The 244,039-nt window shown below is 42.3% G+C and overlaps 11 protein-coding genes across 21 annotated transcripts; 6 read left to right on the forward strand and 5 right to left on the reverse strand.

Annotated features, from left to right (window-relative positions):
• Positions 1-24,566: 24,566 nt before the first annotated feature.
• Positions 24,567-76,903, forward strand: LOC117254070 (capping protein, Arp2/3 and myosin-I linker protein 3-like). 2 transcript variants are annotated; one of them, XM_078168508.1, is made up of 40 exons: positions 24,567-24,835; positions 32,040-32,134; positions 35,636-35,686; positions 35,785-35,844; positions 36,890-37,011; positions 37,158-37,252; positions 37,599-37,669; positions 37,794-37,867; positions 37,945-38,020; positions 38,848-38,936; positions 39,837-39,931; positions 40,027-40,113; positions 40,679-40,788; positions 40,886-40,963; positions 41,080-41,156; positions 41,682-41,786; positions 41,913-41,982; positions 45,644-45,725; positions 45,874-45,970; positions 46,195-46,249; positions 49,684-49,856; positions 49,964-50,032; positions 50,496-50,589; positions 55,321-55,419; positions 55,507-55,626; positions 55,707-55,820; positions 55,898-56,073; positions 56,216-56,303; positions 56,423-56,542; positions 61,835-61,901; positions 62,226-62,413; positions 62,793-62,872; positions 67,987-68,160; positions 70,928-71,126; positions 71,235-71,991; positions 72,132-72,238; positions 72,401-72,527; positions 73,657-73,728; positions 73,893-74,000; positions 76,248-76,902. In XM_078168508.1, exons 1-40 carry the CDS (start codon positions 24,778-24,780, stop codon positions 76,286-76,288), a joined length of 4,620 nt encoding a protein of 1,539 aa, XP_078024634.1. In that variant the 5' UTR covers positions 24,567-24,777; the 3' UTR covers positions 76,289-76,902. The 2 variants fall into 2 exon arrangements, with proteins under 2 accessions (XP_078024634.1, XP_078024635.1); XM_078168509.1 differs by lacking the exon at positions 73,893-74,000 and having other exon boundaries at positions 76,248-76,903.
• Positions 76,904-103,714: 26,811 nt separating this feature from the next.
• On the forward strand, positions 103,715-111,765 carry nrl (neural retina leucine zipper). The gene is made up of 4 exons (XM_078168506.1): positions 103,715-104,525; positions 104,634-104,921; positions 106,110-106,325; positions 108,973-111,765. Exons 1-4 carry the CDS (start codon positions 103,908-103,910, stop codon positions 109,132-109,134), a joined length of 1,284 nt encoding a protein of 427 aa, XP_078024632.1. The 5' UTR covers positions 103,715-103,907; the 3' UTR covers positions 109,135-111,765.
• A 931-nt stretch (positions 111,766-112,696) lies between these two features.
• Positions 112,697-125,428, forward strand: LOC117253691 (GTP-binding protein REM 2-like). Its single transcript, XM_033621290.2, has 6 exons — positions 112,697-112,870; positions 113,000-113,060; positions 115,372-115,681; positions 115,811-115,884; positions 121,272-121,449; positions 124,777-125,428. Exons 2-6 carry the CDS (start codon positions 113,007-113,009, stop codon positions 125,067-125,069), a joined length of 909 nt encoding a protein of 302 aa, XP_033477181.1. The 5' UTR covers positions 112,697-112,870; positions 113,000-113,006; the 3' UTR covers positions 125,070-125,428.
• A 16,205-nt stretch (positions 125,429-141,633) lies between these two features.
• Positions 141,634-200,847, reverse strand: paics (phosphoribosylaminoimidazole carboxylase, phosphoribosylaminoimidazole succinocarboxamide synthetase). 2 transcript variants are annotated; one of them, XM_078168514.1, is made up of 15 exons: positions 154,130-154,562; positions 153,463-153,936; positions 153,315-153,374; positions 152,638-153,243; positions 151,270-151,347; positions 150,800-150,948; positions 147,992-148,034; positions 147,690-147,887; positions 144,922-145,100; positions 144,008-144,187; positions 143,793-143,906; positions 143,620-143,703; positions 142,298-142,478; positions 142,052-142,210; positions 141,634-141,963 (listed from the first exon to the last, which is right to left on the reverse strand). In XM_078168514.1, exons 1-15 carry the CDS (start codon positions 154,524-154,526, stop codon positions 141,797-141,799), a joined length of 3,069 nt encoding a protein of 1,022 aa, XP_078024640.1. In that variant the 5' UTR covers positions 154,527-154,562; the 3' UTR covers positions 141,634-141,796. The 2 variants fall into 2 exon arrangements, with proteins under 2 accessions (XP_078024640.1, XP_033477613.2); XM_033621722.2 differs by lacking the exons at positions 150,800-150,948; positions 151,270-151,347; positions 152,638-153,243; ... (1 more) ...; positions 153,463-153,936; positions 154,130-154,562 and adding an exon at positions 200,841-200,847 and having other exon boundaries at positions 147,992-148,053.
• On the forward strand, positions 148,200-161,190 carry ppat (phosphoribosyl pyrophosphate amidotransferase). The gene is made up of 11 exons (XM_033621721.2): positions 148,200-148,800; positions 155,003-155,069; positions 157,060-157,266; positions 157,448-157,560; positions 157,664-157,809; positions 157,969-158,038; positions 158,126-158,277; positions 158,442-158,569; positions 158,668-158,889; positions 159,603-159,723; positions 159,892-161,190. Exons 1-11 carry the CDS (start codon positions 148,673-148,675, stop codon positions 160,062-160,064), a joined length of 1,527 nt encoding a protein of 508 aa, XP_033477612.1. The 5' UTR covers positions 148,200-148,672; the 3' UTR covers positions 160,065-161,190.
• On the reverse strand, positions 161,224-166,707 carry LOC117254071 (uncharacterized). Its single transcript, XM_078168513.1, has 9 exons — positions 166,431-166,707; positions 166,267-166,330; positions 164,313-164,356; positions 164,116-164,146; positions 163,991-164,016; positions 163,795-163,870; positions 162,192-163,691; positions 161,762-161,804; positions 161,224-161,667 (listed from the first exon to the last, which is right to left on the reverse strand). The coding sequence occupies exons 1-9, from the start codon at positions 166,506-166,508 to the stop codon at positions 161,655-161,657; spliced, it is 1,875 nt and encodes a 624-aa protein (XP_078024639.1). The 5' UTR covers positions 166,509-166,707; the 3' UTR covers positions 161,224-161,654.
• On the forward strand, positions 167,058-176,351 carry aasdh (aminoadipate-semialdehyde dehydrogenase). Of its 2 annotated transcripts, XR_013491693.1 has the most exons (15): positions 167,058-167,581; positions 167,724-167,844; positions 169,369-169,643; positions 169,720-169,912; positions 169,986-170,227; positions 170,418-170,524; positions 170,613-170,785; positions 172,064-172,388; positions 172,472-172,584; positions 172,683-173,379; positions 173,464-173,627; positions 173,819-173,944; positions 174,048-174,179; positions 174,903-175,194; positions 175,300-175,440. XR_013491693.1 is itself a non-coding variant. In XM_033621594.2 (14 exons), the coding sequence occupies exons 1-14, from the start codon at positions 167,340-167,342 to the stop codon at positions 175,693-175,695; spliced, it is 3,306 nt and encodes a 1,101-aa protein (XP_033477485.2). In that variant the 5' UTR covers positions 167,062-167,339; the 3' UTR covers positions 175,696-176,351. The 2 variants fall into 2 exon arrangements, 1 of the variants encoding a protein (XP_033477485.2); XM_033621594.2 differs by lacking the exon at positions 174,903-175,194 and having other exon boundaries at positions 167,062-167,581; positions 175,300-176,351.
• cracd (capping protein inhibiting regulator of actin dynamics) lies at positions 175,820-204,602 on the reverse strand. Of its 4 annotated transcripts, none has more exons than XM_078168510.1 (9): positions 204,151-204,602; positions 185,102-185,270; positions 184,490-184,622; positions 184,229-184,384; positions 182,299-182,511; positions 179,971-182,176; positions 179,682-179,872; positions 179,423-179,585; positions 175,820-177,382 (listed from the first exon to the last, which is right to left on the reverse strand). In XM_078168510.1, exons 1-9 carry the CDS (start codon positions 204,380-204,382, stop codon positions 177,222-177,224), a joined length of 3,624 nt encoding a protein of 1,207 aa, XP_078024636.1. In that variant the 5' UTR covers positions 204,383-204,602; the 3' UTR covers positions 175,820-177,221. The 4 variants fall into 4 exon arrangements, with proteins under 4 accessions (XP_078024636.1, XP_033477482.2, XP_078024637.1 ...); XM_033621591.2 differs by having other exon boundaries at positions 182,299-182,514; positions 204,151-204,595; XM_078168511.1 differs by lacking the exon at positions 204,151-204,602 and adding an exon at positions 185,647-185,664 and having other exon boundaries at positions 182,299-182,514.
• A 3,786-nt stretch (positions 204,603-208,388) lies between these two features.
• chst14 (carbohydrate (N-acetylgalactosamine 4-0) sulfotransferase 14) lies at positions 208,389-213,650 on the forward strand. Its single transcript, XM_033622423.2, has 2 exons — positions 208,389-208,881; positions 211,209-213,650. Exons 1-2 carry the CDS (start codon positions 208,585-208,587, stop codon positions 212,034-212,036), a joined length of 1,125 nt encoding a protein of 374 aa, XP_033478314.1. The 5' UTR covers positions 208,389-208,584; the 3' UTR covers positions 212,037-213,650.
• On the reverse strand, positions 212,619-224,434 carry cep135 (centrosomal protein 135). Of its 2 annotated transcripts, XM_033622421.2 has the most exons (26): positions 224,169-224,434; positions 223,748-223,862; positions 223,453-223,643; positions 222,395-222,562; positions 222,116-222,257; positions 221,929-222,013; positions 221,713-221,841; positions 221,358-221,573; positions 219,969-220,034; positions 219,659-219,809; positions 219,353-219,576; positions 219,120-219,275; positions 218,901-219,038; positions 218,258-218,335; positions 217,936-218,087; positions 217,642-217,757; positions 217,345-217,499; positions 216,817-216,872; positions 216,538-216,706; positions 216,315-216,425; positions 216,020-216,205; positions 215,648-215,857; positions 215,331-215,533; positions 215,126-215,230; positions 213,334-213,483; positions 212,619-213,151 (listed from the first exon to the last, which is right to left on the reverse strand). In XM_033622421.2, exons 2-26 carry the CDS (start codon positions 223,858-223,860, stop codon positions 213,130-213,132), a joined length of 3,492 nt encoding a protein of 1,163 aa, XP_033478312.2. In that variant the 5' UTR covers positions 223,861-223,862; positions 224,169-224,434; the 3' UTR covers positions 212,619-213,129. The 2 variants fall into 2 exon arrangements, with proteins under 2 accessions (XP_033478312.2, XP_033478313.2); XM_033622422.2 differs by lacking the exon at positions 212,619-213,151 and having other exon boundaries at positions 213,330-213,483; positions 224,169-224,196.
• A 119-nt stretch (positions 224,435-224,553) lies between these two features.
• Positions 224,554-238,707, reverse strand: exoc1 (exocyst complex component 1). Of its 4 annotated transcripts, XM_033622121.2 has the most exons (20): positions 238,604-238,707; positions 237,759-237,890; positions 237,548-237,678; positions 236,124-236,283; positions 235,790-235,807; positions 234,941-235,128; positions 234,564-234,791; positions 234,037-234,169; positions 233,704-233,813; positions 231,961-232,110; positions 230,567-230,675; positions 229,870-229,914; positions 229,309-229,472; positions 228,801-228,914; positions 228,500-228,579; positions 228,106-228,334; positions 227,617-227,800; positions 227,324-227,523; positions 227,003-227,197; positions 224,554-224,991 (listed from the first exon to the last, which is right to left on the reverse strand). In XM_033622121.2, the coding sequence occupies exons 1-20, from the start codon at positions 238,701-238,703 to the stop codon at positions 224,839-224,841; spliced, it is 2,823 nt and encodes a 940-aa protein (XP_033478012.1). In that variant the 5' UTR covers positions 238,704-238,707; the 3' UTR covers positions 224,554-224,838. The 4 variants fall into 4 exon arrangements, with proteins under 4 accessions (XP_033478012.1, XP_033478013.1, XP_078024642.1 ...); XM_033622122.2 differs by lacking the exon at positions 235,790-235,807; XM_078168516.1 differs by lacking the exon at positions 229,870-229,914.
• Between the last annotated feature and the right edge of the window lie 5,332 nt (positions 238,708-244,039).

Below are 244,039 nucleotides of genomic sequence, written 5' to 3' on the forward strand. Positions count from 1 at the left end.
AGCTCTGACAGTCCCAACAAAAGCTGAACATTATGAGCTTCATCAGATTGTTGTGTTTTCTTTAACTCTGCCCACCACTGGTATCTGTTCACCCCTGGAGTGAAGAAACTGCTCTCACAATGCCAGACTGATTTACTTGTGACGCTAATGCTGGATGACTGAACCATACCTCTGAGGGCTTTTCTTTTGGCCTTGACTTGACTTTGCCTCAGTAATGCTCCTTCTTCCACTCCTCTTCTTCTCTCTTCAGCAGTCAGAAATTTCAAAACAGTCCCAAACATTTCCAGCCACAGTCTCAGTACAGCTCTGTGATTTAAACACCATTATCTGCATTCTTGTTATCAACAACATGACATCTGTTTCCATATTGTTCTACTGGAAACCACAAGACCTCTACCCTCCCATGTGCTCCTCTATGGTGTGTATCTCCTCTGGTGAAAACTGCACTGCTGTGTCTCCACACGCCTTCTTAAAGAAGCTCCATGTGTGTTGTCACTGCACATAAGTTTTCGGCATTAAAGGATGCATCTGCATCTATCACCGGCAGGAAGACGAGGCCCAGGGAGGCACGGAAACATGCTGCGCATCACTTCGTCTTTGAACGCGTCAGGAGTGTCAAACAAAGGGAAGCCTTTCCACCAACCTGGTGTGTCAACAAGAGTTATTTCAGTTTTACCCACAAAGCCCCACCGGGCCACCGAGTGTGCCGTTTCCCTTTCCATCTTCTTGCTCTTTTTTTCCCGAGATGATTCCTTTCTGAGGTTTTTCCCAAGAGAATCATCTGGAGTTGGTTTTCATCTCTTCTGTAAGAAGAAACAAAGTTTGATTAGTCGTGGAGTTTTTAGTGATAATGCATGTGTTTGTAAAGTACTGAGCATACGACTAGATAAATGAGACTTGGATTACACTGCATGAGTTGTGTGAGTGTTTGTAAAAGGATGTTTTGATATAGTTTTGCTGTTTTTTAACACGATCCCTTGTGTTTACATTCATGAAGAATGTCTGCCTTTTTTGGAATCTCCGTTCACCGTGGAGGCATAGCCAGAAAAACATAGTTTTCTTCATGAAGTCAGTGTAACACGCTGTGAGTAACTGATATACATTCGGACATTTTAGGGATGAAATACTGTTAAACGTCTGTTCATCCACCTTGTAGTAACTGCCATTGTTGTGCCTGTAGAATGAGAGTTTGTGACTCGTCTGCCATGTTGATAACAACAATCAGGCACCGCCCTGCCACCAGAGCAAAGATTTTTGTTTTACAGTTTAACAGTACACTAAAATATGTTTTGGAAAACATCTGAGGTGAGAAGTTAACCCAGGTCTCACTCCGAAATTGTCAAAATCCAGTGCTTGGGGCCGTGACTTGCGGCGTCAGCCACAGACAAAAAAATGCTGTCCTCTAACATCGGCATGATATGTGGCCGGTGGCCATTATAGTTTCACTAACAAAGACCACACCAACAACATAAAGATTTTGAATCATTTATTGCATATAATGGATTATGGGATGAAGGGCTGAGGGATGTGGATGAAGGGTTGAGGGTCAAAAGGATGAAGGGATGAGGGATATGGGATGAAGGGATGAGAGTCAAAAGGATGAAGGGATAAGGGATGAAGGGTTGAGGGATATGGGATGAAGGGATGAGGGATGAAGGGTTGAGGGATGTGGGATGAAGGGATGAAGGGTTGAGGGTCGAAAGGATGAAGGGATGAGGGATGAAGGTTTGAGGGATGTGGGATGAAGGGATGAGGGTCGAAAGGATGAAGGGATGACGGATGAAGGGTTGAAGGATAAAGGATGAAGGGTTGAGAGTCGAATTGATGAGGGATGAAGGGTTGGGGGTCAAAAGGATGAAGGGATGAAGGATGAAGGTTTGAGGGATGAGGGATGAAGGGTTGAGGGTCAAATAGATGAGAGATGAAGGGTTGAGGGATGTGGGATGACGGGTTGAGGGATGAAGGGTTGAGGGTCGAAAGGATGAAGGAATGAGGGATGAAGGGTTGAGGGATGAGGGATGAAGAGTTGAGAGTCGAATTGATGAGGGATGAAGGGTTGAGGGATGTGGGATGAAGGGATGAGGGATGAAGGGTTGAGGGATATGGGATGAAGGGATGGGGGATGAAGGGTCGAGAGTTGAAAGGATGAAGGGATGAGGGATGAAGGGTTGAGGGATGAGGGATGATGGATTGAGGGTCAAATAGATGAGGCCATTATAGTTTCACTAACAGAGACAACACCAACAACAAAGATTTTGAATCATTTATTGCATATGATGGATTATGGGATGAAGGGTTGAGGGTCGAATAGGTGAGGGATGAAGGGCTGAAGGGTTAAGGGATGTGGGATGAAGGGATGAGGGATGAAGGGTTGAGGGATGTAGATGAAGGGATGAGGGATGAAGGGTTGAGGGTTGAAAGGATGAAGGGATGAGGGATGAAGGGTTGAGGGATGTGGGATGAAGGGTTGAGGGATATGGGATGAAGGGATGAGGGATGAAGGGTTGAGGGATGTGTGATGAAGGGATGAAGGGTTGAGGGTCAAAAGGATGAAGGGATGAGGGATGAAGGGTTGAGGGAAGTGGGATGAAGGGATGAGGGTCGAAAGGATGAAGGGATGAGGCATGAAGGGTTGAGGGATAAAGGATGAAGGGTTGAGAGTCGAATTGATGAGGGATGAAGGGTTGAGGGATGAGGGATGAAGGGTTGAGGGTCAAATAGATGAGGGATGAAGGGTTGAGGGTGGAATGGGTGAGGGTTGAGGGATGAAGGGTTGAGGGATGTGGGATGAAGGGATGAGGGTCGAATAGATGAGGCCATTATAGTTTCACTAACAGAGACAACACCAACAACATAAAGATTTTGAATCATTTATTGCATATGATGGATTATGGGATGAAGGGTTGAGGGTCGAATGGATGAGGGATGAAGGGCTGAAGGGTTGAGGGATGTGGGATGAAGGGATGAGGGATGAAGGGTTGAGGGATGTAGATGAAGGGATGAGGGATGAAGGGTTGAGGGTCGAAAGGATGAAGGGATGAGGGATGAAGGTTTGAGGGATATGGGATGAAGGGTTGAGGGATGTGGGATGAAGGGTTGAGGGTCGAAAGGATGAAGGGATGAGGGATGAAGGGTTGAGAGTCGAATTGATGAGGGATGAAGGGTTGAGGGATGAGGGATGAAGGGTTGAGGGTCAAATAGATGAGGCCATTACAGTTTCACTAACAAAGACCACACCAACAAGATAAAGATTTTGAATCATTTATTGCATATGATGGATTATGGGATGAAGAGTTGAGGGTCGAATGGGTGAGGGATGAAGGGCTGAAGGGTTGAGGGATGTGGGATGAAGGGATGAGGATGAAGAGTTGAGGGATGAGGGATGAAGGATTAAGAGTCAAATTGATGAGGGATGAAGGGTTGAGGGTCAAAAGGATGAAGGGATGAAGGATGAAGGGTTGAGGGTCGAAATGATGAGGGATGAAGGGTTGAGGGTTGAGGGATGAAGGGTTGAGGGATGAGGGATGAAGGGTTGAGGGTCAAATGGATGAGGGATGGAGAGATGAGGGATGTGGGATGAAGGGATGAGGGATGAAGGGTAGCTGGCGAGCACTGTGATAAACATGTTGAGTCAGAGGCAGGAACACAGGGAGTGAGACTGAGTGGGGGAGTTGTCTCTTCGTGAGGTCGGCTTTGGATAGAGCCCCAGCTGGTTCCTGTATGCAGAAAGGAGCAGAGAAAAAGATGTAAGAGGCAAGATGGGATTGGGTGGGTGAGAAATGTGTCGAAGGGAAAGAGAATGCATCAGGTGTGCTTAAGTACTGTTGGGCGGAAATAGGATGTGTTCGAGGCGTGATCTTTGTTCCCGAACCTAGTTATAAAACTACATTTAACGGCATCCGGCAGCATCAGAAGGAAATGCAGTGGGACAAGAATGAAAATAAGGCGGTGAAAGTCTGAGTGGTGCAGGCGGAAGTGGTGATGGATGTATCCATCAAACACTGACTTTCACCCAGGAGAGCAGTGTTTGTGTCCTGTAAGATTATAAAGCCAAATCCTTTTCTTTTTTCCAAAACCCAACCACACGTGTTTGTTGTTAATTGTTGTAAATTTCCTGTGAAAATGGAAATGTATTTTGAAAGAAGGCAGAACTTGACATGGTGTCCCAGAACGTCAACAACCAACGCACCCAAACGTTGATATGTGACAAGGTTGGAGTGAGAATGTGTTGGAGAAGGTGGCAATGCAGTAACAGAATCTTGATTCATATTTGATCAGCGCTGTCTAGTTTGAGTGCTGTTTATGTGCAGTGATTGACATGATTAGAGACGCCTTGGCTCTGATTCATTGTTTTCTGTAGCAAATGCCAGTAGAAGCACAAGGAGCTGGAGGAAGAACCAGATTTTTATCACAGATTCTCCGTCTCATGTAGGTCTGTGAAGATGTAGTAAAAGTTTCAGCAAATATGACAAAAAGTTATTTTATAAAAGTTACCAACGGGAGCTTTAAACACTCTTCCTGAGGAAATCCCCACAGGTGAGCAGCACCATGGTGTATCTCCAGATCTGCTCCCCCCCCAGAGCTTCATGTGCTCCTCCACGGTCTTCCTCTGCTTCACAGAGAAAGCTGCATCTATGGGAATAACGAGGAGAAAAACATTTAGTTTGGATCACACTTGGATCCGCTGAGTTTAAATCATCTGTGGGATCTCAGTGTGGGAGAGGGAGGTGCTCCATCCTGGATCATCGACCATGACCGCTCCCTGTCTCGCTTCCGACCGAGCTGCTCTGGTTCAGCCACACCCACAACTTTCCTTTCTTAGCATGTTGTTGCCGGAGGAGCCCACCAACCTGGATGAGTCTGAGCCCTGACAGGCTGAAGCTCTGAAGGAAAACTTCTGAATCAGATGTGAGGAAATAGAGGACGACAGTTTTACCAAAATGTCATGTTTCCAATAACTCTGTGAAGCAGCTTCCTTGACTTGATGCTAATGTACTTTGTTCTGATCAAACTGGTTTAGAAACTTTTATTAAAGTGCATCAGCAGATTTCCTCACACTGAGCGGGAGAACACAAAGCAATGATGAGAAAATCACCAAAATTATAATGACAAGGTTATCACAGCAGGTGCTCCTGCTGCTTTAGATAACTGTCAGAAGAGGAGTGCTTTGGTAAACTTGTGCTTGTGTTGTTCCTCAGGGACTTTGTGGCACAGTTATTTTTGACTTTGTGTTTTTTTTTCATCCCTCTCATTTGAGAGACGGAGTCTGAAGAATAACACAAAGGTGAAACAAAACATTTTTAGAATGACCCAAAACCAAAACAAATTATTTCGAGGGAGAATGAAAAGAAGAGCTACATGTAAAAATATCAACAAAATCAGCTGAGAATGACTCATTATGTTCCTTTGTCAGTTGTGCTGTGATTAGTGATATAAAAAATAACTAATACGGAAAATGCTAGTGACGAGACAAAACGGAAAGACTTGTATTACGTAATGCAGTCTAACACAATGACCAAACGCAACATTTATGTTGTTGTGGCTCTTAACTGTTAGTGTTAGGGTTCTACTGTATGTTCAGAGGCTGTCATTTGTAGTGGTGTCATATTGAACTGTATTATAATGAAAGGAGTTTATTATATTTTATCCTCTTCGTTTGTGTATAGGTAGATATATACAGAGCATATATGTAAGACTACAAACACCTAATTACAACACCACTGCAGCCTCAGATCTCACTATAGAGCCAAGTCACAAAGTCAACAATTCAAAATTTTGCATTTCACAAAAGCTGAATTTGTACATTGGAGGGCATATCAATGTTAGCAGGTTTCTAATGACTCAGTGGATGTGTCTGAAATCATTCACTACTCCCTACTCCCTACTCACTATATAGGGAATTGCCTTTAGGACTATAGTGAGCTCGTTAAAACACTTTCGGACACTACTCCGTTGCATAGTTAAGTACGTCATTACTGTCATTACTGTTGCACAATTAAAACGAGCCAGAGCAATGTCGTCTGGTGGGTTTTCGAAATAAATAATAAATTCATTTGTGTGATAAATATATACACTGAACAAAAATATAAACGCAACACTTTTGTTTTTGCTCCCATTTTTCATGAGCTGAACTCAAAGATCTAAAACATTTTCTATACACACAAAAGACCATTTCTCACAAATATTGTTCACAAATCTGTCTAAATCTGTGTTAGTGAGCACTTCTCCTTTGCTGAGATAATCCATCCCACCTCACAGGTGTGGCATATCAAGATGCTGATTAGACAGCATGATTATTGCACAGGTGTGCCTTAGGCTGGCCACAATAAAAGGCCACTCTAAAATGTTCAGTTTTGCTGCGCACTAACACAGATTTAGACAGATCTGTGAACAATATTTGTGAGAAATGGTCTTTTGTGTATATAGAAATGTTTTAGATCTTTGAGTTCAGCTCATGAAAAATGGGAGCAAAAACAAAAGTGTTGCATTTATATTTTTGTTCAGTGTAATACTGAGCATATTTTCCCACATGAATAAATACAAAAATAAATACACTTTCACTTCTTTTAAATCAAGACTGAACACCTTTTCTCCTTGCCCTTGCCTTTTATTAAATCATATTAGAGGCTTTTGATTAATTCCTCGCACTGCACCGTAAGCTTTATTCTATTTAACTTTTTAATTGTACTTGTATCTCCGTTTATAATAACGTTTTTTCCTCCGTAAATCCACCCCCAACTGCTGTTTTATCACCTTCATAAATGTCTTGCGCTCGCCATAAAAAACAAACTGCCAAACAAACTGCCAAAACCGGTATACTTACTTTCTTTCCTGTCCTTTTCGGTCCTTTTACAAATAAGAAAATGTTGCAGAAGCAAATGCCAGCAAATGGCACCGTAGTTTTGTTCCTTCTTACAATTATCAAAATAATTTTGATAAGAAGAAAACACATTACCAGAGAGAGAAGGCTGAGACGTGCTGCTCTTGCTAGACTAGCAAGATGTCGTAGAATCGTAAGTGAAAAGATTATGCTAGGCCTGTACATTTATATTTAAAATAGATACACAAACCATCATTTCTGAATTGTCAATGTAAACTTTCAGTGTCAGACCAGTGGTCAAATGACACCCCCTCCTGGGGAAAATTAAACATGACAATTTTGTTTTTCACATCACATACAGCAGTGGTGTCTGCCATCTGCTACTGGTGCCACCGCAATGCATCATGGTACATATTGCTTGGTTAGTGACCATCGGTTGTACACTACTTTTCACGCTGCATTGTGGGATACTATGAGTTCACTATATAGGGTATATTAATTTACACTAAACATTTGGACAGCACTACAAAATGGCGAACACACTATTTAGTGCACTATTTAATGAATAGGGAGTGATTTCGGACACAGCCAGTGTTCACCCAACTGTTGGGGTGGAGTTTCAACCCTCAAGGAAGGTGACTAATTGATGACTCAATGGTAATCAACGTTTAAAGTATCTCTATTGTCCCTCACAGGCAGTGGCGGTGTGCGGCCCTAGCACATTTGGCGCCCCGCTCACCAAAAGCTACATTTTACAAGATTACATTGAACACATCATGAGAATGTTATAATTTACCTTCACCCAATAATCATTTTTACGGAATAGAGTTTGACAAGTCAGCTAATGGCTGCTTAGACGTAACGATAACTAGCTCTGCTCCGACTGATTTAAAACACTCATGTCATCATTTCACACCGATTTTTGTGGGGTTTTTTATTTTCTTTGTCTCCACATCCACTCCTCTCAGTGGTGTAGTGGTAGTTGAGTGGGCACCAGAGACCTTTTGTTGTTTTTACATGATAATGATACAGGAGTCCATGTGGCGTTGGATGGCTCGCCAATTTCCCTCAGAGAGCAGGTAAAGTGTGACGAGCTGCAGGGTGCCTTTGCTACATAGTTATGTTGTTGCTGGCCTTTTTCAGTGATCTGATTGGTCAGCGGTCAGGATGTTGACAGGCTGTGATCCGAAGTTAAACTGCTCTGGAGCAGGTTAGCTGTTCAACATCAGTAACCATGGTGATTTATCCCAGTAAAAAGAGAACCAGCTTCATAGTACTGAAAACCCAGAGTTAACCCTCAAGTTACCTTGCTAAATCCTGCTTCACAGTACAGGCCTCAGGTCTACATGTTGAACTGAGTCATTGCAGCTAAGTGGAAGCTTTGAGTTACTGCATCTCGAAGAGGGTGAAACTATGCAGCTACACTTGACTTCATCTTGATTAACTCACCAAGATTGTTTTTTTATTTTTACTTTTCTTCTCTTTTCACAGCCTCGAAAGTATCAACTGAACACGCCCGAGGGCTCTGCAGAGGTCACTGAATAAAGTCAGTCCTCAGGAAAAAAAAACATTTAAAGAAGACAAGTATACAGGCACAGTTTCTAGCCTGTCCACACAGTCTGACTGTACACAGTGAGACAACAAAGCAAACAGTGCCAGATAACTCTATGGCAGCCTAACAATGTGGCCTAACAGTTTTGTTTTTGCTTTCAGAATCTTTATGGAAAGTCTTTTTTTGGACCAAGTTTGAAGGTGAGATAGAAAAAGTAATAGCTGCATTAATGAACAGAGAGCTGAGCCAAGAGCAAGTCCAATCAAAGTAACCTTTGCTCCTGTATTTCTTTGCAGCAGAGTTCAAGCTCACGTCAACACTACCATTCCTAAAGCGAGTCAATTTTTCATAAAATTGAACCGAGCAAGTTTCTTTAGTGATGTTTTTGCAGAGGGCAGCAGATTTTCCTTCAGCGTGTCTTGTTACGCTGAAGGAAAATCTGCTGTATTAATTTTAATCTCTGTCCTAACCACAGCCCTGTCACCTCTCTGTGCCAGAGCATATCTTTGGGAACTGAGACAAAAATTTCTCCTTAAACCCTTAAGACATTTTCCTACATGATTTTGGCAGAGTGACTGTGTCTGCAGTGCATGCATAATTTAGATGACACTGGATGATCTTGTGTTCGTTCTTTGTTGCCCGTACTTTTTGAGTTATACTGCCCATTATAATGGTCCCTCTAGTGAAGTCCTCACAGATAGAGAAATGTGCTCACTGACACATCCAGGATTTACAGCATTATGAGATTTGTTTTTGTCTCACATTTGCTGCTCACCACACTGTAAACCCTCCAAACCCTCCAAGCAATAAAAATTCGAAATAAAATGCTTGGTAGCTCTTTGGAATGAATTAAATCAAAACCAAAGATACATTGCATGTGGTATGTATTTATTTTACAGTAATTTAATTTATTTGTAAGACATAAAATATAGTATATTCAAAGATGAGTCATGCAGTGCATCATACCGTTATAATTATCCTGACAGATACATAATGGTTATGGGTCTCTGTAACAAATGGCATCATTTAAATCCAGAGCCTAAATTAGCATCCGGTGGATTGAGAAATTATTCATCTTCCTTTAAGTCTTTCAATAGACTATTATGTGCATGCAGAATATGTGCAGAGTTGATGTTTGATGTCTTGCCTCTGACTTCATTACTCCCCAAAAAGGATGCTCCAAGATCAGCACAGACTGCAGTGACTGGGGAGTGACTGTGGGAGAGTTATGAGACAAGGGGCTCCTGGGCAAAGACATATCCTTTACAAGACCCCTTCTACATAGGAGCATGACCCCCAGACTGAAAGATACACAAAAAGACTACAAACAAATTGCAAGCCATTTTCCTTTTGTTTTTGTTGTGATTTTGTGTCTCTGTACTTGGTTGTGATTTTGTTTTGTGTCATTTTGTAGTTGCTTTGCATCTCTTAAGCAGCTACAGAACAGTTCAACTGAGTATATCATAAGCATCAGACAACAAAACAAAGCAAACAAGAATAATTACAGTCGTGAAAAGGAACATAAAAGGAAGAACTTACAATTAAAAACAAGATAAGAAAAAGAAAACAACAAATACGCTGGCACTGTAAACATATTGGAAAATATCATGGCGGCTAATCTAAAAATGTAATACTTTCACATACAATAGATCTTCATCTAAAAAGAATCAACTTGTAAAAGAGGCTTCCGTGATTTTAAAATTATTTATCCATGCTGAATATTCAGGCCTTGCTTTTATCAGAAAATATAATGAAGCTTGTCTTTTTAGGGTAAATTTGTTCAGCTGAAACCATTTAAAAAAATTGCACCTATTCTGTGTCAGCATTTTGTAATTGGTAATTGTGTGAAGCTTTTGTAAAGATTTGTATCATCTGCAAACAGAGTGATCTTTACAAACCACAGACAGGCCATTGACATAAATTTAAAAAAAAAAAGAGCAGTGGGCCAAGAACGGAGCCTTGCAGAACCCCTCGAAGAAGCTTGGGCTGTGTTGACGTGTGACATCAAAAACTACAAATTGTTCTTGAACCAGGGCAGGAATTTCACGAGGGCCACGAGGGCCATGGCTCTCTCTTATCTGCATTACTTTTTAAAGTTTCGGTTTCATCATCATTCTGCAACCTCTCTCCTGCTCTCTGCATGTCACCCCTCACAGCGCGCGCGCGCACATACCGACACACAAACTCAACAGCAGAGAGGCCGCGGTGCAGATGAAGGGAATATAACTTCAAGATCACTCTAGTTAATGACAACTACTGTTACTGTGAGTAGCCTAAGTGCAATAAAACCTCTGCCAGCCAAGCCAATACTTTATCAGTACATGTGATCAGCATGTAGAAAGCCATATTTCAATCCGCTCTGTCCGCAGTCTCTCATTCACCGCTATTTTGATTTATGATTGCGGTCAACACAAGTACTCGCGGTGATAACAGCACGCTAAATGAAAGCTGTCTGTATGTAGGCTAACACTTTATCTGAAGATGTACCTGAGGCAGCGACCTGCAGACAGCGAGTGTCCTCAGTAGAGGAGGGACAGAGAGCAGGATGAATGACTGATACTGATGTCTGTGTTCTTCATGTTTAGATAACGTGACTTTCTTCACTCAGTATTGTGATGTCAGGAGGAATATTTATATTCCAGTGAGATATTATTGGGTTTTAAATAGTGAATCTGATGTTGTAAACATGACTGTTGCTGCCACTGACTGTATAAAACTATATCCTGTGTAACTGACCTATAAGGAAAGCATCAAGAGGTGAGGTGTGTGCATGTGTGGAGGAGAGGAGAGACGGAGATGCTGGTAGAGAGATAGAGTGTGTTATTAGATACTGTTAATGTCACCTATTATGCTTCTGTGCATTGATAGCTCTTTTTAGTCTGTTTCTGCATCATGTTGAGGAGGGCCATGCCTGTGTATATAAATATATATATATATATGCAAAAAAAAAGTGGATCGGTTGCTCGCTGCTAAAAATGTGGCCCATCGACATTATCTGGTTTTGAAATGCGGCCCAGTTGAAATAGTAACTGAATAGCCCTGCTGTAGTTTGTTTGTTTGTTAGCTATCTAACAACACATCAAAAGTAATTGTAAGCCAGTCTTGTTCAGTGAATCAGTATATCCATGTACACTCTAAAAATATTTAGGCCTAATATTTAAGATTGTTTGCTTATAAATACATTAACCTGGTTGTTCTATATTTAAAACACATTGGGTTTATTAGTGCTATTAAATAAATCACATTATTACTTATTATACTCATTATTGTTACTTGAGCTTGTTTTATTTATTCATTTCACAGATAGTTATACATCCTTAGTCCTTAAATTAAATTCATTATGAACGTGGACTTAAAATCATTGTTTTACTGTATGGCCTTGCTGCCCTGGCTTTTGGCCTTTGTGCCCTTAAAAAATTGACAACACGAAAGGCCAAGTGGCCTTGCCCCTGAAATGACGAAATTCCAGGCCTGTCTTGAACTACCTCACAGGTTTCACTCCATCTGGTATTTCCTATGTGCTTCAGGTGAGAGTGATCCTTTATGTGCCAGGATATAACTGTTTATCCAACAGATTTGACATCTCCATCCAGGACAGGTCCCACTGCACCTCTGTCGCATCCTGCTTGGTCGCAGGGAGCGCCACGACTGGTAGCTCCTCTTTAGAAAATGGCCAACAGCTGCGGGTACACAATGTCTTGTACCTGTATACAAATACAATAATCTGTGAAGCACCTGCTCAATCGTCTGTTTGTGTTGTGATTTATGTTGGGATATAATCAGTCTAATGACATGCATATTTAGAAAGTGAGAGGTAAATTGGGCAGAAGATTTTATCCATACCATGACTGACCTGTAGTGATGAACCAGCCATACAGATACAGGAATGAGGAGCAGAAGTAAAATTCCACATGAGACAATGATCCATAACCTGGAGCCTGATGAAGAGAACAAACCCTTAAAGAATAACTTATCAGAAAGTATAGCCTTTGTGTTAGCACTGCTGGTAAAAAAAATATTTAAGAACAGTGACTAACAGCAGCAACTGCCAAACAAAAACCACTGAATAAAATTAAATTATACTAGTTCAAATAAAGTACAAAAACAATTAATTGGCTCATTTGTACAAAAACAGTAAATTAACATTTTCACTCAAGGTTGGGAGAGAGTTACTGCCCCAAGCAAGGGAGCTCAAGTATCTCAGGGTCTTGTTCATGAGTGAGGGTAGAATGGAGCATGAGATGGATCGGCAGTTCGGCACAGCATCTGCAGCAATGTGAGCACTGTGCCGGACTGTTGTGGTGAAGAGAGAGCTGAGTCGGAAGGCAAAGCTTTTGATTTACTGGCCCATCTACGTCCCAACCCTCACCTATGGTCACGAGCTCTGGATAGAGACTGAAAGAATGAGATCGCGGATACAAGCGGCCGAAATGAGTTTCCTCCTTGGGGTTGCTGGGCTCAGCCTTAGAGATAGGTGGAGGAGCTCGGACATCTGGAGGGAGCTCGGAGCAGATATGATGTTCCTTCACGTCGAAAGAGGTCAGTTGAGGTGGTTTGGGCATCTGATCAGGATGCCCCCCATTGGAGGTGCCTCCTGTTAGAGGTGTCCCAGGCATGTCCCACTGGTAGGAGGCCCCGGGGCAGACCCAGAACACACTGGAGGGATTACATATCTCGTCTGGCCTGGAAACACCTGGGGTCCCCCAGGAGGAACTGGAAAGTGTTGCTGGGAGAATGACGTCTGGAATACTTTGCTTAGCCTGCTGCCCCCGCGACCCGGCCTCAGATAAGCGGTTGAAAATGGGTGGATGGATTTCATTAAAGGTTTTGCAGAGAAACACTGTTATTTTACAGATATTTATCAAATAATTAAGATTAAACACCTTCAATAAAGTGATGGCACTAAAAGTTCCGTAGAGAAACACTATCATTTTACAATTGTTTTCTTAATTACACCCATCTGAATACTTCAGTAATGTGATGGCACTGAAGAGCCAGCAGAAAAACACTATTTTTCCTATAATCAAACACCTTCAATAAATTTACAAACATTAAAATGTCTGGCAGCAGCGGGCGCCAAAAAGAAATTGTGAAACTTGAATAAAATAACCCAATTCATGTAACGTGCAAAAACAATACATTTACAAAACATTTCATTAAAGGCTATGCAGATGCTAGCAATAATTATCATCCGAAAGTAGTGAATAAATGTTTAGCAAACATGAAATAATATTACCACTGGTAGAGTCTGCTGTCCCATCTGTAGATGTGAAGTTGCCTAAAAGACAATTGTCATCTTTTACTGTTCCACTCTGACTCATAATACATATTATCATCAAATGCAATAAATCCATATGGCTGACCTCGATCAGGCCTCACTGATAACCAGCTCTCTGGACTCTCCATCGTTCTGTCCTTGGATGCACACTTGTACAAGCCTTCATCTTCCCGCGTCACATCCTCAATAGTCATCCTCTTCACTCTGTCTGAACTGGAGGAACTGTAAGAGACGATTTCTGCTCCGTTTTTAAAGAAAGTTATTTTACTGTGATTGCCTGTCGAGTACTGACAATACAAGATCACTGTATCGCCCTCGAGTACAGGGGAGGCAGGAGTCTTCAAGATGATGGTACCATCTGTGGGACAAAGACAGTAGGCGCAGTTAACAGCTTCACTATAACTCCTCACTCCTTATTATTGGGTTTGTTTTAAACAGAGACACTCACACAACACATTTAAACCACTGACGTTTTGCTGCCTTTTGTGATTTCTCCCCGTTGTTCAGTGTCTTTAGAGCAACTACAAGATAGTTTTAATTTGTGTTCATTTTGGCGGCCCCTGTGGACCAAGGTGGTAGTGTTGCGTCCCTGGGTGCATTTGTTTTGAAAGCGAGTGAAAGAAAGATGCAACTGTTTGCAGGATGTGTATCGATGAGGCAATTGTGGCTATGCAAGAATAATAACTGTAATGTGACACTGATGGTGTGTCTCAAATCACATACTTCTGTTAGTACACTTCTATGTAGTATACTATGTGCACTGTGTACTCATTGGCGTTGTGTGCAAATTTAGACAGAGTAGTGTTGTCTCAAACCAAACACGGAAATGAAGGCCGCAACTTAGCTAGTTAGCACATTAGCATTAGCATTCGCGCTATCGTTTGCAGTACCAAATCATTACAGACTGCTAAATTAACCCAATAAACATACTGCTGGCTTATACCCGACAACAGTATAGTGGTGCTTAGTGCAAAAAACACGTGTTTGTACAATGCAGTGACGTTCACAGTCGCACAGTCCTCGGCCGCTATTTCCAGTTTGAAAAGTGGTCCCTCCCCTTCTGCTACGTAGCCAAGATGGCGACCATTGAGGGCGAGAAGTGTCCATAGTTCCACACTCATCTTCTTGACCCTTTTGAGTGCACCATGCGGGTACTTATAGTGCACTGCATTTTTCCATACTTCTCAGTGTGAACGCGCTTATGCACTCAAAATATTAAGTTTAAGTACAGAAGTACACAGCATGAGTGACCAACCAGGGTTGACTCATGTTTGTGGCCATGCTCTTTTTTGGCTTTTGCTTTTTTGTTATTCAGTCAATTTATTTTTCTCTTGATCCTGTCCAATTATAAGCCATAACCCCAAAATATAACGTCAAAAACTGTTTCAGTTCTCTTAGGACAAATGTCCTCCTGCTTTCTTGTAACTCACTAACAAACTGCTGACTTCCAAACTTCACCTGGGAAAGTGTAAACATCCATCCTCAATTCTGCGCGCCGTAAATCGTTATGATTTGACAAGGAATCTAATCCGAGGACAAGCATTAAAAATAACAATATTGAAATAGCAAATCATCTTGATTATGGTCTGGTTTGCTTATGTAGGTCATATTTAGGCATCAGTATCAAACTGAGACTGTTTCATAACCAGTTAAAACTCCTTGTAGCTGCTTTAACATCACCGTTACACAAGACTCACAGCTTACTGTGATGTTGACTGCATTGCTGCGGCCCTCGGCTCCCTCGCACCAGTACAGTCCACTGTTCCCGCTGGCGGCAGTGAACACACACGTATCTGCACTGACAGCACCTCCTAGTAGTGAACACCGGTCAGTGTAGAGGACTCTGTTCCTCACTCCATGGCCTGGCGGGAACCTCCTTAGCATCCAGCGTGAGGAGTTACTCTGAGATACGGGGCACTGCACAGTGAAACGCTCCCTTCTGAAGATCAGTCTGGTGCTGGGAGTCAGAGTCAGGAGTGAGGAAGGAGGAAGCTCTGAAGGACAGAGATGGACAGAGGGAGTAGAAGAAGAGAAAGTTTTACCTGTGTGTCTGATTACCCTAAATGCGCTAACAGTTCTGTATGTCTGGCTGCAGACTAACAGGCCACACAGGACCATAATCAATACATCTACAAAGGATCTAACGCCCCTTTCACCTGGAACTTAACTTTCTGACACTGCACATCTGTTTTAAAATGAGGCAAAAATTATTATATTTATGCATATTTACATTTAAGTGAAATGTCTCAACAACTATTGGATGAGTTGCTGCAACATTTGTTACAGACATTCATGTTCCCCTCAGGATGAACTGTAATAACTTTGGAAATCCCCTCAGTTTTCCATCTAGCACCATCTTAAGGTCAAATTTGTGTGTAGCTGCAGATTACACTCACTGGCCACTTTATTAGGTACACCTTGCTGGTACCGGGTTGGACCCCCCTGTGCCTTTAGGACTGCCTTAACTCTTCATAGCATAGCTTTAACAAGTTGCTGGAAACATTCCTCAGAGATTTTGGTCCATATTGACATGATGACATCACACAGTTGCTGCAGATTTGTCGGCTGCACATCCATGATGAGAATCTCCTGTTCCAGCACATCCCAAAGGTGCTCTATTGGACTGAGATCTGGTGACTGTGGAGGCCATTGGAGTACAGTGAACTCATTGTCATGTTTGAGATGATGTGAGCTTTGTGACATGGTGCATTATCCTGCTGGAAGTAGCCATCAGAAGATGGGTACACTGTGGTCATAAAGGGATGGACACGCTCAGCAACAATACTCAGGTAGGCTGTGGTGTTTAAACCATGCTCAGTTGATACTAAGAAAATCTCCCCCACACCATTACACCATTGCGTTGATACAAGGCAGGATGGATCCATGCTTCCATGTTGTTTACACCAAATTCTGACCCTACCATCTGAACGTGGCAGCAGAAATCCAGACTCATCAGACCAGGCAACGTTTTTCCAATCTTCTATTGTCCAGTTTTGGTGAGAAAACCCGTGTGAATTGTAGCCTCAGTTTCCTGTTGTTAGCTGACAGGAGTGGCACCTGGTGTGGTCTTCTGCTGCTGTAGCCCATCTGCTTCAAGGTTGGACAAGGTGTTGTTGCTTCAGAGATGGTCTTCTGCACACCTTGGTTGGAACCAGTGCTTATTTGACTTCCTGTTGCCTTTCTATCATCTTGAACCAGTCTGGCCATTCTCCTCTGACCTCTGGCATCAACAAGGCATTTTGGCTCACTGGATATTTTCTCTTTTTGGGACCATCCTCTGTAAACCCTAGAGATGGTTGTGCTGAAAATCCCAGTAAATACTCAGACCAGCCCGTCTGGCACCAACAACCATGCCACGTTCAAAGTCACTTAAATCACCTTTCATCCCCATTCTGATGCTCAGTTTGAACTTCAGCAGCTCGTCTTCACTGTGTCTACATGACTAAATTTACTGAGTTGCTGACATGTGATTGGCTGATTAGCTTGTTGCGTTAACGAGTAGTTGAACAGGTGTACCTAATAAAGTGGCCAGTGAGTCCTGGACTTAACAATGTCTCCACCCTTGTGTGTGGTTGTGTGCAGGTAGGAGAAACCTGACGCCTCACTGCAGAGGTTGTAGCTGTTACTCACCTGACACACTGAGTGTGGCTGGATGGCTGAGGAACACCTCAGAGGTGGTGTTGCTCTCCCACTGCTTGACTTGGCACCGGTAGCTGCCTGCGTCCTCCCTTGTTACTGCAGTGATGGAGTACCTGTCACCTGAGACCAGGTGCCTGGGGTTCGGGGTCAGATCAGGAGCAGCAGCAGTGTGTGGGTTGTGTTTTAACCAACGATAGCTCCACACAAAACTGGAGTTTGACTCCACAGAGCACTGCAACACCGCGCACTCACCGAGGTAGATGTTTGACCCCGGAGGCCACACAGATACACTAACCTTCAGAGTCTCTGCAGGGAGACAGAAACTCTATTACGGTCTTTTCTTTTTCATGCAACATATACCGCTGTGTGTGTGTGTGTGTGTGTGTGTGTGTGTGTAAGACTGGTGCACGCTCTTTCTGTATGTGATAACTGTCTTTTACAGTACCTTTAGATGCAGCAACTTGGAGAACAAATGCAGCTACACCTGAAATACAGAGACATTATTCCACACAAGCACATTTAAAACACACACACACACACACACACACACACACACATCTCCTTATGTCCTCATATACTACCACAGCTTGTTCCTGCCACAGCGGTGGCATTTTGGGTACAGTATGTTTAGTCTGCAGTCTGCTCTGCCAATCAGGAGCAAAACGCATTAACACGAACGCCACAGGCAGCTCAGATGGTTTGTTCCCACTTGGTGTCACATCAGATAGGCAGTTATGGTCCACTGCGGTTTATATAACCAAGACCATATAAGTAAAATTTAAAAGAAGTTCATCTCTACAGGCGGATTTAATACATCTAACACCAGCAAACTTGTGTCTGTAAGACACAACAACAATCTGTAATTCTGCAGAGACGTTGCTATGAAGACACAAGCCATCCGAGGCACATTCCTCACATAACACACACACACACGCACACGCACACACACGCACACACACACAGTCACAGCGCTGCCACACTGTGACAGAGGGGAGAGCTTCCCATTCCTTAATGAGACTGTTTAGACGGTTTTCATCCCCATGGGAACAGAAGGAATGTACACACATTTGCTGTACTTTCCTGTTAAGACACCCGTACCACACACACACACACACACACACACACACACACAGAGTAATGTAACTACGATGGTCACACAGAACATAACTCATGGCTGAAGGATGGAATAGCCAACACAACGATTTCGCGGCCCTGTCCAAATCATTTCCATTAGCCCCATTCAGATTCTGGCTGGTGCACATCATTTTAATTAAGCACTGTCTGAAAGTCCCAGCTGCAGGCTAACAGCCCTGTAAAATTTATAACCCTGCATAACCTACTGATATACTGATATCTGCATCAAATAAGAGAGTACAGCTCTGGCTCTACGTCAGCACTGCTCTGACAGCTGTCTGCAGATGCTTCCTTCTGTTTCGTCCAACAGTAGAAGATTTTTATTTTATGGAAACACAAAGATTTTTTTATTCTTGTGCAACGTTTGCACATCTCTCTGAATATATTTTTGCACATTCTTGGCTATAGCTCTCTCTTTTTAAACAGTTGCTATTTATTTAATAAATAAGCATATTTATGTTTATTTGAATTGTTTTTTTTGTTTGGTTTTTTAATAAACTTTTTATTGGAAATACAAAAAAAGTACAGACGGTCAAAGGGGAGTTATGAAATCTTTCAAAATTCATATATATTATTCTGCTAAAAATATTAGCAAACATGACCAACAATCTCCCAAATTGTAAAACTACAGTGCTAAACCTGAAATTGTGATGTCATAGGGTATAAAATCTGGAGCTGTTCCATAGACAATGAATGTAGAAAGATGTTGTAGATGACACTGACATCCCTTTCGCACTAAATTAGCTCTGTTTCTTGAATCGATTCTGTTCAGGATTATTGGAACCTTGGTGCTACCCAGCAAACCAGCCCATGTTCCCACCAGTTTTGAATTAGAACCATTATAATCAAGACATGAGAGAGATGAGACATCAACAGAAGTGTTGGACAATGCACAACAGAAGTAGCAAAGCGCAAACTTTTGTTCTGTTATTACAGATATTTCTTTTGACCCCCTCAAAAATAAGCATGAACTAACTGATTAATGAGACCAGTGTGTGCTGTTTTTCGTTTTAGGATTTCTTACTTGACTTCTCCGTCCTCTCTTTCTGATCTGCAAATGCTCTGAATGGCTCAAAATCAGGTGCAGGAACCAGAACCTGTTGCATGTTGGCGGAAAAGGGGTATGAGAGCACACAAAGAGACGATCTGAGTATATGGGAACATTTTCTACTTCAGAGCTGAGAACACCACAACAAAATAAAGCTCATTTGGGCATAAAACAAGAAAACGTGTCCCAGTCATTGTCCGTGGAGCAGCTCCAGACTTTATACTTGATGACACAGTTTGTTACTTGCTTCTCTGGTTTCTGGCTCTGAGAGAGAGTAGCTTGTCTTCACAAATGTTGACTGAGCTTTGCTAGACCAGTGGTTCCCAACTGGTTGGTTGTGGCCCAAAAATGGGTTGCAGGTCCATTCTGAATGGACCGCAGGTGCCTCACGAACATGTTAAGTTTGTAAAAAAAAACAAAACACAAGTATGATGCTGAATATATCAAACTGTGTGGACCTTGAACTAAAGACTAAGGAGAAATCTGGACCCTGTGGCTGGATGAGTTGGCAACTATCCTAGGAAAAAATGTGGTGTGTGTCCTTTAAAATTACAAGTGTTTTCCATTTTTGTTTGTTGTGAAATAAATATCCCCAGGGGCCTCAAAGTGGGACCCCACCCACCTTACAACAAGAACAACAAAACACGTCTCTGGATAGAAAATAAAAATATCACTAACTGCGGTGTGTATGAGGATTTAAAATATATTTAGTGTTGAAATAAAATGTAATAGAATACAGATTACTAGTTACCTGTTGAAAATGTAATCCATAATTAAACTATTTTAATTACTTCATCAAAGTAATGTAACTTATTACACTTTATTACTTTTGTATTATTTTTCTAACAAATGTTTTAAACTGGGCACTGAAGCTGAACTGAATTCCTGAGATCCCTATCTCGTAATTACGTGTTTTTTTTTATTTAGTGAATGCAATCCACTTCTGTAAAAATATATAAAGCAACAATGAATGTTTTACTCTACAAATGAACTTTTACTGAAAGTATATGATCAAATTTAAACCCCTTTTGTTATCACCAATATTCTGATTCGTAACTGTAATTTAATTGCAGATCTGTTCTCGGTTACTGCAACATTTATTTTGCCTTGTAAAGGTGCAAATTGAATCAAGAAATATAAAATAGATTAACAAAAAAGATGGGGTAGACGATTAGGTGGCAAATGTTTGTAAGGAACTTGAAGTAATCTGTCAAAGCTGAAAATAGCAGAGCTGCCATTCACTGAAACTCTCATCTTTTCTAACTGAAGAAAAGACATAACATCTCTAAGCCACTGGGAAATAAATGGTGCATAGAGGTAAAATACACTGTCTCGCCAAAAGAGAGGTCAAGGCTAATATGTCTGACTGTGAAGAATTAAACTGGGAGGAATCAACAGAGACTCCAAATATCGCTATAAAGGGGCAAATGTTAATATTAGTTCCCAAATGCTTTGTCAAGATCATAAAATAATCACTCCTGGGACAAAAGAAAAACATGGATGAGGTTAAAAGAGGAAGTGTGACATCTCTTACACTCATCTACAACATTTGACACTGAATTTTTTTCCCATTCTATATTTCATTTGTCGTGTCTCTGCACCAAATCATGTCAATCAATGTTTGGCATTAAAGTGGGTTCTGATTGAGTCTTCCCAGTAAAGGCCAGTCTGAATGCAGCTATTCACTGGTTTAAAAAGAGGCAGGTGTCAGTCAGGTTTAATCTGTGATACTCACCCAGCAGTGAGGAGATGACGAAGATGTTCATTTTGCCAGATGCCCAAAATCAAATATGCAGCTCCTCTTTGATTTCTTAAAAAAAAGAGAGAGAAATGACAATAAATGTGATTTTAAGATTTCTAACACTTAAAATGACGTATGTTTCAGACGTCCATTGTTAGTTGGTAGCCAGAGCCTTTTTTATTTTCGTAGCTATGAGCCCGAGAATAATAGTCTCTCTCAGGAGGAGTTTCAACTGGCTGTCACAGTAAACCACAGACAGAGATGGTCATCTTGGTGGAGACATTTCCTTCCTCTGTCAAGCAGTTAACAGGCGGAGCCGTCAGATGGCAGAATCCAGGCTGAGTAGTAAAGATCCCAAACCACAATACAACCAATTTACTATCAACAAGCAGTTCTACAGTCACCCTGTAAAATCTCTGCCTCTTTGATGTCACTGTAATCAGCATTCATCATGTGTTGCACATGTAAAAGTATCTTTTTCGCACAATTTTATTATTTTCCTTTAGTCTCAAATTATGCTGCTGATGTTATGCACATCCTGCAAATGCTGAAATCAGTTTCTCCTCTCCACAGTTTTATTTGTATATCTCTTTTATTGGGGTCGTTGGTTGTTTTCTGTTATACCTTGTTTGCTCTATTTATATCCTACTTTTCTTTCCAGTACTCGCTGACGTTGATGCTTATTTCTCTCTTTGGGGAGCTTTTCATTTTATTCAGTTTAATCCAATCAGTTAGAATCAGATAAAGTTTTGGTAAATTAAATGAGGGGAATAATAACCCCCAGTCAATTATTTTTTATTTCAGCCATGCTAGCGGCCCGTCTCTATGGATCCCAACGCCTGCCTGTCTGTCCACCACTTTGAGTCAGACTAAATTATCTCATCTACTATTGAATGGATTGCCATGAAATTTCATACAGACGTTCATAGTTCCCAGAGGATGAATCCTAATGACTTTGGTGATCCTCTGACTTTTCTTCTAACGCCATCAGTTTTCACTCATACTGTATAATATTTTCCATGGATGTATTGGAACCAAGCGGCAGCTTCAGGGGCTGAAAAATGAAGCCAACGTGGAAGTGCCAAAAACTGCAGTTCCTCTAATGGCCACCAGAGGCTGGATCCAAAACAGGGTCATCCCCAGAGACCCCCATGTCAAGATAGCCAGTTGACAGCTGAAATAAACACATTTACAGCCTGGTGCAAAAATTGGTTTCGGTCTCTAACTAATTTCCTTGTTCATGACAACTTTACATGTTGTGGAAGTTCAACTTAGGACCCAAATGCAAACCGTTTGAGGCAGTTTATTGTAGTTTGAAGAAGTGGAGTTGAAGGCTGGTATAAAATGATGGCTGAGATGGGCAAGGAATGGCAAAGCAGAGCATGCAGATAGCTGGAGGCAAAGCAGTCTAAATCCCGAGGCAGGAGATGAGAACAAGGCTGGACGTGGTGGGTTATGATTTAGGCTGGGGTGGTGAATCTGAGACACAGAACAAAGTGTGAATTGATGTCCAAAAAGTATAAAAATAAGTCCAAAAACTAGAAGTTGGCCTTGATGCCTGCACTGCAGAGGAGACAGAACGATCTGGCAGAGTCTGGATGTCTGAGCCAGGGTTTTATTCTGCAGTGACTTGATTGTAGATGAGGTTCAGGTGTGCAGGTTCAGCAGCTGCTGACACCCAGAAGGATTGCCAGGAGGAAGGGACCAGAGGGCCACGCCCAGCAAACACACAGACACTGTGCGCTCCAATACCTATTCTACCATTTAGTATGTCCCTACATATAGTATGTCAAATGCAGTGTGCCAAAATACCAGGATGTTCTACTACATCCAGTCCAATTTTGCAATGTGCAAGCCAGCATGCTTTTCTGGCTGTTCTGACCCACAATCCTCTGCACAGCTGACGATTCTTTGACTGAGCCGCAGATGACAGCTTGACAGCTGATTGACAGCTGTCAGAAGCCCCAGTGATGGATGACAAAGCATTCAAGTAACTGATGACCAGTCAGATTGTAATTATAGGAATATTAATTGTTTAGGTAAAAAAAAACAACATAAATATTACAAACAACAACAGTTTGTTTGTGATATTTCACAAAGTTTGTTCGTTTCACCCTTCCTGTGTGCCAGCCAGCTGAAATTATGTTTGAACAGAGATTGAATCTGATATGTTTTAAAAACAGAGGGCGATTGGGGCAAGAAAACAAAGTCTTTATAAAGGTTCCTTGAAAAGTCATAGCCTGGAAATCCAGACCCAAATCTAGAAAGATTTAGGGTCTGGCTGAGTAATGAAAATGGCCCAACTTGAGGGGCGCCACCAAGCATGCATTTGTAAATATCACTGCACGCAATTGGATAACACTACGACCAATCAGAACAATACACGGGGTGACGTGAACGCTCAGCTACCAGCGGAGCTAACTGGCAGATTAGACTCTTGCCGTATCCGGTCGGCAAAACAACAAAAACGTCCTTCTTGCAAAGGAAAGACTCAAGCGCCGTCTTCTGTTCCTCTTTTAGAGAAAAAGCCAAGTCTAACTCGTTCATTGTAGCGGCCAAAGCCATTTCAAACAACTGGTGTTCATCCGTAGCCATCTTGCAATGTTTACTGACTGATTCCGGACTTCGTCGTCGCAGCGCTGTCGTCATCTGTTTAGCTTGCCTCTGGCCCGCCTATATCAGATACACCCATGTGATTGGTGCAGCTCGGCTCCAACGGCATGGGTAATGAGCTTCATTACTGATTGCTAGAGTGACTCGCTGAGCAAATTCAAATTGTGCTCTCGCGAGAACTCTGGATTTCCAGGGTAGCAAGTCACTGCCAAAGCGCCGGATTTCGACGACTTCAGAGTGAGACTGTGCCCCGGTGGAATACCAAAATCAGGTTTAGGCTAGTTTTACCTACAGAAAGTACAGAAAGGGAAAACAAATGTGAGTTCAGTCGGACTTGTTAGCATTGTGACTGTGAGCTCAAATCATAGTACAGCTCATAGACAGTGTAATGAAGATATTTATATCAGCCTAGAGTGTTTGGTCCTCACAGCTGCTAGCATGACTGTGAAGTCTTGTTTTACCTTTTTTTTCATGAAGAACAACAGCAGCTCCCGGAAGACTGCAAGAAAACAATTATTGCTTATTATAATTTTTTACACACTAGTAAAGGGAAATAGCCTCAGTCTAGTTTGGGTTTTTGCTTCTTCTTGAACTTTTTGCAGCCAAACCACGGCGTAATTCCAGTGAATTTCTAACTTGTGTGTTCTCCAGGTAACTACAGTTACCTCATTATCCCTCCATGGTCCCCGCCCTCTCCTCATCATCCCTCCCTCCACCTCTCTGCCCCTCCCTCCACCTCCCGTCGCTCCCACATCCAGACTCCCAACATCCACAGGGTTTCTTCCAGGAAGCGCGTCGGGCAGTCGGATGCTCTGCTGGAATGCCTGGGAGAGAGACCATCCTTTTTGTCCATTTCTGAGAGAGAGAGAGAGAGCCAGTGGGGAGGAGGTGGAGGAGAAGAGGAGGAGGAGAGGAGGAGGAGGAGGGGTGGCGATAGGAGAGAGGAACAGACATGGCTTCTAAAGAGATCACTGCCTCTGGTTTCGTAAGTGTGAGCAAGGATATCACAGGTGGGTAAAGACAGCCGCTCGGTTATTGTGCTCCGTGTTGTGTCTTGCTGCGGGTTATAACCGCGGTCACCCCCCGGCGTGTCTGCGTTCAGGCTCGGGATGCTTTTCCTCCGCGCGTCTGGCGGAGGCTGCGACCGAACAGACGCATTGGATGATAGTCATGAGCTACACCTTTACATTCCGTCCTGAAGCTTTCCGGGGCGTCTTTTTCCTCCTCAGTGCATGTGAATCAGTTAATGTGCAGATGAATTATTTACAGTGCAGGGAAATATACCTTGCTTTAAATCTGCCCCTCGGGGAGGATCAGGTAGTCTAATAAAAACCCCAGCCTTAGGCCAGAGAGGAAAAGGGGCGTTGTGGAAATAATGGTGTGTACTCGTGAGTCTGAGAGCGTTTTGTTCTGCACGGTTTTGCCAATAAACCTGCTCCAGAGCATGCTCCCCCCTCTCAACCTCAACCTAGGAGTATTTTATCTTTGTTTTTCTGCTGCCTAACCAGCTCGAGCGCTGTAGTGATTGCGCGCGTGCCTGTGTGCGTGCGAAAGTGAAAAGAGGGGGGACTGATAAAGGCAGATGTTCACTGTATCTTGCCAACAGAAATGCATAAGCTAGACAAACCCGCGACAGAATGCACAAATATTTATTGCTTTTCTCTCAAACAGCAACAGCTTACACATGTCAAAGTCACAGCACAGCCTTCAAGTGAATACGAGCGCAACGCAAACCACACGCGCACTCCACACATGCTCAGGGTAGCAGGGACTCTGCTGCTGCGTTAATTACTCCTAATGGCTCTATTAGGCGCACTGTGATGATTAATCCAGTGGAATCCCTGCCTCCTCATTCAGTCACCTGCCGGGCGGCTGCACCGCCTCCTCCTGCCCTGCCTGCACTGACTGACTGACTGACAGGAGGAGCACCGGGGGCCACCGTGGCCCTGGTGGACTAAAGGCCTGCACAAGGTCACCTGAATGAGACTTTAGTCTACATCTGTTCTCTGGATGGACTAAGATCATAGACACTCACTGATGTAGAGGTGATCAGTATGCAGAAAACTGGTGCATATTTGGTTTGAGAAAATAATTTCTGTAGTTTTTGAGGCTTGGAGTACAGACATTCAGATTATACTGCAATATGCATTTGAACAGCAGAGAGAGAAGTATCCTATCCTTTACTAAAGTAAAACTAGTAAAACTTTAATTTAAAAATGTTTAAAAGTTAAAAACTTAAAGGTCCAGTGTGTAGGTGTAAGGGGGATATACTGGTAGAAATTGGATATAATATTATAAGTGGCTAAGTTTTCTTTGTGTTTCTTCTTCTTTCTTTTTCTAATTTGGCATTGTGACCCAACATGACAGGCATTTCAGGCTCTGGAACAAATCCCATGACTTGAAATGTGGAGACAAACATCGTAATTTACTACTGAAAACAGGTGGCTCTCTACTACTCTTACAGAAATTTAAAATGATATAATAAGTATGTTTTCTTTAGTGTATAATCAACCTGAAATGAGAATCGTTGTGTTTTGTTACCTCAGAATGAGCCGTTAATCTACATAAGGAGCGGGTCCTTTTCCACAGAGACCGCCATGTTGGACTGCCATGTTTCTACAGTAGCCCAGAATGGACAAACCAAACACTGGCTCTAGATAGGGCTATTTGCATTTGCATTGGCCACCGTAGTTAGTAGCCCCTCCCTGACGAACAGCATGGGAGAAACACATATTTTTTTTTTACATGAAACTGCTTTATCCAGTGTTTTTACTGGTTTAAATCACAGTGTCCGTTTGTTTTAAAGAGGTAAAGACGTCCTCCTGAATGTCAGTGTCTTAAGTTATGAGAGAAAAAAGGTGAGCGTTCATTAGCAGGTGCTGCTGTGACGAGCCAAACAGCATTAGAGAAACACTGATTCGTAACGTGGAACTGCTTTGTTCAGTCTTTTTACTGCTTTTAATCACCTGGAGGAGACCTCTGCGGATAATTCGGCTTCAGGTAAAAACCTCCTGAGCGGTGAACAGTAAAGGAATCCAAAGCAGGAGAAGATTCAGCTGGTTGCAATCTGTAATCGTCACTGATACCACTAAATCCCCCGAAAGCTCACACCTCGAACCTTGAGTGTCAAAATAAAAAAGATCAAATTTTGTAGCACAATGGACCCTGTTAGTGTCATAATATTATATTGGTTTGTTCTATAATTCTTCATTTTTTTATTAACTGATCATGTTTTCTTTAAAGTAATCATCTCTGACAGACAAATGTAGTGGAGTGAAAAGTACAATATATGATATATGAGAATTGTGTGCACCTAAAATATGGATAAACACTGCTGCACAATGAGAGGAACTTGCTTTACTATCCAGTGTGACTGTATCAACTCCGCTGACAAATCCCAGCGTCCTGGCTTTAGTATCGATTTTCTCATAAACCCGTCAGTCGGGATGCTGTGAAGCCACAGTAATGGAGAGGCTGAATCATGCAATTCCTGCCAGCGACTGTATGTTTCTGTGAGAGTGTGTCGGTGCCGTGTGTTCCCACCCTGCCAGTGAGACACTTCTTCTGGCGCAGCAGGCAGGTTGTGTGCCTGTATACGAGTCAGGGGGTCACAGCGCTGACAGTGATGCTGTTTGACAGGAACAGTTCTCAGTGAATCATAAACACTGATGCTCCGATGTGTCATGTTGCTCCTGTGAGGAAAAAAATGACACTGAAGCATATTGTGAACCATTTTGATGATGCTACAAAATAGAGCAGCTTGGTGATTGCATTGGGCTGAAGTCACTGAGGGACACGGAGGAAAACTATTGTTGTATTTCTGTGATTAATCCATGCTGTCCAGACTGCTTCCCCGTTAAATGTCAGTCGTCTTGCTTCAGTGTTACATGCAGATTGAATCATTTTGCATGAAAGAGGTTTGCATCTTGTTTCAACTCGTCGGAATACATACAGACTCAGAGATCAAACCATCAGGATACATACAGACTCAGAGCTCATTGGATTATTTTACCATCTGAAATGCCACGACAGATCTGTTCAAATGACAAGCCTGATGTGTCTTTCAGTTATTAGATGAAGACATGAATAAAGGCCTGTCCACCCAAAGGTCAGAGTCATTTAGTGCTCTGTTTGGTTTGGACTAATTTGATTTGATCTTATCTAAATGACCATACCGGTGGAAGTTTCACAGTATTTTAGGGACATCATTAAGCCTTTATTAGAGATTGGAGTGTCAGAAGATGACAGGAAACAAGGTGTTAGAGAAAGTGGGAATGATGTGCACAAAATCCGTGGCTGGTCTGAAACCAGGGACATAGCAGTCAATGGTAGAGGTGTGAGAAAATATCGATACACTCGAGTGTCACAATATTGTTTTATGATACTGTATGAATTAAATTTTTAATGAATAGTTTACATGCAAAGATTCGTAGCAGTGGTTTATTTTGTGTTGTGTTGAAAAATTCTGAATGAGTGTTAATATAGAATGTAAAGCTAAAGTAAAGATATAGTGGAGTAATGGCATCCTGAGGAGAGAATGAAGTCAGGCTATCTGTGTGTGTGTGTGTGTGTGTGTGTGTGTGTGTGTGTGTGTGTGTGTGTTGTAATCCAATGTGACTGCAACTGCATTTTATTGCATGTTGGTACCGCCCACTGGCTAGCTCAACGCTGCCAGTTCGCACTGCGCTCGTATGGCGCTCATACGACGCTCATACGGCAGTTACCACTGATATGAGGACAGGGGCATTAAAGGGATAGTGCATCCAAAAATGAAAATTCAGCCATTATCTACTCATCCATATGCCGAGGGAGGCTCAGGTGAAGTTTTAGAGTCCTCACATCCCTTGCGGAGATCCAAGGGGAGAGGAGGTAGCAACACAACTCCACCTAGTGGAGGCTGATGGCGCCCCAGATTCAAACGTCCAAAAACACATAATTGAAACCACAAAATATCTCCAAACTGCTCGTCCGTAGTGATCCAAGTGTCCTGAAGCCCCGACATAAAAAGTTGTTTGGAAAAACATCACTTGAACTCTGTTTTTAGCCTCATTGTAGCCTGTAGCTCTGACTGCCTCTCTGTGCACCGTGTTCACGTGTGTGCCCTAACCCTTCTTCCTGATTTTGTGTTTAAATGGGCGGATACAATTTCAGAGTTTAAAAAACTCCCTACGTTGCAGAACCAATAGTAAATCTGCAGGGCGGTCCTTCGGTGGCTCGCTGAACTCTTGTGCTCGTAAACATAGTCCGACTGCGTTAAAAGTTTTAAACAAAGTCACTAAGTCTTTCATTTCCACAATCTTGTGAACTGAGCACAAGTTTGGTTTATTTCCTTGCGGACGAGAAAAGGGGGAGCGCACATTTCCGGGAGGGCGTGAACTTTTCAAAAATGCAAGAGGCGTTGCTTTGTTGCCGGCCGTTTTCTCCGGTGTGTTAAACACACTTTAGAAAGGAGTGTCCCCAGACTATCAGAAGGCGGACATCTCTGATTGTCTGGTGGCGAGACTAACTACAATGAGGCTAAAAACAGAGTTCAAATGACATTTTTCCAAACAACTTTTTATGTCGGGGCTTCAGGACACTTGAATCACTATGGACGAGCAGTATGGAGATATTTTGTGGTTTCAATTATGTGTTTTTGGACGTTTGAATCTGGGGCGCCGTCAGCCTCCATTAGGTGGAGTTGTGAGGACTCTAAAACTTCACCTGAGCCTCCCTCGGCATATGGGTGAGTAGATAATGGCTGAATTTTCACTTTTGGGTGCACTATCCCTTTAAGAAAGCGTAGTGTTCCCCTTGTTAACACAGTTAGCTCTGTCAGCACTGTTGCCATTGTTCAGTGCTGTTTATGGTGTCAGCACCATTAGCTGCTAATTACTTGCTTAGCCACCTTCATGTTGAGAACTGTGTGCAGACAACTCATGGGGTGCGTTCCAAATCACATACTTTTTCTTTTTACTTTTAGTAGGTACTACAGCTGCCCTTAAAAAGTACGCACTGTTGCATGCAGAATGCACATGCAGTAGTAGGGACATACTACTTTCTCATAACACTACAACCTGAACTTTGACCCTCTTGCTTTTATATCTGTTACCTTGGAGATAATACAAAGGCCACTTACCGTTATAAGTTATAACTACACAGATTGTAAATTTCAACATATTATATTTGCGACAGTGAAATTACATCTGCAGTTCTGTCATCGTTATTTTTATAGTTATGTCCTTTTCTTGTTTGTAATGTTTACTTAATAGTTACTTGAATGTGCTGTCATTCGTCACTGAGACTTCTGACAGCTGTCAATCAGCTGTTAAACAGCTGTCAATGAGCCATCAAGCTGTTGCAGAGTGTGTGTGACTGTGACTGTGGGTCAGAACAGCCAGAAAAGCATGCTGGCTTCCAGACTGCAAAATTAGACCGGATGTAGTAGAACATCCTGGTATTTTTGGCACACTGCATTTGACATACTATGTATTGGGACATCCTAAATGTTTTCATGGAGTGGCAGTATGGGTATTGGAAGGCACAGATACACTCTCAGATACACCTCTGACCACTAGATGTAGCAGTGTTGTAATCTATCTTCAGTCATTTGACCCTCCCACTCCAGATCAGTGGGATTACTCAGAACCTGTACATACGGTGATGTGTTCTTTATACTATGACTGTTTTCCTATAATTAGATTTAAGAAATCACAATATGCCGCCTTGCTTACAGTATCACTATATATCGCAACATATTGATGGACGAAAATGACCAAACATCTTCTTGAATGACTGTTTTTAGTGTCTGGAATTTACGGGGTCAACTTGACAAACATCCGAGTGCTCATGAATCCTTAAAGTGTCGTAACATTAAGCACTGACTGAACAAGCCAGGACCAATTAAATTGAGTCGAGACCTCCACCAGCCAAGGCCAGTGATGCATTCACACGCTCCCTCAGATGGTCATTCTTCAGACTTTGGTGTGTTCACCGTTTTCTGTAACCCTTTGAAACCTGGAGCAACATCACTTCTCTTGTGCTGCTTTCAGACGCCATTCACAAGTATTTAAACGTTTCAACTTTGAGCAATTTGGTGCAATTTCTTTCAAAAATATGGGAAAAAAGGCACTGAACAATTTGATTAAAAGTGTTCCATGAATAGCAAAAAAATAAGATTTAGCCTTTTTTTAAACTAGGAAAAACAGAAAAAAGCTAAAGAAAGTCATTTTTCTTGTTTGCTTATTTTTTTACTTTCTTTCTTTCATTTTCTTTAACTAATTTTCTTGTTTTTAATTTTCTTTTTTTACTATTTTTTTTTTTTTTTGCAGTATTTTGGGGCCATTGCTTCTTATGTTGTTCATTGCCTTCTTCCATGTTTTTAAAAGAAATACAGGTTTCAAAGAGTCAACATCAAATCAAGCTTTTACACAGCCTTCCAATGTACAAGGTGGATGCGAAACACGATGACTGGTAATGTATTAAAAAGAAGTTATATGGGTCGGGCAGCACTAGCCCTCGAACGTGCATGTACTATAATTGAGTATCAAACTCAAAAGCTTCAAAAGGTTCAGTACATTTCCATGCATCAACTCCATAACCCCCATATTGTAGTTCATGGTCAGTACGCTAATCCCTGGAGCACTGCGGTGCCCCTGTTTTACACTGTTTGGTATAAAATATGAGTACTTATCACATCAGCACCAGCTATCTTCCACAGTGTTATTTTAATGTGTTTTTCCATACCTGGAGGGCAATTATGATAAAATATGAAAATCAACTGGAAGACACAGCAGACAGATAATCGACAGTAAACATATCCCTTTTTATTTCTGTCAGACTAATGCTATTGGTGTATGGTAATGCAGTGTAGACCTTTCAAATCAATCCAGAGTCACGCACATGCAACTTTAATGTGACTTTGAGAAAAATAAATGCGGACATAATTTTCACCGTGATAAATTACCTGCCTCAAGTTTTCAGTCTCTCGCAAGTTCATTTTCTACACTGAGCGGTAATGACTGAAACCAGTGTCTGTGTGGAAAGCAGGAGTACACAAACAAATCTAAAAGACAACAGCATGCTTTGAAAAATGCTCTGCAGTAATGTGTTTTTTATTAAATGCCATGACACGTGCAAAAAGTGCTGTTTTTTGGTCCATTTAAAAGGCTGAAATAGAGAGAATGAGAGCACTGTTTTTCTAACGTTATACATCTATGTGTTTCTCATCCACAGAAAGCATCAGGAAGATTATCGATAAATCATCTATCAAGTTTGTTCATGGGATTAAGCTCGACACCAAAAATGGCAAAACAGAGGACAGGATACTGGTGAGTCACTGCTTCTTTGGGTGTGTTCACTGAGGGCTGGGCTGTTTTTAATGGGCCTCTGTGTTACACTAACACCAGGTTGCTGATGTAGAAGAGCGTCCGAATCCTGCAACATAAGCAGTCTGATGAGTGCACCATGTATGTACAGTATCTTTGATGTTAACTCCCACTGCAGTGTTAATGGGTCTCTGCTACAGTGTTGACGTCCATGACAGCAGAGGCAGAGGCTCTCCATGATTCAACGGTGATAGTGAACGTCATTCACTGACGGCGTTCTGACTGCCGCTGCTCTTCTGTGGCTGCTGTTGGCAGCTTGGCAGGATGAATATTGGATAGACAGTATCTGAGGGAGCGGCTGTGGATTCCTCTGGGTCTGCTCTGGAGGCAGTGGGGGGCTGAGCAGCTCACAGCCTTTGATTCTGGGGTGCTTTCATCAGAGAATATGGGACAGACAGAGATGTGAAATCTCTATTTGAGCGAGTGAAGCAGGATAAAATCTGGGGCAATCAGCTCTTACATTATGGACCAGACTGGACTTGGGAAGAATTCCTGTTTTTGCAGAATGCAGTGGACGTATATGTGCATGGAAACACACACACACACACACACACAGTGGTAACATATATACACAGTAAAGCACAGAGCAGGGTTTATTGATTGAGTGCGCCTTTAAGTGCAGCAGCTAAACCATGTCTGTATAAGCAAGATCTTATACAATCCCCAGTGAAGTCAGTGTGGTTTTTACACAGTTTATAAGACTGTTGCCCTTCCTCCAATCGAAGATTCGCCTCAACTGAGCAGCGCTTCCACTCAGTGAACGCTTTAATGATTTGTCATGTGGCGAGCATGGTTTGGAGAGTTTCTGCATGTACGGCCTTTGATATCCAGACACTTTGATATCTTTATCTGTCAGAAACATCTTTCCAATAATCTCTTTCCAATCCATGTCTCATTTACTGCTTCCTCTTAAAAGCCGAACTGGAAAGAGTTCCCGCTCCTGCTGGGCGCGCACAGAAGACGGAAAAATAGATTGGAGTTTGATCAAACGCACTGGGCTAGCTTTTTGGGGGGAGCCTAAACATGTTAAGGTTTTGAATCGAAGCTTCTTTAAGGTTGCGATCTGTCACTGCAGGTTACTTGAATTATCTTGATTTCTCACAGAGGCCTCACCTAAAGTGTCAAACAAGGGAAGATTAGAATATCTGTACTGTAGCGGCCCTCCTGCATAATTACACGCCACAATGAGCATGATGTGTGTGTGTGTGTGTGTGTGTGTGTGGTCTCCCTTTGATGTGAATACTTGGGTAAGTCTCTTTCTCTCCTGCTGCATCAGCATCATTTACTCCTGTTTACTTGTGTGCTCTCTCTTAACTACCACCCATAACCCCGACTCATCACTGTAATGTGATACAATCTGGTCTTCTTAATCAACTCGTTCAGACAGTCTTTGAAGTGAAACGCAGATCCTCCTATCTCTCTCCCACCCTCCATCTCACATGCACATTTTGAGTGACTACATCTCCGACACCTCACTTGCTGTGTGGGTGTAAGAGGCTGTCAGTGTGTGGTTCTGACAGGCCTGTGTCAAGCTCCTCTTTTCAGAAAAAAAAAAACAAAAAAAAAACCCCACAAACAGCGAAGCAGGAGAGCTGTAATTTAATTACTGTGTTTCATTGGGGAGAGGCACATGGAGGGGGGAAGCTTTGTCCTGAGGGAGTGTTTTAGCGGGGCCATCGTAGAAAATGGAGTAAATGATTGGGAGCGACGGAGCAGAAGAGGAGAAGAAAAAGAGCAGAGGGCAGTACTCAGGGGCTGGTGGAGAGCAGCGAAATGCCAAAGAATCACTGCTCTTTGTTTGTCTTGATGGAGAGAGACACTGACTTTTTTAGGGTGTGCTTGCAAAACAAACAAACAAAAAAAAAACAACAACAGCTGCATGACACAAATGTTAAGAATAAGAGATGGAGATGGAGATGCACAAATAAGCTCTCTGTTTGCTTTCAGATTGCCAGTCACGTCCAAACTCTCATCAACTTTGCATTGCACTAAAAATTATCCCACGCACTTCAGACTGCAGACGGCAAATTAGCGGAGGTAGTGTAGCAAAAATGCTAATTTGGCACCCTGACCCAACATGACAGGCATTTCAGGCTCTGGAACAAATCCCATGACTTAAAATGTGGAGGCAAACATCATGATTTACTACTGAAAATGGGCAGCTCTGTACTTTCAAGGTCCAGTGTGTAGGATTCAGGTTGTTATACTGGCAGAAATGGAATGTAATGTTATCTTTAGTTTATAATCCCCTGAAAATAAGAGGCGTTGTGTTTTAGTCACCTTAATGAGCCGTTTATATCTGCAAAGGGAGCGGGTCCTCGTCCAAAGAGTCCACCATATTATACTGCCATGTTCCTACAGTAGCCTAGAACAGACTAACCAAACACTGGCTCTAGATGGGGCCATTTTTGTATTGGCCACTCACGTTAGTAGCCCCTCCCTGACAAACAGCATTGGAAAAACTTCTTTTTTTTTTTTACATGAAACGGCTTTATCCAGTGTTTTTACTCGTTTAAATTACGGTATCCGTTTGTTTTGGAGAAGAAGAGACCTCTGCAGATAGTTCAGCTCCCAGTAAAAACCTTCTGAATGTCTGTTTCTTGAGTTATCAGAGAAAAAAGGTGAGCGCACATTAGTCTGTGATGAGCTAAACAGCATCGGAGAAAAACTCATTTTTACATGAAACTGCTGTATTCTGTGTTTTTACCAGAGTAATACACCATGTCCATTTGTTTTGGAGAAGCAGAGACCTCTGTTTTTTTTCAACGAGCAGAACAGTGTCGCAGAAAACACTGATTTGTAACGTGAAACTGCTTTAGTGTTTGTACCGGATTTAACTGACCGGTCTGTTTGTTTTTGAGAGAAAGACACCTCTGCGATAATTTGTCTACTGATAAAAACCTCCTGAGCAATGAACAATGAAGAAACCCTAACCAGTAGCTCGAGCTTGCTCCACCGGAAGACCTTGAGCTCGTTGCAATCGGCAATCTTCACCTCTATGTGCGACTACATTCTGCACACTGCTCCTTTAGATTCTGATATTAAAGATCTGGGCAGATGCTGAATGGCCAGGAATTATTGCCTGTTAAGCCCGGAGCCCCTGCATGTCTCAAATTTAATAAATGAGCCACTTTCATGTTTGCCCACAGCAGACGTAATGTAATGCTACTGAAATTACATCTCGTATTTGCGAGAATGTGATTAAAGCGTCGCAACATGCCGTCATCTCTCAGCGTGTATGTCAATCTATTAATGTTAGACAACATGTCTCAGACATGAGAGCTTTTAGCCGGATCAATGCATGAATATGGAAAGGACTCCTCATTTTCCTCTCATCATTACCATGGAAACTCCCGGGACTATTTTCTCCCCACGGGGAGTGTGACTGTGCAGTTAACTTTTCCGTAATCCGTAAGTCAGTTTACTGTATTCTCCTTTTTCCAGGTCCTAACAACATGGCGTCTGTATTTTCTGGCTCCAAAGATTCCGGCTAAGGTACTTCTTCCTGCTCTGTGTCTCCAGTCACTGCACAGCATGAAGCTTTCTCTGTCACAACGTCAGCTGACATCTTTACTTTGTATCTGTAACAACAGGTAGAATCGACATTCAACTTCTTGGAGATTCGAGCTTTGAATTCCCACCCTGAGCACCAGGTGAATTTTAACATTAATGCTGAACTCTGTGTGCACTCAGCTCCACTGTTGCAGCTAATTGTTTGTCTGCACTGTTGTATAATGGAGTGGTTACATCACCTTGTCCTTCAAAGACTGACAAAAAGCATTTATCAGAACAGATCCAGCGACAGTTAATGCTCTCTGAATAATTTGTTGTCTTCTGTTGTTGACGGTGATGGAAACTGCTAAGGGACTGTATGAAAATTAGTAGGGGTTGGTGGAGTGGTCAGAAATGGGAGATTTCTAATTTTATTAAATTTCTTGGGGAGAGCATGGAAAGGTTTTGTTCCTTTCAACATTTTTAATGGTGAAAGGAACAAACTCACGACTATATTTTGGGATTTTGAGTGGAGTGAGTTTTGTACTTTTTTAAGGGCTTGTTAAAATATCAATATTATATTGATATCATGACATGAGACTAGATATCATCTCAGATTTTGGATATCATAATATCGTACAAGTTGTCTTTTCCTGGTTTTAAAGGCTGCATTACAGTAAAGTGATGTGATTTTCTGAACTTACCAGATTGTTCTCGCTGTTGTATTATTTGCCTCTACCCACTTAGTCATTCTAATTCCCAATGATTATTTATCAGAACGTCTGATTGTGTAAATATTTTATGAAAGCATCCCTACAATATCGTTGCAATATTGATGTCGATGTATTTAGTGAAAAATATTGTGGTATTTTGGGCGCCCACTAGCTCACCTGGTAGAGCCTCACCTCACTCACAAAGGCTGCGTCTTTGCCGCAGCAGCCACAGGCTTAATTCCATCCCACAGCCCTTTGCTGCATGTCATTCCCACTCTCTCTCCCCATTTCGTGCTTTAACTGTCCTAGCAAAGAAAGCCACAAAAAATATCTTTTAAATATTGTGGTATCTAATTTTCTCCATATTGCAGCCCTACATCAAAATATTAGTAATGCTGGGAAGGGAGCTTTTTTAAAGTGAGACAAAAGATTCAACGCCCTCCCTACTCCAATAATTTCCATACTGTCCCTTATGGCTACATTTTCTGTGCAGGTTATCATCGACACTGACAAGTCCAGCTACTCCCTGAGGTTTGAGTCACGCGAAAACCTCAATCATGTGGTCAGCCATATTAATTTCGCTTTGTCTCGAATATTCAACAACTCCATTTTTGCGTAAGTGTCAAAGATAAAAACATCTGAATGAATCACATATCTGTGCAGTGCTAGATAATCACAAAGCTTTAAAAAAAACGACCTTTATTTATACAATTAAAGCTAAGATTAATGATTCCATATCTTTGTTTCTTTCATCTCTGCAGCCCTTCCATCTGTCATTCAGACAGTGACCTTTCTGAGGGCAGCAGGAAGTATTCACCCAGCTCAGAGACTTCAGTGGAAACCCAGAGGGCCTGTGGTAAAAGAGACATTATCATCAAACATGGGAATTTGCACACATGCATACACGTGCAGTCACACACACACACACACACACACACACACACACACACAGACGGGGGCACAGCCACACCACTTGGCAGCCTCGAGAGGAAGTTGGCTCACACACTTCCCAAATGGTCCCCCAGATGTTCTTTTTAAAGTGCTCTGTCACACAAATAAAAGATTGATAATTTGGACAAATGTTTCTGTGTGCATTTCCCTCCCTTTTCTCTCCTGTTATCGCTGAAGGAAGCAGCTGTTCACATCATCTCAGATTCATTTTTTCTCTCTCTCTGTTCTTTCCTCCCGCCTGCCTCTCTCAGGAGGCTTCTCAGAGACATACGCCGCTCTGTGCGACTATAATGGCATCAGCTGCAAGGAGGAAGTGCAGTGGGTAAGAGCTGTGGGACTGTGCCTGTGTCGCTGTGAGTGCTTTTGAGTGTTACGTACAGCACTGTGCACAAAATGAGGGGGTCATATGCTGCTGCAAACAGGCTCATGGGTAATGTTGCTCTTAGGACGTGGACACCATCTATCACTCCCAGGACAACCGAGAGTTTAATCTGCTGGACTTCAGCCACCTGGAGAGCAGGTGAGGGACGGAGAGCGGTCAAACACTGTTACCTCCAAAATATAAAACCTCACTCACCATAGTTTCATCTTTTCCAGGGATCTGGCGGTGATTGTCGCGTCGATGGCATACAACACCTGGTTCACTAAACTGTACTGCAAAGACCTGCGGATAGTAAGTACTATGTTTGCTGTGCTTATATTGGGAGGTTAAAAGAGGCTTTAAAGGGACCGTTCACCCCAAAATGAAAGTACATATTTTTCCTCACACCTGTGATGCTAGTCATCAATCTAGGGCTAGTTTTTTGAGTGTTGGAGATATCAGCCGTAGAGATGTCTGCTTCTCGCCAATATAATCTAACTAGATGGCACTCGGCTCATGGTGCTCAAAGAGCCAAAAAAAAAAACATTTGAAAAACTCACCAGCAATGTCTCTTTCCAGAAATCATGACCCGATTACTCAACATAATCCGCAGACCTTGCTGTGTGTGGTTTCATGTGGGAACTGTTTTCTTTCTACTGATCTACACCCGCCAACAGTGTCACTGTGCAGAAGGAAGCGTGCATCTACTACCTACAAGCTGAGTTACATCTAGCTCCATTATATGTGAGAGACAGGCAGACATCTCTACGGCCGATATCTCCAACACTCGGCAACTCATACCAAAACAATCTAGATCTATTTCAGGGTGAAGTGTCCCTTTAAGTGCCTTACAACAAGAGTAGTATGGGCTCAAACCTTGGTTTGGGCCCTCCTGTGTGGAGTTTGCATGTTGTCGCCGTGTTAGTGCAGGTTTTCTCTAGCTTCCTCCCACAGTCCAAAGACATGCAGGTTAACTGGTAACTTAAATTGCTGTAGGTGTGAATGCGAGCTTGAATGGTTGTTTGTCTCTATGTGTCCAGAGTGTACTCCACCTCTCACCCTGTGTCGGAAAATAGATGGATGTCTTTTCAGCAAAAACAAGTGAAATGTTTAGTGTTGATGTTTCCTTTTTCCTTCAGGGGTCAGAGGTCACTGAGCAGGTCCTGCACACAGTCAGCAAATCGTCCAGCCTGGAGGAGATCACTCTGGAGAACGCTGGATTAAAATCGTGAGTTTGTTCCCTCTGGCACCTCTTTTGCTTCTTATCCATTCGATCCCACACAAGTATTAACAGTTGTATGATGTCCTCTTTGGCTCTGAAGGACACTTTCTTGAGTCTGGAAAAGAATTTGCATGATGTCATCTGGCTTGTCTCAAATTGGGTTTGAGACTTTGAATTTTAAACAACGCCTGTGTCACAAACGGGGCGAGGTGCATTATTCTCCTGAGACCCGAACTTTTGTTTGGTATGCGTTTATAATTTCTCGTAGCTATCTGGAATCAGTAGGACGTGATAAGTACAAAAAACTGTCAACAATAATAAAGTCCCAGTGTCCTCAAACGAGTACCTCCTAATAAATAGTGTCTTACTTTGTTACTGTTGCTAAAATTGGGCAAATTTGTCGCCATATCAAACTACAAACATTATTAATCATAGCTAAACAAGTTTCAACCATGAAATGTGATCAGGTTTTTTTGACCTTGTCCACTTTTGTGAGGGATCCGCTGCAGACTGACTTGGCAGAGATGGCCGCCATATTTGTTTTTACATAGATTAGTGTATTGTGCTCTTACTACCACTAGATGGCACTAAAAATTGTCCACGAACGAGGACAACAGTAGTAGTAGTAGTAAGTAGAATGAAGTATAAGGTCAAGTAAACCCAAAATGTGATGTCCTCATATGAGGACACAGGGTCTCAGGGGGTTATGGGAAGTGTAGGATCCTGTGTTTTTAGACCAAACGTCGTGAAATCTCGGCTTCTGCTGCACAGGTTTGATCTTTTTTTTTATAACCTATCTCAATCAATTAAAGGTCACTGCTAAATCGCTACAGTACCTCTTTATAAAGGCTTGTCTGCACTTAAAGAATATGTTTGTCTGTAATTAACTAAGGACCTATTTTACAGAGACTTTCCGCAGAAGATGTCAGCTGCTCTTTCAGAGAACCCTGCTTCTGTCATCCACTCGCTCAACTTGGCCCACAACTCACTGGACAACCAGGGTACAATAAACAACTTTGATTTCCTGATTTAATGTGATGGTAAAGAGAAGCACTATTATAGCTACACTTTTAAACCTCTTGTTTGAACGTTGCAGGTGTGTCCAACTTAATCCAGCAGGTGTGTCGCCTCAGCAAGGGACTGCGTCTCCTCAACCTCTCCAAGACCTCACTCACCTCCAAAGGTCTGTGCCTGTCTCTCTGTATTTCCTGTCCCTCGCTAATCAAGTTGAGCAATGTCAAAGTGTGACCACCATTTGCAGGACTTCCTACTACCTCACCAACATCAGGTGGATATTGGTTTAGTAAGACTCACAAAAGTCTTTGTAAAGCTTCAGCTGACTGATCTTGGGTTAGATTATTATTTAGGGAGTATAAACCCTCCAAAGCCCCAGATGATTCTCCCCGCTGAAGAGCTTTGTTTCATGATTTGCCCCTGCTACGACTCCATATTGACTTTTGATGTCTTGTGCTGCCCCGCAGGCAGCGTGCCTCCTGTTACCGTCTCATCTTACCGTGTACCCAGCGGAGAATTTAAATATTACATTGAAGCAGGCAGATACTATGCGCTGCTTCCCATTACATTCACTGATACCTGCTGCTGCAGATGTGTATGAATAATGTAAGGACTCAAAATGTTTTGAGAGTGTTCTCTCTTTCTTTTAATATTCTACAACAACCCCCTTTCTCTTCCTCCTCCTCCTCCTCCTCCCGTCTCTTTTTCCTTTTATCCATCTCTCTCCCTCTCAGGAGTGGTGTCTCTCTCTCAGGCTCTGTGCTCCAGCGATGAGTACTCCAACTCTCTCCTGCACCTGGACCTGAGCAAGAACCCCGGGGTCCTCTCAGGGGAGGATGCCTCGGTCAGAAAGCACAACCCATCTGGAAACAAAAACACACACTGCTCCATTTATATGCCACTTTCCCGGCTTAATATGACGTCTCTCTTTCTGTTTCCAGAACTTGTATCTGTTCTTGTCTCAGCCCAACTGCCTGGTCCATTTGGATCTGTCAGGCACAGATTGCTCTGTGGACTCTGTAAGTATTTAATGGCCGCGCGCGATCGAATGTTTATGCACAACATTAAAAAGAAATGCATTGCTCTCTGCTCAATGCTCAGCCCAGATTAACTGTCTCCACCCTGTCTCATGCAGCTATTTGGGGCTCTTCTGAGGGGGTGTTGCGCTGATCTTTCCTTCCTCAATCTTTCCAAAAACTCCTTCTCCCACAGGTTAGTCACCTCTTTAAGATTACCTGAACAATAAAGGCAGCTGCAAATCCAAATCTGGGAATATATCATCCTTATTTCGCCGTTAAATGCCTCATCTCTCCTCTCTCGTCCTCCCTCTTTCTTTTTTTTTGGCATTATCTTCAATTCTTGCCTAATGGGAAATCAGAAATGAGCTTTGTGGGAATCACTGCTACATTGTGCTTCCTCTCTGTGGGTGTGTCTACTGCCGTTTAAAACCAGAACTCCCGGCGCTGTCTGCATAGATAAGACTCATGAATATTTAAGCAGAAGCTATCTATCATTTGACCCCACTCGCTCCCCCCTCTTAACACCAAAGCAATATTCACTCTGTTTCTCATTCTGTGTCAGTACTCGGTGCTCAGCACTGCACTCATATTTACCCAGCATGTCAACAATGTCACTTCATCTCCTCTGTGTGGCCGGTATCATCCCATCCCACTCTCTCCATCATCCGCTCACTTCTACCTCTGCTCTCTTTCATCTTGTCTTTTCTTTATGCAACAGGAAAGTGAAGGACACGCTGCCGCTGTTCCGGCAATTCTTCAGCTCGGCCTTCAGCCTCACTTATGTCAGCCTGGCCTCTATGAAGCTGCCCCCTGATGTTCTGAGGTGCTTGTCGGCTCTTATTCTCTATCCAAATCTGCACCCTTTTATCCAAACTCCTTTACAATGAATAGATGTCCTCAGCTTCCCCTCCTTGTCTTTTTTCTGTCACTATCCTTCCTGTCTCCACAGGGCTCTCCTAACAGGGTTAACCTCCAATCCTCATATCAACGACCTTCATCTGGACATCAGTGGCTGTGAGGTAAGAGTTCATCTCTACATCTGCAGTGCATTCGAAGTTAAAGGGATAGTTCAGTGTTTTCTCCTTATACAGAGTGGGGGACATGCAGTTTAAATCTTAAGCTCATCCTGTCGGCTCAGATAAGGCTCAGTAAGATCGTGAGCTTGTGACATAATGTTCAGAGATGTGGCTCATTGTGAACCTGTGGAAGCAAATGCTTGAGACATGTAAGTTTGTGAATGTGTGGTCATTAAAAACGTTTATATCTGAATGAAACTGTGAGGTTACACAAAGACTGCTGCTTTTGGGAACATGTGAGACTCACAGCAGAACACTATGTCTGAAACACAAAGTTCCCACGCTGTCAGTGACACTGAAGTCTCACATAAACAGACACAATGAAGTCACAAGTACAACTGTTGGCCCTGATTTTACAGCTGAAGTCGAGGCCAAAAAAACCTCACAGTTCATATCATCTGTGCAGTTTCTGTTAGAAATTTCTCAATGGCATTTAGAATTTTGAATTTGCAGAGTGTTTTCACAGGTTTACAAAGTGTGATTTACAACTACGGACCTGAGTTTTATATTTTTTATTCATTTTTATTTTGTTGTTATTTTTTGTTTTCAGTGCAGTCTTATTTCAATTTAGTTTTTATTAATTTCAGTTTTAGTTTAGCTTTTTTTTTATTAAAACATGATGGGTATTCTTCAGGGGAAAGATTTAGGAATTTCAGAATAAGTATAACAATACAAACACAGCACTTTGTAAAGGCAGTTGAATTGCAGTAATGTAAACCTCTCAGTCTCTATAAACATTTGCACAAATGTCTTCTCATACTTGTTGTGCTGACACATTTAACCAATTTGACAAAGACTAAAACTGAAGACATTTTCTGTATATTTTTATTTTATTTCAGTTTGTTTTGTTAGTACACAATATCATTTCAGTTGGTTTTCTTTTTTCTAAAGTCTAGTTTTTATTTTATTTCAATTAACAAAAATGTTTTTTTTTCACACCTAATTTTAGTTTTTATTTTAGTTTTTATTTTGTTGTTGTTGTTATTATTATTATTATTATTATTATTATTATTTCCTTTATTTTAACTTGGAAATACGTTGAGGTAGAGACCTCATTTACAATGTAGCCAAGTAAAATAATAATAATTTTTAAAAAAAAAGCCAAAGTGAAACTTACATAAAAGTGGCAACAAGAAGTAAAAACAATAAAAACCACAAGAAACTATAGTTAAATAAATTATAATATAATATAGTAATAACCTTGCCACAGACAGATATATTGATTGACCATTTTGAACCCATATTAGCTGAACTCAGTGCAAAAATATGGAAGAAAAATCACTGATTCAAAATGTAAGGGATTATTATCAGCTACATTTATTTAAAGTTAAAGCCCTGACCATGCAGCAGAATGGCCCCTGTGGTATTATTATATATATACATAATAACAGATTATCCTTTGAAGCGTTAATGTGTAAGCAGTATTTTAATGTTGCGGCTAGGTAAGGTGGAGTTTTCAGTTACTTCATATACACCAAAATAAAATAAAAAAACAATTTCTATCTGTAAACCAAATAGTAGCTGTAGTTCTCAAATGAACATAGTGGAGTAAAAGCACAGGTGTTGTTGCTTAAAATTAAGTTATTTCCCAGAGCACACAAAGTAGAGGGAAATATCTAAAAGCCTTTACTGTAGGGATGGGAATCACTAAAAGACCCAAGATATGATATTATCACGATATGATATTATTGCGATATTGCAATATGCTGAGTATTTTGATACAATATATTTTATATATATTCCTCAACTTTATGCCTCACTTCTCTGTAGAGCTTGGTACGGCTGGGTTGGTGAAAAAACGTCAGGACGGAGTCACATACTGACTGAATATGTAACAAAAGCTTTCACTTTCAGCAACGCTAGCTTAGCTTGGCTTTCAGCAGCTAATGCTATCCCTGGATGGTGCAGTGTGACGTGAGCCCGCATGTTCGTAGTATTCCCAGAGTATTTTCTTCTCATACATTCTCTGAACCCATCGGCTGTATTCGGCGTCTGACTTCCAGCAGACGGCGATACAGCCTCTGGGGGCAGACCCCCGATTTTTTGGCATTCCAGTTTGAGGAGGCGAATTTCCGTTTCCTACTTCCATTTATATATAAGTAAATATGATGAACCATTGCGATGGATTCAGAGTTTGCAGTGACACCAATTATGTTCCGCCTCGTTAGTTCACCACACGGACCATTTAACCTGGCAACAATTGCAGCCGGCTCAAATGTGATTGGTCAATATCACGCGGACTACAAACAGCCTACAACCGGAAACCAGGGCTCTTCTGCTCTTCTTCCGAAGTCAAGATCTCTGGGGTTTGCCTACAGACTCTACATTCACTGAATGTAGAGTCTGTATATAGAGACTACTTCTCATATGACACTGCTTGCAAATTGCATGTATCATATCCATGTCCCCCTTTCCTTGAGTATTAAAAAAAAAAGACATTTGATTTAATTGCTGCCGGGGCATTTCTGATTTCTTTCCCCGGTGCCTCCATCTTAGTTTTGATGAACTTCCTGCCAAATGCTGCAGACTGAGACCTCTGCTGACCTCACCAGGAAAAAAATACTCAGCGCCATCGAGTGGACTGAAAAAGCAACTCATTTTATTATTCTAGTACCAAAAGTTATATTAAAATGTGTATTTGCAAAAATTGATAATGTATAGAAGACTGATACTTGGCGCCTGTGTATCGATACAATATCGCCACACTAAATATCGTGATACTATGCTGTATTTTGGGGAAATATTGTATTTTCCCCACCCCTATTTTACTGTAGCGGCCAAATAATAAAAGCGCCAACATGTTTGGACCACTGTAAGTCTTCATCAGTAGGTCTCCATATGACCTGGATAACAACATGACCTGAACTGAAACTAATGAAACTGAAAATAATGAAAACATAAGGTGAGATTACACAGAAGAAAAAAATTATATGCATCATAAATGGAGGATGGGTACCAGTATATAGGTTTTACCAGGCTGTGAGAAAATCAATGAAGCCTTTAAAAGGAAAAGAGGCAACACGAAAGATTCTGTGTTCTGTCTCTGCTCTGACCAAAGGCTTAATGTAGGGGATGGGACAGAATACAGAAGCTTAGCCAAAGGGAAACTTTCTGAATCCATTGCCTGGATGTGTTTAAGTACCCTGGTCTTAATAAGGATATAGACTTCATGTGTTTTCTGTAACTTGCCTCTGATCTCTAAAAGTTAAGTTAGGTAGTTAAGGAGAGATGAAGTTAAACATTTTCACTTTGAAGCAGGTCAATTCAGTTAAATCAAACTCCCAGTTGGTTTCTGTTTATGTGCACCAGAAACAGCTCTTCAAGATATTTATTTATTTGTTTATTTACTTCTTTAAGCAAAAAAAAAGCTAACAAATGGAAGATGATGTTTTCCCTACCACTGAGCAGAGCTGCTGCAGATCACAAGCGAGGCAGAGCTCACCGTTCAGCAAACCCTCACACTGCTTGCAGAGACATAAAAAAGGCATTCATAAATCTGCCTCGCTGTGGAGAAATAGAACAATTCCCCACAGACTAAACCTAAAATGACTGGGATTCATGCCTGTGCATATGTTGGTTTTCCCGTCTCTCTCTCTCTCTCCAGCTCAAGTCTGCAGGAGCTGCTGTAATCCAGGAACTCTTCCCCAGAGTCTCCTCTATCGGCACTCTGGATATCTCCGACAACGGTAGGATGGCACGCTGCAACACATCCCACTGTGACCTTGACTCTTTGTCCTCAGGCAGGAGAGGTTTTAGTGGGCTGTTAATGAATTGAACCATGTTGAGCTCTGTGTGTGTGTGTGTGTGTGTGTGTGTGTGTGTGTGTGTTGACAGGTCTCGATGGAGATTTGCTCACTGTACTGCCGGCCCTCTCCAGACACCCCTCCCTCAAACACCTTTATCTGGGCAAGAACTTCAACATCAAAAACAGGTGCTGCTGGTGCTCTATATCACGCTTTACTGCAGTTATCCATGTGTGTGTATGTGTGTACGTAAGCAAGAGGGCATGTGTACTGCATATGCCAGCTCGAATATACGTGTCTGTGATTTAACTTCCGTTTTCATAAGCGGCTGCCGCTCCCCGGGCGGACAGCTCGCTGGCAGCAGGAAATGACTCGCGCCAGCTCACCCAGCCTCGTCTCTGCTTGTCTGCAGGGTTCTGGATGAAGTCCTGCAGAAGCTGGTTCATCTCATACAGGAGGAGGAATGTGTGAGTGATAACGCAGAACATTTTCTCACTCTTAAAAACATACTGCAGGATGCAAATTTATCAGTTTGCTGGCACTGGTTTTGCTTCATAATAAATCATCCAAATAGAAATAGATCAGCTGCAAAGACACAGAAAAAAATAACATATTTTAGTTCCTAGTTCCAAGATAATAAATCTGTCAACACAGGGTTCCTGGACACAATATGCACACGGGAACATTCGTTAAGGGTTGCATGCACAGTACAAATGTGCATGTGCTTACACAGGAGCTACAGGAAAACTGCTCAGACATACATACATCAGCTCCATGAGCCCTTAGTCCAAACAATATGTACTCTTTTCCCTCAGACACAGTTTCTCTCTGGACTATATGTGCCAAAATTTCTAATATATAATTTTAAATGGTGCTGGACATCCAGTTGTCTCTTCACTGAAGCCACTAATGTGCCCTGGGCAAATCATACATCAGTTTGTCGTCCGCTCTATCATTAGCTCCATCTCAATGGCGATGCCCCCATAGTGCAAGTCTCTCATGTCCAAGGCATTTTATAGATATAAAAATCAGCTACAAAACTGTCCTGACACTTTCTGGTTCTCTAATCAGCCTGCCTGTGCCATTGATTAGCCTCTGCTAACACAAATCTCCATGGATGTGTTAATAGAACTGGATACAGTGTTGACAGCGAGGCCCTGTTTGTTCCTAGAAAATATGTTCAGTGGCGCATAAAGCCAAAAAATTCCTGGGCATAAAATTACCCACATCTTCCGCATCACGGAGCCCATAGAGCAAGCGTACCAGAGACATTCGCCAGCCAAGCGGCTAAGTCGATCGTGTGGCTCTTCTAGACTTTCAAACTGTGATCAAACCAAATGGATCAAATTCTGATGCTGAAAGGAGTCATTTCGCAGGGGTTGTGATGCTCAAAAAAAAATGTATCCACAGGTTAACAGACATCTCCTTCACAATCTGGGCCCCTATGTCCAATTGGTTTCTTTTTGTCATATATTTTCTGACAAGTACCTATGTTCTGTTAAAATTTAAAGGAAAACTTAGTTATGTTTTAACCTGGGCCCTAATTTCCCATGTTTTTGTGCCTGGAAAATTTGGAACAACAGTTTTTGAAATTGGCCCAGTATTGAGGAAGACTGTGAAACAGGCTGCAGTGTAATCACTGTGAGCAATCGTGCACCGTCAATTTACGTCAACTAAAAGTGCTTGTTTTTTCCTCTGACAGGCTCAGATTGCTTTAAGTATCTGACAACATAACAGAAAGGATCCCTGCAGAGAAATGAAACATTTTTCTTCACCTTTAGCTGATACAGTCTGTTTGCTATTGTGTGTAGCCAAGTTCGCTCAAGGAGAAGTCTCATTCTGAAACCTCAAGGACTTTTTCACATTCAGCTCAGAATCAGCTAAATATTCAGCCATGACAGTCACAATATCTTTAGTAACACTAAGCTACACTTTCACATTTTGTCAGTCAGCTTTGGCGAAATTTCAAATCGAGACGTCTCCTTGAGCGAGACTTGGTCACAATAAGAAACAGACGAAAGGCGAAAGGTACAGAAAAACATTTGATTTCTCTGTAGGATCTTTTCCATAATGTTGCCAGACAATTCTTATAACAGTCTGAGCCTGTTAGCGAAAAAAAATCACTTTTAATGGAGTGTTTGTTCCCATTAGTCACTTAAGGTGCTTTCAGTCGAATTCAAGTTATTTTGCCCCCTCAGTGCGGTTCGTTTGGGCACTAGTGTGTGCACCAAAACAACCGGACTGAGACCTTCTTGAAGAGGTGGTCTCAGTCCGGTTACAAACAAACTCTGGTGCGGTTGGTTCGTGGTGAGAAGGTGTTCTGACCTGGATCTGAACCAACTGCAGTCACATGATAGCCTGAGTGTCAGACTGAAGCTCCCAGAACCTTCAGTCTGACATCGCCTCCATTGAAGGGGATTTACAAGGGGGAGGGAATTTGATTTTTCCCTAACCAACCAGTAGAGATCAACGACTCACCCAGAATCTGACATCATTAGTATCCATGCCTCGGGGGTGCCAAAAACAAGTGAGCATTGCCCGTTTAAAATGTCTCCGTCGTCGTGCACGCCCAGCTGCATCGCCGTTAAATCCAGTTTATCAGCTTCCTTAATTTGGTCCTCCATTAACGTGAGTAGTGGCGAAATACCTCAATAGCATCGTTAATGTGGTCTGTAGGATCTGTAGCAGTCGCCATTGTTGCTATCCTCACCAGTTACCCACTGGCGTACAGTTTGACATCAGCGTGGTGCTGATTGGCTAATCGCTAGACCCGCCCCCACCCCCGGCGTTCATTGGTCCTTCCATCTTTTGGACGAGATAAATCGCAAATTCATTGCAGTATGCCAGACCAGAGATGCAAGCCTACTCAGTTGAGTGGGCGGGGTCTATGGTCTGGAACCAGGCTAGTCACATGACACATTGTTTGGGTTAAACATGAGCATGTTACAGTCCTGGAGGATTATTAATGTGCACCTCCTCCTGTACTGCCTTAATATGCACATTCAGCACATCCAATGCATCAAAACATTGTTTTCTAGTTGGAGCCGCGCCTCGTTTTCAAACTGTATGGTTTGACTAAAATGAACAATGACAGCAATATAGTCCACGATGAGCAGCGCTAAAATCAACCTGCGTAGTTGTCCCTCCATTGTGACATTAGAAAGTGTCACATTTATCTTGCAAGTGTACTCTTCTTCAACGTTTGCTTTACTTCCTGGATTTTTCTCACATGGAAATTCTGACCAATCAAGAGCAGCTTTCTCACACAAGGCATTTGATCTGGTCCTCTTGTAAATGCTGCTGTGAGAACACGAACCAACTCTAGGCAACTATGCAGCTTTGTAACACAAGTCCCTGATTCAGACCAAAGGAGACGACTCTAGATCTGAAATCACCCTCAGACACAAAAACATGTAAAAATAGGGTCCAGGTTAAATAATACCAAAGTTTCTCTTTAAAACAAATGTTCAGATAGCCCTTTCTTTATCTGGATATTTTGTTCTTCCACCCCCTGTCAGTAGGGGTGCTGCAGCAACCTCAGCATTAACATTCCTGCGCCCACGGAGACACATCATTTTTGCATTATGTTTCACTGTGGAGGTGTCACTGCAACATCAATTATTACTGTCCCTGTCACCCTTGCGGGCGCTGTGTCTATATCGCTACACACACATATTGTAAATAATTCATACGTGCAGCATGTAAAGTCATGTTGGCGAGCAGTCACATCACTCTGCAGTAAATCTCACCGCTGCACTTTATCCTCACAGCTCCAGAGCCCCTCATCTCTTTCCACCACTCAGTTTTTCTCATCTTAATTTATACCTAAATATCCCTCCCAACACACACTCAGTTTAACGCACATGTCTCTCCCTCCGTTGTTTCCCCTCTGCCTCTCCAGGCCCTGCAGACTCTGTCCCTGACTGACTCGCGCCTGCGCTCACGAGGCACCGTGCTGGTCAACGCCCTGGGCAGCAACACCTGCCTGAGAAAAGTGGACCTGAGCGGGAACAACATGGACGACATCGGAGCCAAGATGCTGAGCAAAGCCCTGCAGATCAACACCACGCTCAGGTGAAGGAAAAGAAATGTAGAGAGAGGACACTTGTGTTTTTGCAGCACAGCTCGAATGCTCTATATGGAGGTTTGCATTCAGTGCATCTCACCACTTTGCCCTGCAGGAGTGTGACATGGGATCGCAACAACACCTCCGCAGCAGGATTTCTAGATGTGGCCCGAGCACTTGAGCAGTAAGAGCATTAAAACATCATCAACGTTTATTTTTTTATGTGCCTGCTAGAATTTCATCAATAAACAAGAGGGTATCTTATATATCTGCTACAAGAACAGAGCGCTGTAAAAAAGCGTGATGGATTTACCTTCTATTTAAGAGCTTTTTAAGCATGTTGAAATTTGCTACATGAGCTGAGCAAATTGTTGCTTTCCACTTTGCTATCTTAAATGGTCCAGACTTACCTTTAGGCTGAGGATGACATGGTTGCAAAGATCAAAGTATTACTCACTCGTTGCATGGCATAGCAGGGATATTTTGGGACGAGCTTTGTCCATTGGGGATATTAACCTTAACTAACCCTTGAATCTGTAACCCACTTTACTTTGTCTTTTTAGTCCGTTACTGTCTCCTTCAATAATTCCACCCTTCCTCTGTTCCTTCCTTCCTTCCTTCCTCTTCTGCTCTTTCCTCTCTCTCAGCAATTTCACCTTGCAGTACATGCCTCTACCCCTCAGTGACATCAGCCAGGCGTACCGCAGCGCCCCTGAGAGGACAGAGCAGGCACTGACCAAGGTTGGCATCGGAGTGCAGCCACTGATGCAGTCATTGTCAGAAATTTAAACCTAGATTCAATAGATTAAAGTAAATCAATAAGATTTTAGGAAATCTTCGCATGTTGTTTTGCATCTTCAAAACCAAACTTAGCTTCTAGCATTTGCACTGGAACCATTAATTCATCAACATTTTACATTTCAGACACAAAAACTGTATCCAGAATTTTTTTTTTTTTTAAAAAAGAGCAAATCCAAGGCTCCATCAGTTGTGTATCTAAAAGACAAAACCATAATATTTGTGATGACCATCATAAAAATCTGACTGCTGAAGGAATCAAACCTGATTCACCAAACAATGCTTTTGGGGAATGGGGCCAAGGAGGTGTTTTCTTCAAATGTTTTCTACAAGGGCTCATAAAGTTTCCCAAAGCAGCACCTAAAGCAGCTACAATTGTTTTTGACTCTGTTGTTGTGCACAAAATCTTACAGTTTTTGCCTTTATTCCAAAAAAGACAACTTTCCTACTAAGCTGTTTCCATGGCTAATGAAAATTAATATCCCACTTATATTCCTGTTTAAATGCAGCCATGCACACTCTCATGAACGTGACGCTAACATGTCATTTATTACGTCAAAATATGGAAAAGAGCTGCTTCTTTGCATCAATATTTCATTTTGGTTTAAAGTTTTCCACTGGTGTGAACTTGCTCAACATTATGACCACAGACTCCCTCTTTCATTCCTTCAACCACCTTCTTGAAATGGTGGCGTTACGATATTTGCACATATCCAAAAACCTGTTGATCTCAGAGTCTTTAATAATGTTTAAAGTGGATGTGTTTCTCCTTCAGACAAGAAATGTGGGCTTTTCTTTTTCTCTTTGGAGCATCTCTACCCCAGCATTGCAAACTGTTGGCAAGAGCCGACCATAAACAGACCAGAGGCCGTGCGTTGCAAAGTGTGGTAAAAACCCAAAGTGCACAATGGGAATGCGCTGTATATACGTCCAAAGAATGCTCCTGAGACTTGAATAATACGGCATATCCCACGTCTTAATTGGAAATAGCTTAATTCTGAAAAAGTGCTAATTCTGAATGTCTAAACAGAATTTGCTGACGACATGACCTGGACCAAATGGAATAATGTTATATTTGGAATAACAGTGGAATATTAATGAGTTTGCAGACTTCAACAATGAGACAATATGTTGCATATTTACTCTCTTTTAACGCTGTTTTGGTCTCCACCAACCCCTGACAGAAATACCTGGGGCCGGTTGCACAGAACACCTTAAGTTAAGATTTTCCTTAACGTCCTAGTTAAAGGGAAATTTTGGTTTATTTCAACCTGTCTCCTATCGTCCTAAATTTGTTTCAAGTGACTAGTGACATAAAAATAATAGTTAGCATGTTAGCCGTTAGCCTAGATACAGCCGGGGCGCATAGTAGCGTCAGACCTGTTAAAACGTAAGTGAACGGGCAACCTTCAAGTGCAAAGTTAGTCCACTAAACAAGCTTTTTTTCCACAAAGACCGCCTCATATCGTTAGGATAAATGTCAGAGAACATAAAGAGAACGACATGTAAACATGTTGTCTTACCTTACCGGTGTGCTGCCATGTTTGTTTACCATCTAGCTCTGCTTTCCAAAGCGTGGCCGAAATATCGCGAGAACAAGCAGCAACAGCTGGAAGGCAGAACCGGACAGTAGCCTGAAAAGAAAAAAAAAAGGTTGCACAAAACACCCTTAAGTCTTCTCCTTAAGATTTCCTGAAAATGTTCACTGAAGTATTTATGGTTTTCTCCTTGTCTTGGTCTTATACTCTGGGGAAGGAATTCCTCGACCATTGTACAGAATGCTTTTGATACACTTTTAATTTTACACTATTTATAGATTTGACTGAATTAATTTTCGTTGCCTCTTCCTATGATGGTTTTCTGTTTTCTGGTATTTTGAGATCAAATTTACTTTGTAGTTTGTGCTTTCGATAATTGTAGTCCTCCAGAAGTATAATGTTTTCCTCCTCTGACAGATTTGGTTTTCTTGTCTTATTTTCTTCCATTTTTTCACTATCTAACTATGAGCCAACTTTATGAGAAGATTACGGCATTGCAAACATGAGTCCAAGCACACAAATAATTTCCATGCTGTAAAATCTCTTTAAACGCAGTAAATAAGTTCATGTTTTTGAGTTAACTTCACCCCAAGTCAAACTTAAGGAAAAAAATGAGGTGTTTTGAGCAACCGGTCCCAGGTTGTTAAGCAGCTAAATGAACCACTGCTTTCACCAGCTAGATGTTAACTGTGTCTGTCTGCAGTGTGGTGCAGAGCAGGTTGTGTACAGTGGATTTGTTTTTTTTTTTTTTTGAGTTTTGTCCCTGAGTACAGCAGCCTGCTGTGGCCAGAAACAACACAGAGAGCAGTGACAGTGAAGCGAAACAGTAAAGTTGCAGCTGGACAGTTAAACAATGAGCTGAAACTCCCTATAAAGCAGAGGGGAGCTGCATAGTGTTAAGTGTAAATCTTGGAAACGGCACTATAGAAATGTTTTATACTTCCAATCATTCAGTAGCTTAATGTGCAATAAACAGTCAGAGCTTTCAGCTGGCTGTACTTTATGATTCACGTCACCACATGAAAGTAAGTGTAAGAAAGTAAACTTTGATCATTGAGCTACAGCTGGAGGCAGACGTTACTGTTAAGTACAAACTTCACCTGAAACAACATACACATCATATATTAAGAGAAAAAAAGGAGATAGGGAAACCAGCCAGACTGCAGTCATTACTGCATGGAGAAGAGGTTGGCACATGTAAATCACTCAGTGGATACACAACATATGGCCAGTTTGGTCCACATCAGAAATTGCTCAATTAAAGGAGCAGTGTGTAAGACTAAGTGACAGCAGATTACAACCGGCTGAAACGTCTCCCAGTTAGAATTCCTTCAGCATTCAGGAGGTTTTTACTAGGAGTCGAATTATCCACAGAGGTCTCTTCCTCTCCAGAACAAACAGACCAGGCGATTAAAACCTTAAAAACACTGACTAAAGCAGTTTCATGTTACAAATTGATGTTTCTGTGATGGTGTTCAACATGTCAGAGTTAAGATCCAGATGTTCAGGAGGTTTTTACTTGGAGCTGAGTTAACTGCAGTGGCTTCTAATTCGCCAAAACTAACAGACCTGGTGATTAAGACTGGTAGAAACACTGAATGAAATAGTTTACTGTTTAAAAACAGTGTTTTTTCAATGCTGCTCATCACAGAGGGCTGCTAACCTCAGTGGCTGACGCTAAAATGCAAATGACTCCACCTAGAGGCAGCGTTTGGTTTGTTTAGAGCAGGGGTAGGCAACCTGCGGATCAGAAGCCACATGCAGCTCTTTAGCCCCTCTGCAGTGGCTCCCTGTGGCTTTGACAAAAAAAATACATGGAAGTGAATAACAGTTATTTTTCAACATTTTAATTTTTAGTTATAATTTTCCAATTGTATAAATGTGTAGCCTATACACTGAATAAAAAAATGTTTTAACATCTCGTTAACCATGTGCGACATATGTCTACGGCCTGGCGCCTTTTCCTGAAATTTGCTGAATCTCAATAATGATGGCGAAGCTTGAGTCTCCTTAGTGAGGCTCGCTATTGATTCCAAATCCTACAAAAATACACGTCAAAGAGGAAAATAGAGAATTTCATAGTGAGTAGACAGATTTGTTTGTATTCACCACTAATGCTGCAAAGTACCAAATATTATATATAATATTATATATCCAGTACATTATTTTTAAGTTGACTTTCTTTAAGGGATCTATTGATTTGTCGATTCTAAAAAATGTGCCTGTGACTGTTGCACATATGGGATCCAGTTTGACCATAACTTCGTAAATGTATTCATTCATATTTGTAGGGAAAGTGAGATGGTATTTTTTTCCATTCTGTACATTTCATTAACTATATCGGACCATTCTTCTACTGTGGGGGGGTCAGAAAGCAGCCAATGTCTTGTGACGGCTTTCTTACCAGCAGATATCAAAACACAGAATAAATATTTGTTAAAGTGTCTAAGTTGAAAGTCAGCTTTAACTAAATTAAATCAGACAGATTTAAAAAAACAAAAAAAAAACAAAGATTCAGCCAAAAATAGCTTTTTGATGGTAAAAGTTGCAGAGCCCTGGTTCAGGGCTACTGACAAAACATGGGGATGCAACATGGCAATCACTGTAGATGAGGATCCGCTCCCCATGTAGACATAAACAGCTCATTCTGAGGTCATGAAAAAAACCACAACAGATCTTTTTTTTCCAAGTCATTATAAAATAAACCTAAATCCTACACACTGGACCTTAAATTTGTTTCTTTGTCTTCTGATTAGAAAATAACTAACTCCACCTCAGACATCACAACAGAGAGCATCAGTTTCAGGATAATAGTTAATAAACAAGAAAAATGAAAATGTAAAACAAAACATGTGCTTCTTGATCTATGCTCATGAGAACCTTTTAAATAGGTTTGTGAGATGGATTCTGCAGTCATCTCAGTCCTAAGATGCCTTCAGTAAACACGGCCCAGAAATATGAAACTAAAATGAAACAGCAGCCTCTTCTCTGCATCCTTTCACTCTGCTTCATTTCACTTTGTTTCCTCAACAATCTGCTTGTTGCATCATCACCCCGTCTTTTTAGCCAGTCCTCATGTTTTTGTGGCCAGTTTTTTTTTTTACTCATAACTTTCTTTTGCTTCTCTTGAGCACAGATCCAGCGCTCTCTGGTGAGAAACAACCAGACCCAGCGTTTCTCTCAGAGACAGGCTCTGCGGCTGCACCAAGGCCTGGTTACGAGCACTGCCGAGCAGGTATCTGTGTGCGCTGGCTTCTCTGTTTATGAGCGTTTTTAATTTGTGTTTGTGCTCGTAACACTCCCTCGCCTGTCTGTTTCCAAGGTGATGGAGCGCCTCTGCGTGCGGGTCCAGCAGCAGGTGTGTGTGTTACGAGGCGTCGGAGAGATGGAGGAGATTCAAGCTGCCAAACAAGTGTTAAAAGAGGCCAGGAACTCCCGCGCTGTGAGTGATGTGAAATGTGTGAGAGTAGTATTTGCATTACTGTCACACAGAAATGTGATTTTTCTTTTGTGCCTCTCAAGCTGTACCCTTCACTGTGTGAGCTGGCTCATGTGCTGTCTGTGGACGGGCCGGTGCGGCAGAGACTGGACTCTCTGGCTGGTGAACTCGCCAAAGCTGCGGACAAAGAGCTGCAGGTAGATGTTACAGCCTCTTTTTCACAACATGATCCGTCACAGATGGCTGAGTTACTGATCGCTGGCATCCATTGCAGGTGATCGTCGACTCTATGGTGTCTCTCTGTCGCGAGCTCTGCCCTTTATCTTCTTCTGCGGCAGAGAGGTTGAGTCCTCCACTCTCATCTGTCTCCGAGCGCGTGTCCATCCCTCGCTCGGCCATCCGGACAGCTCTGATGGAAAGGGCAGCGCAGGACATCCACCGAGCCTTAGAGTAAGAGGAGGAGAAATGCAGAAATTAGAAGGGGAGCAGCAGTAAAGGGTTGAATTTGATAAGAAGGTTATTGATTTCCTCTCGCTTTTACCAAACCTCTTCCCGTCTGTCTCTCACTTTCTCCTAACCCAATCTCCTGCAGAGAAGTGAAGCTGTCAGTGGTTTCCTATCTCACCAACTCCATCGTGGACCAGATCCTGCAGGAGCTCTACGCCACCCATAAGACCCTGGTAAATACACTTACTGTAAAAGGCACTGACCACTGATTGTAGATACTCATGTGTCTGAGACAAAGTGATTGACTGGGCGTCAAAGGAACTGAAGAGCGCCGTCTGTCTGTCTGTTTTAGACTCGGCAGGTGTCTCACCTGAAACGCTGGGACGGGACATGTGAAGATGGGACTGGCTGGAGGTTCAACAGACACAGAGACTCTCTGGACATCACAGATGAGGAGCTCAGCACCAGCATAGTGAGTATGAAGATGCAGACGCACGTGGTGTTTATAAGGGCGTGTCTGAGCTCATCTTGGGCTCAGACGTACCATCTTTCCATTGTTCTCTTATGTCACAGGTGCCGGTTTTTCACATTATCAAGATTTCATCTTAAAGCCTAGACACACCGAACTGACATCAAAGAACTAGTGGTGACGAGGGCCAAGTGTTGCATCACCTCTTGATCAAAAAATTGCACCTGAACACACCACACAGCCAACTGGCTCGTACATTCTGCATCTGCATGAGAGGTCCATACTCTCCATACCAGCAGGTAGCGGTAGTCTGTATTGGTCATTCAAAAAGGATAACCGAAACACCGACAGGAGAGATTAAAGATGCTAATTAGCCAGTTAGCACATCAACAATGCAAGCCAGTGTTGAAGGAATAAATTATATTTACCATGCACTTCTGAACAATAACTCAAGCAATTACAAACCACTTTCCTCAATGGTTAAAAAAACGAATCTTATCTAATTTAAGTATATAAGTTTGTTTCGATCTCACTCCGATCTTTCCTCAATTCTGTTTCTCTTCCCGTGGACTGAGCTGAACTGTTAATCAGAGTGATTTACCACACAGACGGGCAGCCTACAAGGGGCCAACCAGTGCCAACAGTGCAGGACACGCCACAAAAACTAGCATGACCAACAGCCTTATATTAAAAACACAGGTTTATCTCTTTTTTTTTTCAACTTTATTTTCAATTTTATTATTATTATTTATTCTTAAGTGTGGATGAGTAGGTTGACATGATCAACACAGTACTTACACAGAAACAGTGTCTTTCAAGTCAGTGGAATCTTACAGGCAACTGGTGTACATCAGTCCATTTTTTGCAGTATTTTACCAGTTGTCATAGTCATACTGTCGAGCACAAACTGGTGAAGGACCACAAAGCAGACTCACAGACTCAGATAAAAGTTCAGGGTCTTTAATCAGGTTCAGGTCGGTACATGGGTGATCAGTTACACAGGCAAAATAAACCAATTCAATAGGCAAAAAGGGTTAAAAACACACTCACAGGGAACACTAGGGAAACGCTGGAAGTCTTACTCAAAGGTAAAGACGATCTGGCAGCAAACAAGGGAAACAGGGACTTAAATAAACTAAGACAAGGGAGACAATGAGACACAGGTGAAACACATTAGGGCAGGGCAAGTAATCACAAAGAAGGGACACTTGACAGGATGAGGGATCTGGAACGAGACGAGACAATGGTTACCAAAAAAAAAACAGGAAATACAGGGATAACAAATAAACATGAATTCAGTGAAGATTGACGGGTCATGACACAACAATAAACGTCCATTTAATTTATTGCAGTTGCAGTTTATCCATCTCTTTTGGTATTTTGCCTGCAGCCATCTCTGTGCGATGGCCGAAAGTATTTTAACAAGACTGCAAAGGATTTTTCACTTTCCCAAGTATATTATTATCTCGTTAGCAGTCTCTTGCCAATATAAAAAAAGCCCAATGATATGAAAAGCCACTTCTGTTTTTTAACAACGCTGCCTCCAGCATTTGTTTTGTCCCGGGGAACCCCTTTGTGAGAATTTCAATTTTAGAGTCACAAAATATTGTTCTTCTAACTCTCAGAAAGACCCTGAGGTAGTATTAGTGTCACTTTCTCATAAATTATTCCATCTTCCTCAGTTATCTCCGGGCCTGATTCTATCTCCCAATTCTGTCTGACATGAACAGTCGAGCAGAGTTTTGTATTCTTATGTGTAATCATGATCTTAGACGTTTGTTGTCTTCAATTTTAAATGCATCAATGAATATGTCGACTGCACTGGGATCACTCTCCTCATCTTGTTTACCATATAAATAAACTTTGGCTTCATTTCTGACCTAAAAAAGCTTCAATTTTGGCAAAACTTGGAGGAATGGTGGATATTCTTTGGGGCTCTGGCATTTGAAACATTGCACTGACTTTCTTGACAGAAGCAATAAAGGTCAAAACTTGATAAGCCCCAACTCCTCCACTGGAGACGTTTCAACAATACTTTGACTGATGATGAATTGTCAGTTCAATTGTGTTTTGGCCTTTAGAAGCTTTTCACTGATTGGCTTGATTGAAGCATCCTATTAAAAGTTGAAATCTCAAAAGGCCTATAATTCCTACACTAAAAGCCTGACTGGCACTAAACTGGCACAAATCAAGTCATTTTTATGCATGATACCCGCTGACCCAAAAGTGAGGAAGTAAAAGTAATATTGATTTGGTTAGTCCTGTACTCTCTGTCCAAAACTCTGAAGTGGTTTATGTGTTTTTCATCAAAGGGTTATTATTTGAATTCCCAACGCGCTCTTCTATTGAAAATATTTTCCAGTCTTCTGTGCTGCTGGCCCTTTTTCTCACCAAAGTACAACATAGCTTGTTTTCCTGTATGTTTTACCTGCCAAAGTATTCTTAATCATCAAGCACCTCAATATTTACAAGAAATCAGGTAAAATTGCAGTAGTAAACTGTTTCCCTGACATTATCTCTGCAATAAGCCCAGGGCCCCTTTCGTCGTAATCAGCCAAAGCACAGTCATTACCCCTTCATGCACCTCTAGCCTTGATGTCTCCTTTAAAACCTGCCAGGAATGTTATCATTGTTTTGTAAAGCTGAAAATATCAGAGCAGTTTATCAGAAACAGTCTTTCATGAAACCAGCTTGTTGTGTGGAGATAATGCCCTCCAGTGTACCTGAGGTAGATTTTGGAGTGTTGTGACATCTCTTTCACCACAGATTATGTAGCACTATGTTTCAATCAATCAGCAGTGCAGTCACTCTTCTCAAAACTTTCTTTAAATCAACAGTTTTAAATTATTTGGATCCAATCTCCGAAGTTTTAATACAGATTTAAGGAATATAACAGCTCTGAATAAGAGATCATAAATGATGTGCTTAGCTCCTGATAATGGTGACAGCACTATTTTACGATTCATTGTCTATTGGCATTAGCTAGTATCTCCTGTGGAGTACCTCAAGGACCCATCTTAGGCCCCATCATCTTCTCTCTTTACATGTTTCCTCTTTAAAGTACTCAGATATGTATTTCCTTTCAGTGTTATGCTGATGATACTCTGTTGTATCTCACTGTCAAACCAAACAATGAGTGTGTTTAAAAGACCCTTAGTGATTGTCTTGAGGACATGGCTCATGATGATGACTAGTTGCTTTCTCTAGCTACAACAAGAGCAAGTCTGGGTTGATTATTTTGATCTCTCTTATTTTTACCAATGCTGTAGCTAACACGTATAAGGAAGTAAAGCTATGGAAGCAGCTCTGTGAGGCTGCACTTGAGCTAAATGCTGATGTCAGCATGCTAACGTGGTTATAGTGATAATGCTAATTTGCTGATGTGTAGCAGGTATAATGTTTCCCTTGTTCAACATTTTAGTTTAGCACGTTAGCATGCTAAGATTTACTAATTAGCACTAAAATCAAAGTATAGGGGAGAATGAGGGGAATATCATTTGTTTTTCAGGTATTTAGTCATAAGCCAAAGTATTGGGCCAGCTGCAATTTTGACTTGATGATGGCGCAAGATGAAAATAGGATCACCAAAGTTAGTACAATTCATTCTGAGCATGATGCCAATTTTTTCCCCTATGAACTGATGACGGCATGACCCACCCTACTTCAGAGTCCTGCACGGGTCCATTTTTCAAGATCCGCCCCGATCCGACCCGGCGACATACAAACCCGCACCCAAACCGCAAACCCGCGCATCAGGCCAATTAGTACCACAACCCGGTCCGACCCGTTGAAACACGACCCACAGCCCGACCCGTAACCCGGATTTAAAGTAATCATTTTGGGTCATATTGGCTGAATATTGAACAGCATATCGCCACAGTTAAGGTGCCAGTAAGTAAACAACGACCTGAATGAAGCAGCTCTCACAATAAAAACCTGACTTCAGCTCCATCATCAACCCTCTGTGTTCTTCTCCCATACGAGTGTAAAAGCACTCGTTTGTTACGTTTAATGCTTTTAAACTTTTAATCTATGTAAAGGAACTTTACATGTGTAATAACAGACTGATTTTCTGTCCAGAGCGACGTTCAGCAGTTACGAGCCGTCACATGTTTTTAGAATCCATCGAGGAAAGAAGTAATCCATCAGGGAAACACTTCAGAAACATTATAAAGTGATAGTTGTACGTTTTATCCACTTATTTCTCAAATACCTAAATAATTATTTACTGTTTTGTAAGCGGCGCTTGTTAAACGGTGGCAGCCATGTTGATTCTGTCGTCCAATCACAGATTGTGTTATTAGATGATGAAACGCGTGTAAACAGCTGAACCAATGACCTTTGCGAAAAAATGTTTTTTTAAAAACGACCCGCAGGTACCCGACCCAGTGCAGGACTCTGCCCTACTTTCCCTCTGGTTGGTCTTTTTGCCTTTGTTGGTTGGATTTGTTAGGTTTAAGCAAGAGTAGTGAGATTGATTATGGTGAGAATATCAAGGTAAGCAAATCAGAAGCAGAGTAAGGCAGAGCAGGGCAGGTCTTTGCCATTCTAGGGATCATACTTGCGAAGTGGACTTGTATGCCCATTCGAAATATAATGGCAATTTATCCAATAGTTGGTGAGATATTTCATTAAAAAACACAAATGTGAGCCTAAGGGTGGTGCTACAAGAAAAGTCAGGGGATCACAAAAGTCATTAGGATTTATCCTCTGGGCACAATGGATATCTGTACAAAATTTCACTTTCGCTATCCAATAGCTGTTGTTGAAATTTGGACCAAAGTGGTGGACTGACCGACAGACTGACATTGCCATCCCTAGAGTGAGTCATGAGCATGGCTAAAAGCTTCAACCAGCAATCTGCCGCAGTTAATCCATCTGCCAAAAATCTTTGTGCAAGCTTTCATTTTGACTTCAGCTTTCATGAACAATTGTTTCAGTAGTTAGATCCAGTTTCCTTCAGCTGAAAAGATTTTCTATAATCAAGCTTTTCCTGCCACCCCATGATGAAATTATTCACAGCACGAACCAGTTGTACTGTTATTCATCTACCTTTTTATGTCCCAGTGTGTCTTTGTTATTTTGTATTGATTGCTGTGACATGTCCAATTTGTACAGACTGAGATTCAGGTCTTGTTTTTTAAAAAATATTTCACAATGCTCCACTGACGAAAGCACTGATTGGCCTAAAGGAGGGCTTGTATCATTTGTGCTACTTGATATCTTTACTTGTGTGCCGTACTCTAATACTATCCCTCAGCCTCTTAGTATCCTTTTTTTCTTTTTTTCTCCCAGGACACAATAGCCATTAAGAAGCGCAGCTCGAGAACAAGACGAATACGACCTGTCTCCACCAGGCTGAGTGAGTACTGCTGTATATCCTCTTATCCTCCTCTTTCCTGTCTCACTCTGACCCCATCCCATCTCTTTCAGTTCTCCATTACTGTTTTTTCTGTTGACTCTCTTTCCCGTTTCTCCATCTGAGAAGTCTGTTAATGGCTCTTTTAATCTGGCCTGAGCCAAGTCTGAGTCAGTAAATCTCAGAGATTGTTATAAATTTGTCAACTTTGAAGTGGAAGAACGATGGCTCCCTATAATTCCCACCTCTTTTCTCCATGACTGTGCCTTCCTAGTTTCCTGCCCTCACATCAGTTGTAATCTTTTCACCGTTCCTTGCTGTCATCAGGTCTTTGTGACGACTCCAGCTCCTCTCCACCCCCCTCAGTGCCATCCTACTCCTCACCGCTATCCCGCTCAGCGTCCTGGGAGGGCCTGTCGGAGCTGCCTACACAGGGTCTGCCTCTCCATCATGTGACACGGGTTCGGCCAAGGCCTCCGCGGAGGCACAAAGGAGGGCACATCCCTGCTGAGACAGTAAGGCGGGTTTGATCTATCCATCCATCCATCCATCCATCCATCCATCCATCCATCCATCTATCTATCTATCTATCTATCTATCTATCTATCTATCTATCTATCTATCTATCCATCCATCCATCCATCCATCCATCCATCCATCCATCCATCCATCCATCTCCCATTTTCTAATGTTCGTGCATGCTTGCAGTGATCCCTGTCTTTCAGAGGTAATCTAAACAAAGTGGATGGCTGCTATTGGATTACGTCTCACTGAAGCCAGTGTAATCCATTTGTTTCAGTGCATACAGAACATTTACAAATGAAACTCAGTGCATGTAAACTGACCTCTAAAACACGTTTGTGCGTGTGTGTGTGTGTGTGTGTGTGTGTGTAGCATTGCAGTGAAAATGGAGGAATAAGCCCTCTTGATGATGGACTCCCAGATTTCTATACCAAAAGAGTTCTCCCTGACAGGTAAGAGTTTCTTCATTAACATCTCTTATTATTAGCATTGTCACAAAAAAGATTTATCAATACATATCAATCCTGGGTGTTTGAAATGGTTTCAAACGCATCATCGATTCAGCGGTACCAACTGTGTTTTCTCTCCCTCTCTTATTGTTAATGTTTACTATAGTCGTTTTGCTGTTATCTGCTACTAACCAAGGGGAAAAAAGCTGTCGTTGTCATGTTATACCCTCGTTATATTTATCTTTTTATAAAGATTTTTAATTGTACGCCCTCTATTTCAGCTGACAACACTGTTTCTTATAGAACATCTTCTCCATTTACATGTTTTGGCTACAAATCTCGTTAACACACGGCCATTTCCCAAAGCCCACCCTAAAATACACGAGTACCTTCTTTTCAAGCACTCACTGACTACATTTACATGCACAAAATATTCAGTTTTTTTTCCTTATTCAGAATAAGACAATATTCCCACTAAGCTGTTGACGTGGCTAATGAAAATTAATATCCCTGTTTACATGCAGTCATGCGTACACAAATTAACATGCCCTAACAGGTTGGTTATCTTGTCAAAATATTGAAAAGTTGAGCTGGAGCTGTTTTCCACCAGTAGCAGAAAATGTCTTGAAAATGTCAGGGTTGGGATATTTGCACGTATCCAAAAACCTGTTGATATCCAAGTCTTTTAAAATATTTAAAAGCAGGTGTGTTTCTCTTATCGACCAGTTGGCTTTTCTTTTGGGCATGCATCTCTGCCACTGTCTTGCAAACTGTTTGCGAATTAGTTTGTATATAATGTATCTATGACACCACACAGAGCTGACCGTAATCAGGCAAGAGGCCGTGTGTCGCAAACTGCTGTAAAAAACCCTGCTGAGACACATATTCCGAATGCGCTGTATCCATGTCCAGAATGCTCCTTAAACCCAAATAATACCGGCATATCCCACGCCTTAATCGGAAAATGCTAATTTAGGAAAAAAGCCTAATTCAGAATATGTAAACATGACCTGCATCAAGTTTAGAAAAATGTCATATTCGGAATAATCGTAGAAAATAAGTATGAACTGATTGTCACAGTCTGCTTTGTGTCCTTATGTCTTCAGCCTTTATCAGAAGACTGGACTTATATCTATCTGTTGCAAACTATAGAGTCATTTAAGTTGCCTATGTAAGTTAGTCTCTTTGTTTTCACTGCAGTCAGTTTATTATTAAAAGGATTGTGTTTTCTGGGTTTTTGAGTTTCTGTTTACCCCTCCTGGGTTCCTGTGCTGCCTGGCCCTCGTTTGCCCATCTACACACTTGTCCTACATCAGCCTTGTTAGTCCTTTTTCTGCTCCAGGGTTTTTCCCATTCAATCAGCTCTCTGCCTGTTCTCCTACCTAATCACCTTATTCTCCTCAGCTGAGCTTCTTCTCCCTCTTCTCCACCTGCACTCCATCACCTCATCAGATTAGTTTGTCTTTGTTCAGTCTTTGCTTTTTTTGTTTTGTTTTGTTTTTCTTTATGTGATCTTCAGTTTTGCTTTCCCCGCTCTAACTTTGAATAAAAACTGATTTTAACTGAGTATCAGTTGCCTGCAGTCTCCTGGGTTTGGGTCCACCTGTTCCACACTACATGACAGTCATTATTTTCCATTTATGTGACCGTGCTTTGAAAGTCAACTTACTGTACAGTCTTCAGACTTACTGGAGATACTGTAGGTAATACATCACGGAGAGCATTTTGTCACATTGAGCTTGATATTGCGTGGTAATGCAGCTGTGAGCAGAAAGTGCTTTGACAATTCTTCTTGTTCAAGGACGTTCAAGAGTGTTGGCTGCTGAACAGCAACCTTTTACAGTAAATACAAGAAACAGACATGGTTACTTATCGTTTGCCTCCTGGGTTTAATCATCCGATAATATAGCTTGTGAATACAATTAACTATTTTCACAGTGTACTGAAATGAATGGACACCTGTGGTTGAAATTAATCATTCTAAAATGTATGCTTTCTGTGCTTTGGGAAAAGTCAGCTGCGTACTAGATTCAAATCTTTACCAAAGGTTGCGTCAGAGATTTGCAGACAATAAAGGGATTTTTCATCCATCAATGTAATCGTACTTAATGAGAGTATGTTACAAAAGGGGGGAAACTGTCCAAACCAAGAAAGGCACACAACAAAAGACACAATATAAACCGACAAATGACACTGTCAGAGCAAAAGCATGAGCCTGAAAAGTGTAGCTTCAATGGACACAAAGATATAACTTTCAGCGGCATACCCATCAACGCAAGTTGTGTAAAAACAGCCTTTACTCATTTACTGAATACCTTCCATTATATCAGGCTCGATTCAGATCTGAAGAATGTATTGATTTAAAGGGGACCTGTTGTGCTTGTTTTCAGGTTCATACTTTGTGTTTTTTACTAGAACATGTTTACATGCTTTCATGTTTAAAAAGAAGCCTTTATTTTCCTTATAGTGTTTGTGCTGGAACACCTGTATTCACTCTGAAGCCTGTCTCTTTAAACCCCCACCACCCCCATAGCTTGAAGTCAAAAAAGGTATTTTTCCGTGGCATGAAATAACCCGGAAGATTGACACTGCCTCTGCATCATGGGGCCCATAGAGCAAGTGCACTATTCTGCCGGTCGAAAATGTTACCTACTTATTTACAGACATGTCTTTTCTAATGTGAGTCTATTGAAAAAAGTCTTTTGGGCCAAATAGTATCATGTGATGGACCTGCAAGTTGTAATTTCACTGGCTTCATAGCCTGGTGCACTTCCTGGAGGCCTGGTCATTGCAGCCAGGGAATGACTGTAACAAAGTATAGCGTAACTTTCAACTGTTAAAATGACCAATAAAAAATATTTTAACCAACAGCCTTCACAACTGGGCATGTTTCAGCTGGAATCTGATCTAAAACTGGGGAGAAATTAATATCAGAAACCAAGATTGCATTTTTCCATGGCATTAGCATGTAGCTACATGTAGCAGTGTACTTGCAGCCTAAGAATAACTGTAATAAATGACTGTGAACTAGAATTTACACAACTGGACATGTCCAAGCAAGAATATGAGTCTGTGAAAAATTAAAACACTGGCAACCAAGATTACTGGTTTCCCTGAGGTTTGCGTAGCTACATTTAGTAGTGTACTTGCAACTGGAGAATGAGTGTAGCAGAGTATAAACGCACTTTTCGCAGTGAAAAATCACTAAAAGCTTCAACACATTCTTCCAGCAGGAATCTGATCCAAAATCAGGGGGAAATTACCAACATCAGCAACTAAGATAACACAGTTCCCTGATGTTAGCATGTAGCTACGTTTAGCAGTGTACTTGCAGCCAGGAATTTGCTGTGTATAGCTACACTTTCTCACATTAAAAATCCTCAACAAAAGCTTTGAACCAACAAACCATACATGCTCCAGCAGGAGTCTGATTGAAAAACAGTGAGAAATTAACCACATTGCCAACAAAGATTACATGTTTCCTAGGCATTAGCATGTGGCTACATGTAGCAGTCTACTTGCAGCTGGGGAATAATGTAATGGAGTACAGCAGCATTTTATACTGTTAAAAATCACCAACAAAAGCTTACCAAAGTTTTCACAGCTGGACATGTTTGAACAGGAATCTGATCCAAAACCGTAGAGAAACTAACAACTTCAGCAACCAAGATTGGATGTTTCCTTGATGTTAGCATGTATGTAGCTACATGTAGCAGTGTACTTGAAGCCAGAAAATGACTATAACGAATGGCTGTAAACCAAAATCTTCACAACTGGACATGTTCAAGCAAGAATCTGATCCAAAATCGCAGAGAAACTCACAACTTCGGCAACCAAGATTAAATGTTTCTCTGATGTTAGTACGCAGCTACATGTGGCAGGCTACCTAATGTAAATACTGCAATAGTTTTCCTGGAGCAGATGACTGTATAAAGAAATCTGTCACGAGCTGATTTTGGCTTGTCTAGAAAGAAAGAAAAACATTTCTGTAATCTGATTATTCAGAGCGGTCTGAGGCCTGATGTTTTTGCTCACATGAATACTTTTACATACTTTAAGCTAACTTTTTTAAAACTTGGGCCACGTTTAATATGAACATCCAACACCCAAAATAAAGAAAATCATAATAGGTCCTCTTTAAGTGTAATACTTTCATAAGAAACAAAAAGTTAAATAAATGTGACATGACCAGACATCCAAATCTGAATCCAGTGACATTTCGATTAACATACGTGTGATCACATCCACACATTCAAACAGACCTGTTGGGTTCTGACAGTTTCTGAGGCTTTATTTTAATTGGCTCATCTTTAGGTTATTATTTCTCATAATTCAAGAAGGTTGTGTTCCTCCGACCAGCGTGTTGTCTGTCTTTGAAGTAATCTCATGGTGAGGTTCAGCTTGTTTAGCACATCCTGCGGCTGCTCGTACATTCAGAGGCAATTGAATCTGCTGTCCATCATTTTTGCTCAATTATAACATAAATTTAGTCACTCTTTGATGATTAGAGGAGCTGGAGCTGGCTGTTTGAAGCTTTTGGTGTGAGGTAACAAGACGTGATTGGTTAGTTGGTGACTGCATGTTGTTGATCAAAGGGGTCTGAGACTCAAAGAGAGGAGGAATTTTTTTTTTTTTGACAGAGCTCAAAGAAGGATGTTATTTTGTCATTAGCAGCTGGTGATTTTTGTTGTTTTGCAAAATGAACGTTTGGTCCAAGAGCAATCATTCAAATGAAACAAAATTTTAAATGAATGTTCTAAACATGCAGAACCACCACTGTGACCCTTTGAAGTATTGAAGCAGCAGTTTGGTAATCCTTTATTTTGGTGGAGCTGAATTCAGGAACAGCTGCCACAGCTTATCAGAATAACATTGCTCCCTTCCACACTGCAGGTTAAGTCAGTGCTTTTAATATGATTGCATATAATATAAAAAAGTGCACTTTAGATAAATCATTGTGTAGCAAGAGATGTAGCCTAGCAACGCTGAAATTGTCGCTGTACCAGAAACAAAGCAGGGAAACAGTCAGTGTGGATGGCTGCAGTGAGTTCAAAGACATCCTAACAGAGATGACTGGATTGTATTTGTGACATTTCCACCTCTCTCACCTCTTTCAGTCAGCTCTCCTCTCTGCACAAAGCTCACTCGCTGAGGAGGAAGAAGAGGAGAAATATGCTGGCCATCTTCGGTTTTCGTAAAAACCGCAACCAAACTTTGTCCAATCAGGGGCCGGAGCCTGAAGCCGAGGTTTACGGAGATGGGTGTCACTTTGTTGCTTCAGCACCCACAGGGTTTGTGTATGCACACACACAACACACACACAGTCCGCTCAGAAAGGTACAGCCTTGAAAACACAACACAATGCTTATATGGTGCATTAGATAATAATACACACACACAAAGACCCATTTTCCTTCCATATTCTGCTGTACAGCTTCACATTCATCTCTTCTTGGTTCTCATAAGAACATTCAGCAGCACTGAATTACATAAATACTCTGACAAATATCACTCTAAATCTCCCTCATTTCTTTGTTGATGTGAGAAATGGCTGGTAGCTGCCAAAGTGCAGGCAGGCTGATACCAGCGTGTGTACACAGATGTAGATGACAGCCGGCGGCTCTGATTCTGGATTCAACAGTCAGCCAAGTGATTAAGGATGAACACGCTGCATGTCAAATACAGATTAGGATAGCAAGATAGATGATTTCTGCAGAAAAATGATACTTTCTAATCACACTGTTGTCAAAGCTTGTTACATTTTAGTCTTAAAGGACTGATGTGGAGGATTTAGTGGCGTCTAGTGGCTGAGGTTGGAGACTGCAACCAAGTGAAACCTCTCCTGTATTCCAAGCCATGTGTAGCTGCAGACGCATTCAGTTTAAAGCCTACATGATACGCCCCTACAAACCGTGCCCACCACTAGTACAAGGCAAGCCCACCAACAGACGGTTTGTTTGAATCCTCCTACAGCACAACGTTGAAGTGAACAAATATGAGGCCAAACATAGCAATAATCCACCTTTATAATTCTTTGCACATAAAGATGGGATTTACCTCATGTAATCAGACATAACCGTTATCATTAGGCTAGCCCTACCCCTACATTTGCGCGTTCCCGCGAGGGATAGTGGTGTCCTAATTCCTTTTTGTGTGCAGGGGTAAGGGGCATAATCAGGGGTAGTGGGTATGAAACTAGCCCTTCGGTGCAAGGGATTTCAGATACTGACTTGCCAGCGTGGGGTAGACGTTGCCATGGCTACCACCGAGCAAGAGATGGGGAAAAAAGTTCATACATAGCTAACGTTATGGTCGTCAGGTTGCTTGTTAGCTAGCTAGCTAGCTCGCACTATCTAGCATCTGTCATCTGTCCTGTTCTGCAAAATTGTCGGACTTTTCACATTACGATAACACGCCAGCTAGTATAATCATGCTGCCTCGTAATGTTAGCTGGTTAGCTAGCTAGCAGAAGTCCCCTGTCGTCTGTCATTCATCAAACGAAGCATGATGAATGCGGCAAACGCGATCGGTAGAATGAATGAGACTCCATTGTAGATGCCGGTTGGAAATGTAGATGGCTCGCAGCTTCCTGTTTACAATAGTTACGTATGCGTGAACGTAACCGACGCGGTGACGTAGTGAGTGGTGTCCCAATTCCTAGGGAAAGGTTTCTACCTCTACCCCTTGTTGCTTCATTTTGAGGGCCAAGGGCTAGGGGTAGGGCCAAGGGCTAAGGGGTAGGGCCAAGGGCTAAGGGGTAGGGCCAAGGGGGGGTATTGGGATTGGGCCTTAATATAATAGCTAGATAAATGCTAACTTAAAGGCCCAGACGCACCAAACCAACATTGAAAAACTAGTGGTGACAAAGGCTGACTGATGTGTCGCCTCACCTCACCTATTTCTCTGCCAAAAAGCTGCACTTGAACACAACACAACTTTACTACAGCCAACAGCTAACTAGTTGTACAGTCTGAGCCTGCATGACAGTAAAAAATTCTCTGTAGCAGCAGGCGGTAAAGTCTGGATTCATCGTTAAAAAAGGGAAAACAGAAGACCAATAGGACGCATTTAAAATGCTAATTAGCCAGTGAGCACATTGACTCACAACCTGATATTGAAAGAACAAAGGATATTTACCATGCGCCAGCGAACAAAAACACAAAGTTATGAACCATTTCTGCTTAAGAGTTCGATGGCTAAAACAAGAAATGTTATCTTATATAACAAGTTTGTTTTGATCTCATACCCTTTTGACTTTAGCTGCTTGTTTGCTTTCCTAACTTCTGTTTCTCTTCTCATCCACTGAGCTGAACTGCCAATCAGAGTGATTTCATTTGCAGAAGGGCTTCGATATCTCGACACCAATTCAGCATACTGAATCAGCCGAAAAAAAGCTGACGAGGGCCAACGATTGATCAGTGGGCGGCTTAGGGTGTCAGGGCCCTAAGGTTTTCTTCAGGGCTTCTGCTTTGGACCAAAGGGCAATGTGGGCTGACCATGGATTGATGCGTGGGTATGGTGGGCTAGTCTCATAGCCACTGCAGCCACAGTTATACCTATTCGTGTAGGAGAATGATGGTGGCAAGCATGAAAATGCAAATGGCCCTATCTAGAGTTAGTGTTTGGTTTGTCCGTTCTGGGCTACTGTAGAAATAACATTGCAGACTTTGTGGAAGAGGACCTGGGGTCTCATTTATAAGCAGTGCGTTCATACAAAATGAGGCCTGAAAGATGCATACACTACTTCCCACACAAAAGTTGTAATCTGTAGAAAAAAAAAAAGATTGTATGGGAGCAACTTTGACCCACGCTCACGAACATTTTGGAGACAGGAAATTGCCGACACAGATGGTAATATAAACGGCTCATTCTAAGGTTATAAAAATGCAATGACTCTTAGTTTCAGGTGATTATACACGAAAGAAAACATAGCTACAAATGTTATATTCCATTTCTGCCTTATAACCCCCTAAATCCTACACACAGGACCTATAATACTTTATATGGAAACAGCAGCCTTGTGGCTCATTGTCATTGTCAGTGTCTTCCAACTTTCAGGACAGCCACAGAGAATGTATACACACTCCTTCAGCCTCCAAGGTCTGCTGCCAGGGCTGGATCTCCAGGCGAAGGGGCTGATGGGAAGACAAATGATCACCAAGGGAAAACTACGCTTGTCTTGAGTCCGCCGCCAGTGCCGGGCATCCCTCACCCGGGTGTAGGAGGAAGCAAACACCCCTTTTTTTCCCCCAGAGAGGTACAGGGAGTGGGACCCACTACAAGCATTCATTTCATTGGAAGTTTGCCTCGGGTACGATCTTTTCTTTTGACTCTCTCTCTTTCTCTCTTTGTTGTGTTTTGACAGAAACCCGAAGTGGATTCTGTGTTTGAACATCCGGAGGAGACAGACAAGTACTGGGTGGACGACAAACAGAGGCCAACGGAGATTCTGCAAGTGGACAAGTCGTGGATGGAAACAAGGCAGAGCGACCAGCATGCTGAGAAACATTTAGAGAGACAGCGGTTTGATAGCAGGGGGCAAGAAAAAACTTTTGGAGAACCGAGAACAACCGACAGACAAACAGACAGGTACTGGACTGAGAGCAGACACCCCGAAAGACACGTGGACAGACAGTGGACTGTTGACAGACACACCCAGCGACAGATTGACAGAAAGATAGAAAGACAGTGGATGGGTGGCAGACAGATAGACAGGTCATGGTCGGAGAACAGGCCGACGGACATACAGGTGGACAGTCAGTGGACTGAGAGCAGACAAGCGAGCAGGAAGACAAGTGAGAGACAAGTGCAGGCGCTTCATTTGGCTCAAAGGCCGCTGCCTCCATACCCATCAGACAGGACGCCTTCGCCAAAACAGGAAACAGATCCTCTGAAAACTACAGAGGCGTCAGCTACAGACTGGCAGCAGCAGGACACGCAGGGAGACAGACAAATGTGTCCAGATGCCAGTGCAGGGTTCACAGAGGGATGGAGGAGCAGCGGAGGAGGAGGAGGGCGAGTTCCCTGTGCAACTAAACCTGATCCCCCGCCGCAAAGCAGTAAACCCAACCTGTCCAAACTGAGGCAGAGACATCGGCTCGAGAGCTCAGACGCTTTACCAGGTACTTCACTGTCAGCTACGTGCTGCAGGCTGGAAAGGAGGTTTAAGCTTTTGCTGAGAGGTTTCAGCTGCAGTCGTCACCTGAGTGTATTATCACACCACAAACCGACATGTAGGTGACAGTCATTTCTTTTAATTCAGGTACAGAGGAGGAAGGGGAAACAGAGAGGGATCCTGGAAAGATGGAAAAGAAAGAGAGAGAAAAAAGAAGAGATTCGGAGGGTCAACCTCCTCCGATTCCAGAAAAGGTGTGCGATTTATAGCCCTGCATGATTCGGTTTGTTTTATGTAGGAAAACTAATCCACAGTATCCACAGGCCTACTGTAAATATAAAGCAAATTTTCCAGTACAGATAATTGTCTTTATCCTCTTGATTTGTTCATGTTTTCTGTTCTGATCCGAAAAACAGCCAAAGACGTCCTCGTATGTGACTTTTTCAAAAGAAGCAGCCAATGAGAGGAACCTACCTCCTCCTCCTGTGCCACCTCCTGTGAACAAGCCTGCACATGGATTACCAGACAGGGCTGCAAGTCAAGGTAACTCCACTGAACACACAAACAAACAACTTGGTGGTGTTAACAAATGCGAGACTTAAAGCGCTCAGTTGTGTTCACATTCCCATTATGAGATTTTTCAGATATCTGCCTGACTTTGATATCACTGTAAACGGTTTACTTTTTGTTCAGACTCTTATTTTGGGATGTCCAGGTGCAAATAAACAGCTCAGCTGCAGAAAACTTTCATGGGTTCAACATTTTGGAAAAAACACTTAATAGCTTTCTTGCAGAGAGTTAGATGAGAAGGTTGATACCACTCTCCGGTCCTTGAAGTGCTTGAATTTTGAGGGGAAGAAGTCAAATCCTGGAGTACCTTGCAAATAGCCCCTTTTTTTTAACAAAGTGCTTCAAGTCCTTGAAATTCATTCCACTCTTCCACTCTTGGCATGACTATATTTAACACGACTTAACTTACTTGCCTACTTGCCTTACAGTTACCCAAAAACAATGTGAGTAACCCTCCACTGGAAAGAAGGACATTGATCACATCTATTTTTTTTTCATGCAAACATTAATTTTAAACTTAATTATTTCCCTTGAGTGAAGTCTCATGGGAAATTTAGCTGTTTCAATGCTCGTTTTCCACAGTATTGATGCAGTAGTAATCAAGTCAGAAGTCGTCTAAATCCTGCACTTGGGCAATGACATCCAGCGTTAGCCATCCTTGAATGTCGGCATGATACACAGCCTGTCGCCATAATAGTTTAACGGTGGCCGGTGGTGCAGGGGAAAACATGGTGGGGCAAAAATGAGAGTTAAGGCAGCAAAAGTCCGAGTAGGGTGGGTGGGTCCAACAAACACCGACTTGTCTCGGGAGAGTGGTGCTCACATCCCGTAAAATTATAAACACGAACCCGTTCTTTTTTCTAAACCCAACCACATGTGTTTCTTTTTGTAGGAAGAAAAATTTCAATCAATTTGCCTTGTTGTACCAATGTAGTGCGTTTAATTTGAAAGAGACTGTATGTAAATGTTAAATTTCCTGTGAAAACAAGTGTATTTTGAAAGGAGACAATGCATGTAACAGGCAGAACTTGACACAGCAATAAGAAAATCATGATAATAAGAGATAAAACTACCTGTTGTTGTTTTCATACCTGTTGTTCAGGTGAAGAAGGATTGAGACCTCAGGCACCAGTGAAACCACAGAGGAACAGAAAGGCCATGTCTTGTGACGCAGGTACAGTTTGTCGTTTCTGCATCACAGTAAATACTCTTACTATTTACCCAACAGGTTGCTACATGGTACATTTATGTTGGGACTTTGTGTATATACGTTGACCTGTGTGTAAAGCGTCTGTATCTAACTGTTAATTTGTGTTTCTTTGTCCTCACTGAACTCAGGCACTGACAGGGAAAGCCCTAATAACGTTGAGAAGCCCCCAAATCGCAAACCCCCCGTGAAAAAACCTAGACTACCCCAAAACAGAAATAAGTCACTGGACTTGTCTGGTACATGTCTCTCTGTTTTTATATATGTGTGTGTGTTTGTGTGTGTGTGTGTGTGTGTGTAGCAGATGTCAAGTGGTAAAGTGAGTCAAGTGGTAATTAAAACACCACAGTATGTGTTATAATGTGGAACGTGATCATTAAATTGCAATCTATTAAAAGTTAAACACGGGATACTTAAATAAGCAGTGTGTAAGATTTAAGGGGATTTAGTGCCACGTGGCAGTGAGAATTGCAGATTGTAACCAGCTCAAACTTTTCCCGGTCATGATTCTGATCACACAGAAAGTGTTTTAGCAGCTGGAGGCGGATTTTGTAATTTTTAAAGAGAATGAAGCTTTTTACTTTTGTTTTTGGCATTGCAACGCACCTCGTGTCTCTGTGCTCTTGGCACCTGGCATTTTTGCTGGAGCACTCTGAACTCCTCAAGTTGAAAAAAACTTCAGCTCTGAGTGAAAGAATGCCCCACATAATCTCTTCTTACGTCATCTTTTTTATCCCATTGTCCAATCAGATGATTTGAGAGGCGGACCAAGTTTACAGTCTGTAAACAATAGAGGAGAAACAGCAGGATGTCAAACTGCCCCCCGAGTCATCCTAAAATATGCCTGGAAATGGTCATCAGTAAGGTGAAACTCCTGGACCAACTGGTGGTACTCCCCATGATCCACCCTCTTTATTAGGGTCTCATGTAGCCACACAGATCTCTGTTTCCCTGTGCCCAACAAACTATTAGCTGACTGTTAGCCTCTCACCCTCAACCAGAGCTACAGCAGCTACCCTCTGCCTCAGCATTTAGTAACTAGATACTAATTACAGTGAAAAGATTGATTACACTGGAAGTTATAGGGTGGTTGCCTGGCAATGATGAAAAGGCACAGCAAGCGTTTCTTTACTAGTGGCATGCAATTAGTGTTGCCTTAGTGTTGTGTTGTTTGGAGGTTTTCACCGAACTGTCTAGAGCCAAATTATCAGCAGAGGCCTCTACTTCTCCAAAACAAACAGACCAGGTGATTTAAACCTGTAAAAACACTTAATAAAGCAGTTTCACCTTACAAATCAGGGGTTTCCTGTGCTGTTTGGCACGTTGGAGACGGGCCATGAGCCCAGCACCTGCTAATGTGTGCTCACATTTTCTCACTAACTAAAGATCAAGACTTTCAGGAGGTTTTTGCCATGTGCCAAATTGTCAGAATAGGTCTCTTCTTCTACAAAACAAACGGACCTGGTGATTTAAACTGGTGAAAACACTGAATAAAGCTGTTTAACATTTATTTGTGGAGGAGCTGTGAACTACAATGGCGGATATGAAAACGTGAATGGCCCTATTTAGAGCCAGTGTTTGGTCGACCCGGTCTCACTCTGAAGTCGTCAAAATCCAGCACTTGGGCAGTGACCTGTGGCGTCAGACACTGATGAAAAAGCAGTCAGCATGATACGTGGCCGGTTGCTGTTATAGTTTAACAGCGCTCGGCGACAAGAACAAAAATTACAGCTGGGATAGTCCGAGTGGGGGGGTCAGGAAAGGTTGTGGATTGGTCAAACAAACACTGACTTTCACCCGGGAGAGTGTTTTTGTGTCCCACAAGATTAAAGAGCCAAACCTTGTTCTTTTTTCCTAAACATCACCACTTGTTTTTGTTGCCTAATCCTAACCACATGCATTAGTTGTTGGAGGAAATAAAACGTCAATTTGCATTGTTGTACTGACGTAGTGCATTTATTTTGAAAGAGCCTGCATGTAAACGGTAAATTTCCTGTGAAAACAGAAGTGTATTTTTAAAGACGATGCATGTAACAGGCAGAATGTGACACGTCCCAGAACGCCAACAACCAACACACTCATGACCAAATGTTGATATGTGACGAAGTCTGTGTGAGAATGTGTTGGTCTGTCTGTTCGGGGCTTCTACATTTACAAGGTGGTGCAACATGGCGATCTCTGTGGACAAGGACCGACTCCATAGATATAAACAGCTCATTCTAAAGTAACAAAAACATGATAATGAGTTTTTCACGTGATTATACACTAAAGAATACGTTGTTATTATATTCCATTTCTGCCACTATATCCCCCTAAATCCTGCACACTGCACCTTTAAGCGTACATCTCTACATATTGTGAACTTACTGTTTTAAAGTATCTGTAGATCTGAATGGATAAAAAGTATTGATTAACCACAGTGATATTTTTCTGATAGTAGCGACTCCCTGCCACTGATCAGCCTCGTGTCCTGTTCTACTTTATAGACAGCCTCAACTCAGCCTCTGGTCACAGCGAGCTGTTGTGATGCCCGAGAAATTCACCCGCCGCTGTCCGGCCGGAGCGTTGTCATGACAACTGTGGAGCATTTCATCCAACGAGGAAACAAAGAAAAACCATACGAGGATGAGGAGGAGGGGGAGAGCTGGAGAGAAAATGTCTGACAGACATCATAAAGCATCAGTCACTTGCTTCTGTTGAAACACTCTTTTTCCTTAATGTCACGTTCCTCTCTTTCTTCACCCCGGCTGTGTTTCCGTTTCCTCTCACATGAAAACTCTTTTTGTGGCTACAGTATTTTAACAGTATTTGCTACTTTAGAAAACCCAAAATGATCATTGTCTTTTGTGTTGGTGGACGGTGGGCTGAGTGTTGGAGCGTTGTGGCTTTGCTAGACAGATTAAAAAAAAAAAAAGTCTTTATTAGAATGTGATTTCTTAAATCTGCAATGCATTTTTGACTGCTGATACAGTTGATTGCCTTGGTTGACACTTGAAAATGAGTTGCTTCTTATCAGATGAAACTTGATGATTTATATCTAGTTTTGCTTTCAGGAACTGAAAGGTAATATATTTTATAGAAAAAAATAAATATTATGTATGAGCACCCTCACTGTATGAATAAAACACTAATGGAAAAAAACTGTGATGCTTCTTTGTGGTTCGCTAAATCACGTTAAATAAACTGTTTCAGTTGAAATATACTTAAAGGAATTCTTCACATCAGTTACTGACCCCATGCTATGTTCAGTTCCTGAAGAAAACTTTTTTCTGGCATGCCTCCACGGTAAGCAAAGAATCCAAAAACAGAGAAAACTGATAATGAATTGAGCTCACAGGGATCCACATTTAACAGCAGACTTAACAAAGTCTCATTTATGCAGTCGTATGCTCAGCACTTCTTAAGCAGAAGGCCCTCTCCAACAGGGAACTGAGCGGACAGTAAAACTTTTGCTTTCTTCAAAGCCAGGCTCCATTGACAAAAACAGTAATTTTACATCACTGAACACAAGCTGCTGGTCTACCACTGCCTCAATCAGTTAGTTTGTTTGTGTTATTGTGTGACTTTGCTGAATCCGAACTAACCCTTAAACCCAGTTCAGATCAATGATTTGCGATGAGACTGGTTTAAGGATGTAAAGCACCTGTTTCAACAGCCAATCAGCTTGTAGTGAAGTTTGCTGGTCGAGTCAAAATAACCATAGACGGCATGTTCGCTTGCTAAAGCAGGTACTCCATCCCCACCGAGTCCTTTGTTTCCGTCCTCACAGTGTATGTGTATGTGCTTATGCTTCCTCACACATGCATATTTTCACTGACTAACTAATTGGCGCTGCTTACTTATATTATTGTGGTGCATTTATTGTGAATACAGTCCATCTGATGCTCGTTTTGTTTGTTTTTTACCATTTCATCACTACTACAAATGCAACAGCAGCCAGTATCTCACTATCACTATCCTCATTCATATTTTAGGAAGCTACAAATTATATACAGCCACAAAATAAGACTGAAAAGCTGGAAGTCAGAGCATAGAGATGATACACCGTCTCATCTAGTTGGTCTGAACGTTGCAGAACAGCACATTGCAAGTAGCTGCCTGTTTTAATCGACTCTTTTCTCTGAACTGGACTTTAGAAACACCAAAGTCACACAATAACACAAACTAAGTGATGGAGGCAGCAGTAGACCAGCAGCTCCTGTGCTCAACGGGGTAAAAATTACAATGGCTTTGAAGAGAGCGTTAGTGAGTCTTGTGTAGTAAGGTTTTCGCAAAAACTCATGTGTTTGGGAAGTACTGAGCACACTGGATAAATGAGGCTTGGATTATACTGCACAAGTTGTGTGAGAGTTTGTAAATGGATGTTTTGATATGCTGTTGTGACCTGTGGTTCCATATGACCATATGACTTGTATTTACTTATTTTTTAAGTTATTTTCAAATTCAACATAACACAGAATGAGTGATAAACAAATGGTCATTTTAGGGGGTGAAGTTTTCCTTTATAGCAGCTATAATCAATTTATTTATCTTGATGGCGGATCACATGACTATTTTTTTTTTAAATATTTTTTAGGGCATTTTGCCTTTAATGGACAGGACAGGTAAGTTTTTTTTTTTTTTTTGGGGGGGGGGGGGGGGGGGGGTGACATGCAGGCTGGAGTTGAGCTCAGGCCACTGCAGCAACAGCCTTGTATATGGGGCGCCTGCATATTACCCTACTTCTCTGCAAAGTTTATTGTTACTGTACAGCTCCTCTCAGCTCTGTGGACTGTTTAATAGCATCTTTGTTTTCATTTCTCTAACTGTTCTGGTTCACTCTCACTGCTCTTCTGGTGTTATTTACAGCGAAAACTCATAAAATCCATCATGTGCTACCTATACAGCACCAGAAAGGTGTTAGTAACTCACTAGTGTATACACAGTTGTGGAGCATTAAGCAGCTAAAAAGCCAGGTGTGTCTTTCAGAAGTTGGTGGGAAACAGCTAAAAGGAGAATTTTTAGGCAATGACTCACTTACAGTCATCAGGTGGGAAGAAAAACAGCTCTAAATGAATGTTTATGTTGCTCCATGTTTGCTGGTTGTGTAAACAAGTTCACCACATCTACATAAAAGGGATAATATGTCAAAGTGTTTAAGGCTTGTTTCTGCAGCCCCCAAGTGGACAAAGAGGTCAAATGTCTCAACATCAATCAGAATCTGGTTTATTCCAAAGTAGGTTTTCACATACAAGGAGCCTGCTGTGGGGTTTTGGTGCATAACATGAACATTTTAGGAGAAAATTAAAAGAAAAGTAAAGCAAGTACTGCAAAAATCAAGAGACAAATATCGAATAAAATTGCAGTAAATTATGAAAACATAGAATAATATTAAAAAAAATATGTGCAATATATCTAAAGAGAAATAAAAGAGATGTGCTAAGACAGTGGTCCAGCCACAGGGTCCAGATATCGCCACAGTCATTAGTTCAAGGTCCACACATCAATATATTCAGTGTCATACTTGTGTTTGGCCATGTCGTCGAGCTAGTTTGCTGTCTCTGTCAAGTAGCTCTCCGTTATTCACTCATTTTACGGCAAGAAAGGGCACTTTAGAACAAAAACTTGGTGCTCCAAATTTATTATTTGAACTTAAAAATAAAGTGTGTTGACACATGTGCGAGTCACTTACAGTATACCCTTTTTCCATAGTTACATTACTAGTTATGCGCCGAGTAAAGTCATGCCGCACTGATTTTTGTTTCCATTGTCAGTTTAGACGCGCTGTGCCATGCCAAGCCGCAACAGAGATGGACCCTCTTAAGAGTAGGTCCAAAAGTTGGGTCACCCGCTCTCAAGCGGGTAGCGGTGACATCTCGCCGACCGCAGCCAACCCTTGACGACCCCCATTCTGTCCCCAAATCAAGCCTGTGTGTTGTGTGACTCTTCTCACCTCTGTCTGCAGGACACCAGAGAGAAAGCCATCTTAAAAAGCTTCTCTGTGTCCAGCTCTCAGGAGTTTTGTAGCTTCTAACTGATTCTCTGTGGTTTGGAGTTTAGTTTCTCTCCTGCGTCCTGTTTTTACTTTAGATATCTGCTTTATTTTACTGTTTCATGTTCACTATCAGCCTTATCAGAAGTTGTGTGAAGTTGCTGCTGAAAACCCAACATTTCCTTGTTTTGCTTCACAATAGTAGTTTATTCATAACAAAATAACAGGGGGCTTTTATTGTGAAGAATCTATTGGAAATGAAATTTGTTATCAGTGAATCAGCTGAGCTTTATTAGCAGTTTTTCTTCAATAAAGACAAGTCTAATAATACAGCAGGGAGGAAAGTGAAAGCAGAAACAGCCACAGTGAGATGTTGATGAAGAGCTGCAGACAACAGGCTCTTACTGCACCTCTGCAAACAGCTCACCTCCAACAGGTAAACTTCTCTTACCTGCCCTGCTGTGGATAAACATGTTACAAAAATTACAGGGGACTTAAGCTGTGGATCAGCCTGCTGCTTTTAAACATCATCAGTCAAGAGAAGCTGTCATCAGTTTAAGACACACCTTCAAGGATGGTGTGCTGAGTTGACGGCCAAGCCAGACCATGACTGTCAAAAAGAGCTATTACAGTCCTTTCAGAGTGGACTTGCGACCTACTTTTGGACCACGACCCACCAGTTGGGAACCACTGGTCTAAGAGATGAAGGAAAGAAATGGAAAACTACTGGACTAATTAAAGCCTAATTAGTTCACCATCACCCTAAAAAGTGGAATATTTAAGCTGCTGAATTCATCCACCGACTAGCTTGATTTCCATGATCACAGGTGGAGGCTTAATTTACTTCAGAGATGCATCTCTCCAGTTGGCATGGCAACCTGATATATTCAGAAGTCAAAGAATGTGAGAAACAGCAGGGGGCGACTGATCCCTACAAATGAGGCAGAAACACACACTCACACACACTTGCATTCACACACACACACTCACATGATTTGAGTGGAGCAGCAGTCTCGCAGGTTGTCATTAGCAACCGTGCCGTGACCTTTTTCTAAAGATGCTGTAATGAGTCAGATACCAGTTACAGCCAGGGTAAGGAAATCTTTGCAGTTTGTTGAGATGTAGATAAAGAGTTTGTTTTTTTAAATCAAGTCAGTGATTTTTAACGAGCAAACAGCCTCTGGAGAAATGCTAAGCAGTTTTTTCTTCTTCTTTTTTTGGATGACTGAGACTAATTGCTGTGTTCGCTAAATATTACACATGTATATTTTTGCACAACAGTCTTCTCTTTTCCCCAGATGTTATGGCTGCTCAGATGAGGGAGATACTGTGTGTGTGTGTGAACTTTAATTCATTCATTCAATCATTCAGTCTCCACATTAATTAATCACCGCAGTTTTCCAGATAAAAGATGATTTAATATCCTGCCCCGCATCCACTCTCAGCCCAGTGTGTGAGCTACGAGCAAGCCTCCGCTGGAGCAATTTAACATCTCAAATTTTGATTTATGGTGAGATTACAGGCAGCGTATTGGCAGTCTCTGCAACAATGACTTCATAACAGTACAGTGAAATATAACCCTAGTGTTGGTTTGAACTTTTACTCCCACTCCACCTCGAATGTAATGTGGAATCCACAGTAAGTGAGTCCTCTCATGCAATGATACTCCCCAAAATGAATGTGCCTACTGTTATTGATGAACTGTCAAGAGAGCAGCTGCAGGAAGGCGAGCTTTGAGCTTTTAAAGACGCTGACAGTAAATGAAAGATTATTTGATTGATTCCTTTTTCTTTTTAAACATTTTTTACACTTTTAAAGCAGGATTTCGGTTCTTTTCTTGCATAATTTAATTTCACATTATACTGCGACCTTCCTTTAGATCAGGGTCCCAAAGCCAACCGTCTGTTTGCTGCTTAGCAATCAAAGATTAAATGCCTCGGTCAATGCTGCTTCAACAAATGTTCATTATTTTTAAACGCTAACCCCAAAGTGATGAGACTTAGGTTCACACAGCACCCAAATCCTGAAATCCAAACTGAAATATTTTACTCCAAGTTTCCTTCGGCTGTTATTTTGGCCACGATACACCATATTCTTTACAGCTGATGTGAAGACACATCACATCACACAGGAGGCACCCGAACACATCCTACTCTTCTCATCATTCTTCTGCAGTTACCAAGCAACATGATCACATAAAGGCCGAGGGAAGAGAGGAGTCGGAGAGAGAACATGTGTGGGTAGAGGAGAAAGATGCGCGAAAATAAAAGGATGCAGGCAGTCCACAGCAATGTGCATGATTGTGCTCACACAATACCTCCCAAAATCCAAATCCTCTCCTTTTCCCTCTGTCTTCAAGAAGGATCCACCGTGTTTGAGAAAAGGCCCTAACGACTTGTGAGGCCAGTTCATGTAGGAAAACAAAGAATAAAACTTCTACAGACAGTAAACATAAGTATTTTAACCTGAATGAGGTTGTTTAACATCGTCCTCCGCGCTGTCGGAGTATGAAGAAGCTGTGAAAGTGTATTTGCTCATAGCTCCTCACAGCAGGCCTGCTGGATGATATTCGTGCCACAGCAGCTACATGGGAAATGACTCATGAAAACAGACAATGATAAGATGCAGTGTAATTTAATGTAATTGCAACCATGTCTACAAAAGGTCACGAGTGAGCTTTTCTGCTAGGTCGTCATGGGAACCGTCTCCCTAATGGGTGACAGGGACTGCTGCATTCGGGTCACCTTATGGCCAGGCAGCCTGTTTGTTAGACAGAGCGGCTCGAACAGCTTCAGTCACAGGTGTGTGGCAGCTAATCAACAAATACAACCTGCACAGAGACTGGCCACAGCTATTCAGGGTTATCTAATTATATTATGTAATTACAGTTAGAAGGAAGAGTTCATTCCTGCATTTAAAAGAATGGTCATTTTAAAAAAAAATACAATAAATAATGCAGAAGTGCTTCCATAAGTATTTTATACAAGACTGAGTCTACAGCAGCCTAGAGCAGCTCTGTTAGCTAAATGCTAACATGCTAACAGTGATAACGCTACCACGCTGAGGCTAGGCAGGTATAATGGTAACCATATGTGCCAGCTTAGTTTAGCATATTAACATTTTAATTTGGTAATCATTACTAACAACAACATGCAGCTGATGATGGGACTCATTAATTCATTCATTCTTTTTCCGTAACTGCTTATCCTGTTCTGGGTCGCAGTGGGGGGTGGAGCCTAGACGCAGGGTTCACCCTGGACAGGTCACCAGACCATCACAGGGCTGACACATAGAGACAGACAACCATTCACACTCACATTCACACCTACGGACAATTTAGAGTCACCAATTAACCTGCATGTCTTTGGACTGTGGGAGGAAGCTGGAGTACATGCAAACACCGCACAGAAGGGCTCCCCGACCCCAAAGTTCGCCCGGCTTATAACCAGCAACTTTCTTGCTGTGAGGCGACAATGCTAACCACCGCACTACTTTGCCATCCTGATGATGGAACTGTCACCATTCAACTTACTTACCATTTTGCATGTGTATAGTAATGAACTGAAGTATTTTTTGACCTGATGATTGAGATAGAGGGAACATTAGGGTAACACCAAAGCGTGAGGGGAGAATTAGGCTATATGCTATATATTATACGTATACTAGGCTGACCAAACGTCCTCTTTTGCCCGGACATGTCCACTTTTGACGTCCTGTCTGGGGCGTCCGGGAGGTGTTTATAAATTGATGATGTCCGGTTTTCCTTGTATGTGTGTGTGTGTGTGTGTGTGTGTTAGAGTGTGGCACGGGCCGCATACAGTCATTCTGTTTTGTTATGTCCGAAACCGAACCGAGCCCGACATTATTTAATGACCAAAGCACTGAGTTTGTGTCACACAGTTGTTATGGTTACAGGCTATTTAACAGGCCAGGCGTGCACCATGGGTGCTCCGCGGAGAGGGAGACCTCCGTGTTTGAGACGGGAGCGAGCGGCGGAAGGTCCAAGGCTTCCAGCGAGGGGAGAGGGAGAAATAAAACAAAATCAGATAAAACAGGAGACACCTGTCTCCCACTTTTATTTTATTTTCAGTGTTTAATTGAGGCGGAGGCGGGTGGCTGGAGGTCCAAGGCTTCCAGCGAGGGGAGAGGTAGAAACAAACATCCAATGTGTGTGTGTGTTGTGTTCAGGTGTTGTCACGTAAATAACAGTGCCCAAGCAATAAACAGGACAGACAATAGGATTTTATTTATTTTTACTGAAAGCTGACCGAATCCGACCCGAGCCCGAATACAATTTATACATTTTTAACTGAAACCGGCACGACCCGACCCATTGGGCTTGGATCGGGTAGCCACACTCTAGTGTGTGTATGTGTCCCCTATTGGGGCCGATCTGAATTTCTGTCTTTGAGAGATATTATTTTGTAATATAACTGAATTTTCTATCCATACATATAAACTTTAAATATATTAAATTTATAAGGCATCTTTGAGTAAACTGCGAGTATCATTTAGGTAGGCTATGTCGTGGCCGGGCCAAGTGTCCTCTTTTTTGGAAATCAAAATATGGTCACCCTAATGTATACTAAATTTCATGGCAGTCCATCTGAGCATTGGTTCTCAACCTTTTAGCGTCAAAGACCCCTAAATTGATACATTTTAGGTCACAGACCCCCAGTTAATAGGAATATGCTTCAGGGGCATCCATCTTAAAAAAAAAATTTGGTTGTTAGACATGATTAATGAGATGCGTTGGTTCTATTGACTTCATCACACTGTGACTGCCAGCATGCACCCAGGCGGTTTGCAGCCGAAGCAGTCGGGGTGAGAGTCAGCACCTCCAAATCTGAGGCCATGGAAAACGGTGCATTGCTCTTTCCGGGTCGGGAGAGTTACTGCCCCAAGCCAGAGGGTTCAAGTATCTCGGGGTCTTGTTCATGAGTGAGGGTAGAATGGAGCGTCAGGTGGATTGGCTGGTTTGGCGCAGCATCTGCAGTGGACTGTCATGGTGAAGACAGAGCTGAGCCTGAAGGCAAAGCTTTTGATTTACTCGTCCATCTACTTCCCACCCCTCACCTATGGTCATTAGCTCTGCTAGAATGAGATTGTGGATCCAAGCAGTCAAAATGAGTTTCCTCCAAACTGTGTCTGCCTGTCTGGGCTCAGCCTTAGAGACAGTGTAAGGAGCTCCAACATCCAGAGAGAGCTCAGAGTACAGCCGTGGCTCCTTCGTGTTGAAAGGAGCCAGCTGAAGTGGTTTGGGCATCTGATCAGGTTGACTCAAGGGCACCTCCCCTAACAGGAGTTTTGGACACGTCCAACTGGTAGGAGGCCCTGGGGCAGACCCAGAAAATGCAGGAGTGATTACATATCTGCCTGGGAACGCCTCAGTATCCCCCAGGAGGAGCTGTAAAGTATTGCTGGGGAGAGGGACGTCTGGGGTGCTGGATGGTTGGATGGATGGATGGATGGATGGATGGATGGATGGACAGAGATATGATTACGACCAGAATTCTATAGTTGACAACTACAATTGAGGAGATAACCATAGAGACCCTTGGGGGTCCTCAGACCCCTGGTTAAGAACCACTGCGGTCGAGAAAACCGAAAATATCAATTTGATTTTGGCACTAAAGGAAAAGTCTGAGGATCACCAGATTTCGTAGGATTTGTCTTCAGAGAAACGTGTGTACAAATATTCATGGCAATATATTTCATTGTTGTTGAGACATTTTGGAACAAAGTCTGGAACAAAGTGGAAAAAATGGCCTTTGCTTATTCGGAATTTTACAAATAAGAATTTACTATAGTTTGGAATGACTACAAATACGAAAAAAAAAGTATCCTAAAATAACTATTTCCTGAAAAAAATACCTGTGGTTGTTGTGCAGTTTGCTGGTGACTGGAAATATTTAAGCATAGACTTTAATGTGTTACTGTTTTCAACTGTACATTTCTTATGATGAGAAGTCAGACGTTTTTCACAGCAGACATTTTGACATGTCATAAGAAAAAAACAATAGCATTAATGAAGGCTGTATTCTGCTCAGGGGGGGCGCTGACACTGCATGCTGGCTCACTGGAATACCTGACTGGGACTCTTAATGGGACAGAGCCATCATTAATGTTATCAGTTTCACCTGTGCTTTTCCCACAATGACAACTCAAAATGTCTGCTGTGAAAAAGGCCCGTAGTGTCTGCGTTTTTCTTGTTTCATTCATTTGTCTATTTCCTATTGGTCTTATTTTGTAGGTTCACTCCTCGTGTGTCATGTCTGATTTCACTTCTTGCCTGTGTGTGTTTTCCCACCGTAGTGATTATCTGCTCTGCCCTGATTCGTTTCACCTGCTCCTCATCAACCCTGCCGTCACCTGTCCCTCATTATCTCCCTGCTCTCCTTGTGTATTCGGTCTTTTTGCTCCCCTTGTCTTCCATTAGTCCATCTGCGCTGGTCACTGGTGTTCCTTGTTGAATTGCCTCTCTGCGTTCCTTGATCCAGTACCAGTTTGTGTGCTATCAGCTTTGTTATAGCTCGTTATAAAAATGCAGAAAATCATAATAATACATAACTACAATTATATAATCTATTAATAATGAATACAGTTGTTTACAGGATGATGACTTTGTACTGTAGTTTCATTAAATGTTCCGTATGAATGTTATAAGACTCATGAACAAACATAACTTCTGATACATATATGCACACCTGAGCACACACACAGTGATGCAAATATGTACTCACGCATGGATTTACATATGAAACAAACATAAGTGATCATTAAATCTAAAATGCTGCAGTTAGTCATCTCTGTGCATAATAATGTTGCAGCTGCTGTGAACATAACTGCAGGTGTACTGCGGAGGAGCTCCAGCCTCATGTTAACGCCTCCTCTCACTAAACTCTAACTAAAGTTCATCATTACTGTGAATTTATGGATTTCTTTCTAAATTTAAAGCTCCCTGCACTTTCTTCTCCCGAGTGTGCTTGTTAAAATTTTCTGAAAACGTTTGGAATTACTGGACTTTAAGTGTCTGTTGTATCATAATCCTGCAAGAGGATGACGGAAGGGAGAAGACCCTACGTACAGTGTGTGAGGAGAGGAGGAGGGAGGGGGATGAATTAACAGATTTAGTGTCATCTCTCAGTCTGGGAGAAGAGCCAAAGTATCGACCACCTTAATCCGTTCATCCCTCTCTTCCTCCTCCTCATCCTCCCTAACCTCTCTGTCTGCTGCCACCCCCTGATTTCCATCTCTGTTCATCTGTGTTGTTTTAAGACTACAGTTGTCTATTACTCCGTGTTTGCGTGTGTGTGTCAGTGTTGATGTGAGTTTGGACAGTTTCAGCTGCCTGTTGAGATTCAGAGCCCTCCAGCGACAGATTCAACATTACTGTTGCTGTGCGTGAGTTACTGTATAATATCAGATGATTTATGAGCAATATTCTGTCATTTATTGTCGTTTATTTATTCATGGATTCACCAAACATGCTCTTAGTAACATTTTCATCAGTTTGATGGCAAATAACACGACATACAGTGAAGCAGCATGTGCATCAACATGAGGAAGAACTGCAGTAATGATCTGTATCATTTTCCCAACGCTGTTTCGTGACAAACTTCCCCAAAGGATTAAACACCTAAATATCCAAATGAACTTCCAGCAGCAGCAGCGATGCTCACAGAGCTGCCACTCAATAAATGGAAGTGATATGATTATGATTAAGTGCACTCATTGATCTGAGGTGGGGATAGACAGTTGCAGTAGCAGGGGCACTGACAGCTTATGTCTACATTACAGATGGTTTATGAACGCATGGGTATCTGTTAATCTGACACTAGTTTCAGGGAGAGAATCAGCGCTAATCCTATGACTAGCCTGATAAGTCCACTCACAATGAGACCCCACGTGTGGACAGCATGTGTAAACACTCGATGCACACAGACACAAACACAAACAACAAGGTCACGGGTAAGATGGTCTGGAATAAAAATCAATAAAAGACAGTAAATAGCTTACAGTAAGAGGTATGAAATGTGTAATCTTGTTGCTACACAAGCTCGGAGTCAGACTTAAAAAGTCTTAACAGTTGAAGTGATGGATTAGATGCATGTTACAAAAACACAGAGATTAGAGGCAGCCAGGAGAAGGGGGAGCGAGGACGTTGGATGATAAACAATGCTCCTCGAGGCAGATTTTACCACAGAATGGAACAGTGTGTGTCTGAATGTATTGGATCATAATGAAAACCTCACAGCATGCCACGTTTGTTTTCTCTTTAAATTATGTTTGAATTCAATCAGAGGGGAGAGAAATCACAGAGCCAGGAGGCATCCTGCTGATATCACAGCAACATTTCAAGTCACAGAGGGTAGACAGAATAATGCAAACATGTAAAAAGACTTTGGAGGGATAATTCAATGTTATTTGCTTTCCTGCTGAACGTTCAATGAAAAAATCACCACTTTCAGAGATGAGAGTGGTATCAATCTTCTCATCTAACATTCGAACCATACATTTTGATATAATGTTCAGAATCAGAATTTTAAAAAAGTGCTGAATGAGCCACAGTAGGATGAATGCCATGTGCAGGTCCACCCACAACCCGTGGGTCAGGCAGTTCAGGTAAGCTTGTTAGAAAATATCTCAGGTTTTGGCAGGCAGTGACAAAGCAGCGTTCTGAGTAAGTTATTAATAACTTACAGAAACACTGTGCAATAGACCACTGCCTCTTCCCCTCTCTGCAGTTTTATCATCAGAGCTGTTGCACTCTGGCCTTCCGTTATTTGTTTTTTGACCAGGAAAAGCTTTTCAAGTCTGACATATTTAAATCTCCAAGAAGGAGTAGCCTTAACGCCATGTTCAAACAGCAAGCAAGTGCCTCTCTGTCCACACTGAATACATTAAATATGCACCTCTGTTAAGTCATGTGCCTATCATTGGTGTGCTCCTGTAAACAAACAGCATGGTGTTTCAGTTGTGCATTTGAGATGGTACTTAAAACATAACCACTTAAATATGGGTGAGTCTTTGATGTCTTCCTATGTTTGTACTTTTAAAAACAGAAAACACATGATTTATATTGTGATATTTACTGGAAACGACGTACAGTATAGCGGCAAGCTAGTAGGTTGTCATTCAGCTTCAGTTTGCAGGTCGAGTTCGGGTCATTGACTAACGCATATATTTGCAGGTTGGGTGGATTGGCTCTCATAAGGGGACTGGTTGGTGCGGGCTTTAAAAAAAAGCCAAACAGTGCATCACTATGGCCCACGGTAGGGTTCTGGGTGGCCCATCAACCTTTTTTTAATTCACAATAATAATAAAAAGATTTACACTTGGATTTTTTTTTTATTTGAATGCAAATAAGGAGCATCAAAATAGAGCTTCTTTGTCAAAAAAAAAGCGCTTGGGGAGGTTCCCTCAAAGCCCCAGACAGAGGTCGGGGCTAAACCCTGACTTAGCTCATAGAAATGCCCCTGTGTATACCTGACCTGTGTAGAGCTGCTGCAAATTGATTTGCTTCTTGGCAAAGACAAGTGAGGACAGCAAGCGTTGAAAGGTTGACAACAGGCAGTTCATTTATTATACACTGATCTGCCAAAATATAAACACCACTGACAGGTGAAGTGAATAACACTGATCATCTCGTTGTAATGCAATATTCTGCTGGGAAACACTGGGTCCTGGCATTCATGTGGATGCCACTTGACAGGCTCCACTCATGGCACTCCTCATCACAACAGCACTCTCTGATGGCAGTGACCCACCCAGCAAGACAATGCACCATGCCACACCATTAAAACTGTTCAGCACTGGCCCGAGGACGTGACAAAGAGCTCAAGGCATCGACCTGGCCTCTAATTCCCCAGATCCCAATCTGATTGAGCTTTTGTTGGATGTGCCAGTACCTTAAAGGTACCCTCAATCCACCTTGGGGCCTCCTTGAATCAGACTTGGCTCTGACCTGTCGAGGCGTAGACGTGGGACCTCCAGGAGTGATCCTTTGAGTCCTGTGGGTTGTGAGGTGGAGTACCAGCATGTCCCTAAGACACTTGATCAGATTGGGATCTGGGGAATTTGGATGCCAGGTGGACACATGGAGCTCTTTGTTATGTTCCTCAGGCAATTCCTGAACAGTTTTTGTGGTGTGGCATGGGGCATTGTGCTGCTGGAGGTCCACTGCCATCAGGGAGCACCATTGCCATGAGGGAGGGTGTTCGGTCGCATCCACATGAATACCAGGACCCACGTTTTCTAGCAGAATATTGCACTGTAACAAGATGATTAATGTATTCACTTCACCTGCCAGTGGATTTAATGGTTTGGCTGACTGATGTACATACTGACGAACGTTATTAATGTTTGTTTACTGGCCCATTGCCTCCTTTCATTATGCAAAAGTGGCCCTCAGGCCAAGTAAGTTTAGTATTCCTGGCATACAGCAATGAGCTCACTTTTTTCCAACAGCACTTTGATCTGTTTGAACAGAAACATTTTCAAATACTAAACATCATAGAACGTATATATACGGTACATACAGCATACAGGAAGCTGCTGAATGCTGCTAATGCCGTGTTTCACAGCACATTCTGACATGTCACAGTAGGAAAAGAATGATGGCTGAATTCTATTTAGCTGCTTCAGCTTAAATTTCCTGGTATTGTGCATGCTGCCTCAGGGTGCTTTCACACCTGCCCTGTTTGGTTTGGTTCACTCAAACTCAAGTTCGTTTGCCCCCTAAGTTCGTTCGGGCAGGTGTGAACACAGCAATCACACTCAGGTGTGCACCAAAACAACCGGACTGAGACCTTCTTGAAGAGGTGGTCTCAGTCCGGTTACAAACAAATGCGGTGCATTTGTGGTGAGAAGGTGTTCTGACCTGGATCTGAACCAACTGCAGTCACATGACACATTGTTTGGGTTAAACATGAGCATGTTACAGTCCTGGAGGATTATTAATGTGCACCTCCTCCTGTACTGCCTTAATATGCACATTCAGCACATCCAATGCATCAAAACATTGTTTTCTAGTTGGAGCCGCGCCTCGTTTTCAAACTGTATGGTTTGACTAAAATGAACAATGACAGCAATATAGTCCACGATGAGCAGCGCTAAAATCAACCTGCGTAGTTGTCCCTCCATTGTGACATTAGAAAGTGTCACATTTATCTTGCAAGTGTACTCTTCTTCAACGTTTGCTTTACTTCCTGGATTTTTCCCACATGGAAATTCTGACCAATCAAGAGCAGCTTTCTCACACAAGGCATTTGATCTGGTCCTCTTGTAAATGCTGCTGTGAGAACACGAACCAACTCTAGGCAATTATACAACTTTGGAGCACAATTAGTCCCTGATTCAGACCAAAGGAGACGACTCTAGGTCTGAGAGCAGCCTTACTGTCACACTGTCATGGCTTACTGGGACACTTGAGCCATCATTGTTAATGTTATTAGTAACACCTGTGCTGTTTTACTATGATGAGCCAAAGTGTCTGCAATGAAAAAGGCCCATTGGATGTCATTTATTTTGCTTAGGCCTGATTATAAGGTGCCTTTATATATATGTCCTCGCTTTATCTGTGTGTGTGTGTGTGTGTGTGTGTGTGTGTGTGTGTGTGTGTATAGAGAGTGAAGAAGACAGATCCTCAGTGTGAGGGAGGGAGGGGGCCCCAGTTGAGGTGAGACGTGTAAGCCTGTTGCTTGCAGCAGAGTTAGTTGGGATTAGGACATGTATCTGTGGGATAAAGCTGAGGTAGTGCGACCCTACAGGCCTCCACCTCACACCATCTGTCCAAACAGTGCAGGCCTGTCCTCAGCTCCATCACTCTCTCAATCCCTCTGTCCTGGCTGCCACTTCTTCTGCTTCTTCTTCTTCCTCTTCTTGTGTGCTGTTTCTTGCCCTCTTTCTCTTGTTGTTTTTGAAAGGAACCCTCACCTCTGCCTGTGCTTCAGCCCTGCATTTCGCCCAATTCTCTCCATTTCATTACCCCACGTTGCCCTTAAAGCCTCTCAGGGGATAAAAGCTGGAGGATATGAAACCGGGTTTACAAGGTGACGGAGAGGTTAGCTTCCCATTGGGGGGTGTTTGGGCAGTGATGGGAGATGCTCCAGCTTAAAGGGTCAGGTCAGCCAAATCACCAAGCCATATTTTTTTGTTTCGGTTTCATTAGTTCAGTTGAATCTGAGGATATTATGTGACATCTTCCATGGTCATGAGTGTGTGATGTGCTTTTTTGGGTGTAATTGTTTGTCTAATTTGTGGGTGAACCTCTTGAGCAGAGCTGTCTGAAGATGCAGAATTCATTTCGGTGTAAACTGACAATGAGGTTATATTGTATTGAAAATGATATTTAAAAACCTTGTTACTCTGGATAATTCTTAGCCCAAATAAAACTTGACACTGAACTCAAAAAGGGAGTTCTGACACTTTAAATGAATTGCTCAACATTTTGGTAAATTATTTTCCTTCTTGCAGGAAGTTAGATAAGATTGATACCACTTTCATGTCTGTATGCTACTCTCACCTGGAGAACCAGGTGAGAGTGGCCTCAAACGCACAACTCTGGAGACACAGGTAAAATAACACAGTCTTTGCTGGTCAAAAGGTGGGTTGGTTACACAGAGGGTCTATCAGTGGAGACAAACAAATCCACAGGCTAAATCCAAAAAAGAAAAGGAAACAAAAGGCTGGAACGCTAGACACATGAGGAGCTGAGACGAAAACAAGATACACTTTAAATACTGTGGTAAGGGCAAGGATGAGACACAGGTGAGGCCGATCAGGGCGGAGCAGACAATCAGACACAGGTGAAGTTATCAGAAGGGAGGGAAAACACACAGCGGCAGGAAGTGAAGTGATCTGAAACGAGAGAGGACGTGAGTTTCAAAGTAAAACAGGAAACAGCATGAATGAATGAAATAAAAAAAGAAACTTGAGCTGTGACAATATGAAGCTGCAGCCAACAGCTGGTTACCTGTAACGACAGGACACCAAGAACCAAGACTGCTCATACTTCCCAAAATGTCAAATGACTCCTTCTGCTGCTACTTCTCCTAAAATCCAGTTGATGACCGCTGCCCAAAGGCCCTAAAATATTTGTCTCTAGCTATGTTTCCATCCAGAAGCGATTTGAATCATTGGGAAATGCGCATTAAAAGAAATACGAATCCTGTGTGTTTCCATTAAATGTACAGACTTTGGTGAAAACTACAAACTCGCGCAAGTTTTCCGCAGAACCGGAAACAAAACGATTCTCGCATTCTTCTTCTACGTTTTCTGGCGGTTGGCAACCAGCTTGTAAATGCATTACTGCCTTCCCAACCCAGAGTGTGGATATCACCATGGAGAGAGGTGCGCTACGTCAGACTTAATTCGAACATAACTGTTTCCATCCCCCGTTTTGCAAATCAACATTTTTTCGAATCAACCAAAACCCGGCTAAAGTGAGCGTATTTTAGTTTGTGCTAATCAGGGAAATTTAATTCAAATTTTGCCGTTTCCATCATCATTTTCCGATGCGATACTTCTAGATGCGCATCTAAACAGGCTTATGGAAACATGGCTATTGTCTTTATTTGAAACTAATATAAATGTCAAAAGTCACCATTCAGGAGCTTCCATGCTACCTGGAAAAGAACTGCCCTCTCAGGTACAATTACTTCACTTAATTAGAGACTTTTATGCTGCCTTTCCTTTTCCTTTGTTCTTTTCTTTTGACCTAAGTCATGTTGTGTGTGTTCAGCATTAAACCACACACACTGAAAATTAAATATTTATTAAGAAATTGGCCTTTGCTGCTTGAACAGAGGCCCTGGCGTTACTAAAATGATGCCAGGGCAGCATTTTGCATTGTATCTTGACGCAGAAGGGGTCGGCGGTAAGAATGTGTCTGCAGTTAGGTTACAAAGGTAACAAAACTACGTGGTTATGGCTGGGAAAAGATTGTGTGTCATTAAAAAACACAAAGTGGAACAAACATGGCTGGAAATGCAGCGTTGTGTGTCGCTAAAAAGCACCTGGCATTGTGTGGCACAAATGCTGCAACCATTGTCGTTTGTTGGTCTCGAACACCAGGTTCTTCCACCTCCTTCCCATCCATTATGTCCATTGCTCAGAACATCTAATAATGACTCAGATGGGTTTACATTGGAGTTAGTGGAAAGACCAGTGCATCTCACATAGTCAGTAAACTTTGCAAACACCCTGGAAGTACGCTACATCAACCTGGTCTCACTCCAAACTCATTCAAATCTGGCGCTTGGGCAGTGATTTCTGGCATCAGACACAGACATAAAAAGCCATCCATTTGCATCGGCATGATATGCAGCTTGTCGCCGTTATAGTTTAACAGCACCCAGCGGGTCACTGATGGGACAATGAGTGAAAGATAAGGCAGCGAAAGTCCGTGTAGGGTGGGCAGGAGGGGTGGTGGATGGGTCAAACAACCACCGACTTTCACCTGGAAGGCCGGTGTCTGCTTCCCATGAGATTGTAAAGCTATATCCTGTTCTTTTTCCGCAACACAACCACGTGCTTTTGATGTTGAAGGAAAAAAGATGTCAATTCACGGTGTTGTTCTGACAGAGTGCTTTTATTTTGAAAGAGACTGAATGCAAACAGTACATTTCCTGTGAAAACAGAAGTGCATTTTGAAAAAAAGAGAGTGCATGTAACAGGCAGAAATTGACACGGCGTCCCAGAACATCAACAACCAACACACCCAGGGTACTTTGCACGTCATATGAGATTGTGGAAAGTCCATGACAAGGTTGGAGTGAGAATGTGTTGTCTACGTTTGATACATATCGCTCTATTGTCTGTACACTAAATATGAAGCTAAAGCTAGCAGCCAGTTAGCTTAGCTTAGCAAAAAGACTGAAAACAAAGGGAAAGAGCTAGTCTGGTTCTTTTCAGTGATAACAAAATCCACCTACTAACATCACTGCAGCTCATTGATCAACACATCTTCTTTTATTTGAGTAATCTGTATAAAAACAACAACACATTGTGTTTTCATGTGCACTATTTCTCCGGAGTCTTGGCTGCCTACCAGAGACAACGAGACTCCAGGACACGAGACAGCAATTACACATATTCCCAAAAATGTTGAACAAGTCCTTTAAAATCCCACCAACAACCTCAAAGGCCCAAAAGTATTTATTATTGTTTCTAGAAACAGACACTCTGAACCTGAGCTCTTGTTACATTTGTGTGATTGGTTGTAAAAGTGAATTAAATATTGTAATCCACCACACAGTAAACATACAACCTGCAGTCAGAAAACAACCTCCACAGCATCTACTACTTACTACTACTACTTCTACCCATTATGCTAATCACAGCGTGGGATTCTACAAGGCTAATTACTTAAATATAACTCTGGAAATAAGGCTGCAGAGGAGCAGCGAACAGTCTCTGGCTGTAAAATCGAGTCCCACCTGAATGTGAGGTGCACTGAGATGCATCTAAGTGGCTGCGGGACAAATGTAGCTGCAGATGCAGGAGGGATGATGGTGTGTTTGGCATGAAGTATGAGGTAAGTTCCTCTGTGTCTCTCCCTCTCTTTGTCCCTCACCCTCATGGGAGGCCCTGTTGGTTTAGCGGCTAAGCTTTCCCCGGAAACACAAATGATGGACAGATAGAGAGGTTAAAACAGAGAAAGAGAGGAAGATAAGCTGAGTGAAGAGAGCAGAAACTGTTATAAGGGTTTTTTTTCCTTCCGAAAACTTGTCATACGTTCCTCGTCCCTCATTAAATTCTCTGCTCATTAGAGATCCAAATTTTTGTTGAATTGCAAAATAAATGGTTAAATCCTGTTTATGAGTCTTGAGCTGTTTCCATGAGTCAGCGTGTCTGCTTGCCTTAAAGGTTTTGTTTACTGTCCAAATCAGATTTGCGAAGACACTATTAACTCACTGATTCCTTAACGAGACACTATTAAGACACAGAGAGACTCCGGATTAACAAGTTCAGCTTTTAAGGAGCATCGAGAAATGCTTGTTGTGCATTTCTCTGCTCTGTGGACTTAAATGGGTCAGAAAAAAACAGAATTAATTCACAGGTTTTGAGACTAACTGCAACAGGCAGGGCAGCGTGGAGACGCAGGGGGTGCTAATTTGTGGGAACAAAAACAAACCCCCTCTGTGGAAATATTGAAACCTTTATGACAGCAGCATTGTTTTGTTTACCCACAATGTTGGACATTATGCAGCTGAAAAAGTTTAACAAAAGTCATTAAGGCTGCTGATGCATTTTCAGTTATTCATCCCAGATAGATTAAATACAGTGACACCACAGTAATGATGTGTAGCTGCTTTTTTAAGGAGAGAAATAGCAGCTGTTTTCAGGCTATGAGCATGTCGATTGATTCTGAAGGGCAGCAAAGGTCCAGGTTCACCGTACTGTTATTCACATAAAGAGCAAATGTGTCAGCGGTGAAATGATGAAGGTGTGCATCTAAGGAGCCTGGTGTCACAATCCAGTTTTTTACGACCTTTATTATTTCAGATGAATGTGTTTGATTGTGGTGCATGTTCCTCATAACATATGTGTTTAATCAAATTACAAAACATTGACAAACAACAAACCTGGGGCCAGATACACACAGGCACTGAGCTACTGGTTGGCTTCTGAAGCTCTTGATGAGCTCCAGAAGACTCATTATAATATTTTATAATATTAATTAAGACTCGTTATATTATATTTTTTGATTAAAGCAATAATACGAATTTAATTAAAATTAAAACATGACTTACAGAATCTCACTTGGGAGATCCACGTGGGTTGCAAACAAACTCCTGCACACTGATTAACTTGCAAAAACACATTTATTTGCAGCGTTTGTAGCGAGTGGCAGTGAGTCTGCAACCAACCACATTCTCCTCGTGCAATAGGAGGGCATAAATGTCAGTTTACAATATGACAACCTTCAATATCACACATGGAGCTGAAAAAGTAAGTCACTCTGTAACGTAAAAATCATTAACGTACTCAGAAATGTTCACATTAAATGGATAGATTCCTATAAAATGAATGCGTTAAGCTACAAAGGCTAAGCTGCATTCTCAAAAAGATTAATTTCCAAATATTGCGGGTTGTAGACTAACCTCTAGGATACATTTACATGGCAAGGGAAAAATTAGCATAATTAAAATAAGTTTAAGTTAACATAATCTTTGGTTTACACATACATAGTCATTCCCCCAAAGACTGCTGTCAAAGTCCTCGTGTCATGGTCAGTGTCAGCTGCGGATATAGCACCACTAGGCTATGTAATTGGACTACTGTCCTTGTCCTAGTGTACAAGCACGAAGGAGAATCTTTTCATGCCTGACTCCGCTATGATGGGTGGCGATATTCCCTCTTTCAGCTTGTTAGTATTGGACCTTTTTGCTGTTGACCTATTACGTCACATACCAAACAATGGACAAACAAGTTAGCTAAGGTTAGCTAGCAGCTAACTGGTACCATAGTGGACAACTTTACAGCTCTGTACATTTGGTCCGTCCAAAAATGTAAGAATCTGGATGTAGATTTTGCCATGTTCTTACCTGCTTCTTCTTCTGTTACACATTTAATGCTTTCAACTTCCAGGTCAAAGCCCGGGGCGGAAACTGTGGAGCATGTGCAGAGCACCTCGGCCAGATTGACTGTATACATGCAGGAGGAATTCGACTAACACAATAAATCATCTTTTTCTAACGTAATGTAAATGTACTGAATGTTTAGTTTGTTTATCCTGGGCTACCATAGAAACATGGCGATGCAACACAGCAAAGTCCATGGATGAGGACCCGCTCCTTAAGTAGATATAAACGGCTCATTCTAAAGGTAACAGAAACACTTATTTTCAGGTGATTACACACTAAAGGAAACAAACATATTATGTTATATTTCTGCCGATATATCCCCCAAAATCCTACACACTGGACCTTTAATGTTGTAGCTTCAATTTCAGGCATTTAATACATGACTGACTGGTTTAATAATAAAGTAATACATCATATACAGTGCAGTAGCATAAAATGGAAATACTCAGGTCCCTTAAAACTGCACTTCAGCACAGTAGGTGAGTAAATGAATTTAGTTACATTCCATCACTGCTGAAAGTTCAGCAGCCTTGACACCTTTTTGAACTCAGTCATGTAGTTTCAAAAGACTTCTTGGAAATGAGGGAGTGAGCATTTCTTCCTCTTGGACAGGATTACATTTTTTCATGGAGGTGGTTTTATTACGGTGGTCCAGCCGGGATATTTGTGGACATATTTGCTGACAGGCTCAGTTTAGTAGCTGTGAGCGTCCACTGTGAGGCAGTGCAGAGTCTACAGTCCCACTTGTGTCAGCTCAACTGACAAGACTTAGTTTTACTCTGTGAAATGATTTCAGATGACAAACCTGAACCTGAGCTGACACCATGTGAAGAGGAGTGTTTAAAAACTACATGTGTGCTGCAGCTGACATGACTTAGCATGTGATGAATACCTGATGTGTGTGACAGTGCATGTGTGTGAAACTCAGCACAAGGGTGAAATATGTTTGCCTTTTACACAGGGATATAATGTGCAACATCAAAGGGAGAGAGAATGGAGGTGTGTGTGTGTGTGTGTGTGTGTGTATGAGAGAGAGAGACAAAGAAGGAAATAGAGACAAAAAGAGAGAAATTAAAGCAACAGTGTGCAGAGTGGGATTTAGTGGCATCAGTGTTCATGGCTCAGGGGCCGAAATATCCACACAAGTCTCTCCTTCTCTAAAAAAACTGGGCCAGGCGTCTCACTTATAAACATTGCGTACGCACAAAACAAGGCCTAAAAGCCGTGTACGCTACTTCTCACGCAAAAGTTGTGATCTATAAAAAACAGACCTGATGGGAGACACTTTGACCCATGCTGGAGACAGGGAATTGGCAACACAGATGGTAAGGTAGAAGCATGATAATAAGAATTGTTGAATATTTTTTGGCATATGCTACATTTGGTTTTTGTCCGTACGAACATTTTCAGCATGGCTTCTCTGCACTGTTTTATAAATGAGACCCCAGGTGATTAAAACCAGCAAAAACCCTGAATAAAGCAGTTTTATGTTACAAATCAGTGTTTCTCTGCTCTGTTTGCCCAGCACCCACTCATGTGTGCACACCTTCTTTCTCTGATAACTTAAGATCCAGATATTTGGGAGGTTTTTTAATGGGTCTTTTCCTCTGTGGTAACAACACTGAATAAAGAAGTTTCACATTAAATTCAGTGTTTTCCCAATGCAGCTCATCAAGGAAGGCAAGGCAAGGCAAGGCAAGTTTATTTGTAGAGCACAATTCGTAAACAAAGTAATTCAAAGTGCTTTACAGAACAAGAAAATGCATTAAAATCACAATACAAAATAAAAACATAAATAATCATTATAAAATGAACTTTAAAAGAGAAGAGTGCAGATAAGATCCTTTCAGTCAGATGCACAGTGAAATAGAGCTGTTTTGAGCCTAGATTTGAACATTGTCAGAGTAGAGGCCTGTCTCACATCTTCAGAAAGACTGTTCCAGATTTTAGCTGCATAAAAGGAAGGGCTGCTAACTTCACTGGCTGATATGGAAAAACACAAATGAACCCATTTAGAGGCAGTTTGGTTTGTCCGTTCTGGACTGCTGTAGAAACATGGCGGTGCGGGGCGTCGGTGGCTTAGTGGTAGAGCAGGCACCCCATGTACAAGGCTGTTACTGCAGCGGCCCGGGTTCGAATCCAGCCTGTGGCCCTTTGCTGCATGTCACTCCCTCTCTCTCCCCCCTTCACGCTTGTCTGTCCTGTCAAATAAAGGCTGAAAAAATACCCAAAAAATATCTTTAAAAAAAAAAAAGAAACATGGCGGTGCAACATAGCAGTCTCCGCGGACGAGGACGAGGTGTGTCATAGAAATTTATGATAACCACACATTATTATTGCACTATCAAACTGGGCCTATACAAAAAGTCATGAATGAATTTTTAAACTGACTGTATCAGTATGTCGTGTGCACCCATTTCCTAATAAAGAAGCAAACTTCATTTAAATTAAAAAACATTCATGTCGCTGTTTGCGTGAGAGAATGTGTGTGACACATCACATTATCTTGCATTATTTACCATTTAAATGGATGTTTCATTTGTGCTTTGATGTAATTTTAAAAAGTTTAAAATGAATTCTTAAATCATTCTGATTTAACGCACACAACAATTCTTACTTTCAGGTGATTAAACACTAAAGAAAACATACTTATTACATTTAATTTCTTCCAACATATCCCCCCTAAATCCTACACACTGACCTTTCAGTATGAAATGAGAACAGAGACACAGAAATAAAGAGAGACAGACAGACATGGTGAGAGATAAAAACACAGAGAGGGAGAGAGACATTGCCAGAGAGTGTGAACATGCCTGTGAACCATGAGAGAGGGATATGGAGAGAGAGACAGAGAGAGGAGGGGATTGTTGCAAACAGGGATTTGCAGCAGAGGGGAAAGAAAGAAAGGGGGCAGTGGCACTCAGTGACAGAGTGCTATACACACTCACATGCGCGCACACACACACACACACACACACACACACACTCTCTGTTTCCTCTGTGTCTCTTTCCAAACGTGTCAGTCAACCAGTCAGTTGATTATTTTTGTGTGTGTGTGTGTGGTGGGGGGATGTTGAAAAGAGCTCGAAACCATCCTTCATCTCTATGACCGACGGTAAGATCATTTCATTCACTTTGACTCTCTCGTCAGGCCTTTATCTTTTCATTCTACTTTTTTCTCTCTCGCATGTGTATGTGTGCGTGTTGCTCTTTTCTTTTTTTTTGGCTGGCTTTTTGCCGTGACTCTGGTCCAGATCCAGATTGAGGCCTCCATGAAGCCCCGTCACTGTTTGCTTTCTTTTACAATCCATTTTGAACCACGGGGGGCGAAACTAATGAGCTGTGCAGCCGAGGCGCAAGTCAAAGGTGGACTTTTAATGAGATGTTCATTTAGTGCTTAAAACTATTACATTTGAGGCCTGTAATCAGTGTTGTTGGAGGAAATAACTTTGCTCTTCTATGGCTTTCTTTGATGTAGTCACCACTGTGACTAATACTGACAATATTCAACTTGCCATTGATATTCTGAGGAGATACTTGGCCTTTTTCAGTTTGTTAACTGTGTATGAATGTTTTGAATTCTTAGATAAATGTTTAACTATTTGTGAGATTGAAAACAGGATAAAATCTTAGTTATTCTATAGTCTTTTTTTAATTGTAAAACTTTTCAGTATATTTCCATGCAGAAGAAAAGTTTGTGATCTTAAATCTGATCTGAAACTTAACATAAAAAGAGCATTTTGATAAATAAGGTCAGCACCAGCTTCAGCTATAAAATAAACTTTAGTTTCACCCTCCGGTTGTATAAAAATGTGTCTGAATTCATCTGAGAAAGTCTCCGGATTAAAGCCTGCACCTGTTGATAATTGGATTTGGTTTGTGAGACTTGTGGATCTTTCTGTCAAAAATGATTAAGCCCTCTGAATTCTTTCGCTTCAGTCGGTTACGTGTTCAGTAGGCAGATCTTTCCAGAAATATTACATTATATCTATTGTGTGCGTGATTACATTAGCGCAATAACCTGCAATCATTTCCACACAGAGATGAATACAACACTTGGCAGGCGGAAGATGATGGATTTTTTTTTTCTGATGTGTTTCTCTCACACACATTCTTGCAGTGCTCCCTTTCACAGATGAGATTTGGCTACAGAGAGGCAACGTGAGGATTACTGTCTGACACTCTCATAAAATGAAGCGACAGAAGTTATTGAACACGCAGAGGCACAGATTAGGAAGTTTTAAGTGCTTTGTGGAAGTTAAGTGAGCTAAAGAAGTTCTGGTTTGTCTGTACACGTCACAAACTTTTGCAAGTAAACATGCACGTGTACGTGAGTGTGCATGCGTTTATAGTCCTATACGTGTGTGTATAAGGTGTTAGGAAGGGAGGGGGGGTGCTGCAGATTAGTGTCTTAATATAACACATTAACAGGCCTGACACACAGACTCAGACTGTCTAACTTCATGTTGAACTAAGTCACATGGATCTTTTCGTCAAAGCATTTATAGTGCGCTGTGAGGAAACACGTCAGACATCTAACTGTGTTTGATTTAAAGGAAGGTTTATATTCAATGTAATGACACGAGCTTAACTCTTAGTCAGTAAATATTCATTATAACAAATGTCCCTTCTTAATAAGGCTTAACAATTTTTGGGTTGCCAGGTTGTCGGAAATCCTCTCCAGCATTTTCAACAACCTGGAAAGTTCTTCGTCCTGTAAGTTCGCTACATTTATTGAGTAGTACTCTTAAGTAGACTTGATACATTAACTTACTGTGATAAGTTAATGTTAATATTGTTAATACGTAAATTTTAGTGGTCAAACAGTTCATTTAAAGGTCCAGCATGTAGGATATGGGGGGGGGGGGGTTGATATTGGCAGAAATTGAATATAATGTAATGAGTATGTTTTCTTTCGTATATAATCACCTGAAAATAAGATTTTTTGTTTTCATTACGTTAGAATGAGGTGTTTATATCTACATAGGGAGCAGGTCCTTGTCTATGGAGATCGCCATGTTGCATTGCCATGTTTCTACAGTAGCCCAGAATGGACACAAACTGGCTCTAGATAGGGCCATTTGCATTTTCCCATTTTCCCTGCAGTTAGCAGCCACTCAGTGACAAGCAGCACTGAAAAAACAGAATTTTTTTTTAACGTTAAACTGCCTTATTCAGTGTTCTTACCAGTTTTAATCACTGTGTCCGTTTGTTTTGGAGAGGAAGAGACCTCTGCAGATAATTTGGCTCCCAGTAAAAACCTCCTGAACAATGGACACCGAAAGAATTCTAACCGGGAGAGGTTTCAGCTGGTTGCTCACTGCTAGATGCCTCTATGTCCCCCTAAATCTTACACACTGGACCTTTAAATGCCCTCATCTTTCAAAATCCTCCTGAACAATGAACACTAAAGAAATTCTAACAGGGAGAAGTTTCAGCTGGTTGCAATCTGCAGTCCTCACCACTAGATGTCACTAACCCCCCTCCCTCTTACACACTGTTTCTTTAAGGAGGTTTTTGTATTAAATTAAGAGCTGGCTAAAAAGACAAAGCTAGTATAATACTGGAGGAGGATTTTTCACAACCTGGCAACCAGGAAGTTTTCATTCTAAATGGCTTGAAGAGCAGCAGCGATTCCCAACTGATCCAGCCACAGGGTCCAGATTTCTTCTTAGTCATTAGTTCAAGTTCCACACAGTTTAATACATTTAGTTCCATACCTGCTTTTGGCCATGTCAAGTTAGTTTGCTATCTCTGTTAAGTAGCTTTCCGTTGTGTTTGCGAGTCACATGATCCACTTTTGGACTCCAACCCACCAGCTGGGAACCACTGCTATAGAGCAGTAGTGAATGATTAAAGGGTACTGCACCAGTTTAACACATCAAAGTCTGCAAAAAGTTTATGGCGTAACTGTGCATGTAGGGAAAAAAGTTGTACAAAGCATCGTGTGGCTCCAGCTGGAGCCTGATAAATCACCTCAAGTGACATCACTTGAGTCAGATTTGGTTGGTGCTGAAGACCACAGGTTTAAATAATTTTTTCAATCTAAGCTTACTAGGCCTCTATAACCCACCCCTTCTTATCTCTGCTTGAGGCTAGCGGCTCAAGGCTACTTTAGCCTCTGCTAGCATAAGACACCTGAATCTCCAACTGACCTGCCTGCAGTTGAGTGGGTGGGGTGAGGGGTTGTGGGTAATGTAGACGGAAGTTTTGACAAGAAAGAAGAACACGTGGAATAATTAAAGCATTATACAAGTACTCTTTTAAAAACAATTAATAAAGCCATTAGTCTACAGCTTATAGATCCGTTATAAATGATGTCATAGATCTTTAACTAAAACACATGTAACACCATCTTGTTTTCATTCTTTCTTTCCTTCAGGACAACTGAAACAGAGACAAGGACACAGGGACGTACAGTTTCTCACCGAGGAAACTCACACACCAGTCTACTTCCTGACATCACCCCTGCTGCTGTCTATGAGCTGCTCTGAGGCAGAGGATTGGACTTTCCAACAATCCTGACATACGGAAAAACCCTGTTGAAGCTCCCACCAGCAGCAGCGGCAGCAGCAGCAGACACCATGTCCTCTCCTTCCCTCCCCATGCCCTCTCTCCCTCCCAGCCCTCTGGCTATGGAGTACCTAAACGACTTTGACCTCCTCAAGTTTGAGGTGAAACCTGACACCCCTCCGCTCCCTCCCCCATGTGCGTATCCAAAATCTGGCCTCCCCCACGACCCCTCCAGTTCTCCGTACACCAGCCATCCTCCACAGGACTCCAGTTTGAGCTCCAGCCCTTACAACTCGCTGCCACCTTCACCAACGCTCAGCGATGCCCACCCACCACCTTCGGGCTCCTCCTCCCTCTCTTCATCATCCTCCTCCATCTCTTTCCCCCTCTCCATCTCCAACAGCTTCACCTCCGGCATCAGCTCCGGCTCTCAGGGGAATGTGGAAGGCAGTCCGGCCCACGGCGGGCCTCAGGGTCCCACCCCAGCCTCGCTGGAGGACCTGATCTGGCTGGCAGCACTGCAGCAACAGTTTGGAGGGGAAGTGACGGGGCCCGCCACTTTGCTGGGGGCCTTGGGGGGAGTGCCAGAGCGAGGGGACAGAGAGAGGGGGCCGGTCAATGGCTTTCTGGGGTGTGAGGATGCTGTGGAGGCTTTACTGAACTCAGCTGCTGCAGCTGTCAGCTCACAGGTAACAGTCTGTCATTTCTTCTTGATGATTCTTATGAATGTTGTCATAAAAAGACCTGACTCTTATGTGCCTCTTCATCCTCTTCCATGCTCCCCCTCTCCTCTTTAGTTTCCAGGGCTTTCTCAGAGTTCGAGCAGTAACCTGGGAGACTCCAGCAGCGACAGCGGGGCCGACATCTCCTGCCCCAAAGGGACAGACATGTGCCATCGCCCGCTCGTCTTCCTCTCATCTGCCCCGCCCTCTCTCCCAAACGCCGCCCCCACCTCAGCTCCCTACCCACAACCCCTCAGCCCCCAGGGTCGCCTTCATCACCACCAGCATCACCATCATCAGCACCACCCACACCACCCCATGCATGGCAGCCATCACCATCATCACCACCCACAACTTAATCAGGTACGCTCATCGGTCCTGATCAGGTGAAATAGGTTAATAGTTGAATGACGATCAACAGGAAGTGTTCGTCAATAAAACATGGGAGATTTCTGGAGGTGGAAGAACTGAGCAGTGACACTTGTTGCGTTAGAGGGCTGAGCGGAAGGAGAGAGGGATTGCACAGTGAAGGATTAGGATTAGGACATTAGAACATTGTTATTAATGTCTGTGTCTATCTGAAGCATCACTTTAAGGATCGCTCTCTGTGTGGCAACAAGTAGAGCTAAATCACTGGTGCAAAGTCTCCAATGAAAAACATGCATTTATCTGCTATACTTTACCCCCTCCTCCATTTAACATTTATAACCACCACACAAGCATCTAATAAATGGTTTATAACACACTATAATGTCGTTGTAATCGTACATGAGGACAGCTTTAAGTGTTTATTAATGTACAATAGTTGTCCTCAGTTATAACGCCTCCTATAGAGAAATATTTTATATCATTAACGCCAAGCAGTTAAAGTTGTCAATAAATATATTAATAAACAATTATATTTGCTTACTACTCTGCTGTGTTAAAAAACATTTATTAAACACTTATGTGCTGCTTATAAATGCTACAAAATTTGGTAATTGATGTACTTAAATCTCTCTGTATTTCCTTTGCAGACCTTCTATAATGAGCTTCAGATGTTTACACGAGCCAGATCTTAATCTTAAAGCCAATATTACGGATGATTATTTAAGAACTAACACTTCAAATGATCTGATATGCTCGGAGGAAAAATCATTTGCTGTGAATAAAACTCAGTGTTGAGAGCTGAATGTAATTTCAATTAGGTAACTAAACTTTGTAATCTGGTCGATCAAGATGTCTGGGTGGATCTCTATGTGGAGCACAGTGTGAGCTTATGATAATATCTGCTATTATTGCTGTGCGTAATCCCGATAACTGTCACCCACACTCAGTCAGATTACATGACAGATTATAGACATGTGGTGCCGAAATGTGCCCCCTGACACACTCACACACACTCAGTGTAACACATCACATGTCCACCAGTCATGTATTTAAAGATGAATCCATTTTACACTCATCTAACTGTACACACTCATACATCACCTCCAGCATGTGTCTCGTTGCCAGTTAACATTAAACTACAGCATATTCTCTGTGTGTGTGTTTTCTCCATCTGTTGAGCAGTGCGGGGTGAATGAGCGCTTCTCTGATGAGCAGCTGGTGAGCCTGTCAGTGCGAGAGCTGAACCGACACCTGCGGGGAGTGAGTAAGGACGAGGTGGTGCGCTTGAAGCAGAAACGCCGCACGCTAAAGAACCGCGGCTATGCCCAGTCCTGCCGCTACAAGCGCTTACAGCATCGCCACGCTCTGGAGTCAGAGAAGCATGTGCTCACGCAACAGGTACATCCAAGGTTTTTCAGACCCCAAACTTAATCATAAATCTAAACTCATCGTAAAAGTGTAAAGAGACAACTTTAAACTTTCATCCCCCTAGTGTTTCCTAGTGGTATTGCTGTTCGTGCCACTGTCGCTTTCTGTTTTACTTTGAGCCTAGCAAAGCGGCTCTTTTTCCTTTGCTAGGTTGAGTTTCCACAGTTATTTGAGTTGTTCCACCATCTTACATTGATACTCATTAGTAACTGGGGGTAGCTACCGATAGCTACCTGTGGATGTATAAAGAGAACTGGATATAGTGTTGAAGGTTGGACCCCGTTCCAATGAAAGCTGCTCAGAGGCACATGGAGCCAGATCTTGTACAACCTGGGGCCCACAGAGCAAATGCACCAGAGACTTCCGCCAGCTGGGATAAAATTATTAAACCGTGCAGCTCCTCTAGACTTTCGGAATGTTATCGAAGCAAATTGATGAAATCCTGATAGTCAAATGAGTCATTTTGTGGGGGTTGTGACGCTCTTAAAAATGTATCTACTGATTTAGAGATGTTGCTTTACAATGTAAGTCTATGGGGTAAAGTATTTTTAGGCCCAATGGCATCACATGACGGACCAAGAAGTTGTAATTCCATGACTTGGCCACTATGTCAAATTGGCTTCAAAGCCCAGTGGTGCTCCTGGAGGCTTGTAGCATGGATGTATAAAGAGACCTACAGACAGCTCATGAAGCCAAAAATGCTCAGTTTTTGAGTATGAAATTACCCAGACCCAGAGGTGGGTAGAGTAGCCAAATATTGTACTCAAGTAAGAGTACTGATGCTTTAGAACAAAATTACTCAAGTAAAAGTAAAAAGTAGTCATCCAAATAATTACTTGAGTAAGAGTAAAAGAGTATTTGGTGAAAAAACTACTCAAGTACTGAGTAACTGTTGAGTAACGTCTGATTTATTTGTAAAATAAGAACATGAACGTAATCAATCAAAAATAATAATCTGCAAATTCATGTATTTTAAACGATACCCCTTTAACTAAAACAAAAATAAATTAAATCTTTACAAACATAACATAAATCAAGGCACAAGAAACACAAATATATTCTTAAATATACTGTACACATATATATATATATATATATTTATATATATATATATATATATAATTATGTACTCAGAGGTGGGTAGAGTAGCCAAATATTGTACTCAAGTAAGAGTACTGTTGCTTTAAAACAATATAACTCAAGTAAAAGTAAAAAGTATTTTGCATTAAAACTACTGAAAAGTACAATTTATCCAAAAAGTTACTCAAGTAAATGTAACTGAGTAAATGTAACTAGTTACTACCCACCTCTGCCCAGACCTTCCACATCCTGGGGCCCATAGAGCAAGTGCATTACACATCTTCGCCAACCAAGTTGCTAACTTCCAGTTTAGCCTTCCACTAACTTGAATGGAGATAAAATTATTTAATTGAGTGGCTCTTCTAGATTTTCGTAATTTTATCAAACTGAATGTATCAAATTCCGTTAGTGAAACGAGTCATTTTGCTGGGGTCGTGATGCTCACAAAGTATATCTTAACTTACAGACATCTCTTTCACAATGTAAGTCTTTGGAGAAAAATTTTTGGACATACTGGCATCGCATGACAGACTTGGAAGTTGTAGTTACATGGTTTAGCCACTATATTAAATTGTCACAACCCCCGCGAAATTACTCATTTTGGGCCAATAATGTTTCTAAAGTCTAGAAAAGCTGCACTATTAAGTCATTTTCGTCTCCATTTAAGTTAGCGGAGCACTAAACCAGAAGCTAGCCGTTTGGCAATTTGCGGCAAAATGCGGTAATTTTATTCTGCAGAAATCAAGCTTTGTTTGGCTTCATGCACCACTGAGCAACTTTCATAGCAGTTGCCTCTGCCTCCGGCACTGTATCCAGTTCTCTTTATATATCCATGGTTGACACACGTCGTTTGTGCCAGAAATCTAGCCGTCATAGTTCAAGATCATACCAGCGCCCCAGGAAAGTAGGTTAGCCTTAAAGCCAGTTTTCCCAGTGGCCACTCGTGGTATTGCAGCAAAAAAGTCCCCTTAGGCCTACAGAGCATTTTCCCCATAGGCCACCATTATAAAAGATGTCTGTAAAACTGTTGACAACACACAATGGGACACATCAAACTGCAAACAAAGTCAATTATGGTTCTTTCCATTTTTGATCCATGGAGGTTTTATACTTGTAAAACTTTCCATGAGCCAAGGAAAGCAATTTTAAAAATCTGTGATGTCATCATTATTTAAAGTCTATGAGCTGAGTGGGAACTTGTACTGCCCATATTTAGTGAGCTGCATGCCAGGGAAGTAAACCCAGAAGCTAAAAACGTTTTTGTCATATGTGCCAGGCAAGCGACTCCATTGGAATTAACAGGCACCACCTTGGTATCCAGTATCTAGGCATTATTATAAATCTGTGGATTGTACCAAGTGGCAGACAGAATTGCATAGTGAAAGCGAAGCTTATAGAAAACCAGTCAAAATGCCAATGCCTAAAGCCATAACAGTCCTAAATTCCCTACATTCCTGACACTTGCGTGAATAAAAAGTGAACATCTTTGCACTGTGTCTCAGCAAAAGCACAAAGATTTTTGTTTTCTCCTCCTCAGTTGGACCAGCTACAGTGTGAGCTGACTCGAGTGCTGAGGGAGAGAGACGCCTACAAGGCTCGCTACGAGAAGCTCCTCAGCACGAACCACAGCATCGGTGGCGACGCCCCACCGACCCGCACCAGCAACCCACCTTCCCCGCCCCCTGACTACTTCCTCTGAGCTTAACCCACAGGGGAGAGGAAGAAAAAAACCAAGAGGAATGAGAAACCAGCCAACGTGGAGCAATCAATGATGAGTAATCAGACTTGGGGAAGAAAACAAGGATGTGTATGTGTGTGTATGTGTGTTTGTGTGTGTGAGAGAAAGTGAAAGAGAGGCATTGGCAGGCAGTTTTTGGGGCGATACAACTGTGAAAACCACTCTTGAGTGAATAAAGGGGAATTGACTGTTAATTTGTAGGGTTAGACTCAGCTCTAGGCTGCTTCATGGACTCTTTTACTTCACTGTGAATGATAGTTGCACAAAACTGAGCTGAGGGTGCAACAGCGGACAAACAAGACTCTGAAAAATGGATCGACAAAGCTTTATCTTGCATTAAAACTCATCAATAGTCCCTGACACCGCTGAGCATATTATCTATGCAATATTATATAGCTGCAATGAACTCTCCAAATGAGCGGTCGAGGCTCAAACTGTAGTTGTGTTTTTTTATAATAAGCTGCTAAAGCTGCAGAGGTCTGAGTAGTGCAGTGGTGCTGGAAGTGGAGTGGTATGGGCTTGGATAAAGTATCCACGGCATGCAGTTGTATTTGCCAGCTAATATTTCACAGTTGCCTACCAAAGTGTTTAAGCTCACCAAGACTTGTTATTCTTTGTAAGATGAATAATCATAGATTAAAGAATGTACAAGGATACCTTTCATAGGAATCTTCCAGTGATTGTGCTAAACATCCCAGAATAGTGGGGATATTGCTCTTGTGTTTTAGCAAAGAAATCTACCTTTTTGCTGGTTGGAGAAGACTTGCTGTTTGCTCTAAAAATGGGTTTTTACATACAGGGAGCTGGTAGTGTGCTGAACTAAAGCGACTGCATATGGTGAAAGAGAGAGAGAGAGAGAAAAACCCATCGCAGCAGGCGAAAAGAGTGTGGCATGATTTGTGTGGTTGTGTCCAGTTCTCCAGACTAGAGAAGCTATTTTTGGGCAGATGGAACACCTCTGTAACAGGGATGATCACCATATTAATGCGACATGCGGCACCACAGAGCTGGTCACTGTGGACTCGGGTACTGTGGGCTAACGGATGCAACAGAAAATTAATGGTGCAGGGATAATAAAAAAAATGCAATCAGTCTTTTCATGGAGACCCCTTCTTAAAAGGTGCAGTGTGTAGGATCCAGGGGGACATATTGGCAGAAATAGCACGTAATATAATAAGAATGTTTTCTTTAGTGTACGATCACCTGAAGATAAGAATCTTTGTGTTTTCAGTACCTTATATTGAGCCATTTATATCTGCATAGGAAGCAGGGGTCTCATTTATAAACATTGCGTGCACACAAAAGAAAGAAAGAGGCGTACGCTGACTCCCACACAAAAGTTTTGATTTGTAAAAACAGACTTGACGGGACAAACTCTGACCCATGCTAACAAACAATTGGTGACGTGGATGGTGAGGCGGAAGCCAGATTGTAGAATTTTTTTGGGCGCACGCCATTTTTGGCTTTTATCCGTATGTACATTTTTAGTATGGATCCTATTCATTTTTTTTATAAATGAAACCCCAGGTCTCAGTCTGCAGAGATCGCCATGTTAACCGCAACAGTAGCTCAGAATAGACAAAACAAACACTGGCTGTAGATAGAGCCACTCGCGTTTTCGTATATCGTAGTTAGAGGCCGCTCCACAACAGACATACAAAACACTGATTTGTAACGTGACACTGCTTTACTCAGTGTCAGTCACTATGTCTTTTTGTTTTGGAATGGACACATCTGTGGATAATTCAGCTCATGGTGATAACTTCCTAAACATCTGGATCTTTAGTTATAAGAGAGGCAAGCGCACATTAGCATGCGGTGGGCTAGCCGCCTGTCTCCAAGATGCCAAACAGCATCAACAAAACACTGATTTGTAATGTGAAACTGCAGTTTTAATCACTTGGTCTGTTTGTTGTGGAGGGGAAGAGACCTCTGTGGATAATTCGGCTCTCAGTTAAAACCTCCTGAATGTCTGGATCAGAAATAAGATGAGCACACATTAAGTCATCAGAGAAAATAGGTGAGCACACTTTTGCAGGTGCTGGGCAAGCCGGCCATCTGCAACATGCCGAACAGAGTAAGAAAAACACTGATTTGTAACGTCAAAGAACTTTATTTAGGGTTTTATCAGTTTTAATCACTGGGTTGTTTTGGAGAGGTTTAGACCTCTGTGGTTAATTTGGCTCATGGCAAAAACCTCCTGAATGGTGAACACTGAAGTTTCAGCTGGTTGCAATCTGCTATATGCCATTAAATCCCCCTAAATCTTACACATTGAACCTTTAACTGTCCCATGAAATCATTGCCAGGGTTCATGCATTAGAGCTATTTATTTTGTTTGGGTATAGGTTAAATAAAATGTTCTTTTATTTATTCACTTATTTATTCAGTATTTATTGTTTATTTATGTACTGATTCTAATTATTTTACTTTATTGGTTTTATTCCATTAGCGTGTATTTTTACTTTCCTACAGTTTATTATTTTATCCAATTGTGATTAGCATTAACAAACAATGACGGCCATGATCATGGTTTCCTGCTCCTGTTGTAGTGTGGTTTCATATGCATATGAAATAAACAGTACTTTACCATCCCTGTCATGCTGTGGAGTGTTTTTGTGCACCTTGCATGGCAGGCTCTAACCTCATCTCGTTTCTATTCACCTATCTGAGCATCTCTCGCTCTCAGTCTTCTGCAGGCCTTTTCTCTGCAGCTTGCCCTGTAGCCCCCCATGCCCTGCTCCATCCCTCTCTTTATCTCTGTCCCTCTATAGTGAGGCAGTGACCCTGGGTGTGCACTGTTTGGGATGACCTCATCTTCAGCTCTACCTCCCTCTCTGTGTCTCTCGCTCTCTCTCTGGCCTGTATAATAGGAGCAGGATTAGGGCTATAATAGCGCCCTGGCTGCTCACTGCCGGAGTCTATTGTGGCTTTGTGTGGGAGGGACGCACCACTGCTCATGGCCACACTCACATTTTGACAGAAAACATGTCCAAATACACTCCTTGGATCAGGGGCTAGAAATGACTTGATTTGGGAAAAATGTAAACGAGACCGTCACTCACAAAAGGTCACGAGTGTCTTTCAAAAAAGAGGAGGCAGACTGATGGATCTGGTGGGCAGGTAGGCAGGTTGTCATGCCTCTATCTACAAAAGGAATACCCAAATGAGTCACATTTTAAACATAAATCCCCCAAGGACACACACACACACACACACACACAAACAGAGCCAATTAGTGAGGGCTTGTCTTATGCTGCCCCCTAGCGACCACTTTCCATATCGCCTCCTCCTTCCAGAGGTCAATGAAAGCTTCGTGACACCGAGCATCTCTCCACAGCGCTGCTCCCAGCCCGCCTGCCTCCCTGCACCACTGCTCCACTTTCACAAACAGAGCTGCATGCACCTGCAGAACACGCTCGCGGCGCGTGAGTCCTCGGGGTCGCGAGTTCCATCTCTCCTCTGCAGAGAATCCAAATCTGGAGGAGCATTTACGTGTCAAGTCAGTGAGTCATAGTCAGTGTGGAGAGCGGTGATGAATGACGGTGCTGACTGCAGAACTGGACCTGGGCCCTAACCTGAGGAGACACACTGATAGTAGAGAGAGATAGAAACTGAGAGAGGCAGAGAGCGCGCGAGAGAAGGAGGAAAGAGGAAGACCGTGCTTACTTTGTAGTTGCCGAGAGCCGCGTGACAGGTGAGAGATCACACCGTGTTGCTTGGGGCTGGGTTCATAAAGTCAGGCAGGGGGAAGGGGAGGGGAGGGGGCGAGGAGGTGGGTGTTGTGTGTCTTTTGGAGTCCTCATTCCCGGTGGCTTGGTTTCAGTTTGCAGATGCCGACAGATGTGCCCGAAGATAGGCTCAACACCGAGGAGAAGGCGGCCAAGGTAAGGTGCACGGGGCTGCGCGAGCTCGGGGCGAACAGCTCCAATATCCAGTGATCAATTAGCTAATCAGGTTTGGGGCAAAGTGGCGGGATGAAATGATGTCTTACTGTGAAATTAATGGAGGGTGTTATTGATCTGATCTGACAGTGTGTGTGTGTGTGTGTGTATGTGTGTGTGTGTTTAGGTGGTAGAAGGTGGTGCAGGGAGGGGGTGTCCTGCATTTGAGTCAATTTATCATTACAATCAATCATTAAATCCAACTTTTGACAAACTGGAAAATTATTGTTGCTTTTAAACATCATTTAAGTGGCTTTAGTGAGTATATATACTATTTACATGTAAAATAATAACAATAGATCAATTGAGGTGTGATGTTAAAGCTGTTTAGTGATAGTTTCCACTCACCTGTTCACAGCTTCATTATGTGTTTTTTTTTTTTTTTAACTAATTGTTTTCCTTTTGTCACCCAGTATTGTGTGTTTTTATTCCCACTGTCGTCTCAGTGTTTTTGGACGCAGCTCGTACGCCAGCAACAACAGCTCCAAAAGGCAGACAAGCATTTAGCAGCTAAAGAGCCAGATATTTTCTCCTGGAGGTGGAGGAGACCAAAATAGAGCTGAGAAAACTAATTGGTTTTGTTTTGTCACCCAGTATTGTGTGTTTTCATTCTCACTGCTTTCTTAGTGTTTTTGGATGCAGCTGTTTTCAGAAAAGCTCTTAAACTCCACTGTGTGCCAGCAACAAATGGCAGACAAGCATTTAGCAGTTGAAGAGCCAGGCAGTTTCTTCAGGAGGTGGTGGAGACCAAAACAGAGCTAAGAAGGGAGTCAGTATTGGACTTACATTCATCAAGTTGAAACAAACATGACTTCAAATGAATGATAATGTTGCTCTGTATCCATGAGTGGATTATGACACATTGGGCCCCTGGGCAATGACACACTAAAGGCCCCACCACATCTCCCACATAGGAGCAAGACACAGTTTTGTGGTGGTTTTGCCTGTTTTTTGCTGTTGATTTGCACCTCTCTGTAGTCATTATGCATTGTTTTGTGTCTCTTTACGCTCATTTTGTCACTTTGTGGTCATGTTGTGTCTCTTTATGGTGTTTCCGTGGCTCTGTGTGGTCGTTTTGAGTTTCGTCCTTGTCAGTACGTGATAATTTGCGTGATATTTTTCAGATGAAAGCCAGGGTGGCCTCTGACAATTTGGGCCCCTTGGTCTGTGTCCGTTAGGCCCGTTCAGTAATCCATCCATGTCTGTATCTGAGCTTTTAGAGTAGAATATACCAGGGTTGTGGAAATTGGTTTAATAGGTTTAAAGGGGCGCTCCACTAATTTGGATCCTTGTCATGAGGAGTACTACCCATCCTGTGGAGAAACGTTTTATTATGTCTTCTATGTCTGCAGAGGTGGTTTGCCAATTTCCTTAGGACATTAGAGCTAAGGTCAGTGTTATAGGCTAAAGTGGGGCTGTTACAATTGAAAGATGAGGGCATTTAAAGGTCCAGTGTGTAAGATTTAGGGGGATTTAGAGACATCTAGCAGTGAGCAACCAGCTGAAACCAGTGTCCATTGTTCAGGAGGTTTTTACTGTGAGCTGAATTATCCGCAGAAGTCTCTTCCTCTCCAAAACAAATGTACACAGTGATTAAAACTGGTAAGAACACTGAATAAAGCAGTTTAACGTCAGAAAAAAAATCAGTGTTTTTTCAGTGCTGCTTGTCACTGAGGGGCTGCTAACTACGGGGAAAATGCAAAAAACGCAAATGGCCCTATCTAGAGCCAGCGTTTGGTTTGTTCTTTCTGGACTACTGTAGAAACATGGGGGTGCAACATGGCGATCTCTGTGGAGGAGGATCCGCTCCCTGTGTAGATATAAACAGCTCATTCTAAGGTAACGAAAATTCGACAATTGTTGTTTTTTTTTTTCAGTCGATTATACACTAAAGAAAACACACTCATTATATTCCACTTCTGTCAGTATTTCCCTCTAAATCCTACACACTGGACCTTTAAGAGTCAGGGAAAGTCTAATGAAAGCTGAGTTGTACTATGGGAATCGTAGGATCCAACGTTTTTGAAGCTTGACTCACACAAGTGACTTAAAGGCAGGATATCAGCCTCTGCTGCAAGTCCCCTGATTTTATGGAGGTGTAATAGAAATACTACATGACTGGAGTATCACAACATCGTGCAAATATGACACTGAGTGCTATTTTTAACATGAGAAACACCATATCTGACCACAGACTCGCTTTAAATGGTTCTAAACTGAAGAGAGCATCCCTCCATGTTCCTCTCTCCTCCAGTGTGACAGTATGACTCTGTGCAGCACCCCGACTGTTCGCAGAGGAAGCACTCCTCTGCCTATAAAGCACCAGCTCAGACGAGAAGAAGCCGTCCACGATGACTGTGACTGGTCGTCAGGTGCAGCTGGACCTTCTGCCTCGCCAATCAGCTTCAGCCCAGCCTTGGACGACACGCTGACTGTGGCTTTTGAGGGCAGACCTGATGGGCCTTTAAGGATCGCCCTGCTGGGGCAGAACGGCGTGGGGAAGTCTTCTCTGGCCCTCGCCCTCGCTGGGGACATGGACAGGACTGCATCTGTGGATTCTGAAGGTACAAAGCCGTGTGTTTGCCTGCAGAGCGGTGTAATGCAGTGAGTGCTTTCATGGTGAGCAATCAGGTAAATAAATCAGAGCACCCATCTCCCATGTGAGACCTAACTGCTGCGCTCCCTGTCCTTAGGGGAGGGTTACGTGCGCACAGTCACCGTGGATGACGAGGAGAGCACCATCATTATCTATGACAACTGGAGACAGGTAAGCCAAACAACACTTCCCGGTTCCCACACTGCTCCCTGCTCCCTCATTAGACCACTGAGCCCTCTGTGCAGCTGCATACTGTGTGCTCAGCTGCTTTTAGGCATTTCACTGGGGTATATATCGTATATACGTCGGGGCCTGTCAGAGGGCCTGAGGGCTGCTGAATCCTTAGCCTGGTTTAAGAAGGAGCTCAAAATGTACCTTTGTCAGATTGAATTCTTAACCTTCTTTTGCTACAGTCTAATTTGATTGTCTTTATTTTAAGTCATTTGTTTGCTGTGCAGCAAATAAGCCGGGAAAATAGTTCCTGGATTTCTAGCCAAGTGACAAAAACAGACAGCATCCATTGCTTCATACATAAATTTGGAAGCTACAGCAGAAGAAATGAGTCCAAAGAGAGCATTTATTTTCACATTAAAGAGGAAAAATGCCCAAAAGGTGAACACAAAAAGAAAATGAAAGTAACTGTAATACATAAAGAGATGCTGACTGTGTACGCAGCATATTTGAGTTGGCTCACACTGTATATCTGGAGCACATTTTATTGTTTACTGTACCTGACGTCAGTGCAACAGAAATTGATGCCAAGCTCAGAGAAACACTTCGGCAAAAAGAGGACAATAAATCTGCTGCATCTGCATCTGGTTGCCTGAGGAAAGCTCATTATCAGGTTGTTTTGCACACTTTTTCCTCTTTTCCCTCGAGTGCAGTTTGGAGGCATCTGTGTGTGGATGTGTGAAGAAGAGGGAGAGTGCGAGCTGCCCACAGAGCAGATGTGCCAAGTGACTGCATTAATGTTTTGGATTTAGGTGGATGTGTGAAGAGAAGACGAATAAACACACTCGTGACACAATCTGTCTTTTTTGATGTGGGGATCCGTACGTGTTACTCATTGTGTAATGAGCTATATTTGTTCCGAGAGGCACTGTAATGGTCACCTCATGAGGAATTTTCTGATATAATTGTCTGTGTCTATCTGTAGATTGCAAAAGGTGCCTTTGGTCTGTGCTCAATTCCGGAGTTAATCAAAATTAAATGAGAGGTCAGTGGACCGTGGCAGCTCCAACTAAAAACAGGCTGAGGTTTAGTCAGTTGTCTACAGAGTGAAGGATTCACTCAGTCACATTTTATTTTTAGGGATGTTTGTCTCTGTCGTCCTTGGAGGGCATGAGTCTCAGTAGAGTTGAAGGTGTTGTGCAGTAGGGCTTTTTTTATTGTCTTCGAGGTGTCAACTTGCACGATAAATACATTGCAAAAGATTGAGATATAGAGGAAAGAGGAAATAAGTTCTGTTGCAAGGAAAAGTTTCTGCCATTTTGTCTTCCTTGTTACAGTTGAATTGGGAAAAAACTGACGCTTACCTGCTTCACTCAGCAAGATCATTTTCACAAATAAACACGCCTTCTATGATATTTGAAGTGTAAATGCAGTTGATAAGGGTAAAACGCTAAAGTTAGGCTATAAACAAAGTACACCATGGGACTTCATTATCGCCACCACAATGAGGCTGTGAAGTCGTGTTCAGCGTGTTGACGTTCTGCAGTCACATTTAACCACTTGTTAGCAACTGTCTTTTTTTGAGTAAAGTGCAGACTTCAAATTCACAAGTGGGGTATGAACTGATGTATTTCATGTTGAAGAACAAAATCTGAAAGTCTCTTAATAAGCTTGTGTTAACCGCAGACCTTATTCCAGTCATCTAACCAGAACCCTTTCGAGACGATGGAACCAGAAGTGCACAAAAATGTTAACTCATTCTAGCAGCAATCTATCACACTTTGGACAAAGTAACAATGTTTTAAATTAAATTTGCAGTAAGGCATTGTCTGATTTGTCAGAATCTGCACGCATGCGTGTGCTGCCATACTAGTGTGCATGGTCGAAGAAAGAAGTTACGATGAGCGCAGACAAAAGTGCAGTACCCCAGAAGCTAGTGTCTAGAGTTGCTAGAGGAAGTGTTATTGTTTGTAGGCTTGGGTGGTGTCAAGGTATTGCAGTATAGTGGGGTATGTAGCAATCCTAAAGGTATGATTTTCAGTAATGCAAATACTCCTTTTTCCAATGAACTGATACGGAGATGCTGTATTGAGGCGATGTAATGCACAGCTCAGGCCACCAGAGGTCAGCCTCCTCTGATGGAGCAGGCAGCTCAGCTGTAAAAGGTGGGGATAATGTTAAAGGGTTAGTAAAAAAGAAAATGGAAGTATTGCCACATCTAACAAACCTGGAAATCCAGATGCTCCGCCCCCAGCAAATTCGAATTTGCACTGCACAGGGATCTGGCCCCGATGAGCAGAGCCTGCTGAATCGCCTATCGGACCAATCAGATCAGTCTGTCTGACAGAGGCGGGCTCTGGGTGGGCGTAACATGATGAGGACAGTGCAGGACAGGACCGCGTCTATTCAATTTAGCTTTGGAAGAAACACTAAGCCAACTACACTTATCTTTTTCCTTGAGAGAGGAACAGAAGACTGCCCTAGAAGCCTTCACTTCCAGGAAGGACGTTTTTGCCGTTTTGCCGACGGGATACGGCAAAAGCATAATCTATCAGTCAGCCCCACTGGTTGGCAAACAAATGGGGCTTAGTGCAATGAATACGTCACCTTGTTTTTTGCTCTGATTGGCCATCGTGCTATCCAATTGCGTGCGGTGGCATTTGAAATGCCTCAGTTAGTGCCGCCCCTTGGGTAGGAAGGGTGTATCGGTGAGGGCCAGACTCAAAATCTTTCTAGATTTGAGTCTGGATATCCAGGCTAACATCTAACTCTATCTTGAGATGACTTCTTCCAACTACAAAAACTGTTGATTAGCCACATGAACATAGCATCTCTGCTCAGCCTACTGATGTGCTGGTATTAGGGATGATAACAATTTATCGACAATCAGTCATTAAGAATTTGATCGAACATGTGAAATTTATAACATCAAATAAAGATCTGATTCCAGCAAGAAGGGAGCGCTTATTTCTTATGTATTCGTTATTCTTGGGGCCATAAGTATTAAAACCTGCAAGATTTGTCTAAGAAGGCTAATTACACATGAGAAACACAGCGGTGTAGGCTAGACCAATGGTTCCCAACTGGTGTGTCATGGTCCAAAAATAGGTCGCAGGTCCATTCTTAATAGACCACAAGTTATTGGCAAATGTGTCAAGTTTGTAAAAATCACACTTTATTTTGAAGTACAGTGAATTTCCGACACAGAGCTTTTATTTCAAGGTGCCATCTCCTGCAGTAGAGTGAGTGACTAATGGACAGCTGCTTGACAGAGACAGAAACTTGGGGAGTTTTTCCTTATCCGCTGTGAGGGTCCAAAGGACAGAGGGGTGTCATATGCTGTAAAGCCCTCTGAGGCAAATTGTGATTTGTGATATTGGGCTTTATAAATAAAATTGAAATTGAAAATTGAAATTGAACAACTCAACGACATGGCCAAACCTTATGGTGCTGAATATGTTAGATTGTGTGCGCCTTGAGCTTAGCCTGGAAATCCAGACCCAAATCTAGACAGTTTTAGGATCTGGCTATGAGTAATGCAAATGGCCCAACTCGAGGGGCAGCACTAAGCATGCATTTGAAAATATCACTGCACACAACTGGATAACACTACGACCAATCAGAACAATACACGGGGTGACGTGTACGCTCAGCTACCAGCGGAGCTAACTGGTAGATTAGACTCTTGCCGTATCCAGTCGGCAAAACAGCAAAAACGTCCTTCTTGCAAAGGAAAGACTCGAGCGCCGTCTTCTGTTCCTCTTTTAGAGAAAAAGCCAAGTCTAACTCGTTCATTGTAGCGGCCAAAGCCGTTTCAAACAACTGGTGTTCATCCGTAGCCATCTTGCAATGTTTACTGACTGATTCCGGACTTCGTCGTCGCAGCGCTGTCGTCATCTGTTTAGCTCGCCTCTGGCCCGCTTATATCAGATACACCCATGTGATTGGTGCAGCTCGGCTCCAACGGCATAGGTAATGAGCATCATTACTGATTGCCAGAGTGACTCACTGAGCAAATTCAAATTGTGCTCTAGCAAGAACTCTGGATTTCCACGGTACCTTGAGCTAATGACTGAGGAGAAATCTGGACCCCATGGCTGTATGAGTTTGGAACCACTGGGCTAAATAATGACATACGTGCAACAACAACTTGTATCACCAGTATCTCTGTTGTGTAGTATAGAGAGAGCTGGACCCAAAAGTGTGACTCAGTCAGCTGTTCAGTTTAAAGTAGATTTATTTTCAATAAAGCAAGAAGAGGTGTCTTGGGCTGATCCAGGGCACTCGGGAGAAACAGGGCTAGAAACAGGTTGGCAGGTTGGAGTGGCAGGCAAACGGATGACCGGTGAGTGTGGATGTGAGGCACAGAGACACAAGGTTTAGGCAAAAAAAAAAGTCCAAGAGGAAAAAACGCAATAAGCGACAAATAGGCCATAGTTCATACTGCAAGGTAGACTGAACGATCTGACAGAGACTGGACTGCCGAGCCGGGTATTTGTACTGCTGGGGTTGATAAGTGGATGGCTTCCAGGTGAGCAGGAAGATTGGCAGCAAGACTGATGAGAGTCACGCCCAGACACACAGACACAGAGAGAGACAAACAAGGAATTATGATAAACAACACATGAGGAATGAAGGAAAGGCACTATGACAATCTCAGCTTTTACCTTTATTTTTTACACAAACCCTGTCATACTGTATACCCCAGTGAAATGTCAAGAAGATATGAAAATATAGATACCACCCGAGCCTAATTGTTTAGAACATTTATTGTAAACAACCAGCTACTTAGGTTTATTTTGAGTAGGTGGAGACTATCAGTAGAAAACTGCAATTTAAAATGTAACTATCACTTTTTTTAATTAGTGTCTTTTGTGTTCAGTTCAATTTTCAATTTGCTCTATAAAAACAATGTTGGAAATGATTTCCCACAAGCAATTCCTGGTGTTTTAGCAGTGTACTGAAAACTGAGCACACCTTAGTATCTCCTCATTTACTGCCAGTAATATCGCTATCACAATATTCAACAACTCCATCGCACATCTCATATTCTCCTCACATTGTGCAGCCCCTTTTCTGCAGTATCTAAAGTAGCAATTTCCCACTAAACCACAGGGGATTTTAGATAGAACCCTCAATTGTCTGTTCCTCCCGGCAGCACTTCCACTGTTACTCTGCACATAAAGCTGTGACAACAATATTTATGAGTCGTAGAGAGTTTTCAAGTTTTCACTCATCATGATTCTTGTGGACACTGCAGTGTGATGATTCCCACAGTGTGTTTTAATATGTGCTAACTCAGTTGTACTTGCATAAACATACACTGACTCATCGATCTGAATTATCGACTACAGTATTGTGACATACTTCCTCTTCCTGTCCCTCAGGACCTGTCGGCTCTGCAGTGTGAGGTGTGTGTCCTGGTGTTTTCAGTGACTGACAGGCGCAGTTTCCACCGCACGGCTCAGCTCCGGCTTCTCCTGAGGGAGACTCAGCCCCAAACTCCCATCATCCTCGTCGGAAATAAAAGTGACCTCGTTCGCACACGTGAGGTCACCTCTCAAGGTGAGATCAACCTTTCACATTTTCATCTTGAACATTATATTGCCCTTTATTCGCCTGTCGTGTGGGTTCCCTCCGCCGTGGCTTTAATCGTCACAGTTTGTGTTGACATTTGCAGCTCTTTATATCTGTCAGTAAACACTAACGTAGGGTGAAATATGTGGAAATGTAAATGTCAGTGTCTCAGCTTCATCGCAGTGTGGGAGTATGAAGAGAGTCGCAGTTACAGTTAAGTAGGAGAGCATTCGCTGAGTGCACTGCTGTCCACATTCATGCAGTTCTACAGTACACAGGCTTTGCAGCAGTGCACTGCATGTGGCGTTTCTCCCAACCTAAAGCCCCTGAAAACTTGGCTTGTCCCAGTTGCTCTTTCTGAGGCTTTTCCCATTTTTCCCAGTTAAAGGGTTTGTTGGGAGAGTTATTCCTCGTCTGCTGCGAGGCTCTTAGTACAGATGGTGTTTTATGCTGTAGACTGTAAAGCACTCTGAGGCAAATAGTGAATTGTGATATATATAATTAAAACTGACTTCAAACCTTAAGCATTTCTCTACAGTATTAAATATTACAGACTAAATAAGCAACAATCAGAGTTTTAAAAAAGCATCTGTAGTTATTCTTGGAGGAGTTATTTCGGGCATCCGAAATATCTTTATCTTTGATAAAAAGTCAAAGGTACAAGCCTTTTAACATGAAAACACTGGGTGAGAAGTTAACTGTAATTTCCAAGGTCCATTTCAGCGAGAAACATCCAATCACAGAGTACGTGCACGAAAGCATGAAAACTTGTCAGTTATATTTCAAACACATCAGATTGCGCTGACACCAATCAGATCGTCAGTTTTCTATTCACCAAAAAGGGACACAGCCATAGAAACAGAATGGTTAGAACGGACATTCCCATTCAAATCAACATAGCAGGATGGGCAGAGCAGCAGCCATTTTCATGCGTACCTTTGCCATTGCAACATGCTAACTTCCATATGAACAAACTGACTGACTGAGCGGAGGTTTTGGTGTAACGACCAACGAGCAGTGTTGTAGGTTTCAAATAAGCAATCCGTTACTTTTATCAAACTACCGTATTTCCCTGTTTCTTTTGTTGACATTAATTGCATGTTTGTTGAAACATGATGTATTGTGGCTGCCTCTAAAGAACAAGGGAGAGCTGAGACAGAGAGAGGCTGCAGGGATAAACAGCGTGTAGATTAACGTCTAACTTGGTGAACTGAGGGTTTATTTTGAACAAACCAGAGGTGAAACAGAGGTGTTTCTGTTGAGTCTGAATAAAGTTAAGTTCAGTAAAAGAGAGAAACTTGAATTGGTGAATTGTTCTATTTTTCTGTTAAGTAAGGAAAGTAGGTTCAGGAATAGGCCAAAACAGAGCTTTCAAACTAGTGAGTGTGACACACTTTACGGCCCTACTGACGTGTGTTGTCACCATAACAATGATTTTCTGTTACACTAGTCAAATAGTTCAATGTCCTGGTGCCCATATGTGCTGGTCCAGTCTCACCAGATGTAGACTGTAGCTGTGAACCTGCCACCGGCTGGCATTCTCCGCTCCTTCCCCTATCTGCGTTTTACCATTTCCAAATACCACAATAAAACAGTAAACGCAGGGATGACAAATAAACATGAATTAGGAAGCTTGACAGGTCATGACACTAAGGCAATATACACTCACTGGCCACTTTATTAGGGACACCATGCTTGTAAACAGGTTGGACCCCTTTCGCCTTCAGAGCTGCCTTAATCCTTGGTGTCATAGATCCAACAAGGTGCTGGAAACATTCCTCAGAGATTTTGGTCCATATTGACATGATGACATCACACAGTTGCTGCAGATTTGTCGGCTGCACATCCATGATGAGAATCTCCCGTTGCACCACATCCGAGATCTGGTGACTGTGGAGGCCATTGGAGTACAGTGAACTCATTGTCATGTTTGAGATGATGTGAGCTTTGTGACATGGTGCGTTATCCTGCTGGAAGTAGCCATCAGAAGATGGGTACACTGTGGTCATAAAGGGATGGACACGGTCTGCAACAATACTCAGGTAGGCTGTGGTGTTTAAACCATGCTCAGTTGATACTAAGAAAATCTCCCCTACACCATTACACCACCAGCAGCAGCCTGAAGCGTTGATACAAGGCAGGATGGATCCATGCTTCCATCTGAATGTGGTTTTTCCAATCTTCTATTGTCCAGTTTTGGTGAGAAAACCCGTGTGAATTGTAGCCTCAGTTTCCTGTTGTTAGCTGACAGGAGTGGCACCTGGTGTGGTCTTCTGCTGCTGTAGCCCATCTGCTTCAAGGTTGGACAAGGTGTTGTTGCTTCAGAGATGGTCTTCTGCACACCTTGGTTGGAACCAGTGCTTATTTGACTTCCTGTTGCCTTTCTATCATCTTGAACCAGTCTGGCCGTTCTCCTCTGACCTCTGGCATCAACAAGGCATTTTGGCTCACTGGATATTTGCTCTTTTTGGGACCATCCTCTGTAAACCCTAGAGATGGTTGTGCTGAAAATCCCAGTAAATACTCAGACCAGCCCGTCTGGCACCAACAACCATGCCACGTTCAAAGTCACTTAAATCACTTTTCTTCCTCATTCTGATGCTCCGTTTGAACTTCAGCAGCTCGTCTTCACCATGCCTACATGACTAAATACACTGAGTCGAATTTACGAGCACTTGAACAGATGTACCTATTAAAGTGCCCGGGGTGTGCAAATGTAGCTCGTCAGTGGGGGTTTTTTGTGGATAAAACTAATGTAGCATCCTCTCTAGCAAACAAATCTCCACATCTCTTGTTTCCATGTCTTGCTCTCCATCTGTCACTGCCTCTGACACATTTACAGTGGCTGACTTGTCGTTATGCATCAGATCATATTAGCCCCTCAAGATTTTTTGATAGACACCGTGTATCAATAATGTCAATAATGATGAAGTCTCAAATAGCCTGCACCATCTGCCCTCATCACACTATAAACTTCTTTATAAGCTCCTTGTAACTGCTTGCAAGTGTTGTGCAAAACTGGATGAAAGAAACCCTCCTCAAGAAGATTAAAAATTACTTTATTTGTCCCACTGGAAATTTGTCCTGCACATAAACGCTGCCACATAAAAATACATATTGCAGAAACAGATGTAAAAAAAGCAAATTAAGCAGCAGCACAGTTGTCCGGGTCGCCCACAGAGCAGCACCACCGGAAGGACAGATGCCTAGTGTTGTCCTCTGGTGCCTTCAGTCCCCTCCCTGATGGAAGAATCTGTTTTTAATGATGCGTTGTTCCAGGAGGTTTGATCACCTTTGTCCCTTCTCTCTCCTCAGAGGCCATGTCCAGCGCCACCCTCTTCAACTGTCTGTATCTGGAGATCTCTGCCTCTCTGGACCACCGTACCCCGGAGCTCCTGGAGTGCGTGGTGCGGCTAGCCAGGGGCCAGCCCCCCTGGCCCCCGGGGACCAGCGCGGAGGACATGACCGGCGGAGGCCAACGTGAGAGCATGACCTCCCGTGCCAAACGTTTCCTGTCCAGCCTGGTGCCCCGGTACCAACGAGAGCGAGAAGTGGGCAAGTTCCTGAGGCAGAAGTCCCGCTCGTGCCACGACCTGGGGGCGCTGTGATCAGACGCCGCGGGGAAATTAATGGTCGGATTGGTAGTAACGGTAGCTGGAAGTGATGTAGTTTACCAACAAAGACAGGAAGCAAGTAGTGGACAAGAGAGAGGGGGTGTGAGAGTGCCAGAGCGATGGCAGGACAATGTTATGAGCGATCATCATGTGCATCCAGCAGAGGAAAACAGAGAGAACGATGTTAGTGATGATGTTTATCTTTAGGATGATATAGAAATTTTGTACACAAGACCAAACAGCAAAGCGAAGATAAAATACTGTTGTAGTACACATGTAAATAAACTATAGTAATGTTACTTAATGCCACCCTCACAGCTTTGAGAGCTAAATAAATAGCTTTTTTGAGTCTGCATGTTTGCCTCGGGTTCTTTTATTACACCAGTCGGCACATTATTACTGTGACAATGAGGAGGAAAGCATTAATCACATTTAACAACAGCTCAAGCCGGGATAAAGTCATGACCACACAGATTCAGAACTCATTAGTGGGTTAGACTTTGCTGATGATTCACGTTGTGTTCATTTACACTCAGCTATTGTGGTATCCATGGGGATGGGAAGCAGTAAAATAGTGAAATGCCAGCAAGAAGAGAAGGGAATTAAAGAGATCTAAAGTGGATTTACAGAGCTCAGCGTGACAATAAGAGAGGCAGCAGAGACGGAGAAACAGATTATTGTATATAGAATGATTGTTGCCATGTTACGGTTGTCAAGGAGACCTGAAATCACTGAGACGTACACATTATGTCAATTTCATCTCTGTGGCTTTACCTCCACTCTTTATGCTGCATGTCGGTTTGGAGATAAGGAGGCTGATTCACGTGCTGTAAATTGTATTTCTTTTTTAAACCTAAAATTCAACTCCAAATTAAAATGCAGAGGATTTGTGTCAGATATCAGCTTCACTGTACTCATCTGTATCACTCTCTACCCTCAGCACTTCCATCCTCCCACTCCCACCCACACGTGAACAAAGATTTAGCACATCATAGGTCGTTATACCTATCATTTGTTATCAAAGGGAGAGCTGTGCTATTATTGAACTAAGGAATAAAATGGTGGCATGATATTCTGACTCATTCCCTTGGCTGCAAACTACTGGAACAGACTGAAAGGTTAAGGGATTGGATCGTCAACGTGAGATGCAGGCTCCCTCTTGTGGCGGATTTGAGGTCCCACAACTGAGCCGATGATAAAGATGCATGAGTATGAGTGAAATGGCAAATAAATGGGAAGCATTCATGAATTTGGAGAGCAGCTTTGCATCATAGTTTCTACACTGCTGTCACTTAGCAGAGCCCCCAGTTCACTCAGAGGAAGTGCTCCTGTCTTGCATTTGATGAGCCGAAGACTGTCAGACACATTCATGCTGAAGTCCTGTCATAATAGAAATAGGAGTAGACAGAGTTGGTGGGTGTTGTGAGGGCTTTAACATCACTCAAAGGAACTCTGATTGTTGTCTAAAACAAAGCAGCTGCTGGCACAGTGTGCATCGAGAGTATGAACGTAAAAACACAAATAAAATATGACACTATGAGTGACTTTCCGAATTTAAAAATGCATCAACCATTGTCCCGTATGCACTAAATATACTGTGTACAATATGCACATGAGCCACTAGCAATCTCTGCAGTGGCATCATTTAACACCTTGAGCAACATTTTGCTGATCTTCTGCTCAATCTCTGTATTTATTGTAGTGACTTAGACAGTGAAATGACCTTGGTGTTTCACTAAACATGTCAACAACAACTAATCAGCTAAAATCCTATTCACAATGTTAAAATCATAAACTGACCACTGGCAAGAAAACCCTACTTTGGCCCAAATCAGGGTTAATAATGGATCCAAATCCCTCCTCTGCAGTCCAACCAAAGCTTTTTGACTTGCCAGAAAACTAAAATTTCTGACTTTATGCCTTCTCCATATTAGCAGGAAAATAATTGTGGGGACACATACTAAAAAAACGTAATTTTGTGTTTGCCAGAAGCTGTCAAGTTAAAATATGTTGAATCAAAACACATCAGAAAGCGTTTAAAATAAGAAAACAGAGCAGGTAACGACACCAAGAACACAGGTTTGAGCGCAAGGAATGAACACAGACAAACTGACAAGGAACAAAGTGAAACACACAAGTGTATATATACACAGAAAACTAATCACAAAAATGAGACACAGCTGGAGCAGGAGGACACGGGCAGAAGGAGGGAAATGGGGATTGGCTCACAACCAGGCTGTGGTGGGAAACACTAGGGTGGAGCAAACAAGACTAACACAGAACAGGTGTGAAGGGAGACTCTGGAACAGGGAAGGACTAACGAGACAGGTGTGACAGAAAACAGGCGGGAAAACACACAAAGACAGGGAGTAAAACCAGACACGACACATGAGGAGAGAATCTACAAAATAAAACAGGAAGCAGATTAAACATGAATGAATAACGTGAAACAAGGAAGAACAAACAGAAAACAAAGTCCATAGAATAGGATCATGGATGCAGGGGGAAACAGCTGGCCTGGCTCTGTTCAAAGTGAACATACAAAACTGCAGTGTTTGTTTTACAGGGGGGTTATGTGCCAGATTATTTCCTGTCTTTGGATTTAATACAGATTGAAGACATAAGATATAAATCTGGCAGAGCTGGAAGCTGAGCTGCTTTACCTAAAGAAGCTAAGAGCTGAAATACAGAGCTAGAAAAGCTGGAAGCTAAACTGTAATACTGTCAATGGTGGAGGATAAAATTAACTAAAAAGGCTGAAAGAAGAAATGTGTCTCACTTTGAGAAGTTGGGTTCAAGCATATATGTCCTTAAAGAGCAAAATATTTCAATATCTGAATAGTTTCTCTCACTGAAAGTACGCAGGAGCAGTAGTTGATTCAAACATGTACAGGAGACCTTTAATCACTTTGTAACCTGTTTAAAATTAATCTCATGTTGCTCAGAGTCTGAATGTATCGATAGCAAAAGCACAAACACACAAGCTGTGATGAGGTGAGCTGACGCAAGAAAACAAGTGTCGCACACTCTGGCTCCATATTTATGTCTTTTATTTTGATGATGTTTGGCCTTAACAGACATATTGAGACACAGGTTCACTGATCTGTTACATGGACCACACCTTTGTCACACAGCTGATGATGATTAGGTGATCTTGCTACACCATTAGGTTGAGCAAGCCACAGTCACACAGCTGACAGTAGTTAGATCATCATACCACAGCATTACGCTGAGCAAAAGGAGCTACAGCCAATCACATCATCAAAACAAATGACAACAGCCACTACATATTCTGCCACATTTGAGTATAATATACTTTTCCATCCATCCATTTTCTGGGGCCGGGTCGCGGGGGCAGCAGCCCAAGCAAAACACCCCAGACATCCCTCTCCCCAGTTACACTTTCCAGCTCCTCCTGGGGGACCCTGAGGTGTTCCCAAGCCAGATGAGATATGTAATCCCTCCAGCATGTTCTCGGTCTGCCCCGGGGCCTCCTACCAGTGGGACGTAACCGAAACATGTTCAGCGGGAGGCGAGTCAGATGATCAGATGCAATTGACCCCTTTCGACGCGAAAGAGCAGCAGCTCTACTCCGAGCTCCCTCTGGATGTCTGAGCTCGTCACCCTATCTCTAAGGCTGAGCCCAGACACCCCACGGAGAAGACTCATTTTGGTAGTTCGTATCTGCGACCTCATTCTTTCGGTCACTAGCCAGACCTCATGACCATAAGTGAGGGTTGGGATGTAGACGGACCCGTAAATCAGCTCCCTGTTCACCAGGACGGACCGGCGCAGCGCCTGCATCACTCCAGAAGCCACACCAAACCACTGATCCATCTTAGGCTCCATTCTACCCTCATTCGTGAACAAGACCCCGAGATACTTGAACTCCCTCGCTTGAGGCAGTAACTCTCCCCCGACCCGGAGGGCCTCAGATTTGGAGGTGCTGACTCTCATCCCGACCACTTCACACTGGGCTGCAAACCGCCCCAGGTCACGCTGGAGGTCACGGTGTGATGAAGCCAACAGAACCACATCATCTGCGAAAAAGCAGAGATGCAATTCTGAGGTCCCCAAACCTCTCAGACGGTGGATCCAATAGTGTTCTCTCCTGGAAAGTATCACATCCAAATTACCTTGTTATAATACAGAAACATTTTGAGGCTACAGCTCAAATAAACTGAAGGTTTCCTGTCAGTGACACTGCATCCACGTATTCTATATTCTGTCAATAACCAATCAGACGTCTTGATGAAGTAATGGTGTTATATGTACGTGAGGTAGATGGACTTGAAATAAAGCAGCAGAATCCTGCACATTGTTGTTGTCGCAGAGTTTATGTAATAGACACTGAAAGTGCCGACTCAATAAGCACAACAATAAGTCAACATTGTGTTACACTTTCATGAATGAAGCCACGCCCACTCTTGGTGCACCACGATTATTTCCTGTAGGAAATGTGAAAACAGATCAAGAGCTCTCTCTGTAGCGTGCACACTGCAACGCACTCATCACGTACTGACCGCTACTTCTGCTCTGCTGGCGTCAGCTTCCGATGTATCTTCTACTGCTATCCTATACTCTGTATTCCAGGATTGGCTGGCCCTCACTGATTATGCAAAGGCTCAGTCACTGGTGCCTGTTTATCTATAAAGCCATGCTAGGCATGCTCCCTTCTTATATTTGCTCTTTGATTGTTCAGAAAGCTGGTGGTAGCTATAGCTTGAGATCGAAAGATGTTGTCCTATTGTCTGTACCAAGTGTAAGGACTGAACTGGGAAAAAAGGCCTTTAAGTGCTCGGCTCCTCTTACCTGGAACAGCCTTCAAAAAAACTTGAATCTTGGGAGCCTTATCCCTGCCTGATTTTAAAGTTCTGATAACCTCAATGATAAATACATTGGCTAGTTCTTGTCATTGTCTTTAGGTATTTTAATGTAATCACTGGTACTGGATTCATACTACTTTTAATGCATTTGTTGTGTTGTGTCTTGTCTGTAACTTTTCATGCTGCTGCTGTTTTGGCCAGGTCTCCCTTGAAAATGAGATCATTGATCTCAATGGGACTAACCTGATAAAATAAAGGTAAAATAAAATATACTCTATTACACCTTAAACAAATACCAATAACCATGACACATCTTATCATACACATAACGACTCATATACACTAAGAACAGGCATATTACTCCTGGTACCATACTCAGTCCTCTTGTCACAGGTTACCTCGTCCAAATACCTATGTGAAGTACTCAAAAACATGTTCACCTTACTCTTACATGGCACACAGGTAAGTAATAGCAAGTACCATTAGCTATGACAATGACTCCTTTAACATATGATGTAGTGGTGAGTAATGCATGAACCCCAATTACATAAGAACCAGAAAAATGACAGTTCAGTATTTTAACAATACTCAAACATGAATGCTAGTATGAACTCTTTTGATCCCTGCTTTGCATGAATTAAATGTATGAACTAACTTAATCTAACTTAACTTGTTTTTCACTCACAAACTTGTACTGTATTACTCTCACAATATTCTCACAGGAGTGGTATTAAACACACTTAAACACTGATTCTGGTACAAATGCTTATTACCAAAATACGAAATGCTCCTTTAACCCTATTGACAGAGAGGAATAAACTCAGGCTATGGAGCATATTAGTGGTATGGTATTTATCTGTCTTTTCAAACACACAGTGCCACAATTGCACAGATATATAAAGTCCTTGTTGTTGCTGGGGCAGAAAGCACTCGGACCTGCTTGAAGTTGCTCTGTTCCTCCAGCAGCAGCTAAACCAGTACGGGATGCTTTGTGGATGTAAAGTCATGCATCTGAAAAGTCATCAAAATTTAAGCACTGTAGTAACACTCAGTGACAGCTATCAAAATAAGGTGAGCAATAAAGGCATGATAAAACATTGACAGTGGGAACATTTCTGAAGGTCACAGAGTCTGATGTGTCACAAAAGACAGCGTAACGCCTGTTATCTCATAATTATAAGACTTTTTCTTGTAATTATCAGATAATAAGTTATAATTCTGTGATAAAGTGTGTTATTTGTTTGTTTTTCTGTGGTGAAAGTAATAAGTGTCCGTACCAGTATAGTTGACTTTCTTAAGTGCTATATCGCAGGCAACTGGATTTGAGTTTCACCTCTCATCCAAGAGGCTTCCGCAGTTCTGACAGACTGGTGCAGAGTCACAGGCTTTAAACTCTGTGTCTGTGTGAACCATTACACAGTTGTTAAGGTCACGTGTGAGTTATTGACCCACCCGGCCATCTTGTGTGTCGAACACTAGAGCTGACAGCTACATTTAGATGGTGTAACAGTTCAATAAACAATAGTATACAGCATTTATTGAAATATTATTGCATTGTATTACTCTGCTGTGTTGGATTGGTGTGTAACATAACAATTATGTCTCAGTTTTAAAGACTTTACCTTCTGAATGTTGTGTGAACACTGACTGATATACAGGATTTACAGTTTAGACTCATTTTGTGTGTGTGTGTCTTTTTACTTTGAATGTAAGGGAGGACTTCACACTGGTGAAGTGTGTTTGAGGAACGAAGTGCAATCATACATTTCCAACAAAGAGAAACATCTATAATAAACATCCATAAGAAACATCTATAATAAACATCCATTCATACTGTTTATCATTACAACATTTAAGACTTGTTGATTTTCAAATTCAACATGCAGCAGAATGTTGCAATGTGTCATCAAAGAGGATTCTGGAATGGAGCTCCTCATGGAACTGACCAAGCCTACAAGTAGCCGGTTCACCACTTCAACTGTCACACATCAGCGGGAGGATCGACTTCAACTTTTCGACTGCGACAGTTTCTCATCGTATCAATGATACAGCAAGCGACAACATGGTAAGTTGATTCAGTTTGATTGTTTCAGCGAAGATAAGTTTCCCTGCAAAGACGTGTGCTCCGAGAAACAATTTGTACAGTCACAGCAGAAATGAGTAAATTCAAAATGTGGTTTGACCGAAACAAATTATCATCAAATTTTAATTTAATTTATTGTCAGGAAACTGTAAAATACACACACAAGTACAAGTTGTGATAAACAATGTTATTGTACACTGTAAAAAGGATCCACTGGTTTAACTTTTAAAAGGCAACAATGTGCATGCATCTTTTGAAGTAGTTCCAACTCTGGTATTGTCAAGTCAGTCCTATGAGTCTTTAATAATCTGACAAACTCAATTAATTCGGTATAACCAACATGATTTGCTTTGACATCGAAAAGCTTCATCAAGCTGAACCAACTGAATATTTATCCAAAATCCATGGAGGTTGTAGTGAGTCTGATCAGAAGAGAAATAAATGGCATGTGGCATCACAGTTGCTTTACAGACAGATGTGAAATAATCAGTGTGGATAAATCCTCTAAATATACAGTGTTTTTTAAATGTATTAACATCAAGGCAGTGTTGCGATATGCAAAAAATGTCCCTCCCAATCTATTGATGAAAAATATAAATGACAAAATGTACTGCTCTATGACTGGGCAGCACTGTGGTGTCGTGGTTAGCACTTGACAAACTGACATTATTATTACTACCTGTTGTAGAACGACAGTGTGCTGCAGGTTTGTGTGTGGTTTGTACCAGTGGTGTTGCCGTACCCCAGCAGAACACAGCTGACAGGCATATTTAACTAACATTAATGTCTTTATTATGTTATATTTGTCAGATAGCCCACATGATGTCTGAGTAACGTGTCAATAATTTATGATATTATGATATGTGTCATTTATGTACACAGCATAGCTTTCATTCACGGCATATTCATATAAGATACTGTAAAGCTGTACTTGCTTATGATAAATAACATTAAATAGTAGGAAATGGGTTTTCAAATCTTTATGTTTTTTTCTGGGGGCCCTTAATCAGCTTAATCAGTTCTTAATCAGCAAAGTCTCTGATTCATTCATCAACAAAAAGAGGGCATGATAAATATTATCCCTGCATGTAAACTCTTCATACTACTACTGCTGGTGTCCTGTTTTGGGACAAAATGTGACGACATGTTGTCTCATCACTCTTTCCTTCTCCTCTAGTGTACAAGTTACCGGGACCCGGTTCAGTATTCTACATCTGAAGAGGACTCCACATCATCTCCCTCCTCATCTTCAGATGATGAGTCCACGGTCATCCTTGGCGTCCTCTCCTCCCCCTCCTCCAAATACTTGATCCGCTCGTTTTTGGGGCAGGGGGTCTTTGGAAAAGTCGCCAAGTGCACAAAGTCAGCCACTAAGGAAACAGTGGCTGTGAAGATTATTAACAACACCTATAAAACAGAGGCATTGAACGAGGTAGGTCACAAAGGTTTAATTTGTACAGTACGATGCTTCAAATGTGCTTTAAATCATTTGCCTGAAATCTAACATCTGATATGTTCCCCAGGCTGCCGTCCTCAAACAACTGACAGCTTTCGACGCAGACAGATACAACTTTGTCAGATACTTTGGTGCTTTTACTGACAGAGAGCAGTTTTGTCTCGAGTTTGAAATGCTGGACATGAGTTTGGGGAACTTCCTGGATAAGAAACCTCGCAACTGCTTCTCTGTGAAAGAGATCCGCCCCATCCTGCACCAGGTATGTACTGCACACAGGAGGTGGACACATTATTAAAATACAATGCAATTGGCTGTTCACCAAGCCCTGTCACTGTTACTCTGCCTGTCAAGTTTTGCATTCCCGCAAGACACACTTTACAATGATTTAGTGACAGTGAGTTTTCCAGCTGACCTTTTAATGTTTCCAGCCGATCAGTTTTAAAATGAGAATCCTGTAAAAGGTATCTGGGAATAAGTTAGCATTTTTGCGCATCCAGTTTCAGCGTCTCAGAATCAATGAGTTTTTGGTTTGATGCCTGAAATAAGGTCTGTGGTTAACACAAGCTTAAGACTTTTGTTCTTTGACATAAAATATGTCAGTAAACACCCTAGTTGTGAATTTTGAAGCTTTTACGTGTCTTTAAAAACATGGTTGCTAACAAGTGGCTAAATGACAATACAAAACGTCATCACACCAAACAAAGCTGTGATGCAATTGTGATGTAGTAAAAACAGACCTGTGATTGACCTTCTTACATGATTCATTCATGACTTTCAGATGGCCACGACACTACAGCTCCTGGGAAGCCTTGGACTGGTGCACACGGATCTCAAGCTAGACAATATAATGATAGTGGACCATGTAAACCAGCCTTTGAAAGTCAAAATGATTGACTTTGGCTTGGCCCTTCATGTTTCCAAGATGAATAGCGGCATGGAAATGCAGGCGCTCCGCTACAGGTACGTAACAGTTCAGGATTTAGATTTTATATCTAATAAAGCAACCAAAACAAATAACCTGAACAATGTATTTGTATTTCTTTTCTCAGGTCTCCAGAGGTCATCCTGGGACATCCCTGCACAGCAGCCATTGACATGTGGTCTTTGGGATGCATTGCTGCAGAGCTGTTCCTAGGCTATGCCCTGTACCCTGGCAGCAGCGAGTATGACATGGTCAGTATTACGACTAAAGGTGGATTTATGTTTGTGTGTCAGTTCTACACAGAGCCTACGCCGTGGGCTATGCTGTAATGAGCATTTATATTTGTGCAGTGGGGTTTCTGTGAAATGATTTAAAGTTTGATTGCTTCAAAACACACCTAAAACACACATTAAACATGGCTTAATAGCATCAATTTCAAACACAAGTACACAAATCGACTTTGTTATAACTGTCCAGATTCACAGACAAAGCACTTGTCTTTTGCTGGACACATTTTCCCCACAAATACAACATGCTAACATTATTAGCACAAGCCTATGGCATTTTACATTGTATAAATTAGCCTAGCAGCTAACATTTCTTCTTATCTGTAAAATGACTGTAAATAAAAGCTTTGTTTCCACTGAGGGAAATGGTTTCAGCTAACAAAGATTGTCACAGCGTGTGGTTACATTTCTGGGGTGGTGCACGTCAGGCTACAGCGTAGGCTATGTGTCTAAGCAGAGCCTATACATTTTTTTAAGAAAGACTATACATTCTTTTGCTAAGAAACAGTTTTTACTTAATTCTTAAAACGTATCTCAGACGGGAAACGTGAAAACAACAGTTGGTGGTTTTAGTTGTGTAACTATTCCTTGGGGTGAAAACCAAGTTTGCTGTTTCCTCATGCTTTCAGTCTTTATGCTAAGCTAAGCTAATCACTCTTTGCTCCAGCTCCATACCTAATAGCAGAGTGGTATTGATCTTTTCCTTATATTTACCAAGTGTAACTGACTTTGTGACTTTGTGTTGTGCCAACAGCTACGACATATGGTTCAGACCCAGGGTCAGCTGCCGCTCGGACTTCTAGACAATGGCAGGAATACAAGAAACTTTTTCTGCAGTGGCAGACTCCATGGACGCCGCTGGAGATTGAAGGTACCAACACTCAGTGACTCTCAGACAGAATGTCTTCTTTTTTATCTTTGTTTCCGTCAGTGTCTTTGTCTCTTCATGCTGCTCAGTGTGTTTAAGCTAATCGAATATTATTTGTCTTCAGACACCTTTGGAATACGGACAAGTCACCAGCGGCAAGAGCAAGTTCAACTCCCTGGATGATTTGAAGAAGGTAGGAAGTCGCTTTTGGCAAATCTGATTTTTTTTTTTTTAATCTTAAAAATTAGTACATTTGCCACAAATCAGAAGCACCATTAAGATAAACAGAGATTTTTCTGACCTTTGTGATTTATTCTGATTCAGATTAGACCAGTCTGCCATCTGTCAGAAGAGGACACCAAAGCAGAAGTCAAAGACCTGGACAACTTTCTTGATTTGTTGAAGAAGATGCTTTATCTGGACCCAAGTAAACGGATATCGCCCAGCCTTCTTCTTGAGGATCCATTCATCACCATGAGTGACCTCAGTGAAAGCTTCCCCAACAGCTTTTAGTAAGTCTACATTAAAATGCTGTGTGTAGAACATCTGTGTTGCTGCACATGGACGAATTGTGATTTAATTATTGATTTTCTTTTAGCACCAAATCAGCTTGTGAGATGATGGAAGTCTGTCGGGATCAGAGTCGGAGCTCAGAAGATATGGAACAGGATCCATGGCTCGACCCGCAGGCCTCCACCAGCACAGCCACCCCGAACCAGTCGTACACCCCCAGCCAGGCTGCTCCTGCTTGGCACAATCACCAGGAGCATCCCCTGGTCCTGGAGGTCGCATCGGCCATCTCCGGTAACCTCTACATCCAGAGTCCACAACAGCCACAGAAACTCATTTGTTCCGTTCCCAAAGGAAAGGCAACGCCACAGCATCAGTTGCCCACCACCTCTGTGGCTCAATCAGACACAGGCAAAGTTAGCCCTGTGAGAAAAATGAAGAGGAGGTTTTCACACAGGTGACTGTTTAATTTTTATTTATTTTTTATTTTGCAGTATACTTACATATGTATAGATTACCTGATATTTGCTGTAAAAACTGAAAAGACTGAAACTGTATTTGGTCTACGCAGAAGCCCGGAGAGCGGCCCAACAGCGAAGAAGAGGATCAGGATGGATTTAATCGAGACACAAACAGAGTTACACGAAACCGCCAAAGAGGCTCCAGCTGAGGCTTCGTCCAGCACGGCCACAGCTAAGCCTCAGAGAAAAAGGACGTGGGCGACCTTTGTGGCCTTGCGCACTGGGTTCAGCGGCTCACCGGAGAGGAAGAAAAGGAAGATGAGCCTGCTGCATGACTCCACAATAAAACCTCAGAGGAAAAGGTCGTGGGCCACTTTTGTAGCTTCCTACAGTGGATTAAGGTACGTGCTCTTTGATTTGAACTTATTGAAGCTAACTGTTAAAATTCAAGACATTCAAACACATTTCATCCATGCAGAACTCCATGCACTGGATCACCGGAGAGGAAGACGAAGGTGATGGATTTCTTAAGCGAGGCCCAAACTGAAGCTCCGTCCACTGAGGCCGAAATTAAACCTCAAAGAAAAAGGACGTGGGTGACATTTGAAGCCTCGTACACTGGGTTAAGGTACGTGCTCTTTTATTTTTTCTGTACTTTATTAAAGCTTACTGTTAAAATTCAAGACATTCAAACACATTTCATCCATGCAGAACTCCATGCACTGGATCACCGGAGAGGAAGAAGAGGAAGACGAAGGTGATGGATTTCTTAAGCGAGGCCCAAACGGAAGCTCCGTCCACTGAGGCTGAAATTAAACCTCAGAGAAAAAGGACATGGGCGACCTTTGTAGCCTCACACACTGGGTTAAGGTACGTGTTATTCGACTTCCTTGTACATATTAATTCAAATTAATTAATTCAAATTCAAGACATTAAAACACATTTCATCCATGCAGAACTCCATCCAGCAGCTCGCCAGAGAGGAAGAAGAGGAGGATGAGCCAGTCTTGTGACTCAAAGAAGGCTCCAAACGATGAGTCTGAGACACAAGTGAAAAGTAAGCTCGTCTTTGACTCCTGTTCAGTGGGTCTCAGTCACAGTTAAAAACACATTTGCGGGTGGTTTTGGTGAAACTTTAAAACTTTTTTCCCCCACAGAGAAGCACCACGACTTGGACCAGGCATCATCCAGCGAGAAGCACCACCACGACTCGGACCAGGCATCATCCAGCGAGAAGCACCACGACTCGGACCAGGCATCATCCAGCGAGGCCAAGAATCCAGACATCAACGACAAGTTTGTATTTTGTCACTCCCCAGTTGTGAAGAGATTGTGCTGTTACTGTAGCATTCAAGACATTCAAACAACATTTAATCTTTGCAGGAACCCAGACTGCTCATCTCCGAAGAGGAAGAGCAGAAAAAGGAAAAAAAACTCTCCGGTGACATTGGCCAAAACCAGACCTCTGAGGAAAAGAGGAAAAGTGTCCGATTAGGTAGGTGTTGCATCACATCCCTGTTTTGTCGGTCTGTCCCATGAGACTTTACGATTCAAGAGATTCAAACAAGTTTTAATGTATGCAGAAATCCAGACTGCAGCTCCTCCACAGAGGAAAAGGATGAAGACGAGCCTGGATTGAGGGTGCACCTTCACGTGCAGGTAAGCTCTTCTGTTGTAACTCACACTCAGGATCAGCTGATTGTAAATCAAGAAACTTTAGGTCTGATACTTATGAGGATTGAAATTGAGAAGTTGGCATTTGGGGGCATGTAGAGTCTGACTGAGGATGCTACGGGGTTGCAAAACATAACTAAACTTTGTTGTTTTTGTACAGCGCCAGGCCACCAGAGCCATGGTGGACGACAGAGGCCAATGGAGGCCAATGGAGGCCAACAGAGGACAACACAGGACGACGGAGCCAGAGGGACAAAGGATCAGGGTATTATCAGGTCATCAGGAGGTTTGTTGGTCTTTATTAACGCCTGCACAGAGTATAGTATAACGTAAAGTATAATGTTTGCTGTGACCCAGAGAGGAGGAGGACGCAGTGGTCATTACTTACAAAGATCACTCCCTCTGTTTGATATGCTGCCCATAAGACACTAAACTATCTCTGGAAGGGGGTTCCCTCTTGTGTGATCCTTCCCAAGGTTTCTTCCAGCTCCCCGTGAAGGGTGAGTTTGGGAGTTTTTCCTTGCCCGCTTGAGGGAAGTGTCGTCATGATTTGGGCATAATTATTAATTCCTTTAGTTATTGTAATTATGAGGTCACAGCTAACTAAAAGAAAAGAAGTACTGAAAATATAATGTTCAGGTGTTACTCTTGACCTGTGTGTGACTTTATTGAGCTTGTATTATATAATCTAAAATAACATAAAATTAATTAAATGATATAATATAATAAAATGTAAATGTATACATTTAATTATATTATATATATATTTAATTTATTAAATTAAATAAAAAATAAATTAAATTAAATTAAATTAAATTAAAATATTATATATTCTATAATATATTTTGTAAAAAATGTAAATAAATAAATATATTTATAAATAAGATGTAAGGTTTCTGCATTCCATTATTTCATGTCTCTTCCTGCATTACATCCCATCATTTGTATCCTGCTGAAGATTCAATGGTTTCAATTGTGTCCATACAATTAAAATAAAATACACCTATTTAGTTTGGAGAGTCTGATTACTTTAGAGAAACAAAGTGAAGGAGTCACAGTAAAAAACCTTCCTGTAGAAAGTGTGTGAATGCTGAAAGCTCAATTCAATTCAGAAGAACTGCTGAAAATGCAGAAATTTTAAGTGGATCACCTGAACGATCTGAAAATCTGGCAGGAAGCTTAACTGTATTACCTACACAAGCTAAGAGCTGAAATACATTGCTAGAAAAGCTGGAAGCTAAACTGTGATACTGTCAAAGCTCAAAGGCTAAAAGAAGAATTGCTTTATACTTTGGAAATAATAAAAAAGAAGCATAAATGTCCTTAAAGAGCACAACTTTTTGCTGAATAGGTGTATACCCCAAAATGTTGAACTATGGGTTCAGGTGAAATATGATCATTTTCAAAGTCTGCGTACAGAAAAAGACTTAGCTAAACAAAGACAAAACTGAAATCCTGCTTGAAGGCCCTGAAACAAAAAGATAAATGCTGCTTAATAATCTGGGGAATTTAACTCCCTGGATTAAATCTGAGGTTCCAAGTCTTGGTGTGATCCTAGAGTCAGATCTAACCTTCAGGTCCCACATTAATAAAGTGACAAACACATCATTTTCCACCTCAGAAACATCGCCAAGGTACGACCATCTCTAAATGAAAAAGATGCAGAAAAATAGATTCATGCCTTTATTCCAAGCTGTAACTACTGTAACACACTTTTACTGGCCTCCCAAAAACACCACTGAGAGACTTCAGCTCATTCAATACTCTGCAGCTCGGCTATGAACCAGCACCAAGAGGAGAGAGCACATCAGGCCAGTCTGAGCTGCTCTGCACTGACTTCCTGTTACATTTAGAACTGATATTAAGCTCCTCCTCCCGTATAAAAAGCCCTAAATTGGCTGGGAGGAGCTACATCGCTAACTCCATTGTTAAGGATTTGCCTCCTTTTTTTAAAAACTCTTTTTAATCTTCACGCTGCAACTCTTTTAAAATTCTACTTGATTTTATGATTTATGGTGTGTTTTATGTCCATTATGTCTATTTTCATGTGATGCACTCTGTGCTTATTGTAAAGCTCTTTGTGCTGCATTTCTTGTATGAAAGGTGCTATATAGATAAAGTTTATTATTATTATGTTTAACGGCAGACATTTTGACTTGTCACAGCAGGGGAAGCACAGGTGAAACATCTTACTATATAATGATGAAAACTCTGTCTGTGTGTGTGTGTGCCTGTTCCACGTTTTTCTCCTCACTGACTTGGTCAATCCATGTGAAATTTGGCACAGTGGTAGAGGGTCATGGGAGGATGTGAATGAAGCAATATTACATCAACTGGCCAAAGGGGGGCGCTATAGCAACCACTGAAATGGCAAACTTTGAATGGGTATATCTCATGCCCCGTATGTCGCAGAGACATGAAACTTTGCACAGAGATGCCTCTCCTCATGAGGAACAAATTTGCCTCAAGAACCCATAACTTCCGCTTATATAGATTTTCCGCCATTTTGAATTTTTTTGAAAAACACTTCAAATGGATCTCTTCCTAGGAAGTTTGAGCGATCTGCATGAAACTGGGTGAACATAATCTAGGGACCAATATCTAAAGTTCCCTCTTGGCAAAAGTTGGAAAACTTACTAAAACTGAGCTTCTATAAGGCAATGAATATTGCGGAGGGCGTGGCTCATCACATAAAGGTGTATAACATGTCAAGGGTTTCACCCATCACCACGCAACTTTGTAGGCATATGACCACACATAATCTGAGGGGACCCCTCCATTATTGACCCCATCAAACAAAATGGGGGTGCTAGAGAGCTCATTTCTTATCTAGGCCTAACCGCCATATCGATTTGACAAGACAGTGGAGCATGACAGGAAGGGTGGGAGAGAGAGAGCAAGGAAGACATGCAGCAAAGAACGAAGGCCGGATTCCAACCCCCACCACTGTGACAAGGCCTAGCCACACCTTTCCCATGTGAACTACCAGTGCACCCCACTTTTAAGTCAATACAACATATAAACACTTTAACTATCTGCCTTTCAACGTGCTACCTCAACTACTAATGTACAGTTTTAGCCCACTAACTATCCCACTATAGGCAATGGTACTACTGTACTTTAAATAAAGCAATCGTACTATCAAATTCACAAACACTCTGTCTGAATACATTGCTCTTCTTAATGGGTTCAGTTGACTATTTAATCTGCAATTTCCTATGACCTGTATCCCAAACACACACCATGTGAAACTGTACGTGGGCAACTGTGCACTCAATGGGTATGGACTAGTGTTTTATTAATGATGGCTAAGTGCCATTAAGGTATCCCACTAAGCTGTGCCATGAGCCAGCATGCACACTCTCAGGACCCTGAAACTGAAAGTTACTGTGCCTCTCCTGCTATGAGACGTCAGAATGTCTCCTGTGAATATGGGCTATAATGGGATTAAATAACCACAGAAGCCTTTAATTAAGAAGCTTTGAGTGATCTTCTTTAATGGAATGATTTATGTGCGTAAGGAAAGTACACGAAGATGTAACGTACAGTTCATGGGTTTCATGGTAAACAAAAACACTGACAGACAGCGGAGCCCTGAAAGAGAACATTAGGCTCAAAGGGGTCTTGAGCCACTTCAGAGGCTGCAGGCCTGTAACTTCTTGTCAGCCAGTTTGAGAGACGCCCAGGTGTTGAGCATGGAGGCCCTCAGTTTGCACCACACCAGGTGGTCGGTCAGCCCGAAGATCTGCGCGGCAAACTGAGCAGCAGCCTCAGGGGAGAGGATGGTGGAGCAGCCAAGGCCTGCAGGAGAAGTCAGCGATGAAGGAGCGGTTACTCTGATGAATAAAGTCACATGTGGCAAACGATTTAGGAGAAGTGCTGTGCTTACCGCTCGGCATACGCAGGGATGACCAGACATCTTGTGCACCCCAGTCAGGAGTGAGAGGTGGGCAGTTGATGACGGGATACGCCGTGTTCCCAGACATCACAGGACCAAGGCCGTTGCTTCTGCCAGCTACGGCCACAAACACAGTGGGTACGCCGTCACCTGAGGAAAAGCATACAGATATCATGACACACTTGATAACTAAATCCTCTCTCCTTCAGGAGGGGAGCATTAAATATAAATACACACCTTCATATTCTGCTTTGATGCGGAGTGTCTCATCTGGACCTTTGTGTGCAGAGGTGACTCTCAGGATGCAGGGGATCCCGTAGGAGGTGCAGGCCTTCTTGATTTTCTCACAGTGGGCCATGTCTGAGGTGGAGCCCATCAAAACCACCACCCTGCCACTGCCCTGGGGCTCCAGAAGCAGCTGGAGACACAACACAGCACTCATTAGCTCCATGCAAGTCCAAGTTTATATGTTTACTTAACTCTTTGAAACCTGAGAAAATTGGCTTTATTTCTTTTTAAAATGTGGGAGGAAGGCAGCGAACAATGAAAGAGGAAATGACCCCCCCCAAAAAAAGAAAAGAAAAAGAAATTAGTAAAAAAAAAAAAAAAATTAAAAACAAGAAAATTAGTAAGTTATTAGTTAGTTATTTTAAAATTTCATTTTTTTAAAATTATGTCACAAAAGTAACATAATTTTAAAAAAAATGAAATTTTAAAATGTAGAAGTTATAATTATAAATATATTTTTCCAAAGTTTTTTTTCTTTTCACCCATTTTTTAGAAATTAATTTTCAATGTTTACTATTTTTTTTGCAATTCATTTCTTATGAAATTGCTTAGTACCCTTTTTCCTCTGTTTTTGAAAGAAACCACACCAATTAGCTCAAGTTTCAAAGGTTTAAATACTTGCGAAAGGCACCTGAAAGCAGCACAAGAAAAGTGATGTTGCTGCAGCTTTCAAAGGGTTAAAGCGAGACCATGCAACATTAGGTGAGCAGTGGCCACATGTGAAAAACACTGGATAATAATAATATATGTTAACCCTGTTGGTTACGTAGCAATACTGAGCTAACACTAGCCATACCAGACTACATAAAGTCATAGCAGTAAAACTCCTGGGTGTATTTATTGAGAAAAAGTGCATTTAATTGCTCCTGGATTCAACTTTTTGTATCACCACACAGAATGAAGCAGATATCTCCTACTAGCTCACCTAGCACCACTGAGCTAGGTTACAGCTAAGCCGAGTAGGATGCTATTTATGTTTACATCTCACACTGTCACGAGCATGAGCACAAGTCTCTCATCTGTGAGTAGATGCATTCTTCCTTCTGCGCTGTGATACAGTTGGCAGGTGTAGTTTGGTAGAAAGAAAATAGTTCCTACACGAAACTGCTCAAAAAAAAAAAAAAAAAGGGGGTCTTTGATATTTAAAAACTGAAAATGACACAACTGGAGAGCAACAAAGCTCAGATAATAGTTTGTAATGAACTTTGTGTGTCTGTTATAACATGTTGATTAAGAACAAAGAGTAGATTGGGACAATAGGTTCAGTGTACCTTGACCCTTTCAGAGACCCACTCAAAGTTCCTCTTCACCATCTGCATCGCCTCAGGAGTAACTTCTTTCAAGTCTCGGTACACCTACAAAGAGATGAACACAAGTTATTTCAGCTTTAATCTTAATTCTTAAAGCATCAAAATAAAATAGCAGGACCCGAAGAAGTCCTGACCTGCTTATCTTTCTGCTGGCTTCGATCTCCAGCCGGCCACAGCCTCCATGAGTCGTTGTCGATCACATCGGCGAGGACGATCTCTTGAGTCTTTACGTTCACACCAAATTCGATCTATAAGCAAGGAAGATGATCCTAAGTTGTGAAGCAGCTACAAAAAGTGTTCACACTTGGATGTCAGATTAACCAGCAGAGGGTGCTGCTGCACAGTTTACCTTCATATCCACCAGCGTGCAGTTCTGAGTGGCCCAGGCTTTCTCCAGAATCTCAAAGATGGCCACAGTGCTGCGATTCATGATGTCCACCTCGCACTGACCGATGGTGAGTCCGGCCAGAGTGAATTTGGCCGCCAGTAGCTGCTCCTCTGACCACTGGGGGTCGTTGTTGGCATCATCCTGCAGCAGAGAGCAACACAGTACGTTTGGATTGATGCGATTTTGACACTTTGAGTGAAGGTACAGCACTTAGAGACAGATAACACATTGGAGGCCAGGAGCTGTATTCACAAAGCTTCCTAGAATTGTGAGGCTTTCTTAGAATTTCCCTTAAATTTAAGACTAGGTTGTTATACAGATAAGTTATTCACAGAGCATCTTAACCCTTAAAAGAGCTCCTAAGGTAGAGGACTATTAGGAGCACGGAGGAGGACTAATCAGAGGAGAAAATGGTGGAAACACAAAGAGGTCAGAGAAATATTCTCCAGACGCTGGATGACAGTGAGTAAATGAAACGCTACAGATTAGATGGTGCCGGGTTAATGTGTGTGGTTGCTGTCATTAAGGATACACACACATTTCCCACCTAACACTACAATGCCAGAAATAAAATGATCACAACACTAAGATATTTGGTAAACTGAGCTCAGCAGAGTGATCACACTAACAACACTCTCACAGTCAGCATTTCATTTCCAGCCTGCAGGCTCACAAAGGGGTGTGTCTGTGACGACCAATCACATCTGTTAATAAAAGAATGCGTCATGCTAAGCAACGGGGTCAACTCACCTCCTCACTGAAGCAAAAGTTTCTGTCTCTACCTTGCTCAGCTCTGAGAACTTTCCTAGATCACTCCTAAGCTAACACTAAAAATGTTGAGGCTAAGTTAAGAGCTCTTTGTGAACGTGACTCACTTTGAAGAACATCTCCATCTTCAGAGGGGAGAAGCGGTAGCCTTCTTTGACTCCTGGATTCCTCTTGAGGAATGATCCAGTTGCGACTCTGCGACAAACCCACTCGATGGGAATCATCTCGCAGTGGGCTGCGATGAACGCTGTGTCCGAGTGCTGCTTCACAAAGGCAGTCTTAATGCCTGGAAGAAAGAGGGGGCATTAAAATCAGCCTAAGACTATTACATAGTCCCACATTAAGGCACCAAAAGCTAAACCACGATTGGTTCAAGAGCTGTGAACAAAGTTAAGTCACAACTAAACCTCAGTATGTTTTAATTTCAACACTGAGGGTTCATTTGGATCACAGACAGATGTTGCAACACACCAGTGCTTTAAAGATTTTCACGTTCTGTCATGCCCCTGAAATGAACACTGAATGAGCAGGATGTGGTCGGTCACGTTCTGTTGAATTATGCACTATAAAGTTTCAAGTCACAAGACAGCCATCACCACACTCATGAGTGGCATTTGGGTTATACTTAGCCAATTACTTTTAAATGAAAGCAAGATGGAGAGTCATTTGGGAGAATCTGGGATTTTTGGGGCCTAATGTCACGAACATGCACACACCATGCCCCCCGTACACATGTCATCACTACCATGTGGCTCTGTCGGTTCTGCATGTGATGCATGTGTTCAGTCAAAAGCATTTGTTGGATCATGTATGCTTAAAAAAAAAGACATAAAAAGAATTTTTATGCACCAATCTGTGCCTTTCCTGCATCAATTGATGGTGTCAATGTCTTTAATATTATTAAAAAAATTTTTAAAAATGTGTCTGCTTGTTTCTATGTTTTAGTGTAGGAGACAAATGCACATATTCTAAATATCGAGGGGGGCATGTCCTCTGTGTCCCACCCAAAATGACTACAAGCCTTATAAAAAAGTTTTTACTGAACCTTATGTTAGATTAAATTTACAGAAAGGGAAAATGTGTTCAGTTACCAACAGGTAGCTTGCCTTGATGGTATGAAGGTATTCCCTTTTTACTTTTATTTTGGGGTTGCTGTTTCATTTTGTGTTCTATTGCCCAGAGTACAGTGACCTGAGAAATCATTTGTTTGACAATTTAGTTGAGGAACGCCGATTTGTTTTGGTTATCTGAAGGTAAAGTTGTGTTGGCTCTTTATAGGGCTGCAACTAACGATTATTTTCAATGTCGACTAATCTGTCGATTATTTCTTCGATTAGTCGACTGATCATTTTATCGAAAAATGTGTTGAGGATGCTTTTCTAGCCTTTGCCATGTTTGACACAGGTGTCTGGCATTTTGCAATCAAGTGATGTTACTGCCTGAACCCTTATGTACAGCTGCATTCACTTGTCTTGTATGCCTGAAGAAGGTCACAATGACTGAAAGCTTGCATTAAACTGATATATGCACAGTGTTTGAGTGGGCGGCTTCTGTTTTCAGTCTGTCTCTCCCAAACCCCAAAATGACGTCATCTAATGTCTTGTTTCGTACTCACGCCAAAGGGTTTTAGTTCACCGTCATAGGAGAGTGTGTAAAGCTGCCAATATTTGAACGGAAGAAGCTGCAATAAGAGTATTTTGGGGTACTTTCATAGTACTTTTCTATGAAAAATGACTCAAACTGATTAGTCGACTACTAAAATAGTCACATTATTTTAATAGTTGATTAGTCATCGATTAGTCGACTAATAGTTGCAGCCCTACCTTTTTACTGAGGATATTTTTGCTTTAGAAAGATTTATAGATAATTCATGGAGGAGAATAATGTATCCATCGTAATAAGACCCTTTTGTAATATAAATTTAGCGCTTCTACATGTTTTCCTTTTGAATTTGTGGAACTGTATGTCATGACTTGTCATGTGACCATCCCAGTTGTTGCCTAGTGTCTTGTAAGCTGGGTTTGTCAGACAAAAACAAACCATTTGAATGTGTCAGTTTGGGATTTAAATCATTTTAAATGGCTTTTTAAAAACTATTTTCTGAGATTTAATGGATGTACCGTTAAACTTTAATTACTAACCCGGGCTATTATTTGCTTAAATCACTGAACACAATGGTCTTATATTAGGAACAGGCCTTGAATTCTTTTTACAAGAAACTGTTGCTCAGCAAAGATGTGATATACGATCAAATTGTTTATTTGAACCAGTGTGAATATTACTTGTATTACTTCAAATTAGGCTGGTGCTCATGGCTTCAGGAAAGTGAACTTAAACTAATCAAGCTGGTGTCGTGTGTAGCACATCCATACAAGTTTAAACTTCTGTATTTGATTGTGTGATCCAAACAGCTAACTCAAGTTGGTAGCCAACACTCTGGTTTATACATCCAGAGAACTTCTACATAATAAACTACTTGGCAAACAGATCGGGTGTGTAATTGAGATGGGCTTATTTGTCAAAATGTGGAGCCACATCGGGCCAGTAAAGGGACTGAGTGTTTAATTGGGACTAGGATTTTACAGGTAAATTTTAAGGTAACTACCAAGGGTATGAGAAAAGGTAAATAGGTCAAAGGTTTGCAGTTTGGCTGCATATGAATCCAGTGAAATTAAGTTATAAGGGGAGGAAAAAGTTGTGTGTGAGGGAGTGCTTATAAAATCAAATCCCTAAATCATATAGTAATGAAACTCCTCTGACTTTTTCAGCATGTGGGAAAGTTGCCTCAGGGCTGCAACGTTATGACACAACTGCTGCACACATTACCTGGCTGGCACCTTTGAATGGATCTATAATAACTTGACTGGGTCCTCACCAGATTCCTGAAGCAGCTTGAATACGCAGCTCGTCGTTTTGTTGGCGATGGCAGCCTTTCCCTCCATCTGGTCTTTCCTCACCGCATTCCCAGCTGTGATCTGGTCTTTAGACTGGACCAGAACCAGTCCGGGCTGGTCCACGATCTCGAAAATCTGCTTTGTCTTTCCCTCATTCAGCTTCTGGCCGATGTTCAACTCTAGAGAACACATGCGCACACACACAAAACAGGGAAAGTACGCACATTAAAACCCTGCACGTTTATCATATATTCTGAGATATGCATTAATATTTGTGCCGTACCTGGTGTGGAGGCCATGTTGGGGTTCTTTACCAACCGACAGTCCTGAAACAAGAAGTGAAAAATGACACGCAACTGTTAGAAAGTCGCAGGATGAAGAGGCAGCAGGAGGCGTGCAGGCAGCACAAGAGGGAAGTGGACTCTGTCTTACGTGCTCTGACAACCAATCACATCCCCCCGCTCGTTCTGACAGCCAATCAGAGCAGCGCATTAGTCACCACGTGAGGGGAAGATGCCCCAACTCCAAATAGTTGCAAGAAGAACTTTTTTTTGGAGTTTAACCACAAAACTGGCCCCGTTTTCCCTTTGACGAGAAGATTGATTTATCAGGAAACTTCAGCAAGAGAAAACAAGCGGCCGCTCGAGCTGATCGATTAATCAGATTCAGATTAGCCTCCTTATCGAAACATACCACGTGTGTTTCGTCACTTCAATATGTTTGATGTTTAATGTATGATAACAGCAGCAGCGTCGCTTACAGCTGCTTTTCTTTTCACGTGTCACTGAGTTTTGTCCTGGAGTCGTTATTTCACGGCCGCTTCAACAATGCCAGCTGAGTTTGTGTTGTTTTAACGAGCCACGCAGTACGTTATCGTCAACGCTCGCTGCACGTGCTCGGTCAATACTATCAGAGCGCACGAGACCGCCCAGGTTAACTGAGGACTGAGGCACACGGCGGCCGGATGGAGTTTGAGGAGTCCGGTATCGGGGAGGAGTGCGGCGTGTTCGGGTGTGTGGCGGCCGGAGAGTGGCCCACACAGCTGGAGGTGGCTCAGGTCTTGACCCTGGGGCTGGTGGCGTTACAGCACAGGTGAGTTTACAGAAAGGTGTGTATGTATGTGTGTGTGTGTCCTCTTTAACTGTCATGGTGTGTCCGGCACCAACCGTGCAACCAAAAGCTACTGTGCAGATATCAAGCCCAAAGAGTTCTCCTAAAGTGGGCTAAAAACAGCTTTTTATTTTGTTTGAAATTTAACTTAACACTAAAAAAAAAAGTTTTGCATGTTTTGTCACAAGTATCTGCATGACTGTTCAATCCAATCTGACTGGAAGCAGCATTGTTTTGCTGTGGCACTGTGCTGAGAACAAAAATGTGACAACAATTAGTCTGCAGCTACAGAGTCCTTATGTGACCATAATTACTGCACACGTTATAATTTGGGATTCTTTTTTTACTACTTAACCCTTTGAAACATGAGCAAAGGACTTGATTTCTTTGGGAAGGAGGCAATGAGCAACTTAGGAAGAAATGGCCGAAAAAATAGTTACAAAAAAACCCCCCTGAAAATTTGTAAATAAATAATAAAAATGAAACCTGAAAAATGCTTAAAAATAATAACGAATTTGTAACATAATTTTAAAAATATATTTCTGATAATTATAAATACAGTTTTGTGCACATTTTTTCCATATCTTATTATTAAAAAAAAACATAGGAAGAAGGCAATGAACAATGAAAGAAGGAATTAACCAAAAAATCTGAAAAAGAAATGAGTAAAAAGAGAAAATTAAATACAAGAAAATTAGTAAAAAAAGAAAGTAAGTTAAAAATAAACAAAAACACCCGAAGAGTGCTGAAAAATAATAATTTTGTGACATAATTTTAAATTGTAAAAATTACAGTAATTATAAATATATTTTTCCCTAGCTTTTTGTCTTTTCTCCCATTTTTTTTGTTTGTTTTTAGAATTAACATTCAATGTCTATTTTTTTTTCTGCAATTCATAGGACATTTCTTACCAAACTGCTTAGTGCCTTTTCCCCCTTGTTTTCAAAAGAAACCAAACCAATTTGCTCAGGATTCAAAGGTGCATCTGAAAGCAGCACTAAAACTCCAGGTATCAAAGGGATAAGTTACTGCGTTATTTATAAATGGGTACATTATTTATATTTCAGCACTAACAGATTCTGCAATATTGAGCTACTGGTAAATTATTATTTTGTTGTCACGTATAGGACTTTGTATATTTCATTTGTATTTTCGTGCTCAGTGTTTAAGTGGAGTCATTGTGTTTCCTTGGTTTTGAGCTAATTGGTTCCTACCTGTGCTTGTTTTGTGGGGACAGGTATGAGTGATACATGAGAGAGAGAGAGAGTGCTTTGGGCTTTACAGTGAAGAGAAGTTGCTGTACCACTAAGTTGGGATGTGTAGTACTGTCTTGCAGAAAATTAAACGAAGAGGAGGAGACAAGTGTTGTAGCCTGCTTATTAACCACAGCCCAGGAGAACTGGGGAACACTGACAGTTAAGAAAAGAGGGTTTTATGAGCAACAACAACAACAAATACCAAAAAGTAATAATGCATTACAGTTACCCCAAATTAAAGGGGAACACCACCTAAATTAAGAATTCTAATATGTTATTTCCAGGAGGAAGAGACCTCTGCAGATAATTTGACTCCCTGTAAAAACCTCCTGCCACTGAATCCCCCTAAATCTTACACACTGCTCCTTTAATTATTGATTAATCTGCTGCAGCATTAACCCCAACAATAGCCCAGTAACAGATATTCAAATTGCTTGTTTAATTGCATCAAATTGTGACTTTTTTTGCTTGAAAAGTGACCGTTATTGAAATAGTTGATTGATTTTCTGTCACTAAACTAATTGATTTATTGACTAGAGGTTGTAGCTTTAAAAGATGAAACTCATGCTCTCCTAACAGGCAGGAATAATCTGTGTAATCTGTGAGATTACAAAGTTTCTTCCAGCACAGCAGCATCATGTCTCCTCTGGACTCTTACGCCCTGTTATTTCTTCAGTTCACCTTGATTGCACAATGTTTTATGACATGGGATTAGTAGGTATTACCTCTCTCTCTGGGGATGGGTCGGGTGAGGCGATTGAACAGACTGAATTGATCTTCATTATCGGGATGGGATCCTGCTCCTCTTTACACTGGGCCTCCACCTTATCAGTGCCAGTGTCCAGCTTTTTAATTGCTGTCTGGACTGTGGGGTCTGAAAAGGGAACAAAGGTGGCTTTAAAATCAGATTATTATCCTGACATCATCTGAAAGCTGTTATATGTAAAAAGCAACACTAATCCAACATTTTAAATCATCATGCATGAGCAGAGTTTCTTGTTCTCTTGGTCTGACAGCAGACGCCAGCATGAGTTGTGCCTCTTGTTAGCAGTTACAACCATGCCCTTATCCATAATATGATCATGAGGTTCTGTGGCACATCATGGGACTGAGTCAGCAATTACAAAGGCTTCAGTCAATAGTGGACATCATGCAACACGCGCTAAGTGATTACAGACGGAGACACATTTCAAACCTTGATCCACAGCTTTCCTCTTCATCCTTCTGTTTGCTGAAGAGACGTCCTCTCTCTTTACCCGAGCTTCAGAGGCGCCTGCAAACAGCAGCAGCAGTTAAAACACAACAGGCCGTTCTTTAACAGGGGAAAAATGCAGTGTTTTTATTCTAGCTTTTTGGAAAAGGTTGTTAACGTCCTATTTATTTCAAGAATTTTCTTCAAGATACACTATCACTTCTACCACTAGACGTGTGTGTGGCGTTGTATTTTTCTGCTGAGACTCTGCCCTTTGCTTGTATTTTCTTATTCTCTTCTTATTTTCTGTGCTTTGGACATTTATGGCCGTGTAACCCCCGCGAAACTGAAGCAACCAGGTGCCAGACCGTAAACAGCAGGCTTCGCTGGCAACAATGTTTGCAAACAGTAACCAACAATCCTGCATAGCATACCTTTTAAATTGAGTTTTTAAAGGGTCAGTTTGCCTGAATTACAAACCATTAAAATCACAATTGCTAATCAGGCCATTGGGATAGTTTTGTCTCTATTTGTCCACATTATTAGATTGACCTCTCCTCTTCCAGTACATGCATTTAAGGAGGCTTTCACATGAGTGACCGGGCCCTGGTTCTGAGTACACTTGACCCCAGAGTGCAGTTCATTTGATTAGTGTTAACACTGCGTACCATATCCAGGCATCGTACGCCGATGCATGCCTTAGTCTACTTGGTTCAACGTCAACTGTACCGAAACACGGAAGCATACAGCTTAACGCAAGGAGGTTATGAAACAGTCTCAATTTAACAGTGCAGCGCAGTCGACCATGGACAGACCCAGATTCAGCGTCGCTGCTGCCTTCAACCTGTAGTCAGAGCACCGGCGGGAGGTGGAGAGATCTGCTCCCGACAGCAGCGACTCATCCCCTGTCGGGAGCAGAGCTTTGCCTCACTGCTCTGACAGTTCCTGCTGATGATGGCGCCCAGAGCAACAGTGTTACAAATGTGAAAGCTGAGTGGCGGGAAAGTTGAGGGGGGTAATCATAGTCGAGCATCGTACGAATCAGTGATATCTGATATGGAAACACCTTTAACAATAATATTCTACTCTTGAATTACTCTCTGCAGAAAAAGTAGTAATTATAAAACCATATAAAAGTTTTGGAGATCATAAATTAGATTTAAGTGATTTAATATTTAGATTTTGTGACTTGATGACAGAACTTCTGAAAACACAAGAGATGTAAAGTCCAAAAAAAGCTTTGTTTTTGGCTGCTATGAATCTGCTTATGTAGATTTCATGAATGGATTGTGGTCATCGACAGTAGAAAGCTACGTGTGTTCATCAAACACCTGCTCACTACACATAAAAAAATAACGATGTTTGGCTCACTCATTAATGTGTGCTGTTGGTCTTCATGCAGCCTCAGCTCTTCATTGCTTGCTGTCCCATCGAGGCACATAGACGAGACAGAATCAGAACTACAGGTTTTGTCCTCGGCTGCTCCCGCCCCTGTGGTCACTGTGTTCGTCTTTTTCAAATAGACATCTACGCGTTCGTTCTCCTCACAGCCCTCCAACACCTCAAGTCTGCTTGAATCTGCTTGTTGATCTACAGCTGCTGTGTCATGTGACGAGCCGTTAGTTTTGCGATTCATAATGGCATCCACCTCGTCATAGAACCTCATAAGGCGCCTGGGGTCGGCTTCGTCGCTCTTTCCTCTTTGAAGGGAACGGTAAAGGTACTTGAGGTTTTTGTACTTGGTGTGGCACTGCTTCCAGTCGCGTTCAATGCCCTGCTGCATCAACCTGTTGGAGATCTGGACAAAGATGTCTCTCTTTCTAGTTGAGCTCTCCAGCTGCCTGCACACACGCTCGTCCGACCAGACTTGGATGAGCGCTCGCACCTCCTGGTCGCTCCAGTTTCGGCCTGTGTCCGACACCGTGACCACGTGGAACTGGTCAGAGCTGGACGGATCTGTGAGTGTCAGATGGGCGTCTGGAGTGAACAGAAATAGATTAGGGAAAGAAAAGATAACACATACTGTTGTGTTTATTTATGTTGCATACCTGTTGCTCTCCATTTTGCTTCCACGTCTCCGTCCATGTCATAATCATCACTGTTGTCATCTGGAAATAAAAAAAGGAGAAGAACATTTGACTGCTCTGTTGGCCTTGAATACAAAACTAATGTATGCACTACAGACAGAAAACATACCATCATCAATTTCAATGACAACCTCATTTTCTGAGGCCGTTGTCTGCAGCCTCCCTGCTCCCGTTTCTCCATCATACAACCTCTTCTGCATCTCCATGGTCCCATTTTCCAGTCCCCGGTCCAGCAGGATGGCTTCCACCTCATCGAAGAACTTCATGTACTTCCCCGGGCCTCCTGCGGCGCTGCCTCCAACAGCGTGTGCGCTTTTAGCAGTCTTGTAATCGTATTTCAAGTTCTTGTATTTAGTCCGACACTGTTTCCAGTTGCGCACCACCCCAAAGTTTCTCTGCATCTGACGGGCCATCTCCTGGAAGATTGATTTGTTGCGTAGTGTGCACTTCAAGCGCTCTCGAATGCGCCGGTCAGCCCAGACGCACAACAGTGCCCGCACCTCGTCGTCCGTCCAGTGGCGGCCCCCCTCCTCAGCCACGCTCGCAGCGTAAGGGAGAGCCCGATGGATGAGACTCTTGATACCTGCACACACATGCACACACTGTGTTATCTTTGACTCAGTTTTGATTTTAAAAAGTAAGTTGGAGTTGAGTTGAAGTTAAACTAGTTTGACTGACATGCTTGTTTATCTGATCTGTCAGTTGTTTAAAACGTGTTGAGCGTTGTCATATGTCGTGATCGTCAGCGCAACAGTTGGGGTTGAACCTACATTTACCTTCCTGCATTGGGATAGTGACTGAGGAAGGGTAGACTCCTCTTTGATTACCCACATCTTCCACCTCTTCCTCCCAGCTCTCCACTGGCCTTCCATCCACTCCTGGGCTGTAGTTTGCTGAAGTGCCTGCTGCTGCGTCAGGCTTCCTGCTCTGAAGTCCCAGGCTTCTGCACTTGGCCTGACACTCCCACCAGCTGCGCACAACACTGAGCCTCCTCAGACGCTCTGAAATCAACTCGAATGTGGTTCTGCTCTCAGCTACGTGCTGAGCTCCCACCTCGTCCCACACTGACATGAGAGCCAGCACCTCTGCCTCCCCCCACTGCCTCTCCACCGAGCCTTTTTCCTCTGCCACCTCCCTATCACCTCCTCTTTGTCTCTCTGCTCCTCTCTCCATGTTTGAGCTGACCTGGAAACGCTTTCTTTTCCCCAATCCGTCTGTCTCTGCTGCCCGGTTCCCTAGGCAACCAGGCGGTTAAGCCTGAAAGCAACGCCTCCATGCTGAAAAGCAGCCTCACCACTGGCTTAAGCTGTGTGCCGAGGGGGCGGGACCAACTGTAATCTGAGAAGCAGCTTGGTATATAGGCTGAAGCTGCAGCAAGGCGACTCTCCGTAAATGGCAGCTCCACAGCCGAGAAGCAGACTCTTCTGTTTTTTTTTTTTTATTTTCTCCTCCTCATTCCTGATTCACTTTGCCAGAAACAAACCAGTTTGGTTTGCCTCAAGGCTCATACCCAGCTCTGAGAATCAAACAAGTTTATTCATGTTTAGTCTTGCAGCAAAGACACTGAAAGATCATTCGTTTTTAAACTCACTTTCCACTGATAAATTTACACTGTTGTGATTTACATGTGATTGTGTGTGTCTTCTCAGGGGTCAGGAAAGTGCCGGGATTGTCACAAGTAATGGAGCCAGTCCGCCTACATACACAACCCACAAGGTAACAATGGTAGAAGCCACTTTTACAGTTAGACTATATAACTCACAATACTCAATACAGGAAACTTTTTAGCTGCTTTTCATTAAAGAAGCTCGACATGACAGTCAGAGCAGATCTGTTAGTAATCAGTTACTTGCCTCAAAAGCAACTGAATTACTGAATCAAGTGCTGCATAAAAAAGTAGTTTGTTGCTAGAAAAAGTAGCTTTAGCATTATATAAATATCTGCTTCAGTTCTTTTATCAATGAACACATAGCTTTATTATTTTAGTGTTGCTGTGGCACAAGTGGGACATGCCAGTTGTCATATTTTTATCTGTGATTGTTGCCATTATCACCGATGAAAAGTACTGTCAGTGGAACAATAAAACATGTAATGTTAAAGGCCTGTTTAATGTAGCTGAGACAGGAATTCAGGACTCTTGGCAAGTCAAGTGAGTCATATGAAACAGCAACTGTATCTCAGACATTTGACAGTAATTTCTTATCAAAATAGGCCTAATAAAATAAAAGTGATAGAAGTTCTACACAAAAACATAAACACACTGAGGTTTATCCTTAAACATGACCAGAAATTCAAATCCTGCACACACACACACACAACTCAAAACTATAAGTATATTTTGTCCTTGATCTCAAGGAGGAATATATGTCTGTATTTCCAGATCATTCATTTTCAGTAACCACTTATCCTGTTAGGGGTCGTGGGGTGCTGGAGCCTATCCCAGCTGACATTGGGCGAGAGGCAGGGTTCACCCAGGACAGGTCACCAGACTATCACAGGGCTGACACATAGAGACAGACAACCATTCACACTCACATTCACACCTACGGACAATTTAGAGTCACCAATTAACCTGCATGTCTTTGGATTGTGGGAGGAAGCTGGAGCACCTGGAGGAAACCCACACTGACACGGGGAGAACATGTAACAACTTACATAAACATGGCGTGCAATAGTCAACGTTCCACCTTCTCTTCCTCACCTCTGTGTCTTTCTCAGTCTCCCAAACGTACACACGCAAGACGGAGAGACTGAACGCTGCTCACCTGAGCCGCACAATGCTATGGATGAGATCATAACAGGGAAAAAAAAAATTGGTAAATTGTCCGCTAGAATGACGAGCCCATTGAAATTTCAGTAACTGTTATTTATTTGAAAAAGTAATTAGTTACATGTGTAGTTACTGCGAAAATCTGTGGACTTACATTAACGTGTTACACTTCCAACACTGGACATGACTAAACTGTTTGTGTTTGGGCTTTTAGAATATCCTGTCTGTGTTTGAGCATGTCAACACCATATCATAACAGAGATAAGACTCATAAATAGGTCATCCATGTCCATGTAAACACACTCTATGATTGCCTGCACACAGCTCTCAACATGGAGGTGGCTGAGCTAGCAGTTAGCAGCTGGACGCTAACACTGCTAGTTTGGGGGGACAAAGGGTGGGCGTTATGTTTCCGCAGTGACGCCGTCCCGCCAACATGGGTCAGGGCAGCATTATCAGTGGTGACCGCTGTATAAGTGCAGCGCACGGCTGTGGCGAGTAGCTAGCCAGTGGGATACACACGCAGAGACTTGCATGTGTTGCCGGTCTATCACAGCAAAAAACAGATAAGATCAGATTACAACACACACACACACACAAAGGAAGTGTGACTTAATTCTCTGCCCCACTTTACTCCAATATATCTTTACATAGCAAGAAGTTGTTTGCTGCTACATTACTGGGTTGAATAGGTACACCATAATAAAGTGGTCATTTCCATGTACACAAAAATACACAATTACATTGACCTCATTACTATGTTTGTTTGTGGCTGTGCTGGTTGTTGTAAAGCTTTATCACACTCAGATAGCGACCTGGTTTTCCACTCTACAACATGACAGCTGCACATTACTGTTTACTTTACTATCATTTCTGCAGATTGTGTAACTGAAGACATCTCTCACTGAGTTCTCCTTTGCCATGTTTTGTTTTTAGGGAATGGGATTAGTGAGCACAGCTTTCCCACCCGAGGCTCTTCTGAAACTGCGCTATGGTAACCTCGGCATTTGTCACACACGCTATTCAACTACTGGGATTTCAGAGCTTCAGAACTGCCAGCCCTTTGTTGTGGATACACTGCATGGCAGGATTGCCGTGGCACACAATGGAGAGCTTGTTAATGCTCATGCCCTGCGGAAAAAGGTGAAGATGGCCCCCTGACTTCACTGAGTGAGCCATGTGCATATCAATGGCCTGTCCGGGGTACTCTGATGCAAATGTTGACAAACCAGACCTCTGTATACAGTGTGCTTAACATGTATTCATCTATTTATGATTTTGTGTGTAATAACTTTGTTCTTGTCATTGTAAATGTGCTGTGCAGGTCATGCGTCACGGTGTGGGCCTCTCCACCAGCTCAGACAGCGAGCTCATCACCCAACTGCTGGCACTGACTCCACCTATGGAGGAGCAGGATGCACCAGATTGGGTTGCCAGGTCTGATTATGACTTAATGCCTCGTAAATATTAACCTTTTTTTCTTCTACACTTTTTTAACACTAGTTTTTGTTTTATTTTTCGTGGTAATTTTGTATTTTAGAATCAAGAATCTGATGACCGAGACCCCAACATCCTACTCACTGTTGGTGATGTTTAAAGATGTTATCTATGCTGTGCGCGACCCGTACGGAAATCGCCCCCTCTGCATCGGACGGCTTGTTCCCATCTCTAAACTGCACAGTTCAGGTATTCAAATGTTTATCCTCTACTGACTTCTGACTTCTACTGCTGATTACTATGAGTACTCACGAGAGCTTATCATTGCTCAAGCCTGACCGTGTTTCGCCAGAGGTCAGATGTGTAAACTGGTGAATGATTAACATCAGTCTTTGTACCTTTGGTCAGCCGAAGAGGAGGACACCGAGGGTTGGGTTGTGTCATCAGAGTCCTGCAGCTTTCAGTCCATCGGTGCCAAGTTAGTTTTTCCCCCCACATATATCTTCTGCATTATAATGGAAGTGTTGTGGCTGATTACCATATTCATGTCCTTTCTGTTTCTCAGGTATTACAGAGAGGTGTTACCAGGAGAGATAGTCCAGATATCCAAGCACGGAGTCAAGTCTCTGAGTGTTGTCCCTCGCCCTGAGGGAGACCTCCCTGCCTTCTGCATATTTGAATATGTTTACTTTGCCAGACCAGACTCCATTTTTGAAGGTTTGAATGTTTATTATGGAGCATCCTTTCTACCACACTGATCTTAAAGGGACAGCTCACCCCAAATCCCTGCTGTTTTTTTATTCAGGGGTGAACTGTCCCTTGGCTCTCTGTGTCAAAGTGAAAGTGTTGCACGTTCAGTATTTTATTCCACTGTACTTCAGGGCAGATGGTCTACACTGTCAGGCAGCGCTGTGGTCGGCAGTTAGCCATCGAGGCGCCAACAGAAGCAGACGTGGTCAGCACTGTGCCAGAGTCTGCGACCCCTGCTGCCCTGGGCTACGCTCAGCAGGTCTGTCTACAAGCTGTCTGCTCCAGCTCTGTATAGAAATGCTGTAATACCCCCTCCTCCTGATGAACCACTGTCCTCTTCCTGTCCTCCTGTCACAGTCTGGGCTGCCATATATAGAGGTTCTGTGTAAGAACCGCTACGTTGGGAGAACATTTATTCAGCCAAACACCCGCTTGAGGCAGCTGGGAGTTGCCAAGAAGTTTGGGGCTTTGACGGACAACTTTGCTGGGAAAAGAGTGGTGCTGATTGATGACTCCATCGTCAGAGGCAACACCATCTCCCCCATTATAAAACTGCTGAAGGAAGCTGGTGCAACTGAGGTTTGTTGTCACATACTCTTGTATATGTGGTGACAGTGTTTTAATAGTGGGGATCGTGGCCCCCACCAAGGGTTGCAGGATAATTTTGAGGGGTCCAGAGATGATAAATAGGACGGGAGAGTAGAAAGAAAACTGCACAAAATTACATGTACTTTTTTTAGTCATTTTTTAATATTGCTTTTGTCTAATATATAGTATTCCTGCAGAGTTTTACAGTAGAGATGCCCAGCATCACCTGCAGTAAAGTTATTATACTTTTTTAAAATATAAGGCTTAATATCTGTCGCTACATGCCAAATAAAGGCAGCATATTTAATGAGTGAGCTCACTGTTCAAACCATCATCTAGTGACTTTATTGTTAACGAGAGAGGAAGTGTCAGGATCCATCTGATTCAGCTCAGCCGGTGATTGATTGATCAATCACATTAAATGTTCAAAATTAATTAGAGCAGCACCGGGGAAAACAAAACCCTTCTAAATGTTTATAGGTTGCCAATTCAGTCACAAGCCTGCCGTCTGTACCACCTCCACAACCAAATCCCAGGGGAAAAATATTACAGGTTGACCAATTGTCAGTCCTCGATACAAAATAAGAAAATACAGGCAGTCTCTCCACCGCCACACACTCCTAGTGGGTCATAAATGATGACTGAGAGGGAGTAGAAAGTAGAATTTTCCACAACATGGATTCTGACCTATATTTTCTCAACAGGTCCATATCAGGGTTGCCTCTCCACCGATCAGATACCCGTGCTACATGGGGATCAATATTCCAACCAAGGAGGAACTCATCGCTAACAAGCCCGAGTTTCAAGACATTGCTGGATACATTGGTGAATACTATAATAGTTCATCTCACTGAGTGTTCAAAATAGCTGTACAGTTCTTTGACAAACTTCATGTCACAATAAAAATATGAAGTCAGTGTGCCATCGTCCAGCTTCATTATGGTTTTATAGTCAGTTCAGTGAACCTCAATTAACACTTGAACTGTTGCCTAGGTGCTGCCAGTGTTCAGTATCTGACCGTGGAGGGCCTGGTATCAGCCGTTCAGGAGGGCATCGCCTCCTTCCAGAAGGACGAGGTGATCAGCTCCAGTAACAAGTCCAGTAAGAGAGTGGGCCACTGCACTGCCTGTCTGACTGGGAAATATCCAGTGGAGCTGGAGTGGTAACGCCATGACCAACCATTGTTACAGCAGCAGAAGCAGCAGCACTGTGGGCTCACTGCAAGCTCCCACAGCTGATAAACACGGAAAAAAAATTCTCTGTAGACTGGAAAAGAAGTGGTTGGGCATTTCAATACTGCTGTCTGGGACACCAAGAGATGTGTTGAATACACAGCATCTGCTTTCTGTACAAAGAATTATTATCCTGCTTAGATTCTGTCACTTAAAGGGTTTGGAGTTTTGGAAGTAGGTTTGTGTGGGGTACTTATCCATAGTCAGTGTATTACCTACAGCAAATGATACTTTTTTTTGGATACAATTTTACCTCACTGAACATGGGAGTTGCTGGTCTGCCACTGCTTCAATTGGTCATTTATTTGTGTTATTGTGAGACTGAAGTGCATCCAAACTGACCCTTTAAAACCCCAGTCACACAATAGCACAAACAAACGAACTAATTGAGGTAGCAGTAGATCAGCAACTCAAGTTCAGCAAGGTAAAATGGCCGTTTCTGTCAATGGAACCTGGCTTTGAAAAAGAGCAGACAAGTTTTGCCCAGCCACAGCAGTACTTTCCGTGGGCTACTCTTGTCTGCTTCTCCAAACTCGAGGCGCGCTGATCAACATCTACTGTACGTAATACACTGATTATTGATAAGTACCTCATTCAGCCCCACTTCAAAAAATCTGAACTATCGCTCTAAGCTAAAAATGTCAGTTAAAGTCCTCCAGTAGTTAGTCTCACTTTGCAGCAGTGATGTGGTCAGTTATTTCCTGATGTCACAAAGGTGTGATTCCAAGTGCATGTCTTACTGCACAGTGCTGATGCTTTTTGTTTTTTTAAACGTTACCATGTAAATGTATTTTGAGGAGTCTTTAAATAAGATTCACGTTTTCACATTCCTAGCCTTAAAACGGGAGCATTAGGTAGAGTTTGCCATGTCAGAAAAGCGCACAAGGCTTGTGACCAAAAAGTTAAAATGTCTTATTTTCCTGTCATGTTTACTTTTCTATCTTTATCTAAAATTAACCATGATGCTGTTTTGTTTTGGGTCTGCCTGCTGGATATTTTGTTTTCTAGACTTTCAACTGTACATGAATATAATGGAAAATAAATAATAAAGTTACTGCAATGGTAACAAGTGCTTGTTTTTTCTTTCAGAAACTGCATTTTGACAATGACATTTTTATTTTAATAATCAACAGATATAACAAGGAATAAACATGAGGTTGTAATAACTTAGGTAATGATGCATCATACAAGAAGATTCAGAGAGCATACAAGAGTATAAACCACAATTATTCTAACAGATGGTTTGGACAATACTTCGGACGAAACATTTAAAACATCCAAACAAACTTGAACTTGGATGGAAAACAAAGACACATGAACAGCTAAAAATTTAACATCAGCAGTTTTAGTTTAGTGATGCAATTTCCTGAGCTCACGTTAAAAATGCTTTTGGTTTTAATTCATCATTTGCACACTACCATAAGACTTTCACCACTATGTGTCAGAAAGTTTAAAAAGCTGCACTGACTTCTCCTGCATCACAATATTTTTCGTTCTTCAGCGGGCGGGCCGGTGTTTTCCTGATCACCACCTTTTTCTGCCCACGGGGAGGAAAAGAAGATTATGAGAACAAATGAATGTTCAGAGGCAAAAAAAACCAAACAGTGAACATAGGGATTTATTATAATCACCTGGGGGAGGAGCCACTGGCCATTCTGCTCTCAAGTGAACTTCCTGTTGAATGAAGCATAATAATTGGAAAAGGAATCTACAGTATGATACAATATTTCAACATTTACAAATTGCTTTATTTAAAGGCAGAAATGACAAAGACTTAGGGAGCATACCGTAAAACTTCAAGCAATAGCTCTGTTAAAACATTCAGATTTGGATTTGTGACCTAAGCAGCTAACTAACATTAGCTCAGGTGGGTTGCCAACAACCTGGTTCTATACATCTAAAGAACTTAATAAAAATGAACTGTTTGGCAACAAGACCAACCAGCCATTACTGATCAAAATGTGTAGCCACACCAGGCTAGTTAAAAGGACTGGGTGTTTACTTGGGACTAGGCTTTTGATTCAAGTTTTACAGTAACAGTGTTTTATAGATGAGGCTCACCCATGCCAGAGAAATCAGCCGCAGACACATGGCGGTGCCGACTCATCCAAGATTCCTGATGTGCATCTACTGAGCGCTGCAGGTTGTTGCTGTGTTTCATGGAGTTATAGGAGAGGCTATCATGTTCATATTCAGAAGCAGAGAGACAACGCCTCAGCATCTCTCTCCCGTGGCGTTTAGACCCTGGGGAGTACGTGCAGTACTCATCCCTGGAGCGTTTGGACTGGGGGTGGCTCCGCCAGTCCAACTCCCTGTGGCGTTTTCTCAGGAGGGAGCGATGGGGCGACAAGGCAAGAGCTGCCAGAGCTGAGGAAGAGGGGCCTCTGCTGGCCTCAGAGCTTCTGGCACAGAGGCGGCAGGGATGCCCATTAAAGAAAGATGATTTGCTCTGGCAGACAAACTTGTGGTAGAGCTTCAGAAAGTCCTCGTCAAGCTTTTTTGGGGAGTAGGAGATGCGGATGGACGGCAGGGAGGAGTCAAAGGAAAGGTGACGCCTGAGCCTGTGACAACCTCCTGCTGGTGTGGCTGACTGAGGAGAACGAAGCTGTGTGTAAAGGGAAAGGTGGGAGTCTTGAGGGTAAAGCATCCTCTCTGGCACAGCTAGCTTTTGTGGAGGGGTGGAGATTAATCTGGGCCTTGTAGGCTCTCTGGAAAAGCTTTCGGAAGAGGGTGCTTTTGGGCTTCTTGAAAAGGCACGAGGTGATCTGCTGAGGCTGGTCATCATCCTTGCCTGTAAGGGACTCTGCCTGACTGGGGAGTTGTAGATGTCTGGTCGTTCTCTTGCAGCGGTGCTTTCAGATGCATATGTGAAGCAGCCATTGGTCTGCGGGGAGTGTGCAGTGAGAGAAAGCCTTTTAGACCTGAGGGAAGGGTCCAAGGATGCTTTTGCGGTGGGATAGCAAGGTCGTGAAGGGCTGAGCGTGTAAGTGGAGGGCTGCTCTCCCGGCTGGGATACTTTAGACATAGTGAAGGTCTCATTTAGCGAACCCTCTCTTGGCTTGGAGGGACCAGAGAGGTCCATCACGAGGACAGACTGGTGCTCCTCTCTTCTCCCCCTCCCAGGAGATGGCTGCTGCGTTTGCCAATCCTGCATATTACTTAACATCTGCAGCGGAGACCGAGGGGTGGTCTCAGGCCCCAGGAACTGCCTTCTGACGGGGCTGCCCTCATTCAGCAGCGTTGTGTTTTTCGGGTTTCTGTTGTGTTTCAGTGTGACGATGAAGGTGTTGCTGAGATTGCTTCTGTTTGACTGCTGTCGCCATCTGTGGTACCTCCTCAGCACCGAGTCAGCTGCATCTGAGACATGCTGCCGGTGCCAGGCCCTCCCTATACGACTGATCATGCTGGGGTAGAGCTCCACCAAAGAGCTGCCTTGGCTTCTCAGAGTCATTTCCAGCTCCTCATCTTGGTCCTCAGGCTGGACCTCCACCTCAAAAATGGTTCTCTGACTCGCATCTGACGAGCTCACAGTCAGGTGAGTCGTGTCACTTCTAGCTGTCACTGTAGGGCGCAAAAAGGGAGAAGAAACGTCACCTTAAATTAGACACCTTTTCATTTCAATTTCTGGAAATAGCTCAAAACCATTTGCCTATTGCTTCCTCACCATCATCCTCCACAGACACAGACAGGTTGGAAGCACAAGTTTCATCAGCTCCACCGGATTGAAGCGTCAAGTTTAACTGTTGGGAAGAAAAAAAAAAAAACAAGAAAAAAAAACAAAAACAAAAAACAAAACAATAATGAATTTGAGATGTACAAGACATTGAAGACAGAATTGTTGAAATAAACACTAAATTTACCTGAGAGTCTGTTGTTATGTCCTGGGCTGCAAGGGAAGAAATATCAGAGCAATCAAATGAATAAATATACAACTTAAAAACAACTCTGTAAATTGCTTTTCATGTTTTAGGTTATGGATACTCACATCTTGACTCGTCACTCAAATCTGTCAGGCGCTGAGGAGAGGATAAGTGTCTGATTATAATAGCTGAAAATATATTCAATACCTGAATTCACTGAGAACATGCATTTAACCAAACTGCTTCCTAAATCAGGCTATTGTATTTTACGTCATGTGTGGATGCAGAGTATATTCATAGAAACCCAAAACTTTGATCCCACCTTGTTCAGCTCCATTTTTGACTGCCTCATGTAACGTTCAATTGCTTCATCATGCAGAGACAGAAAAGAAACACAATGAGACAAGGTCACATGACAACTGTCGAACTGCAGAGATGAAACAAATCACAGACTAGTTGGTTAACCTGAGTGAATGCAAAAACAAAGAAGCACAGTTGTGACATACCATTATTTAACTATTGACTCATCTGTAAAATGTCTTGATTGATCATTTATAATAAAAATGTCAGCGAGTGGTGACAATGCCGTTGAATTCTCTAATCGTACGCTGGCGATGTGTTGATGATTAATATAGTTTAATCAACCAATCAATATATCTATGTCTCAACACTTAAAACAGACAATTAAAAAAGAAAACCTATGGCTTGTCATAGGTATGTCATTGAAGACATCTACAAAGACATTTTGAATAGTGGAAATCTCTTTTTTTGATGACTAAAATTAAATTCTGACTAGTAATGAAAGCAACTGTAAATATCCCAATTTTTTTTCTTGTGCCAATATTACTTTTACAAGTTACAATTGTATTTCAGATGGCTGACATGAAACTCTAGATATTTGGAGTAACATTTTTACTTATCAATTACTTAATTTTAAATAGTAAGAACTGGATTTAAGATATCTAGAATTACTTTTGTGACACCTCTAATGTTGGAACAATTGCATTTATCTACAATAAACTTTACTTTGCCACTAGCAGGACTTAAATTGTCGATATCAGTATCTGTATTTCAAGTTATCTACAACATTGATTGCACTAGTCAAAACTTAATTTATAATATCTTCAAGTCCTTTAAAATGGCCATTTTAACATTTAATCTCTAGACTGGATAAATACTACAGATATCTGTAATTCAGATTCCTGGTCAAAAAGAACATTTCAGATATCCACAATTACATTCTTAGATCCACAAGTGTCATTTTAGATATCCACAATGTCATACTTACGTAACTTTTGTCATTCATCTTAATTTCTGATATCCACAACTGTATTTTGGTATCCAGATAGAAGATTCTGGATATTTGCAACAGAATTCTTACTGGGAAAACTACAACATTAGACATCTACAGTCATGATGTTAATTTCAAATATACAAAACAGAAAAACAATATCAGACATACTTATAAATATAAATAAATGTCTATAATAAGTCCACACTCCATATTTGGTCCGGACGGGGACGTGAACTGGGTCGCTGATTCAAGTCCCCGTCTGGACCAAGTATATAGTGTGGACTGGTAGCTGGAGAGGTGCCAGTTTGCCTCCTGGGCACTGCTGAGGTGCCCTTGAGCAAGGCACAGAACCTCCAACTGCTCTCTGCGTCTGTCCATGGGCAGCCCCCCTCACTGGGCCATCTCTCCATTTAATGCATGTGCAAAAACTGAATTTCCCCTCAGGGATTAATAAAGTATATCTTTAATTTAATTAATCTAACTCTGAATACTTTTGTGGATCTCTGCAGTTGTATTGTTGCTAGTCATAATTCTAATTGTGGATATCTAAAGTTGCATCTTCTCTAATTGTAATGCCCATTGTGGATCCATAAGGACATTTTTACTAGACAAAACTGATTTTTTTTTTATTTTGGATATTTAAAAATTACATTATGGATATCTGGGATGTTTTTATTTTTATTTTGGATATTTAAAATTTAAATTTAGACTAGTAAGTGGATTGTACATATCTGAAATGGGAGTTTTTCCTAGTAAGAATCATACTGCAGATATAATCAAGGCACAATACACATGAATGGAAAAAGTGGTATCATGTTGTCCTATGAAGAATGTCATTGTGGTTATCTGAAATGTTATTTTAAATTAGGAGGAACTGAATGATAGATTAATCCAGATATGACATGTGTAAACTGAGTGCCATAGTCTCTTCCATTAAACCCCGGGTTAACTCAATGTTACAACAGCTTTGCAGTCAACTTACTTGGAGTTGATGTTTTCACGAGGCACACCTCCATCCCTCCATCTTGGTCCTGAAGCTTTGAATACTGTAGAAAACATTAGCAGAGGAGACGCTAAGTAAAGTGTTTTTTAACGGTAGCTGTGCTACTTAGCGTTATGCTAACGGCCCGAGGACTGTTAATGCACCTTGTCTATGATTCGTTCCAGCGACGTTTTGTAGCTTAAGCTGTTTTCAGTGAGTCGTTTCCTTAAAAAATCGTCCATGTTGGATATAAAGTGCGTTTCTCGATGTTGAAACGTGGTGAAAGTAGCAGCGGACTACTGAGTCGAAAAACTTAACGCGAGTTTAAGATCTTCTTCTTATTTTTCTTGACGTTTTATGGCGGTTGTTGCGTTTTTGGTTTTAAGTTCTGACTTCTGGCGGGTAACGTTCAAAATTCTGCCACAAAATACAGACTGCTGATTGGACAGGGTGGCGTTCACTAATACTGGGAAATCCTTGTTTCCAAAAATGGCGCTCTAAAAACATCCTGAAAGTAGAAGAATTGAATTTGCTGTGTACACAAACAAGGGATTTGACTTTTGTTTTTGTTTTTGTTTATGTATACTCTCCGTCAGTGATGGAATGTAACTAAGTAGGCCACATTTACAAGTACTGTATTTATAAGTACAATTTTTGAGGAACCTCAAAAATGGACAATATAGTTACGTAGAAAGTAGTAGTTACGTATAGTTTAGTTTGTCCTTTGCAGATTCATCATTATTGTTTTGTGTCTACAGTAAAGTACAAGTACCTCAAAGTTTATTTAAACACAGTACGTAAGTAAATGTACTTCGTTACATTCCACACTGGTTGTGGCTAAGTCAGATTTCGTGATGTCGACTTCAGCAGAAGCACTTGAATCAGCCATCAGCGTGACACCATCTTTACGCGACAAACAGTAACACGATTCCAGCGTCCGTCCAACTGCCTCGATATAAACAAGACTTCATTCCTCTGAATTAATCAATAAATGAATCTTAATATGATTTACGAGCTTGTGTCCAGACTCGGGACTTCCGGAGAATGAGCCGGTGGTCTTTGAACGGCTCAATATGGCTGCTGCTCGGACTCTGCAGGAGTTTGTATCCGCCGCTGCCTCTCTGCACCCCTACAGAGCAGCTGTGACATATGACAGCGGGTCAGAGTCAGACAGCCCGGTGTCTTTGCTCTACAGAGATCTGGCTCAACTGTCCGGTGAACTGTCTCATATCCTACGACAGACCTGCTCTTCTAATAACGGCCTGATCGGACTGTATTGTTGTGATGATGTGTTCATACCTGTGTGGATTCTGGGGTGAGTTCACTGTCAAGTGTCAAATCACAGCATCTGACCAGTGTATATGTGTGTGGGGCTTGAACAGTTTTGAATTTCGGTGCCATATCACATTAGTAATGTTCCTGTGTGATATGAAAACTTGTGCTGTGTTGTTTGCCAGGATCCTGCAGACACCTGCTGCTTATGTCCCTCTGGACCCAGAAGCTCCAGGACTCCTCTCTGCCAGAGTCATGACCCAGTGTGGCCTCAAGTACTGTGCTGTGAAAACCAACACCCTGCAGGTTGAATAATTCATATTTTATGAGTATAGAAAACAAATATAATGACCAATTATGCAAACACAATATTTGATAATACCTGGCAATCCACTGGTTCCCAACATAAGTCCCTAGAGACTCAACTATTTCTCTCAGGATCACGGTTTAAGAACATTAATCTGTCAGGGCAACCAGGGGCAAACATGTTCTGTTGAGCCCCTATTAACTGTTTCCTGCATTATGTCCACTTGTATTGCAGGCCACAGACCAAGAACCCAATAATATGAAATGTGCACAATATAAACTAAACTAATAAACATCTTAAAAACAGATTTTGACACAATAAGACAGGGCCACAAAATTAGCTAATAATCCAGGACCCACTACAGCTGTTATCAGGGATGAGACAATATAGGGTTTTATCCCAGATCACGATAAACCATGCACCCTTGAACTCTTACACCAGCTACTTCAGTTTTGTAACTGTACAAAAATATTTATAAGTAACCATAATTTATTTATCATCCATCCTGCTTTTGTCGTTAAATATATTGTGTATATATTTGATTGCATGTTATTTGCACCCTCCTGTTAGCAAGTCATCTCACCTCACCTCACCTCATCTTACCTTATTGTCATTGTCAGAATAATCATGAATATAGTGTCCAGCAGCACTCAAACCTCAAAAAAAAAGAAGAAAGATCTTAATTGAGCATAGCGTATTTCACATTTAAACACATGACACCATATTAAATAGTTGATGAGCCTGGCTTTTAAGATCGTTTGTTTGCTTTTGACTCAAAAGGGTGCTCATTAAAAAAACAATCTGTGTCCTGTCTGTGTAGGGATGCACGATAATACCAGCATGTCATTGGTATCGGCCGATATTGGCTTTAAATAGGAGAGCATGCTTTTTCTTATTTGACATGATGAGTGAATGAATGAATATTACATTCATTGAAAATCACTGTATTTCATGTCTCCATCTGCTGGTGGGCCGTCACAGTAACAGCATGCATGCATAATATGATATTGACTCCACTACAGAAGAGACTTGATGATTATTAAAATTAGGTGGGGAAAAAAGTGGATATATCGATATCGGTATCAGTTATCTGCTGAATAAATTATTATATATCGGTGTATCGGATATCGGCAAAAAATCCTATATAGTGCATCCCTATATCTGTGAAGCAATAAAATATTTGTATTTGTCTATAAATACTTATGAAGTGTGTTGGTACATCTAAACCTGAGTGCAATTAAAGATATGAGTTTGTTAAAAATAAAGTGCATAAAAAATGTTTTTCCATTATTTTTTATCCTTTTGTTTGTAATTAAATATCCACTAAAGCAGATTTATGGGCACACTGTTGGAAATTTCCTTAAAGTGATTCTTAAAATCTGCAGTTCACTTTGTTTTTTATTATCATTTATTAAACACTATGATTATGCGTTTATTATCTGTTGAAGTCTTTCCTCCTTGTCACTGCTTTGTATGAATATTCACGTTGATTTTATTTCCTCCTCCTCCTCCTCCTCGTCCAGCAATTCCAGGCAGCTCTCGCCCAACATGTGTCTGTGCAGGTTTGTGTGGTGTTGCCAAAGTTCAAACTCACCCTGATACGAGTTGAGCTGCTGCCAGTCGCTGAGCACCGACCAGGACCGGAGCAAACCGGAGCTCAGACAGCAGATGGTGCTGGTTTAAAGGAGGATGTGCACAAAGACTTGGCGTATGTGCTGCACACATCTGGAACTACTGGCCTTCCGAAGATCGTGAGGGTGCCGCACAAGTGTATACTCCCCAATATACAGCACCTGAGGTGAGGTTTTTTTTTTTTATTGGCCTCTGAAACATTATTTTCATTCATATTTAAAAGCGCATCTCTCTTGGATCAGATCTTTGTTTCAGATGAGTGCAGACGATGTGGTTTTCCTCGCCTCACCCTTAACCTTTGACCCCTCTGTGGTGGATATGTTCCTGGCCTTATCATCTGGGGCTCAGCTCCTCATCGTCCCCACTGTGATCAAGAAAATGCCCAGTCGACTGGCTCGACTTCTATTCAGGGATCACAAGACGACCGTCCTGCAGGCAGGTGTGAACAAATTGTATTTTTCTTTGAATGACTTTTTCGTTGCTAAAACGCGTCGTCTTGTTTCTACAGGTCACACCGACACTGCTCAGCCGCTTCGGGCACCGTATCCTAAAACAGGAAGTGTTGTCATCTGGCTCCTCGTTGCGTGTGTTGGCTCTGGGTGGAGAGGCCTGCCCCTCGCCAGCTCTGCTGAGGAGCTGGAGGCATGAGGACAACAAAACCCACATCTACAATATCTACGGTGTCACTGAAGTGTCCTGCTGGGCCTGCTCTTATAAAATACCAGAGTCTCTACTGCAGTCTGACAACCTGTGAGTGCACCCTGTTTAAACAAGTTATTAAAGATACATATTCACCCTCTAAATGACCATCTGTAAATCAATTACTGAACCTGTGTTACTTTGAATTTGTCAAGAAATTAAGAAATTAAATGATCATTTGGGGGGTGAAGTATTACACTGCAGTCAATACAACTTTTATTCAACATTACCTGTCTTTCAGCGCGCCGTCCTTTGTGCCTCTTGGGACTCCCCTGATGGACACAGTGGTGGAAGTAAGAGATGAACACGGCCGAATTGTTACAGAGGGCGAAGGTCAGGTGTTCATAGGTGAGAAAGATCTCATTCACACACACACATGTGGAAATCTTTTATCTGTGGATAAAATCCACATAAATCCATGTGACCGTTGGTGCAGGTGGAGAGGACAGAGTGTGTCTCCTGGATGATGAGGAGACCGTCGTCCCTGGGACGATGAGAGCAACTGGAGACTGGGTGAACGTTGAAGACACGCAGCTGTACTACCTGGGACGCAGAGACAGGCTGATCAAACGCCACGGCAAACGAGTCAACTTGGACAGCCTGCAGCAGGTGAGATATTTTATTCTGGCATATGAATATTATAAATATATGTGATTTAAATGTACGTTTCTAGTGAAGAAATTTAATTCCCAACATCAAATAAAAACCACATATAAAAGGCAATTAAAGAGTATTTTTTGGTACATCATGACCTACTGAAGCAGTGCTAATGTAGCATTAAAAGCTGTTACTATAGTAATGTTCAAGGTGAGTTTTTTAACTTGTATGTAGAGCATCAAATGCACAAAACAGAAAAACATAAATAGATACACACTCACCAGCCACTTTATTAGGTACACCTTGCTAGTACCCTGTTGGACTCCTTTTGCCTTCAGAGCTGTTTAATTGTTGGTGTCATAGATTCAACAAGGTGCTGGACACTTTCCTCAGAGATTTTGGTCCATATTGACATGATGACATCACACAGTTGCTGCAGATTTGTCATGGTGTTTAAACCATGCTCAGTTGGTACTAATAAAATGTCCCCCACACCATTACACCACCAGCAGCAGCAGCCTGAAGCGTTGATACAAGGCAGGATGGATCCATGCTTCCATCTGAATGTGGTTTTTCCAATCTTCTATTGTCCAGTTTTGGTGAATTGTAGCCTCAGTTTCCTGTTGTTAGCTGACAGGAGTGGCACCTGGTGTGGTCTTCTGCTGCTGTAGCCCATCTGCTTCAAGGTTGGACAAGGTGTTGTTGCTTCAGAGATGGTCTTCTGCACACCTTGGTTGGAACCAGTGCTTATTTGACTTCCTGTTGCCTTTCTATCATCTTGAACCAGTCTGGCCATTCTCCTCTAACCTCTGGCATCAACAAGGCATTTTGGCTCACTGGATATTTTCTCTTTTTGGGACCATCCTCTGTAAACCCTAGAGATGGTTGTGCTGAAAATCCCAGTAAATACTCAGAGCAGCCCGTCTGGCACCAACAACCATGCCACGTTCAAAGTCACTTAAATCTCCTTTCTTCATCATTCTGATGCTCAGTTTGAACTTCAGCAGCTCCTCTTCACCATGTCTACATGACTAAATGCATTGAGCTGCTGCCATGTGATTGGCTGATTAGCTATTTGTGTTAATGGGCAGTTGAACAGATGTACCTAATAAAGTAGCCGGTGAGTGTAACTAGTTTGAAATGCAAGCAGCTGTAATTACATTTTTGGATAACAAAAGTTTTTTGTGGGTTGAAGTTTGGATGTTTTAACTGACTGTAAACATATCAAGCTTTAAATCTTTTTGGGAGAAGAGAAGGTGAAGTATTAATGTTGTATCTCCGCTCCTCCAGCTTATACAGAGTCTGCCCCAGGTGGAGGCCTGTGCCGTGGTTCTGCACGAAGCCTCTCGACTGCTTGCCTTTGTCGTGGCGTCCACATCTGGAGACCAAAAAGCAGATTCTCCTCTCACATCTGTAACGGGGCATGCGGAACAAACAGCCTCAGTCGAGCGTGGTGAAGACCTCCCCTCTGCTGTAAAGCACCGTCAGGAGGAGCCGGGCGGCACAGATGGAGATCTGAGCAGACTCATCCTGAACCAGCTGTCTCTGCTGCTGCCGTCTTACAGCGTTCCCGACACACTGCTACTTGTCCCGGCCTTGTGTTTGACTCCTCATGGTGAGCATCAGACACACAGTCACTGCAGAGGACAGACGATAATGCATCACTGTTTTAGTTTCTTTCTGTTTGTTTTACGGCAGGCAAAGTGGACATGAAGGCACTTCTAGATATTTACCAAAGACAGAGACGGTGTTTAGAGTCTTCACAGGGAGATTTCAACAAACTGAAGCAAACCCTGCAGTCCTTGTGGCAGGTATGACCAGTTCACTACTTTTGACCACACAATTTTGAATTTAAATATCTCCTGCTGTAATTTGTGGCATCAATTTGAATTCACCTACCTATCAACAGAAAGCTCTAGATCTGCCTGAAGATGAAACCATCAACGAGGAATCCAACTTCCTGTTGAGTGGAGGAGATTCTCTGAAGGCACTACACCTGTGTGAAGACATCCTCGCTGCTGTGGGAGCGACCTCACCAGAGCTTTTGGAGGTTATACTTGACGGGACCTTCTCAGACATGCTGCAGCACGTTGAGAGAGTTACACTGACGGTGCCACTTGAGAACAGCCGGTCTTCTCCGTCTGAGGCCAAGAAACGCCACTCTGACGCTCCCTCTGTGGTGCCAGCGAAGAGAGGACGCACAGATTCCACAGCAGCAGAGAGGCCGCAGGGGGAGACGTGGGCTGTTAAAGTTATAAGACGAGCAGGAGAGGTGATGGAGATGCAAAACAGACGTCCACAGACTAATGGAAACTTTAAGGCTGATGCACCTGGCGTGAAGGATCCCAGTAAGAAATGCAGAGATGATGTTCTGGGCCTCAGTCTGAGCTGGTCCTCAGACACAGGCAGATGTGTGGACGCCTCCCCGGTGCTTCTGGTACAACACAGAACAGATGTGAAGTCAGCAACAGTGTTCATCGGCTCCCACTCTCACAGGATCCAGGCTTTAGACCTGACCACCGGGAGCCTTCTGTGGGAGCGAGTTCTTGGGGACAGAATCGAAGCCTCAGCCACGGTGTCTCGCTGCGGGAGCCTCGTGGTCATAGGTCAGCATCAGCTCTCTGGATATTGTATGAAAATATGTTACTGTATGTTTTTTGCCTTCAGGGTTTATTTTTGGATTTTCACAGGTTGCTACGATGGCTGTGTGTATTTCCTGTGTGCCACGTCTGGAGAGACATGTTGGAAGTTTGAGACAGGAGACGCTGTGAAGAGCTGTCCTACTGTGGATCCCCTCACAGGTCTGGTGATAGTCGGCTCACATGATGGGCACGTTTACGCCCTGGACCCAAAGGTAGGAAGCCTTTAAATGTTTTGTGGCAAGTGTCTTGTTTCATGTTGGTTAAATGATATTACTGCCAGTGACAGGAGCAAGATTGACAAGTTTATTAACCCTTTAGTTTCCTCTCAGGGGAGTAACAGTTATCTAAACTAGAACATGTATGTAGTAGAGATAAATCAAGGTAAAAGTGTGTGTTCTTTTAGGTCCAGCGGTGTGTTTGGAGGCGTCACTGTGGGGGTGGAGCTGTGTTTTCCTCACCCTACCTCCACACCTCACTCAGGTGGCTGTATGCAGCGTCACTGGGAGGTCACCTCCTCTGTCTTAACCCTGTGAGTAAACAAAATACCAAACATCGGTAAAAAGTTTTCCCACTTAAGTACATTTTGACCCAGGCTGCACTTTGGTGTCTGATGAGTGTGTTTCCTGTTCCAGGACAGCGGAGAGGTCCTGTGGTCGTACCGTAGAGACACCCCGTTCTTCTCTTCACCAAATGCCTCCTCTGGTCAGGTGGTAATCGGATCGGTGGACAAAAACATCTGCTGCTTCAGCAACTCAGGGACACTGGTGAGAAGCTGAACATAGACTGCTACGTCTCTCCAGGGCTGCATTCAGCCCCGGGAAACATAGCTAAATGTTAATTGAAACCAAAACGGTGGTGCGTTAAACACCCTGTTGTCGGAGACATGAAATACAATACTTTTCGATGTATGTAATATTCATTCATTGTGCAAAATAAGGAAAAGCATGTTGGCTGAATCTGATATTTCATTTTAAAGCCGATATCAACGTCAAACTTATATTATCAACATGCAGGTCGACTCTAATGTTTCATTTTAAAGCTGATATCAGCTGGTACCAATGACGTGCTGATATTATCAAGCATCCCTAGAATTTTACCACCTAAAAAATCAGTCAAAAAGAATAATTCACCTACAGAATGACCATTTGTCAATCACTTAATCGTGCTATGTTGCCTTGAATTTGTGATGAAAACGGCAAACGTATTGATTCGTTGATTGATTGGGGACCACGTTTAACAACAGCAAAACTATATCAAAACATCTGTTTACAAACTCTCACACAGCTCTTATCAGGGGATATTTTGATATAATCTTTCTGTTGTTAAACACGCCCCGCATCAATAAATAAATCAATATTTCTGTTGGCCATTTTCCGTGGAGGCATGTGAGGAAAATAGTTTTTAGTATTCTTTTAGGTGTACTTTGTGTATTTTGAATACTTTCACCTTTCTAACAGGAAACTGAAGCCGTTATCTTTGCTCTACAGACCACATTGACAAAAACTGTAATTTTACCTCACAGAACACAGGAGCTGCTGCCTCCATCAGCTAGTTTGAGTTATTGTGTGACTTAAGTGTTTTAAAGGGTTAGTTTGGATTCTCCAAAGTCACACACAATGACACATACAAATAATCTGACTGAGGCAGCAGTAGACCAACAACTCCCATGTTCAGTGATGTAAAATTAGTGAAGGGTTTTTCGGCTTTGAAGAGAGCATAGCTGGATATAACAGTATCAGCTCCCCTCCTCCCTGCTTCTCCAAACTAGCTCCATCTACTGTAGGTAAAACGCTGACCCCATTTCAAAAAATCCAATCTATCCCTTTAAGGATTGCAAGTTTTTCAAATTGAGCAAAAGCTATTTTTAAATGTGTTTCTCTGCAGGTTTGGCAGTTTTTAACAGAGGGACCCGTCTTCTCCTCTCCGTGCGTCACGCCAGACCGGCAGAGGGTTCTGTGTGGATCACATGACGGCCGTCTGTACTGTTTGAACTGTGACGACGGCTCTTTAGTTTGGACGTTCCAGACCACAGGGAAGGTGTACTCCAGTCCGTGTGTGTTTGATGGCTCTGTCGTGGGCAGGAGGGGGAATCTGGTGGCTCTGGCCTCCACAGACGGCATAGTGTGGGTCTTAGATGAACAAGATGGACGAATGCTGGCGTCATTCACTCTACCCGGGGAGCTGTTTTCATCCCCAGTGGTGTATGAACGCTCCCTCGTAGTCGGGTGCCGCAATGACTATGTGTACTGTCTAAAGCTGACTGTCAAAGAGGAAACATAGAAGGATGAGGTGTATTTCTCTTTTTTATAATAAACACTGATTGCTTTTTAATCTGTGTCAGAGCCAGAGGGTGCTTTGGGAAATAAGCTTTAATTAAAGTTGAGGGAAATAATGAGTCTTCCAGTTCAGACATCAGTATTTAATTTACATTATTCATAACATTTTGTGTCTCTTTAAGAATTTTCTCATGAATATCTCTAAGTGGGACAAAAAAAGTGCAAATAATACCAAACATTTTTTTCTTGTTACATATAACACTGCGTACACTACACTATTGTGCACGACCAACGTTAGAAACAAAATGACAAAGTGACTCCTTCTGAACGAAGCTCCGGTGACACCTTCCACTTCCATACAGTACATACTTACATACATACAGATCGTTAAGTTGAGTGGCAGGAAATGAGAATGCTTGAGGGCTTCTTTTTTCCTCCATTCACAGAGGAAATGCTTACATCATTATGTAAGATCATATCACATTTACGAGGAAGTGATGGCGTAAGCCTACAAACACAAGTGTGTTACGGGAGGACGGCTACGAGAATTGTATGTTACAGCAAGCAGGTGTTGTGTCTGTCTCCATAAGCAAGAAGAAAAAATCCAAGTCACGTCGTCACACAGCTGTGAGGGTAATGTGTGGCTCACTGTAAATGCCCAGTAACACTTGTGGTCTTCAGTGCTGTGTTTAGGTGCACCCACCGTGTGATCATGACAGATTCTAGGTTACTTTAAAATGGCAAAAATTGTACAATAGCCTGTTTGACAGCTATCACAGTCATCACGGACACAGTGAGAAGTGTTATGCTAAGGTTGTGAGTATGAGTAAAAAAAAAAAAAAGGCTTCTTTTGTACATGACAAACAAGGCTCAGAGGAGATACAGTATTCTTCACATAAATAATACCAACGCATGTAACACTTCCATCAGATGCAGATTCAACAGGGTCATGTCGAGTTATTGTTACTGGTAGCCCTTAAAACACGATTCAGACAGTTACCCTCTGTTGATTAAACACTGTCACATGTCAGAGCTTCACCTCTCTACTAAAGACACCTTTTATTGTGTTGAGCGAATGATTTATTTACAACCATGGTGACACAGTTGGCTACAAAATAAAATAAAAAAAACAAAATCGGGGTTGGCTATTGCGATGGCCAGCCGTGGTTGTGATTGGCTGCTGCCCCCCCAGACTGCGACATGTTCATTCTATCTGTGGGACATTATACTTTGTGTGTTTGTATACAGTATGTGCATGCGCGCAACAATTGTTTACATATATCTGTGCGATCGTATTGGAATATTTGGATGTGAAGCGCACTTTAACATGATAATAGTACCAGCCAGTGTGTGTGTGGGGTTGCGAGGTGATGGAGGGCTTTACTTGTTTCACAGTCAGGAGGGTTTTCATGGAGGGCAGAGGGGGGACGGGGTGATGGTGACTCTCCAGGTGCTTCAGAGTCTGTGGGCAGTGTGCAGTCTCGATGCAGGTCTGAGCCCAGAGTGAAGCTGGGGTGGGTGGGGGAGGGGTTATTTGATGATCTGAGGACAGTCGCTCCAGGCTTTGGCCTTTCGCTTGGCCAGAGCCAGCCATGCCGGCTCTGTGGACACCTGCGGAGAGTCACTGGAGGGGAAGCGCTTTGACACCTCCTTGACAGCAGGTGGCGACGGTGTCGAGTCTGCGATCTCAACTGACAACAAATGAAGGACAATAATTAGTCACATATCTTGTAGTTACACCACACAGCCTTTAAAGGCTCATTTAATGAAAGAAGCTTAATGAAACTAATTTAGCTGCAAATATTCATCAACATTAGTCTTCAGATTATAAATATTATTTATATATATGATCTTTAAAACATCAGATAACAGTGGAAAATGTACTTTACAATTTCTTAGAGCCCAAGGTGATGTATGTTTTGCCTAACCAACAGTCCCTATAGCCTCAAAAATATTCTGTTTTCCAGAATGTTTAACAAGGAAAAGCAACAAATTCTCACATTTGAGAAAAATTTCAAATATCAGAATAGTTATTGATTAATTTTCTGTCAATTGACTGGTTGTTGCAGCTCTATCCTACTGTAACATATAAATACTAAATAAATATTTTTAATTATTAACAAATTATTGAAATCTTTAAAAGTTTCAATATATTGTTTTTACAGATTCAGGGCTGAAACCACCAGGTATAGCCGATATTAATTAATCTGACTGTTTATTATTTAGTCTGTCTGTCTTTAATAAATATGAATGAATACATTTCCATCACAATTTCGCAGAAGCTGACAAAAAATAATCTAAACTAGAAAATTTCTCAAGAAATTCTGACTGGGTGCCTGCTCCCACCACCGATTTCATGAAAACCTAGTAATCAAAATGTCCATTTAGCTCAATAAAGTTCTAAATCTCACGAACTGTTTAAAGGTTAAATCTTTTTTTTTTTTTTTATGTCAAAATATGGCGATTTGGTCGAGCCTCAAATAGGAGTCATTTTAGCTCTGGTCACATCGAATTCTCAGTGATCTCCTGTCACATTCAAACGGAAATTTAACAGTTTTTTGGGACTTTTGTAAAAACGTTTTGTTGAATCTCTGAAAAAAATCTTAGCACACAATTCCCAATCATTACCCACATTTTTATGTATTTTTTGCCCATGTGTTGGCGATGCTGCGAGACAAGCAGCATGCAAGAATAAGAAATAAGCTGGATGAATTACATCTGTTGTGCCTGCTGTTGCACAACACACACCCCAAATTACAAGAAAACAAAAACACAGCTCACCCTTTACATTTTAGAATTTCAAAAAACATCTGCAAGAAATCCTTGATTCCCTACGAAATAATCTAAAGCAGACACTAAAGTTTAACCTGCTTTTACCAGCTGCTGCTTTAAAAGTCCTTTTTTAATTTTGTTTTGAATGTGAATCACATGTCCTGTTGAGGCTTGTCAAAGGAGAATTTCCTTCACTGTTGGGACAGACAATAAAGTTTATCTATTCTATTAGCACTTTTGTACTTAAAAAAGCACTTCACCTGCAACATTATCATTGTATTGTATCAATTATACACCCTGTGTCATCTTGAATCTGTGAATTTGTTTCTCATATGCCTCCTCAGTAAATGAAGACTACAAAAAAGGCAAACATTTCTTCATGAATTGAAGTAATCAGTGACAGCGGTTAACGAATGAAGAATTATATCAAAACATTTGTTTACAAACTTTCACACAACTCATGTAGTATAACCAAAGTCTTATTTATCCTCTCATATGCTCAATGCTTCCCAAACAAGTGCGATTACAATTGCAAACACGTCAGTACAGTCTCATGCACAGCTGGGTTGCATGCCTGGGCGCTCAAGTGCATTTGAAGTCAGCCCAAGCAGTGCTTATATGAAAGTGCGTACTCAGGCCCCGATACTCGAAAGCGGAAGTGTTTAAATCATGTTTGCATGTGTTTGGGAAGTACTGAGCATATGACTGGATCAGTGAGACTTGGATTGTGCTGCATGAGCTGTGTGAGAGATTGTAAATGGATGTTTTGATAAAGTTTTGCTAACGAGACAAAGTTTTCTTCACAAATAACGTGACCACAGGGTGTTTAATGGATACACAAATGATCATTTAGCAGGTGAAGTGTTCTTTTACTAAATGAAGATAATCAAAGTCACTCAAATCAAATAACCATTTCAGCTATATATGGTTTTATCATGTTTAGACGTGCAGGTTCTTACCAGTGACCGAGCTGGGTAAAGTGTTGGATTTTTTCAGGTGCTCTCGGCGCTCAAATCGTCCCAGGAGGCTGTCAGGTCTCTTGGGCTCCTCTGGAGTCTGAGGTTTAGAAGAAGGACTGGTGCTCCCGCTTCCTTTGCTCTCTGTGGGGCTTACCAGCGTAACCTGCAGAAGAGATAAACGACTGTATGAGTACTGCCAGATTATGTGAATGTCAGAAGAAATATAAAGTGTGTAACAGAGGCAGTCTGGAGCACATACACTGTCTCTGTCTCGAGCTTGCTTTTCAGCTAGTTTGGCCTCTCTTTGGCTGCGACGGTCCTCTCGGTTCTGCTGCTGCTCCCTGAAGCCCTTCTGCTTCTGCAGAGCCAGTGTGATCCATAAGGGCCCAGCCTCCTTCTCCTGGACCCTTGCACTGTCCAGGGAGTGCCTGCTCTGTAGTGAGGGTTTTTCTGCAGGGGAACACAGTCATATTGACGTATTAGTAGGGCAAACATACAGACTCCTGATCAGCAATAACAGCATAGTGACTGATCACAGTAACACTGACCTCTCTTGATGAGCTCCGTCTTTCTGTCCGCCTTCTCTCTCCAGGGGATGTTGATGGAGGGGAAGAAGGATCTCTTCTCCTTCGGCTCCTCGTCCCCTTGGACCTGACCCTGGCTGCTCCGGTGTAACTGGGCCACAGCTGAAGGTTCCTCGCACCTGCTTGTTGGCTCCTGGCTGGATGACTCTGCTGCGCCTGTCCTCTGGATCCCAGCATCACTGGGAGGCCCGTGGACCACTTTAGGTAGCGGCGATGGGGGAGGTGTGGACACTGCTCCACTGGGTTTGGGTGACGTGGTTGGTCTTCGGTAGAGCGGAGGCTTGGAGAGCACTTTGTCAGCCTCACTGTGTGCAGTCGGGCTGGCAGACTTAGCAGGTTTAGCCCGAGGGATGGCGGGGGAGGCGGCTGCATGCAGGTACTTGCCCACCGCGCCTTCTCTCTGAGGCGATGTGGGACTTGCAGATTTGTCAGAAAAGACAGAGGAAGTGTCAGAGTCTGGCTCAATGGGGGTGAGAGGTGAAGGAACGCCGTCAAAGCTGTCCCCGGCACTGTATCGTTTCTTCCGTTTCTCAGTGGACTGTTCGCCGTGAAAGCGGAGGGAGTAGTTGGTCCTCCTCAGCTTTATGCCAAAAGGCGAGGGCTTGTCCTCACCGTCCTGGCCTCGATCCTCTCCCTCCTCTCTACTGTCAGACACCGCCGTCTCACTCTGAGCCCTGCTCTTCACCTCTAGCCCTTCAGGTTTGGCTCCAGGGCTGGGAACCAGGAAAGAGGGGAGGTCTTTGGCAAACATACACTCCTCTGACCCTCTTTCTACGATGCGGACGGATTTACTCGTCCTGTTCTGAGGTTTACTGGTTGGAGCTGGGGAGGCGGCGGTGGGGCTATCGGACGGAGTAACTTCCTCTCCTGCGTCCTTATCATCTGTGACAAACACCTCAGAGTTCCTGTTTGAATCTCCAAACTTCTTCTTCGCAGGAGTGATGGAGAACTTGGCGCTGGCAGACATGGTCTTCCTGAGGTTGGTGTGGGAGAACGCAGGCGGCTCCTCGCTGCTGGGCTGAGGGTGGGTCTTACTCGGGTCAGGGTACTCGTCGTATTTCCCCTCTTCTACCCCCTTGAATATCTTCGATCTGATGCTCGCCCATTCTGCCAGGACGGATTGGTCTGTAGAAAGCGCGGACTCGTTGAGTGATTTGGTTTTGCCAGACTTGCGGTCCGGGGAAGTCTTGCTCTTGGTCGGCGGTGTTCCCTGTGCCTTTCTGTCCTCTCCCAAACCCAGCAGAGACTTGCAGGCGGTGTCCTTGATCTGGTCTAAATTGACAGCTGTCCCACAGAGCTGGGCGCCTGTCACTAGGATGGCTGTGTGGGGGACATATGGAGATGTTGGCAGGTTGGGGGAGTCTGGTACTTCAGAGGAGGAAGCCTTAGTGCTCTCTCTTTGTTCAGCCACAGCACCGCTCTGGTGGCTGGAGGCCGGCGTAACAGGCATCAGGTTGACCTTCTGGAACAAAATCTGTTTTTCCCCAGATGAAACTTTGAAAGAGAAAGGCTTCTGTCTCTCCTCCATCTCCCTCCAGCGCAGCTCCTCAGCCCTCCTCTGCTCCTCTGCTTCTGCTTTTTTCTTTTCTTCAATCTCCTGCAACCTCAGCCTGTCTGCTTCCTCCCTCTTCTTCCTTTCCTCTTCTTCCTCTCTCTGCTTCCTCTTCCTTTCGGCCTCAAGCTCCTGCTGCCTCCTCGCTTCTTCCTCCTCCTCCTTTTTCCTTCTCTGCTCTTCCAGTCGTCTCCTCTCCTCCTCCTCACGCTGTCGGCGCTCCTGCTCCTCTCGCATCCTCCTTTCTTCCTCCTCCCTTCGGATGCGCTCTTCCTCCTCCCGCCACATCCTTTCTTCTTCCTCCCTCCTCCTTCTTTCTGCCTCTTCTCTAAGCCTTCGTTCCTCCTCCTCCTGCCGTTTACGACACCTCTCCTCCTCCAGTTCACGCAGCCTCAGTTCCTCTGCTGCTCTCTTCCTCCTTTCCTCTTCCTCCTGTTTGAGCCTCTGCTCCTCCAGCTCCCTCCTCCTCCTCGTCTCCTGTCTCTCCTCCTCATGGAGTCTCTGCTTCTTGAAGCTTTCTAGGGACTCAACAGATGCTCTGCGCTGCTCGTCTGTGGAGACGCCTGCTGCCTCGATGTCCTCTCGCACCACACCAGGAATAGAAACCTCTCGGAGGTCCTAGAAAAGTGGAAATATGATGAGTTCATATTTTATTAACCACAACAAATGGTGGGAAATGACACAAATAAATAAAAACATACTAAAAGCATGCATTTGAGGTGACTCATAGTTTGGCTCACCTGTGTAAATCGCCGGTGTTTGCGTGAAACCCTCTGGTTTTTGGGTTTGACGGACAGTTTATGTTTGGCAGCGGTGTTGTCCAAACGAGGAACAGACTGTGGAACAGCGTCCAGATTGATGGACTCGATCGTACCAGTGGGCGGAAGAACTCGTTTGGACCTCGGTGACTTCACTGGGGTGGTGTGTGGTCCGGCTTGTTGAGCCCCCTGGACCTGCTTTGGTCACAGTAACACAGAATTTATTAAAAACTGAAACACATCCAATCTAAGAGTGCTGCACCAAAATAGCATTGCACTCCTATAACACTGTCTGACTCACAATGGAAAGGATCAGAATCAATGCTGCAGAACAACAGCGACTGCCCTTTTTTATCCCACACATTCTGCTTTCTTGCCAAAACCTGGCGCCTACATTAACCATAATGCAACTGTGATGGCCTACAGTTCAATCAGAGGGTGCGCTCCTTTTCCTTCAGCCGGGCAGAATCCAGTAAGAGGTAATGACGAGCACGTGGGAGGAGCATATCTCTTAAACGGAGGTGAAAACATTTTTTCGGCAGGAGGCGGTGGCACTAATAATCAAAATATGGATCTGTCAGAGCGATCAAAGCTTATTGTGTCATTAGTTGTAGACAAGATAATGATGCCACAGAGAATAAAATATGCCAGTAATCACCTGATGGCTGCTCTCATTGAGTTGTAATAGCATAGCAAAGCACTGTACATCCCTATTTAGGGCAAAGACTGTAATCGCAATATTGAATGATTAAACAAAGCATCAGGTGTATATGCTGCCGGAGATGCCTTTAAATGGTGTGCAGACTCCGCCTACTCAGCGTACCACAGACGCAAACTGGCGTGATAATGCTGCAGACTCAAAGATTCGGCTGTATTATGCTAGTAGCAGCTAATGCTTTAAGCCGCTAGCCTTATGCAGAGATGAGGAGCAGAGAGGTCTGGCAAACGTCATAACTCCACATCCTCAGATTTTTTTGTTTTCAGATTCATAGTTTAGCTCCAACTGACTCATGTGACATCACTTGAGGACACTTTTGCGCTACTCCCTCTGCAGCCACAAAAAGCTTCCCAACACCTGTAAACAGATTTTGAAGTGTAAAGCTGTCATTAAATTAAGTTAAAGAGATTCTCTGCCCATTTTCAACCCACTTCGTGTCACAGCAACGTGAGTAGTGTTTGTAAACGAACTGGTAAACTTCCCTCCAACTTTCCGGCGCACAGTTCCTTGGTTGAGCTAGATGACGTTTCGCGTCATCCGGCAGATTTTCACTGGCTGTAGATGTGTTACTTTAACAACAGTTTGCACTTGCGTATGCGCACCACCACGGACACGAGGAGTTTAGTGAGAAGTGGATCAAGAGAGAAACCCGCTCCTCTCTCTCAAACTCCGATCAAACTGTAAAACCAAGCAGTGCTGATCAAATATAATGTTTTCAGACGTTAATCAAAACCATGTGTCAGGTGCTTGTGGAAAATGGAAACAACAGGATACGCAGGAAGGCAATTCAGGTGCTCCATATATATAGAAAACAAGGAAGGAATATTAAAAGCCTTTATTGTTGTGGCTAAATCATTAAAAGAGCCGACATGATTCAACCACTGCACGTCTTTGTTGGGGCTGTAAAAAAGCGACTACAATAAAGGCTTTTAAATACTTCCTTCCTTGTGTTCTTTATTTTTGGAGTGCCTGGATTGCCTTCCTGCGTATACTTAAGCTTACTGTTTAACTGTAATTTGAGATTGTTTGCTACCAGCCATATTGTTTACCGTGTCAATTAATTAGTCCAGTCTAGCACAGTGCATTCTGGTAGTTGTAGATGTGAGCTAAAGCAAATGCCACAGCCCTTTCTTCTGGTCATGTAGCACCAATTTCAAGTTATTTGAGTCTTTCTACAGTACAGACAGTCGTTACCTTTGGCTCTGTGTTTGCTGGCTCAGCTTCTACCTGGGCCAAAACCTTCAGAGGACTCCGGGGAACCTCTTCCTCATCTGAACTCCCCTCATCTCCTTCACTTTTCCTCAGAGAGGGAGGCCTCTGGCCAAATTTGATACCTTGTGCTATCTGCCTCTGTTCCACCAACAGAAGAGGTGACACGTTATGCATGTAGACAAAAGATAACTGCTCAGCAACTGATTGCACACACACACACACACACACTGCTACAAGGCCCACCTGCAGATTCCTGACTTTATCCGAGACGTTTTCCTGGGACATGCTGTGATCTAGGCCGGGCTCTGCCGCCGGCTCCTCTGGGATGAAGATGCTGTCGTGTGAGAGGGCTCGAGATCCGATGGGATTCAGCTCCCTGCAGGAGAATAAGAGCGTCTTCAGTGCTGCAGTGTGTCATTACTGCCAGTCTTTCATTCATTTATCATGAGCGGGCTCGCCGTAAATCATTTTACACAAAGAAATGAATGACCTCTTTACACGCCAGCGGTTTCAGCACATCAATTAAAGGCTGAAATGGTGTTGAGCCTTTTAGAAGCTGTGTTTGAGCAGAGCCTCACCCTTTTGCCCCACAGATTGTGCAACCACAACTTGCAGCGTTCATGAGAGTGTGCGGATAGACTTTCATTTTTTCTGGAAGTGAATGAAATCTGATAAGAAATTGTTTCTTGGATAAAATCTGCTTTGTTAAAGGCAGCAAAGGCCCTAAACTGTTCATAAAAACCTGCGGCTGCAGCTTTTATCAGCAATAATAAAATGACAAGAGCACCGGCTCAGTTTCATTATGTATAACTCAGACAAATAGGTGTGAAAATGAAACTGTATCTGTGTAGTTACCTCAGATTTTGATTGGACTCCTCATCCTCAGACACAACTCCGTTGCACACTTCCCCAGTCGAGAAACTCGCCTTTAGCTCTGCTCCATCAAAGCCCCCCTTCGCCTCCCTCTTCTTCTTCTTCCCAAAGAGTCGTCTGAAGGGCTGGAATTTGCCCTGTCGCTTTCTCTCTGTTGGCAAAAGAAAATAGATGACAACCATAGCAACGTGCAATCAGATCATCAATCTTTATATCTCGCCCTCGGGCAGGATGGTGCCTATGGGCGTGTTTCTGTACGTGTGTGTGTGTGTGTGTGTAGATAATGAAATGCAATTGATTGAATTTAAAGAAAATAAATCAAAATAGCAGATGGGATGAGAAGAAAACCTTGGCTCTTTGGTTCATACTTACTCGTGTTTAAAAAGGAAGTGGGAAAGACAAACACCACGCAGAGAAACGGAGAACTCACAGTCGTAGCAGCTTTAAAGAAATGGTGAACAAATCCCTGAAATACTGACTGAAATCCATGATTGGTCCTGAGAGAAAGCGAAGCAGTGTAAACTCACAGTGACATCCTGGCTGTCCACATGGCTCCGAGAAGTCATATGTGTGACTCATATCACATTTGACCTGCAGTATTTCAGCAGATAACAACTCTACAAGATCCACGCATGCCTTATCTGAAGCAAAACGTAAGGAAGTAAACTTTCGTTATTACTTAACGACACACATTACCACTAATCGCTCTGGAAGATTCCCAAATCCATCAGCCAGTGAGGCAATCCTTTCCACATCACGTTACACGGAACAGTAAAACAAAGGAGCAACGTGCTGCAAAAAATCATCTCCTGACCTACGTAATAAAACAGCAGTTGTCATAAAACCAACGTATGAAACTAACTTTTGGACTTTTGCTTGATATCTTTATTTCCTCCTCGTCTTTCATGCCAGAAAGTCATAAACTCATAAGCTAAACCTTCCCATGTGCAAAGGGAACAACATGGTTCTGATCTGTCCTCAGGATCCCAAAGATGAGATCTGTTGACATGATGTCATTTGGAAATGTAAACAGATAGAGTTTAGCCTAATTAAATGTGCGAGTGGTCGTTTTCTCTGTGTTTTCTCAGCGCTGCTTTGTGTTCCTGCATACGTCAGTCCGGCTGTGTGTTTTGTTTTTGTCTGAGTCTCTGTGTACTTCTGGAGGTCTACTGGATGAACTAAGTGGGTGAGGTTACAGAGCTACAAAGCTACTCTACACCGCTGTGCAGACAGGCGTTCTCAGGGCTCGGTGGGTATCCCTTTCAGAGCTATAAGTAGCAACTGGTGTGGGATTTCACCCTGCGTGCTGCTCACTGTACCAGAGGCATCATGGGAAATGAACCAGTAAACTAATTTCCCCACGTAGATCCTCCAGTCTGAAGTGTGTCTTTATTTTAGCGTGGGAGAGTTTAAGTGCTACGTGCTATATATACTCACAAACATATGAATTTATGGAGGATGTGGGAGGTTTTTGTTTTTATTCCGTCTTTGTGCTGCTTCATATAAAACAGACACTGCCCAGCTTTAACTGGAGGGGACGGCTTTTATCCTCTGAGGCTGAATGTGTAACCCATAACTCATGACCATATCAACTACATCAAACTATCAGTAGAGATCAGCTGTCTCATCCAAAGACTACAGTATATCACCACATATTTGTGATGTCGTCACACACACACAAACCCTGTATCTCCACAATGGCAAAATCATATCTGGGGTAAAGGGTCAAATACAGCTGTGACAGATGCAGCAGCTCATTTTGCAACCACAGTCATGTTTGGATCTTCCTGGAGAATATTTGGAGACAACGTTATGTTCTCTGTAATGTGTATTATGACAGGGTGAATAGAGGTATTTAAGGCTTTTTACAACCTTTTCAAGATTATTTTTATTTGGACTATTCATATTCATTGCAGGTAAGTATAAAATATGAAGTGTAAGTATGTGGTGCTGTGCAGAACATAGGTTTAATGTAGGATTATTGTTATTACAGTGAGTTAGAGTAAGTATTAAGTATTAGGTTTAGTGGTGGGTTAAAAGATTTGTAACATCAGAGATTAGGATTTTCACACAGGAGAGCTTGACGGATTTTGATAAAAAAAGAATGTAAAAGGTGGATAATTTAAGAATATTTAATGACTTTTAAGGCCTTTTTTAATATAGAAATGAATTTAAGATATTTTAAGACTTCTTAAGGACCTGTAGACACCCTGTATGAGATGACTTTAACATCTTATGAGCCCTTCCTCCTTCCAGCTGCACTTCTTGACTGTTCTTGTATTTTTATCTCCTTGATTTTAACTCTCCTATTTCTCTTGTTTTAACTGCAATAGTCTAACATTTTGAGAAATACACTTATTTTCTCACTGAGCGTCAGCTGAGAAGATTGATACCACCCTCATGTCTGAATACAGCCAGCAGCTGGTTAGCTTAGCTTAGCTTAGCATAAAGACTGGAAACAAATGGAAACTGCTAGCCTGATTCTGTCCAAAGGTAACAACATCTGCCTACCAGCATCTTTAATGCTAAATAATTAGTATCTTATATCTTGTTTGTGGAATCCAAAATGGAAGTGTAAATTCAACATGTTTTATGTGGAGATTCCAGTTTTGTACAGATTACGGTTTGTTCATAACATTTAGAAGTGCCGGCAGGCAGACTGACTTATTTTTGGACGGAGCCAGGCTGTTTTCTTGCTTCTAGTCTAAGTTAAAGCAACACTTACCTTTCTGGAAATTTTACGCTTTTCTTTGTTTAGGTTAAAATGCTATTAATAAGCTGATGGCACACTAAAATGTAAGTGAATTCCACCAGAGATAAAAACTCATAATTGTACCATTTTCATATGGTTCTAAGAAAACTCCAACATCCAGTTGCTAATGGCTAACGTTTGCCTACTGTAGCGTAGCCTCTGAAACATTAACGTTCAGTGACGGACTCAGGATGTTTGAAGGACAGCAGCAAAAAGGAAAAAAGGGCACCTACTGCATGACATGGGCCCACTGGTGTGCAAGAAGCTAGTGTGTCATGTATGGCGACATAGGGAACATCGTCTCGTTTTGATCACTCAAGAGGGCAGCCAAAAGGGCACATCCTCTCATTTTCGCCACTCAAGAGGGCACTTTAGCGCTGCCTTTTCAACCAAGGCGAGCAGCTTTAACAGACTGCAGACAGTGGCTTCATATTGAACTGAACAGATTTGAGAGTGGCGTTAATCTTCTCATCTAACCCTGACAAGAAAAAAAAAAAAAATAAATAACAGGGTTCCTACACATCTGGAATTTCAAAATTCCATACTTTTCCATACCCTAATTTCCAGACTTCTCTGCGTTTTTGTTTTGTTTTGTTTTTTTCCAGAGAATATGCGCCATCTGAGTAAATATATCAGTGTATCATATTTCACATCATATTTAATTATTCTTAATAGGTGATTGTAGCCAAGTACCATAATGGCATGCAAATAAAAACTCAGGTAAGTTCAATGTCTGGGCTGAGGCAAAAATGTTGGGACTCTGGGTGCAAGTGATGCAGTAACGAGACGTTGGTGTTTAGAACAGTGGTAATAGTCTGGAAACATAAATATTTTTCCATACTTTATTTTTCATTTTCCATACTTTTTAATACCTGGAAACTGATCAAATGTATTTCCTGAAATAAAGGTATTTTCCCCAAACTATTTCTTTAAAATAGCTCTCTTGGCTGTGGTTATACATGAGGTCACGGTTAGCCATTGAGTTCATTTTCGATGAATTCTCCTTTTGATTAATTGATTTTGTTTGCTCTAAAATAATAACAATACATTTTGGGTGGGTAATCCTCCAGTTCAGTCTTTGTGCTGCTTTAATGAAATGTCACTTTCATTTTTAATCTTTGCCTTATTTCTTTTTTATCCTCTTGTAGTATTGTGGTATTGTCCCTTTTAATTTTCTTCCTTTTCATGATTATCACTTCATATTTCGGACCTTGATGTTAACTTCAGGGTGGAGATGAAGGCAGATTAACTATAAATGTGCCAGCTTTATGTTTTCAGTGGGAAGGGCCTGAGAAAAATGTAAATTCTTTATGGAATTGCTCTTTACATATTTAATTCTCTTTCAAAAAAACACAATATAAATATACATTAATTTTATATTTAAGAGTCTGTGCAGGTTTTACATATCGTGAGGCTCTGTCTACTGTTTTGCTTATTATTCACAAAATTCAGTGTTTATTTTAAATTGAGAAATGTATGTTTTTACAGATGCTTAATATTCAGTCAGACCCAATCTTTGTTTGTCTAAGTGCAGTGGCTGATATTATTGTGCGACACTGATGTTCTGTTTCCCTGCAGAATGCCCTTCCAGCGTCAGCGCCCGTCCAGTGTTTCTACTCTGGTACGAAGCCCATAATGCACTGCCACGGGCACGCTCACACACTCATGCGTGAAACGAGAAAGGACACTTTTTTTTCTGCAGTGTGGACGACTCAGCGGCAGCACCCGACCCAACACTGGGGCTAACTCTTGCTTCCTGTGTGCCTGTGGTGCAGTGTGTTTTGACCCTGGTCGTCTGGACTCAGATCCCTGCTGGTTCTTCATTCTAGCTCTCTGATCGGGGAACATTTCACATCTGGTGGAGGAAAATTAACTGGCCAGCAGCAGGAAAAAACAAACAAACAAAAGGGCTGCTCAGAAGACCTGCTTTCGAATTGTATGTATCTCACAAACCTACAAGATTAAATACACACAATGCAGCAGCTCACAGCAAAGTAACAGTCAAACTGTTGCAGAGTAAATCATGGTTTTCCTCTGTCTGTTCAACATGACACTACAGCTAGCAGCCTGTTAGCTTAGCTTAGCATAAAGACTCAACACAGGGGGAAACAGCGAGCATGGCTCTGTCTGATGATATCAAAGTCTTCCTAATTAACACTTTACTTATTATTCACTGAACAAATATATAATTGCAACACTTTGGTTTTTGCTCCCTTTTTTCAGGGATTGAAATTAAATATCTAAGAATTTTTCTATGCGCATAAACGGCTTCTCTCTTTCAAATTTTGTTCACAATTTTTTTTAAAACACATGTTAGTGAGCACTTGCACCTTTGCAAAAATAATCCATCCCCCTGACAGGTGTGGCATATTAAGATGATCATGATCATGATCATTAATACACAAGTGTGTCTTGGGACAGTCGCATCGGAGGGCCACTCTAAAATGTGCAGTTTGATCACACAATGGCACAGATGTCACAAGTTTTAACGGAGCATGCCATTGCCAGTTATATGAATGTTCATTTCACTATCATAAGCCTTCTCCAATGTTGTTTTTGTGAATTTTGCAGTACGTCCAGCTGGCCTCACAATGGGTCCATGTCATTGGTCCGACATCCCATTAATCCGACGGTCCGCAGTGCTGAACGGCTCCCGGCGGGCGTATTTCTGCCTTGATGGTGTGCCGTGACCGGCTCTGGATCAGCTGGGAAAGGCTTGAGGCAGAGCAGGCTCACAGCTTATGTGTTTGCCACTTTCTTTTTCATTTTAACCCACACCATGATCTTTTCCTGACCCTAACCAAGTGGTTTTTGTGCCTAAACCTAACCAGACCTTAACCACAGGGCATCATGATGATTTCAGAACAACAGGACTTTGGAACAATGGGTTTAATATGGTCGGAACAATGGGCTGTCGGACCAGTGGGCAGTTCCCCCTCACAACTGCAGACCGACCACCTGAAAGCACACCAGATCAGGACCTCTACAACCAGCGTCTTCATCTGCAAAATCGTCAAGGCCAGCAACCTGGACAACTCTTTTTTTTTTTGCACAAACTATCAGAAACTGTCTCAGGGAAGCTCGTCATCTTCAGCAGGGTCTTCACCTGACAGCAGCTCGTCGTCATACCGATTTGAGTGGGCAAAAGACGTGCTGTTTTTTAAAGATGAATCCTGGTTCACACTCTTCCAGGAAGCGTGTGTGGCATCGCGTGGGTGAGTGTTAACGCTGTGAACAAAGTGGCCCATGGTTGCAATGGGGTTATGGTATGGGCTGGCATACGCTATGGACAACAAACACAGGTGCATTTTCTTTACTGCACAGAGACACTGTAAAGAAATCCTGCAACCCATTGTTGTAGCATTCAGCTTCCACCACGACCTCATGTTGCAGCCTGATAATGCACAGCAAAATATCCCAGTTCTTGCATGGCCTGCATACTCATCAGACATGTCACCCACTGAGTATGTTGGGGAGGAGTGGGCCGACACTCCACAGGCCACAATCAACAACCTGATCAACTTCATGTGAAGGAGATGTGTCGCACTGGATAATGACTGATTCTTTGTGGTATCTGTGACCAAAATAATGCTTTTCTGTTGCAATGGTCATGTGAAATCCTAATTAATGTCTTTTTTTCCAGGTAAAAGTGACTGTTTGAGAGTGGCCTTTTATTGTGACCATCCCAAGGCACACCTGTGATGTAACGATGCTGTTTAATCAGCATCTTGATGTGGCGCACCTGTCAGGTAGATGGATTGTTGTGGCACAGGAGAAGTGCTGAAACAGATTTTAACAAACACATGACCACAATTTGAGAGACATAAGTCTAAGGTCTTTAATTTCAAGTCGTGAAAAATGTGAGCAAAAAAAAAAAAAAGTGCTGTATTTATATTTCTGTTCAGTGTAACTGACATTATTATATAAATGTTTTTTTCTTTTCTTTACTCTACTGATCAGATCATGTCACAAAACAGCTTGAAGGGATCAAACAAAAGCTGATAAAGAGGAGATCAAGGAAAAGTGGACACAGCACACCACGGTGAAGACACAAGTCAAACCCATCACCACACCACACACTTCTTAAAGAGACGGTGGAAAAACACATGAGGCTAACAGAGGTGATTTTATCCTCCTGATGTGATCACTTTATCTGCTTTAATGCACTGTCTCTTTAAGATGTCACTAAAAGCTCTCATTTTTTCCTATTTACCTGGGCCCTTGGATTCAGTTACCTCTAAAAGCATGTCATGCTCAGTTTCCGTGGCGTCCGTCGCCATGGTCACTGCACACCTTGGCTGTGGTGAGAGAAGAAGGAAGTGAGCATGCAGATGCTGTTATCATCTTTACTGCAGGGGGGTAAAAGGAGCATGTGTGAGCGTTTAATCGAGGGAGAGGAGAGAGGGGAGAGGCACTGAATATTTACAGTCCTGGAGCAGAGCTGCGTTGGACTTCATGTCTTGCTTTTTTATTTTGCTCTCCCTCCCCTGTAGCATTATCATCAAAAATAAATAAATAAGAAGCTCGGCTTTGTTTGCTCTTGCAGAATGGCTCATGGTGACTGGCCTGTCTGGGGCCCGATAAAGCCTCCGCTGTTTTAAAAGCAAAATGTGCCCTCTGAGGCCACTCTGCTGTGGCTTGTTGATGTAGAAACAGTGGTGCTAAAAAGTCAGCTGTACGTCTGAAATGACAACACACAGCGAACATGCAGACAGTGCCAAATTACAAATAAATAACAACTCTCACAGCAGCTCAGTGGAACATGTTCACTTCCAGCAGGATGACCCTTTGCTACGTCTAATGATTAGAGATCCACAGCAGAGATAATCACACAAACCGCCTCTTATTTGCATCTCATAAACTGACAGACAACAGACTGCATCCTGAACCCCGCCTCTTCAAACACCTGTCCGCAACACGTCGGCCGAGCCAGAGGTTTTCTGATGTACAGCGGAAATGTGTGTTGTGTGAAACCACAAGCAACTGGGCCGGCAGTGTAAAACCAGAGAGTGTGAGACAGTACTGAGAGAGCCGGAGAGAGGCCCGCTGTCTCCAGTGGGATCAGCATGCCGTGGGCTTCCTTCCTCAGGGGGACAGAGCTGGACAGACTCTCTCAGAAATGTCTCGCCCCAAAAAGGCTCTTTGTCCTGCCAGCAGAGAACAAGGAGCGAACAAGCATGTTTGGTAGTCGGGGTGTGTGAACACAGACAGAGACTGTATGTGATAGTGTCTGCTGGTGTGAAGAGAGATATTGTGGATTCTTGTTTTTGTTTGTCTGTTTATTTACATGTGTTGACTGGCTGCAAGTCCTACTGTTGAGTAAGTGTCTGTGTGCTGAGAAGCAAGTGTGTGACGTGTTGTTTTTCTGTGTATTGGTGTGTGTTTGCAGTCCTATTGCTGCAGCGGACAGACTTGGGGAGCAGCTAGAGATGGGATGAGAGAAGCACGAGGAGCAGCCATGTGCTCTACAGAAGCAGAGAAATGCCTTTAACAAGGATACAGCTGCATTATAGTATGGCGGCGGCATAACACGATGCGGCGTCTCAGCGCTCTCCAACGACCCAGCAGCTCAACATCATTCGATGGTGACACAGCTCTGCACCAGAGCGGGCCAGACAACTACCAAAGTCCAAAGGCATGGCTTAGTGTTGTTGCGGCTAAAGTGCCATAACCTCACAGCACAAGTAGCTTGCTGACAAAGCAGACAGACGAACGTGGCGGGGCCGTGGAACAGTTTACCTATTTCAGCTGCACAGCTCGAGATGGCTGCGCACCACTGCAGTAAAACCTTAGGGAACATCGATCTGCCCTTTTGCACAAAGCTTGTTTTACCCAGATGAGCGTCGCCGCTGCCTCCGCTGTGGCTTTGGGAGAAAACGGTGGAATAAATACAGAACAGAGACAAAACAGCAGGTTTTCGGTTTGTTAGGTGTGTTAGCATCAGGTGCACTCAACAGGAAACAGGAGCATGGCATGAGGGGTGATGTGAGGGGTGGATGGATGAGGAAGCAAGGAACATGACTTATCAGGATGTGAGATGTGACAACAACAAACCTGATGAATCTACCGCACTGTCACTGTTATCATCTCACAGTCTAGACTCCTATTTTTAACTTTTACCTCATCACATCTACATCTCATTTTCAGGTGCCTCTGTGTCCCTTTAAACAGAGTTACAGGGGGTAGTGGTTGAACTCTTCCTCTATGAAATAGGGCAACCCTTCAAGACCCTGATACGGCTCAGTCAGCAGCCCAGGTTCGAGTCCAAGCTGCAGCCCTTTGCTGCATGTTGCCCCCCTTTCATATCTATCTGCATTATTGAATAAAGGCAAAAAATGCCAAAGAATAATCTTAAGACTAGAATTACCACCTTGCGGTTGTATGCCTCCACAAACCATTCAAGTTTGACTTGAAAACATGGATGCTTCACACACATCTTTGGCCCAACAGCACAAAAGATCTACACAATCAGCACAGTTTCAAGATGGACACCCAAGATTAAAGTCACCAAAACATCTCCCCTCCTGTTCCTCAGGTATGATGTTAAATAATGGCCAGAAAAGTGTTTTTGCAGAACATCATAATGTCACAGTGAAGATGACCTTTGACCTTCTGGATATAAAACGTCATCACTTTATTATTTTATCCTGTTTGACATTTGTGTGAAAATTTGTCATAATAAGCGTGTGAATCCTTGAATTATGGCCAATCACATTTTGTGAGGTCACAGTGACCTTGACCTTTTGCCACCAAATTCTAATGAGTTAATTCTTGAGTCCAAGTGTACGTTTGTTAACCTGGAAATCCAGATGCCCCGCCCCCAGCAAATTTGAATTTGCACTGCACAGGGATCTGGCCCCGACGAGCAGAGCCCGCTGAATCGCCAATCGGACCAATCAGATCAGTCTGTCTGACAGAGGCGGGCTCTGGGTGGGCGTAACATGATGACGACAGCGCTGTGCCATAGGAGTCGAAAAGTAAACAGCCAAGATGGCAGCTGCCAAAGGACCGCATCCATTCAATTTAGCTTTGGAAGAAACGCTAAGCCAACTACACTTATCTTTTTCCTTGAGGGAGGAACAGAAGACTGCCCTAGAAGCCTTCACTTCCAGGAAGGATGTTTTTGCCGTTTTGCCGACGGGATACGGCAAAAGCATAATATATCAGTTAGCCCCATTGTTCGGCAAACAAATGGGGCCTAGTGCAATGCAATGTGCTTGTTTTCTGCTCTGATTGGCCATCGTACTATCCAGTTGTGTGCGGCGACATTTGAAATGCTTCAGTTAGTGCCGCCCCTTGGGTAGGAAGGGTGTATCGGTGAGGGTTAGACTGAAAATCTTTCTAGATTTGAGTCTGAATTTCCAGGCTATACGTTTGTGCCAAATTTGAAGAAATTCCATCAAGGCTCTTGTGAGACTCTTGAGATATCGCCTATCATAATGCCTATCGCGGGTGCAGAGGCATCAACAAGAGAAAAAAAACAGATGTGACTATCCTTTACCTTTCTCAAAAAAAGAAAAAAACGCCCCGGCTTTTTTTATTTCTTTCAACCAATCACAATCGTTCTGGGCGGTGCCACAGCAACGGTGCGCTTGCAAAAATATTGCTGGGGAAAACAGGTTTTGGTGTAACACGCCGACAAAAATATCGCCTCCAGGACGCGAACCATGGCAGAAAAATGGCTACATCCCTGCAAGATCAAACACCGCAAAAGTTAGTAAAGGACGTGTTGAAAACTGCTACACAACCGGAGGTGGTAGGGCAGGACTTCAGCGGGTGGCTCGTTCTGCCCAATGAGAGGCTGATCTATGCAGCGAACTTCCGCCCACTCAGACTAGCGCTGATATCACAGGAGTGATAACAAGTGCAGCAACTTCACTGCTGGACTTTTGTTACATTTCAGGTGTCATACACCTTTAAAGAGTGGGAATACAACAAAATACCAAATATGTTGTGGTACAAATCAATAAAAGCAATGTAACATTTGCTAGCTAGCTAGTTAGCTACCAAGACAGCAGCACACTAATATGTTTCTTTTTCTTTATGCATGTTAAATCTTTATAAACAAAGAAAATACATTTGTGGGATTCTTTTTTGTTGCTTGTTCAGCCATCTCGCTGAAGAGTTTTATGTGTGCCTCTGAAAATCCTCCATCTGGAGGGTCATGTGGCCCTGACACTTCACCCTGCCCCTCTATCCCAACATGAGTCAGGACACCCTCGCGATGTGCGCAAAACCGAGGGGTAAGGTCTAAGTAGTGGGGGCAAGGCGTGTTTTGGGATGGAGCCTTACACAACGCCTCATCAACACCAACTCTTTGTGCCAATCTCTACCGTTCTCTGAAGTTAGAGCAGCCCCTGGTTTCCATGGCAACGTGTTAGCAGCAGCGGCCAGAGGAGACAGGCGCAACACATAAACAACTCACACAGCAAATCACTTATCACTACAAACAGCTTGAAATAGTTTGCTTGGCACACGCCTGAGTGTGTTTCTCCTTATGTGGTTTGTTCCAACAGCGGCGACAAAGGACAGTTAGGGAGTATCCAAGTGAACGCTACGTGCAAAAGGGGTTGGGTAATTACAAATACGGCAAAATAAATATCAGGTGTGTTGTGATTAATCATTATCTTCTCAGCCAGTCACACCGCTGCTGCCAAAACTGCGAGGAGAGCAAGTCATGACACGGTGGATCAAACAGATAATTCACACGGTGATCCTGTTCACATTCCAATCAAGAGGTTTTATGGAAAGATAACCACTGTATTTACTGTTTTGCTGTATCACATATTGTACTGCAATCACAAATGCAATGTCACTTTCCCAGACAGGTTGGAAAGACGGCCTTGATGCTGGCGGCTGCTGCCAGTGGTAGGCCGTCATTTTTAGATGAGAATATAAAAAGAGCACCTTCAGGGAACGGGTGGTCTGGATGTGTGAAAAACTTTTCTTTTATTATTTTTCCCTGTGAACTGTGTGTGTCCAATGCATCACCACAATGTCTCTATCTCAATGGAAGATTTAATGTCTTTTTTACTGCGAAGTTCAGTGTGTGCAGCAGCAGATGTACATTTGTGTGGTAGTTTTACAACAGCGTGGTGTTGATGGCTTCCATCCAGACACGACAGTAAGAGTCATCCATATATCCAGTGTTCAGTACAACTGCTTTACTGGCATTTTTGCTATGGTCACAATACACTGGTAGTTTTGATGTTTAATTTATCACCTGGTTGCAAAGTGTTTATTCACATTATTTCGCATTGTTATGTAATTGCCGCACATTGTTGTTATTCATTTCACTTGCACATGCAGACAGACTCACCAAACTATCAACTGAGCTGACGACTTGTTCCAGTTTTTACCAAAATACCAACATATCGTCAGGATCTACCTCATGGTCATGCAACTCTCAGCGCCTCATAACTTTGCACCACACAGATTGTACAAGGCACAAGAGCCCCGCTTCCACTGAGCAGTGCGGTTCAGTCTAGTACGCCTTTTTTCCGTTTACACTGTGAGAAGTTGTGGATGGTACCAATGGAATCGTTCCTTACCGTCCCCATGTTTGGTCCCCCCTCTGTTGGGGTACCTAGCACACAGATCTGGTACTAAAAGGTGGAGCTGTGAACACTGCAGTCTGATTGGTCAGTAGAGGACGGTCACTCTGCTCAGGGCTGAGTTGTGTCTGGTTTTGAGGCTCATGTAACCACTGTTCATACTGTGGAGAGTTTTATTAGTAAACTGTAACTATAAAATGAAAGGATGTTTTGCTGCCTCTCACAGCAGCTGGAGTCTGAGAAAAAATAACTCAGTTCACTAGACCGACTGCTGGCAACTTTTAAGGTGATGGTACATTTAATTGTAATGTTACCCAATGCATGAGTTGATGACGTGAATCCATCCACATACCTTAAATTTCAATGTGACTTTGACCATCACTTTAGTTGTTGTTTTTTGTCTCTCTTGGATGACAGACACTTTTAGTAATGAGTGAATCTTCAAACGTTTAATATACTAATTTCGACCGTATTATGTGAACTGCGTATATTTCTTAAAAAAGCATCGCAGGGCGTTGTTCCTGTGGGCTCCAGCTGGCTGCGCTTGCCTGAGAAGGACTATATGCACAAACCCACTATTTTTAAATATCCCGTCGAAAGAGACTCTCATTGCAGCCAGCCCTAATTTGTTTTGAAAATGACTGCGAGCAGCCTCGTTCTGTGGCCGATAAACGAGGTGCCGATGTTCCATCTATAACAGCGAGTGCTGGACGGAGCAGTGAGTGACAACAACCCCGCCCACATTAGGGTACTGTTTGTGCTGGAACCATGTCTGAAGGGCTACTGTTGGTTCCAAAGGTACCATACCAAAAGAGTATGAAACAGAGCTAAAGATACCAAACAAATAGGCACAGCAGCAGCAGCTAATGTTAATACAGTGATGGTAACAGAGCCCAATGTGTTTTAGCAAACAAGTTCCGTTCATCATGTCAGACCCAAACCTACATCAGCCTCAGTTAGAGCTGAGGAACAGCGTATTATCAAGATTAAAGCTGCCAGCATGCTTCATCACAGCTGCTTGTCTGATGGTCAAATGGCTACAGAGACCTGCTCCTCAAACACCTTTCCAACCTCAGAATTGAGGGGCGATGACCATTTTTGTAACTTTCCAAAATCAATATTAACACCCACTTTGGTTGAGTGGGTTGTCAGCTATTGGGAAGATTGACGAATTGGTCCTTGGGCAAGATACTGAACCCCAAACTGGGGTTCATGTAGAGTAAAAAGTGCTTTGAGTGGTTGAAAGACTAGGAAGCCACTATACAAGTGCAGCCCCTTTACTTTTGTCTATTTTCATTCTCTACACAATAATTTTTGTTACTTTTCTTGTGAGCAACCAAGTGCAACACTATGAAAGGCTCTTTGGACTGTCTGAAAGCATGCGCCCTTGCCTGGGTTCAGATCTTTGAATCCACCCACTCCACCAAGTTGACTGATCAGTCTGGCAGTACGACATGAAACAGTTGTTCCTCGGTTAAAAAACAATCAATCCAATGAGCGCCACGGGGGGAATAGCAATTAGCCAATTAGCACCACAGGCGGGACTAGCACAATTGTCAAGCTGTTGTCAAGCTGTGCACTTGCCTGGGTCTAGACCTTTAATCCGCCCACTCCATTGAGTTGACTGATTACGTAGATGGCATTTCTTCTCAATATCGTCTGACATAGGGCTGCCCCCTGAAAGTTGGAGACTCGGATCATCAGTCAGAGACCCCTCAGTTGACTGAGATTCCTCAAGTCAAGCTATCTTTATTTGTCAGTGTGCAGTGAACTTCTGATGACATTTCAGTCCTCAGATGTAGCTGCAGAGTGAGAGCTCAACACTTTCACGCTGCTCTCCTTAAGCCTGGTATACACTGTGCAATGTTGGGCTGTTCAAGACGAAAGATGACCAACATGAAAGAAACATGCCGATATCTTTGGTCGTGGCTCTAAAATGGTGGCCCTATGTCACACAGTAAGAGAGGTTAAAGGATGGTCATTGTCACGGTCTTGCAATCAAGGACAGTCTGGGGTAAAATTTTGAACAGTGTCAGAAATTTGGGATGACCATCCCTCAGTGTGAGTGCTCTACTCTCTAGTAGACCTACGTCTACTAACCAACCAACAGAAATGGAGCATGAAATTACACACTGTCACTAAACTCAAACAGACAGATAGCAGCTCGCCGTGGAGACAAAACCCAGGAAAAGAAATGTGTGTGATTCAAGCAAAGAAGTAAATCTTGTTGAGTTGTAGCAGCAGAAGCCTTGCCTCTTTATTTACCATGATCGCGTAAAGAGGGACGAAGCATGGAAGAATATAGTCGCAGTGAGCAACCTAGCAGCTAGCAAACACACAGACACACCGCAGTATATAGTGGCCACAAAACCTTTAATAATGTGACCCTCTATGTTGTGCTTCACAGTTGGAAAAGTGATAACCCATGCAGCAACCTTGCTATTGCATCGCATGTCGTAGCCTGCAATTCAGTAGGTGCTGTCATCGTACAGTCTGCAGACATCAAACTTGATGTCATACCCAAGTTTATTAGATCCATGTCGCACAGTGTAGCTGCACTGAACTTATAGGATTGCTAAAATCTCAGTCTGTAGGAGGCAGCTGCAGACCCAGCATGAGTCTGAGTGAGAAGGAGGCAGCTGCCCGGAGGAGGAGAGCTCTGAGTTAATGTTATTTTCTGCCTTTTCAGAAGTGGTGAATTTATGGCTCATAGCAACTTAATATGTTGTGGTCTCTGGCTTTTGTTTGATATCTAGTTTCGGCAAATTTTGGCACATTTCCGATCCGTTGCTAGAACAGTTAGCAAGCTTTAGGTCGCAGGGCTAACATGGCTTGTTTACTATATTACATGAAGGTTGCTATCACCATGACAATCTTGCTGAGCCCCATCAAACTCTCAAGACACTATACTGCTCCACTCTTAAAACTCTGGCAAAACCAGGAGTGGTTATGCATCATTGTCGACCTGAAATAACATTCGATTCAGATAGAAATGGAGTGTAACGAGTTGACAATTCTGTCTGAAAACAGGCAACACGTGCCCCATATCTGAATGATATCACAAAATACCAGAAGAAAATGAACATGTTGACCCCCTGATGATGCTACAGGAAAAATCAGGGGATCACCAAATTCAGTAGGACTAATCCTGTGGGGTTGAACCACCCGACTAGCCATCGCTGCCATCCCACTATTAGACTAAAACCTGGTTGGAGGCACTAAACAGCCACCAGTAGTATTTATTAGTGCAGTACCGGATAAACACGATATATTCCAACAGAGCTGCAGTAAACACCACATTTATGAATTATATAATGCTCTGTTTTTGTTCAGATGTTATGTTGTAAGGTGTTCTTGGCATTTGTCCACTCCCTAGATATCCACAGACTGCATGTGGAGAAACAATGGATTTCAGAGTGACACGCAACATGTACAGTATCACATGACCGTGGTTATATTTTCCACATTAGCAAACAGTTAAGTGACAAGTGTGCAAAGAAGCAACAACTTAAAGTCCTTCTTCTCCTGCCTTAGCATCTCAAACACTGCGACTTGTTATAGTCACAATTATCAATAACAATTCAGAAGTGGAGTAATATTTTTACACTTAACGACATGAGCTGCTTGTAATAGCTGTGCACACCAGAGAGACAGAAAATAAGCAAAGAATAAATGGAGACTAGAGCTGAAGTCAACCTATGTCTGAGAGCTTCACCTTACACCTAATCAACTGTTGTTAACTTTCTGTACGAGAATGCCTTCTTACCGTCCTGCAGTTGCTCTGTGTGCGAGGGTATCTATGAGTGTGTGGCCGTTCCACCTGCCTGCTGTCACTGAGGATCTAGGGCATTACCTGGAGTCAGGTGTCAGATGCAGTGAGAGCCTGGATGTGTGTGTGTGTATGTGTGTGTGTGTGTGCAACAAATTGACGGAGTAAACATCCCTTTATATTCTCTTATCAATGAAATTTTGATTGCTGTTCCAAGGCGCAGCTGTGTGTTGTGGAATGAAATGTGGTGTCAGCGTGGGTTCATGATGCGTGTTGGAGTGAAGCACATGTACAGTGTGAGGGGAGGAGGTGTGTCAGTGGGGTTCGGGGTAAGTGTGAGCGCTGAGTGAGGAGAGATGGGCGTTCTCCTGTGTCTGCTAGTGCTGCTGTGCTGAGGAGGCACAAAGTGACACTTTGTTTCCCCCGCCAGATAGCCAGTGCAGGAGAACAGAGTGGCATTCATCATTTCAACAGGCTGATGCACACAAAGGCATTCATTGTGGGTTAACAGTAATCGTGTATGCACATGTGTGATTAGAATGGCTTGTAATGCAGTGCACCACAACTGCTTTTTAATGTTATGGTCATAAATCTATTACAGTCTTGTTGTGGTTACTTTTTACCACCAACATCTGAAGTAAGAGCAGCAGCTTAGTCCCCCGACTCTGGAAACCTCATAAGATCCTCATTTTATATGATCTGGAATCATAACGTCTGTGTGCATCAGCTTAGTGTTAGTGTGTAATAAGGCCAGCTCCCCCTCTCTCCAGTTTTGGCAGCATCACACTGCAGTCTCACAGGGATATGGTAATGATGGGGCTTTACCAACCTGGATGCCGCCTATATTACAGCAGCATAGCACTTCAAAGACAGACTACTCCTCTGACTGACTCCGTACAGAAATAGAAATCCCCCCAGTAAAGCTGCACAAACACACAGATATTCACATCCACATGTGCTCACACACACACAGGACGAGTCTTAATGACTGCACTTCATGTAGAAGGAGGCCAGGACCAACCGCCTCTGCTCTAGTCTCAACGATACTGTAGCAGCCATGTGGTGAAGCAGTCATTCAGAATGTTCATGAAAATGAGAATAAATGCTGAAATATGTTCACATTTTCCACTATAAAAGTCAAAACTGCACGGTAAGATGAAAATCTGTTAATGTATGTACTGATTTCATGCTCGTCACTGTGATGCGGCCTTGATCTACAGCCTGCTGCATTTCCTTATTATTTTGGATGTATACTGAGATTTCAGAGGTAACCTAAATGCCTCAAACATGTCAGTAAAGTAAACCTTGACATCAGCAGCAGTTTTATTACAACACATACTGCATAGTGGATTATAAAGAGAAGGGGTGTGCACTACATAAACACATATAACCATACATGACATTAATAATAACATCTGTATAATAGTATATAAAATACTGTATGTTCTATTGATGGGTGATATAAGATTACTTCACATTATTTAACAGCTCTAGTTGCTAGTTTCTTTGCGAAATACAGTGTTACACACAAAACATGCAGGCGATGAGGCCAATGCATCATAGAATGAGCGCCTACAGCTTTTGAAGTACATGTTAGTGATAAGCTAATGCCTCTAAGTTAATTTTGAATGTCTGGGAGTTTCCATTCCTGTTTGTCAAACGTGTGGCTGTGTGACTCCGAAATCAATTGACATTTAAACACAGAGAAAACAATGAGTCAGACTGTCTTTGTCCGCCTCACGGTGATTAAAATCAAATCCATTTATCTGAGGTCAAAGTGTGTTAAATGACTCAAATAACATGGATGCTGTTTGGCATTGTGAAAACCCTCCACAGATGTCTCTGAAAAAGTGTCTGTAGTCACCATTTGGGTGGCGGTGACATGTTTTAGTGTTTACTGTGCAGCTTGGTGCTTGTGAGAAACCAAACCTTCTGGTTGGACATGAAGCTGATCATTGCAGTACTTAATAAGACACTACTCTTGAATCACTGATGGTGACGTAGTCTTTACTATGTGAGCTCTTCCCTAAAGCACAGACCCGGATGGCACACAGCACAGCTCTGTCTTAACATGTCATCACTCAGCCATCAGTCCTGCACCTTGTACAGCTCACAGCTTCTCCTGTCACTCAGGTGCCAAAGCAGCCAACCACAAAACAGACCAGTTTAACTGAAACCAGCAGCATAAATCCAACACCAGCAGCCTGTGAATTCATCTCTGGCAAGCTGCCATCTATTCTCCTTGCTCCTGTGTCTCAGCACCAGATTCCTCTGACGATGACAGTAATGCAGCGTTGATTTAAAAGCCTTTAAATGACGCGTGGACACATAAATCCATATCATATTTTTTCCTCGCACATGTAGGCCCGCACCATATGGCCTGTGCATGCTTCTCCAGCTGACTCAAAAATCCTGCAGAAAGCCTGTATTGTGTATCGTCTGGAGAAAGCCATGGATCGCTGTGGTGAAACACCACATCAACATAGACCTAAAGGCAACGGATCAATACGTAACCGTTAATGGCAGATTAGCGGATGCTGCCGCACAGGGATTACAGCCTATTAATTGCAGAGTAAAAAGGCGCACGGAGAACAAAGAATCTGGCCTCTGCTTTTCTCCCATAGTGACAAAGATGAAATCCAAATGGCGATAAACTGATTGGCATTATTTTGGATTTAAAAACAAATAACCAGTGATTACAATTTGGCCTGTTGACATCGGCGTTTGCGCATTTCAGGACGGATCAAATTGTAAGTCCCATCCCATTTACAGTACACACACGCGCGCGCGCGCGCGCACAGACACACACATCTGCGAAGGATGGAGCAGAAGATGTGAGCGGGTCAATGAGAAATGAGAGGTGGGATACAGTGACAAGGTCATCAGCTTCGTGAAAATGGACAACAATCATCAGAATGACAAACAACATGGAAGAGAAGAGGAAAAATCCCACCACCTTTTTTTTTGAGCGCGATTCCTCCTCGTGATCGGCGCTGAGGTAAAGCCCCGCTCCGGCAGCTCCGACCCTTTTGTGTTGCTGATGCTGCGGGTGCCCGACAGGGAGACGCACGCACAGTCAGTCCCGCACAGCTGCACGCGTGCGAGATGGAGATGGGAGGGTGTGGCTGCGAGAGAAAGGCGAGCGGCGGCGGTGGCGGTGCATGGTGTACGGTGCAGCGCCAACACATGAGCTCCCGTCACGATGCGGGCACGTTACTGTAACGTAAGCTCGTGCATTTCGGAAGTAATTACAGAAACGAGAAGATGAATGGAAACGCCGTAACCGCCCCGAGGAACAAAACACAGTGTATTCCCCGAAGGTGTTAATCCTACTGATGTGTGTGTGGAGAGTGTGGTGACCTAATGTGCATGTGCACCATCACTGTGCGTCTCTGTCAGTCTGTGTAGTGTGTGAGATCTACAACAGCTACAGTGTTTGAGCTGATGATGCTGTATGCCAACGGATCAAAGGATGAAACACTGGTATTCTCTATTTCACACACAGACCATGGCTGACATGTTGACACCCCCAAAGAGCACAATACAAGTGTGTTTTTAGGTTTATATTAACAATTATTAGCCTATAGCCACAGTCGGATCACTGCACTGTAAGAAGGCATGCTTTGGTATCTTAGTTTGGAAACATAAATATCAAGTATACATATATTTTTTCATCTCATGTGGAAAATAAACCAGCATGGTGGATCATCGGCCCTCCAAAGAAGCTCCCTGCTCCAGATAGGAAGAAAAACAAAGAGTCCAGCATAGAGCCTGGCTGCTCCCCCTTCCCTAAATCAATATATTATGTCTATAATATATATGTTTTTCTCCACACCCTGAGCACTGCCCAACCTGGCCAATTAGTGCAGCCCGTCGGGCATTTCGGGACTTGTCAGGCTCAGGTTGGGTTGAGAATTCTCTCTTGGATATCCCTATGGTGGGTAAAAAACGATTAAGTGCCCTCTGTGGTGCCCTTCTAGTGGAGCAAATGCTTTGCAGGACCCTCAAGGGTGCCCTTCTAGTGGAGAAAACACGATGAAGTGCTCTCTAGAGGGCCCTTATAGAAGGGAAAATACAATAAAGTGCCATACAGTGCACTTCTAATGGAGAAAATGCAATGCAGAGCTCTCTAGGTGCCCTTGTAGTGGGGAAAATGCAATACAGGGCCATATAGGATGTCCCAAATGCAGACTCCACCATTGTGGCAACTATTTTCTAACCTTCTTAGTTGATTTTCAAGCAACAAACGCCCAAATTAAGCTAGTTTCATCCTATAATTTGTGAGGCTTTCCTTTAATTTATACCACTGTAAACTGAATATCTTCGGGTTTTGGACTGTTGGTCGCACAAAACAAGACATTTTAAGATGTCACCTTTGGTTTCTGGATTATTGTGATAGGCGTTACCCCATTTTCTGACATTTCAGACATTTTAGACCTAACAATCAATCAGTTAACTGAGAAAATAATCTGCAGTTTTAAAATTAATATAAGTATAATCAGTAGCTGCAGATAAATATGCAGTTCCCTAATAAAACTTTGATCAAAACAAAGCATTAAATCATTATTTCAAGTTTTCTGCATAAAAAGGACTGACACAATGTGTTCCAAACATCAGTGTTTGCAGGATAATCTCCAAACCTGGAAGATTTTAGCTGCTAAATCTTCAAGCATGAACTAAGATTTATGTTTTAACCCCGTTTTAGCCCTGAATTACAGGCACGAAAACATAAAATAGCCCTTTCAACTCTACAGATGCCAAGATTTAGACCATTTTTTTCTAACACGTTACTTGCTGGTGTAGATACACCAACTGGCCAAGGCTTAATATCAAATCTGCCATTTTTCCAAGTTGTAATAGGCTTTATAAACTCAAGTAGCAGGCTCAACACAACCACAAATGCAGCTTATGAAATTAGCTGGCACCAGCTATGCTGCAAAGGTGTTATAACCAAGCTCTAGAATTGATACTTTAATAGTTAGAGGCCTAGTAGGTATTCACAAGTATTTGCGGTAAACAAAAAGGTCTGTTTTTTGTTTGTGAAAGGTTGTGCAGGCCTCATGTCGGCCCTTTGGAGAAGAAACTGATCAATTATCTGATCATGCAAATTACATACAGGACACCCAAGCAAAGCTGGATAGGTAGATGAGGCAAAGAGTCATGCTGCGGCTCCTCCACTCGGAGAGGAGTCAAGTGATGTGGTGCTGACGGATATTTCAAGACAACTGGATTGTGTCAAACTTCCCTGTACAGTACGTCTTTACAGACTTAAAATGATAAATTACTCCATACTCACTCAGAAATCTGAGTCCCCTGAGCTATGGCTAAACACTGAGGCAAACCCAGAAAACTACATGTCCCAGCTGGCATGTGGGCACTTCAGGATCCCCAAGAAGGCTGTGCTGAGGACAAGTCTGTACACATCACCCTGTTGTAAACATAATGCTCACTTACATGGGCCAAAACCTTTCTGGCTGCAAATATGCCTACATTAAGGTCGTTTGGCAAAAGGAAATGTTTATTAATGTGCTACAATCCTTAGACAGCCTGAGTCCACCACTGCCGCAACTATTATTTTTAAACATTTTGAGTCAGTTTTCAAGCAACAAACCCCCAAAATAACCCAGTTCCCTCCTATAATTCCTATTCCGATTATAAGTCTTCTATAAATATATCACTGTAAACTACATATCTTTGGGTTTTGGACTGTTGGTCACTTCAAACAAGAAATTTCAAGATGTCACCTTTAGTTTCTGGTGTACTGTGACAGGAAATATGCCAACATTAAGGTATTTTGGTAAAATAAAATGTTTATTTAATGTGCTACATTCATCAGACAGCCTGAGTCCATTACTGCGGCAACTATTTTTCAACATTTTGAGTCAGTTTTCAAGCAACAAACCCCCAAAATAACCTATTTTCCTCCTATAATTCCTATTCTTATTGTAAGTCTTCTCTAATTATGTCATTATAAACTAAATTTCTTTGGGTTTCGGACAGTTGGCTGCTTAAAACAAGACATTTCAAGATGTCACCTTTAGTTTCTGTTGTTTTGTGATAGGAAATATGCCTACATTAAAGGCATTTTGGCAAAATAAAATGTTTATTAATGTGCTACATTCCTCAGACAGCCTGAGGAACCACTGTTGCAACTATTTTTGTAACATTTGAGTCAATTGTCAAGCAACACACCCCCAAAATAACTTAGTTCCCTTCTATGAGTCCTATTCCTATAATAAGTCTTCTCTGATTCTATCAATGTAAATTACATATCTTTGGGTTTTGGACTGTTGGTCGCTTAAAACAAGACATTACAAGATGTCATCTTTAGTTTCTGGCGTATTGTGATAATGAATCTGCCTACATTAAAGGCATTTTGGCAAAATAAAATGTTTATTAATGTGCTACATTCCTCAGACAGCCCGAGGAACCACTGTTGCAACTATTTTTGTAACATTTGAGTCAATTGTCAAGCAACACACCCCCAAAATAACTTAGTTCCCTTCTATGAGTCCTATTCCTATAATAAGTCTTTTCTGATTCTATCAATGTAAATTACATATCTTTGGGTTTTGGACTGTTGGTCGCTTAAAACAAGACATTACAAGATGTCATCTTTAGTTTCTGGCGTATTGTGATAATGAATCTGCCTACATTAAAGGCATTTTGGCAAAATAAAATGTTTATTAATGTGCTACATTCCTCAGACAGCCCGAGGAACCACTGTTGCAACTATTTTTGTAACATTTGAGTCAATTGTCAAGCAACAAACCCCCAAAATAACTTAGTTCCCTTCTATGAGTCCTATTCCTATAATAAGTCTTTTCTGATTCTATCAATGTAAATTACATATCTTTGGGTTTTGGACTGTTGGTCGCTTAAAACAAGACATTACAAGATGTCATCTTTAGTTTCTGGCGTATTGTGATAATGAATCTGCCTACATTAAAGGTATTTGGGCAAAAGCATGTGTAATGAATGCACTAGTACTCAGAATGTTGTTCAATGCATTGAATGCACCAGCGAGGATTTTATTTTGAAAATCTTAACTGGAAGTGCTTCTTTAAATTACTATCTAGTTAACTTAACGTTGAAGATACACTGTATGTGGAGCAGACACACTTGATGTGTCCATATCAATTCTCTGATGTCGCCTTAATATTTCTTGATTGTTTGTTTTATTGAAAGAGCTTCCAACATGTTCGTCAAAGTGCTTTTATTTTGACAGGTCACACCGGAAACGGCTGTATATACGGTAGCACACTTCACCTACTTCAGAAGTTAACTATGGTACGTGGTAGGTAACCAACGGGTTTTCTTACGTAGTAACGTTAGTTAAGCTGTGAACTTTAAAAACACAATAGGTGTTGGACAGACGAGCCGGGCAGACATGATGCTTCCTCGCAGGCAGGACTACGGGATGAAGAGGACCGGAGGACCGCGCAGTGGCTCCGTTATAAACTTTAGGACCACGGTAATCCCGGGCTCCGTCCGCCGCAGTTCCGCAGTGTTGCCGTCCGTGCTAACGTTTCTGGTGATCGTAGCATCCGGAGGCCTGCTGCTCATGATAGAGAAAGGAATGCTGAACAGCATGGAGACGCCTCCACCCCGGGGGAGCGGCAAGCGGCTGGACTTCATGCGGCAAGTTGGGAAGCACAGTCCGGGTGGTGTGGACGTGGACTCCCAGGTACAGTCATGTTAATACACCGGAAACTTCTGGGGAAGTTTACCAGTAGTGAATTGTTCCGGTGCAGCCAGCGGCGATTTTGATTTGTCTCGTGACTGTGTGAGTTATTATTTCACAACATTATAAGATCTGTGTCAGAAACTGAGGGATTTAAGGCTCTTACAGTCGTTTCATTAGTGCTGTATGCAGTGGGTCATGAGCCACTTTCACTTGGTCATCAAAGGGAAAACCACAAACTATTTTTAAAACGTAGTGGTTTGTTACTGTGTTCATTAAAACCCTCATATGTACATTTTGTAATCTTAATTTTGTGATCTTTATAATGGGATCAAATGGTATATAGCTGGTCAGATGTAATCCCAGATTAAAAGTGTGCATGTCGTTTTTATTTTTTAAGTAACTCTTGCCATTTCCCAAACATCTGCTCACTTTAAAGGGGCACTTAGTGGTTTTAGTGTTGGACTTTCATAATGCTGGGGAACTCCCAACATATCATTTTAATGAGGAACAAAAAAAAAGAATCAGCAGAGGCTGAGATATCCTGACTTTCAGTCCCATCATGCAACTTGAGAAGCCTTTTGTACACAGAGATGGCACTGTAGCCTCCTGAGACCCTGTGTCCTCATATGAGGACATCACATTTTGGGCTATACTTCATTCTGCTTAACTCAGACCTGTTGTCCTTGCTCGTGGACACTTGTTTGTGCCATCTAGTGGTAGTAAGAGCACAATACAGTAATCCATGTTAAAACAAGATGGCAGCCATCTCTGCCAAGTCAGTCTGCAGCAGATCCTGACACAAAAGTGGACAAGATCCAAAACCTGATCACATTTTATGGTTGAAACGTGTTTATTTATGATTAATAATGTTTGTAGTTTGATGTGGCGACAAATCTGCCTAATTTGAGTAACAGTAACAAATACTCGTTTTAAGACACTAGGACTTTATTATCTTCTCATTTGAGGACACTGGAACCTAATTAGTGTTTGGGTGGGTCCTACTGATCCCAAATTGCTAGGAGACATTTAAAAAAAAAAGTCTGGGTCTCAGGAGGATAGGGCCGCTTCAAAGTCCTGTCTTTACTCCACTGTGCATTTTTACACAGAACCAAACATAAGAGGCATCATGACGCTCCAGTGTGTGATTTCAGATTCATGCCAGCATAAGGAAGCAAAAAAATAAATCATTACGCTTGACACAAGTGTTGGCCTTTAGTGTGACATATAACATCACTTTCTAAGCAACAACAATGGAATAACATGGCAATGCTAATTATTTACCATTCCTGTTAAGGAGCTCCATCACCCAGTTGTGTTTTTTTCCTCAGAGACAGCATCTTTCTTCAGTTGTTCCCAATGAGGAGAGAGCGCTCTGCCTCTTCTGTGTGGCAGCTCCATGCGCTTTAAGATGAATATCTCTGAACTTTTCAGAAAGGCGCCGGTGACGTCACTGCTGCTCCTTTAGCTTGGCTACTGTCTGCTATCACAGCAAAGATAGAAAAGCTCATTTTTGGGAGCAGATCACCCGGCAGACACTGGATGTTGCTAGTGAGTGTTGTGCTTTTATCACTGTTCACTTTGTAAGCTTGATGTTGACTGTGTAGTCAACCCTCTGTTAATGTAGCGATGCATTAGCTAACTAGCTAACATCAGTGTCAAGATATTGTTGTCATAGAAACATATCCATACAGAGCACATCATTAAAAAAGCGCTGGGTGCGTTTTTTGATGAAGCACTTCCCAGCGCCCTGCCACTGCCTTTCTGCTGAAGACAAACACTGTGCACACAGGCCTTTACAGACATTTTTGGCCGCCGTTGTTCTTCTTTGAGTTAGCTGCTAACTGCTGCTAACTGCTTTGTAAATTTCCCACATTGGATCGCACACATTAACACGTCATCACAACGTCACACCTCTCCCGTGCACTGTCCTGTCCTGCCGGCTGCCCCTTTAACACAGATGCCAATTCAGGGCTGTTGCTACCTCTGGGGTTAAAGGGGAGACAACTCAGTCCCCCCATTCTGCGACCGTATCTTTTATACACAACAGCGAGGGGGCAAAATGGCATGCTAGTCCTGCCTTGAACAGCCAGGGTAAAGGGGCTATAGTCTTTTCATCAGTACTCATATCTTTCAAACTCCACACCTCCAGCTTGTATGCAGTCTGTCTGTTAAAACATTTTCAAATCTCAAAGAGATAACTGTGTGAGGGTGATTTTCCCAGACTTGACCATATACAGCTGATTCCACAGGCTGAGTAATAGGAGCTGTGACTAGTAAACTTATTGGTGTAACGCTCCCTAAAGTCACTGGTTTGTGTTCACATTTAGATCCTCCAGGAGATCCGTAACCGCACCATCAGGACCATGTGCAGCCAGAAGAACATGCCCCACAGCATTTGGTCCCTGAGCCCTGTGCAGAGGAAGACGCTGCTGCAGCACATCCTGGTGAATGACCAGTACCACTTCCTCTACTGCTACGTCCCCAAGGTGGCCTGCTCCAACTGGAAGAGGGTTCTGAAGGTTCTGAACGGAGCTCTGGAGAGCGTGGACGTCAACATCAAGATGGACCACCGCAGCGACCTGCTGTTTTTGTCCTCTCTTAAACCAGATGAGATCCGCTACCGCCTCAAGCACTACTACAAGTTCATGTTTGTGCGGGAGCCCATGGAGCGCCTGCTTTCTGCGTACAGGAACAAGTTTGGAGAGATTGAGTCCTACCAGAAAAAATACGGGGTAGAGATCATAAAGCGGTACAGAAAAGGCCACGCTAAGGAGTCAGCTGTAACGGGAGATGATGTGACATTTGCAGAGTTCATCCGTTACTTGCTGGATGAGGATGTGGAACGCATGAATGAGCACTGGATGCCAATGTACAACTTGTGCCAACCCTGCGCTGTGTCCTACGACTTCATTGGCTCCTATGAGCACCTTGAAAGTGATTCGGAGTTTGTGCTCCAGCGCATTGGAGCGCCTCCTCATGTGCGCTTCCCAGAGAGGCAAACGTGGTACAAGCCGGTCACCACAGAGACACTGCACTATTATCTGTGCACCTTGCCACAGAAGCTACTGAGGGAACTCCTGCCCAAGTACATTTTAGACTTCTCCCTCTTCACTTATCCTCTCCCCAACACAACCACTGAGCACTGCCGACATTAAATGTGCAATGTTTTATAGTTTTTAGATTATTTTTGATAGAGAATCTTTTTTTTTTTTTTTTTTTTACTATTTTTATTCCTAGGGAACAAACCGTATTTTGATAGCTGTTACACATTGTTACTTGAGATGTTGGAATGCCATCAAAAAATGCTGATTATAGGAAGAGATGCAGACTTGAAAACCACTAAAGCTTGAAATCAGCTGAAGACAAAGACAAAAATGTAAATCACTGTCCAATTTCAACATGTTCCTTTCATGCACTGTTACAGTAAATGAACCAATTCAGTATATATTGATAGAAATGTAAAAACGGTTGCAAGACCAAACTTTGTATTTTGCTTGTTTCTTCATGTACATAGTGGAGATGGTTTAAAGGTCGATAGTTTCTGTGGGCATTCAGTGGTTTAGCAGGCTAAAACACAAACTCACAGGTTTGTGGGATTTAAATCAAGCTTGTGTCTCTTTGTTTCTTATGTCGCAGCCTCTCCTCCCCATCCGGCTCCCATTTTTTTTCCTATAACCATGGACTATTTAGCTCATAATAAAACAAAAGTTGAAGTTTTGTGATGTACATCACAGCAATTTCTTATTTTGTATTGCTTTATTTTATGAATAATTTAATAATTTAAACAGCATTGAAAAAAAAACAAGAATAAAAAAACAAGAATATTAAGCACAACACATGTAACCACAGGGTCAAACTAATACTGCTCTTGCTACATTTATGAGGTTAAAGTCGTTAAGTACAAAATTTATTTTAGAAGCACTGACTCATTCTTGAAGCTGAATCCAAATTTTATCAATGACTGAAACGTACTGACGGAGAGGACACTTTGCATCCAGATATGCAAGAGGAGTCAATGAGAAGATGGATATTTGAATGGAAACAAATCACAGTAAATGTTAGCACAGTCATTAGTTTAAGTCGTGGCATGATTTCATCCTGGGTGCCTCAGGCTGAGCTCGTACATAAAGTTGCTTGAGGCTAATTAATGCCAAGACTTGTGACCTCAACAACTCATGTCCAAGCACAAGCTTCTAGTGGTTTCTGACTCACTCATCAGATCCTTCATTTTGTCTGCCTCTCTAGTCGTTAATCCTTGAAGCTCACGCTTCTGAAAAGAGAAAGAGAAAGGATTTTAAAAATAGTTACAGCTCATCATTTTTTATTTTTACCCAAAAACTGTGCTTCCTGTTTAATATTAAAAACTAAATAGCTAAATTCCCAAATTGAAAATCTAAACCAAAAACATTGAGCACTAAAACAGCTGTATCACATTCACGTCCAAAGCCTTACTTGTCTGCTGACTTGTCAGTGGAGCGGTTAAGAGTGCGGAGGATGGAGCGCTCTGGGGACGTGTGATGAGGACTGGCGGAGAGGGAAGACGAACTCTGCAAGGACGAGAAGGACACACCCTGTCTGCGCATCTCCTGGACTGCCCTTTCACTGAGGACAGAGAGACAATTAGACAATCACAAAATGTATTGTTTGTGCCTCCAGTGTGTCGTTACATCTCCATAACTACAACATGTATCAAAGTTGTAAGTACGTACTTGTAAATTGCTTCAACACTTTTGATAATAAAGCCGTTTGAGTCATTTTTTAAGCAAAAATGTCAGAAGTCATTGATTCTAGCCTCTCACCTGAATATTTGCAGGGGGAGGTTGTCTCATATGTATGTGTTATATCTATATCAGGGATCTACATCTTTACGCTCGCCAGCAAAAGTGATGGTAAAAGCCAACCCCAGCATTTTTTAAAAAAGATTTTAGGGCATCTTCCCTTTATTGATTGTACAGCTCAAGAGAGACAGGAAAGGTGGAAGAGAGAGGGGGGATGACATGCAGCAAAATCGCCACAGGTTGAAACTGAAACCGTCCCACTGCAAAGGCTTCAGTCTATATCGGGCACACACTCCACCAGGTGAGCTAGAGGTCGCCCCTATACATGTGTTTTTTTTGGCGCTGTGTCTCTTGGATGCTGCTGCTGCTTACAGTGTGGCACCTGATCACAAACTTTAATAGCAGCCCAACTTTACCTGAGCATTGTACAGGCATCCCGAACACAGAGAAGATGAAGAAAAAAGGACAGTACAAGCAGAGGGCAGAGTCTCTGCAGAAAAAATACACCACCTCACACTGAGAGTGGGTCATAAGTGATGATTGATTGATTACTTCTGTATGAGTCTATACATTGCTAGTTTATATTGGTAATATATGCACAGGTATATATTGATTTTTCACATTCTTTTGGTCACTTTTACTTCCGGTAGTAACTGGCACAGGTGTGGGTGTGGTTTTACATTATTTTACTCGTCATTCACTGGCGTCGCAGCTTTTTAGACGAAGAGGGTGAGTGTTTGGCACCGTTATTTTCTGTTGACTAACCGCATACCGTAATATTTTCTTTCATCTCATTTTGCTATAGTTATCGAGTTGTTTTTGAACGAGTCACAGTTAAGAGCCTACTCAGCCTCTTAGCTGCTTTTTCATTGATAGTAGTCGCTACACCAATTAAGATCTTATATTTAGATCAGTGAATTCAGTGTCCTTTAAGACTTTTTAAGGATCCGATATTTGTAGTTGAATATTTTTGGGTTTTGGTCTGTTGGTCAGACACAACAATATCATCGCCTTGGGCTCTGATAAGGTGAGAAAATAATTGGCAGGTTAACTGATAATAAAAATAATCTTTTAGTTGCAGGCCTGAGTTTCCAGATATTCTAAAAGAAGGAAAGCATTTTTATTTTCACCAAAGCTTGTATGAAGAAATTGTTTGTTTCGAGCTGCAAGAGGACATTTCCAGTCATGTTTCTCCATCCTGATGATCTACTTTAAAGATCAAAAGTGATGAAAGTTTTTTTCAGCCTACTCCAACTCAATACGAAAATAATTTAGTTTGTGAACACTAGTGTTGCATCAGTTATAATAATAATTACATATTAGTTGAATTTTAATCACACAGCTTAACACAAAATACCTTTTGTAGATATGCTGACAGATCTAATTTGTGTCAGACTTGATTTCTGTGCTGAGGTAAGAGTTGTAAAGTCAACGTCAGTGTGAAGACCGACACTTGTTCAGCTCACCGTTCAAAGCGTTCAGTCGTCAACTGTCTTTTCAGAACGTCCATCTCCGTCTGCAGCTGAGACACTTTGCCGCGGAGCTGGGACACCTCCCTGGCATGCTCCGCGCTGAGTGTATTAACACACATGCAAACATATCAGAATCAGCTGTTTGAACAAAAAGGCATTTATCCAAGTCTCACAGTTTAAGTCAGAATACTTTATTTACGTTTTGCTGTCAGCCAGGGTCAGCCTATCACGTAGGACCTTCAGCTCCGACTCCCTCTCGCTGGCTGTCAGGTGGGTTTGGAACTCCTTGTGCCGATTGGTGGAGAGAAGGGTCTCAAGGTTACGGACAGTCAGCCTCTCACTGGCAAGTTGTTTCTTCAGTAGCTCTGCCTCTGACTGAACATCCTCCAGTTCTCCGGTAACCTACAAAACATGCACATTGTATTTAGAGAAAGCATAAATAAATGTTGTTGATCACTTACATGTATAACCTCCAGTTGGATGCAACCAGCTCAGAGCAAAGTTAGCAGGCCCCACCCTCTCTAGATCCATGCTCCTGGAGGTGAGCTGACGTGCAGCGAGCTCCTTGCCAGAGTCCAGTTTGACACACAGCTCCCTGACGGATGCCAGATCCGAGAGGAGTGCGGCCTTCTCCTCCTGTGTTTTGCGTAGCTCCTCCTCTAATCGGGACATCCCTCGAACCAGTGATGATACTTGGGCCTCATAAGCCTGCAGGGCCTGTGCGTGCTTGGGAAACAGTGGAGGGGAAAGGTACATTCATCACGTGATGGTGTACATATAGGAACTGAATGTTGAACTGTCCAGTGTAATCTCACATTGAAACATACGACTTCCACATACACTTGCCCACAATGTGGGTGCATCAGCAGCTTCCATCCCGTGTCTTACTTGTTGGATTTCTCTCTCCTGGTGGCCGACAGTGTCACGGAGGTGCCTGCGTTCAGTGTCTGAAGAAAGCAGCTCCAGGCGAATGGAGTTATTGAGGCCTTCAGCCTGCTGCAACTTCTGCTCCCGCTCCTCCACCTCAGAGTGAGCCATCCTGAAACGCTCCAGCAAGTCCCTGTTCTCCTGCTCCTGTGGGTCAACACAGCAGTCAACTGGCTGACAGGACAGGGTATATAGGATGGCAATATCTACTATACAGAGCCTTAAACAACTATAGAAGTGGACAGTTTTGTCTTGCCTTTGTGGCCATCAGCTTCTCTATTCTGGACACTTCAGAAATGTACGAGTGGACCCTCAACTTCAGCTCATCCTTCTCGTGCAACGCCTCCTCCATCTCCACATGTACAGCCTGCACAAACACAACAGGAGCTGCTGTTATTTTGTCTTAGTTTCCATCTTTTCTTCATCTGTGACACAAAGGAAACAACCACAGACTAAAAACAGTACTGTTCATAACATACTTGATTCTCTCTGGTCATTGTAGCCAGGTCATCTTGCAGCCTCCTGTTCTCTCTGATTGTGATTTCCTTGTCTCTCCTGAGTCCTGCCAGCTCCTCCTGACAGGCATCCAGCTGCCTTCTCAGACTGGTGATCTCCCTCTCACGGCTGTTTAACGCCCCCTGCAGCTGACTGCCAGGATCACATATTAAGAAATCAGCTTATTGAGGGGGAGGTATGACTCTCAGTCGCATTTAGTTGCTTTAAAAATCAACGCAGAACTTTGAGAGCACAATACTCACGCTAGTGAATTGTCCATGTTTGTGACTGTGAGTCGCACATCTTCAAGGGTCTGTTCCTGTGTTTATACCACATAATTAAGCTTCATTAGTAGTACTCATCCAGCACAACTCATGATCCCTGGCTGTGAAGAGATCCCTTGCTAAAGTGATTCCAGTGGAAGTGATGGGGGACAAAATCCAGAGTCCCGATTCCATACAAACATGTATTTAAGTTTACTGGATGTTAATTTGAGGCTTCAGCAGTCTGAATTAGTCAAATCAAGTGGGTTTCTTCCCAGGTTAGAGCCAGTTAAAGCCCCATTTAAACCAAACATATTCACTGTGGTTAAAACTCAGTGCACAGAAAGAGGACTGTGGGTTTTTTCCTCACCTACTGTAAACTGGATGAGACATTTTCAATGCCAGTATGAACAGGTGGAATGATTACATGGACCAGTAACTCTTTCATGGTACATATGGGCATGTGAGTATTGTTTTAAGCAGACTTGGAAAAATAAAGTGAGTCTATACTTGTTGTCTCGTAGCTACCTTTTTCGACAGCTCGTCCTGGAGAACAACCAGTTTTTCAGTCTTCTGATCCACCTCATCCTGCAGAGCATCTTTCTCTCTGTCCAAAGCAGAGATGGACTTCTGAAGAACAGACACTTCCTCCTTGTGCTTGGAGCCTCGCTGACTCAGCTCCCCTGTCGCACAAAACAAAACACAAATAAATAAATAAAAAATCAAGCAAACGGCAGAGCAGCCAGAGAGGGAGAGGGCATTACAACAATACAGCACCAACTGTGGCAGTCCATCCTGCACCTCATAAAATCCACAAATATTTACCTATTGTCTCCTCCAGTTTCTCAATCTGCTCATGGGCAGCATGCAGCTCATTCACTTTCACAGACAGCCTGTGCTGGGTATCAGACAGTGACTGCTCCATCTGCTCCTGTAGCAGCCTACAGACAGAGACAACCACTGATCATTTTCAGCTCACAATATGCATTTAACACACCTCCTGGAAGTAGAATAATGGGGTCAGAACCTCGGCAGTGTTAAGTTGATACTGCAGATATACATTACATATCACTGTATCATAGTCATATGATTCAATTTCTACATTTTTTCGACACAGACCTCAGAGCATTAGCCTCGGCCCTCTGCTGAGAAACCTCCTCTGCGTTCTGGGCCAGAACAGCGGACCGAACCTTCAGCTCCTCCTCAGCAGCCTCCCTGTTCTCCTTCAGCAGAATAACCTGTGACCGCAGGTCCAGTCTCTCCCGCTCCAACTACACCCCAAAACAGACACAGTGACACAAACCCAATCAGGACCAAAGTAACAGTAGTGACCTTCACATAATAACTGTGTCCTGCGACTTTTCAGGCATTTTTAGACATCATGAGCACTTGGCGTGGGGACAATGTTTGAGCAGATTTATTAAACATCCACCAGGCTTACACTCTTAACGGCATTCTCCAGGTCAAGAATCCTCCTCTCTTCTCCCTGTCGGTCTGTGAGAGCTGAAGTCTGGGCAACCTGCAAGAAGTTTAAATATTTGTGTGTTCGGCTCAGCGCATTCCAAGTTATAAAAGGAGTTTACAATGTGCCAGTGTGGTTTTTGTGCTGAGCTGAACGAGGAACAGATTTAGGTAGAGCTGCAACAAATTATTTTTTGTATTTTCAAATAATCTGCAGATTATGCTTTCAATTAATTGGTTACTCATATAAATGTCAGAATAAATGTACAAAATACTGACAAATTGCCAAGATGACATATTCAAATGTCTTGCTTTGTCCAACCAACTGTCTAAAATCCAAACATATTCAGTTTCCTGTAACAGAAAACTAAGAAAAGCAGCAAATATTGGCGTTAAATTTTTGCTCAAAATGACTGAAATGTTGGATCAATTGTTAGAATTGTTGCTGATGGACTTTCTGTCAACTGAAATATTTTTATAGGCTAAATGTTGCAGCTCTAGATTCTAGCAAATGAAATATTCAAGATGATGGATATATTAAAGATTTGCACGTGGGGAGGAATAGCATTTCATCTGTGGACCATAATGATGTACACCATGGCAGACATCACTCTGGGACTAACCTTTAATCTTTCCATCAGCGCGTCTCTTTCAGCGGTCATCTGCTGGATTCTGATTTCTGCCTGTTTGATCTCCTCCCTCAGTTTCAAGAGGTCAGCTGACACATCTGTGCTACGGGCCAGCTTCAAGTCCTCTTGAGTCTGAGTGAACGAAAACATCTGGGGCTTAACAGAGTAAAATAAGAAGTTTCCACGTGTTGAAGTAATGTTTCTCTCACTCACTTGTTTAAACAGTGTTTTGAAATGGTCTCTCTCAGAGCTGAGGCCCCTCACATTGCTCTGAATGTCCTCCATGTGCTTCTCAAAGTCCAGCAGAGCAGCCTTCAGCTCGTCTCTTTCTTGTACTAAACGAAGAAGTTCTGTCTCTGAAACACCTCCCTGAAAATGTGAGGCCATTATGTGCTTTTTGCTTCAGTTTTACAAGGATCACCATGTTTTATTTTATGGTGTCTTACCCTTTTGGACCAAGGACTTCTGCCCCTGCTTGGGCTACGACTGGGGCTTACATCCTGACTGCCTGCCCCTCTGGTTCTTTTGTAACGCTCAGCCTCTCGGCGATAGAAATCCCTCTCCTCCTCCAGACTCTTGACAAACGCATCCAGCCGCGACGGGGAGCGTTCTCTTCCACAAACACCATATTTAGTTCTCATGGCCTCCAACTCCAGCACCAGGTCTTTGTCTAGGACACAGCAGCATGTCAGTAAGACACTAACATCAACAATGTAAAGCTGCTGTAAGAATCTGTTTTAAGAGTTGTTTACCAGCTGCCATCATTTTCTCAATTTTGTCCTGCAGCCTCATTTTCTCCTCCTCCAAGAAATTCACCAGTCCCTCCATTTTCTCATTCTGCTCTTTGAACTCCACCAGCTGGTCTCTGAGTCGGTCTTTTTCAAAGTCACCTTCTGACTGCTCCTGAATTCAATCATTTACAACAGACTTTGTTTTTAGCGTGTGTAACAGCACAAGGCAGATTTTTGGCAAAATACAACAGTTTATGGTCACTGAAGAATCTCAGTTATACACTAAAATTCAGTAGTATTCCAATGAAGGACACTACTGTACTGTACATACCCTTCTTAGTTTTGTGATAATATCTTCCAAGTCTTCGATGATTTTATGTTGCCTTTGAATTTCTTTCTGTTGAAAGAAAAGATTTGAGGTTTGTTTTTACTGTACCAGTTCACACTTTGTTATCTTACACACATGCAGCTTGAGAAAAATCGAATTATTGGCCTAGTCCGACTGAAACCGGATTTTTAAATGCACGTAAACAGTTTAGTCCGACTGAAATTGGACTATCCGTAGCTCCACTAACACACCTAGATAATTTGATGGAAAATCGAACTATTGCTGCATGTATCCACTTAGTCCGACTGGAGTAAGACTCGCTGTTTCTTTCGCAGTCTAACACCCAGAAGAAGAAGATGATGATGTAGCAGCAGTGCAGTAACTCCCGGAAAAACAAACTAACAAACATCATGGCGACCGAGAAGCAGAAGTCACACTTCTGGACAGGCAAGGAAACTACATTCATGCTCCAAAAGCTAAAGGAGCTAAACATTTTGAAGTTTATGGATGGTAGGAAAACGCGAAACGCGGATTTATTTTAAAAAGTTTCTGTACAATATCCGGAACTAGTTCAATATGCACTAAATTAAAAAGGACACAGCGCCGCCTATCGAGGCGGAGTCAGATGTGCTTGGTCAGAAATGTGACTTTCGCTTCTGCATTAGACTCAGACAAGGAGAGAAGTCCAACTTGACTGATTAGCCGAGCTATGAGCTTAGCTCGACAACCGTGTGCATGTAAACGTACTGACAGTTTGTAAATGGATTTTACAAACAGAATAAAAGTCCTTGTTCAGACACCAGCCCAAATCCATTGTTTCAGCATATCCAGATAGTATTCAGATTGGTTTTAGGAAACCTGGACTGCAGATTAGCCAAAAAATGTTTGCAAAAATCACATTTAGTGGTGGTTTAAGATGTGATTCCTATCAGATTTCTACAGATGTGTCTCAGTCTAGACGCTCAAATCGGATTCCAAAGTGTTTTTGAACACAACACATGATGACAACGTCAAATTCAGAGTGATGGAGGTGCTAAGCTGCTACTGGCAGGGCGCTAAAGAGGACAACATTAGAAACAACAGTCAGTTGACAGATACAAAAATAGATTGTTTGGAGAGCAAAATGATGGACCTCCATTTCTCATGCTTCTGCTTTGGAAAGCTACATCACCTGCGTTGCTACGTAGTTACTGACACCTACGGTGTTACCGCAGCAACCCATGCCAATAGGCTGGTGATGTCTGGACACACAAATCCCATCTGATTACTTGCAAAAACAGTGCTGACAGTCTGTCTTCAAGATCTGATTAGAGAAACGAATCTGCCATCTGAGCGTAGGCAAAATGTTGACATTTTAATTTTGTCTTTCTTCCTGCTTTCTCATCGTCTTACTTTAGTTTCCTGCAGTTCCATGTCAGCAGTTTCCAACACGTGCTCCTTGTCCATCTCCATCCGCTTTGCGAGGTCATCTATGTGCGTCAGCTCTTCACACAGTTCCAGGTTCTTTAATGACAGATTGGCCACTTCAGTGGAGGCGTCCTCCTTCTTCTGCTGCAGCGCCTCTACCTTCTGCTCCAGCACCCTGTTGTTCTCCTGTAGATATTCAATCTGTACAACACAAAGCAGCCACTCAGGGTCAACACACAGGAGGGTGGGTACAAGCAACCCAGCAGACAACTTCATTTCCAATAAATATTCAATATGCATTTTTACGTCAGGGAAAATATCCTGTGTTAGCAACACTTGCCTGAAGGTTAAGATGGGCGATCAGTTTCTCGTTGCTGACGTGCTGAGCCTCGAGGGAAATTACGTCATGAGGTCGTCCTCCTTGAAGAGCACGATTCAAACGCTCAATCTCTCTGTCCCTCTCCTCCACCTAGAAGTATTTACAAAATAAAGCAGCATCTCAACACTTCTTTAACAGCATTTGACATGTCACAGCATTAAATGCTTCTAGTCTTACCTGTGTATTTATGTGTTGTATACATTCTTGAGCATTTTCCAGGTCTAGTTTGACCTTTATGATATCTTCCTGAAGCTCATGAATTCTACAAATAATAATTACAGCGAGTTAAACAGTAGTTGAAGCAGTAGCAATAATACGGATCAATAATTAACACACCCATCAAGTTGTTGCTAAGAAAACAAACCTTCCATCTGCCAGCTGCAGCAGGTCAGCGATATACGGATCATCAGGCTGCGACACAGGATAGGCTGTTGTAGAGGAGGAAGGTATGAGCTCGTCGATCTGCATCCTCTGTCGTCTGAAAGGGATGCTACGCTTCTTTCCACCTGTGAGTGTGTGAGAGGGGAAAGGAGGATCCAATTCTTCAGTTATGGTTAACATGTGATTTCTGGTTGCTCTTTAAAAGATACCAACATTTACGAAAGTCACATCAATGTGTTGTCATCGAGACCCCTGGCATTACCTGGTGTCTGCACCACAGCTTGCATGTTCTTCTCCTGCAGCTGTTGGATGCGCTCAGCTTTCGCCTTGCTATCCTTCTCCAAGCAGCGAACTTTGTGCACATACTGATTATTTAAAAACTTCAGGTCAGATGTCTCATGGTCCAACTTCCTGATTTGGGTCTTGAGCTCTGAAACAAGACAAGTTATCAAGCCAGTTGTGTGTGTGTGTGTGTACTCATTAAGGATGTGGGAACATGTTTCAGATTGCCTACTACCATTTAAAAAACATTGCAAAAGTCAGAGGAATAATGTCAAAGTGAGACCTTGAAAGGATCACCCACGCCTTTATTCCCAGTAGATTAGATTATTGCAATGGTCCGTTTGTAGGGCTTCAGATTATTCAGAATGCTGCTGCTAGGGTCCTGACAAAAACTAGGAAATATGACCACATTACTCCAGCTCTAAAATCCTTACACTGGTCATCTGTCACTAAGAGAATTGGTTTCAAAATTTTTGCTGCTCGCGTATAAATCATTCTGTGGCTCAGTCCCCAAATAATGTATATATCTGACATGCTTGTGACATATGAACCTTCTAGGACCCTGAGGACATCTGGGGCCACATTACTGACCATGCCAAGAGTCAGAATAAAGCATAGTGAAGCGTTGTGTTATCATGCAGCACAAACCTGGAATAACCTCTCAGATGATGTTAGACGACTCGATAACTTTTAAGTCAAATCTAAAAACACTCCTCTTTTACACTGCCTACTCCACCATGTAGACTGCAACCTTACCTTTACACTTAATTCTAAATAATCTTTTTATCTTTGCACCTCGTCTGCACTTGTGCTATTTTTAATGATTTATCTATTGTTTTGAATTGTAAATCATTTAGTAATTAATTTTACCTTTTATATCTTTTTTCTCTTAACTATTTTCTGTATCCTTTATTATGTTTTATATTTCATTGCACTGTAAAGCACTTTGAAGTGCCCTTGTGTATGAAATGTGCTATACAATTAAAGCTGCCTTGCCTTGCCTACTGAGAAGGGGAGCAACAGGTGATCACAGCTTACCCCTGCTAACACGGTCCTTCTCCTCCTTCAGCTTGAGGAGCTCGAGGTGCAGCTCATTGTTCTCCCTCACCACCCGGGCATTCTCCGCCCTGTAGGGCTCCAGGAGAGCATCAAAGTTGCGACTCTCCTTCTCAGTTTTACCTGCCGACAGTTTGGCATTGCGCAGGCTTTCTGTAGTGTGCACCAGGTCACTGTAACACAGAGGAAGACACGTCTGTACAGCTCATGGACTGTTATAGACTGGCTGACATTAAGGGATGAAGAGGAGCAGGTGCTGTGAGGATAAAAGCTTCACCTGAATAGTTTCTCCACTAGTGGCAGTGACTCTATACCCAGTGGGTGTCGGTAGCCCAGCTGATCCAGACGCTTCCTCAAATTGACATATTTCCTTTCTGCGCTGTTGTTCATGGCTAAAACCATGACGCAAACACATTGGATAAGTTAGTAAGACAGCTACACACAGACGGTGTTTATAATAACGTGAAATAAACAACGTCGACATGCTAACTGTTGTGCTTGCTAACCATGTTAGCCAGTTTCAATGTTGGCTAACGTCACGTAGCTAGCTTACACGCTAATAAGTCAACATTAGCATCATGTGTGGTTAGCTACTGAGCTATCTTTAGCGATAACAATTAGCATCAGCCATTAAAGTTACTGTTTGGTTACCAATAAGCTAGCTAGCGTTAAATCTCAGGTGGTTTGTCTCAACTTACCGAGCTTGGACGGACACTGCTCTCCTGACAGCTAGCTTACTAACGTCAAATTGCTTCTCTACGTAACCGACATAAGTGTGTTTCTTTGGCCAGTAACTTGCACTACGTTCTTGGTAGCGTTACATTTTGTTCTTCGTTAATGTTTGTTAATGAACAACTCTTGAATTAACATGTTTCCGCGGTAAAGAGGTTTGAAAAGAGCGCCGATGATCTCCGGTTTGGATTCGTCACCATGGAAGTGAGACACTGTGGAGCATCTGGGGGAGCGTGTTTTGTCAACCGGCGCTGTCCGTGCATACAGCGGAGGGCGGAGTCAGCACAGAGATTTACCTTAAACCTAACATCATGTGCTAACAATAAAATAAATACAACCATTCGACACAGCTTTGCGTGGGTCGGCAGCTTCAGATTTATTATTTACATATGACATAAAGAAATAAAAATATAACAAACATACTTGGAGCAGAGTTGATGAATCTCAAAGAAACAAGCGCGCACACAGTGCAGAGATATCTGCATCTTTGCTCAATGTACAAATCCCTTTCATTAATACACACCGACACACACAGAGGAAATGTTCATTGTCCAAATAACAGTACAGGGTAGTTAGTGAGTAGCTAGTGTATCATCAGCCAGTGTGAGGCAGTTGTGAAAGTGCATAGCAGCGAGACTAATGAGACTGAGCGATGCTGGAGAAGTACTCCAACATGTCCTGGATGGTGAACTCCATGGTGATCCCAGACCCAGGGTAGCATCGGCCGATCAGGTCCTCAAAGTGCTTGTACTGACGGATGAACTCGTCTTGCATGGAGTGCCACACCACCTGGTGGAGACAATCAGCAAGTGCAACAGGTCAGGATGAGATAAGGATACACAAGACTGAGCAGCTGAGCAGTTTCACATGTTAAAGGTCCAGTGTGTGAGATTTAGTGGCATCAAGGAAGTGAGGATTTTAGACTGGAACCAACTGAAACTTCTCAAGGTTAAAATTCATTGACTATTGTGTTTTATCTATTTTTACTTTTTATTGCTGCTCAGCATGTCTGTGCTAACATGCTGTTTGTTGTTGTGTTATTTTATTATACTGGTGCTCTGCTGTTGCTTGTTGCTTTGTATGGCTTCTGTTCTATCTTGACAATTTCTACTTGCTGTAGTCAATGCTGTCTTGATGTCTTATGCTGTCTTTGTCCTGTAATTTTTTTATTGAGTTCAAAACATCTTGCCAAAGGACTGCAGTTGATAAATGTGTGTTGTCCTTATAAATAAATAAAAAATCCAGTGTTCATTGTTCAGGAGGTTTTTACCAGGAGCCGAATCATCGACAGAGGTCTCTTCCTCCTAAAAACAAATGGACCAGGGGTCTCATTTATAATCATTGTGTACGCACAAAATGAGGCCTGAAAGAAGCAATCACTTCCCACACAAAATTTGTGAGGTGAGGTGAGAATTTTAGTGTGGAACTAGCTGAACCTTCTTCTGAAACAAATGGACCAGGGGTCTCATTTATAAACACTGCCACTTTCCACGCTAAATCTGTGATCTTTGACCCATGCTTCCGAACATTTTGGAGACAGGAAATTGGCGATGCAGGCGGTGAGATGGAAGCCTGACTGTAGAAACTGTCAAACATTTTTGGCGCATGCCATTTTTGGCTTTTGTCCATATGTACATTCATAGTATGGACCCTATGCATTATTTATAAAAGAGAACCCGGGTGATTAAAACCGGTAAAAACACTGAGCGAACAGGTTTAGATTTAAGTCTTTTTAATGCCAATGTTACAATAACCAAAACTGAAGACCAACTACTTAGGGTTAGGGACAATTTTGCCCAAATGTTTGTTGTAACATAAAACACAACATTTTTGTCTCCTGGTGGAGACGAACAGAGAATAGAACCAGGAAATATTTGGCATTTATTGGCAAGTTTTGTTGTGTTTTCTCATTCTGCATGTCGTATTCCACTCCCTTAATTCCCATCGTGCAAAGCTTTAAAACCTTCTTGCACTTCCAAAAGTCATCAAGGGCACAGTGACAGCTAGCTAACAGACATTGGATCATCTGCTCCGAGCAAAAAAATTATATTACTAATCAATTTTGGAGATTTTACAATGCAATGTCAGAAAAAAATCCTAAAATCCTACCTCCTACATCTTTGAATTTTTAAGACTTTGAAAGACTGACTTAAGACATTTTAAAAAACAGATTAAGGCCTTATTTTTAGATGAATGATTAACAATCCTTTAAAGACTTTTTTATGGATCTGCAGAACCCTGTTAAAAGCAGTTTTACGATACAAATCCGTGTTTGTCCTACGCCGTGTGACACATCGCAGACGGGCCACTATCCCACCACCTGCTAACGTGTGCTCACCTTATTTCTGATACAGACGATAAGGAGGTTTTTATCAGGAGCCAAATTGCCTGCAGAGGTCTTCACCTCTCCAAAACAAACAACCCAAGTGATTTAAACAGGTAAATATTCTGAATAAAGCAGTCTTATGTTAAAAAAATATTTTTCTGACGCTCTCCTCGCTGAGAGGCTGCCAACTATGGTGGCCGACGAGAATACACAAAATACATATGGCCCTATCCTGAGCACGTGTTTGGTTTGTCCATTCTGGACTACTGTAGAAACATGGTGATGCAACATGGCGATCTCCACTGACAAGGACCCGCTCCCTGTGTAGATATAAACAGCTCATTGTAAGGTAACAAAAACACAATTCTTATTTTTTAGGTGATTACATACTGAAGGATACACTGACATTCCATTTCTGCCAATATATCCCCCTAACTCCTACACACTGGATCTTTAAAACTTTAAAATTCTCACCTGTAGCAGGCTCTCCTCTTCACACAGATGTTTGTCCACCTTCTTGTAAAGGTTATCAAGTCCCTTTTTCACCTCTTTGCCAGGATACTCTTTGATAACTTTGCGCAGCTCTTGTTTGTTAAAGGCCAGCTGGTAGCTCACCTCCTCCTCACGAACACCCTGAGCCACACGGGCCTCGACTCCCTCAAAGAAATGCTGCAGGAGACAGATAACAGTTTACCCATGATGCACTGAAAACAACCACTCAGTAAATGCTCACATCGTGCATGTCCAGGAACATGATAAAACTTTGTGATAACTCTGAAAGATATTACAACTCACGTTGAGTTTTTCAAGAGGCTGGCCCAGAGAGTTGATGACGTAGGACTGCAGATGGTCTGTGTATTTGTGTTTGGCCTCTCGCCTCTCTGCGTCCAGACACGAGATCTTCAGACGTGAAAGTGTAGAAAAGATGTGGTGGAAATTCTCCATCATCACAACATCCCGAGGTGTCTTCTGGCTCTCACTGGCAACCTTCTCCACTGAAAAGACAAACGACATTCAGGGATCAGTTTCCAGGTATCACATAAAATACCACATCATCTATAGCCAGTTAGGTTGACCAGTGCTCTCACCATTCATAAAGACAGCCCTGATAAGTTTGACATAAGCTTTGTCCAGGTCCCCTCTACGCTCCGCATTACGGAAGATGGTTTCCGCCAGCTCAGCAAACTCCTCAAACCCAGTGACAAACTGCAGGATACCAACTTTGCTCTTCTTAGAAATCTTCACTTCCTCCATCTGTCTGATCTGACCAGACTGTGAGAAAAAGATAAATCATATTGAGTTCATAATGTGTGTATGACCTTAAAGGAATACTTCCCCCTTCCAAATGACATAGTTTTGCTGTTATTAAACGTGGACCCCAATGATTTCAATTCATCAAGACTTGCAAGACAAAGTTTTCTTCATGAATCCAACATAACATGGGGTGAGTAACTGATATACAAAAGCTTCTTTAGGGGGTGAATTACTCCTTTAACTCCACAAACAGTGAAAAGCAAGCATTAAATTTCCTTTTTCAAATGACTAGATTTTTCCTTTATCATTTGGACTCCACTCACAATGCATTTGTCAAAGTTCCTCTTGACAGTGACCAACACATTTCCCAAAGTAGTACTGAGGTAAGAGGCCGGGTCGACGTTTTCAGCTGTCCACACATGGTGACTCATCTTCACCAGCATGTAGAGAGAGTTAAAGCTGTCAATCTTGTCACCCAGGGCGATGAGACTGTTGAGCTCCAACTCGATGCTCTGGAAGATTTTATTCATCATCAGCCGCACCAGGTCTTTCCTTGTGCCACAAAAAAGAAGCGAATAACAGAGTTAAATTAAAAAAAAAAAAAAAGCAGTGACAAGTTTAACAAAGAAAAGAGAGTGATTCAAAGCAAATATGATTAATGTTTCTGGCAGGGTTATATTTGCAGGAGAAGTGAACCAATGACAGGAAACTACTCACTCTGATGACAAAGAGTGTCTGTGTTCAGCCTGGGGAGGCATTCTTGACAGCGGGCCTCCATCTGTTTCCTCTGTTTCGGGCTGACAAGAAAAAAGACATTAGACATGACAAATCCAAACAAACGTCTGCTGACGTGTATATATGAATGATGCTGCACCTGTTATTGTTGTTTTATATCATGCTTTCAGGCAAGAAAAATGTTGTGAAATGAGGGATTACACAATTTCATGTTACTAAAGACGACACATCAGTCGGTGGCATTTTGTATCATCACACGTCCATTATCTGATCACAGACTTACCTGAGCCAGAGGCGGTGTGACTGTCGGGTGCTGCTGCAGCTTGAAGAACTTGCTGATGAAGTCTTGTTCTGCGAGACACAGAGGCTCCAGCTCACTGAGGACCTGCTCAAATATCTGCAAAAACAAACACCCCCCATTTAATCTCTCGATACTGTTCACAGTTTTATTTCCATTTCACATTTACTGTTTTGATTTAGGGCTGTACAATTATGTCCAAAATATTAATCATCATGATTATTCATTGATTTTAGGGACATGATTTGTACAGAGGGGCTAGTTTTTTGCCTTCTGCTCCAGACATTAGATTTTTGTTTTCTCCTTCTGCTCTTTGTTGTATATTACTCTCCTTCTCTAGATTTTCTATGAACGGAACACCCATTTTAAACATCAATATTGCAGTCGATCATGTTCATTTAATTGTGGGATGCCAATATCATGATCGAGATTAATATTCTATGAATTGTGCAGTCATAGTTTGATTAAATCTTTGTTTATCTGGAAGCATCACCTTGTCAAACTTGGTCCTGTCAGCCACGTCCAGGTCGGAGGCAGACATGTTGCCCATGTCCAGCAGCGAGGAAGACTGGGAACGCCGGCTGTTGGAGCCCTGCACGGTCAGCTTGTTCAGGCTTGAGGTAGAGCCTGTCAGCTTCCCGGAGCTGCCATGAAGGCCTAATACAGTACAACGAATACAGTGATTCAATGTCACATGTGTAGTGAGGGTGAGTCCAAATCAAACTGCAGGTGTATGGAAGTCAATTATGACAATATTCAAAAATTCACACAGTCCAATCATCAAAAATAACATGGGCATCAATGGTTAGCTTTTTAGGCCTCTCTCATAGAATCAGAATATGTGATGATACATTGAGCTGCATTGTGAAGACTTAGTACAAACCAACCAGGTACATGGAGACGTAATGGTTGGCAGGGTTTAAAGTGGTATGTATCGGGTAGCGGAGGGCTTTGAGCAAAGGGGTCCTTTTAGTGCAGCTAATGTGAGGCACAGTGGTAAGAAGCAGAGAGAGTAATTGACGGTGGAATAGCTCTATCCAAATGTCATACTTACTTTCTGTTTCCTGTTTGAGTGCACTCTCTTTCCGCGGAAGCGTGGCTGCAGCCAGTTAGAAAGGCAGGCATCAAAGACAGAGACAGGTTAGGCTTAAAAACATGCAGCATGGGGAGGGGTGAGGCTAGATGTTAGATGTACAAAGTTACATATATGCTGACATGCACTGCGGTGGCTTTAGGGAGGCTTGTAGCTCGGACAAACCTTTGGAAAACAATTTTTTGTTTTCAGCAGGAAAAGCTGACAGAGAATGCAGAAAGCAGAGTTCTATAATTCTGCCAAAACCAAAGCTCAACCAAGAGTCCTCATCGGATTTTAAACACATAGTGTGACATGTACGTAAGGTCCTTGTACAAAGGGAAAAAGAGACGTCATCAAAATAAGAGGCAGGACTTCAGCACTTTGGGAGCACACAGTAGTTGAGAAAATATGTTTTTGGTAACAGATGTGATACAGAAAAGGCTGTAAAAGAATGAGACAGTGTTTCCTTATTCATACACGAATATTACATTAAAGTTTGTGTGATAGTACAATACAAAATACATATTCAAGAGATGTTAAATTCTCATTAGCTTTGAGTAAACCACACGTTAGAAAAAAGGGAGAAAAAGATCCTAACACACAAATATCATTAACTCCAGAGGACAAACGTGCTGCATGCCTACACTCCAACAGGCCTGTGAATCGCAGCTCTTACCAAACTTGCCCTTGGCCTCCTTGGTTGTACCCGCCATCTTTATCTTGGCCACCTCAAAGAAGTCTTTGATTTCTCGTTCATATAATCTGCTCATGTAGTCAACGTAGGTCTGGAAAAAAAAAAGAAAAAAAAAAAAAGGAGAATGCACTTGTTTAGATATTTAGATGCAAAACACCACATCCTGAGTACTTAATTTTAAAGTGATAATTCAACATTTTGAAACCACACATAATTTGCTTTCTTGCTGAGTTAAATGAGAAGATCTAGACTCCTAGTCTGTACACTAAATACGCACACTGGACAGTTAGTTTAGGGGAAGCTGTTTATGCAAGTTTATTGTCTTTAGAGTAGTTTTCACTGTTAGATTTGCTGTTATCACGTTAACTATGTGTGTTGCAAAATCATCCAAGACTCAAATCTTAGGGGTTACAAATTTAAAGGGAAACTTTGCTATCTTTCAATCTGCTTGTTTTTGACTCTGACAAGCTCAGATTGTTATTATAATATAATATAATATAATATAATATAATACATGTGCTCTTCTTTACTGTTTGCTTGATTTAGTTTAGTCTGTTTCTTAATAGGTTCTAACCAATAGGGCTCCCCCTGAAGGTCGGAGATTCGAATCGTCAATCAGAGACCCTTCAGTCGACTGAGATTCCTTCAAATTGAGCAGCCTTTTTTTTGTCAGTCAGTATGCACAGTGTACCGCTGATGTTTTAGTTCGGACACGTAGGCAGTTGCCCGGAGTCTTTGGCTTTTGTTTGATATCTAGTGTTGGCAAAATATGTCGTGACCCATCTTTAGCGCAGTTAGCTTGTTTACTATATTACGTGTCACTGTCGCTGTCACACTGAATGCCCCACTAAACCCTGTTCAAACTCCATATGGAAAAAGGCAGGCATGGTCAATATTCATATTGAACAGGTAAATCTGATTCGATCTGTCATAATTATGAGTTGGGTGCAGCCCTACTAAACAAGTCTCGCTCAAGGAGAATTGAGTTGTTGCAGGGAGACAATACCAAACAAGCCAGCTCAAACAAAAGGTACAGAACAAAGTTAAGTATCTCTGTTGGGTCCTTTCTGTAATGTTGTCAGACACCTATAAATCAAACTGAGCCTGTCAGTGGCAAAAACAAGCACTTTTAGTGGATGCGCATTGGCTGTCCCCTACTGCCTCGAAGGATTACACTGCAGCCCGTTTTACGGTTGCCAGCTACAGTGCTCTCGCTTAATACTGGACCAATTAAAAAAATTGTTGCTCCCATTAGTCACTTAGACAAAAACAAAGTAGGGTTTCCCTTTGACCCACAGATATCAGAGTGACATCTATTTTCTCATCTCAGTATTTCCATTATTCCTTTAAACATTTTGTCAGATAACAGCACTGACCCTTGACAGGCCCTCGTACTTCTCCCTGTGGGTGTTCTTCAGCCACTCCATGAGCTTGGCATAACGCAGCAGGTCCCTGTGGAGGGGGCTGTGTTTGGGCAGACTCAGCTCAGCTGTGTGCTGTGACAGGGTGGAGCTCTGGTCATGGCCCTGGATGACAAGAGAGAGGGGAGACAATTAGGATTACATTCTACACAGGAACCTAATATTAAGTCCCATTCCATCTCTCTGTATACACAGACACACTCAACACACGAGGATATTTATCTTCCTATCACAAACATCTGTGGATAGGACACCTTACCTCAAATTACCACAAACCCAGATGTTTTCAAGGTAAACGACACATTGTTCAACTCATAATTCCACCACTTCTTCAGCTCAACTTATTGAAAAGTGCAACTCTTACTGCCATACTGATGTTCTCTTCACGTCCCCTCATTGCTATGATGTTCAGCATCTACTGCTTGTGCTACAAGACATGCACGCAGAGCAGACAGGCACAGGATTTTAATGATATGAGACCTTTTGCACAAAGCCAAGTTAGCACCCAAACACACACAGCCCTCAGCTGAATGCAGACAAGTGATGGAGGAGGAGAGAGATGAGCGGTGCCTCTTCAGCTTTGAGATCAAATGAGAGATGTTAAGTAGTTAGAAACATATTCCATGCAGTAAGGTATAGGCTATGTTAGGCCTGAGGTCTCTGAGGTAATGACATGTAAGTTGGAGTGAGGTATGAGAGGTCAAACATCAGCAAAGAGGGGGCAAGTGGGGCGTTACCGTGAGGGTACTCACTGGAAGCGACAGACAGGAGGACCTATAGAACTGAGGGATGGTCATTTTGAAGTGACTGAAGTGGTTGAACTGACACAGAGACAGAGAGCAGAGTGGGATGATTCAAAGTGAACAACAGGAAGAGTCAAGAATAGGAGGGACACAACTAGAGGCAAACGACACAAGGAAGCCCAGGAAGAGAGTCACAGCGAAACAGGAAGTCCATGATGGCGGAGACAGAGATATAAAGAGAGAGACAGAGCCTGGAAAAGAACAGGACAGACTACCTGGTGCAGCAGACTCACAAGAGCAAGATGTGAGGACTTAAATCTGGTTTATAAAATCCTGCTCCCTCTCCTCTGTTGGCCGGAAAACTGAGTAAAATGTTTTGTCTAACGATGCAGAGCAAATAATTTTGTAGCCTCTGAGTCTTCAGCATCTTAACCATCTCATCTAGTTGCATTGGTGTGATCCAGCAGGTTTTTAGAACGTTTCAGAACGGTGCACTGCAAGTAGTTGCATGTTTTAACTCATCTTCTCATGAATCTTTGGGCCGGACTGGGCTATTAATCCAAAAACAAACCATGAAGGTTTAAAACAGCCTGTTGAAGTACCATTTTACTGATGTAGCCGGCCATGGAGAGGCTAGTTTTAACTACTTTATAGTCTTAACCAGTAACTACAGCTGTCACATAAATGTAGTGAAGGAAAAAGTAAAATATTAGTGGAGTAGGAAAAATTGGATACACTAAAGTATCACTATCATTTTGAGTAAATCTACTGTTTATAAATGCTTTAGTACATATTTAATGCTCCAAAAACCAGGGACAATAAATCAGAAAATAAATCTTTAAAGGAAATTCCTATGTAACACACCACCTGAAACTGCATCTTACAAAGCAAAGTACTTCTACACTTAAAGCTTTCAAACATGTTGAATCCCCTGTAAGTGTAGTCTGTCTGTTACCTGGTGAACAAACACATTGTTGAGGTGATTGGTGAGGCGGCGAGCGAAGGTGTCTCTCAGCTCAGCAAACAGGAGCTGTTGCTGTATCACAGCCATCAGCTTGTCGTGGCCTATGGAAGGAAAAGGACATCACTTTCATTTGATTACTAATTTCAGATAGGCATTTACAGGCAAGGAAAAGTGTATCCGCATTTGTACGTAATCAGCAAAGACGTCAGTTGTATTTTTCTAAAACGTGTTCATTGAGTTTTAAGTTTTCCAAATTTGAAACTTCTGAGAGTTGCTCACCGGCAGTGAGAAACAATTGATAAGCAAGTACATGTGTAAACTAACCTGGTCGGAGGGCCACGTTCATGCACTGCAGAAGAGCTTCAGACGCATTGATGCAGGCCTCAATTCCTTTAGGGGAGGTCAGGTCTCCTTCCTGCAAGGCTCTGATGTGTCCCTTTGACAGGTCCATGTAGTTCTACATGAGGGAAGAAACAGTGCTGTCATCAAACAATGTAGCTATTCAATTCGTATTTAAAGACTTCACATCTAGAAAATAGGATTGTCTGAATATTTTGCACATTTGCATTAGGATTATTTGTAATCTAAGTCATTTAACTCAGGTAAAAATATAACAAAATGGCATACTTTGTGTGGAAAAAGACCTCTGCTACATGTCTTTAAATTAGCATGTGTACCACAACAAACCACAGAGATGCTCGGATTACAACACACACAGGAAGCGTGACTTAATTCTTTGCTCAGGTCACCATCACTCCCCTATATCTTTACATAGTTAATAGTGGTTTGCTGCTATATAAATGCTCTGAATTCTTTAATTCAGCAATCATAACTTCAAACATGTTCCTCACCACTAAGAACTGGATCTCATCCAGCAGTTTGACGTTGTTGGTGTTGCTGATCTGGATAAGGCGGTTGCTCTGTGAGATCTGGTCCATCTGCTCCTTGACGCTCTGGAGCATCTCCTCATAGCTGCTCAGCTTTCCCTCGATGGTGTCCACCTCACCCAGCGCCTCATCCAGCAGCTGCATCAGGATATTGACCTGCTTCTCTGATGCCATGATGGACTGGATGTTGGCCTTAGAACATTCAACAATGAAAAGGTATTATGCTATGTTTCTTAACGTAAATATTTTTGTCCAAGCTCACCTGCAAAATACGATCATAGACAAGTACAAAACTTTGTTTACTTTTCATTCTTTTTTAGTTTAGCAGTCGCTTCACTCACCCCATCTAGAACCTGCAGCTCCCTGGAGAGCTGCTCTGCAAAGGCCTCAGCGTTGGAGATGGCATACTCGCACATCTCCATCATGCTCTCGATGTCCTGCTCTTCACGTGTGCTCAGCTCCTGGTAGTCGTCCAGGGCATCCTCATCGCCCCCGGCAACACTCTGACTCTCCCCACTTGGCACAGACTCTAATGCCACAAAAACATACATGGAAATGTACGCTGAAGACATGAGCACAAACACAAAGTTCAAGACACATTGTGGTATCTTCCAACACCGAGATTTATACACATCTTGTGAGAACTACAAACAAAAATACATTTGGTGATGGGGAATGGCATTTTCAGAGGAGTTTTATAAACTGTTGTCTTTTACCACCAGCTACTCATTTGCTACCAGTAATGGAAGAGGTACACCTGTAATCTGAAATGGCTACTATCAGGTTTGTTGTGGCTGATAAAAACGACTGACAGACCTCTGTAAAACAAATTACAGTCCAACAACTTAACAAACAACTGCACTTAAACCTTGCTCTTGTACAATCAGATATAACATGGTCTACAAGTTTCAGTCAAATTAGATACAGAGAACATTAATGAACACGTCAGTGAATAATCCTAGGAATTAAGATGAAATGGACAAGTAAAAAAAGCTAAGTGAGTCAAAAACATGGCCTAAATGTGTGTAATGAGTACTAAAAAAAATGAATCATGCCCAGCCGTATTTAGTGTCAGATAATTCACACAGAAGGAGCTTTAGGGAGGTGAGCGTCTCTAATGAGAATGGAGGTTTGAGGTCATGAGGTAACAATGGAAAGGAGTGAGGAAGGGGAAGTTAAGTCCTACCAACCTTCCGCTTTAGGAAGTTCTGGCCAGAGAAAGTTTAAGAGAGAAGAGTGAGAATAAAGAAGAATTTAACACAGAAAGCCATACCACAAACCAAGATACAAAGAAGAGGTCAAACACTTTTTTTAAAAACATGCAATTAATAAATAAACTAAACCAAAATCCAGCAGAGATTCTCACTTCTGGGCTAAATTAGACCAAACATGACCAATGCACGCTAGGGTCAACACTATTGGTTTAAGAGGAAGAGACAAGCCTTTAAACAAATATAATCAAATCATGAAAAGAGGCATGCGCTCACAGGGCGTGGCTACAGAAAGGATAGAGCGATTCCACACCTTCCAGCAGCTGAGAACTGACATTCACAAACTCCAACTTCTTCCTCAGGTATCGCTGGTTTAGCTTCCAAATGCAGGAGATGAAGGAGTTTTTCTCAGCTGTGCTGCTGGCTACCCACCGGTACACCTTCTCAAAGTGAAGGTCAAATTCAGGGTTTTCCTGAACAGTAACAGGAGAAAGAGAGCGTATGAGCACTGGACATTTATCTATAACAAGTGAACAAGGTTATGGGTTTAAAAAGTATAGGATACACCAGTGGTTCCCAACCTTTTATCTTTTGATTAAACTGATACAGAAAAACTGATAAACAGTACAATTAACCCAAAAAGTGAACACAATAACTGCAAAAGTTTATGTGAAATAACAGTGAATGAATTTTAAGCAGATTTTCTCACTGAATATTACATCAGTGTTGACTTTTTTCTGATATTTCTAGGAACTTTTTGTGCAATTTTCTGTCTGTATTAGGTTATTTTTATTTAATTTTTCAAAACATACATACTTAGGCACCGATCACACAGACAGCATTCTGCATGTTGCAAAATGTGAAGCATACCACACTGCCTTTTTGTTTTTTAAATTGAATGCCACTAGTAAAAAATGCTTGCTGCACTTTTTAGTTGTTGCCAGACAGCCACCCCACCACCTTCTTACCCTGACCTTACCGTGTAATCAATCTACCGTCTATTTTGGCTAGCTAAAACTACCTACTTATTTTCAGTTATTAGTAACTAGTTACTAAAATGTACAGGCAGAGGGTAAAGTCAAATAACTCTGGGTATCCAGCAACCACTACCACCAGTTACTCCTCCATTGTTTACCAACTGTAAACTTGTTGTTGTGACCACCTCTAAAATCATCCGGTTAGAAAACGGGAAAAAGCGTAAATGACGCGGGGCACTTATCCAATCTGAGTTGAAGCTTTTTCAACTCGAGGAGGTCAGAGCGCTCCAGTAAAAATGGCAGGCTCCTAGAGTGCAGAAACGCGAGACACATAGCAAGGCAAAAAGCTTCATTTTTATTAAAAACAATTACAAAAAGCCACCTCCAGCTGCTATAACGCTTTCTGTGTGCTTCTTTTTTTGATATACTCAGTTGTTTTCTTCTCCCTGATCCTTGGCCCTGGTTCTCTTAGCTCTTTAGCTGTTTTGACTTCAGGTATTCATTGTGCGTTTATCCTGTGAGATTTTTATTAGGTTAACTTCTTGAATTATAATATAAACTTAAAAAATAACATTTTGTTTTCTTCACATAATTGAATGAAAAACTGAAACATACGCTGACTGAGTATTTGATTTCTTTTTAAAAAGTTTTCTAACACCCCTTCAAACCAAGAAGTGAGCCCCCCATGAAGCTTTAGCGACCCCTTATGAGGGTCGGGACCCCCAGCTTGGGAACCAGTGGGATACACTATTTGTCTGACCTTGCTTGCATCTTTGGCATCTACTTCTGTCAGATCTCGGAGCTCCCATGTCTGCTGTCGCTTGTAAAAGTCCCCCTTGTCAGATTTTTTCACCTTAACCACTTTAACCTGGACGGGCCTCTCTGTCGTAACTGGAAGATAACAAGCACATCATTTCAAAAACATTCAGCCTTTGTCATTAAAAGATATATTTACAGAAGAACTCATTTACCTGTGGCACACAGGAAGCAGTTCTTCTTTTTCTTCCCTGCCTTGCAGACATTAACAATGCCCAGGAGACGCTCATCGTTGGGTGTGAAGATGTCCCTCTGGAGAGCATGCTTGATGGCTGTCATGGTGGATGCTGTCATACAGGATACAGGATGTAGCAGGTACTTATTATTATGAACATAAGGGACACACTGTAGTCATGCATGCATGCACACGTAATGTGAGGTTTGATTTACACGCCATTCAGCCTGAATGGCTTTTCCTCCCCAAGTGCCAACTACCCAGAGCTATTTCAAGACAGGATGTGCTTATGACATGGGACAAATCCCGGACATCAGTGCGCACATATCGAGCTAACATTTCCTTAATTACACGCACACATCACTATAAGTGTTCTGCATCTCTGTTAATGTCATGTCGGAAAGTATTCTCAGAGGTTGCCTTAACCTGTGTCAGAAAAGTGCTAACTTAACGGTTGCTAGCTTACAGGATATCAGAGGCTGTTGACATTGACTCCACAACAACAGAGTGACTGTGAAACACCTCAAAATGGTTTTAAAAAATACGTTTGTACAGTCATACAACTGCCGCTGTTGGCCACACCAACCAGGGGCCAAAAATAACTGCACTGTTGTCCTCTGTGTCTGTTAGCTTGCTGGCTGCTAACGTTCCTGCTAGCTTGACAGAGCTAGCCGCTGTTAGCATCAATAAAGCTAAGCTAGCTGAAAGAACAGGCAGCTGTTGGGACAACATCAGCGAAATATTCCACTAAATCACCGTGAATGTTTAATCGAAATGCACTCTATCTGTATTTTAAAAGAGATATGTATCATGAAAAGCTGCTACCTTGTTTTATCAGCCCACCAGCCCTTTGCACAGCAAGCACCGCCCTCTCCCTTCCTGGTTCACAGACGGAGCGGTCATGTGACAGCGACGGTGTCAACATCCCCATCCACCCACTGAGGCAGTGCTGCTGCATCCACTTTCTGCATCTCTTGATTCATTTGCGCACTTTATAAAAAATTATAATTATTTGCACTGAGTAAAATAGGTTAAAGGACTCTCTACTTCTTCTTCTTCTTCTCACCTGATCTTAAGGCCCTGAGTTCTTGTGCCGAAAACTAGTTTTAGGACCTTCATACCTTTTTAAAGCAGATGTTGTGCTTACTTTTTACCTATTCCTAAATAATTTATGTTTAATTAATTAAGTAATGTTTAATTTAAGTATCCTGACAGTGGCGGATTCAGGCTGTCTGAGGAGCAGGGGCAAAAAACATAAAATGGGCACCAGCTGCATGCGGAGGGGCACCAGCATGTTTTATAGCATGTAGGGCAGTGTAGAGTCTTTCAATAAAAAACATTACATTCAAATCCTCTGAGGCAACAATAGACTCACAAGTCAGTCTTTAGATGCTTTGCTTAACTAAAGACTGATGACTTTCTCCCTGATTTTGTGTTTGGATGGACGGATACAATTTCAGAGTTTAAAAAAACTCCCTACGTTGCAGAACCAATAGTAAATCCACAGGGTGGTCCTTCGGTGGCTCGCTGAACTCTTGTGCTCGTAAACATAGTCCGACTAGAAACACGTGTAGCGGTACAAAATGGCTCAAGTTGCTGTAAGTCTTTCATTTCCACAATCTTGTGGACTGAGCACATGTTTAATAAAACGGAGTTAAATCTCTCGGCATCCATTTTCAAGCTCTCTGTGTGTTTGTGTCCTTGCAGACGAGAAAAGGGGGAGCACACATTTCTGGGAGGGCGTGTCCTTTTCAAAAATGCAAGAGGCGTTGCTTTGTTGCCCGCCGTTTTTGCCGGTGTGTTAAATACACTTTAGAAAGGAGTGTCCCCAGACTATCAGAAGGCGGAGATCTCTGATTGTCTGGTGGCGAGACTACTCTGTCAGGTTTCTTTGAGTGTGGTGACCCATTTATTTTAGTACATGCTCACCTTCACACAGGTAAATCATTGTATGTCCATAATCAATCTCATGTAAGTTTCCACTTAATAGGGAATTTATACATCTGTGTAATCGACACCGTAGCCTGACATGCACCTCCCCAGAAATGTATCTGCACGTCACGGTGACACAGACCTCCTGTCTGTTTCTGTAAACTGAAACCATTTCCCTCAGTGGAAACGAAGCTTTAATTTCCTTTTATTTCACAGATAAGAAACAATAAATTGTGAAGACAATAAAGCCTCCACAAAAATAACATTTTAAGTCTGTGTGATTTATCCTTCGGGATTTATCCAGGTTTCATATGAGAAGAGGAAATCTCCGCTTGTCGCTACGCTAATTTATAGGCTACAATGTAAAATGCCATAGGCTGGCGCTAAATAACGTTAGCATGTTATATTTGTTTGGAAAATGTGTTTAGTACAAGACAGTTGTTGTGTCTGTGAACTTTGTGAGTTGTAAATGAGTCAAATTGTGTGGCATTACCTTTGTTACATGTTGCTGATTGTACCTGGTTTTATATGAGAAGAGGAAAAGATCGCTAGTTGCTAGGCTAATTTATACAATGTAAAACTATGGTCAAATGTCATAGGCTGGCGCTAATAATGTTAGCATTTTGTATTTACTTGAAAAACATGTTTAGTATGACAGGTGTTTTGTTGGTGAATCTTGTGAGTTATAATGGAGCCAAATTGCATGCCAGTACCTTTGTTACATGTTGCTGTTGTCCCTGGCTTTATATGAGAAGAGGGAAAGATCGCTGGCCGCTAGGCTAATTTATACAATGTAAAATGCCATAGACTTGTGCTAATAATGTTAGCATGTTGTATTTGTGGAGAAAATGTGTCCGGATTAACACAAGTGTTTTTCTGTGAATGCTGAGAGTTATAGTGAAGCTGATTTGTGTACTTGTGTTTGATATTGCTTCTATTAAGCCATGTTTAATGTGTGTTTTGAATCAACTAAACTTTACAGCACTTCACACAAACCTCCGCCGCCGACTAGTGCTTTGGAGGTGTAACTGCAGAGTGACACAGACACACCACCAGTGAACTTGGCTGCCAGAGGTATTTATAGCAGACAAACTGAGAATTCTAACTTCTGATGTTGATTTAAGTGCACAGAGCAGCTTATTAACACATAATGTCATTATGGTAGGTGATTTGAGTAGTTGTCTGTCGGGCATTTCACCTGTAAGTTAGTTTTGAGAGATTGAGTGAACTAGCTAAACCACATCTTTCTTGTGTATGCGCTGGTGTCCGCCATTTTGTCTTCTCATTGGATACACGGTTTAGCTTGTCTTTTTCTCATGTTAGGCGTGTTGTTGTGAAGGTAGAATACACATGGCGACGTTCTGCTCTCTGTGGACTCATAATATGTGTAACAGCTACGTTTTTCATGTTTGTGCATGTTTTGCTTGGTGTTTAATATGTCAGGGTGATTTATTGACTAATGGTGTTATAATTTGCCAGGCCTAAAATCAGTTTTGTTATCAGTACAGTTGACTGTCATGTTATTAGGGACACAAAGTAAGAGTATCTGTTCAGGCTCCATTTTATTTTTTTCTATTTAATTTAATGAACATCTTTTGTGTTAGGTTCATGTTGTTAGTGAGTCTGTAGTGAACTAGGCGGCCAGAGGCGTGTTGTTGTGACGATAGAATACACATGACGATGTTTCGCTCTCTGTGGACTCATACCAGGAATAAACCTGGGTTCGACAAGATATGCCAGCGTCCAGCGTTTGATTGTGCACCAGAACACAACGCAGTGTGGCCGGGATCAGCAGACCATTCCGGCTACACTAGGCCGTAAACAAACAGCGCTATGGTCGCATCACTTAACTGCACTTTAGAAATACATGTAAATATGTTAGTCTGACTGAAATCGTGCCAAATCGAATTTCTCAAACACGGACTAACACACCCAGATAATGTGACTGGGAGTTGAATTACTTCTGTATGTACAGTCAATCAGGCCCAAACCGTGGTGCCTTGCGCATGCTCTTCAGTTTCAGCCTCGGGCTTTGACTTGGAAGTGGAAAGCATTAAATGCGAAACAGAAACGGAAGCAAGTAACAACATGGCGAAATCTACATCCAGAGCTCTAAAGTTGTCCACCATGGTACCAGTTTGCTGCTAGCTAACTGCAACTAACTTGTTCATCAATTGTTTGGTCTGTGATGCAATAGGTCAACCAGAAAAGGGTCCAATACCAACAAGCTGAAAGGGGGCATATCGCCAACTATCGTAGCAGAGTCGGACATACTTTGGTCAATAAACCGATTCTCCTCTCGTGCTTGTATACTGGGACAAGGTCAGTAGTCCAATTCAATGGCCTAGTCGAGCTGTAACTGTAGCTCCACTTAACCATGCATGTTAACGTGCTGAGTGTCGGCACCATGATGAAGCTGTAAAGCTGCGCTCAGCATTCTCTTTTCTCAATTAGCCACTTGTTAGCAACCACCTATAAGGCATGTAAAAGCTTCAAGATTCACACGTGGGGTATTTACTTACATAGTTTGTGTCATAGAGCAAAACATGAAAGCCTCCTCAGCTTGTGTTAACCACAGAGCTTATTACCAAAAGTAATTTATGAAACAGTTGATTTTGAGACGAGAGAGGTGGGAGTATTGAAATGCGAACTAATTTCCGAATTTTAACTCATTCCTGGTGCGCTCTCTGGCGCTGCATTATGTTTTCTCCATTTCAAGGCCACCCTAGAGGGCGCTTTGCTCTACTGGAAGGGCACCCAGAGGGCACTGTATTATGTCTTCTCCATTTTAAGGCCACCCTTCAGAGCACTTTTGCTGCAGTTTCTTTGAACGGTGGGGCACCATCAGTGTATTCTGACATATTAAAACTACAAAATAAAGCCTTTGTGTGCACAAAACATTTCTGTACATTTCTCATTCTGTAATTATTTTTGAAACATCATAATTAAATGTGTATACCTAGAGTAAAACATATAAAGAATACAGGATGATGTACGCACTGTTGATTGTCCTGCCCAATTTTAGAAGCTGACTAAGAGTCAAAAGCACAGAGGGAGAAAACACACGATGGATTGAGGCTTCAAATTATGACTTGCATTTTTAACACATTTATCAGTAGCTGATAGAAATAAGGTTTATGTAATGAACAAACAGTTGCTTTTATCTCCGTTGTGAGAGCAATATGTAGTCTCCATTAAACCAGTATTACTGATCACAGCTGTTGCAGGTGCCAGGACAACATTTAACACCTTTAAAGTAGGATAACCATATTTATCACCGAATAAGGTTACAGATAAATATGCCTGTTAAATAACATTTTAGAATTTGAATGACAGTAAGTTATTTTATTTAAGCATTTATTCCCCTGATCTATTAATAAATGTTGGACATGGACTTTTGGAGGGATTAAATATGAATACAGATGTACAAAATAATTGATAATACTACATAAATGTAAGCAGACTGTGTTGACTGTCATTTGGTGTATTTTAGTTGATAGGTTTTACATTTTTATCTTGTAACATGTGAGATGATACCTGCAAATACAGTGTCAGATGTACATACATGATCTTTCCAGGACAGCAGATGGCATTGTTAATCCACACAATAGTTATCGTGTCTGTTCATAGCATGTTTCTTTCCTCGTGCGCTGTGTTCTTACACTTAATCCATATCTGTCATTTTTTTATATCAGTGTTGTAGTATATTCATGTTTTCTTATGAATGATTAACCATTTGTAACAGAAGCCCACAGAAGCTGTTGAGACTGACTGTCAACAGAGTCCACACAGTGAGTCAGGCGTGATGGGAAAGAAAGTCCCAGATTAACAAGTGATCTGCAGACAACGCCTTGAGGTACACTGTCTATGTTGAAGTTATTGTGCAGAGACAGCACTTGATTTCCCAGTTGGTGAATGAGCCATTCACTGTCATCAACAGTTAAATTCAGGGTTTATGGCTGCCTGTGACGTGAGCGTACGAACACACCATATACAGTAATGTCTTCTTTAGAGAATTAAAATGTAAATCAGAGGTATTATTCAGCCAAAGAACACAGCATCAGTGTGAGGTGTGTGATGTCTTGTTGCAGGTATCTGTTGCGTCTTTTAGCAGGCTGCTGTCATATTTGTGTCGACATCACAGTCCCTGGACATCACTGTCTTTGCTCCAGTGGTGGGAAAATATTGTAGCACATTAATATTGAATGTTACATAAACAAGTTGAGCTGTGTCCTATAATATTATCAAAGGTACCACTTTAATATGAAACAAACACACAACAATAATATATTTTGCCTTCAGAGAAAATGGTGGAGAAGCAATTTGATA

This window comes from Epinephelus lanceolatus, chromosome 6, assembly GCF_041903045.1.
Source record: "Epinephelus lanceolatus isolate andai-2023 chromosome 6, ASM4190304v1, whole genome shotgun sequence".
Lineage (NCBI taxonomy): Eukaryota > Metazoa > Chordata > Actinopteri > Perciformes > Serranidae > Epinephelus > Epinephelus lanceolatus.

What these genes read in the sequence shown, in the direction of transcription:
- LOC117253691 (XM_033621290.2), top strand. Translation starts at nt 113,007, where the DNA reads ATGCCGACAGATGTGCCCGAAGATAGGCTCAACACCGAGGAGAAGGCG. An exon ending in CCGAGGAGAAGGCGGCCAAG is followed by an intron (nt 113,061 to 115,371) that starts GTAAGGTGCACG and finishes TCTCTCCTCCAG; the next exon opens with TGTGACAGTATGACTCTGTG. An exon ending in ACGTGAGGTCACCTCTCAAG is followed by an intron (nt 121,450 to 124,776) that starts GTGAGATCAACC and finishes CTCTCTCCTCAG; the next exon opens with AGGCCATGTCCAGCGCCACC.
- chst14 (XM_033622423.2), top strand. Translation starts at nt 208,585, where the DNA reads ATGATGCTTCCTCGCAGGCAGGACTACGGGATGAAGAGGACCGGAGGA. An exon ending in GTGTGGACGTGGACTCCCAG is followed by an intron (nt 208,882 to 211,208) that starts GTACAGTCATGT and finishes GTTCACATTTAG; the next exon opens with ATCCTCCAGGAGATCCGTAA.
- LOC117254071 (XM_078168513.1), bottom strand. Translation starts at nt 166,508, where the DNA reads ATGGACGATTTTTTAAGGAAACGACTCACTGAAAACAGCTTAAGCTAC. An exon ending in TGTGTCTGTGGAGGATGATG is followed by an intron (nt 163,692 to 163,794) that starts GTGAGGAAGCAA and finishes TGCGCCCTACAG; the next exon opens with TGACAGCTAGAAGTGACACG. An exon ending in GGCTGATTTCTCTGGCATGG is followed by an intron (nt 161,805 to 162,191) that starts GTGAGCCTCATC and finishes TTCATTCAACAG; the next exon opens with GAAGTTCACTTGAGAGCAGA.
- LOC117254070 (XM_078168508.1), top strand. Translation starts at nt 24,778, where the DNA reads ATGGCTTCTAAAGAGATCACTGCCTCTGGTTTCGTAAGTGTGAGCAAG. An exon ending in CTCCAAAGATTCCGGCTAAG is followed by an intron (nt 35,687 to 35,784) that starts GTACTTCTTCCT and finishes CTGTAACAACAG; the next exon opens with GTAGAATCGACATTCAACTT. An exon ending in CAGATCAACACCACGCTCAG is followed by an intron (nt 49,857 to 49,963) that starts GTGAAGGAAAAG and finishes TTTGCCCTGCAG; the next exon opens with GAGTGTGACATGGGATCGCA.
- cep135 (XM_033622421.2), bottom strand. Translation starts at nt 223,860, where the DNA reads ATGAACAACAGCGCAGAAAGGAAATATGTCAATTTGAGGAAGCGTCTG. An exon ending in AGGAGAGAGAAATCCAACAA is followed by an intron (nt 215,858 to 216,019) that starts GTAAGACACGGG and finishes CTGTTTCCCAAG; the next exon opens with CACGCACAGGCCCTGCAGGC. An exon ending in GGAGCATGGATCTAGAGAGG is followed by an intron (nt 215,534 to 215,647) that starts GTGGGGCCTGCT and finishes CATGTTTTGTAG; the next exon opens with GTTACCGGAGAACTGGAGGA.
- exoc1 (XM_033622121.2), bottom strand. Translation starts at nt 238,703, where the DNA reads ATGTTGACACCGTCGCTGTCACATGACCGCTCCGTCTGTGAACCAGGA. An exon ending in TGGTGGGCTGATAAAACAAG is followed by an intron (nt 237,891 to 238,603) that starts GTAGCAGCTTTT and finishes CCTGTATGACAG; the next exon opens with CATCCACCATGACAGCCATC. An exon ending in CAGGGCTGTCTTTATGAATG is followed by an intron (nt 227,524 to 227,616) that starts GTGAGAGCACTG and finishes TTGTCTTTTCAG; the next exon opens with TGGAGAAGGTTGCCAGTGAG.
- paics (XM_078168514.1), bottom strand. Translation starts at nt 154,526, where the DNA reads ATGGAGAGAGGAGCAGAGAGACAAAGAGGAGGTGATAGGGAGGTGGCA. An exon ending in CAAGCTGCTTCAGGAATCTG is followed by an intron (nt 145,101 to 147,689) that starts GTGAGGACCCAG and finishes TCTTTCTTCCAG; the next exon opens with GCATTAAGACTGCCTTTGTG. An exon ending in ATCCCTGCGTATGCCGAGCG is followed by an intron (nt 141,964 to 142,051) that starts GTAAGCACAGCA and finishes CTTCTCCTGCAG; the next exon opens with GCCTTGGCTGCTCCACCATC.
- cracd (XM_033621591.2), bottom strand. Translation starts at nt 204,382, where the DNA reads ATGTGTTGGCGCTGCACCGTACACCATGCACCGCCACCGCCGCCGCTC. An exon ending in AATCGCGCTCAAAAAAAAAG is followed by an intron (nt 185,271 to 204,150) that starts GTGGTGGGATTT and finishes TTTTGCCAACAG; the next exon opens with AGAGAAAGCGACAGGGCAAA. An exon ending in GACGGAGCTCATCAAGAGAG is followed by an intron (nt 179,873 to 179,970) that starts GTCAGTGTTACT and finishes GTTCCCCTGCAG; the next exon opens with AAAAACCCTCACTACAGAGC.
- nrl (XM_078168506.1), top strand. Translation starts at nt 103,908, where the DNA reads ATGTCCTCTCCTTCCCTCCCCATGCCCTCTCTCCCTCCCAGCCCTCTG. An exon ending in CTGCAGCTGTCAGCTCACAG is followed by an intron (nt 104,526 to 104,633) that starts GTAACAGTCTGT and finishes TCTCCTCTTTAG; the next exon opens with TTTCCAGGGCTTTCTCAGAG. An exon ending in ACCACCCACAACTTAATCAG is followed by an intron (nt 104,922 to 106,109) that starts GTACGCTCATCG and finishes TCTGTTGAGCAG; the next exon opens with TGCGGGGTGAATGAGCGCTT.
- ppat (XM_033621721.2), top strand. Translation starts at nt 148,673, where the DNA reads ATGGAGTTTGAGGAGTCCGGTATCGGGGAGGAGTGCGGCGTGTTCGGG. An exon ending in CTGGTGGCGTTACAGCACAG is followed by an intron (nt 148,801 to 155,002) that starts GTGAGTTTACAG and finishes GTGTCTTCTCAG; the next exon opens with GGGTCAGGAAAGTGCCGGGA. An exon ending in CCCTGGGCTACGCTCAGCAG is followed by an intron (nt 158,570 to 158,667) that starts GTCTGTCTACAA and finishes CTCCTGTCACAG; the next exon opens with TCTGGGCTGCCATATATAGA.
- aasdh (XM_033621594.2), top strand. Translation starts at nt 167,340, where the DNA reads ATGGCTGCTGCTCGGACTCTGCAGGAGTTTGTATCCGCCGCTGCCTCT. An exon ending in TGAAAACCAACACCCTGCAG is followed by an intron (nt 167,845 to 169,368) that starts GTTGAATAATTC and finishes CTCCTCGTCCAG; the next exon opens with CAATTCCAGGCAGCTCTCGC. An exon ending in CCCAATATACAGCACCTGAG is followed by an intron (nt 169,644 to 169,719) that starts GTGAGGTTTTTT and finishes CTCTTGGATCAG; the next exon opens with ATCTTTGTTTCAGATGAGTG.